General features: G+C 38.4%; 4 protein-coding genes across 4 annotated transcripts; 2 read left to right on the top strand and 2 right to left on the bottom strand.

Moving 5' to 3' along the window:
• Nucleotides 1–69,800: 69,800 nt before the first annotated feature.
• mgat4c (mgat4 family member C) lies at nt 69,801–205,385 on the top strand. The gene is made up of 5 exons (XM_059507169.1): nt 69,801–70,248; nt 126,479–126,568; nt 201,869–202,020; nt 202,809–202,956; nt 203,920–205,385. The coding sequence occupies exons 3-5, from the start codon at nt 201,892–201,894 to the stop codon at nt 205,074–205,076; spliced, it is 1,434 nt and encodes a 477-aa protein (XP_059363152.1). The 5' UTR covers nt 69,801–70,248; nt 126,479–126,568; nt 201,869–201,891; the 3' UTR covers nt 205,077–205,385.
• Nucleotides 154,940–157,790, bottom strand: eps8b (epidermal growth factor receptor pathway substrate 8b). The gene is made up of 3 exons (XM_059507168.1): nt 157,392–157,790; nt 155,758–155,890; nt 154,940–155,667 (listed from the first exon to the last, which is right to left on the bottom strand). Exons 1-3 carry the CDS (start codon nt 157,460–157,462, stop codon nt 155,590–155,592), a joined length of 282 nt encoding a protein of 93 aa, XP_059363151.1. The 5' UTR covers nt 157,463–157,790; the 3' UTR covers nt 154,940–155,589.
• A 33,449-nt stretch (nt 205,386–238,834) lies between the features above and the next one.
• Nucleotides 238,835–243,111, bottom strand: nts (neurotensin). The gene is made up of 5 exons (XM_059507170.1): nt 242,821–243,111; nt 242,569–242,664; nt 241,670–241,731; nt 240,134–240,364; nt 238,835–239,176 (listed from the first exon to the last, which is right to left on the bottom strand). The coding sequence occupies exons 2-5, from the start codon at nt 242,657–242,659 to the stop codon at nt 239,033–239,035; spliced, it is 528 nt and encodes a 175-aa protein (XP_059363153.1). The 5' UTR covers nt 242,660–242,664; nt 242,821–243,111; the 3' UTR covers nt 238,835–239,032.
• Nucleotides 243,112–243,925: 814 nt separating this feature from the next.
• rassf9 (Ras association domain family member 9) lies at nt 243,926–251,026 on the top strand. The gene is made up of 2 exons (XM_059506648.1): nt 243,926–244,207; nt 248,930–251,026. The coding sequence occupies exons 1-2, from the start codon at nt 244,161–244,163 to the stop codon at nt 250,194–250,196; spliced, it is 1,314 nt and encodes a 437-aa protein (XP_059362631.1). The 5' UTR covers nt 243,926–244,160; the 3' UTR covers nt 250,197–251,026.
• Nucleotides 251,027–276,323: the final 25,297 nt, after the last annotated feature.

Raw genomic sequence — 276,323 nt, forward strand, 5'->3', positions numbered from 1 at the left:
TTTCTGATGAAATACAAAGCACTATAGTTGATGTTCTTCTCCATGGACTAATCATGAGGGAAGTTGGCCTACAGGCTCCTCTACAAAGTTTCATTATACTTACACCATACACATACAATGTAATTACTGTACATAGCAGCAGTGCTTCAGATGAGAGAACTGTCATTATTCTATGTACAGTAAATACTGTAGCACATGTTGTACACCCTCAAACTCGTTACTGTTAAATTTATTTGAAGCCAAGTAGTCCTTAAATGTATTGTATTTGTGCAGAGCTGAGAGACAATTGTCTAGGGGAGGCAGAGAAGTCTTTTGTCAGAAGACTAAGAAACTGCTATAACAAATAAGGATACTACCAATATAATGCAATTTGGCAGAGGATGCTGAATGAATGAATGAATGCATTAATTAATGTATTTATTTACATTAACTTACAGTATATTCCAACACGTGTTTACTGTATATTCTGTTGTTTGGTTTTTGAACTTTTCTGTTCTACAGTGCTTTTCATCTACTGTAAGTTCTCTTTACAGTAGTGTATGAAAGAAAACTTGTCTTGCAGTTTAATGCTGAACTTTACTGTATCTACATCCCTCTATTTATGTTGTATAATGCAAAAGACCTTGACTAACAAAAGGATTCCTATTTCCCAAAAGGAGGTTTTTGTAACAGTGTTTTGAATTGATCTCACTAGTGTTTTCTAGGCAGTGAAGTGTGTATTTGACAGGTTTGTGTATCATCTGAGGCCAAAGATTCAGTCTAACGCAAGAGAACGTTTTTAACCAAAGTATTTGATTTTGACCTGGAAGTCTGAAGTTTGAACAAGGTGGTGTATAGTTTTTCAGATTGTTTTTATAGTTGTGAGAAAATGGTGAATTGTTTCATGAACTGTGAGTTAGCATTCGAGAAAATCTGTAACATAATCCATACACGGTTAAATTGGACTTCTGACTTTAGCCACTAAGTGGCAGTAGAGACCTTGCAAATATCACTAAAAAACCCAAAGCCCAAAATACAGTTGCTTCCAAAAGCTGATCTATGAACAGTTAATTTGCACATATAAAGCTTTAATAATTAAACTGTAGGTTGAATTAATAATTGTTTGACTCTTTCTATCTTACTGTTTTCTTGTAAGTTTTTTTTTGTTTTGTTTACAATTAGCTACTATAGTACTTTCTTCCATTCATTTTATTTATGTAATCCACTTAACCTTAAGCATTTAAGCTTAACATTTGTTTGGTATACATTCATATTCTATAAATGAAAGTCCTACTGTAAATCATCCATGCACACAGCACAACCACTATCCATTGAGTATGAACGTTTAATCTTGTAAACTGAAGTCCTACAAGACCTAATCTTACAAATCCTTGCACATTGAGATTATTTCATTTTCTTTTGACCCTAGGTGAAATACAATTCAGTAAAATAATAAATTTATCTGATACAATGCAGACTAGATGTTCTAGACTTCCATTCATATACAACCCGAATTCCGGAAAAGTTGGGACGTTTTTTAAATTTTAATAAAATGAAAACTAAAAGACTTTCAAATCACATGAGCCAATATTTTATTCACAATAGAACATAGATAACATAGCAAATGTTTAAACTGAGAAAGTTTACAATTTTATGCACAAAATGAGTTCATTTCAATTTTGATTTCTGCTAAACAGTTTGAAGACGTCTGGGCATTGAGGCTATGAGTTGCTGGAGTTTTGCTGTTGGAATTTGGTCCCATTCTTGCCTTATATAGATTTCCAGCTGCTGAAGAGTTCGTGGTCGTCTTTGACGTATTTTTCGTTTAATGATGCGCCAAATGTTCTCTATAGGTGAAAGATCTGGACTGCAGGCAGGCCAGGTTAGCACCCGGACTCTTCTACGACGAAGCCATGCTGTTGTTATAGCTGCAGTATGTGGTTTTGCATTGTCCTGCTGAAATAAACAAGGCCTTCCCTGAAATAGACGTTGTTTGGAGGGAAGCATATGTTGCTCTGAAACCTTTATATACCTTTCAGCATTCACAGAGCCTTCCAAAACATGCAAGCTGCCCATACCGTATGCACTTATGCACCCCCATACCATCAGAGATGCTGGCTTTTGAACTGAACGCTGATAACATGCTGGAAGGTCTCCCTCCTCTTTAGCCCGGAGGACACGGCGTCCGTGATTTCCAACAAGAATGTCAAATTTGGACTCGTCTGACCATAAAACACTATTCCACTTTGAAATAGTCCATTTTAAATGAGCCTTGGCCCACAGGACACGACGGCGCTTCTGGACCATGTTCACATATGGCTTCCTTTTTGCATGATAGAGCTTTAGTTGGCATCTGCTGATGGCACGGCGGATTGTGTTTACCGACAGTGGTTTCTGAAAGTATTCCTGGGCCCATTTAGTAATGTCATTGACAAAATCATGCTGATGAGTGATGCAGTGTCGTCTGAGAGCCCGAAGACCACGGGCATCCAATAAAGGTCTCCGGCCTTGTCCCTTACGCACAGAGATTTCTCCAGTTTCTCTGAATCTTTTGATGATGTTATGCACTGTAGATGATGAGATTTGCAAAGCCTTTGCAATTTGACTTTGAGGAACATTGTTTTTAAAGTTTTCCACAATTTTTTTACGCAGTCTTTCACAGATTGGAGAGCCTCTGCCCATCTTTACTTCTGAGAGACTCTGCTTCTCTAAGACAAAGCTTTTATAGCTAATCATGTTACAGACCTGATATCAATTAACTTAATTAATCACTAGATGTTCTCCCAGCTGAATCTTTTCAAAACTGCTTGCTTTTTTAGCCATTTGTTGCCCCCGTGCCAACTTTTTTGAGACCTGTAGCAGGCATTAAATTTTAAATGAGCTAATTAAGTGGATAAAAGTGTAAAATTTCTCAGTTTAAACATTTGCTACGTTATCTATGTTCTATTGTGAATAAAATATTGGCTCATGTGATTTGAAATTCCTTTAGTTTTCATTTTATTAAAATTTAAAAAACGTCCCAACTTTTCCGGAATTCGGGTTGTATATTACATACAGCACACATTTTTCTCCAGCACAAAGAACATATTTCAGTTTAGTATTTGAAATTAACAGCATGTAACCATTATCATGCAAGACATCGTAGTTCAGCCATGAAGTGAGACTACAGAGGATCAGAAAAATATGCCTGCCATGCCTTTTACAGATTAACCAATAATGCAATGTCATCTATTAATTCCTTTTACTGGACTGTAAAAATTTCCATTAGTGCTGTACATATTTTAATGACATATTTCTAGGTGGCAGCTTGGGGGAACTGTTTTATTACAAATTTGAATGGTCCCTCTTTGACCTCACCTAAAGCTGGAGATAGGATATAAAGCCCATCAAGGTAGTAGCATTAAATCTATAATGTTCACAAACGCTTGATTTCAGTTGCCTGAAATCCTGGACACGGTTACTACTGCACATAATGTCTGTAAACAACTGTTTGTGCAAGTGTGAACTTTAATACAGTGTGAAAATGTTAAGCTGCCCCTTAGAGTACACTCATCTCTCACGGTGAACTGCCTTCCCTTGCTGTTCTTTATAATTTGCCCTGTCCTCTGTCCTGAGAATGCAAATTCTTTAATCAGTATTTCAAAGGCTCATAAACCAGTACCAAACATACCACAACAAGCTTCTGAAATTGGGAATGGCCGCTCTCTGAAGGGATCGTTTCCACACAATCAAAGAACGTGCATTCATCGTGGGAACATGGAGATTCTTGCACATTACCTCTAGTTTAAAACAATATGTTCATAAGGTCCCTGATGCAATAATGTTCAAAGTCAAATCTAGTCTCTCGGGTGTCCCTCACAGTATGACTTTGCATTGTGTTTGTACTGCAGGCCCACTGAACTACGAAGGATACACACAGTGACAAAAATAAATTTGCTTTGGTAACAGCCACTTGATTTCTTGTTTACATCCCACTGCTGTTTTGTCCTTCAACTGCGACATGATTTAGAAGTAATGATGTAAACTAAAGACACCTTATTTGTTTTCAGATGTGCTAACTCAAGCACTTGTATGGGAAAATGTATTCAGTGTAACATAAATGTTCTCTGCCCTTTAGGTTTTTTTTTAACTAGGGAGGAATTAATTTGATATAATGTTGTGAAAGCAAAACAACTTCTTTCCAGTAAGGATTTTTCTAAATACAGAATGGCTGTTTTGCAATGTATTGTAGCAATTTGATGTAAAATGGAATAAACCACAAAAGACCAACAAATGCATATAACTTCATATGTGCTTGTTGTAATGCCTGGGAGGATGAAACTAAAAAGTGAGTTTTCTGCTGTTGTATCTTGTAGGGACATAAAAATTTCATAAGGATTAAGCAAGAGAGCTTTTATAGTCAGTTTGCAAGTGCAAGTGCACTTTTTTTTTTGTGAGTGTACAAAAAGTGTGTGAACTCTAAAGACGAAAGTCACTCAGACCCAGACAACAGCAACAAAGATCTATTTCACATGTTTTCTCAAATATTCAAGGCTGTCTTGTTGACAACTGATCTTTGCACAGAATGTTTTCCTTGGGTTATTTCCAGTGTTTGAACAAACCTTCTCCTTCTGTCTGCTTTCACTGTTATAAAGAAGAAATTAAACATTGGTCGATGGGGACCCTCATGTTTTTACCCAACACTCAATCTGATTTGTGAATTCATAGTCACTGAGGTTGAATAAAAGGCTAAATCTTGGTGTATTTTTCCAGATCCTGCCATAATAGTGCCAAAAACCTCAACAAGATGTGATGCATCCAATCATTTCCTTCCGTCCTGAAGACGCGCGAAGTGGTCCTTGTGATAATTAAAAAGCCATCGCTAGCAGGAATCTTCTGCCTCATTAAAAACCCTTCAAGCTCATAGATTTTATCTGCTGGAGGGAATGAGCACCGGTAGGGTGGCAGCCAGAGAGCCGTGTTTCAAAGATGTGATTCAGATGATAGCGTCACCTACAAATTAGGAGATTAATTGTGACTTCAAGGTTTCCTAAAAGTTGAATTTTGGCCTTTTTTAACATGATCTTATGAGCTTAAACAGCTCACCTTTGTCACAACACACACACACACACACACACACACACACACACACACACACACACACACACACACACACACACACACACACACACACACACACACATAATATAATTTGCAACTGGCCATGATTAATTTATTTTTGGTACATAATACATAGTTTATGTATGTATAATGTACTGTATGTATAACATTATAAATAATTTTCATTTCTTGTTGCCTTGAAATGTATCATGCATATTCTATATTATAAAGGCATTGCTCAGATATGTGAAATAACAATATCTTGAAATGATTAGAGAGTGGAGCAATAAAATGAGAAATTCATCGTAATATCAACTGATTTGTATTCAAATATAGGACACACAAGGAAATGGAAATTTCTTTCATCTGCCTTCAGCATTATTATACAATTGGCATATATTTATTGGTACACATAGGAGTGTTAATATTCATGTCTGAGGTTCAAGGGATATCCTTTATTTTACGCTACAGACGCAACATACATGAAAGTCTGGAAAATCGGTTTTATCAGCGGAAAGTGTACTTTTTTTCTGGGAGTTTCTGCATTAGCACAATGACCCCAGGGCCTTTTATTTCCTGTATTGGAAATATCATCCTTTTAGATTTGCACATGAAAGGCCAGTACTTGCTCCTCAACAAAAAGGGACATTTTTGAACTTCAAAGAATTCCAATGATGAACAGAACTTTTGATAGCTTTGTGATAACACATGAATTACACAGTTCAGACACTGTAATTCCAACACGGAGTAATTTCTTTAAGATTATGACATCCTTGATTTGCTCAGATGTTAAGGGCCACGCTTAAGATTTCACAAAGCTAAACGATTGCCGCACGCAAGGTTTGCTTTTGATACTTATGTGTATACATAAATATGAATATCTTTCACAGCACCCTATAATCTAGATCTTTACAGCATTTAATCAACGCAACAGCATTAAACCCTAATTCATGATTCATGAATTCATTAATCAGATACACCTGTGCAATCAAACCATATCCAATTTTCACCACTATCAGATCTATTGCAATAAAATCTCCCGAGGAACCCTTGAGGTATAATTTTAATCAACAAAATTGATGATGTGCAGTTTAGGGTCATTCTGTTCTGAGCTTCATTATTTTCCAAAGAAATCGTTTTATTAGATGTAATTTGAATAGTCACATGCCACACAACCTTAAAAAGGGATTTGTTTAATCTACATTTCTATCAGGACTCAATCGAAAGCTCATTTTCCATAAAGCCACTTTTCAAGCTAAGATGAAGAAAGTCAAACTGCCAATGGACTTGATCTATAAACGTGTGTTTATTACTGTCGTGTTTACACAGTTCCTTGTGACTGTAAAAGTCAGTTTGCAAAAGACAGTGGAAAATAATATAAAACATATGCCAGATCTAGTTTCTTTTCTGCCAAACTTAGTTTCTGCTGTTTATGGCTCAGGTGCACATAAGCAACAGAAAGTGAAATACAAACAGTTACTAAATGTAACTGTAAGATTGGGTTGAAAAGTCATTTCAACTCAACACCCACAACCTTGACAGAAGAAAGGAGGCAGAAATAATAGATTCCAAGGGGAAATGATTGGAGGTTGTCCCATAAATCTGCAGCAAGAGAGCCGTTGAGGGCCGACCATGCTGTGCACCAGCTCGTTCTGATATTTCATGTTAATGTGGGTGTTTTTCACTACTTTCCTTGCAATTGTAATCACCTGGACTTCTACCGTCTCATGTGGTAATGCTTTCCTTCTAAAACATGTTTGTAAACAGCTTGATTTTAGCAAATCTCACAGCTAAATCCATGACATCCAGGCAATCAAATAAAACCACACATCTAACCAGGGACTAAAAAGCAATTTGTTTTTTTTTATTCCTTTTTCCTAAAGATATATACATGTGTTTTTCTCTGTGAGGTCAGTAACTTCAGCAAATTGTTGTAAGAGCTGGAGGGCCATGCCTCAGGGATAACATGAATGATCCCAGCCATAAGATTCAGTGATTAGCTAAACGTTCCTGGTGTTTCAGCTTGCAGAAGCTTCAATTTAAAGCAATTGAGACATGTTTAGTCCAACATCTCACTCCAAATTAAAGCATTTATGTACTGTACCTCATATAATGATAAACATACAGAATCTTTGCAGAAAATAGTATGGTAACTTTTTTTTTTTTTTGCACACCTGCTCTGTTGTACAGTTTTGTATTTACATTATGCATAATTCCACTGAGATATAGCAAATAAATATTATTTCACTAAATAAAGACACCGTCTTATTAAATAAAAAATGTCCTTAATGAACTCAATGTGTCTGTTATTTCTATATCGCATACTGAAAATGTGAGATTAAGCTATTGGCAAAATATATGATATATTAAATTCGACATGAAAGCAAAAGTTACCCTAGATGCTAATTAAATCATTTTCTGGTCTTGTTGTAAAAGTTTAAGTAATATAAGAGGGAACAAGCACTTCAATAATGTATCTTTTTATATTCATAAAAAAGGTCAATCCCTATGACTTGAAAAGATTTGTGTAGGTCTGTCTTTTATTGCTAGGGTGTCCCACAGGATGAGAGACAAACAACTAAATAGTCCTTTTAACATCTGAAGTTCGCACAGAGCCCTATTCATTTTAGACTAAATTTTCTGGGTATCTGTGGCATTAATACAAGAGGTGACTTCATAGTGACAAAAGCTAAAAAAGTTTGTAGTGTAGAGAACAAATTTGCACACTTTTAAAAGGAATAGTCCACTCAAAAATGAAAATTTATTAATCACCAGACCATCCAAGATGTAACCAACGGATTCTCTGCAGTGAATGGGTGGCATCAGAACGAGAGTCCAAACAGCTGATAGAAACATCACAGTAATACACAAATAATCCCCACGACTCCAGTCCATCAGTTAACATTTTGTGAAATGTAGACAGCGTTTCCTCTGGATGTCCTCAATAGCAGGAAGTGGTGTCCCTGTGCTGCGCTGGGCAGTTTTCACCACCCTCTGCAGTGCTTTGCGGTCAGCCACTGAGCAGTTTCCATACCAGACTGTGATGCAACTGGTCAGGATGCTCTCGATCGCACATCGGTAGAAGTTCACCAGGATGGCTGAAGACAGCTTTATGTCTCAGCTTTATTTATGGTTTTGTTGTTGTTGTTGATTCCTTTAATATTGAGGAGTTGATTTATATATGTAATACTTTGAACATTCCCCTGAAGCATTTTTAGTGAATAGTTAATGCCGTTCCATAAAACAAGTTTCAACTCAGTCCAAACAGCAAGATGTACATCACGCCACACCTTTCTCTTCTGTCAGCAGCCCTCCAGCAATCACAATACAGACCTGAAAGTGTGCAGTGATAAGAAAATGATATAAAATCAGAGCATAGCGAATTTATCATATGGTGACCCTGACCTACAACAACTCATAAAAACCGGTGACGTTTGAATTTTAATATTTACACAATTTTGTTTGCCATTATTTCCCATTAAGTGAAACAGGCAAATAGCATGATCTCATATTCTGATAAATCATCCTCTACGGCATCTCAATCATTACGGTGTTATTCTCAGAAGATTGTGCATTGTTATTCATTTATCCTGTTGCATTCAAATAAAGTCATCTGCTTAATAGAGCTTGGAGGGCATTATCAAAAGGAATGATGGGTTTGTAAATGAGTATGTATGTATGCAAAGAGAGAGCCCTGAGGGATCCAGGAAAGCCTCCAGTCTGGTAGTTCATGGAATCTAAAAGAAGGCCATTCGCTCTTCTCTCTGCACAGAGGAGACAGTGAGAAAAGAGAGACATTTACAGGCAATATCCAGATGCGCAGTGAAGATACATCTCTTTATCATTAAAGAAAACGTCAGTGTATCAGGCAATATTCCAAACACACCCTTGACATTTCATATCTTGCGTGAGGATCTCAGAACAAACGTATGCAGGAGGAAATATCATGACATTGCACTCTGCCATATTCTCCACCATGCATGGTTGATCCGTGTTAACAGAAGACAATTTGGCTGCCATAAAATATGCATGTGGGAAAGGTCAGAGGCTTGATAGTTCAAAATTTGCTTCAAGGGTCACTTCTACAAAGTTCTGTCTGTGATTGGCTCCATCCCACACTCTCGTATCCGAATCAATAAGGACAGTTACAATTGATAAAGGAGCTTGACACACTCAGAGGCCACATCACATGACCCCAATCAATAGTCTGGAATGTGCAATTCACTGCTGAACCACCCACCATGTTGAGAGAGATACTAGAGGCTGAGATGTATTGTATTTAACCAAGTGGAAGCAGAGGAAAGGAGAGAGAATGAATCATGTTAATAATTAACAATTATTAAATGGTACAAATGACTGCAATTTGTGAAAAATGAATGCACAAGACAAACAAGCTCATCAGCAGGAGCCCCAGTTTTACAGAGGTACACAATGAATCCCAAAGACGGAGCCCTCTGAATTCAGGCTAAAATTTGCATCTTAACAAGACCCTTGATAAACCTGAAGAATAAAATTGATTTATTTATAAGCTATTTTTTCAGATTGTATTCATAAATTGTTTGTTCACTGCAGTGAAAACACTTTTGCTGTAATGCATTATTATGACAACGCTCTGAAGATTTTAGCTTGATGATGGATATGACAGTGTTAATGTATTTGGTATTGGCGGGTGCCTGCAGCCATTGGTTATTGTTTGCCAACTTTTATTATATGGCTGCTGCAAGCAAGTACAGGAACTTGCTACTGTCAATGCATACAGCGATACGGTGCCATGAGTATTTAAGACATACTGCTGCTGCACAAATATAAATATAAAATAACCCGTAGTAGATGTATAAAAGTGGAGCTGGGGAAAGTGAAGGGTTTCAGAGATACTCTGAAAGGTGCGTTGCAGGAATCTCTAGTGAATGCTACACTGTAAAAAATGACTGATTTTAACGGTACAAAACTGTGAAAATGCTACAGTACAAACCTGTTAAATGGTTAACGATAATTTCCTTTAAAATGTACAGGGAAAAAACGTAAACTGAACAGAATTCTCAGAATTCTCGTTGTATTTCAAATTTTTTTTGAATTTGATGTTTTTTCTTTGAAATAACTATGTTTCTTCTTATTTTTTCTTAGCTGTTATGTTTATTAGGGTTGTATGTTACATATAATGTTGTTAAATTAATGTTTATTGAATATTTCAGTTTAATTAGTCTCACCATGATGGTGTTTAGTGCTTGTGTGAATGACACTGTGCACCTTCTATATATCTTATTATTTAAAAGCTGCTTTTGATGGGCTTTGTTTCATCACATGACTTTCACATCACCACCTGCTTTTGGTGGTTACCAATGTATTACAAAGGTACAAAACAAATTTCAGTACTTCAATAAGTTGGTATATTAATATTATGTCCTTAAATGGTGTTACCATATTTTTTACGGTATAAAACCGTTAAAACTAAAACGGTGTTACCGTATTTTTTACACTATAATTCTGGCAACCACAGCTGCCTTTTTTACCGTATATTTTACTGATTATTTTTTACAGTGTAGCCAGCCATTTAAATGCAAGCTGCATATGCAGCATGAACCAGTCAGCTTGTGCCAAGTCGTTTAACTCTCTGAATATCATCAGTTACATTAACAACCCATCAGCCTGCACGATCTAGAGTTTCATGACTAAACTATATGTATGTGTATACTCTTGCTGGCAAGTGGCAAGCTTGTGTTTGTATGATTTTAAATGTTCCTTGACAATGAACAATGAGGAAAATAACTTTTTCATTACTATTTTCTGCTCTAAACTCTTTTGTAATGTGTTTGCTGCGACAAGTCTAAATAATTTTCTGAATCAACTTTATGCAACATCATATTGACCTGGAACATTCTGGAGTCAAAGGTGTATATATGATACATATTTATGGATTAAAAGTAATTTTACAGTGTTTTAAATTCGATAATGCTAGACCAATCAATTCTAGCATAAGCATGCATGAATCCCCTTGTATAAAGCCTAAAAAAACCCCCAAAAAAACCTTGATGGGTTTTGAATTATTTATGAGATTTATTGCAATCTTGTCTTTTGAACGTAATCAAAGCAGGCTGTAATTATCTCCTGGAGAGGACCTTTCAACATAGATTTCAGGGCTCTTACTGGGAATTTGCATTTATAATACTTTTCGCCTTGCTTTAGTTGTCCTGAAGAGTAGTAATTAGGTCTTACCTGCCAGATATCCTGGAGTGCAGGGATAGAGAAATATCAAATCAAAGTATCAACAAATCATCTAACCAACCATCACTTACAATGCCTGCACACTATTGTTTAAACTAGTTTTTAGTCATTACCTTAATCATATATGAAAACAAAGACAAAACTCGGGCATTTGGGCAATTGTGAAATCCTTATGGGAAAATCCACATAGAAGTTGAGGATGTATGGCCACCCTAATTAAAATGAAGTGCTCTTTTCGGTGAGAAAAGTTTTTAGAAGAGTGTCTGTTGTGCTGAATGATTGAAAGTTACCTTTGTTACAAAGAGTGGAGCTTTTATTTAAATTGAGGGTGTGTTGCATGCTGTTTTACTCAAAATGGAATTATTGTTGAAATGCCAGCACGACCAGTTTTCTTCCTTGTGCTTTTATGTTAATGCTACACATTACATGTTGCAAAAATGATGCAAAATATTCAGTTGGGTTACTTTGACATGTTGTGAGGTATTTTAACCGTACAGTGTATCTGCAGAATTACATTATTCGGAAACGTCCAAGTCTGAATAAGGTTTATTTTTAAGTTTTATTACATTTATTTTAATATTAAATTAAATTAAAATTTAAATTTATGCATTTAGCAGACGCTTTTATCCAAAGCGACTTACAGTGCATTCAGGCTATCAATTTTAACCTATCATGTGTTCCTGGTGAATCGAACCCCCAACCTTGCGCTTGATAGCGCATTGCTCTACCAACTGAGCTACAGGAACACTAATATAATAATATCATAATATAAGGAACATAATATCAAGGCAAGAAATAAATACTGTATATTAAAAACATGTGAGCACTTTGCATTAGAAAAAGAAAACTGCATTGTAAAATTAAAAAAAAAAATGGCCACACTTGACAGTACTTTTTTCATTCTGGAATATGAAACTTTCCTGTGTTTGAGGAATAATTCAGAAACTTCTGAGACAGATAAATATTTTTTCATAACCAGTGGAGACATATCTAATGCCTCTTTCTCCCCACGAGGGCAGTTAGCCTGTCTAAGGGTGTTAAACAGAGTTTGCACCTCGCTGGTGCTAAACAACGAAACATAATGGGAAATCACACTGTCTCTGAGAGATTTCTCAAGCCTCTGAGATAAGCCTCCTCCATAACAACAGATGCCGTCCAATTGTTCTTAAGTTATTACACAGAGCCTTGGAGCTCATCATTATAACAACAACTTGTCTGTGCCAAATGTCATTATGTATTCCATTATTGCTAGTTGAAATAGTCAATCATGGCTTCTTTAATTACATGTATTATTTCTTACTCAGTATGTTGGTACACTTATGAAATCTGTCAAAATATCATGCAAAAACAATGGACATGCTTTGTTTTCTTTGTATATCAACATCAGCAGCTTGTGCTGTAATTTTGAATATATTTGTATTAGTTCCAGTAGATAAAAACATCTAATTGGATTATCATTACCTAAACTTCTCTCTTTAACAAGGTTATCCATCAAATGCAGTTTAATTACCTCAAAAGCAAACACTAAGAGGGCTGACTTCCAGCAACGTGTTCAGAATGGTTAGCGTAGGCTAGCCGGTGTGTAACAGCGGAGACGTGAATGACACAACTGACTTCAATGTTTTATGGATGAGTTCCTCTAGGCTCCTAGGGAATATCTGTCTAAGCGCAGCTCCTCAAGGATTGAATTAGTCTTTTGATCTACTAATTGATTTGGAAAGCTAAGAAAAAGAAACACTGGAGTTTTCAACTAGCAAGCATGTAAGAAATAAATCACTTTTGGCTGCTGGCTGTAAGAAGCTGTGGGGAAAATGCAATTCTTTTCACCTGTTTTTCAAACTGTGGAGTATCCTTATTCATTATGATGAATATTCAGAGTTTGTCATAATGATGTATGAATGTAATTTCCAGCGTTCAATTTGGAAATGTTGTGTATTTGAGTTATGTACCGTTTGCTAACTATGTTTGGAATAACAAAACTCTTAAAGGCCTCATACTCTTAAAGGAATAATGAAAATTTGCTTGAAATGTAGTCACCCTCAGGCCATTCAAGATGTAGATTAGTTTCTTCATCAAAACAGATTTGGAGAAATTTAACATTGCATCTCTTGCTCACCAATGGATCCTTTGCAGTGAATGGGTGCCATCAGAATGAGAATCCAAACAGATGATAAAAACATCAACCCGATTAAGAAACAAACTCATCTACATCTTGGATGGCCTCAGTGGGAGTTCATTTTCAGTATTTTTTTTCCTTATTGGATGAACTTTCCATTTCTACTATGAACTATTCAAGATACTGCTATCTCTATGTAATAACTCTCAATGTACACAGGTCCATATTGAGCAATATGAATCATTTTACCATGAAATTTGCATGCAAGCGATGACATATTGAAATGTGGATGGATGGAGCAGGTGAGTGTGTGATGATGACACAAAGCCCTAAGAGAACCAGAAGTGATTAATGAAGACTGAACACAACCCACACCAATCTTACACACCACACAGGCCAGAAAACTGGGTCAGACTCAAATGTTCATATATTACTGGTTTGGAACAGAAGTTGAGTAGAATACTTAAAGGGACATTTCATCAAAAATTATTATTCTTTCATCATACTCGCCCTCATGTCATTCAATATTGTAATCCATTCATTCTAAAGCATAAGGAGTGCTTAGCTTGTCTGTAAGTTCTGTGTAAAACTGCTCTATTTTTGCATTTTCGCTGTAAAGCTGCTTTGGTTTTCTCTGTAAAGCTGCTTTGATTACTGTGTAAAGCTGCTTTGGAACAATATATCGTGTAAAAAAATGCAGACCAATGAAGTAAAATAACCCTTGTGTTGTGCTAAAAATCCTAATTTGGAGTTCCTGATAAAAAATGACCAGACTTTTTCATGTAAGTCTTTATGCCGTATTATGAATAAATATTGGATTGAGTATTTTGTCAACATGTTGTGTTTCAATTAGTACATGTTTTGTATTTCCTTTTGGAACTGATTGGTCATTGGCCGCATTGATCTGCGCTTATGCACCTCAGTTTTAGAGTGAAAAATAAAACCACTATTTGTGGACATATACATTTGGCCAATGTTCAGAAACTGAGGTGCAAAAGCTCTGATTAGTAAGGCCTATGATAACTCAGTTTCAAAAGCAATTTATGTAGGCCAGTAATGTTTGACTAACACCAAAAGCAAGGTAACAAGGTGGGGAAAAATCACCAAAAGTACAAAAATATCTGTTTTATCTTTTGTTACCTGTGTGAGCAAAGTCACTTTTGCTAATGTGATAAGATTTTTGGGAGATCACAGGAACAAAACATGAGGGCTACAGTTTTCAGCTATAATCTATAATTTGGTTAAAGACTTACGTATAAAAAAATCATACAACCTCTCTGGAAGGACATCCTGTAAGAAAAAAAAAACGTGCTATCAGGAGCAGAATGACCTGGTCGACTCAAAGCTGCGTCACACACTGCATATTTCATGCATTAAGCACAAATTGCTAATTTTGGATGTCTCAGCTCAGTGAGTTCATGGTTTTGAAACTGTATTTAAATTCTGATCACATCAGGGATGCAATTAATCATTGCATGGTTTTAGGGTCAAACTGATGAATATTTAGTTATCTATATAAAATTGCCTTGACCTCTCTTGCCATAACTTTCATTTCTTTATTCTAACTAGAGCAGCGGCTTACCTGATACCCCAGGCCGCAGTCTTAAGAGGTATCTGCCTCTCCATGGATTCATAAATTAGATTCATTGCGCATAACAATTTATCAACGTCAAACTGCTTGATATGAATTCATCTTAATCTTGTTGAGAGTTAAAGGTGTTTATTATTTTCCTGGTTTAAAAATGTAAAAGGTTGATTTTTCTATTTTTGGGAACCTGTGGAATGGAAATTAATTATTTTGAAATTTAAACCTACTTTCATGATAATGCTAATACAGATCGAATGAATGAATAAAATCTTTACCTGGACAAAACTCATTGCTTTACCCAAGAGACAAAACAGTCTTAGTGCTGCTGCTATTTTAATGTCTCAGCAGGACATTTCTACACAGCAGTCTTCTTACAAGTACATGCTAATAATCTGCATTACATTGTGTTTACAACGTTGCAATGTTTTCTTCAGCAGATTACATTGCCCCCCCTCCCTTTTTTGCATCAGCCAAATACATTTTAGAAAGCAAGCCATGCTGAGCTGCTAATATACATTATGTTAATGCAATCCAATGTTTTTTCAGTCTTTAAGGGATAATTCACCCAAGAATGAACATTCTCTTATCATTTACTCACTCTCATGTTGTTTCAAACTTGTGTATTTCTTTGTTTGTTTGTAAAAGAAGATATTTTGAAAATATTTTGGTAACCAAATAGTTGACAGGAACCAATGACTTCCATAGTATGGAAAAAATACTGTGTAATTCAATGGCAAGCTGGTTCTTTCTTTAAAATATCTTCTTTTGTGTTAAGCAGAAGAAATTATAGAAAATCTTAATGACTTATTTCGATGATAAGGGCCAGATGCACATTACTACAGTGTGAAATTGATTCAATTAATATTATAATTAATGCAAGTCTATAAAATATACTGCGAATAATCGGTAACAGAAATGTATCATTGATTTACCAAGTCTAGATGCTTGTTCTCACCAAGAACCCTAACTTTAAACATTTAGAGTTCACACCATGAACGACAAAATTTGGTATATTATGAGTGTGCGCTACCATTATGACGTCTGCCACTATGATTACTTGAGCTCTTTAAAATCAGGTGGACTCTGATTCTGATTAACTGTCAATCTTTTTATCGTTCATCAAGCCGGAAAAAATCTTTCTGAAGGTAATTCCAACGACATCACTTTTTTAGAACGATTATTAAATCTTTTATAGTCATCGTCCTTGGTGTGAACGGTCTTTAAGTGGCAGCTTTGAATGAACATTTTATGTTTCATCATTTCTTGATAGCCTGACATTTTCCGTTTCAAAATTGAGCTCTCCGTGCTTCTCTTCTTCCACTATTTCAAAGCCGAAATGGATTTATTCCCTTGGCACTTTGGAAAACCCATTTTTGCTGCAGCTTCATTGTTCTGAAATGATGTATTTTTAAAGAGGCTGTCTTTAAAAGTTTTTCTTAACCATCAGTTTTTGAATAATAGTAAACCACATGATGTCCCCAACATAGTGTGACTAGACCCTGAAAATGAAAATGTGCAAAGTAAGAGGGTTTCAGCTCATATATGTTAGATGGTTATTGATCGGAGATTGCCAATATAGAGCAATTACTCGCCACTGGACAAGCTGAAGCTTGATCTATAGCTCTGCTTTAACTGTGCCCGATCAATGCCTGTGCACAGCAGACACATGCATCATAATATTCTGACATTCAAAAGTCACAGGGCAAGAATGTAGTGCCAGTCTCAGAGACTGATGATGAAGCAAATATTCACAAGCAAATATGTTGTGACAGCAGTTTGACAAACACTTTTCAAAAATTGATCCTGCATGTCTGTCTATTTCTCCAGGGGAAACATATGCAGAGCAGGCAAAAAAGGAGACCTGAGAATATTATATTTATGCAGTCACAGTTTGGTTTAATAGTGGATGTTATTTTAGTATCATTGAGATGCCATTGTAATTAATATTTTGAATCCATTTTTGTTTGTATATTTTTCATTTAATTTTAGTTAAATATACATATATATATATATATGTCTGTTACTATAATAACCCTGTTATTACACAAACATAATATCATTTTATAAATGTATATGTCTCTTTGTGTGTGTAAACATGTTGTATGGATACAAAATCAAAATGTAAATTTTTGGGTGTGCAAAATGTCTGGCCATTTTAATGTTTTTCCAATTTAAAAAAATGTGACTACTATGAAGCCCTGTGGCTTGGTTAGATGATCCTAATAAGCCCCAACAGCCTTAGATGCTCAAACTCTACCAACCCAGTGATTTGGAACAGGCATCTCAACTAGACATTGATCGCAAGCAACAGCTATCGGAAGCATCCTGTCTTCCCTCCCCCTCTATTCTTCTTATCTTCTCTTAATTGCCAACCATCTTCCCAAATCATTATTCAACCCACTAATAAAAGAACAGAGCAGACATGGATCAGATTTGGTATCCTACGCACTCTGCCAGCCGCCATTCTATGTCATCACTTCCTGTGTACGCCCTGCTCTCATTAGAGCTCCAGTCTGCCATTGTCTCCTGCTGCTGATCCACAACTTGCCCATCAGCTGCACACAGCAAAATCAATACCCTTCCTGGAAAAGCTTGAAGGGTCCGGTCTATATCTAACCCTTATTAGTGCAGCTACTGCCCATGACATTTACCATATAAGACCTGTGTCCATGTCAGCGTTCCTCAACCTCATCCCAACCCCCTGAAAACAAACCTTCTCACAGTATCGCTCCAAAACTGTCACTGTTGCCATGGCAATGCCTGTTTCCAGATAATTGTTGTGTTGTGGAAACCAAACGCACCCAAATAGTCTTCATTGAAAACTAGCAGTAAATTATTTTTGGGGGATTAAGGGGGTTAAAAACATGGTCCGATGGAAAGGATAATTTCCTTGATGTGTTATTTTAATCACCAAAATTAAATATATTATTATGGATCTAACAAAAATGCAACTATTGGCTTTAAAAACAACCTAAATAAATGTCTTTAATGACCTTCCCATGAGTATCTTGATCCTCAGTTGGCATTGTAGAGAGCTGTTTAAGTTATCTGTTTAAGATTGTATAAAAGTACCCCCCCCCCCCCCCATTGCAATTCCCAACAAAATCCATTTTACATTTTTAAATGTACATGAAAAGATATCAATTTTTTTTAAATGTACATGAAAAGATCTCAAAACAGAGATCAGACCAAATGCAGACATATGTGGACTTGAATTGAAAGAAAAAACTCATCACAAGGAAGCACCAAAAATACAAACACGAGAAATGCATATAAAAGCTGCCAGGTCAAATTTTTTTTGTTGTTTTTGGAATATGATTTAGTCAAATCACACTGTAGTTTCATACACTGGAATTTGAGAATATTCTTAGAGCCCTGCTTGGTGTCTGATTGCATGAGAGGTGGAATATAGCACCCTCACGGTTTTGACCTTTCCAGCTTTGGATTGCTGTAATATTTTTGATTTTCGGTCTATATATCTGCTGTATCCTGCAAGCATAATCACATATGGTGGTCATTTGAATTCTGCACATGGGTGTTTCTGTTCACTTGTGAGCTCTGTGAGAAGATACTAATGATTTCCGACAACTAGAGAGGTGAGAACACTGATATTTCAGCTGAGATAAAGCTTGTATTAGGAGCTGGCCTGTCTGTATTTCTGAGAATCTGCTTGTCTGATAGGGATCTTAAAGGACAGACACTATTGATTGGATCACTGGTGCTCATGAGCTTTTAAATAGATGTTCTGCTATTTTTTATGTTATATATTTTTTTAACTCATGGTGATTATGTTTAAACCTAATGTGGCGAGCTATTTGGATGCCCTAGTAGGCTCCTGAAACTAGCTGCAACAAACCCCTTAAGTTAGGAAAATTATCGCTATTTTTTTTTTTTTTTGCAAGCGCTGGTCAAGTCAAGTCACCTTTATTTATATAGTGCTTTAAACAAAATACATTGCGTCAAAGCAACTGAACAACATTCATTAGGAAAACAGTGTGTCAATAATGCAAAATGACAGTTAAAGGCAGTTCATCATTGAATTCAGTGATGTCATCTCTGTTCAGTTTAAATAGTATCTGTGCAATCATATGCAATCAAGTCAACGATATCACTGTAAATGAAGTGACCCCAACTAAGCAAGCCAGAGGCAACAGCGGCAAGGAACCAAAACTCCATCGGTGACAAAATGGAGAAAAAAAACCTTGGGAGAAACCAGACTCAGTTGGGGGGACAGTTCACCTCTGACCAGACGAATCCAGCAGTTCAATTCCAGGCTGCAGCAAAGTCAGATTGTGCAGAAGAATCATGTGTTTTTTGTGGTCTTGTCCCGGTGGTCGTCTGAGACAAGGACATTACAGGGGATCTGTATCTGGGGCTCTAGTTGTCCTGGTCTCCGCTGTCTTTCAGGGCTGTAGAGATCCTTTCTAGGTGCTTATCCACCATCTGGTCTGGATACGTACTGGATCCGGCTGACTGCAGTGAACCTCTGATCTGGATACAGACTGGATCTGGTGGCTACGGTGACTTCGGAATAAGAGAGAAACAGACTAAAATTAGCGTAGATGCCATTCTTCTAATGATGTAGAAAGTACATTGGGTGTTATTGGAAGTGTTCTTGGTTCCAGTTTACCTAATTAATGCAGCCTAAAAATCCTTTAACGGATTTGGATATTAGAAGAGTATTAGTGTGTTATGTGTAAACCAGGTTAAAGAGATGGGTCTTTAATCTAGATTAAACTGCAAGAGTATGTCTGCCTCCCAAACAATGTTAGGTTGGCTATTCCAGAGTTTAGGGGCCAAATAGGAAAAGGATCTGTCGCCCACAGTTGATTTAGATATTCTAGGTATTATCAAATTGCCTGAGTTTTGAGAATGCAGCGGACGTGGAGGATTATAATGTAACAAGAGCTCATTCAAATACTGAGGTGCTAAACCATTAGGGCTTTATAAGTAATAAGCAATATTTTAAAATCCATAGGATGTTTGATAGGGAGCCAGTGCAGTGTTGACAGGACTGGGCAAATATGGTCATACTTCCTTGTTCTAGTAAGAACTCTTGCTGCTGCATTTTGGAATAGCTGTAGTTTGTTAACTAAGTGTGCAGAATAACCACCCAATAAAGCATTACAATAATCTAACCCTGAGGTCGTAAAAGCATGGATTAACATTTCTGCATTTGACATTGAGAGCATAGGCCGTAATTTAGATATATTTTTCAGATCGAAAAATGCAGTTTTACAAGTGCTAGAAACGTGGCTTTCTAAGGAAAGATTGCTATGAAATAGCACACCTAGGTTCCTAACTGATGACGAAGAATTGACAGAGCAGCCATCAAGTCTTAGACAGTGTTATAGGTTATTACATGCAGAGTTTTTAGGTCCTATAATCAGTGTTTGGAATAACGCCGTTTAAAAGAAAGGCGTTAGGTAACGACGTTATTTTTTCAGTAACGGGGTAATCTAACTAATTACTTTTCCCGTCGTTAGAATGCCGTTAACATCACTGGATGTTAAATGCGGTGCGTTACTCTGCATTGATTTAATGAACTATGGCTGCATCCGAAAACTGAAAAATGCTGCTTTCGGAGGACGCATTCCAAGGTAGGAAGGCTTCAAGGCACGTCCGAATTCAAAGTTAGCTTCACTTCCTGTCTCCTGAGATGCCTTCATCTGGCCGATTTCTGAAGGCAGCATAGATGTATCCTTCGCTGCCTTTGATATCCCACAATCCTGTGCGTTCCATTCCGTGAGAGTTAAGACAAGAAATAAAGATGCCGTCTGAAAGTTGCGGTCGGTGGTCAGTTTGTGTGTAAATGTATGTTTCTGATCAACGTTTTTGCTGTAGACCATTAAACCATTACGCTGCCTCAGAAGCCTGTCCGAAATCAGTTTCATGAGGTGCCTTCGTGCAAAAACGCTGCCTGCAAAGTCATTGCCTGATTAGACAGCAAGGCAGCAAGTCACCTGCCTAAGTTTTCGGATGCAGCCTATGTAATCCGAACGCAACGCACCCCTGGCTCACACAGCGAGTGAGGAGACGGGTTAATAACGAGATAAGCGATTATGATTGGCTAAGGCAGAGTCATGTGTTTCATGGTAGCCAATCAGAGCCAGTGTTTTTACACACATGCCGGCACACGCGCCAGCGGCGCCAAACACACACACACACACACACACGCAACAGCTAAACCGAGATTCGCAGCAGCAGCGGAGATGGCGAGTCAGGAGCAATCCGATGAAAAGTTGGCATTTTCAAGGTGGAGATATACTTCCAAATTGCACTACTTCCAATTCATTGTGGTCAAAGGCAAGAACGTGCATGTAATGTGTAGCTTACATGTAATGTGTGACACACGCATATAGCCAAAGGCAAGGCAAGGCAAGGCAAGGCAAGGCAAGGCAAGGCAAGGCAAGGCAAGGCAAGGCAAGGCAAGGCAAGGCAAGGCAAGGCACACACGCATATATACAAAGCTAGTGGCCAAAAACACTTTTCTTACAAAGATAATACTTGAAGTGCAGGATAAAATTCATTTCAACTGACTTGTGAAAACTGCTAAAAAAAAAAACAAATTCTTTGACATATAGCAACTGTTTTTTTTTTTTTTTTTTTACAGTAACGCAAATAGTTACTTTCCCTGGTAACGAGTTACTTTTATTATAGAGTAATTCAGTTACTAACTCAGTTACTTTTTGGAACAATTAGTGAGTAACTATAACTAATTACTTTTTTAAAGTAACGTTCCCATCAGAGCCTATAATTAACACCTCTGTTTTTTTTTCAGAATTTAGCAGTAAGAAATTACTCTTCATTCAGTTCGACTATGTATTCCATTAGTTTTTCAAATTGGTGTGTTTTACTGGGCTGCGAAGAAATATAGAGCTGAGTATCATCAGCATAACAGTGAAAGTTAACACCATGATATCTCCCAAATGTAACATGTAAAGCATGAAGAGTAGCGGCCCTAGTACTGAGCCTTGAGGTACTCCATACTGCACTTGTGATCGATATGATACCTCTTCATTCACTGCTATGAATTGATGGCAGTCAAATAAGTACGATTTAAACCATGCTAATGCACTTCCATTAATGCCAACAAAGTGTTCAAGTCTATGTAAAAGAATGTTGTGGTCAATAGTGTTGAACGCAGCACTAAGATCCAATAGCACTAATAGAGAGATACAACCATGATCAGATGATAAGAGCAGGTCATTTGTAACCCTAAGGAGAGCAGTCTCAGTACTATGATACGGTCTAAATTCTGACTGGAAATCCTCACCGATACCATTTTTCTCTAAGAAGGAATATAATTGTGAGGATACTACCTTTTCTAGTATCTTGGACAGAAAAGGGAGATTCGAGATCGGTCTATAATTAACTAGTTATTTGGGGTCAAGTTGTGTTTTTTTTGATGAGAGGCTTAATAACAGCCAGTTTGAAGGTTTTGGGGAGATATCCTAATGACAATGAAGAATTAATAATAGTCAGAAGAGGATCTATGACTTCTGGAAGCACCTCTTTTAGGAGCTTAGATGGAATTAGGTCTAACATACATGTTGTTGGTTTAGATGATTTATACTAAGTTTATACAATTCCTCGTCTCCTATAGTAGAGAATGAGTGGAACTGTTCCTCAGGGGATCTATAGTGCACTGTCTGATGCGATACTGTAGTTGATGGCTGAATGGTTAAAATTTTATCTCTAATAGTATCAATTTTAGAAGTAAAGTAGTTCATAAAGTCATTACTGCTGTGATGTTGGGAAATGTCAACACTTGTTGATGCTTTATTTTTCGTTAATTTAGCCACTGTATTGAATAAATACCTGGGGTCATGTTTGTTTTCTTCTAAAAGAGAAGAAAAGTAATCGGATCTAGCAGTTTTTAATGCTTTTCTGTGGGATAGGTTACTTTCCCACCAAGCAATACGAAATACCTCTAGTTTTGTTTTCCTCCAGCTGCTCTCTTTAGGGTGCGAGTATGCTCATTATACCAAGGTGTCAGACTGTTTTTCTTAACCTTCCTTAATCGTAAAGGAGCAACTGTATTTAAAATGCTAGAAAAGAGAGTCCATAGTTTTGTTACATCATCAAGTTGTTCTGAAATTTTGGATATGCTAAGGAATTCGGATATATCAGGAAGATTACTTACAAAGCAGTCTTTTGTGGTAGAAGTGATGGTTCTACCATACTTGTAACAAGAAGTAGAATTTACAATTTTGGCTATATGAAGTTTGCACAAAACTAAATAATGATCTGAGATATCATCACTTGGCTGCATTATTTCAACAGCAGATGGGAGTTTTACTTACTCAAAACATGTTCTGAGTGCAGAAAGGAAAATGATTGGTTTACAGATTCAACCAATGAAATTGAAGCAGAGGTGGAGTCAGGAAATTTGAACGTGTGAAAGGAATACTTCAGACAGATACGTTACTGACGCTTCGTGGGAGGCATTTATTGCAAGGTAAGTTCATTTACCATGTATTTTCATGAAAAAAATTAACATATCTAACATTTCATAAGATAATTAGCAACAAAGATGCACAGAACAAGTAATCATGGACTAAATATTATATAGCATGCATTTTCACTTGACTGCTTCATCAGTTGATTACACCAAAGCTGGTTATGAGGTAACTGGAGTAAAACATGCTTTTCCAATGCTTCCACGCTGTCTGTGAAACGGATATGAGCGAAAAAAGAACTATCCTTGACATTAAATCATTCAGTTAGCGTTAACATTAGCATTAGCACTGCTCTCAGGGCAGGAGTACTCAATATTGATATTACTGTTATTTTTAATGAACTGTGTGCTGCTTACAGGGCATGAGTATTCAATATTTAAATTTATTCTATTTTTAATGAACTGTGTGCTGTTCTCATGGCAGAAGTACTCCATATTCATATTACTGTTATTTTACTAAACTATGTGCTGCTCTCAGGGCAGAAGTACTCAATATTCATATTACTATTATTTTACTAAACTATGTGCTGCTCTCAGGGCAGGAGTACTCTATATTCAAATTACTGTTATTTTACTAAACTATGTGCTGCCCTCAGGGCAGAATTACTCAATATTCATATAACTATTATTTTACAAAACTATGTGCTGCTCTCAGGGCAGATGCACTCAATATTCCTATTAATATTATTTTAACTAACTATGAGCTGCTCTCGGGGCAGGAGTACTCAATATTCATATTACTGTTATTTTTACTGTTCTATGAGCTGCTCTCAGGGCAGGAGTATTCAATATTCAAATTACTATTACTTTCATAATCCATGCGCTGCTCTCAGGGTAGGAGTACTCAATATTCACATTACTGTTATTTTACTAAACTATGTGCTGCTCTCAGGGCAGAAGTACTCAATTTTCATATTGCTATTATTTTACTAAACTATGAGCTGCTCTCAGGGCAGGAGGGTTCAATATTCACATTACTGTTATTTGAATAATCTATGCCCTGCTCTCAGGGCAGGAGTACTCAATATTCATATTACTATTATTTTACTAAACTATGTGCAGCTCTCAGGGCAGGAGTACTCAATATTCATATTACTGTTATTTTTAGTGTATTATATGCTGCTCTCAGGGCGGGATTGTTTAATATTCATATTACTATTATTTTACTGAACTATGTTCTTCTCTCAGGGCCCATACATTTGTTTTTATTACAGCTGTGACTGTTTCATGTAGTTTTTCTTCTCTTTGCAGAATAACATTCTTGGAAAAGGCAGAAGCCATCAGTGGTCCCTTCTTGGAGAAAGGACATTTCTGGACTTTCTTTGTAAGCTCCTTTAGTTTTATTTGAGAATCTTGCTGATATTTCTGCCCATATTATTGCTGATATAAGTGCCCATATTATTTTCCCCTCAAATATTATTTTTCATGAATTGCAATATAGCTGTTAGTAAATGTAAAAAGGTCTGCAAAGGTTTACAGATCAAATTGCACAACAAATAAAGTTTTGCCTCGTAAAAGTAAGAAAACTGATTCTGAACTACTGTGCTGAAATGAGTGTCAGAAACTCCAATCTCACTTCATGTTACCAGTTACCTGTTATCGGTTCAGGAAATATATGAAAATGAGGATGTTCATGATTCAATGTCCAAAACTAAAGACTTCAGGTAAAATAATGTTTTTGTTTTTATTTTTACTTATTTTTTCATAATCAGTGTAAATTGAAACCATACTCTTTATGCATTTCAAATGCAGGAAGACGTTGCAAACACTTCTGGAGACTTTGAGAAACTATTTTCAATGAACATTTCATTTTGTTCTTACACAAATAATCTGTACAACAGACATTGAATGAAACAACATTTACAGCACAATATATATATATATATATATGTATATATATATATTCAATTCAATTCAATTCAATATTGCTTTATTGGCATGAATGTAAATTATACAATATTGCCAAAGCTTAGTGTACATATATAGAAAAATAAAATAAATTATAACAAAAAAATGAACATCACAGTAATGGAACTGATTATAATAACATCTTATAATATTAAACTAACAAATTATAACATTTGTGTGAACATTTGATACCACAGTCTTAAACTTACATAGAAATACACAAACATACTAAGGATCACTGTGGTGCACAATAGGGTCAGACACACACACACACACACACACACACACACACACACACACACACACACACACACACACACACACACACACATTCACCTGCTGTCTCTCAGGCTGTGGCACGTCCACACGTATCTCGCAGCCAGTGCTGCTGTGTGTCCCTCTCCTAATATTATCTTTAATTTTTCAGTTTCACTAATTGATGTAAAGTTCTTTATTAAGTTGGTGAATTTGTTAAAGTATAGGTCTCTTATGGAGGTGTATTTCTGACAGTGCAGGAGGAAGTGCGTCTCTGTCTCGATCTCTCCTGTCTGACAGTGAGCACACACTCTTCTCTCTCTGGGTAACCAGCTCTTTCTGTGTCTGCCCGTCTCGATGGCTAAACTGTGCTCACTGAGCCTGTACTTGGTCAGGATCCGTCTCTGCTTTGTGTCTCTGACACTCTGAAGATAATCTTCATATTCATAATCTGATTTTAGAGTTCAATAGAATTGCAATTTACTTTGTGTTTTAGTTTCTTGATCCCAATGTTCCAGATATGTATTTTTAGATTGTTTGCTAATTTGATTGATTTTGATGTTTGGGTGAGAAGCAGTGCTGGTCTGAGACTGGTTAGTGTTAGTAGAGTTAGTCTGGTTAGTAAGTCTCAGAACTAGCTGACTGAGTGGACTCTTTTCAGGGTTCAGTTCTTGGGTTTGTAGCGCTTTAAAATGTAGCGTTTCTGTGGGACTTGATTTAAGATGCATCCAGAATTTAAGGGATCTTTTATGCATATTGATAATCAATGGGAATCGGCCTAATTCTGCCCTACATGCGTTATTGGGTGTTCTTCATTGTAATTTTAGAATCATTTTGCAGAATTCTGTGTGTAGGGCTTCTGTTGGATGTCTGTCCCATCTAGTGTAGCTCTGATCACTGAGTGGACCCCAAACCTCACTTCCATACAGCGCTATGGGCTGAATCACACTATCAAAGATTTTACACCAAATTGGAAGCAGTATTTCAATATTTTGGAATTTTTTTCTGATTGCATATAGAGCTCTTCGAGCTTTATCTTTGAGAGCATTCACTGCCGAACTGATACTCCCCGATGCAATGAGGATCAGGCCGAGGTAAGTGTACTGCATCGTGTGTTCTAGAGCGGTGCTGCCTAGACTGAACTGGTGTCTATGTTCCTGACATCTGGGCTTCTTCTGAAAGACCATAATGTTGGTCTTGTTGAGGTTTACTGCCAGGGCCCAGTTCTGGCAGTAGTTGTCCAGCAGGTCCAGGTGCTGCTGTAGTCCCTGTGGGGTGGATGACAGCAGCACCAGATCATCTGCGTACAGCAATAGCTTGATGTTCTTGTCTTGTAGAGAGAGTCCAGGGGCTGTAGACTGTTCCAGCTGCACCGCTAACTCATTGATGTAAATGTTGAACAGCGTTGGACTCAGACTACAGCCCTGCCGCACTCCTCTTTTCTGGGTGAAGAATTCTGTATGTTTGTTGCCAATTCGGATCACACATTTGTTGTTCAAATACATTGATTTTATAATGTCAAAAACTTTACCCCCTACACCACTTTGTAAAAGTTTATAATATAATCCGTCGTGCCAAATAGAATCAAATGCTTTTTTGAAATCGACAAAGCATGCAAATATTTTTCCCTTTTGGGTCTGTTTTACGTGTTTATTGATTAGGGTGTGTAGGGTGTAAATGTGGTCAGTCGTTCTGTGATTTGGAAGGAAGCCAATCTGACTCGGACTCAGGACATTGTGTTCGTTAAGGAAGTTTACCATTCTATGGTTTAAAATACTGCTAAATAACTTCCCCAGATTACTGCTCACACAGATGCCTCTGAAATTATAAGGGTCCAATTTGTCTCCACTCTTGTGAATAGGGGTAATGAGTCCTCAGCTCCAGATGTCAGGAAAGCAGCCTGAACTAAGTACAATGTTGAATAATTTGAGCACAGCTGTCTGAAGCTCAGGTGTGCTGTGTTTCAGCATTTCACCTAGAATGCTGTCAGGACCACAAGATTTCTTACATTTTTGGCTTTTGAGTTTGTTTGTCAATTCTTTAAATGTAATTGGGAAGTCAAGTGGATTTTGATAATTTTTAATTGTGTCTTCATAAGTTTGTAGATTTTGTTTGATCAGATCATAATTGTCATTGAGCTGTTTTGGTGGGATTTCTTGATATAAATTTTCAAAATGTTGTGTCCAAATGTTTCCATCTTGTATTGGTTGATCTTGTGGTTTTGTTGTGCTCAGATTATTCCACATATCCCAGAACTGATTTTGATTTATTGAATGTTCTATTTCTTCTAAACTTTTGTTCAGATGGTGTTGCTTTTTTGTTCTAATTGTGTCTTTGTATTGTTTTAGTTTTGAACAGTATTCAGTTCTTATGTCGGTGTCGTATGGTTCTTTATGTTTCAGATTTGATAATTTTCTAAGTTGTTTTCTTAATGTTTTACAGTCTGAGTCAAACCATTTTTCATCTTTTGGTGTTTTTCTAATGAATTTGTTGCCTTTCTTTTTCAATTCACTTATATATGCTGCTTTTTGAAATATGTTATTGATTTAATTTGTAGCCAGATTAACACCATCTTTAGTTGTTTCAAATTTTTTATTCAGAAATATAGTGATTCGATTTTTCAGTTCTTCAGAATTCAGGGCATGGATGAATTTCTCTGCGCTGTCTGAAGTCCATCTGTATCTCTGCTGGACCTGAAACATTTTGCAGGTTTCCAGCTTGATTTGTTCTGGTGTGTGATTTGTTTTAATATTAATGTTAGTTTGGTTATGGTCAGAAAGTGGAGTTTGCTGTTTGACAGTGAATGCACTGAAGGAGGAGGGGTCCATGTCAGTGATGGCGTAGTCAACTACACTAGCTCCAAGAGCTGAACAACATGTGAACCTCCCTAAAGAGTCCCCTCGGCCTCTGCCATTAAGGATGTACAGGCCTAAAGCTCGGCAGAGGTGCACTAACTCTGAACCAGTTTTATTTACTGTTTGGTCAAGATTATTTCTTGCTGGAAGATTTCTTGTGAGACCCAGGGAGCTCTGATATATATATTGTGCTGTAAATGTTATAATATAAATATATATAATAACATATAAATATATATAAATGTTATATATATAAATATATATAAATGTTATATATATAAATATATATATATTGTGCTGTAAATGTTGTTTATATATATGTGTATATATATATATATATATATATATATATATAAAATATGTATATATATATGTATATATATATATGTATATGTGTATATATGTATATATATATATATATATATATATAAAACATTTTGGTTATTTTTAGAATTACAGGGCTTAATCTCTCTGCAACAGCCTATGAGAACATTAAGTGGTTGCACATAGATTGACACCCGGAACTTTTGAAATCACATTTATGTATCACCAAGTCAACTCGGGACTTCTCTCACAATTCAGATGGCAATTGTTATTCATATGAAAATATGTAAAGAATTATTTACATGACACCTCAGTGATAACTCATGGATTTGATGATTTATTCACAGTGGAGAAGATAGATGTGTGAACCTAGGAACGCACTGCAGACATGGCCAGTTGCATGGTTGTCTGCTCTAAATAAAATGTCATACTCTTGGAATAATAGATTTAAATGTAATAATATAATATTTATTATTTATTTAAATCTCTGGTTTAAAAGGAAAATAGACCCAATATAGCTGAAATGGTTTTCATAAATTTTATCTCTCAAAATGATGGGTGTTATAAAAAATGTGGAGATTAGCATTAATAAGTAAATGCAACCTCTTATTTAAATAAGGCAAACAAAGCTACTTGGTTTGCATTTTTAAGTATGTAATTGTAGGCCTATAAATATTTAAAAATTGTGTTGCATACCTGTTACTGCCATAATAATGACCCATTTCAAATGTTTACGTGCTTTTCTGGTCTTTCTTGTAAACATTTTAGTATTTCAACATATATATATATATATATATATATATATATATATATATATAAATATATATATATATATATATATATATATATATATATATATATATATATATATGTATATATATATATATATATGTTGAAATACTAAAATGTTTATAAAACGGTTTTAAATGGTTTATTTTTAAATGATTTAATCTCGGAGATGTGGATTTGGACAGCAATTAAATTACCACATGACCTTGGGATTCGATTTTCATAGGGATTGTGGGAGGAAAAACAATGACATTCTGGATTCAGATGGCAATAAAATCACAGACTAACCCCTGTAAATGTTGATAATTGCTAACGTCCCTATGAGAACCAATTACCCTTCGAATGCCCTTGGCTATTATGTGCTTTTATCACTGTTGGGAACGTTACTTTAAAAAAGTAATTAGTTATAGTTACTCACTACTTGTTCCAAAAAGAGTTAGTAACTGAATTACTCTATAATAAAAGTAACTCGTTACCAGGGAAAGTAACTATTTGCGTTACTGTAAAAAAAAAAAATTTTTTTATTTTTATTTTTATTTTTTTTTAGCAGTTTTCACAAGTCAGTTGAAATAAGTAGAACAGACAGGTGTTCATACATAACTTTCGAGATTTATTGCACGTCCACAGACAGCAAGAGTTTTATCCTGCACTCTTTGTAAGAAAAGTGTTTTTGGCCACTAGCTTTTTTGTGTCACACATTACATGCACGTTCTTGCCTTTGACTCCAATGAATTTGAAGTAGTGCTTATATCTCCACCTTGAAAATGCCAACTTTTCATCAGATTGCTCCTGACTCGCCATTTCTCCTGCTTCTGCGAATCTCTGTGTAGGTGTTGCGTGTGTGTGACTGTGTGTGTTTGGCGCCGCTGGCGCGTGTGTGTAAAAACACTGGCTCTGATTGGCTACCATGAAACACATGACTCTGCCTTAGCCAATCATAATCGCTTATCTCGTTATTAACCCACCTGCTCACTCGCTGTGTGAGCCAGGGGTGCGTTCGGATTGCATATTAAATCAATGCATAGTAACGCGCCGCATTTAACGTTCAGTAACGTTAACAGCGTTGCAACGACGGGAAAAGTAATTAGTTAGATTACCCCGTTACTGAAAAAATAACGTTGTTACCTAAAAAAAAACTGATTACTCTTAAAAATATGAATGTCACGTACTCCTGCCCTGAGAGCAGCTCATACAACAGTAAACATAACTGTAATATGAATATTGAGTACTCCTGCCCTGAGATCAGTAAAAATAACTGTAATATGAATATTGAGTTCTCCTGCCCTGAGAGCAGTGCATCATTTATTAATATAACAGTAATATGAATACTGAGTAATCCTGCCCTGAGAGCAGCACATAGATCAGTAAAAATAACAGTAATATGAATATTGAGTACTCCTACCCTGAGAGCAGCATGTTACACTAAACATAACAGTAATATGAATATTGAGTACTCGTGCCCTGAGAGCAGCACATAGATCAGTAAAAATAACAGTAATATGAATAATGACTAAACCTGCTCTGAGAGAAGCACATAGATCAGTAAAAATAACAGAAATATGAATATTGATTACTCGTGCCCTGAGAGCAGCACATATTTTAGTAAAATAATAGTAATATGAATATTGAGCACTTCTGCCCTGAGAGCAGCACATAGTTTAGTAAAATAATAGTAATATGAATATTGAGTACTTCTGCCCCGAGAGCAGCACATAGTTTAGTAAAATAATAGTAATATGAATATTGAGTACTTTTGCCCTGAGAGCAGCACATAGTTTAGTAAAATAATAGTAATATGAATATTGAGTACTCCTGCCCTGAGAGCAGCGCATAATACACTAAAAATAACAATATTATGAATATTGATTACTCCTGCCCTGAGAGCAGCTCCTAGTTCAGTAAAAATAACAGTAATATGAATATTGAGTACTTCTGCCCCAGAGCAGCATATAATACACTAAAAATAAAATTAGTATGACTATAGAGTACTCCTACAAGGAGAGCAGCTCATAGAACAGTAAAAATAACTGTAATATGAATATTGAGTACTCCTGCCCTGAGATCAGTAAAAATAACTGTAATATCAATATTGAGTACTCCTGCCCTGAGAGCAGCGCATCGTTTATTAAAATAACAGGAATATGAATACTGAGTATTCCTGCCCTTAGAGCAGCACATAGATCAGTAAAAATAACAGTAATATGAATATTGAGTACTCTTACCCTGAGAGCAGCACGTTACACTAAACATAACAGTAATATGAATATTGAGTACTCGTGCTCTGAGAGCAGCACATATTTTAGTAAAATAACAGTAATATGAATATTGAGTTCTTCTGCCCTGAGAGCAGCACATAGTTTATTAAAATAACAGTAAAATGAATACTGAGTATTCCTGCCCCGAGAGCAGTACGTTACACTAAACATAACAGTAATATGAATATTGAGTACTCGTGCCCTGAGAGCAGCACATATTTTAGTAAAATAACAGTAATATGAATATTGAGTTCTTCTGCCCTGAGAGCAGCACTTAATACACTAAAAATAACAGTAATATGAATTGTGGCGGGAGGAGCAAAAGACAGACATAGTGGGCGTGGCATCAGGCCTCGGAGAGGCTTTTATTAACAGAAATCAAATAAAACAGGGGATAAAAGTAGCCAGAGGGGAAGAGTGTCCAAAATAAACAGGGAATCTGGTGTCCTCGTCGTGCTGTGGGGTTCGTGTGGGTCGGGCAGTGTTCATGGAGGAAGGGTCCAGACAAGGGGCATAGTCCGGCGGCCTCTTCGGTCCGGGGAGCGAGGGGCGGCGGCTTCCTCTAGCGGCCGCATCACTCTCGTTGGCCGCGGTGCTGGCAGGGGATGGACGGCCCAGCATCCTGGCCCGACGGCCGTGTAAACGGGTGCGGTTCCCATCCGGATCGCGGCTCCGGCAGCTCACGTCTCTGGTGATGCGGGAGTCCCTCAACGCACCCTTCCTGGACCCACGAGGACACCAGTGTGCATGCAAGGGGAAGAGACCGGTCTCCCGAGGAGAGGCGCGTTGGGCTTTTAAACAGCGGCGGTGATGAGGCTCCATTTCCTTCAGGTGTGCCCCATCACAAGCCACCAGCCCTGACTCGTCCAGCCCTGACTCGTCCAGCGCCCCTCCTCTCACACACCCACTCCAGTCGGAAGCCTGGTGAAGGGCGGCGATTTAGGACGGGGTGCCGGTGACAATCAGGGAGGAGGCAGTTGACTCGTCACATTCCCCCTCCCAAGCGACATCCCCGTCATCAGGGCGCCGCCCACACGGGAGTACTACCATCCTCAACCAGGCTCCAAACGGTCGGAGTGGGCGGGGATTCCTCTCCCTCTCGCAGCGCACCGGAACAGGGACAGAGAAACCGGGTTTTAGTGACAGCCTCAACCAACCACAGGGTAAAATGACAATAATAGAGAAGTCACTTACCCCTTTTGTGGCTGGGAGGCTGTCCCCGGTTTTCCTCCGTCCCAGTCTGGGTTCTCACGAACGTTTGGAAGCGAGAGGGAGTGACGTCACCAGATGTTTCCCAACTGCGCTGTCTAGGCTCCGCCTTGCCCACATTCACCACCACTGTGGTGGGAGGAGCACAAGACAGACACAGTGGCCGTGGCGTCAGGCCTCGGAGAGGCTTTTATTAACAGAAATCAAATAAAACAGGATATAAAAGTGGCCAAAGGGGAAGAGTGTCCAAAATAAACAGGGAATCTGGTGTCCTCGTCGTGCTGCGGGGTTCGTGTGGGTCGGGCAGTGTTCATGGAGGAAGGGTCCAGGTAAGGGGCGGAGTCCGGCGGCCGCACACGCTGCCCTCTTCGGTCCGGGGCGCGAGGGGCGGCGCTTCCTCTAGCGGCCGCATCACTGGCAGGGGATGGACGGCCCGGCATCCTGGCCCGACGGCCGTGTAAACGGGTGCGGTTCCCATCCGGATCGCGGGTCCGGCAGCACATAATACACTAAAAATAACAGTAATATGAATATTGATTACTCGTCCCCCGAGAGCAGCACATATTTTAGTAAAATAATAGTAATATGAATATTGAGTACTTTTGCCCTGAGAGCAGCACATAGTTTAGTAAAATAATAGTAATATGAATATTGAGTACTTCTGCCCTGAGAACAGCACATAATAAACTAAAAATAACAGTAATATGAATATTGATTACTCCTGCCCTGAAAGCAGCACATAGTTTAGTAAAATAATAGTAATATGAATATGGAGTTTTCCTGCCTGAGAGCAGCACACAGTTCATTAAAAATAACAGTAATGTCGAGTACTCCTGCCCTTAGAGCAGTGCTAAAGCTAATGCTAATGCTAACTGACTGATGTAATGTAAAGGAGATATGAATGAATACTTTTTCGCTCATTTCGGTTTCACAGACAGTGTGGAAGCATTGGAAAAGCATGTTTTACTTCAGTTACCTCATAACCAGCTTTGCTGCAATCAACTGATGAAGCAGTCAAGTGAAAATGCATGATTATTTGTTCTGTGTATCTTTGTTCGCTAATTATCTTTTAAAATGTTAGAGACTTTCATTTTTTTCATGAGAATACATGGTAAATTAACATACCTTGCAATAAATGCCTCCCACGAAGCGTCAGTAACGTTTCTGTCTGAAGTATTCCTTTCACACGTTCAAATTTCCTGACTCCGCCTCTGCTTCAAATTCATTGGTTGAATTTGTAAACCAATCACTTTCCTTTCTGCCCTCAGAACATGTTTGAGTAAGTAAAACTCCCATCTGCATTTCAACACCATCAACATCAATTCCATGTGACAGTATTAAATCTAGAGTATGATTTCGACAATGAGTAGGTCCTGAGACGTGTTGTCTAACCCCAATAGAGTTCAGAATGTCTATAAATGCTGATCCCAATGCATCTTTTTCATTATCAACATGGATATTAAAATCCCCAACTATTAAAACTTTATCTGCAGCCAGAACCAGCTCGGATGTAAAATCAGAAACTCTTTAATAAAGTCTGTATGGTGCCCTGGTGGCCTGTATACAGTAGCCAGTACAAACATCACAGGGAATTTATCATTAACATTTGTTTCTCTGGATAATGTTATATGAAGCACCATTACTTCAAAAGAGTTATACTTGAAGCCTGCCCTCTGAGAAATACTGAAAACATTGTTATAAATTGCATCTTGGGGGGTGGACTCATTTAAAATAATGTAATCATCAGGTTTTAGCCAGGTTTCTGTCAAACTGAGCACATCTAGATTATGATCAGTGATCATATTATTTACAAAAAGTGCTTTCGTAGAAAGGGATCTGATATTCAATAAGCCAAGCTTTATCATTTGTTTATCCGTATTGCATCTGTTTTTTATTTATTGAACCTCAATTAAATTGTTACTCTTAAATTGGTTTGGACATTTTTTGTATTTTCTAGTTCGGGGAACATACACAGTCTCTAGAGTGTGATATATAGATGAAAGAGTCTCTATGTGCTGAGAATTAACTGACCTCTGTGATGTGAGGCAGCTAGCAGACGGTCGGTTTAGCCAGTCTGTCTGCTTCCTGACCTGGGCTCCAGTTAGTCAAGTATAAACTCTAAGACTATGTGCCATATTTCTAGAGAGAAGAGTGGCGCCACCCCAGAAGGGATGAAGACCATCTCTTTTCAACAGGTCAGGTCTGCCCCAAAAGCTTGTCCAATTGTCTATGAAGCTCGTCCAATTGATATGTTATTCTGCGGGCACCACTTAGGCATCCAGCCATTGAGTGATGACAATCTGCTATTCATCTCGTCACCACGGTAAGCAGGGAGAGGACCAGAGCATATTACAGTGTCTGACATTGTGCTTGCAAGTTCACACACCTCTTTAATGTTATTTTTAGTGATCTCCGACTGGCGAAGTCGAACATCATTAGTGCCGGCATGAATAACAATCTTACTGTATTTACGTTTAGCATTAGCCAGCACTTTTAAATTTGCCAAGATGTCAGGCGCTCTGGCTCCCGGTAAACATTTGACTATGGTGGCTGGTGTCTCTATTTTCAGGTTCTGCACAATAGAATTGCCAATAACTAGAGCACTTTCATCAGGTTTCTCAGTGGGTGCATCACTGAGTGGGGAGAACCTGTTTAATGTTTTGATCAGAACAGAAGAGCGGTGTGTTGACCCACGACTATGCCGCCTCACTGTCACCCAGTTGCCCTGCTGCAGGGGCTCTGTTGCCAGAGCCGAACAATGTACAGGAATCCCTGAGCAAGGCGCATCTAAAGCTGTATCGAGAGCAGTGTTGGGGAGTAACTAGTTACATGTAACGGCGTTACGTAATTTAATTACAAAATTATAGTAACTGTAATTAGTTACAGTTACTAAGAAAAAATGAGTAATTCAATTACAGTTACTTATGAAATTTTTTACGATTACAAAGGGGATTACATTTGAATATTTACACACATCCACATACAGATTTAACTGATTTCTTTCCCAAATTGCATTGACTATTCTGAGACATACCGCCCTAATAATTTCCGGGATGCGGAAATAGTCATTCATAAAAACGGAATGCCTAACGCGGACGGAATATGCCACATTTTGGATGACTAAATCAAAAGTAGGTCAGTACACTTGAATCAAAACATGACATGGACTAGTGTCTGTGAATATAAAGCCCCAAAAATGCAATATATGACTTGCACATTCTGCGTGTCTGTGGAAATCAGGTGCGGACTGGACACCGGGAGATCCGGGACAATTCCCGGAGGCCTGGCAGCCGATTTTGCCCCACTATTTAATATTATTATTGTATAATTGCCTGCCGAATGTACTAAAGCGATCATTTGCGAATCCGCCATTTGATAATTAAATCTCTAATAAGTCATGAAGTGTTAGTCATGACTCGCGCGCTCTCCGCGCCTCCGCCAAACGGTTTGGATCAGACTCAGAGTAATCAATGCGAGAGAGAGAGAGAGAGATGGAGAGAGAGAGAAAGAGAGAGAGAGAGAGAAAGAGAGAGAGAGAGAGAAAGAGAGAGAGAGAGAGAGAGAGAGAGAGATGGAGGGAGAGAGAGAGAGAGAGAGAGAGAGAGGGAGAGAGAGAGAGAGAGAGAGAGAGACTATGGAAGCGCGCTGGAGCAGAGAAGCAGAACTCCTGTTCAGGGTTTTAGGTAAGTTTCATCTGTAAAGATGCTTTTTTGTCTTTGTTTTTTAAATTTATTTAATCAAGCATCACTCAAAATACTATATAAAGGACATCATTATTATCAGTTGTAATGTTACAGTAGGAATTTATCTGAAAAAAAAATCTGATTGTTTTTATAGGTTTAGGGGGAGCTTGACAGACAACAACACAACCCTTACGAAAATTAACATTTTAATATTTAACTATAAATCCAGAGAAAATGGTTACTATTGTTTAACTGTGATAACCAAAAATAAAAATTTAAAAATAAATACAAATCCATTTGCAAAAAAAACAAACAAAACATGGTTATTTTACTTTTATATAGGCTAATAAAAGCATGGTAATTTTTTGTAAGGGAAAAACATGACTCGTGTACAGTATTAGGATTTTTCTATAAAGATATTGTAGTATTGTAGAGTATTGTATTGTAAAGTTTAGTTTTGTTCAATCTTGAGTATTAAAGTCATGAGAGAGATGGATAACAGGGCAAAATAAAGAGACTGAAGAGAAAAATGGAAGTGAAGGTGCAGTTCAGGAGAGAACTTTTAATTATTTTGCATGTCCCCAAATTAAAGATTTAAACCTTTTTTATGTCAGGTCCATACAAAAAATAGTTTTGTCCATGAATTTGTTTGTATGAGTTTGAATTTTCCAGTCTGTATTTTTTTCCCAGTCCGCCCCTCCTGTAAATTAATGGCAAAGACATGATTTCATTTACTACACATAGGCCTACTGAAGCTCGCAGTGTTTTCAACCTCTGCTGCCTCAATATAGGAGTACACGAGCACATAAACATAATTTCTAGAACTGCTCTGTGTCACTTCATGTGCATTTTACTTATTTTGAGAGAACTATCATCATATACATAGACAGCAGTTTCAAAAAAACACCAATGTTTCAGGAGTTTATTACACAGAATACGTCACATGCTTATTAGATAAATGTATTTAAGTTGATGTATATGCTTTTATTTATTATTCTTTAAATTTCACAAATTTAGAAAAGTAATCAAAAAGTACTCAAAAGTAATTAGTTACATTACTTTAATAAAGTAATTGAAAAAGTTACACTACTATTACATTTTAAACAGGGCAACTTGTAATCTGTAACCTATTACATTTCCAAAGTAACCTTCCCAACACTGATCGAGAGCCCTAACATTCTTACTGTCCTCAATTAAAGTTTGGATGCGTGTCTCTAATTCCGAAATCTTCTCTGTCAGTCTATTTCCCTGCATTTATCACATGTGAATCCCTCATCAGCGTCAGAGATAGATAAACTGTACATGTGGCAAGAGGTGCAAATAACAATAGCAGGAGAAGCCATTACTAACCGTGCTTGATAAAATATTCTTACCACAGTTGTTCAATGAACTTGTGAAAAACTGGAGCGAGAGAGAGTAGCGAGAGAGAGGAGAGGAGAAAAGAAAAAACGTGTGACGAATGAAAACACTAGTGTTCATTATAGGTTTATTTTAGATGGATGTCACAAAGCTGAAAGCAGTTTCAGAATATCTGTTGACATTTTCTAACACTTAAAGTAAAAAGTGACCGTTTACCATTAGGATTGCAGTCATATTGGATAAATCCTGGCTCAGCATAATGTTGACTATGAAATTGGACAGTGTGAGAACTATGTCATGAGAGATTTGTGGGTTATGCACTATCCAATCACACACTTATTTTTGACACACTCACTGTTAGATATTGTCGAACAATAATTTATACATTTTACGACATTGTATTAATTGTCATCAAAGATTAATATTATGATTTGCATGAATTAAGCTGTTTTGTTTATTGTGATTGCCAAAATAGACTTTGTATTGACTTGGATAATGTGTTGATGGATACTATATGAGTTTCATTGTGTGGCAGAGCACATGCTGGCACATTTGTCCCAATATATTCATAATCTCATTGTGTGCTCTCTGGACAGAGTTATTTTGTGCTCTGTGATAGTGAAAACTGAAGTGGTAAGAAAATAAAAGTGCTGTAAATGGCTAGTTGTTCATTGCTGTCAGTTTCAGGGCTTTCTCATCTTGTACGCTGTTTGTGAGCAATTCCCATTGAGCAGAATTCATAAAACAACAGTTTTATGTTGACTGCTTTTTCATGGTTCCCCTGCAGTTGATCGATCTGTTCAAGCACATTGCAGTTTTTATGCTTAAATTGCATTTTATTTGAGTCGGCTCTGAACAAGTCCCCCGTTGATGAATAAATAGTGGCTTTCCTTTAATAAAACATTTAACTTAACAGGTAAAGATGTTGAGATTTCTGTGGCTTAGTGAATTTACATCAAACCACATTTTTAGGTTTATTCCCCCTTCTTTCGAGCAACATAAAAACTCTTTGTTCAACAAATGCAGACAGTTTTAGGATCAGCCCTTATGAGACAACTTTTCTGAACCCTTTTCTTTAAATAATTTACTGTAGTATGTCGGATTTATTGCAGTAGAAGCCATTAGAGAGATTTTAGAAGTATGAAATTTGTATGAATTTGCAGCAAGCCCAATGGACAGACATGTTTCTAACCTCTGTCCTACATATTTGCCCTTCTTTGAAAACTTTAAAATGTCCAAGCTGTCCTTTGAAAGCTGTTTAGAGGAAGAACATTGATTGACTGGGAGCTTTCAGAGTCTGTGAAGTAGAGCATGCAATGAGGCTTCAGAGAATGTTGAGTTCATACAGCATTTAGGCATATTTTAAAGCCAGTTTTGCAATCTTCGGACAGCTCTGGTTGAGGGGCTATCAGCTCACTGCAGGCGGATGGATGCATGCATTCTAGCTTAATATATCGAGATCCATAAAAGCGAACATTGATATAAATGTTCCAAATAACCGGGTGAGATAGATGTAAGCATATGTTGCACACAATTTTAGCTTTTGCATTTGTGTCTTTGTGAATTTAAGCATATTGGACTACAGCACTGCCATCTCTGTTGTGCTGAAGCATTTCTTATTCGGCAATTTGAATAAATGTGTGGTAAATTAATAAATATAAACGTTATGTTCATTTTTCAAGGCACTTTTGCATTCTTCTTTTCCCAAGAATTTGTGTTGTTATAATTGTGAGTCATTGATTCAAGTATAGGTATTTCATAGGTATGTCCCCCACTATGAACGACCTTAACTGCTCAGTTTTCTCTATTGATTATTTTTAGTTTAAGTGCTTGTTTTAAGACTTGTGTTGCAAGAAAAACACTGAAACCACTTTTCTCAGAACCTAAGAACTTGTTCTTTGTTTGTTTTTATGTAACATTATATATAAGATGGTCATGATCAAATTAAATAAATAATATTTCTGACTATATGTAAAATGTATTATGAATGATTTTATATAAATTATTATATAATTTTTTTATTGCTTTGTATTGCTCGGGTGCAGCTCCACATCTAAGCATCTGTACATTTTAAAAGTATTATGAACAAGGCTATAATTTAATACACTACTTTTAATATCAGCCAGTTTGAAATCATCATCTTCCTGCATCTTTAGAGTGAATGAAATGCAAACAGTGGTAGTACTTGATGGGGCACCACATCCCATGTCACTTATACGGGACAATACGATTTTCTGTGCTCCTCAGAGCCTTTCTCTGTTCCCATGAACCCAATGTTCACAAAAAACCCAACATATGCCAATCTACTTTTGTAGGCACTCCAGAAACGGCAATCGATTCTAACACTGAGATTTTAATATTCTCCTCTGTACTTAAAATGTATAAGAGGTCTGGACAGTGGACTACACACACCTCTGATTTTAGAGATGTCTTTACCTACAAGAGATCTCAAAGGGCCTAAAATATGAATATCAGTAACTATACAAAATATCCTGTAGGCAATTTCCATTTGCTTTTAAGAGGCATAGCTGTCATTAGTCATATTGTAGAGAAGAATGTGCCCTATATGTCTGCTGATCAAGTGTGACAGGGAGCCTTGGTGCACCGAATCAGATGAATATTAAAGATATATATATATATAATTGATATAATATAATATAATTTTATATTAAAATTATAATAATAATGATGTATCATTTTATTTATTATTTTATCATTTTATTTGTTATGATTTAATTATTATTGTGGTGTTATTTGATACATTAGTTTTCTACTTTATTGCACTTTATGACGAATGCAAGATTAAAAATGTTTCTTTTTACATTTTTAAATAATAAACAAGAATAACGACTTTTCAAGAAAAGCACATTATTCTGTTCATTACAAACATTTGTACCTGTTGTCAAATAGTTACAGTTTATGAGCTGTTGTGAACAATGGTGGAAACACACTCACACACACACCCTCGAGGCTGTTTGCTTGGGAAAAATGAAATATGAGGCACCTCTGTGAGTCATGGTAGTTTGTGAGCTGAAGCTGTGAGGTATTTACAGGGGGGTCCACTGCAGTGATACAGAAAGCTATGACCTTTCCTTTAAGAACAGCCACTAAATCATTGTCTCTGTTGCAGAGTTTCTTAGCTGGCTAAGACAGAGTGGATGGCTATATCAAGGGATCGGCCTCACTGCCTTTTGAAATCTTTTCAATTAATTGCAGGGGTGGTGGATGAAAGGCCATTCACCTCTGTCTAAATAATCCTGGATAATGAAAATTCCCAGACAAAATCAGTAGCAAGGGATAAAGATCCAGTGCCTTAGGCTCCATGTCCAGAGGTAAAAATACATTCAGAGCAGACTACATTTGTATTACTTACATATTCAGATTCATTAGGTAATTTCACTTCTACAAATAAAATCACGTATCCGTTATGCAAATAAATCTGTTTAAAAAATGGGATAGTTGTTCCACAAAAGAAATAGTAATTAATGTGGGTGAGTAGATGGTGATTTTTGGAAGCGTAACTATCCGCTTCAACATTATGTAATATTTTATTATTGAAAGCATTATCCACCTGAATTAAAAAAAAAACATTCAGACTTTTCAGAAATGGATATTTAATGCTGATTTATTTTTTATTTTTTTCACCCCACAATCAAAAAACCTTCTATCCCAACCTAATGGGACAATGACTCAATGAATGGAGCTAGGACATTTGGTTTATCTAAATAATATATCACCAAAAAGGCGATGTGTTTGGAAAACCCATTTGTAAAACGCTATTATTTTTGTGATTGCATTTGATGCTATGATGGCACTGAATTTACACGCCTTTAAATAGATGAACTGACAGCTTTAATGCAGTACTGTAAAAAATATCCTGTTAAATTTACTGTAAAAAGCTGGCAACTGTGGTTGCCAATAATTCACCATAAACATCGGTGATGGTGTTTCACGTATTGCAGGATGGCATGCATATTTTACTACTTAACAGTTTTTTTCATTAAGTGATATAATGATAATACATTAAGATACTACCAAAGTCTGTTGAGTGGTCTATCCATAAAACACTGACAATACCTGTATACAAAACACCATCAGTTTGTAACAAATTGGGTGAAATGGAGAAAACAGATGCCATAAGAATAATCCAATAAACATGAGTAACATAAACTGTATCATAAAACTATAATTACATCACTTCAGCTCATCAAATGAATTTAACCAATTTCAACTGCATTTAAGGTTACACAAGATTTAACTACATTTAAAAAAAACACTTTAATATAATTTCAATTGAAATATTGATATTTCTGTAACAATTGAACTTAATTTTTAAGTTCAAGTATGTGGAAATGTGAATCACTTTTAAGATTTTTTTTTTCAGAACACAAAAGCACACTAGAAAATGCTATAATTGCATTTTTTTGTTTTACTTTGTCATATTGAAGAAGAAAAACAAAGCAAATTTTCTATGTAATCAGTGACCCTTATGAAATATGTGTTGCTTTACCATTAGCTGCATTTGCTTGAAAGCAGGGGAAGTGAACTGATGAGGCACCTTGGCTCACAGGGCTGTAGGGAGGTCTCTGACACACACCTTCTCCAGTCATGCCCTGTTAGTTCTGCCGTGAGTCGAAATAGAGGGAGACACATTGCATCGTCCAAGGGCCCCACATCCTTTCTGGCAGCAGTTGTTTTTTTCTTGGAACTGTCAGGTTGGTTGAGCTGGGAAGCATTGGTACCTGTCTCCCCCTCAGTTTCGTCCCTCCCTGCCCTCATTGAGGATTCTGGTGCTCACCTGACAGGGCCTCAGCAGGGGCCTCCTGCCATCTGGCCTCATCTGCATGCTGGTACACCGGCAGCCAATGAGACTCTCTGGAAGATCTGGGCTTTAATGTCGGTGTCTCCAGCGACTGACTCCAGTTATATCTCAGACAGTGGGGCTATAAGAGCTAAAGCGCTAAATTGCTGTCTGGAGATCCTCAACAGTTTTAAAAGGGAAAACCACTAAGACGTTCTGCAGAGACCTGCCGTCTTGGTAAAAATTAATTCCTGTCTAATCAAGCTAGCCAATAAAGCATATAAGCAGCTTAGCCAAGGCCTTTTCATTTTTTACCTCTTAATGTAGCGTAGATATTATGTAAATAAATATTTCTTGTTTTTGTTCAGGGAATGGGCTAGAATGTGAGTGATTTCTTCTTTTCAGTGCTTTTCAGAAAGTTTTCAGGAGTTTGAAAAGTGCAAGATCTGTAAATGCAGCAAGGTGTGCTTGTATCTAGGCTGTACTTTAAGACATTTAGATGTTTTGTCAGAGTTTCATGACAGCTGTCACTGTTTGGCAGAGGGCCTATAATGAGATGGTAGTGTTGTAAATGAATCCTGCTGTAAATCTTCTCTAAAAAAGTAGATGTAATGCTTTTTTGAGCTGAGTTTAATTACGCAAAGTTTGCAGTTCTGAAAGATACAATATGTTTTCAAAATACAATGAACGTTTTTCATCTCAAAAGATAGAGAAGGTTCATTAATCTATTATGTTTACTGCAGTTTAATTCATATTCTAATTCAGTAACTTGGAAAATCAGTTCTATGTTGTAAGATAACTGCACTTAATGAAAGCAAGCATAAATGTCTCTTGACTGAGGAAATGGCATGATTCCATGGTGGTACCATGCTTTGTACCATTGTATTCTCTGAAGTACCATGTAAATATTGAGGTGCATGAATATGGTTGTAAGTCAATTCTCAGGTATATGAATAGCCTATTATAGTTCCTATTTGGGAAACACTATACACGGTGTGTGTTACCCGATGTTATGGAAGCCTCTTTCCATCCTTGCAGTAATAAATCAAAAGGATAATTGTGAAGTAAAGTCATTTTGTGAGATACAAAGTTGGAATTTTGAGAAATAAATTTGCAATTGTAAAATATATACTACTGTCTGCAGTCAGTAATATCTTTTGAAAGAAATTAATACATTCATTCAACAGGGAATCTCATTTTCCAACAAAAATAGTAAGTGGCACAACAGTTTTGACACTCGCAATAATAAGAAATGTCTATCAATTGTTTCTTAAATGAGCACAAAAATCAGCATATCAGAAGGATTTCTGAAGGATTATATGACACCCCTAGTAAAAAATAAATATACTAAAATGTATTTGTAATACATTTATTTCATGTTAAGTAAATTACAAATACATTTAAGTATCTTATGTACTTAAATTACTAATATTAATATTAAAATACCTTAAAATTGTACTGTTGGTATTCTAAACATGGTATTCTAAAAGTCTGCTAAATTGGAACAACTATTTTTGTGCTAAATTTACTTTACTTGTGGGGAAGTAGTGCTGAAGCCAACTAACGATAAACTGAAGTATGTTTAATTGTGCTATATTGGAACTATTGCAAGTATACTTCAGATAGACTTCAAAGAACATACAACCCTCATCAATAGTTACATCAAAACACATTTGTGACCCATTACCACAAAATCAGTCTTACGTGTCAGTTCAATAAATAAGCTTTCCATTGATGTATGGTTTATTAGGAACAGACAATATTTGGTCGAGATACAACTATTTGAAAATCTGGAATCCGAGGGAGCAAAAAATCTAAATACTGAGAAAATCACCATTAAAGTTGTCCAAATTAAGTTTTTAACGATGTTTATTACTAATCAAAAATTAAGTTTTGATATATGTTATGGTAGGAAACTTACAAAATATCTTCATGGAACATGATCTTTACTTAATATTCAAATGATTTTTGGCATAAAAGAAAAATCAATAATTTTGACCCATACAATGTTTTTTTTTGGCTATTGCTAAAAATATACCCCAGTGACTTAAGACTGGTTTTGTGGTCCAGTGTCACATTTTAGTTAAGAAATGTGAATGTGCATTGTACACAAATGTAAAAAAATTATAAAAAATAATAATAATTAATAATAAATAATAATTTTTATATCAGTAAGTCTCAAGTAATATATCACTGTCAGTATAAATATGTTAATAGATTTAAACTATACTTAGTATGAAATAAATGTATTTTAGATATATTACTTAATTACAAGGGACTGAAGACTGGAGTAATGGCTTTGCCATCAACATTTTACAATATATTAAAATAAAACACAGATATGTTATATTATAATAATATTTCCCAATATTACTATTTTTGTGTGTAATTTGTTATCAAATAAATTCAGCCTTTTAGGTTAATTGACAAAACATTTCAATGTTCTTTTTACAACATAACTCTTACTCTTGTCTGGTCTTACACTCGCCTTCATAGCAAAATGTTTTCTCCTCTTGATCTTCTATCTTTTTTTTCTCTGTTTTTTCTTCTTCTTTTTTTATGCCTTGAGTAGACATCGATTGATGCCATTATCGTTGTTCACTTGTGGAACGTAAAGACCACAGAAGTCTCTGCTCCGCTGCTTGACTGAGCGTTAACCTGTGAGTCTGACCCAGTTTTCTGGCCTGTGTGTGTAAGTTTGGTGTGAGTTGCGTTCAGTCCTCATTAATCACTTCTGTTCCTCGCAGGGCTTCGTGTCATCATTACACACTCACCTGCTCCATCTACGAGTGCTCTGGCACATTTGAATATTCCATTACCTATATGCAAATGCTCTGACTCTGCCCTAGGTTATGATTTATATGGGTTTGCAACAGACCTCTACACACATATTTCAACTTGTGAACAAATCCTCCAGGCTGAACGAGATCACCTGCCACATTAAGGTCTCCTGAAGTTATAGATTATTAATCTTGCAGCTTGTGTTATGAGCATATTGTGTGGCAGTGCAGATCAAAAGCATATAGATGTGGTGTAAGTGTGCACCTTATAAACTCAGAGGCAAATGAATGTTCTCACTGACATCCAGTTGCCTGCAACCAACCTGATTTATTTTCTTCGAGTATGAAAGTAGAATTCTGTTACTTATCTTAACTTTAAAAATTGATTAAGAGATCAGAAAGACTAATCCAGTCCTTCAAGGAGCTGTTCTTCCCACATTTGCCTGAAGCAGCATATTCATACAGCTCACAAGTCTGCTGTTGTATTTATGACCTGTTATGCAATGTCAATGCTGACTGTTCAGATCAGAGTTTTGTCGCTGGCACCTTGTAACTTTGGTATTTAGTCAAGCAGAAATGCCATCAAAATTAATACAAATAGGCTCAAAATTCCAGATATTGGGCAAAAAGTTATTTTATTTTATTTTTTTTTATAACAGATCTAGTTAGTTAAGGATCTGAGCAATAGTGCAGTTTTCCCAAATATCAGCACAATTGCAAATGTCACCACTGTTTTTTTTAATCTGAATTGCAAAAGACAACTCTTGAGTATAAAGAGATTATTTTGATTATGATGGGAGTTCTCACTCGTGAGTTTGTGCTTTGGCTGACATGAAGGGATATTAACTTTACTGATTATAGAGGGAGTACTCTTTGCTTGTTTTTTTTTGCCTATAACTTTCCTTGCTTTCTGTACATAACCCATTAATAAGTAGACACTGCAAAATTTCGGAAGTGACAATCATATTAAAATTCGGATGTGAATCTGAAATGTCTGACCTTGTGTTAACAATAGCAATGGGCGGGACAAAAAAGCTGATATGTCAATAGATCTTTGTAGGTCTTGCAGTGTATGTGTAATAACCCTGCCACTATTAAAAAAATGTAATAATAAAATTCTACATTTTCAACAGTTTTGCTATTTTATCGAAATTGTATGGTGAAATTTTACTGGTCCTTGTACTGACTACTGCAATTGTCGTACTTTGGCAACACTACCTGCTGGGCAATATAGAGCTTTAGAAAATTGTGCATAACTTGAATGGGATGACACATTGAGGATAGTATGACACTGTTTAGGCCATAGTATTTAATCCAATTAAGTGATTTGAACTAAAGGAAGTTACTGGGGGGTGAACAGAGCTCGTCTTTGAACACAGTGAAACACTGTTCTCATTATACATTCTGGCCTTTTATCTCTTTAACAGAGAAAGCCGAGAAATCAATATGGAATTGAAGAGAGCAGAGTCCTGAATTATTGAGGATTTTAAGCTCTGGATGCTTTGAATAATATTCTTCATTATTGCAAATTTACATTCACTTGTCTCATCCTTTGATTCCTGTTTTACTGACTAATTCATTTTGGTGAACATTTTCTTAAAGAATTGCATTATTCTATCTTCACAGAGGTACACGGTGAACAACAAAGCACCTGTGAGTTAAAGCAAGAACTTGTTAATACTTCATGTAGAAACCAAGATGATTCATTGTATCACTGTACAGTAAATGGTTTATGTGAGAAATTAGACAGTTAGAGAATCCCATTTGTTATTTCAAGGTCCATATGCTGTAAAGGTTCAATTGTAACTGTAAGTATTTATAGATTTAAAGTGCAGGTGATGCCCTTGTTTGTCTTGTTATAGTAAATTGAAAACAGATACTACAAATGAAGTCAGAACAATTATAACAATTACATTTTCCTTTGAGAAGAAACTCAAAAACATATATTAAAAAATTAAAAGACAAAGATACCAACAATGACAAATGCAAATTACTGGTCTGATACATTTGGTCAAATCTTGCAAACTGTTCTCTTAGAGATAATGACAGGCTGCTTTGAAACCATTAAATCGTGAACATTAAATTCATAAATCATGTAAACAAAAGCTGGAAACTGGAAGAGAGATCTTGCTTGCACTTGATGTTTTTAGAGATAATTCGTACAAAAAGATAACTTTCAGTTAATCTGCAGTTTTTATTTGACCTTTTAAATCTTTAATTAGATTTAATCTACATTTAATCTAATGCATAAATATCTGCATTTTTAAAACAGATGTTTCAGTGAAAAACTTTATAATATATATGAAACTTGAACCATGTAAATAATTGATAATTCCATTCTCACATAAACTGCATTAAACCGAATGGGACAATTTACATGAGAGAATTTTCAAGCCATTTACACAAAAAATAACTGTGCTTGTGTTCGGTGAATAACACCCTTTGACTCTGATATTTACAACACTAGGACTGAATACATTATTGGTGTTTTCAAACTAAGATATATTTTTTCTGTCCGATCAGACTCAACCAACAATTATGATGGTATCTCTTCCATGTTTTGTGTTTTTCAGATGTGATGTGTTTTTAGTCCTCTCCCTCACAATTTATGCCTTCAGTTGGCTGTTAATGCCTTCATACTGAGTTTTCAACTACACAAAAGAGCAAGACAACCAAGCATTCATTTCTGAGATAGGCTAGCCTCCCTGATTGTAAGGAGAACACAAGGTATGGTATTAAGTGTAGCATTTGATTTGTTTTGAGTCGCTTTCGCCAGTAAAAGTGCTTTAGAATAAACAAAAGTAAAAAGGCAAATTTTCAATTGTTAAAGGAAAGGTAGCAGGTTGAGTCTGCTCTCATGTCTCATGTCAATATATCATCCATCATCATTTTGATTTCCATTAGATTTAATTAATCCTGGATCATTTAACATGCTGTGTAATGGTTAACGGTTTTTGTTCACATTTTTGACAAAGATTTTAATGAAAATTAATGTTTTTTTTTGTGCAAAAATGTTAGTGGATGGAATTTCAGCTAATTGTTACCTCATATGCTTATGTATATTTCATTCTCTGATAATATAAAATATCAAAAAAAAAATTGCCCTCAAGGGAATCCATTATGACTGCAAATAAAGAGATGCTTTCAGCCATCAGTGAAACAGTTTCAAAGAGACAGAAAGAGAGAGAGATATGCTTTTAATGCATACACTTTTGTAGGCCGGTACAAAAGAACCTCAGTGGTTGACAACAAAGTAGAGAGATTAATGTTGACGATTTAGTTACCCACCAGAGCGGTGTGTCAGTCTGGTGGAATCCATCTGACCTTTTACATTATCATGGGGATTCAGATAATGATTCTCAGTGGGCAGTCTGAAGTGTGCATTATGTGTGCCTCTCACTTTGTTAAAGAATATAATCAGTCCTTAGCACTAGGACACAAGATGAAAAACAGATGGATGAGGGAGTGAACTGTGAAGGGCAGAGGTAAATGTCTTTGACACACATTAACTGACAGAAGGTGCACTCAGACATAACAGCACACTAGGGCTAGACAGCATGACTGTCTGTATATAACGTGCTGTCAATGTGTCAAAAAATGTGTAAAGATTCTGTGGTATATAACATCAAAGAGGCTTATCCAGTTGGATTTATAATGTGTTACTCTTTTGAAGCTTGTTTACAACCTTCAGAGTCACATAATGTGAAGCTGATTTTGCAGAACTGCCAACCCTATCCTTTTATTTTAATATGGAGTTTAATTTCTTGCAAAAATAAATATCATACTTTAACCATCAAAATACTGGAATAAGTAAAACATTTTTTTGAAAGTCTCTTATGCTCACCAAGGCTGCATTTATTTGATCAAAAATACAGTAAAAACAGTAATATTGTAAAATATTATCAAAATGTAAAATAACTGTTTTCTATTTGAATATATATATATATATATATATATATATATTATGTAATTAATTCCGGTGAGGGTAAGGCTGAAGTTTCAGCAGCCATTACTCAGTTTTCAGTGTCACACGATCGTTCAGAAATCGTATGCTGATTTGGTGCTACTTATTTTTGGTGGTTCAATTATCAATACTGATTCTTATTGTAAATGTTAAAAACTGTTTTTGTAGGTTTATATTTTTGTTGAAACCGTAATTTAAAAACAGCATTTATTTGAAATATTTTGTAAAATTCTAAGTGAATTTACTGTGCTTTTGATCAGTTTAATGCATCCTTGAATTTAGGTATTAATTTATTTTCTTATTTTGAATTGTAGTGTATCACAGTTTCCACAAAAAATATTTAGCAAAAAACAGTTTTAACATTGATAATAAGGAATGTTTCTTAATTACTGGCTGCTGAAAATGTCATCACAGGAATAAATTACTTACAAAAAAACATTGAAAACAGTTATTTAAAATTTGAATTATTTTAAACTTAGTAGAGTATAAGATTTGGTCATACTGCCCATATTAAATGCACTCACACACATCAGCTGCATCATGATGTGCAGTTTTAAGTCTCTTACTGCAGATTTAGGAAGGGGCACTCCCACTAATTGTGAAGTATTAGTTTCATGGCTGGGTGCCTTTGCCCTTTGGTGGGGCTGATCACACCCACTCATGATGATGAGTTGTAGAACACCCGGCAGTTGACCCGGAGCCATGCGTAATGTGGCGTGCTGTTGTTGTTCTCTTTGCTCTGAGCTTGAGGCAGTGGCACTGCGTCAGAATACCAGCTTTCTCAGAATTTCAACATCAACTTTCCTTGACATTGCTTTTGGCTACATAAAACAGCCAGAACAAAAGCATTTTCTCCATTCAATACCTTGCCATTCTTATTAGAATCTCATTTGCATTTTCTCTTCCTTTTCGTGGAGTTGCACACATGCAAAGTCTCTGGCATCACTGAAGTATTCCTGACTATTACCTTCTGTAGCAACAATTTCTGATGTACTATCGATTCTAAAGAGTATCAGTGAGCCGGATCTGGTCTTTTAGCTGTTATTTTATTTTATTATTGTAGTCTTGTCTTTTTTGTATTTGGTGTTTAAGTTGGCATGAAGTCCGCAATTGTAGAACTTTTCATTACCTGATAAGACACACTTAGTGTTGTAAAAATGCAAGCAAAATTTTTACAGAGCTGTATTTACACATTTTAATTTTCTAAACTATGCACTTCAAAATGAACCTTTAAATATCAGTTTCAGTAGTCGTAACAGATTATTTATTTGCGGTGCATTTATTTACATGATTAAAATCAGCTTGGTTACTCTTCATTTTAAGGTCATATACAGTTTAAGTATACAGTTAAATACTGATTAATATTAAGTAACAACGTACTTTAAGGTTAAGGTTTAGTTTAGGGTTAGTTGCTTGTAATTATCTGGTTGTATAAAAGAGATAAGCCTGTGAAATCAACCAAATTTGTTTCACTGATAATTTTCCCTTGTCTTAATAACTGAAACCAGACCATTGAGTCAGTGAGTTGAAATTGTACGTAGAACCGGAGCAGTCTGATTCATGAATGAATCATTTGAACCTTTTTAGTGGACTGAATCATTAATTGAAAGGATCCAACCTAAAAGGAGGAGTAAGATGAACCAGACATTACATGAACTGTCATAAACACACCAAGGAGCGCTAGAGTGGAAGAATTTCATCATGTTTCTCACACAGCTGTCATATGGCTTCAGAAGACATACAAAGCACGTAAGTTGTATGAACTACTTTGATGATACTTTCATAGTGCTTTTATGTCTGTTTTCAGGCTTGAAAGGCCTCAGGCCCTATTCATCATGATTGTATGGAAAAGAGTCTTTTTAAAGTCAGTTCTTTTTCTTTTGTGTTCTGTACTGGAAAGATATACACACTTGAAACCTGAAATTGTGATTCATGTAGTAACATCAAAAATACCTGAATTTATTAAATCATATATTATTAAATATTTAACCGCACTAAGTTAAACCAACAAAACTCATTTTTATGGGCCATATAAGGGTAGAAATAACCCCCTCTGGGTAACAACATGTACATACAGTGCATAAAATACTATTTGAGGTTAATTGATTCCTTGCTATGATAAATTTTTTTTCAACTTCTTCATTTCATGACTGGTAAAGTAGGTACATCAGGGTTGCCAAGTCTGCGAGATAAAGCCAGCTATTCAAAACGAGCCCAAAAATAGCCCAACCTTTTTTTTCGGACTCAGATTTGGCAACAGTGAGGTACATTATCTTGATGGGGATTTTATCATTTACCTATAGCTGCCACGTGAGTTCCAGTATGTTCTGAGTGACTTTACATAGTGCAGCTAATGTTAGCTCATTGACCCCTTTTAAAGACACTGATAGGCATAAATTGGTAATGCAAGTTGCATTAGTCCCCTTTGCCTGCAAACAATATTTTATTGAGACATGTCAAATTACATTTACACTAATTACAGTAACCGTTCATTAATATGTGCAGGAAAACAGAAAGGCTACAACCTGACAGACTGCCAAGGTTTCTTTCAGCGAACATTCATCCAATCTATCTATCATCTCAGAATGTAATGCCAGCCAATAGTGAACAATATTGAGTAGAGAATCATGTAGTGATTTGCATTCAACCATTTAACTACACACCAACATTCATCCTCCTTTAAATTGCTTTTACTCATTATCATAGGAAGGAGAGAGATAATGTAAACACCTTGGCTCCTTTAATTAAATGCCAGTTTAATTAAGATGCTGATTAGCAGATAATACTTTTTGAGTCCAAATCAGAGTACAGGGCAAAGCAAATGAACCGTCAGGAGGTCTAGACCTCCACACACTTCATGTTGGGAAACATGGGCAGCATAACAATAATGAAACCTGGGCATTCCTATAGTAAATTAGTCAAAATAAGAATTAGCTATGGTAGGCCTATACCAATATACAAAAAGTGTAAAGGTATTATTACAAGGCCCCCAGGAATACATTTTATTTACATTTTTGAAAGTAGGTTTGTAGTGGACTTTGTCTCTTGACACAAAGAGCCCCACGACACCACTTGCTTCGGTGGACCACACCTGCAAAGACAGGACAGGGATTAACACCATACAAACACACTCTCAATTCTTTGGTCTGTCTCTCTCAAGTCCAAAGCTGTTCTATCCATATTTAACAATAAACTCTTTCTACATAGTGTCTTGTTTCACTTGTTTTCCTTCAACACAGCCTATATCAGACATCACATACAACACAAACATGGGGTGCTTTCACACCCGTTGTTTCAGAACCTGGCACGTTTCCCCTCTTTCCCCTCCAAAACAATTGGTCCAAGGTCACCTAACTGTTCAGCTGGAATCGTCCCGAACTCGTGCATCTTCGGATGCGGAGCTTTGCAGAAAGTAAAAAAAAGGCATGCACACCGCCACCCGAAATTAGTTTGTGTGTGCTCAAAGCATGCTTCCAGCAAATGACGTCATATATCCCGCATGCACCCATGTGAACTTGCGGACTTGTCGAGTATAAATCAGCCTTTTAATCTAAAGACCGCAAGTGCACATGAATTTTCCATTTGGGACAGGACCTGGAATGTTCGTTCCCTGAAAAATCACACAATGCACCGCCAAAACTAGGGAGCATCGGCGCTCACATAATCCTGATTTGGTGCTCAAGAAACATTTCTTATTATCATCACTGTTCAAAATGGTTGTGCCACTTAAGGCTGATTTATACTTCTGTGTCGGACCTATGCCGTAGCTTTTACGCCATTTAATTTATACGTCGACGTGCAGTACACATGCAAACTACTAGTCTGCAGTGTCCACGGGCATGCTTCTGGTGTAACCTGCAGTACCACGACAAAAGCAGCTCGTTGAAACATTATAGCCTTGACAGCGGCAAATAAATATCAAATAATTAAATCATTATTTAAAACTACAAAAGAAGACAACAACGGAACAGGAAAAGGTGGCATTCTTTTCATCTCCACAAGGACTTGTACCACGACAGATCAACATTGTTTGTGGCGGACAACTACTGATGTATAATGCTATGTAGTATAATAGATGATAATACACTTGTTCTTTGCTTTGTTGTATTTTATATAAGGTGTAACATTAAAATATATTAAAGTGCACATAAACACACACAAAACTCAAGTACATATGGATGGAGGGGTTCCAGCAGACCAATCACAGCGATTTTCAGGATTCTTTAATAAACAGAAAGTACTTTTTGATGTAATTCCCCATTTAAGCATAAGCTTTTTATTTTCACTTTTAGGTAGGATATACTTCTATAATTTTATAAATGACTTAAACCACTTAGTGTAAGCATAATTATTTTTTTCACTCTTTTTGCATTGGTGTGACTAAACACTAGTGTTTTTAAAGCTGTTAACAAGAGTTTCATCATTTTACAATATGTAAGATGTAAGGTTCAACACTTTCTACACAGTAGCCTAGTTAAATGGAGCACATTTTCCTTCTTTCATCATATGATTGCTGGTCACAGCACTAATTGTAATTTCAATATTAAGTCAGATTATTAGTTAAAACTTAGTGAAATGCTTTTCATTCTTAAGTAATAGTTTGAAAGTCCAAGAAGTCATTAAAAGCCTACCATTACAATTAGGCAAGGTTTGGTCTGATTACATTACATTACATTACATTACATTACATGACAACTTATCTCCTTTTCTATTTGATATGGCCTCCAACTCTTTGATGAGGTCTGGTGAACTCATCCAGGCTTGGTGCTGCTGCTGATTCAGAGAAAAGTTCAGTAAATGATAGATGATGGGTGCGATAGTGCCAGTGCCGGAAGTCAGCATGTATGGAGACGTGATTGGCCGTGTCAGAGTTGGAACAGCGCCCTGCTGAGAGATGTGTTAACTGATGTGTCAGGTATTTGCGTCCTGTCTACGAGCTCACATTAGTTCAGCCCCGTCACCCCCAAGAGCCATCCTAAGTCCAAAAAGACAACCCCCTCCACAGTGCTTTTATGACATTAGCGATTGTGCCAGCATGCTGTCGGGTCTTTGTGGAGCTGCTGCCAGTGTTTTGTGAGGAGACGTTAGTAAAAATAAAAATTAAAACTGTGACAGAATGCCGCCAGGAGCAAACAAATAATGAGATATTTTATTTTATTTTTTAAATTCTGGGGTGCTAGTGTAGTGTTTACTGGAAGATTAGAATGTCCGCTGTGATCTTGAATATCTCAGCATCTCACTTCAGTGCTTTGAATGAACTCTGAATTTAAGCATTTGAGTAAAATACTGAGCTTTAAATAATATATTATTTCTAGAATCAAAGTTACATTTTTATTTATTTTAATTTTTGGGGGATAAAATTTTATTGAGAAAATATATTTCTCTGCATTATACCCACTGAATTTCTTTGAAATGCCTTTGTTATTTCACTCAATTTACCTCTGAAGTGTGGTTTTCCATTGATGGAGACATACTGTTAAATGAATCTGGAGGAAATGGCCTTAAGCCTTATTGCAAAGAGAGAAGTGATTACTGCATGAAGCCACTGTAAAATAGGTGTCTCACACCAAGCTTTTTTCACAAAAATATAGTGCCTTGTCAATGTTCCTACAGCAAGATGCTGTGAAAACTCAAACCCTAAATGCTGCCTTATGGGCAATTCTGCAACTGGATACCACTGGCTGGAATGTCCAGCCTTAGATCTGGATATTGATTTTCCAATTAATTGAGATCTTCATCCCATACTGATTCCTTAATATAAATTGATCTTTTACTCCATGCCTATTGAAAACATATTTGTACAGTAAATTTCCATACTGTAGATCTTAGAGAATTTACTCACTAACTGCATAGTTTAGGGCCTGTTGTTATTATTTGTTTGTTTGCTTATTTGTTTGCTTGTACTGTGGTAAAAAGTTCTGTCTCTTCAGGATCAGCATTCCACTAAATCTTCAGCACCACGGTAAAAGAAATCATTTTTTCCAGCTATAAGCAATAACAATCCAACCGCTGTAGTACAATTCACAGACAAATGTCTCTTATGAGGTGGTTATTTTTAGTAAAAGTTAATTTAGCCTTTTTCCTTAAACAAATTAGTTGAATGAGCCAGACTTTAGTTTAATTTGAATCAGTCTGAAACATTTTTAAAATAATTTATTGTATTATCAAGTCACCTTTATTTTTATAGTGTGAAACACATCATTTAATAATAATTTATATTTTAAATGTTAAATTTTAAATTTTACATTTTACATTTTACATTTTACATTTTACAATTTACAATTTACAATTTAATTTAATTTAATTTAATTTAATTTAATTTAATTTAATTTAATTTAATTTAATTTAATTTAATTTAATTTAATTTAATTTAATTACAATACAAATTGTTTCAAAGCAGCTTTACAGTAATAAACAAGAACAGAGTACAATATAAATTACACATTATAACTAAAATGTACCCCAGTGCATCTGAAACAAATCATAAAGTGTGTTTACTTAAAGATAGTTAAATGCAGAATGGTTTTGTCTATAATAGCAAATGTGATTGGTGGGGGATGAAACGTAAAATAAATAAATATATAAATAAATTCCCCAAAAGTGTTTTTATATTGGCATAAAATGATGCCAGTATACATGTCACTGAAAGTCTTCTTAAAACTTCAATTCAAAAGATCACTGGGTTTTATTAAAACTCTGCATCTATGTTTGTTGACATTTAGACAAGCCTCCTTTAGAAAAGCTTCTAATCTGATGAAAGTTGATGTGCAGTCTGAAGGTCTAACTAACCCAACTATGTTAATGTTCATGCAGTACTTTTCTAGTGTCTGAAGTTGAGCTGACGACAGATATCTTTTATGACCACATCTTGACCACAGTTTTCAATATCAAATAAGGTATATGTTTTGTTAATGGTCTTTTTTTTCATGATATCACATAAGTGCGGTTGAGCTGAGAGACTTTAACAACGACATTAGAACGCCCAATGGCAAAGTAATATGCAAATCAGTCCTCAAAGATCAGGGGAAATTGTTGTAGCCAATGACACAATAGAACATAAGCCTACCATTGCCATTGTTTTGAACCCCAGTCTATGCAAGTAGTGAACTAAGTAAATGTTTTCTTCATTCTTCATGCTAAACACCACAGGCAAGATTTATATGGCTCATAAGTAAGGCAGCAAAGATGGTGAGACAACTGCAAGGACATCTTCCAACACTGAATATTACCAAAACTGTTGCTGTTAATGCTGCTATTCTTACTACAGATGTCTTACTTTTCTCCAACAAACGTGAATTTGTTCACAGCACCTCTCTTTTTATAAAATGTAAGAGTAAACATACTAACTTGAGGACTGTAGAAGATAGGCCTACCACCCTCAAGTAAAACAAACCCCTTTACTTTGTAAGCTCATCACAGCAGTGACAGAGAGAGAGAGAGAGAGAAACACTCTGAGTGGGTAAATGAACATTTAGATTGCTACTATAGAGTGTTTCATATGGCTGCCTTCCATAGCTAATGCTTACTTGACCGCCACAGCCATAGCACAGTGCTACACCACATTCATCATGTTGACATTTCATGTCAAGTTACGCTATAAAATGCTGGCCATACTTAATCTGTTCGTATATAATAATTCAACAATGGCGGTTAATGTTGAAGCAGTGGTTCATTGGGTAGTGCATTTGCTCATGGGAATGCAAGTTTGAATCAGGACTAATGTCCTGAGGTCATGAAGATAACAATCCACTGAAGAAAATAAAAATAAATGATCTTAGAATGTCTTACCCTGTGAGGGTAAGATAATGTAAAATGACCCCCATCCCAGTTATTAATCAGAACAATAAAATATGTGAGATTTCTTCCATATGAACCAACATTTTCTGGTTATTTATTTATTTATTTATTTATTTATTGTCATTGTATAATGGTGATCTCTACATTTTCTTTTATGTTTGATATTATTTTTTTTTATGTCTGTTAATTTGTAGACAGTAATAATTTTGATATGTACTTTATTTATTATATTGTTACTGGTATTTTATTATTTAGTTGAATAATTATCATAATGCATGGAGTTATTGTTTAATATGTCTATGAGATGCACATTTTAATCATCTTTATTATTTATCATAAACCTTTGGAATCTTTCACTCTGAATTCTTAGTCTGTTGCCATTGCGACCACACCGTCCAATAAAAAAAAAAAATATTTATATGCAATTAATTGAATTATATGTAATTTAAATGTGTCTCTTTGACTGGGATTCGTCTGACATTATTCAAAAAATAATTCAAACCAAATTCTTTACCAAGTCATCAAAATGCATGAATGTATTTAAAATATTTGATTTAGTATTTGACATTAATAACCTTTTTTTTTTTTTACAAAAATAAATAAATAAATCACATTAAAGATTATTATAAATGTATTTAACATATTCTGCAAAGATTGCATGACAGCTGGGATTTGTTTATCCAAAGTGACCTGTAGGTTATCCTGAATAATGAAGATATCTGCAAATATCTAATATTAACTATTAACTAAATAATAATTATTAAACTAAATAAAAAAAGTAAATTACTTTACATTTTAAAATGGGACCTATTTAGCAGTCCATTGCAGCAAATCCACCCTCTAATTTCTGTGAAACACAGAATATTTTGTCTTCATGAAAAATACTAAAATGTGACACAAAAATTCAATCAGGCTTTGAACACTATACAGAGTCTTTGTGCAGGTCATGTCTCACAAAGCTCTCAAAGCTGTTCATAGCTGATAGAGGGATTTTAATTGCTTTGCGTGTGTTTAATTAGGTCTGTTTGTTTGGAATCAGCTTTGAGAAGACGAAACAAAAGATAGTGCTGGAATTCATCAGAAAGAAATGCAATTTTTCATGTTTGGGGGGGAAATGGGTATAGTGGCTTTGGAATAACATGCAGGAAAATTCTATCAGACTTTCTGCCTATCGCCGTCAACCTTTCAAGGGCAAAACTCCCATCGTCATCTTGCTACCTAACTCTGCATGGAAGAAAACAATAGAGTTCAAAGTCAGCTATCATCCTGGGTGAGTCCCATCCATCATGCAAGAACACATGTGACGTCCACTTTACTCCATTTCCTCTTGACTGAGCTCTGTCTGTGCACTGGTTTTTATTAGATCAAGATCATGTTACAGCAGTGGTTCTGAACTGACTTTAGGACCCAGATTTTGCATCAAATTGCGACCCAACATAGGACCAACATTTATTTAGCATTCACAAGAACAAATTTTTTTAGTTTAAATCAAATGCTGAAATGTACTTTCATGAACAGAATAGGCCCAATAATATGATAAATTATTATAATTTTGGCCATAATTAATGCATAAATAACAGCAGAAGTGTGATTTTTTTACCAGCCTAGCACACTTGACAAACACTGCATTAGTATTAGCCATATTACAAAAGTGACAGATGAATTTGAAGTTAACACGAAAGATATCAGAAGTTGGTGAGCTTATATTAATTTTGGTATCTTCACAGTTGCTTTGTTTACATTTAGTATTGTTTTCACTTCAGAACAGATTCTAGTTGAGTAGCACAGTGATACAGCAGTGAAAGTCTTTTACAGGATTTATTTCATTTGGTGTCAGTTCATATCATCAACATAGACAGAAATAGATGAACGATAGGGCTATGTAAACTAGTAAGGAATTAGAAATGTTTAAACAAAAGAGATGGTGTAAATCCTATGACAAAGCACAAAAATCTTGAATGAGACCTAAAAAAAATCAGCTTAATGATATCCCATTCTGTTGATTATAGGAGAGAAGGACTTATATGTGAATCACAGACAAACATACCCAGTTTCCCATGTTTGTTTGTCTCCTCACTGTCCCTTTAGCAGGCCACATACACAGCAGGCAGAGGCAATACTGTCTCTTCCTTTTAACTTCAAAACACCTTACTTCAAAAAGAGAAAGAGTGAAAGGAAAAAAAAATCATTTCAGGTTATTTTTGTAAAGATGCTGATACACATCTCTTTTCTAAGTCTCAGTAAGTATGTCATGTGAAAAATAGAGAGAAGCAGGGGAAGTTTTGCTTGGCTATCTGTAATATTCTCTGGAATTTGAGGAAGATAGCAAAAGAATTTAAGACGGTGCATAATGTTATGTAAATAATGGCCAATCCCCAGAACAGCGACACTGTTGTTGTATACATTTAACTTCACCACAAGTGGGGAAAAACCAACAACGTGAAGTTTTGTCACATTATTGCAGTTATGTTGTCTGTTTTCACTCCAAAAATCTGTAATATATATTGATTAGTTTCTGAATTTCTTTCCTGAAACAAATAAGTGTTTTTAAATGAATCAGTTAACTGAGCGATTTAGTTACTTTTTCTTGCACGTTTTTGATCTAATCAGTTAAATTTGAAAATGAATGACTCATTCACTCGTTTCTTGTGTGTTTAGACCTTGGTTAAATTAATTATTTAGTGACTCACTCATGATAAGGGCACTTCAAGAAACAGTTGTCTGGTGCCCTACACCCTTCAACCCTTCGAAGCTCTCACTCTGGAGGGTAAACCCTTTGAAGGGACTAGGGATTAGCATAGGGATGAGCCCTTCCGAATGGAATGCAGGGTATGTACGAACCCGATTCCAAAAAAGTTGGGACACTGTACAAATTGTGAATGGAAGTTTCAAATTTCAATATTCTATTCAGAATACAACATAGATGACATATCAAATGTTTAAACTAAGAAAATGTATAATTTTAAGGGAAAAATAAGTTGATTTTAAATTTCATGGCATCAACACATCTCAAAAAAGTTGGGACAAGGCCATGTTTACCACTGTATTGCATCCCCTCTTCTTTTTATAACAGTCTACAAACGTCTGGGGACTGAGGAGACAAGTTGCTCAAGTTTAGGAATAGGAATGTTGTCCTATTCTTGTCTAATACAGGCTTCTAGTTGCTCAGCTGTCTTAGTTCTTCTTTGTCGCATCTTCCTCTTTATGATGCGCCAAATGTTTTCTATGGGTGAAAGATCTGGACTGCAGGCTGGCCATTTCAGTACCCAGATCCTTCTTCTAAGCAGCCATGATGTTGTAATTGATGCAGTATGTGGTCTGGCATTGTCATGTTGGAAAATTCAAGGTCTTCCCTGAAAGAGATGATGTCTGGATGGTAGCATATGTTGTTCTAGAACTTGGATATACCTTTCAGCATTGATGGTGCCTTTCCAGATGTGTAAGCTGCCCATGCCACACGCACTCATGCAACCCCATACCATCAGAGATGCAAGCTTCTGAACTGAGCGCTGATAACACCTTGGGTTGTCCTTGTCCTCTTTAGTCCGGATGACATGACATCCCTGTTTTCCAAAAATAACTTCAAATTTTGATTCGTCTGTGGACACAGTTTTCCTCTTTTTCACAGTCCATTTTAAATGAGCCTTGGGCCAGAGAAAACGCCTGCGCTTCTGGATCATGTTTAGATATGGCTTCTTTTTTGACCTATAGAGTTTTGGCTGACAACGACGAATGGCACAGTGAATTGTGTTCACCGACAATGTTTTCTGGAAGTATTCCTGAGCCCATGTTGTGATTTCCATTACAGTAGCATTCCTGTATGTGATGCAGTGCCATCTAAGGGCCCGGAAGATCACGGGCATCCAGTATGGTTTTCCGGCCTTGACCTTACGCACAGAGATTGTTCCACATTCTCAGTTACAGATGATATTATGCACTGTAGATGATGATAACTTCAAACTCTTTGCAATTTTTCTCTGATTAACTCCTTTTTTGATATTGCTCCACTATTTTTCGCAGCAGCATTGGCGGAATTGGTGATCCTCTGCCCATCTTGACTTCTGAGAGACACTGCCACTCTGAGAGGCATCCTGGCGCTCTCCGGTGTTACGGTTTAACTGGTTACCGTATGATCTGGCGACCAACCTCCTGGTTCAGGTCTCTGCTGCAGATGTGATGGAACAAACTGATGTGTTATTATTAAGCTCATTATGCCAGAGAATTGCTCATTGCATTATTCTGATATTCTTGTAAAGATTACAAGTTATTGGTATGATCACCCGTAGCGGCTGAAGTAGGGATCAAATAAAAAATAAAGTCTGTGTTGGCACGGGTTTCGAACACGCGTTAGGGGCCGTTCACATATCGCGCCTAAAAACGCGTGGAAAACGCTAGTCACACCACTTTCTCCTTCTTTCCAAAGCGCTCGGGCAGTTGCACCCCTGGGGTGTCTGCCGTTGCTAAGCAACCATGATCTGCTCTCTCCATGAAGACACAGAAATTTCAGCAAAGGATAAATGGATTTGCAGCTCTAAAACTTGCTTGCAGTAGCTCTGCTACTAAATTTATTTCAAAATGGCAATCCATATACAGTTATGATCAGAAGTTCCTTCATCTTAGCTGAGCTTTCAACGTTGTTACGGGAAAGGATGAAGCTGATTGGTTAGTTCTTGTTACATGACCCGCGGTGCGCTTGCGGCTCTCTGAAAAGTTGAGATGTTTTTAACTCTAAATCGATGCGGTGCGGACGCGCCTGTTTTCGCGTGCGCGTCGCGACCACGTCGCTTCCATTATGAACGCGCATACCGCGCGCCTACATTGGAAATAACGAACTTGAGCGCAAAAGACGCGATATGTGAACAGCCCCTTAAAAGACAGCGCGCCGCGAGACAACAGTCACAAACCACCGACCTACACCGAATCAGCTCCAGATCTCTAGAAACCATGTTAAACCATAGCAGAACCCTGACTACATTTTATGGTTTGTGATGCTAAAGAAAATTTCATGACGTCTCAGACAACTGTAAATTTGTGGCTACTGTGGTTTAATTATAAGCGCTATTGTAAACTCATATTTACCATAGTAAAATAATTTCCTTTGCCTCTTTATTTTTGTATACTGTAAAAACTTCAACCACATTGGTTGAAAATGAATAAAGGTTGAAATATTATATTAGAAGTTGTACTTATATTTTTTTGTAAAGTTATCCAAAGGATTCATTAGCTAATCAAAAAAGAACATTAGATTAATTATTTATTGTAATAAAAATAATCGTTTGAGTAGTCGATTTGTAGTCTATTGTGAATAAAATATAAGTTTATGAGATTTGTAAATTATTCCATTCCTTTTTTACTCAAAATTTTTACAGTGTCCCAACCTTTTTGGAATCAGGTTTGTAACTTGAAAGTCAAATTTCCACCAAATGCAATGAAAACACAGCTAAAACTTGTTTTGTTCTTGATTGAACAAAAACAATGTCATTTTTATTCCTGAATGAACAATTCCTTTTGGATGAATTCGTTTTTAAATTAATCTGTTGAATGAAAGATAAAATAATTCACTCATAAAGGCAGTCACTCTTCTTATGTAACTTGCAAGTCAAATTTCCACCACACATACCAGAATGATCAAAATTGTTCTAGAACACAGTCTCTGTTAAATTTACAATGACAACATTTTTTTTTCTTACAACGAAAAATAGTGATATGCGAGTAAAATTCAGAATACTGATTTCAGCACGCCAAACAGTTAGAATAATTGCAAAGAGTTTCTCCAAGAGAGTAGAAACTTAATGACAACAGGGATTTCTGGCAGTTAAGACAATTAGTTCATTTGATTTACATTGCTGCAGAGTGTGGATTACTGCAGTGCACAGATGGGCATGCTGAATTGGCTTGGGCAACGTGGAGTTGAGTCAAGGAACTCAGACAAACAAATATTTGGCATGAAATCCTGTCCCTGCTGGCAGGAGAGATAAAGTGAGACAAAATAATTTTGATAGTTAGCTTGTTGTATAAGTGAGAATGTTATGTGAGTTCACTTCAAAATGTACAAAGCAGCAGTCTAACCCATTAAAGACAAACCCTATTTACAGATGTTTCACCTTCATCATCTTCACCATATAGAATCACCCACCATGTAACATCCCTGTTTAATTAATGCCAGAATATAAAGCTCGAAGTGCGCCTACTTGGCACTTAACATGCGTTTGAACTCAGGGGTTGGGAGTGATCCATATAATGACAAGCAAATGACAGTTCCAAGTCTCTCCACCACGAATTCAATGCAAATGCATTCAGAGAGCATGTCAACCTCAAAGGACAAGCGTAAACACTTTAAGAGCGTATCGATCTCCCCGTGTCACTGGATTTAATAGGCTTTGTGTTTCTGACCAAATCCTGAAAATTTCTACCTTCATCTTCAAGCCCGCAGAGAGTAGGGTTAGATAAACCCAAATCGATGTGACCTAGCACACTCAAATTTTTTTAGACCTACAGTAGATATCGATGATGATTCTGTGAACTCGTTGAAGTGATTCGCAGTAAAAACTATAACCTCTTTAAAGCAGTTAAGTGCCTATAAATGTACTGCGGTTGTTCACAAGCTAAAACATCCAATAAGGCTGTGTTACAACTCCCCCAATTAAATCCAGCATGAGATCTTTTTCACACTCTGTGACATTTTTAGAGGACACACACTGACAGACAATAACATCAGTGAAGTGTCTTGATTGCTGTATAACTGTGATTAGAAAACAAGGTTTACCTTTTAAAGTTGGTAAAAACACTCTCTCTCACTCCCTAAAAGGTGTGTTTTCACTGCATTACAAATTAAAAGCCTCACAGCTGCCCTGACTAAGTGAAAATTAAGATCGGCTTCACCTATACGCTTGTCAAATGAACGACCCCATTTGTCAGGAAATAAGGTATTACTGCATGCACACACGCTCATTGGAAAAACATGCATCTGCCAAAATGTTTGCAAACTCCAAAACCATGCTGTTAAATACAGTACAATTCGCTGCAGTTTTCTGATAACGTTTTATGCAAATTATGGTTACAGGTAGATTATCAAGTAATGAAGACTAAATTCTGTGTGGTTCCTTGCACAGTACTGTTATTTCCCTTAAACACTTTTACCATATTTCATGATTTGTAAAGTAATACATTTTAAAATTTGCATCACATTTCTGTCTTTATATGTATGGCTTTTCAAGTGTAAACTTGCTTGGTAGCTAACCTGGTACAGCACTGCACTAATGATGCGGATTCCTCTAAAACACATAAGTGCTGAAAAAAAAGTGCTCAAAGTGCTGTGTAAACACAAGGTAAAATGGCGTGGTTACTAGAGAAAATTCATTTTGATCTCATTATTGGTTATTTTTAGGGTAAGGTTTAGTGTAGGTTTTATGTTATTTTAAAATGCGAAAAGCATTAAATTTTTCATGCCACTCATCTGGCATTTACTGAACTGCCATAAAATGTGCAAAAAGCAAGAACAAATAATGTTTGCAAAAGGATTTTTGCAAATTGTCACCATATTTTTCATGAGCCTTGGTTGCACATACCTGTGTTAAAAAAACAGATTATTGGAGTTTACAATAAAATACCATTTCTGTTTTTTTCTCTTTTTTTGAGTTTTATATTTAATTTGTTACTTGCCCTTTCTTTTGTAATTATTTGTGAATTTTACTAGCAATTTGTGAATGAAAAATGTTTTAAAATACACCAATTTATTTATGGTGTAATTATGTTGCACATGGTAACATGATATTTCCTCTATCCAGCTGTGCTTCTGTGCACAGCGATGGCTGTGAGAAATCAATACGAGCTGCATATCTCAAATAAAATAGCCCTCTAGTGGGATACGCTCACCACTGTAGATTTTATTCTCTTAGAGATTTATAATGTATTCATTAGCTTTCTAAATATGCTGGGAAGTCCTGCCCAGACAGGCGTATACACACACAAATACGCTTGGGACCATGAGCTCATTGGGTTTGCTGTCAGGGAATGTGTGGACTACAAAGCATCAATGACAAACTCCTAGATGAAGTACAGTTGAGTGGTAAAACCTCTTGGATGGTCCTGTTATAGCACATATTCACACTCTTTTCAATAGTTTCCCTCTGGGATCAATTCTTTCTGGTTCTTTGACTCTGTCAAGGTTGTCAGTGATTTGTTGAAAGGGCTTTTCAACCTCTGCTTCTTGTTAATTTTAGTACCAGTTTGTATTTTTCTTTTGAGTTGCAGACATATCTGTACCTGAACTTTATAGCTACAATGTCTTGTAGTACATTCTGGAGTATAAAGTGAATCTTTTTTATTTAAAACACATAAACTATGAGCTCATCAGAAAATAAAGCAGTGTCATCCTTCAGGAAGCGCACATATTTTCAGCTGTATTACAGGACAAATGGAGTAAATTGAATACATTTATTACACTTGATTACACTAACACTGTACTTGATTTACTATAGACAGATAGCTACAAATTATGTAAGACAAATAGAATGTAAACATCACTCATGTTAACATGAGTTTTCATAGATGATTATAATGTAACATAGACAGCTGCACAGGTCTGCACAGTGTGCAACTTTTGCACAGGTCTGGTTGTGTTTGTTTTGACAGCAACATGGTTATTGGATGCCGAAGAATTTGTCCTTTGCCTTCCACTCACTCTGCAATTTGTAAGCATTGCACAAATAGGCCAATTATCCCCATACCCATGATTCCATCACAAACTTTGACCCCAACCTTGCTGACATCCATTCCCTGCTGTGGGTGAGGCTCACAAAAATACAGGGTGGAAAGGGAGCAGGACATCCTTTTTTGTCTTCATCCACATTGAAACTAATTTGGAGGTCATTGAGTAAATGAAGGAAATGATCTGCACAAGCAGACGATGGATGTGCTTTCCAAATTAAACTTTATTTCAACCATTTTAGTATTTATAATTGGAAAGAAAATTGCAAATTCAGTGTGACAATGGAAAAGACAATTTCCAGACAGTACAGTGGTTACAGATCATTAAGTATTTAGACTGAACTTGCAAAACTGAACAAAACATACCTGTGCCAAAAAAATCACAATAGTGATAAAAACCACCCTACTGATAGCACATTGTTCTCCAGCATAAAAATAAATGAACAAACTTGCTTATACTTAAAACCCCACTGGGTTTAATCAGAATTGGGTTTATATACTCATGGGACAAAGATACTTTGAATATAGTCTTGTGGGAGAATACATGCCATTTTTACTTCCCTGACTGTTCTTAAGCAAGTAGTTGGTTCAAACTGTTTTTTTTCTGTAGCTTTCTGGACAAATATAAAAAAACCAAATCAAACAAACAAACAGCAAAGTTTTGCTAAAAAACCCTTGGAAAGGGAACGTGGAGTTGGAATGTGGCTTTGAAGCTGATAAAAGATTGTCATAAAAGACTGTTTATTTTCATGAACTGATAAAAGGTTCCTTAAAACGAGATAAATTATTTTGGGCAAAGCATATTTCCCTTTTAAAATGACTAAGGTTGTTTCTGAATTCCCCTACTTTCAGATTATGTACTTGAATTTGAGCTTCACTGTTCACTGTTGTAATACGTTCTTTAGGTGTGGAGTATGAAAGCAATTTACTCTGGTGTTGTTATAAGTACAATTAAGCAACTGTGTATTGACTCAGTGTATCTCAGTGATGTATAGGAACAGCTCCAGTCAAGACTGCAAAGCCCTGCATACTCTCCGGGTCTGCTTTCCCCTCGCTGCAGGACATCTACCTCAAACGCTGCAAAAGAAGAGCTGTTAAAATCATCAAGGACTCCACCCACCCCAGTAACCATCTTTTCACTTTGCTGCCATCTGGTAAGCACTTCCGTAGTCTGATGGCAAAAACCGAGAGACTCAGGAGGAGTTTCTTCCCCCAGGCCATCAGGCTCCTAAACTCAAAACCGGCCTCTTAACATCTTCATGTCTCCACTTAATGTTCACTTTATCAGTAAGATATTTATCATTCACTACCTCACATTGACACACTGACAGTGTCAACCTGTTTGCACATTTGCCTCTTGTACATCCCTGTGTATGTTAATATTTAAGACTACAGTTTACTTTCATGCACATTATTTTGCGTTCTATATTTAATTCTACAATATACATCTTTTTTTACATTTTATTTTTATATAATTTTATTTTATATAAATGGCCTTATGGGAGAGCTGTGGTTGCACACTTCAGAATCTCAACAGATGCTGTGTTTCAACCAGGTATTCTTTGTCTGTTTCATAAATACTGCATAACCTACTCATCTGGTGTTATCTTTTTGTATATATAAACATATATAGGAAGGAATTATATATGGCGGTTGAATCATGCACACATGCAGTACATTCTTTGTAGTTGACTGTGTCCTTGATGTGCCCAGACTGTAGAGACATTCAATTCAGCTGAAGATTTAGGTTTGAGGGAGCATGATTAAGGTTCCTCATTCAGAGAGATATTTGATTCACACTGATGACAATGTGATAGCCTGTGGAAATGAATAGTTCGGGCCAAGAATAAAACTGATCTGTTGATTAGATATTTTGGTGGACGCATTCCAAATGAGGCTGTAAGGGGGAAAAATACAGGACTTTGCAAGGGTGGCCAGTACATTTTTTTGTGATTCACCTGTTGATATGCAATAGTCCCGAGGCAGAGGGTGAGACAGGGAGTACATTGAAACTCAATCTGTGTAATCAAATTAGTTTTCAGTTTCTTTATATTATTCCTATTATGATTTCAGAGTGCAATGTTTATTATATTACAGAGAAGGTTATCGCTGAGATCTTATAATGCATTATCACAATGAGGTCATTATGCAAATGAATTGTCACAATGTACTGTAATATTTTAAAATGTTATGAGTTGACAAAACCCAGTTGTACTAAATAAAACCATTTTATTTGCTAATTGTTTATGGCAGTGCATTTATGAGATTAATTACTAGATGCACAGTAGTCTCTTGTAGCCAGATATCTGACTAGACTGCAAAGGTCTGGTCCATATTTTGGCCATGAACCACCCATATAGACAGGAAAAGTTGTTTGCATTGTTCATGGATGTCATTTAAGGGTGAGATTATCTGAGATATGTTATACTATAGTAGTGTGGAAAAACTCATTTAAATAAAAAGCTTCAACAGCTTCAAACTTTAAAAAAAAAAAAGATTTAATGTCACTAACCTTGAAACTTTGGCAAATGCAATGATCATTTTATTCTGTGCTTGCTGTGTTAAATGAATGGTTCACAAGAAATTAAAATTTCTTGAAACTTTTCTCACCCTCAGACCTTCCAAGATGTAAATGAGATTGCCTCTCCATCCCAACAGATTTGTCAGTACTTGCTCAACAATGGATCATCTGCAGTGAATGGGTGCCATCAGAATGAGAGACCCAACAGCTGATAAAAAGCTCAGTCCATCAATGAAAGTCTCATGTAGTGAAAGATGCACATTTGTAATAAACAAATATATCATTATGATGTTTTTGACTTTAAACCGTCGTAAAAATATCATGAGTCCTCTATCCATAATACAGTTTTCTCTAGTAAAAAAAAGTTGTCTTGTCTGAATCAAGAGAGACATATGAACACTTTAAACACTGTTTATAAGTGAAAATAACCTAAAACAGTTGGATGTTAATGTAAGGGGCAACAGGGGATGGACTTTTTCACTGGAGAAAGCATTACAATGACTCATATTTTGGCCAGAAGCAACAGCTTGAAGTTAAAACAATTTAATGATGGATTTGCTTCTAACAAACACACAGCTGCTTCACAATACATTAACTGATTGACTGGAGTTTTGTCGATTATTTCTGAATTGTTGTGATGCTTCTATTAGCTATTTAGACTCTCATTCTGATGGCACCCATACACTGCAAGTGATGTAAAGTTAAATTTGGTTATTTGCATCTTGGATGAGTAGCCTACTGTATTTTATTTATTTTTTATTTTTTTATATTATTCATTTAGCTAAGACAGCAATGTGCCATAGCTTCCTTCAGTTAAACAAAGAAGGAGGCTATATTTGCATTTGGCAGAAAACATGAAATACTTAGTTGAATTCCTTCAAGTCTTGAATCTTGGTGTCATTTTGGAGTGAGACCTGAAACTCAACTGAAAAAAAAATAGCACAATTAGAAATAAGAATGAGTGGACAAATACATATGTGTAAAATATACCATTAATTAATGTAAATATATGTTTCTAAAATACTTTGAATTACCGTTGTATATGTGAACCCTTGCCTCACCTTTGTAATTAATAGCAAGCATGCTATCATGTCACTGGCTGTGTCGATCTAACAGCCTGTTGTTTTCATCGTTTCGCCGTCTTTCTACCAGGCTTATCACATTGGGTGACTGCTCTAGGCTGCCTCGGGTCGCACCACGATCGAGCATCTCGGCGGCTGCGCTCACATCCTCAGTCGGCATTAGAGGAGGGACACGGCGGCTGCGAAGAACCGACTGCGCCGCGATAATTACGACCAGATTTATACGAATGTAGTCAATAGCAGCGGGATCTGGGTTGTTTGTTTAAAATTAACACGGGGCAGACAACGTGGCTGGAAAGTGAGTCTGCAAAGACGTCAGACTATCTAGTGAACTGCCTACATAGACAGCTTTATGGACATCACACCGCGTTCGTGCGCGCTCCGGGCAGCATTCATTCACTGTCGCTGTCCACACACACATGTACAGTATGTGTGAACGTCCGGAGAAGTTGAAGATGCCACTGTGAGTCGTCTGGGCGCTTGTATCGACGGTAAGAGCACGTATTTATTATTGGGGAATTCAAATACTGTTACCAACTTGATTTCGTGAAGGAGCATATGGGACTCGCACCTGTGCATTCAGCCTCTTCCTACCAAAACAATCTTCCACATTCTCCTTCGTTTTGCACGGGTCTGTGTTGTTTCATGCCCAAAGCTTCAAAGTTGTCTGTTGTCTTTTCCTCTGCCCGCTGTAGAAATAATTGGTGACTCAACTGACATAGTGTAAGGACAGATATAACCTACATGTGTCATATCGCCCTTTAAGGCACTGAAAGCTTGGTATGGCTGTAATGGGTGAGATTTATTTAGAGAATGTGAACTTTATAGAACGTTGTGGCTTTGTATCCTACCTACTGTTTATTTGTATTCTTGTGTAGTCTTAAATTTTGGAAACGTCAAAGAAGCACTTATTTCATTCATGGATGTTTTAGGGGATTTCAGACAAACATCTGGTAGGGAATGATGTGCATGTGGCTTAAAATGGGCTTAACTTTCACATGGGTTATTTTAAGATCTGGATGAATCAAAGTTAAAATGAATGTAATTTGGAAAGCTGAATCTTTATGCAGTTTTAGAAGTGTCCTGTAGTGTGAACAGGGTCAGAAATGATCAATGGCTTGGGCAAAAAATAAACCAAAAGTCGCAAATGCCCTAAACATTTATAATATGGGGCAAGAGTATTTTTATATATTTAACGATATCCTATTCTCTTATAGTTTCGGTCTCAGAGTGACCATTAGTTGGCACAAAGGTGGAAATTTAAATTTGATGATGATCTATATATATATATATATATATATATATATATATATATATATATTTTTTTTTTTTTTTGTATTGTTTATTTTTCACATAGCAAGACCATTTAAAATGAACTAACAGCAATTTTAAGTGGTGGCTGGTAACAGGATATAAGAGGACTTTCTTTTATACACATGTACATTTTAACTTAAAATCTTGATGTTGAATAAAAGTAAATATATTGTGATTTTATATGTGAGCCATCCAGTTACAGTCTCAAAAGATTATGAGCATTTTAAATGATAAACCCAGCTTTCACAGTTTGTAGTTAATGCCCTGTCATAAACCGAGCAGCATCTGTAATACTTTGAGCCATTTGGACCAGTAGCTCCTCCCCTAGTGGGGTAAATCATTCATTGCAACAGATACTATCATACTGTGAAGGCTTTCTATATTTGATCAAAATTCAAGAGATCTCATATCAGGTGTCAGGTATTCATTTGATTAAAAGTTCAATGTTTTTATAGTCTGCATTCTATACTTTTATATAAAATTATGCTACATGATGTAAGGTTAGTAGCTATTGTAAAATTTTTAGATGAATTTTGACCTTTTTATCTTATCATAAAAAGCTGAAATATTTATTAAGATGTTATGATTAGTTAGAAAACCACAGCACTGTGATAAATGAATATCATTAAAGGAACAGATGGGGCATGTGAGACATGTCTTCGTCTCCCTATTCTGTCCTCAGTATTTTTTACCTTTTGGCAGTATTACCGAGTCAGACATAAAGCAGCACTCCATGCAGTTTAGATTGGGAACCAGCACCCATGTTTAATGCATCTCTATGCTCCTAGACTGTTGAATGTGGAGAAGTGTCTCAGAGAGAGAGAACATTTCTAATGAGAATAGTATTTTAGATGCAGTAAAGCCCTTTTGTGAGAGGAAGAGTCTCAGAGAGACTGAGATTAAATAAAAGAAGGGTTTACTGAGGGAGCAAATCCCTTATACCTGTATATTTTACATAACTCAATACAGTTCACTTTTGACTATCAAATCTACAAAGCCTTCATTAAATGTATATAATGATTTTCTGTACCCAATTGTATCTTTTCATTTTTTTTTCAGATGGATAACAGTTAGAAGTAAAATTATTGAGGACAACATTATTAGCAAATGATAAAAGATGTGTAACTGACAGTCTATTTTGTCCAGTATTTGGAAAACTAGAAGTATTAGAGGTTGCAGGAACTTGTAGGTTATTCATGGGAATGTAACATTTAAAGCCCTTTGAGGAAAAATAAACCATTTATATTTCATACACATCTCTGTGTTAAACTCAGGACCTCGACTGTAAGTTTTGAATTTAAACCTTTAATCATAGCTAATCAGCAAACTAAGTTATCAGGATGCTTTTATATTGCTACTGCTGCTATTTTGTTATTTTTCCTAAGAGGAAAAGCTGCAGATTCCAGAAATTGTGTATGATTACCTTATAGCAAAGTTCAAAACTAACTGTACCGTTGGGAATCCTGGGGGAGTTTTAATAAACTGCTTTTCACACAGTAAGGGGGACCCACAGCAGCACTTGGCATTAGTGTTTCTCCAAAGGCTTAAGCTCCAACATCCCACTTATCAACTCATGAGTGTCTTTTCGTGAGCGAGTGAGCCAAGTCAGATATAAGGTGCGTGGGTCGGCATTATTCAACAGACAATTACACGCATTCCGAAAGCTAGAATCCCAACATCCACCCGTGATCCTGCTGAGGTAAATGGTAATTAGTTGTCCTATTTTAATCCACTATAGATGTGCTCTGACATGAGGATGCTAGGCTTTGACTGTGGCAGAGGATTAAGGTGCCCGTGAATAAGTGTAGCAGGTGGGAAAGGTGTGTCAATGTTGTCTCACCCCGCTCTCGTGTGTATCCACAGTTTCCATCGCTGTTCTAGCACTGACCTTTGATTGGGCACTTCAGTGCTAAGAACGCTCAGCCCGAACAGCTGTTATCCTGCGAATAAAAGTGCAGTCACACTAGCTTTAAGCATGCTGAGTCTCCCTGCAACAATTAATGGCAAATCATATGTGAAATATAGCAACAGGGTTAAAATGCCATAAGATGTGTTCTTCAGTTTTTTTCACAAATAATTCACAAATAATTATAACTATGTCATTTTTATTAACATTATTGTTATTAATATTATATTAGTTATAGGCCTATGTATGATTTAATAATAGGCATAATATTTGTAATTATATTTCTGATTAGTATAATAATAAGAATAATCTATTTATATGACAAAATGCATCCGATTGCATTTTTTCCTTCAGCAATTATAAGCAACAGGATTTGATGTTATGCTTCTGTTTAAAACAAATAATACATAACAAAAAACTGTAAGTATTCAATTATTGTTATCATTGTTGTTATTATTATTAACTATATATTTTATTAATTGTATAATATATAATATGCGATTAGCAACAAAAACAATAATAATTATAATAAATACATTTATATGACTATTACTAACAATAATTCATTATTTAAATGATGACTTAATGGTGATTCAAAATGGGAAAATATAGCATCTGCTCCAATTTCTTACCATAATTATCAGCAACAGGATATGATGTTATGTGATGTTATCAAATATTATAACAATATTATATAAATGTTACAATGCAATTATTATCATTATTGTTATTAATATTAGTTATATAATATTTGTGATGGTTATTATTTTATTATCTACATTTCTATTACTACTACTACTACTCACTGTAATTCATAATTTATTTTATTGATAATTTAAAATGGGAAAATAGAGCACCTGTTCCACTTTTCCACCATGCTGCATGCCATGCATCTTTATTTGTAGTCTTTGGATTGAGCCAAGAGGCCACTGTTTTACATTTACAATGTTTTACATGTTTACATCCTATTTTATGGTCAAGCTTTTTCTCTATACAAATTCCCAGATCAGAGTTCACTAAACTCAGCAAAATACAATACTCCACATGAGCTTGCTTTTATGCTCTCCAGCATTTGCACGCATATAAAATAAAGAGAACAGAAGTCCAGTGTGACTGCAACTTTACCCTTACAGACCACAAATGCTGGTTATTATTCAATAAGGCCTGTCTAAAAACCTGGATTTGACCTGTTTTCTGTTTAAGAGTGTGATTTAACAAGGTTAAGGTGTTGCTTGGGTGCATTGAGTTCAGTTGAAAGACTACTGATGTGATGTATGTGCAGGCGCTAATTGTGTCTGTCTTCCACTCTGTGAAAGGTGAAATTACTCTCAGGACAGGTGAATTTAATTTTCCTCACATGGGGAGGAAGAAGCAGGGTTTTGGCTCGGTGGTTTTGATGAATGCAGGCTGTAGAGAGGGCGAGGAACAGGCAGAGTCACTGAATAGTCATAAGAGGAGGAAAGTGGGAGGAATCTAGGCCATCTGTTAGAGTTAGCAAGAGATATTTTGTGGGCAACAAAATGACGTCGTTCAACCGCACAAACAGGCTTTGTTGGGAAACTTGACGCCAAAGCCTGATTTGTTAGTGTCAGAGAGGTGCTTTGGCTTTCTCTCTGCTTTAGATATTTAAAACAAAGCTCATATTTAAGCCAAGTAAAGTGCCAAGTAACATTTTCTGTCTAAAAATTCAAGTATAAAATCAGAAGCTTTATATGCTAAAATTATAATGTATGACAGATAGATAACTATTGCTTTTGAATAAATAAGTCCTCATTTTAATAGATATGGGACCTCTGGGAATCTGGGGACAGTTGCACCAGCAATGCATAAGTTAGCCTAGTTGTAGCTGCACCATTAAACTCAAGCAATATCAGTAATACTGGTTGATAGACGATTGGATTAAATGCGATTGATTTAAATTATTTAGACATACAGTATTTGATCATGTTAACGTTTACATTTCATTAGACAGCACTGTGAATGAATAGGTGACTTCTGTGATACCAATCTAAACAGTGGACTTTCTTCTCTAAATTAAAACAAATAGACTTCAGTTTCTCCAGTATTTGTTTATTGCCCGGTTTAATTTTAGATACAGCTTCTGAATATTTATTATTTACATATTTAACAGCATCAATAATTAAACTGACTTTTCAACGCTACTTTTGTTTGCAGATTTTAAGGCTGCTCATTGGACGAATAAAGGTAAACATCAAACTATGCATCTACATGTTACTGTTTAAATAGAGGTTATGACCTAATAAATAGGTCTTGCTGTAGGAACAAATGGTGTAGGCAAATTATGTATATGGTTAGCTGCAAATTAACTAGCTGTTAAGAAAGTAGTATTGTTGCAGTGATGATGCTTTTACAAGTGTTCATTTCTTTAGTTGTTTTGTTGTAGTATAAAAAAATCTGTTCTTTGTTATTATGTTATACGTTGTTATTGCTTCTTGAGCACGGGTAATAATAAAACCTTGATTATTTTGTTAATCATAATTATCTTGTTTTCAGAGTTGAATGCCAACACAATTGGCAATTATTAAGTGATGGTAATGTTTATTTTATTAGTGTAAGATAATTAATCGTTTTGCACATTAAGAGTTCTTGATTTGATAAAATGAGATTATATGAGTTAAATTAGAAGTCACATATACTCAGCTGTAAAGTAAGACAATGGAGAAGTGAGGTGGGTGGTAGAATTTCACATGTTCACTGATAATAGATTAGAATATTTTATGCAAGGCTCGTAGTTACAGAAATGTGGCAGGAAAATGTTTTATTAAAATGTATGTTTTAGTTTTCATTAGCATATAGATGGTGATCGTATGTGGTTTGTAGTATGTGCTGCAGAGGAAAAAGACTGCCAGTTGTTTTGGTCAAGCGCTGTAGTGTCATGTTTTTGGTGACTCATTGTATCTGACTCATCAGTGTGACTTATTGTTACGATCGGAGACCCAGTGAAACGCAGGAGACGAGACATCCAATAGCAGTATGGGTTTTAATGGGTAATCCAAAGAGAAATCAACAAGCAGGGGTCAAAACCAAAAATCCATCCAAACAAACAAACAGGAAAAGGAATAGAAACAGGAACGGGAACAGGAATAGAACCTAGAAACTCGGAATGCGAGGAAACTGGGTGACGGAAGGAAAGGACTCCATGAAGACAACAGAAAAAGACCGGTTAATATAGGCAGGGTAATGACTATCAAGTGAAGACACCTGAGTGCAATTAACAGGAGTGCAATTACTGTGATGAAGGGACAAGGCTTTATGGGAATTGTAGTGCCTACGGTGAGGTGCCTACGGGGAAGTGAGACCACTAGTGGAGACTCAGGGAAACAGAGACCAGACAGCGTGACACTTATTTTGTGCTGCTCATTTGAGTGACAAGACATGACATCCCTCTGTTATTGGCTCATTTGCTACAGCATAATAATATCAAATCAACAATCAACTTGGTTGGCTGCAATCAACTGTTTGGTGGCATTGATATACTGTTTGTTGAAATTTTTAACTCTTAGTTTTGTTGAGGTTTTTTATTTTATTGATTTTTTTACATATGGATCAGGGGGAAAATATGTAATTTTGTTAACACTGTTACAAAATAAATTTTTCTTTTCTTAAAGCTGAAGTAGGTAACTTTTGTAAAAATGTATTATGTCATTATGTCCTGACAGTAGAATATGAGACAGATAATCTGTGAAAAAAATCAAGCTCCTCTGGCTCCTCCCAGTGGTCCTATTGCCATTTGCAGAAATTCATCCGCTCCCGGTAAGAAACAACCAATCAGAGCTGCGGTCCGTAACTTTTTTTGTGTTCAAGATTTACAAATTGTATATAATAAGCGAGTACACCATGAATCCATTTTCCAAACCGTGTTTTTAGCCTGTCCTGAATCACTAGGGTACATCTATAATAAGTGTTTATATTCAGACTATTTTAGATTGCTTAGGGGGTACCGCGGCAGAGTAACTCGGTACCTTTGTGATTCTTCATAGACATAAACAGAGAGAAGTAGCTCAGACTACAATGTTCTTCCGCAAGACGCAAGCAGTTCTGTTTATTAACCGCTAGAGCGTCAAAAGTTACGGACTGCAGCTTTAAAGGAATAGTTAAATTAAAAATAAAAATTTTCTGAAAATGTACTTGCCTTCAGGCCATCAAAGGTGTAGATAAATTAGTTTCTTTATTGGAACAGATTGGGAGAGATGACATCACTTGCTCATCAATGGATTACTATAATGTTAGTATAGTTAGATAATAATAATTATTAGATAATAATGTTTTCTCTAGTGAAAAAGATCTTCCTCTGTTGTCCTCTCAAATTAAAATCCACTGATATACTTGTTTAGAAGTGTTCTCACTTGTAAATGGTACTTGAGATGAGATGACTTTTTCACTGAAGAGAACATTACAGATAGAATTTTTTTCGCTGGGAGCAATGGTTTAAAGTTAAAAGCATGATGGATGTGTTTATTACAAACACACAGCTTTTCACTTAACAAGATGTTAATTGATAGACTATAATGTGAATTTCTTGTGAATTATTGTATTTTTATCAGCTGTTTGAACTCTAATTCTGACGGCACCCATTCACAGCAGAGGCAAAATCAAGGCTAAGTTTCTCCAAGTCTATTATGATGAAAAAACAAATTCATCTACATCTCAGATGTCTTGAGGGAGAATAAAATGGCTCACAAAACTGCCCTTATATATCTTGTTTTCATCTCAAACATGTCCAAAACTTAGAAAAAGCATTTCACTTTGTGTCACTCATGCATACTGCTTGCTACTGTCTGTTTATGTTGTTCCTGTTTCAAGATGACTTTACTTTCAATACAGTCTGCGTCATGTGAAAGGCTTTTATTTGCATGATCAGGAAAAAATTTATTCAGACTACAAAAGGTAGCCCATTACAGAGCACATTAATTCCATGCATTACTCTTTCCAGCCTTCAGGGGTTTTGGGTATTGGCTCTCACATTAAAGGAAGAGACGAGCATGCTCAGAAGAGCTCTCTCATTTCCAACTCTCCCGTATCCTAACATGTGTGCCTTTAGGTAACAGTCAGCAGAAGAGACAACATATCTCCAAGATGTCCTTTCTTTTCCAGTAATAATTCTTATCTTGTCAGTGCTAAATCAGTAGCCATATTATGTAAGCTAATGTAATGAAAAATGCTAGTATCTGATTTGTCGCACAGAGACATTTCATTACTATTTCACTGCTATTTCATTATCTTCACAAAAACAAGTTGATGCACACGGATCTGGAGCAGATAGATGGGGGACAGTGAAGATTGTAATGTCTGGTAACAGGCAGCCTGTCAGTTCGGAGCCGTCTTCTCAACTCAAAGGAAACACGCAAAAGTTCTCCATGAAATATGCATCAATCGATGTGAAAGAAAGAACAAAGGCAAAACTGTGGGTTTGTTGTGGTGGGTGGGATATTGGAAATGGTTATTTATTGAAGAGCAAACTCTCTGGCAACAGCTGTTCAGATTGCAATGTTTCGGAAATAAACGCATAATCATCCGCATTGGTGGAACAACAGATAAGAGGCAGGATGCATGTAACCTGAAATGGCAGTGATCCATGTGTCTCCTTTAAGGCAGAATTTTTTATTTTTTTATTTTTTAATGCACATTTACAAAATGTATAGTTTACACCACCGTTCAAAAGTTTGGAGTCAGTTTTTTTTTTTTTAAGAAATAAATACTTTTATTCAGAAATTATGCATTAAATTGATAAAAAATTTACAGTAAATGCATAATTTTGTTTTAAAATATTTATATTTAAAATAAAAGTATTTTATGTTCTTTATCAATTTATTTTCTTTTCATTAAAGAATTCCAAAACATTTTTTTAGTTTTCACAAAAATATTAAACAGCACAACTTTTTTTTAACATGATGATAACAAGAAATGTTTCTTGAATATATTAGAATACTTTCTTAAAATTCAGCTTGACTGTCAGAGGAATACATTTGAATTAGGAATTACATTTAAAAATGTATTAAAATAGAAATAAAGTTCTCTGAAACTGTAATTACAGTCTTTACTCTGTTTTGACCAAATAAATGCAGTTTTGGTGAGCATAAAAGAGATACTATTTTTCAATTTGACATATAGTAAATAACATATAGTATTGTGAAAATACAATTTTTTTCTTGGAAAAAAACACAATTATAGATCGGGGTCAGCAACATTCTAGGCATGTGTACCACCAAGAGTGTATATATTTTTTGTTTAATTGATTTAATTGATTGATTGTTTTGACTGATTTTTGTTTCCATGGTTAACTATCCTTATCTTTTTATTTATTTAAGAGTTTTATGGGCACAAAACATTCAGTGCAGATATACTTAAACTCAGTGCAAGTAAACTTCACACACACATTCTGGTTATCTTCTAAATGTAGTTTAGTCTCGTTTTTGCAAATCTTTAATATTTCTTGTTCAAACTGGCCCTTCATCTCAAAAAGGTTGCTGACCCCTGTTCTAGACACACATTTGCTGGTGCTTAAATGAATCCTGTGAATTATTGATATCAATTAAGCGCTGGTGTTCAGAGCCCCATCAGGGTTAATTATAAAATCCACAGGGGCCAGATGAGCTCTGTATCTTTAAGACCACATGATGTGCTATAAGAGGAAAGCCAGTGAAGAACAGGGTTTACACACATGTCAGAAAGACAGAAAGAGTGCATATTAGAGAGAAATACAGGGGGAGAGAGACCGAGAGAAGAGTGTCTGCTCGCTTCAGCAAGCCATTGCCATTATGATGAATGTTTGCTGCACTTTTTTGTGAGCCAATTATCTGCTCCTGTGTGAGTCATGGAGATCATTTAGGCAGGTGGGAAGCTCCACACACACACACACACACTTACACACACACATACAGGAGAGGAAATAGACTGTATGCATTCATGTTCCTGCATTCTGACCATTTTTCACATATTCCCCTCACTCTTTTACTCCATCAGTCTTTTTGATACACTAACCACAGCTCTTGGAAACACTTGTCTGTCTCTTGTTCTCAGTGATGGGAGGAATGTTATGGGTTTTCTGTGTGTTCACAGTTCCCTCTTCTCACTTTGTACAGCCTCTCTTTTGTTCTCTTTCTCTGTACTGTTTGCTTAAATGAACAGTACACCCAAAATTTAAATTTTTATAATTTATAATTGTCATTTCAGACCCATATTCTGTTTTTCTGTTTGATACAAAAACAAAATACTGAAGAGTCAGCATGCAGTTATTTTCCATGTACTGTAACACAATTTTGACCACATCTGCCAAGTGGGATATTTTTGGGAAATTTGGCCCCTTCTACTTACTTATGGTTTGTGTTAAAAACCAAACCAAACTGAGATTTTTGACTGAAACCATTGAAAAAAGAACACACAAAAAAAAAAAGCATGTACAAACAATGCACAGATAGACCATTGACATTCCTAATTGAGATTGTAGATAGAGTGTCAATGGTCAATTTGAGAGAAAGGTGGCGGTAATGCACTTATAAGTCTGCGATCCACCATAAAGCAAGAAGAAGAAGAAGTCGGCTCATGCGCCTGCTGCTGAGAACATGCTCAGGAGAGTTCTAACACTGTTCGGACACTACGTTAATCAGAGGTAAAAGGTGATGTAAATACTGTTCAGTTTCTTGCACAAGCCGATCGTTTTGTGTCTTTACACGTCAATGTATCGTCACAAGCTGTTGGGTTTTATTTGGTTTTGCTTGTGTATGTTTTTTGTTTTATTGTACGTTTTAGCCATGATTCCTATTTACCTCCATTATAAGACTTGACAGACTGCAACAGTTTCAGTTAAAAATCTCAGGTTGTGTTCTACTGAAGAAACAAACTCACCTACATCTTGGATGCCCTGGGGGTAAGCAGATTAACATCAAATTTTAATTTTTGGGCGAACTATCCCTTTAAGTAGTTTGTGTGTGTGTCTACTGTATATAGTTTTCATTTTTTTTTTTAGATTTAGTTTTTGTTTCTTTAGTAATTTTCAATTTTACGTAACTATTAGCCCTGTGCCAATTCCTATACATTTCAGCTTCATTTAGGTGTGTATACATCGTGTAACACACTTGGAATCGTCATCATTTTGATAATTATCTTTGGAAAGTTTGAGCTTTACTTACTGTTTAGGTACTTTTTTCGCTTTATGTTGAACGTTTTTAGGTGTGTGGTGGTCTGATGCTGGATCAGGGTGTAGCTGATGGCTGTTATCGGAAATCTGGAGAGATTGATGACACCCAGGGCAAAGCGCTGTCTGCGGGGCAGGCCACCACCATAAATCAGTGAGAAGTGGGTTACGCCAGGTCAGCTTTTCTCCACCTGCCACAATTTTCACACATCTCTATTTTACACAGTCTGTTAACATACAGTAAGTGTATGGCTGGACGATAAAGCAAAAACATATACTGTACGTACAGTGTCTACCTTATTTTTCTGTCAATGTGTGAGACTTTTGATTCATTACACAATTAATTCTGTTAATAACAAGAGGAATAACAAAGTGCAGTAAACAGTAACACCATTTGTGCTACAGAGCAGACCAGTGTGTTTATGAGGATGATAATGAAATAAATTAATATGAAGAAATAGTAGTTTGCAATATATCAGGCAGCATAATGAACTGCTTTATACAGCTAAAAATAACTGGAAGCAAATGACAACAGAAGACTTTAAGTTACAAATGGCACAATTTTACATAAAAGTAAAGTGGGTGATGTGAATTTTGTTTAAAGTATTTATGTCTATATTAGTTTTTTTTTCTTCTGAAGTTGCATAGAAGGATTATTTCTTCCCTTTTCAATGTCATTTCAAAATGAATGCACTGAAATTCAGTAAAAACTGCTTTAAAAATAATCAAGGCACATTTTCCTAGTAAGACTTAAATAATTAACACAAAGAAGAATGTTTAAACATTTATGTGCACCAATATACAGTAACAATAGACAGCAACTTAGATTTTTGTTAATATGAAAAGGCCATTCATCTATTTACTGAAATGGATAGTTTAAACTGATTGATGAACATTTGTTGGATTTAGACAAAATAATTAAATAAATAAATAAATAAATATAAATAATTTTTTTTTTTATATTGCCACCACTACATAGCAGCTACTTTTGAAATGGGTTTTCTACATCATTCTTTTGGCCATATATATTTTGAGACTCATATATTCTTAAACATCTCTATACATTAAGTATAGGTTGCTGTTTTTCCTCTGTGCAAAGACGTTTTGCAGAAGGGAGTGCAGGGAGTCTTGTTTTCTCTTAATTGGACAGCAGACAGCATGTCTTTGCTACATATGTGAGGAATAGTGCTGATCCCTGGGGTTTGTGAGGTCCAGTGTAGCCGATAGTTTGCTTTATCTAGTGCTGTTAGGCGATGCAGGACTTCACATTCATTATATATTAAAGGCACAGGAACCCTCTTCTGGTCTATTTTGCTAACATGCTCTTAAGTAGTTATCCTGATGGTTGTGCCGGGAATCCTAAATTTGTACAAAACCACATCTCTTAAAATATGCAGTGTCAAAATGTACTGTGCCACTCCGTACTAATGTGCATTATAATTATACTAACTCATCTGTTATTGGACTTTATAGATTTGGAAATCTTCATACTAACTGTATCTGGAGCTTTCAGGGAAATGACTTAACTACAATTTCATGCACCATTGGCCATCCATCACGTCTAATTTTAATGGACACACTTTTCTATACACTCCTGTGCAAATGGCTTTCAAGCATTGAGCGCTAACTAATGTGTATTTTCCAGGCTGTGTACATCTGTGGTGTAACTGTTGTGTGGGTGGGTGCGCCGTATGGGGGTCTAAGGCATCTCATAGACAGGTTGATATTTGTCTTTCTGTATAACAGAAAACAGCACAGAGAGTGAAGAGAGCAATGACCTTTCAGAGTCAAATGCTAATTTATCTGCGGTATAAAAAGCTTGTACGGTTGCTGAATGCTGAACATGTAAATGTTAGTGGTTCCCACTGACTGGGGCTGTTTACATGTGGATTAGGTACAGTTCAGTGGCCACTAAGCGCATATTTGCCTCAGCCTCTGGTGTTATTTTTCATTTATTGGTGGCTACAGAATATAAATTGAACATAAACTCCTTGGGTCAGGATATATGCTTTCTGAAAATGCCTTTTTATCCACCCATATCAATATAGCATTTATAAACTGTATCTATACACATGCGGTGGTCTGTTTTTACTTACATCTTGTTTTATATCCTATTCATGCAGTTATTTACAACTGTGCATCTATCTATCTATCTATCTATCTATCTATCTATCTATCTATCTATCTATCTATCTATCTATCTATCTATCTATCTATCTATCTATCTATCTATCTATCTATCTATCTATCTATCTGTCTGTATGTCTGTCTGTCTCTTTAACATGTTTATGACATCTATATTGCATACAAAATGACTATCCATCCATCCAAATATAAAGGTTTTTATAAATTGTATAAGTTTTGTTTTTGTTTTTGTAAGACTACTTTCTTACATTCACATTTGATTTCTAAATCATGTTTGCTGCCTTACAGTTTTTCTCGATTGGTTTGGCTCATTATATATATAGTATAGCTCACTAGCAAAATCAAATATCTTTCTCCAAACTCTTCTTCCATGCTTCAAAAGCAGATTCCTTTCCCATATAAAAGGTCAGTACAGTCAAAATAGCACAGATCCTTCTCAATTGCCTTGGCACATGTGCATTCATTTAGTGCTTTTGTCAAAATAACCTGGATGGTTTAGCACAACACCATGGATCCCCTGCAAAAGCTCATATCTCTCCCAAAACAGTTTATCCATGTGTCAAAACTAAATATCCTTCTCATATAAATAGTCAATGCCCCCAAAATGCATTATACCTTTGGCATTGTTTAAGCACTGCAAGTCAAAATGCTTAGACGTTTTGTCACTGAGGCACAGGTCTAGCAACAGAATACCACTATGAATAAAACTAAAAGATTTTACAGTAAAATCAGCCTCCAATAAACCACTCATACTCAAGGAAACTGTAAACATTTTTATTTGTACAAAGAAATGTTAACATTAGAGAACATACTGTGAAAAGAAAACATATACAGGATTCTGTAAATGTGAACAGTTATAAACACAAACAAAAAACAAAAAAATCTCTAGCCTACCATACTGTAAATAAAGTTTCAGAACTATAGTACAGTAATATTTTCAGTGGTCGCCATTGTCACCCTCTCTTTCCTGGCCACCATCCTCATCCTCCTGGCCATCGACGCACTGCTCTCTGTTAGGCCAGTAATTCTCATCCACATCGCAACGGATATTTTCTCTTGCGATGCAGCGAGGGAAGAAACGGCGTGAATGTCTCAACCATCCCCTACATTGATCCCCTGTGATGTCCTCACATGCAGCATCCATTGCATGCAGCAGGGCCCTCTGGTCTTGAGCCTGATGCTCATACACCCTCCACCTCCAAGCTGATTGATTGTCAAGTACTGTCATAAATTTATCAAATGTTCCAAGAAATTCTTTCATGGTATTATATCTTTGACTAATTTTGACAGTTGAACAGACAATTGTGCATATGATGACTTACACAATGAAACCATGCTGATATGTTTTGGAGAGAGTAACCATTTCACTGAAAAATCAACTAATCAGTTTAGATCAGCAAGATCTATTTATTTGGAAAATGTGCTAAATGTTGGCTCATTGTGCTAACTGTAGCTACTTGTACATAATCATTTGAAAAAAAGCACAGAGTCACTTGAGACATGTACTAAAGCATTTGCAATTTGATAAAACCAATGAAAAATGACATTCTGTTGTGAACAATTGCAAGGTGGTTTGGAGATATGTCCACGTTATTTTGAGAATGTCATCTCGGTTTCAAGAAATGAGCCAAACCAATCGAGAAAAACTGTAATTCAAATTTAGCAATACATTTACAATATAAATATTTTTTGGTGAACTGTTCCTTAACATTTCTATTTTGGCATTTTAGTGAATTGGTTAGCAATTCTGGACATTTTTTTTTCTTTACAGTCATGTTTTTGCTTCTGTTTATGAAATGAAACTAGTGCAATAATAGTTTTTTTCTTTTTTTCTTTCTTTTTTTCTGTATGGATAAAGGCTTGATTGCCATGGTGCACTGATTGAAATCAAAGCGCAACATTACAGTAATATATTGAAACTCATCTTTGCATGAATTTAATTATTGTGCGAACAGCCATTCTACAGCTCTATTTTATGCATGAATAAGGCTCAGTTTCTTTGAAACAAGTCTTGTTGTATTTGTTAGGTGATTCTTTTGGGGCAAGTACATAGCAGCATAACTCCCAGCTGGATAACCCCAGTTCACCCTGTCTACACAAGTTATCACAGAGGTTTGTGTATGTGAAGAAATGCTTTGTAAGTGTCTGCTGAATTGCACTTGTGGGTTAAATGTGGTAGGAAATGAAAAATTGTGTGTTTTTAAGCTTTTACGTTCACCAAGCTTGCAGATCAATAGACCTGGATTTTTATCAGGTTCTACAATGCATTTGCTGATGTGTAATATATCAGCTGAAACAACCAGCCAATTTCATTCTCAGCAAACACAGTCTTCATGAGAGGAATATTACTGATATTGATCCCACTTTTTTGGCCATTTGCAAAGGAAAATTTTTATCTATAGATCTGTTTGGTGCTTGGTAGAAGTTCAAGATTTGCACCTAGTGAGAATATAGTGTTGTGAAAAATCTTTCTTTCTTCGCATATTTGTATTTTTAATTTTACCCTACAGAGTGTTTTCGTGAGGCTGCAGGATCACAATCCGCACACCACTACATTTGGCTACAAACTTCTCTACAGAAGGTGTAGCGGTTTCTTCCGCTCTACTATCTGGTGTACGAGGCTACAGAATGAATGGGCGGGGAATGGGAGGGCCTAGGTGGACCAGAGAGATTAGCTGTAAAATTGACACTGACAAATCTCATACATTATAGCTTCATGGGAGGCAGCCATCGCCACAGGAAGTGTTGGAGGAATTGAGGGGAAAAAGCGAATCACTCTGTAAAAGGCCTAAAGTGTCCTTTATTAACAGCCGGTTTTGTGGTGGCACACACTGAACCTCGCCACTCCAAATATTCTGTACCGCAATCACAGAAGTTCACGTTTTCTCTTTTCTCAGTTCCTTTCAGCTCACTGAGTCACATTCATGGCAAATAATGTTGTGGTTTCACAGGTACACAGCTTTATGAAAACAAGGCAGCATTATTCATATGAGTCACGGCTGCTAAATAAAGCAAATTGGCGAAAGTGTTTTGTTTCTCCATGGATTTGGCTTCTGTTTTTCTCCTGTTTGTGCTTATTATTTTAAACCAGCCTGTTTGGGATTTCAAATCTTCTTATTGCGTTCTCTAAATTGGTCTTTGGTGTTTGATGTTTGCAGAGGGTGTTTTAAAGCTCAAATTATTCAATTATTGAAATTATTGGAGAAAATAGGGTATGAGCAATAGCCTATGTGACTGAACTCATTTCAGCATTCAGGGTTTTGTTTAAACTTGATTGCTTTCGAGCCCATAAAATTCATAGAAGCTGCAAGCTATTAAGTAGTTGCTTAGTAGAAAGCAAATACAAACACCATAAATTTGCAGTGGAATCCTGGACTAAGTATAAAAGTGGTATGATTTGTAAGGTCACGTCTGGAGTCAGAAGTTTATTTACTTGTGGCATGTTATACAAGTCACCTGGACAGTTATATTGTTTGTGTGTGTGTGTGTGTGTGTGTGTGTGTGTGTGTGCCCTGGGAATGTAATGGAGTTTGGTGATATAGCTAAGAAAATAACAAATATTCAATAATATACAGTACATACATACCTGTACAATATATGGAAATCTTAATCATTAAAATGTTATTTTTCCAGTCATTTCCAGAGTAATACACTGTATATAAATTGCATCATTCAATAATTCAGTATGTATTAGAATAAAAAGCAGTAATGAATGATTTTGAGCGAATAATTTCATTTTACTGACAGTTTGAAATGAATCACAAAAATGAATAATGTGAATTAGATGTGAGACCCTATGAAACACATTCATACTTATGATGGAAAGATGGGCCATGAAACCTTGTTTTATGATAAGTAATGAGTGCATTAAAATCATAATGGTATTCACCATGTTGCAGAAAATCTTTGCAAATAAATCATGAATATTCAATATATTACCCAGTCAACCCTATTGACCTGCATGTTGCTGCTTTACGCTGGTACTCCAATAAGAATCTGTCTCTAATGAATGGAGATATATTCTGCATTTCTGAGGTCATAGCCATAGGGTATTACCTCGCAGGTTTAAAAAAAAATGCTTATAATTATCCGCTTATTTATTTGAGCCCTGTTGCCGAAGCTTTGATAGATCCAGCACGTAGACTATATGAAACTTAATTGATGCGGCACATAATTATTGCCATTTCATGAGCAGGAGATGGATTAGATGCAGCAGGGTCTTGAATTTACCCAATGAAATAAACTCTGTTAATGGTTGCCGCTCTCATCTCCTTGTGTGTGTTTTTCATGCCTTGGGCTCCTTATGCTCAGCTGATGAGAAAAAGACGTATGATTGTCCCATCTGATGAGAATTTTACATAATTGCGGTTCAGATGTGTTCCTGCCCAACCCCCATATTCATCTACATTGCTAATTTGATTGAAAGCTTGTGTTTTCTTATGATGCACCCAATTACAGAGTGTGGGTTCACCATTACTCGTTATCTTCCTGTTTTGTGTGGTCTAGTAAATGATGGTACATTCCTGTTCTGAAGTCTTTGTGATAATGATGAATAACACCCTTTTCCATGGACCATTAATAGGATAACGCTCTTAATGGTTCATCAACAACATGTGCTGTTAAGTATTCTTGACAAATGTAATGTTCTTAAAATATAACTCATTATCACTCCTGGCATCTCCAAAGTTTCTCAGCTCAGTTTCGCACCCTTCTGAGGTTCGTGAAGTAGGATTTTTGCCAAGTTAACTATTCAGTGTCGCATTGCACTATATTCATGCATGAGATACATACCGTCTTGATTTTAACTTTGTGAGATTTATCTACAAACATCAATTAAATATGTCCGTGTATGACATCCGTAATACACTCGTGTAAAAGTCAGAAAGATTCTTTTCAGCAAGGATGCATTAAATTGAGCAACATTGATAATAATGAATGTTTTGGGGGGTTTCTGTATATTATCAGTATATTGGAATGATTTCTGAAGAATTATATGACACTTGAAGACTAAAGTAATGGCTGCTAAAAATTCTGCTCTGTAATGACAGGTATAAATTAAATTTTTAAATATATTAAACTTAAAAACAGCTCTTTTGGTGAGCATGATACTTTTTCATAAAAGAAAAAAACTTTTTAATGGTGTAAGCTTGATTTAAAGATGAGATGTCAGGCATAAAAGTGATGTGCTTCCATTATTTCAAAACTACTGTATATGCTTAAACAATTAGTGACTGCATGTGCTAATTCAATGTGAGTAATTCCAATAAAACTCCTCTATCTGAAGAAGAGGACAAAGTAAAGATGTAATTGATGAGACAGATGATGAAAAATTAAGGATATATTAAAGTCGATGTTAATGGGATTAGGGTCAACAAATCACTGGGATTCCCACACGGTCCAGACACTCATGTAGAGATATTCCAAATATTCCATGGGCAATTTAACCTATAACATGCTGAACACTTACTGTATCTTTTGCACCTGGCCACATATTTATCTTTACAATAAAACAGAGAAACTATATGTGTATGTGTGTGTGTGTGTGTGTGTGTGTGTGTGTGTGTGTGCGCGCGTGTGTGTGTGTGTGTGTGTGTGTGTGTGTGTGTGTGTGTGTGTGTGTGTGTGTGTGTGTGTGTGTGTGTGTCATTGTGAGCAGGCAGAAGCTCTGTGAAAGGCCGGCGTGAACATGAAGTCTGGCAGGCTAAATGAGCTCTGAAATGAGGAGCCCACAGTTTGGAATCTTGCTAAAGGTCTGGCACTGGATGAAATAACTGTGGGTCAGAGAGGGAGAGTTGATTTTGAAGCTTCATAGCTTTGCTGTAACATCCAACATAAAAACAGCCCTGAATTTGAACTCTACTGTTTAATACTTCCTCTTGTTCAGTACAGTTGGGTCCGAAGTTTGAGGCCTCTAGTGATATGCTTTAGATTAGCAGTTTTCTATTTGATTATTTTTCTGTCATTATTACAAATTACATGATAGGTATAGTAATTTGAGTGAAATTTGAACTGAAAAGGCCAACGATTGCAGCACTTGAGCTGACAAGAACTCCACAAGTTAAACCTAATGATCCATGTTATTCAGCATTATTTAAGAAAGTTACTAAGGACATGTGCTTCAGTGGAACAAGAAAATTGCTTCTGCACTCCTTTTGTACAAAGACATTCACATGGTCAATGTCACACATTTACCTATTTGACCCAGAATTCTTTTAAAAATTAACGTTTTACCTTGAAAGGTCTTTTGTTTCACATTTTCTCAAAACTTTTTAAATTATTTGCAGGTTTAAATGGGATTTTAATCCCAGGATTTCAATAGGGTCTCCACTGCGTGTGTGTGTGCTTGTATAGTTAGAAAGAAATTAATACTTTAATTCACCAATGACACATTAAATTAATTACAAGTGACATTAAAGTCCTTTACGACACTGAAGACTAGAGCAATGGCTGCTGAAAATTTTGCTTTTACATCAAAGGAAAATATATTAAAATAGGCACCAGTTATTAAATATTCCGCATTTTACTGTTTTAAATGAATAAATGCAGCCTTGGTGAGTATAACAGACTATAAATTATAGTCTATACTATAAAACTATAAAAATGATAGTTATAAATTGAATTTGCACTTCTCAAATTGACAGTATTAGTATAAGAAGCTCTTAAGTAAATGAGTGTTGGAGAAAAATTAGGTGTCATATATGTAGGGAAAAGAAGAGAGTCCCTAGAGGAACTTAAAGGAATGGCTGTTAAATGATGGCCTCTTTTTAGACAAACTGCTGCTCAGTCATCCAGGACAGCGGACCCTCAGGGGAATAAAGAAATGTGATGCATATTATAGCCGCATGGGAATGCAGTGTCCACACTGGCGCTGCCTGGTTTAACACTTCGCCCAGCTCTAGAGAGCTCTGTTGATGGATATAGAGAATCTACACAAGCTCTGAAGCACCAGGAGGGCTTATGCATGGCTCTCAGTCTCGGCGCGCACTAGACAGTCTGCTCAATTGCAGTGGCACCAGCAGTTCCTGGCTGGTGACATGAAAACATTGTCCCCAGGCAATGCCTGAGACGGAATACATTAACGGGGTCTGTTATTTCCACAGTAATATGGCAGATATCACAAACCTTCTGTAGTTCGCGCTGCATAAATTATTGTCGCGATACTTTTTGTTGTCAGTCAGTTTTCTTGACACAACAACCTCTTTTTCTTTGTCTTCCTGACAGTGTGGTGCTTCTCTGTGCTGTTGGTATAATTTGTCAACCCACCAGGGCCTCCTGTAAATCATTTGTGGTGTTTATCAGCTCACTTTCTGAAAGGGCTTATACGAGCACCTCAACAGTGTGATTGTTAATTACACACAGGAATGCATTAAAATACTTTTCACAGCAAAGTCAGGAACTGTTGGGACAAGTAAATTCCTTCAACAGATTGATATTGATGTAAAATATTTATTTTAATTTTAAAATATAGAACCGTTCTGTGTTTGCACATTAAATACGCTATCATTAGCATCCCATTTAAAGGGATAATTTGCAGAAAAATGAAAATTTTGTCATCATGTGATCACCCTCAAGTCGTTCCAAACCTGTATGAGTTTCTTTCTAATGTTGAACATAAAAGAAGCTATTTTGAAGAATGCTGGTTATCAAACAGTTGATGGTCTCCATTGACTTCCATAGTATTTCTTTCCCTACTATTGATGTCAGTGGGGACCAACAAGTAACAAAAAATATTTAGCTAAGATTCCCATTAGGACATTCTGAAATAAATATTAACATTAAAAAACATTAGAGAAATGTCCATCTAAAACGTTTCTGAAATAAAATCTTCCATAAGCAATGTATATAAATATAAATAAACTTTTTTTCATAACATTTGGAGAAACTTTTTTTTAGACAAATTTCTGAGATTGTACACTGTTAATTATTCAATTATTTAATTATTTTATTTTGGTTTTGTTCACAATGCTAAATAACAAGGTTATGTACAATTTAAAATGCCTCGTAAATTCCAATTCAACTAGAAAATCGAGATTCGTCAAATAAATAAATAAAGTGAATGTTGGCTTGAGAAAGTCTTGTCTTGAAAGTTTTGTTTGGAAAGTCTTGAAAGTTTTGAGAAGTCCAGAGAAGTTCCAACATTAGAAAGTTTCAGAACTTATGGACAGACAAAATAATAGATATAGATGACTTGACTGTGCTAAACATCAAACCTTGACCCCTTGGTTTTTCTTTCATATACAAAGTGGGTGTTTACAGAGGACTTAAACACGAGAAGAAAAAAAAAGATAAAGAATCAGAGAGGATGTTGAAAATGTAAATTCACAGGAAATAAAATGATAGTATGAATTACTTTTTTGAATTACTTTTTTTTTACATTACAAGTGGACCACAGTATAAAAAGTTTAAATAACAAATCAAAGTATGATATGAAATGAGAATATACTTCATGAGAATTTTCTGTACTTGCTAGCTATGAATTTTATAAACTTATGGTACAGGTTATAATCAGATCTTGACCCCACAGCAGAGCTAAAACACTGTCTCCCTTCCTTCTGTCAAACAGTGGGCAGTCAGTCGATCAGCTACTTAACACACACTCTATCTGTAACCTCATCCACAAACTGTTATTGGCTCATAACTGAGTTTCCATTCAGCTCTCCCACACAAAACTAGAGTCATTTTTCAGTTTAGTCATCACGTTGACTAAACTCTGCACTTCTCACATAAGTTACTTAAGATGTTTATATTAACACTCTACTTTAGAAATAGCTAATTTTAAATTGTGTTCTTTTGATACCATCAGCCAATCAATGATGTCGTAATGTCATTTTCCTGCTGCTCCAGAGGTACAGTATAGCATAGCATTTGTGGCTCAGGTGATTATTAAATAATGTATTAATTATTTATTTATTGAAATTATGATTTTTTATTAGATAGAGTTTCACACTACTACTAATAATAAATAAATACATTTTCTTGTTTTATTTTCTTGTAAATAATAATAACAGCAAGAAGATGAACTGCTCCGTTTATGTTTTTACTTACCACCAATACTAATCTTAATAATGCTATAATAGTAGTAATAATACATTTATTATTATTATTATTATTATTATTATTATTATCATTTAATAATAGTATTATATTGTATTATTCAAAATAATATTAACACTTGTTTATTATTATTATTATTATTATTTAATAATGGTGTAATATTTTATTATTCATGATAATATTAACAATTGTTTATTATTATAATTATTGTTTAATAATGGTATAATACTGTATTATACATAATAATAAAACATTTTTTATGTAATATTTCATGTATTAATAAGTAAATTATTATGTAAATAATAATTATTAATATTTTAATTTATTTTATTGTAAATTATAATGATGATAATAAGATGTTGAATATTACTAGTGGTTATTTGTTATAATAATAATAATTATAATAGTAATTATTATTATTATTACTTTTACATTTATTATTATTATTATTATTATTATTATTATTATGTACAAGGGTTGCAAAGGGGTGGGACATTTCTGGAATGTTTACTAAATTTACTGGAAATTTTCCACCTTTTTGCAACCTTGTTATATATTAATTGGAAAATTTACTGAGCTAGTCTTATCTGCTTGTGTGCAAGGATCAGTATCTCTCTGTCCCACTCCCACTGGACCTGTTGGTCTCACTGCATGGCTCATTGGCCGCTCAGTGCACAGACGCACATGTAACACAACCTCCCCTGCACCTCTTTATATCTGACTGTGGGGTGATTGAAACAGAAGTCAGGGCCCCAGTCACCATGTAATTGAATTCTTCTGTGTTTCTGGGAGCTGACCAAAGTGGTAGAAAGAAGGTAAATAGATAAACCTTTGGTCCTCCGTACACACAGCAAATCTAGACTTGCGGCTGTTTGTGGAAAACTAAGCAAAGATTGTGAGAAGGCACTTGTCTTGACAGACATTTTTCTGATGGTGAAAGTTCTGTAGAGATTACAGCATTTCCTTTTTCAAACATAATTCAGAGCGTAAAGGGTTTGCGTTCATATAAGCAGGAGCACAGACAAACAGAAGTCATGGTTAAGCAGAAGTCTGACAGTCTGCTTCAGACAGCATGCTGTAGGAATGCGTTCCGACTTCCTCCCACCCACCATGTCTCTACATGTTCAATTTGGCGACCGTTGCTTAGTGACAGTGTGCCGCTGGCCCCCTGCTATGTGGTTTTTGTGTCTTCACCGAGGTGAGTCTACAGATCTCCAGACTCAAGCTGAAAAAGTAGCCGTCTGTAATTTATCTAAGGTTATTTTGTGATTCAGATATACTGCTCTGGAAGCAGTCGAGCGTTAAATTGCTTTCCCCTGGGAGCAGGTTGCATTGAGGGGTCGACAAAGCAGAGAGATTTCTCTCTCTATCACTTCTCCTTTCTCTATTGCCCTTTCTCTAGTCCTCGTCCTCTCTGTCTCTCTCTCTCTACACACATTTAGGAGCAAGAGAATGTTTCTTTGAGAACTCATCGCAATGGCAGATATGCTGTAATTAGGATGGGTAATTGCAGGAGCAGTACAGCGGGTCGCGGGGGACACGGTGAGCTCTCAAAGGTCATAATAAAGGGGGGAGTGGGTCATCACAGGGAGATGGGAACCACTCTCGCTTCTCAAAATGAGACTCGTGGAGGAGTAATGGAGTGTGAGCCCGATGAGAGAAAATGACATAAATACAGATAGCTACCTGCATTCAGAAAATACACACTCACACGCTGCCTGTCTAGTAAGAGGTAATAGGAATGTAAAAGGGATCGAGCAGAAGTGAGAGTGAATGAGAATGCACGAGAACAGCCTTTCTGTAAAATATATAGTGTCACTGCTTGATTGGATGGAATAAGCTGAACGAATAAAGAAATCACATTCTATCGTTTTAACAGCTACTTTGAAATTGTAGCTTGTCAAGCAAAAAGCTAAAGCTTTAAAGAATAATTGAATGATACGTCACTAAAGTAAAACTATCCAGTGATACAATGTATAATTAAATCAAACATATTTTCTGGCTGGCTTTTGAAGTGAAAGATCAACTTTAATCTATGATTTTGTTTTTGTTTTTTGTTTTATACTAATTTTGTTACTTTGTATAAATGTTTGTTCAAGTGTAATGCTGTCAAACTTTTGAAAACATTTTTATTTATACATATATATTTTTTTTTTGTATGTACATATTTTATATACAAAAATACAACACTATTCAAAAGTTTGGCTTCAGTAAGTTTTTTTTTTTTAATTTCTTTTATTTACATTTTTAAAATCAGTCTCTGGTCACCAAGACTGAACAAAAATACTGTAAAAGCAGTAATATTGTGAAATATTATTACAATTTAAAATAACTGTTTTATATTTTACACAAAAAATTTTATGTATTCCTATAAATTTTCAGCAGCCATTTCTCCAGTCTTCAAGGAACATTTCATATTATTATCAATATAAAAATTATTTTATGGAAATTATGTTTTTGTGGAAATTGTGATACATTATTTATTTCAAGATTCTTTGATAAACGATGAAAAAAGAGCAGCATTTATTTAAAAAAACAAAAACAAACAAAAAAAAACGTACTGGCCCCAAACTTTTGTAGGATTCGTTGATTTCTTTCTTTCTTTTTTAATTATTATTATTTATTTATTATTATTTGTATATAAATACTATGAATGATAGTGCATATGTTTCTCTTAAAAATAACACTATGAAAGCAACTATTTCAAAAACTGATGTTTAGTAGCATCACTATGTTTTAGTTACTGTATTTACTTCCCAACAGTGCTTTTTTATTTTTTCATTCCTCTATTTATTTTTATGTTGAGTGGTATAATTGCTTTGGGAGCCCCATATTAATATGTAGGGATCAATAGACAAGTAGGAACCTAATTGAATGGTATAATTGAATACAAAATCAGAGAATATACTGATATTACAGTGATGATCAACAACAGAAATTGGAAGTTCTTTAAGTTGCCAAATTAAATCTCAATCACCCATGCAGAGACGATTGAAACCACCAACACTGAAAAATGAGAGAAAGTAAAGAAAGGGCTTCAAAAGAAGAAATAGTCAGCTATACTTGTCTTAGACCTGCAGAAGCTGACTGAAGTTGGTGCCTCTGGGGTTTTTAGGCTAAGCTGCTCCCCCTTTCCCCTACATAGCCTGTAGTGTTTTCATAGTGCTGTATGTGTTCTTCCCCTAAGAGCTCTCCAAACTCTCCAAGAAAAGCAGAGCTGAGTCCGGAGAACTGTAAACATCGAGCTTACTAGGTGATCCTTCTGATTCAACGTCAGAATGCGTGTGGCTGGAACAACAGCAAAATAGTAGCAGAAGGGAAAACAAGGTCTCCGGCGGCACACTGGTACCCAAGCGCAGTCTGAAACGATCCACCGAAATGAAAGGCGAATGAAAAAGACTTGCTTGGTGTAATTTAAGACTTAATTTAGGTCATGAGAGTGATTGACTATATTTTCAGACCACGAGTGTAATGGAAAGTTTAATTGTCTTGGCATTAGGGTTGAAGCCAAGCCATTAGAGTGTATCATATGTCAGCTTGTAAAGGAGCCAGTGTTCATTCTGGAGTGACCTTCAGCAGGGCTGAACGATGGCAGGCAGATAAAAGATTGATTCACACTGGTGATGGAAACAACATCATGTACATCTGTGTAAACACCAGTATTCAGTGCTAAAAAGGAAAAAGGAAAATACAGGCTCTAGTCAGCAAATTCATCCAGTATGGAAGTGGTTATCTGCTGTTTATGTGCTTTAGAACATATTCAGATGAGATAAATGCATCTGAATACATTCATTTAGAACTAGATGTGAATCAATAGATGAGACAAACTACAAAGCTTGATTTCATTTTGATGGCTTAATCTTTATTTCCCAAAGGGCTTGTTCGTTATATCCAGAACATTTCTTCTTGTATTGGGTAACATTAGGACTAGAAGTGAAACATCCATGTATTGAGTTTGTGGTAAATTAAGAAGAATCCATAAGACAGAAAGTACCTTTTCTCTGGGTAAGAGGAACATCCCATTCCTTAATGCTTTTCCCATCCTATTGATATGCAAACAACATGGCTTTGTCAACTGCCCTGGTAAAGAGCGCATATTTTTCTTCCTCGAGGCTCAAATACCTAACCGTACATGTCCAATGGCACAGAGATGAGAAGGCATTTTCTATTTACTCTTTATGGAGAGCGAAGCAATAGAGGATTGTGGGAGTGGAACAGAAAGTGAGAGTATCAAAAAGTGCAAACTTTGCGTTTCAAAATCTGCCATTAATGAAAATTCAGCTTTGCCATGACATGTTAAAGTGTATGAAACAGAAAAGTGTTATTTTGAATTGTAATAATATTTTATACACAGTGTTTATTACAAGCAAAGACAATCTGAGCAGATTTCCATAGACACAGAGTAATTCTCTTCTCAATTTTCCTAAACTGTACAGTAATTATTAATTTAGAGGTTAGCTGAAAATTATTCAGAGTGCTGATCAAAAACTGTTCTGCTGTGCTTTTTATTGGGGTAACTGTAGTGAGAATAGGTTGTTTTGCCCACTGCTCATCACAATAGATCAGCCTTCATGCTGTGAATGGACACCTTATGGATTGGGGACTGGAATAAGGCCAGTCTGGGATACCTGGGCTTTTCCCTTTCCCAGCATGAATTGGGTTCATTTGAGAAAACACAAGAAATATTTTATGTATCTCCTCCATTTTAATGAGGGGTCCCTTAAGAAACAGATGGTGCATTAGTGAAGACAAACTCTCACTGACATTGGTGGATTTCAAACAAACAACACCACGTGGCTCGAGCGGTATGGTGCTCTTTCTGCAGATTATATATAGTCCACATTGTTTCATGAGCAACACTGGAATTTCCCCCTTTTTTATTAAATGGATACAGCATTTTGTGTCCCTTGAGGAAGAGTGGAATGTGAATGTGAAGAGGAGAATTTACAGCCGGCTCTGGCTCTTTGGTTTGTAGTGCCAGCAGTAAAGATGCTGACTGGTTTGCTTTGAGCCCCTCAAAGGTGCATCCAAAATGTGCACTTGCATGGTTTCTTTCAGACAAACTTACTGTGTTTGCAAAAGTCAATTTTTTTATGTCAACAGTTTAAATGCATACTCAACATTTTTACTTTATCAGAGTTAAATGTGTCATATCATACTTTTTTTGTTTGAGCACCACACTTAATTTGGCATTTTGCAACGCGGAAGTAAGTTATTGTCTTTAAATGCATGAGACTTCTGAGAAAACTTAATTAGTGGCTAAGTGTAAATAATTAGCAGTATAACAGAGTGCAGAACATAGAAACTATTTGCAATTAACAAATACCTGTGTGCAATATCAAGCAGCATAATGGACTGTTTTGTTGTTGTTGTTTTTTATAGCTAAAGTAAATGGAAGTAAATGACACCGGAACCTCACACTATTCAAGTTGGCCATACCTGCTTACATAAAAATAAACCAGATAATGACTTTTCATTCATGAATTTTCATTACAATCAAGTCATTATTAATTTTTTTTTAATTCAACATGCCATTTTAGATGCTGTGCCTTTAAGACTTCAATGTAAGAAAAATAACCGTTTTGATTTTGCTGTTGGCTCCAGCAAAGTTTACACTGGTTGGCCTTAATGGATCGTGTCAACAAAAACTGTTAACATCAATCTGAAATAATTGGGGACTTAATAATAATAATAATAAAAAAAACGAATTATATTTGTTTGTTTTTTATGTTGAGATTGTTCAAAAGGATATGCAAAACTTCATAGCTTGGAACAGTGCAAGGTTGTTTGGGAATAATAAAACATTTTTTTACGTTCAGTAATAATAGTATCTGTCTTCTGTTACTTCACTGTGACTGGGTGGGCCAATTTTCGAAACACCTCACAGACATTGTTGACATGTACAGTGGTATGAAAGTTGCGAAAGTTTGTAATGAGCAATTTTCACAGCTTAGTTTCTCTGAAAGAGACATCTATTTTTATAGGACAGAGAGCTCTTTTATTTCAATAGAAGAAAGAAAATTTTCATGCTATGACTCCTTTAAAGTTTTTTAACTTCTTGCACACAATAATAGAAATATATTCTGATTGTTAAAGAATCTTTGTTATACAATGCCTGATACTATTCCAGCTTAAACCTGCATTGTTTCCTTTCCCTTCCTACCTAAATGGAGGTTGACAGCTGTGTGCGGTTAGTCAGGCAAGTGCGCAGCCCGAGTTGGTGCGTAATGACGGTAATTAGCAAGATGAGCAGTGACATGTTTAGCGGATGCTCTGCGGTAGGTGTGCGAACACTTGAATATGGAGTACAGTGAGTTGCCCCCAGCTGAGGCAAGGGAGCTCAATCAGCGAAATCGCTCTTGGCCCTATTGTACTATTTCTTCCATTTCCAATGAGTCAGCCACATTTACTAATGCCCTCCCATATATAAATCCCCCACCTGCTTACAAAATTCACCCCCATTACGACCTTGAAATGTTAATCAGGGACCTCCAAGAGCAAAACTGAATTAGTATTTTTTATGTTTAAGAAAAATACTAACTGTCGCAATGGTGTAGCTGTCAAGGACGAGGATTGGAAATATTGATGTAGCTGACTCTGGTTGTACATATGTGCTGGCTTGATAAATGGGCCAAAAGAATTGTGCTGAACTGTAACAAACTGAAGCGTAATTGTTATTCCGCGCAGCATCTGTTATGCGCTCTGCTGATCGTAGAAATATGTGATGGAGTAACCGGGCGCTTTGTTGTAAAGCACCCTGCACAGGTGCATGTCCCGCATCAGGAGCCCTATGAAATAGATCAACCGCAGACCAATACAGCTGCGGCAACCTCTAGTTTCCTTCGAGCGTCCACAGCTGGTTTAGTCAAGAACAATTTTATCTAAAAGTTGTTCTGAAGAGCATGGACCCCTTTGTTTTATAGGAAGAGTTGCATGGGGCCTGAATACCAAATTTAAGTTCATTAGTTCACTGGAATAGCCATGTAAAGCAATGAACAAATAAATGTAAGGTTATAGTGTTTCTGCTTTTTCATGCTCTGCTGAGACCTTATTGATTTTCAAAGCACATTTTTCATAGGTCTCTCGTAGTCTTGCAGGCAGGCGGCAATGCTACAACCTGTGCATCAGAAAACACAGAAGCATTATGCCAAAGATTGAATGTTGGTCATTTCAATGTAGCATTTCTTGCTGCTGGTTCTCAACTGGTTTCTTCCTTGGGGGTTGCAGTTGACAGGGATAAAATGCAACTGGTCATATAATCTTGGATCGTTTAAATAGCAAAAAATAGACATGTGTGTCATTATTTTCAATGTATTATTATGTAATTGTATGTATATAATTAAAATATAAGATTTGAAGAAAATTTATTGCAATTAAAAAATATATATTTTTTAATATACTGTATAATAAAATTTACTCATGTGATGGGAAAGCTGAACTTTCACAGCAGCCATTACTTCAGTCTTTAGTGTGATCATTCACAAATTATGCTTATTTGGTGCTTAAGAAATGTTTCTTACTAATATAATGTTGAAAACACTTGTGCTCCTTATTATTTTTGTGGAAACCATGATACATTTTTTTTCGGGATCCCTTTTGACAAATGGAAAAAGAACAGCATTTATATGAAATTTGAGCCTTTACTGTCAGTTTTGATCATTTTAATATGTCCTTGCTGAATAAAAGTATTAATTAAAAAACAAACAAACAAAAAAAAACACTTAAAAAAAATTACTAACTATATAATTATACCTTATACTGTATATACCATAAATAACCATATATATATACCATAAATATGTATATTTTACAATTTCTGTGGTATTATTAAACAAATATTAAGTCTTTTGTGTGTTTCCACATCAAGGATCGACTGGCATTAAGTAGCTACATTTTAATCATGTCTATTCCAAACTGTATACGCAGCCACACACTTTGCGGTTCAGATTCAACTCTCACGACTAGATAAAGTTGTGTTGTGATATGAGAGGGACTCGGACGAGGGATGATTATTAAGGTACAGAGATAGGCGCTCTGCTCATTCGGCCCCTGCTGGAGCACATGAGCGATACGTGGACGAGTTGGCTAGCACTGGATTAAAGATCGTATCACCATCAGAGGCAAAGCATAAAAAATGATTGGCCAGATAGATGATGCCTTTCCAGTCAGAGATAGGGAGTCTAGAACAGTTTATAATGGAGCAAAGGAACATGTGTTAGCACATATGGAGGAATTATTGGGTCAGATTATAAACTAAAAGTCTAAAACTAAAAGTCTTAAACCAAAACTAAAAATCTAAATTTGAAACTTAAAAGTCCAAATCGAAAATTAATTTGGTATTTAGGATAGGGCATTTTGTATTTAGGATTGGGCATTTTCTATTTAGGGTTGGGCATTTGGTCATTTAGCCATTTAGGATTTAGGTTTGGGCATTTGGGGATTTAGGATTGGGAATTTGGTATTTAGGATTAGGCATTTAATCATTTAGCCATTTAGGATTGAAGATTGGGGATTTAGGATTGGGCATTTGAAGATTGAGGATTGGGCATTTGAGGATTGAGGATTGAGGAGTGTATGCAAATTAGGAGGCGTGGCCCAAATACTGGAGGCTAGGTTTGAAATGGCTGCTGTGCAGAGGCACCTTATGGACAGCAGAGGGAGCTCCCAGTGCTAAGGAGCACACTAACTTCAACTTAATGACAGCTTTGTAACATTTGTGGCCTCAAACACAAAGTCACCAATGAAAGGAGTGCTATCGGTCTGACGACGAGAAAGCAGCAGACAGTGCAGCAGGTAAGATGCTAACATTAGCTACTAGTTATATAAGCTGATATTGCTAACATGCTTTAGGAGGGTATCATTATATTGGGACATGCTGTTTTGTTTTTTAAACTGCGGTTAACCCCTCTGACATTAGTAGATACACTCCTTTCACATTGCCACTAGATGGTCTTGTTTCTGTTAGTTTTTTTGCTATATAGCCTATATATTTTATAAAGATTGTGAGAGAAAAGAAATTAGGCTTGTTCGACTTGAACCGGCGCTGCACACTGCAAGACCGATCGGTTTATGACATTAAAGTACTGCGAGAGCGATTCAAAAGCATAAGGAGTGTCTACTCTCTTTGATGTCATATGTCGTGTGTGTATGTATATACACACTCACCTAAAGGATTATTAGGAACACCTGTTCATTTTCTTAATAATGCAATTATCTAATCAACCAATCACATGGCAGTTGCTTCAATGCATTTAGGGGTGTGGTCCTGGTCAAGACAATCTCCTGAAATCCAAACTGACTGTCAGAATGGGAAAGAAAGGTATTTTAAGCAATTTTGAGCGTGGCATGGTTGTTGGTGCCAGACGGGCCAGTCTGAGTATATACATACACACACACAGTGGTGGACGAAGTACACAAATCAAGTACTTGAGTAAAAGTACAGATATGTATAATAAAATAAGTATAAGTAAGTAAAAAAGTACTGAAAGATAGATGTTTGCAATTTTATATAGGCTACTTAATTTAATTTTATATTAGCACATATTTTTTTTTATAATCCTACTGCTCAAAATACCTGGGATTTTTTCCGAAATAACCACTATATGGAGTCTATGGGTGCTTCTCAATTCATATTTGTGCATCCTCGTTTCCTTTCCTCGCTTCCTTTCCTCGTGTCTTAGCTCCACCCTTTCAGGATGCGAGGGAAGGACGCAAGGAAAAGACGTGAGGATGGAGGACTTGAATCAAGTGAAATGATTTATCCTCGCTCCCTTCAGCGTTACTTCAAAGTGTCATCAGCTGTAATTAAAGGGATCTGCCCTTATGTTGTTAAAGTTTGTTAATTAAGACATTCATAATAAATATTAATAAAGCAAGATGCCCTGTTTGAAATATATGACATGCATGGTTTATTTGAAGTGAAAAGGTAAAATATAAATAAAAATTGTTACAACAGATGTGAAGGGGGAGGAGAATTTATACGTGCGTCACGTTAAGTCGATAAAATACTTCCGCATAGGATACACCTGTGTATCCTCGCTCATCTCTCCTCATGAAGCCTCCTCCCTCCTCGATCCTCGTCTCCTCGTGGTCCAATTAGAGAATTGAGATGTCCTTCAAGATGGCTGTGTTCGATAGGTTTCCGGGTCATAGGATGGAGGACGGAGGAGCGAGGAGACGAGTAGGGATATTGAGAAGCACCCAAGATATATTTTTGTTGTTTATATGGACTACGTTGACGAGAGTAATGTTCACTGTGAAGCTTACACTGTGATGTACCTGAGAGAAAGCAGAGCTGACCATCTGATTTTCACCAGTAAGAAAATATAATTATATTTTCATAATGATTTTTTCCTTCTCAAACTTTGTCTGTGGTGTAAAAACACCCCTGGCCAAACAGGGTGCATCTCTTCCCACTTTGATAATTACTGTAGTTACCATGTTCTGAACATCACATCCTTTCTTTTCTCCCCAGATGTGTATATATATATATATATATATATATATATATATATATATAGGTGGTTGAATAAAAATATTTGGACATTATTTATAAAAATTACCTCAAGTTAGCACCAGCAAGCTTGTTAGCTAGACAGTTAGCATCAGCTAACAATATTTACTTATTTTCGGTACGGTTATGAATAAACATTCATGTCTGTCTACTCGTCTAGTTAATCCAAACAATATACATTACTGTTCATAAACAATATAAAAACAGACGTCACATAGGACATGGTAGCATTTTAATAAAACTGTTAATATTACGGCAGCGGGGAATGTGAACATGCATGAGTTATTTGCGATCCGATTTAAAAGTTTATTTTGAAAAGACAGTTCGTTCATGATGAATCAGACACCACTTCTGCGTGTCGGAGCACGTGATATATTATAGGGAGTAACGATATGTTTTATGAAATGTAGTGAAGTTAAAAGTACGATCTTATGCTTTGGAATGTAGTGAAGTAAATGTAAAAGTTACTCAAAATAAAACTACTCCAGTAAAGTACAGATACTTAAAAAATGGTCTTAAGTACAGTAACAGCTACTCCGTTACTGTCCACCACTGCACACACGACATATGACATCAAAGAGAGTATGCTTATGCTTTTGAATCGCTCTCGCAGTACTTTAATGTCATAAACCGATCAGTCTTGCAGTGTGCAGCGCCGGTTCAAGTCGAACAAGCCTAACTTCTTTTCTCTGACAATCTTTATCACACAGTCCTCGCTCACACTCACTCGCTCCATTTGGATTCATTACAGTGTGCTCCTTAGCACTGGGAGCTCCCTCTGCTGTCCATAAGGTGCCTCTGTGCCCAAGCCATTTCAAACCCAGCCTCCAGTATTTGGGCCACGCCTCCTAATTTGCATACACTCATCAATCCTCAAATGCCCAATCCTCAATCTTCAAATGCCCAATCCTAAATCTTCAAATGCCCAATCTTAAATCCACAAATCTCCAATCCTCAATCCTAAATGGCTAAATGATTAAATGCCCAATCCTAAATACCAAATTCCCAATCCGAAATCCCCAAATGCCCAACCCTAAATCCTAAATGGCTAAATGACCAAATGCCCAACCCTAAATAGAAAATGCCCAATCCTAAATACAAAATGCCCTATCCTAAATACCAAATGCCCAATCCTAAATACCAAATTAATTTTCAATTTGGACTTTAAGTTTCAAATTTAGATTTTTAGTTTTGGTTTAAGACTTTTAGTTTTAGACTTTTAGTTTATAATCTGACCCAATAATTCCTCCATAAGCACAGGAGCAAGGTGGGTAACTGACAGGTTCCTGTAATCAAAAACATCAGGTCTGTTCATGCGCACTCAGATTTTATATTTTTGGAGCACCAGTCATGTGACATGTTTTTAAAGCAACAACAATTTGATTCAGTGGCTATCACGTCAACTGAAAATTTACTTTGTTCATTCATTAGGAAATTCTATCACTTTTGAAATTTTAATCATTTAATTTAATTATATTTAATTTTATTTATTTTTTATTTTAATTTATACTCTTAGCATTTTCTTATGCACAAGACTGTAACATCAGAAGTTACCCTTATTTAAGGATATACTTTTTATTTTTATTTTATTATTATTTGTATTTATTATTTACATAGGATTCACTGGCTGTCATGTCAGAAATTTTGCTTGGTTCATTAAATAATAAATGTAAGGATATATGCTTATTTAAAGGTGCCATGTGCAAAAATTGAGGTAAAAATATACAAAAAATGACCTACACGCATCAAAAGTATGAGAAGAAATAAGGGCGATGATGTCATTAAAAAATGTCAAGTTATAGTGCTGCAGAGATATCAACCTTAATTAGCAGTAGCATTACTAGCCCCGGCCCGACAGGTGTCGTAATACCAGTTTCAGCCATGGGAGGCGGTATGCGGGCAACATAACCACCAGCCAACCTGCAATACGCGAATAACTCGCACGGCTTGTGGGCGTACCTGAACCTGATGTCAATCATGTGGAAAGTACAGCCCACTACTTCATTTCAGTTCAGGGAAGAGAGCGGAAGGATCACTGAAGCCCTTGGCAAGAGACCACCACCCGCTACAGGGAAACAACCGCGCTCGGAATCACAAATCAAATCCGATAAGAAAAGGAGCCGAACCAGAGTAAACATCGGCACTGCTTTCAATCGCTGGAGACAACTGATGGACCTGAAAGAAATGAGGTTCGACACCGAACTTGCAACATTTCTTTTGGATTGGTAAGTTAGATGCTGTTAGTATTTCGCTAGAAGTTTGTTTTATATGTTTGTGTATTTTTTTTCGGGAAGTTATAACATAGAAATGTATCGAATGCTGTTCTTTAAACGTGCTAATGTTAGCGATGGCTAACCGTAGCTGTGTTTGATAATTAGCTAGCTATAACTTACCCATTTTTTTATATCATAAGTAACCTGCTCTGTCTAGTCTGTTGGTCTCCATGTCCTCTTTGCTTCGTGGTTTTTCTGTACATGAGAAAATTGATGTGTTGCATGAAAGCGTGTGAAATTGCGTGTGTCTCACGGTGAATGCTTGAGAGTTGAGTTATGTTGGTTGGCACTAGCTTGGTCAACATCAGCTGTCTGATGTTGACCAATGATGTTGACAGAATGCTTTCTGTCAAATTAATTTAATTCAAATAATGTGTATATACAACTCAATGTAATATGAACAAAACGAATATGAACATATTCACTGGTAAAGGTGAAGGGGAGTAGCTTGAAGATGTCATGTTTCAAAATCACTTGACATCACCCAACGTTCCTCTGGAGGCAAAACGTCCTCTTATAGCAGCGGTTCTCATTTCCAGTCCTCGCGCCCCACTGCTCTGCATATTTTGCACGTTTCTCTTTGTTAACACACCTGATTCAGATAATCAGCTCATTAGAAATGAACTCCGTGCATGAACTGTTTTTCAAATGTTCATTGCTCCCTACTCTCTGAGCAGGGGAAATCTGTTGAAGTTTACCTCACATCGAAATATTCATTCACTGATTTGTGCTGGGCAGCGTCTTTAAACATGGACAACTGTGACATTATATACCTCTGTAAATCAATACAATTTAAATTCACGTCTTCCACACTTCAATGCACTTTGATTGGAACATATAGCTTCGTTCACTTCGAACTGGAATCATGGCTGAATATCCTGTGATGTCCACTTCGCAGGGCATTTATGTTCGAATAGAACAAAGGTCTGAAGCGCTAAGAGAAACGTTCAAAATGTGCAGAGCAGTGGGGCGCGAGGACTGCAATTGAGAACCGCTGTCTTATAGGCTTCAGCTATGCTCTAGGGTTGTTTTGAAGGTAGGGGCGGAGCATAGAGACTGCCGTTTCTCGTTTGTTACTCTAGAGTAGACCAATTCACTTTATTGAGGCATACTGCCCCCATCTGGTATGGAATGTGGAGTATGACTTGATTTTTTTGCCAGATATGACAGATGGCACCTTTAAGGATGGTGTTTATTTTATTTTGTATTTTATGTTTATATTTTATGATGTTTTCTTATCTTGGACAACTGTCATTGGCACCTCCTCCTCCTCCTCAAAAAAAAAAAATATTAGGGCCTACGGTGCTGTTTTTAATGTCAGTTTACAGGGAAGATGCGTTTTAATCTTTAATAGTTAATCTTCATCTTTTAAAATATTTTTAACCTTAAATTATTCATGATCAAATATCAAATGAAGCAGCTTTTTGCCATTTTACAGCCATTCGAAAGTGCTAATTGATTGTGCCTTTCACTGTTTGACACAGTGAGATGTCAAGGACTGGACATTATCATATGCACTCCCTCTCAGGAAGCTGGAGATGAAATGTGAGAGGGAAATAACGGTTGAAACAGCACGTCTGCACGGAGGAGGCCTGCCAGAACCTTTTAGCATGGCACTCGTCCCTCTCACACTATGCTGATGTAGTTGTCACCAGAGGGAACAGTGCCGTAAGGAAAGCGAGCGTGCTTGTTTGTGTGTGTGTGTGTGTGTGTGTGTTCTCTCAGAGCAGTTGTGGACGAGCGGCTGTACAAGCTGATCAGCTTCGGTGGAGTGCCGTTCACAGTAGTTCCCATGCTGATCCATTGTTGTTGTAAATTAGGCATCGATCTGTCTTTTCAATCCTCAAAAATCAAAAGCCATTTCAGGAAGAGGTTCATCTGCTCTAATAGTTAGCTTTATGATTAGTAAATTTATCACTCAGCAATTTTCTGTCTCGTTCTGTCGGCTTGCCGAGTGGAAACTGGCTATTAAAAAGAGCCCCAGTCATTGTAGCTCTGCGATGTTAGGAATAACAGTGCAAATTAATCCACAAGTCAGTGCAGTCGTGTAATCCACTCACTATGTAAATTACTTGCTATTTTCCTTGGATAGGGGATTTATGGAAAGGGTCATTAAATGGATTACAGTGATTGACCAGTTTTAGTTGGTGTGTTTGTGGGTCGTAACTGTTCAGTTTCACCTCAGTTCAGTAAAAGCAATCTTCATATGTGAGTGTTTATGCAGCCAGTTGAGTTTCCCATTATTGGTAAGAGTTGTAGTACGTATTTAACATTGGCTTTTTTCCACTAAATTTCATTAGATTTAGACGACATAGACACACACAAAATATTTACAAATAATGTGTAAATATAGTTTACATTGCAAAAAAAAAAAAATATGTGGAATTCGTTTACAGCTTTCTCAAGCAGTTTGTGATGCATTTTGGAAACAGGAGATGAGCCCCTGGTCTAATGCACCACCTGTCTTGAGAAACCCGTTCTCAAAGACTTAACGTTACCTTTAGCACACATATTCTGAATGCCTTCAGGCATCTTGTCGTTTCCTCCTGACGCCGCACTTCCTCCACCACCATCTTCCTCCGTGCTGGAGCAGTGGCGTTTCTCCAGGCTGGGCGACTAGTTGTTAGTCCAAGGCCTTCTCTTCCTTTCTGAACGTTCCCCACAATATCAGCATGTCTAAGAGCTGCTGTTGCCTCCTCTACTGCTATTGCTGGTCTCCACTTGCGCCCAGTAACCAGGATCGGTGCATTTTCACTGATCATTCGTTCAAGGTCATCTGCAGACGTGTTTTAGCACACTTGAACTCCTCTGTAAGGCTGGTGAGGGGCGGCTTGAGGACACTGTTTCCGTAGAGGCTTATGGTGGTGAGGCAGCGTGGAACTCCAAGCCATTTCTTGATGTAGGCTGTGACTCTTCTCTCCAGCTTCTCTACTGTTGTGATGGGCACCTCATAGACTGCCAGGGGCCACAGCACTCGGGGTAGTAGACCAAACTGGAATCACCCGGTCTTCAATTTCCCAGTTAGATGGGTGTTGTCAATCGTCTGTAGGCCTGCATTGATGTCATTACGCAGTTGCTTCACCTGGTCTTTGTCTTTCAGGCTTGCGTTATAAAGCCTTCTGAGGCTTTTGACTGGCTGCTCAGATACAGTAGGGATTGGGTCATCGCCGATGAAGAACTGCAAGTCAGTAAGCACTCCCTTCACCACTAAGATGCTGCGTGACTTAGCTGGTTTAATCCTCATATGGGCCCAACTGATGTTCTCCTCAAGTTTTCTGAGTAATCTCCTGGTGCATGGAACGGTGGTAGTCAGGGTGCTGATGTCGTCCTTGTAGGCTCTGAGGGGAGGGAGGCACCGACAAGAGCCGAGTCTTTGCCCACCTACAACCCATTTTGAGGCTCGGGTGATGATCTCCATCGCCAATGGTGAAAGCCAAGGAAGAGACGGTGCATCCAGCCATAATGCCTATTTCTAGGCACTGCCATGAGGTAGTAAATTCAGGCATAGTGAAGCAGAATTGCAGGTTCTGAAAGTAGCCTTTGACCAGGGTTGTGATGGTGTCCGGGATGTTAAAGAACTCAAAGGTAGTCCAGAGGAGCTCATGGGGCATAGAGCCGAAGGCATTTGTAAAGTCCAGGAAGATCGCGTGGAGGTCCCTTTTCTCAATTTTTGCCATTTGGGTCTGGTGCCAGATCATGCTGGCATGTTCTAGGCAACCAGAGAAGCCAGATATTCCTGCCTTTTGTACCGATGTATCCACATAGTTGTTTCTGTGCAGGTATTCGGCCATCCTTTGAGCAATGACCCCGAAGAAGATCTTACCCTCCACGTTAAGCAAGGCAATGGGGCGAAAGTGGTTGATGTTTGCTGCGTCCTTCTCCTTTGGGATAAGGATCCCACCTGCCCTACGCCACGCTTTGGGTATGGTCCTCTTCTTCCATATTGTTCTCATGAGGCTCCAGAGAAACCTGCAGACATCTGGCGCGTTCTTGTACACTTTGTATGGGACTCCGTTTGGCCTCACGACTGGGGAATTTCGTGACCATATTAGATGTTTGTTACGCGCAGAGGGAACCAGAAAAGGCAGACAACTAACATTTGTTCATGCAGGCATGAGGCCCGACAGTAAATGGAGCTCATAATGGCCAGAACATGTTTGGAAGGGCATCTAATGAGGAAACCCATTAGGTATTAATAGTATTTTAAAGGCCTGGCGAGAGGGATCAGGAGCGATAGGCAAGTCTTGCCTATTGGAAACCAGACAGGAGCTAATGCACATTTTTGAAGGGTTATTTAAAATTATGAAAGGGTATGAAGTGTAATTAAAGTAAAAGTAAATATTAGATATATTTTTTGTCCATTCCGGATTAAATGTTTTCGATTTGACCAGATTTATCTTAATACCACAGAACACACGCAATCAAATTGCTTCTCCATTATCATTCCGAGATGAAATCCACCTTTTAAGGTTGATTCATCTAAATCCAGAGTAATCAGACAGCATGAAACGGTGTTTCTCTCAGAAAGGTGTCACAGTCAGTGGTCTCTTTTAGTCTTCCATACTGCCTATATCCTTTGAAGTTGCATTAGCTTTTACCCAAGATACTGGAGGTTTTTTTTATAGCAGCTGGAGCGGTGGGTCGAGGTCATAGGTTTGGCTCTTTCTTTGCTGTAGAAGGGGAAAGAGGGGTTTCTGGATACATCCCCCTCTTTTACTTCCCACAAGGCTCAAAGGATGCTGGGAAATGATTAAAGACGGGATTCAGATGAAAGTGCCCGCTGAAGGTAATAGACTGTACACTGGCCTCACTGTGGGAAGTGCTTTAGAACAGTTTTCGGTTTTGTTTGATGTTAATGGAATGTATCACAATGGTTGAATGTATATAGCAGGCTTGTGTGCTAGTCAGAATTGAATTGAGAATGCTTTTTAAATAGCTGAATTTGAATTGATGTAGCAAGCAGGATGCAGAAATGCATTATGAATTTGAATGCAAGCAAGTAAAATTAACTGTAACTTTTCCGTCCCTTTACAATTATTTTTACTTACTTATACTCACTAAGGCTGCATTTATTATATCTAAAAAGTGAGAAACAGTACAAATACAAATTTTGTGTAATGAAACCCTTGCTATATAAAAATGCTAATTGCTTCTTCTTCGAGTTTTTCAAACCCTCAGTCACTTTTATGCCCCCAAAGACTATCAAAAGTACGTCATTCTTCCATATTTACATACTTTCATCCCTCTATCTCTTCGTCTGGGCATTCCTCATTTTTTAGATGCGCGGCGGGGAGTCAAATCTGTCATGGCGACCAGCTTTGAAATGAACAAAATCACAAACAAATGAAAGGTGGGATAGATCGCAAGTGTCTCCCAGAATGATGAACTAGCACTTCTGTGAAAAATCAATGGCTTCTCTCTCCACAGGTCTGACATATGCCTGTGACTTAGTGGGAGCTCTAGTTTGCCTTAACTCACCCTATATCTTTTCTCAAATTATGAATTTTAAACACAGTTTTGGTCACCGCTTATAATTCTCCTTCAAACTTAAATGCATGCCAATTTGATTTGTGCAGAAAGCCCCCAACAGTAATAGCACACAGGATAAGATATAAGCGATTGCAGCTGGATGTATTTACAGTCATATTGACTTTGCCTGCCTTTATCTGTCTTGCTTTGTGTGGCACTCGCTTATTGGCTGCATGGCTTAGAATTCTATTGATCTGCTATATGCAGTATGTTGTATCTCTGTGGGCAAGCCTTTATTAACAGAATCCATAAAACAGACACATGGCATTCCCACAGTGTGCTCAGATCTCCAGAATCTCTTTTCATATCATTATTAATTCATGCATAACCCTCTAACCTCAACCTCAGTCTAACAGGAATATGTTATTGACTTCATTATAGATTAACATGTTTGCTAATTCTGTGTACTAATGTGATTGCACCTGAAATGAAGACACATTATGGTAATTTATTTTAGCTTGCCTGTTTTAAAAACATCTTGACAGCATGCACATTAAGTTTATGGATGGGATATTTTTATTAGAGTCAAAAGCAAGGGTTGAAGCTGACAAATAATGGTTCTGAGAAGATAGAAGATAAAATTATTCACCTTTTTTTTTTTGTACGGTACTTTATTAAAGTTCAGTGTTCTGTAAAAGCATTTTTCTTTTCTTCCCTCCAAAGGAAATCAGCCTTAGTCCCAATTTGACAGCAGACCTATCTCTGATTTTTTTATTTGTGTGTGCGCACACAAGAGAATTGAAAGAGAGAGTGAGAGTCGGTAATGACGGTTTGCCTGTCAGTTATGTGAGATAGAGGGAAATCTTTGACAGCTTGAGAAAGTTCCTTCAGTTTCATCAGTGGTGGGAGAGCATGCTGTCATAAGGAATTCTACAGGCTAAAACAGGTATCCATCACAGACAGAGAGACAAAGTAGAGTGTGACGTGTGAAAATGCTATTTCCTATCTAAAACGTACTCGGTTACTAAACGTAACCTCGGTTCTCTCTAGAAGAGCGAACGAGTACTGCGTCTTAGCTAAGACGCTACGGGAAAAGTCTCTTTTCACGAAATACTGAAGCAAAAAATTATCCTTAATTTTGTATTTTTGTAAAGCGCATTTGCAGCAGTACACAGCCATAGGCGAGACGGCTCGTTCGCTCATTGGCTTGTTCTGCGGCAACTGCACAGCCTATCGAGCGCGGGCTGATGCAACATCAGACCAATAAGGGCGCTTCGCGCCCTTCTTGCCACTTCCCGCCGAAACGGGTGTGGCCCAACCTATAAAAGGAGCTCGAAAAGGCTGACTCACCTGATTTATTTCATCGCCGAAGCGAACCAGAGTGAATCGTGCGCACGGCAGAGAACGCAGTACTCGTTCGCTCTTCTAGAGAGAACCGAGGTTACGTTTAGTAACCGAGTACGTTCTCTTACGAGAGCTCTCTCGTACTGCGTCTTAGCTAAGACGCTACGGGAACCCAATGTAAAACGCCGTGCGCGCAGGGATCACACACCAATAAACCTGAAGCAACGCCCAGGATTTACAGTGCACAGTCACCTGAGGGACTCACAGAGAGTCCAGGACAGAAAAGGGCAAAAGCCCTCCGTCCCATATCTAGCAGCATCCGTAGATGCGGCAATATGACGTCACACAGCCGAGGCAAGGCCTGACCAATGTGGCAATGCGGGTCTTACGCAATACTGCCCATATAACAGTCGGCAGCGCATAGCGCTCGTGAACTCAGAATTCCCCTCAGGGCCCTGATTCGCCTATACCGACAGCAGCCTTGCTTGCAAGGCGGGAACCTCCAGGTTATAGAACCTGATAAATGTAGACGGCGAGGCCCAACCTGCCGCCATACATATATCCTGCAAGGAGATCCCAGTAGACCACGCCCACGACGAGGCGATGCCTCTTGTGGAGTGTGCTCTGACGCCCAACGGGCACTGAAGGCCCCTGGAAGCGTAAGCTAACGCTATGGCGTCAACTATCCATCTGGATAGAGTCTATCTCGAAACAGCCATTCCCTTGGAACGCCCACCGAACGAGACAAATAGCTGCTCCGTCTGCCGAAAGGCAGCAGAGCGAGACACATAAGCTCTTAAAACCCTGACAGGGCAAAGAAGACTCGAGTCTCCATCCTCCCCTGACACCGGCAGGGCAGACAGGGCAATAACCTGAGCCCGAAACGGTGTGTTGAGGGATTTCGGCACATAACCGTGCCTAGGTTTGAGTATGACTCTTGAGTCATTGGGCCCAAACTCCAAGCACGACTGGCTCACCGAGCCAAAAGGGGGACCCTTCAAGGCCTCCAAAACCGCCGCGAGGTCCCACATAGGGACTGACGGAGGTCTGGGAGGATTCAGCCTCCTAGCTCCTCTGAGGAACCGGATGACTAAATCATTCCTTCCTATTGACTGACCGGACGCCGTTTCAGAAAACGCCGCGATGGCAGCCACATAAACTTTGAGCGTGGATGGGGCTCTGCCCTTATCCAACAGCTCCTGAAGGAAGGAGAGGACCTCCGTCACCTCACAACTAAGGGGTGAATAACCTCGAGCTGTGCACCAGCTGGAGAACACCGACCACTTCGAGGCATACAGACGTCGTGTCGACGGAGCTCTAGCCTGAGTGATGGTATTTAGCACTCTCACTGCGAGATCAGCGGGTAACCATTGAGTGCCCATACATAGAGGGACCACAACTCCGGTTGAGGGTGCCAAATCGAGCCCCTGGCCTGTGAGAGGAGGTCTCTCCTCAATGGTACCGGCCACGGGGCGACATCTGCTAACTGCATCAAATCTGGGAACCATGGTTGGTTCTTCCAAAGAGGTGCTACAAGCAGTATTGAACATCTCGTTTCTCTCACCCGTTCTATCACCTGCGGAAGGAGGGAGACGGGAGGGAACGCATAAAGCGGGCAGCACGGCCATCTCCGTGACAGCGTGCTTTCGTTCTTGGAAAAGAACGCGGGGCAGTGAGCGTCTTCGTGGGATGCAAAGAGGTCCACCTCCGCCATGCCAAATCTCTGCCACAACAGCCGGACTGTTTGCGGGTGTAGAGACCATTCGCCCGTAGGAACATTGCCTCTGGACAGCCTGTCTGGACCCAGATTCTGCAGTCCAGGCACATGCACTGCTCTCAGCGAGCACACGTTGCGCTGAGCCCAAATCAGGAGGCGTTCCGTCAGCCTGCACAGGTTTCGGGACCCGAGACCGACCTGGCGATTTATGTAGGACACCACGGACAAGTTGTCCGAACGGACTATGACGTGGTGATCCTTGATATGGGGACAAAAGCGCGTCAGCGCGTTCTCCACTGCCAGCATTTCCAGGCAGTTGATATGATGGAGCTTTTCCCATTCTGACCATAGGCCAAAGGACGGTCTGCCTTCGAGCAGCGCTCCCCATCCCGAAGTGGAGGCGTCCGTCGACACCATTTTCACACTCGGGGAAGTCCCCAGGCTTACACCTGATCGGTACCAGCCGTTCGCTGTCCAAGGTGCTAGAGCCGCAACACAGCTCTGATCGACCTTGAAATGCAGCCGGCCAGACGCCCACGCTCTGCGCGGCACCCGAGCCTTCAGCCAGAACTGCAGGGGGCGCATGCGGAGCAGGCCCAGCCGCAGAACCGGAGATGCTGAGGCCATGAAACCCAGCATCTTTTGACAGTGTTTGAGCGACACAGTCACGCCACAGCGGAAAGAACTCGCTGCACGCTGAATGCCCATCGCGCGCTGTGGTGACAGCCGCGCCGTCATGGAACACGAGTTCAGAACTATACCCAGAAACAGGATCGTCTGACTGGGGTTCAGCGAACTCTTCATCCAATTGACACTGAGGCCGAGCTTCTCGAGGTGATCGAGTAAAACGGCTCTGTGGTCCATGAGCTCCGCTCATGATCGGGCCAGAACCAGCCAGTCGTCCAAATAATTCAGCACTCGTGTGCCTCTGAGTCTAAGAGGAGCGAGCGCTGCATCCATGCACCTCGTAAACGTACGAGGAGCTACGGACAAGCCGAATGGCAGGACTGCAAACTGGTATGCCTGGCCCTCGAAGGCGAATCTCAAATATCGCCTGTGGTTTGACGCTATCTGTATTTGAAAATACGCGTCCTTCAGATCTATTGACATGAACCAGTCCCCTCTGCGAATCTGCGCGAGGAGCTTCCTGGTCGTGAGCATTTTGAAACTGCGTTTCATCAATGCCTGTTCAGCTGTCTTAGATCCAGTATGGGCCGGAGACCCCCGTCTCTCTTGGGCACCAGAAAGTATCTGCTGTACAGCCCCCCCTCGCTTTGAGACACAGGCTCTACAGCCCCTTTGCTCAACAGTTTTGATATTTCGGCCCGAAGTATGTGTGCTACTTCTGTTTTGACCGTAGTTTCGACGCGCGCTGAAAAGCACGGTGGGCGTCGAGAAAACTGTAGCGTGTAGCCTCTCTTTATAATGCCTAGCAGCCAATCCGAAACCCCTGGAAGCACTGACCATGCATTTGCATGAATGGCTAAGGGCTGGATGCGAAACGCGCTCTGTTGACTGGGCAACGGCGGCGCTCGAGTGTGCTGCGCATCTGAGGCGGGGAGCGCGTTGATCACAGCGGGCAGATCGCTCTTCCTCGACCCCGTTCCGGCGCTTAACCGACTGGAGGGAGGCTGAGCGGGTCCCGTGGGACTCGATATATCTGCGAGTAACCGTGGGCTGCATGTGTGCACTTTTACCACTTTAAACTCGCTGTCTGCCTGTGCAGAATGTACGTGCACGGGCCTCGTTTTTACAGAAGCCCCGCGCCGTATGTGACATAGTGTATGTGGGCACTGGGAAGTGGGCACGTTTACTATGCGGCGCGCTCGACCGATCTGTGTCGATCTTATGTGCGCTAGCCCTGTGTGCAGGGCTGTGCTTATATGTGGAGATGGGCACTGGGTAGTGGGCATCGTCACTGCATTTATAGCACCATCGGCCGTGGCCGGACGAGCATGCACGGGTTTCGTTTTTACAGAAACCACATGACGCGTGTGACATAGTAATAGTGGGCACTGAGGGGTGGGCACGTTTACTATGCAGTGTGCGCGACCGACTTGAGTCGACATTATGGGCGCAGGCCCTGTGTGCAGGGCTGTGCTTACATGTGGAGATGGGCACTGAGGAGTGGGCATCGTCACTACATTTATAGCACCATCGGCCGTGGCCGGACGAACGTGCACGGGTTTCGTTTTTACAGAAACCACATGACGCGTGTGACATAGTGATTGTGGGCACTGAGGAGTGGGCACGTCTACTATGTAGTGCGCGTGATCGACTTGAGTCGCTTTTATAGGCGCGAGCCCTGTGTGAAGGGCTGTGCTTATATGCGGAGATGGGCACTGAGCAGTGGGCATCGTCACTACATTTATAGCACCATCGGCCGTGGCCGGGACACCAGAAATTACACCTTTTTCGGGAAATATCTGGGTAGCCGTGATAACGGTTTTCGTGTGCAGGCAAGCGGGCAACCGTACAGGCTTGCGCATTGCAAACAACGCTGAAACAGTCACAATCTCTGGAAACTGAAACAGCGGCGCGCTTAGGTGAGAGCCCGGCCGCAGCGGAACTCGTACACCGGCGCTTCGATGAAGCAGCCATCGTGTGTAGTGCCGACGCAGCGTCATGCAGCATGCGTAGATGGCTTTCCCAGGATGGCTTCGGGGCTCCCGGCCTCACCGTAATCTTCTGCCGCGGTCCCCGCGGCGCGGGCGACGGCCAGTAGAGCGAGAACGGGGGTCTCGAGCTGCGTTGCTGAAGCTGTTGTGATAACGGCTTTTGTGTGCAGGCAAGCGGGCAACTGTGCAGGCTTGCGCATTGCAGAAAACGCTGAGACAGTCACAATTCCTGGAACTGAAACAGCGGCGCGCTTGGGTGAGAGCTCGGCCACAGCGGAACTCGTACACCTGCGCTTCGATGAAGCAGCCATCGTTAGTAGCGCCGACGCAGCGTCACACAGGAGGCTTTAGATGGCAACACCGCTTTTGCCGCCGTCCAGCAGAGGGCGGACAAAGGTGCGTCGCTATCGCCTGTTCCACCGGCGGAAGTGAGTGGTAGTTCCTGTTTTTAGCATCATCAGTGTGGAGAATGCTAGTGAGACAGACGAACGAGTTCGTGCTGAATATGGAGCGTTCCAAGCCTAGCCACCTCTTCGTGAAGCTCAGGAAGAAATGAGGCGGGCTTTGAGAAGTACGCTCATCCGAAAGGGAAATACCATCCAGCCGGGAACGAGAGGGGGGGCGCTGGTGCAAACCACTCGCGGCCGAGACTCATCGCGGCCAACACGATCATTCGCCCCGGCTCCTTCTCGATGTCAGCTCGTCTGCTGGGCTTCTGAGCAGAAGGCGCGAGATCCTCGGAGCTCGCCCAGCCCTCACTGCCCGAAGCTAGCAGAGAGCGCGTGTCCTCTTCCCCCGACGCGGCCCTGAGATCGACTTCCTCGGACGACGCGCCGGCAAACAGCGGGCGCTGCCCACCGGGAAGCGATGCAGGGGGGGGCCGGTGAAGCAGGGCGAACCGGCGAGCTCGGTTGAGCTGAAGACGGTTCCGGAATCCGCTGGAAGCGATGCTTTTACGGCGCCTCAGCGCAGCGGAGAATGCAGGCTCAGAGAAAAAGGCCAGGCGAGTCCTCAGAGTCACCATGGCAACAGCTCGCAGTGGGGGCATCCGCCGTCAGCGAGCGAGCGCTGCATGATCTTCACCCAGGCAGGAGACACAGATGACGTACCGGTCTCCCTCGCTGAGTGGGGCTCTGACGAGCCGCAGGAAGGCATCTTAAAAAAGACGCGAGCTCTTTTACGAGTGTGTGTCGCAGGGCGAACACACACACACACATAAAGAACAGCTTGTATATAACAGGATTGAAAGGATATAGGCGCCGGATAGCGCAGCAGGAACGGCAATGGAAGGCGGCGATGCCAGCAGCTTCAGAATGGCTCGTCCTGCTGATGTGCTTTCTCAGACGGCGCTTGCTTCCTCCGTGATCCAGCGATGCGTGAGCTTCGCTGAAGAGATGAAAAATCAGGTGAGTCAGCCTTTTCGAGCTCCTTTTATAGGTTGGGCCACACCCGTTTCGGCGGGAAGTGGCAAGAAGGGCGCGAAGCGCCCTTATTGGTCTGATGTTGCATCAGCCCGCGCTCGATAGGCTGTGCAGTTGCCGCAGAACAAGCCAATGAGCGAACGAGCCGTCTCGCCTATGGCTGTGTACTGCTGCAAATGCGCTTTACAAAAATACAAAATTAAGGATAATTTTTTGCTTCAGTATTTCGTGAAAAGAGACTTTTCCCGTAGCGTCTTAGCTAAGACGCAGTACGAGAGAGCTCTCGTAAGAGAACAACAGCAGAGGACACAAGAAAGGATTCTCTGTTCATCTGTAATATTTCAAACATCCTTCCATTATAGAGTTTGCAGAAAAGAAAATTGAAAATGAAACAAAGTTTTGATTATATACTGTGTGGCAGATATGCAGTCCTAGTTTTGTCACAAAAACAGTGCAGTTCCTGCAATGCTAACCTGCAAATTGGAACTCAGAAAAGACCTAAAACAAACATAAGTACAGTATTTGGCTTAGTCTGAAGCAGTATTGAGGAGTACCAGTGCATTAGCTCTGCTAACTTAACTACATTTTTCAGTAGAGTGACAGTATCTCAGATATTTTCAAAATAGTGAAACCTTTTCGTTAACAAGCTACCTTTTCATAAAAGTAGAGCAACCAAATGCTAAATTGTTGTTGTTGTTTTTATAGTCACATTGTTCTGTAGGCTATACAGCTGTTCAGTGTGTAGTCCTTAAATGTGGAAGAGAATTTGTTCAGCTCTGATGACATTTACAAACAATAATGCTCACTTAAAGAGATTTATTCAACCTCATGTCATTCCAAACCTGTATGACGTTGTTTCTTATGTTTCTTAACACAAAAGAAGACAGCTTGAAGAATCGCAGTGTTTATTTATTTAGTTAGTTAGTTGTGTATTTGTGCGTGTTGTGTTGGATGTAGATGAGTTTGTTCACTTGTTCACCAATGGACTCTGCAGTGAATGGGTGCCGTTAGAATGAGAGTCCAAACAGCCGATAAAACCATCACAATAATCCACAAGTCATCTACATGACTCTTTATTTAATAAACAATTTTGTTTAAAAAAAAAAGAGTTTTTTCCTGATTAGATTAAACAATTGAAAAGGAAGCAACATTTTCAAAGTTAGAAATGTTTTAAAGATTGATTTGTTTATGAAGAACATGCGACTTTTCACTTCACAAGACATTTGACTGAAGTCATGACATGACTGAAGTCATGTGGATTACTTACAGATTATTGATGCTTTTATCAACTCTTTGGACTCTCATTCTGATGGCACCCATTCACTGCAGAGGATCCATTGGTGGGAAAGTGATTTAATGCTACATTTCACCAAATCTGTTATGACGAAGAAACAAACTCATTTATATATTGGATGTTTTGAGGGTTTGTAAATAGTTAACATATTTTCAGTTTTGGGTGGTTAACTACTTTTGTTAGTCGCCTGTTGTTTTGCCATCATAATTTTCAAAAGAGATGTTCTGCTGTAGTGGAACTTGTATCTTGGTTATAGTTTGCCACTGGTCTGTAGATGCAAACATCCTACATGGAATAGTGCTATCATGTGTGAATATGGAATTGCAAAATTACACAGATATCAGGAGAACTAAATGCTGTAAAAATTGTAAACAATGGATGCTTTGAGCAAGTATACTGTACAAATTATTATAGAAAGGTTTTTTTAAAGGTTGCAGTTTTTCTTAGTCGGCTGAAAATAATAAAACCATTTCCCTCCAGGGCAATATAAACAGAGGGCTCATAACAAATTGCAAAGTGATTTCAGCTATCTGGCTTCTTGAAAAGGAATGGATGGGATGATATTGTCCTTACTACACACTGGGCAAAAATCCATATGTATTTACAAATTCCTTGAAGCAAGGTCCAAAGCCAATTAAAGCCATACAGTGTGAAATCAAATCAGGGGAAGATGAGTGTGTAAACAGAGGTCAGTGTTGCTTTATCAAACAAAGACAGTTAATTGGGTCAGAACTGTTCTGCTAACAAGTCACACAAGTTTTTCTCTTCTTGAACTCATTTTGAGACAGTGCAATGAGAACTAAAAGCATTTCTTATGTACTGCAGCATTTTTTTAAAATAGACTACACTGTACTTAAACCTGCTGTGGAAATATCCTAAAGCCAATTACTATCAAGAACATTTTCTCTTTCAAAACCAGAAGCATTTTTCGGCATTGTGCAAAAGGTGCACTTCTGATGCATAGGCTGTTCCAAAGGTAAGCGACTTAATGTTACCTCCTAAGATTTGTTTTAGCCAAACTCTATAACATGCATCTTTCATGGAGAAGATAATCTCAGAATTCCCACTGAAAAAAATACACCCTAGATAATACATGAGTTAATAGATAATAAAGGCAGATAATAAATAAACCTAGTCTGTAAAATTGTTTTAATATACAGTATTTGATAGAAGTCTCGTATACCCATCAAGGCTGCATTTATTTAATTAAAAATACAATTAAAAAGTAGTGATAAATGTTATTACAGTTAAAAAATTATATTTGTAATATTTATTCTTACTATTATCAATGTTAAAAACCTGTAGAATATTTGTGTTTAAAGTGTGAGACATTTTTTCAGAATTCTTCAAAGAATAGAACGTTTGAAAGAGCAGCATTTTTATGCAGAACCATAAAAAATTGCTAAGTTATGATGTAGTGTTAGATGACAGCTCACTATGTTTTGGAACAGAGCTCTTCTAATCACAAATTTCAGTGGCTAAGAGTAAAATGAATGGCTCTTCATATCCACTTACATACAGTCAATTATTCGTCATTTCATTCATGTCTAAAGCCTTTCTGTGTCTTTTATTAATCACTTAGCAATAGACTAATTCACAACATACAGAGACATACTGTAAATTGCTGCTTAATGATTAGCACCATGGACAGCTCCCTACTCTTTAATATTCATTGTTTTACATTATGATAGGTTTTACTGATATAATAAATCTTTATAAGCTCTCACACACATTAAATTATGAATATTCATAGCATCCACCAATTCCTCTTAGGAAAAAACAGTAAGAATATTTTTTTCCTTTGTCTTAAACAAATGTGTTACTCTCTTCACAACGTTATCACATTCTCAAGTTCAGCTTTATGTCCTAACTGGTAGGAGGGTGCTGTACATTTACCTGGATGAGCCATCATTGTTTAAAATAACTGCTCACTCCTCGTGCTCTTGTTCACAGTTTGGCTCGTCTGTGGAGCCAGCAGTAGCACTTTAAATGAGGAACTCTGACCGTGCAGCTCAGGGTTATCTGTGCCTCTCAGCAATCAGCTCCGCGACCTTATTTCCCAGTGTTGGCACACATTTACTCTCACCATCACAATTGTATAGACTTCCTCAATCTCTATTATAGCCCAACATATGTTGTTGTGTTTTTCTGCTTACATGTGCAGGAATTCTTTTTGAGATCAAACCCTGAAGGTCGTGTTAGGTATGCTTCTTTTCTGATTGGCATGTAGGGATACAGCATGTGAGGTTTATGTTGTTCTTGTAGAGATCCGTTACATAGAGATTTAAACATGGATCAAAAGGCCATGAATGGATTTTTTTTTTCACAGACTAGAAAAACACATGGGCTTTGTTACAAAACATGGTGAGCTGCCTTGCTGCCTGCTGCATACAGTAGAAGTTATTTTCTAATACAGCATCCTAAATGTCATGGAACCTAACAAGTGACAGTAGTTCCATAGTAAATTCCAATAGAGTTTGATTTAAGCATGTTTCTAAACTAACAGTGATATACCCTAATAGAGTACAACAGCCAGGGTAACAAATGTAAAAATCCCATTTTCTCCATTGGAGAACAGATTTTTAATAATAAATAATAAACCATTAAAAATAGATGCACCTACTTTGAGTTACAAGGGTGTGAATTGATTGTATATATGATTTTGTTGAAGCCATCAGCCCACAAGATATAAACATATATAAATATATATGTGTGTGTGTGTGTGTGTGTGTACAGTACAGACCAAAAGTTTGGACACACCTTCTCATTCAAAGAGTTTTCTTTATTTTCATGACTATGAAAATTGTAGATTCACACTGAAGGCATCAAAACTATGAATTAACACATGTGGAATTATATATGGAATTATATACATAACTAAAAAGTATGAAACAACTGAAAATATGTCATATTCTAGGTTCTTCAAAGTAGCCACCTTTTGCTTTGATTACTGCTTTGCACACTTTTGGCATTCTCTTGATGAGCTTCAAGAGGTAGTCACCTGAAATGGTCTTCCAACAGTCTTGAAGGAGTTCCCCGAGAGATGCTTAGCACTTGTTGGCCCTTTTGCCTTCTATCATGTGAGGGTCATGTGATGCGATTTTAATTTTTCCTTTCTCTTTGGAGTTTTACAAGCTGTTGGTGCATAAAGAAAATCTGTAAAGTTGCAAAGACTAAAGTCTCAAACCCAAAGAGATATTTTCTTTATAAAAGTTATACAGCCGTTCCTCACTGTAGCCGCCGACTGTTCCTCACTCTAGACTCTAGCCCCCTGTCCGTTCCACACTCTAACCCCCTCACTCTAGCCCCAGCCGTTCCTCACTCTAGCCCCTGGCTGTTCCTCACTCTAGCCCCTGGCCGTTCCTGTCTCTAGCCCTGGCTGTTCCTGTCTCGAGCCCCTGGCCGTTCCTTACTCTAGCCCCTGGCCGTTCCTGTCTCTAGCCCCGGCCGTTCCTGTCTCGAGCCCCGGCCGTTCCTCACTCTAGCCCCCGGCCGTTCCGTACTCTAGCCCCGGCCGTTCCTCACTCTAGCCCCCGGCCGTTCCTCTCTCTAGCCCCCGGCCGTTCCTCACTCTATCCCCGGCCGTTCCTCTCTCTAGCCCCCAGCCGTTCCTCACTCTAGCCCCCTGCCGTTCCTCACTGGATGCAACAAATGCCCTGTTTAAATGCCCCATAACAGTATGGTGAGGGGTGTAACATTTAGGTCACATACTTGCTTGAGGCATTTGGCCAGTCACAATGCACTGGATAGCAGGCCAATCGGAGCAAACCTCGCTTTTCAGGCCAATGAGCTTTGTAAAAAACTATGCATTCCTGACTTGCTGCCTCGCTGCCTCATGAGGCAATGACTTTGCAGGCAGCGTTTTGCATGAAAGCACCTCATGAAACAAATTTTGGACAGGGTTCTGAGGCAGTGTAAGAGTTCAACAATCTACGACAAAATAGAATGAGTTTTGAAGATAAATTAACAAATATTTAATTATTACAATACTTTTCTCACTAGAAATTACATCAAAAGTGCAAAGATTTAGTCAGAAACATACATTTACAAACAAACTGTCCACCAAATGCAACTTTCAGACACCATCTTTGATTTTTTTTAGCTCAACTGTCATGGAATGGAACGGACAGGATTGTGGGATATCAAAGTCAGCAAACGATACGTCTATGCTGCCTTCAAAATTCGATCAGAATAAGTTACCTCCGGAGACAGGAAGTGAAGCAGAATTTGCATTTGGACGTGCCTTGATGCCTTCATGGCTTGAAATGCTGCCTCTGAAGGTTTTTGTAAGCTGTTTTCATTTGACACATTGCTTTTTCATTTCTATATAGTAGGGAAGTACTGTAGGTATATTAGAATTCAGAGTAGGTTCTCAAACAGCAGTGTTGTCAAATGCTTAATTCAGGATTTAGAGAATGTCGGATGCCAGATGCTCTGAGAATGAATAACAATATGTCCCTGTAGCACTGGAGTGACTATCCCAACTTCATTCAAGAAATGTAGAGGACTTGATTTGCTGTCATCCTGATTATTGTGATTTTGATGAATTTAATATAATATATGTGACGAGTGGGGCGGGGCCGAGAGATGTGGGAACAGGAGCGAGGCCGGTGGAGTGATTGGGAATGAGCGACACCTGCTCGACCCACCGGTCTCGAGTCCCACGGAGGAGATGGAGGGATATATAACCGGAGCGACGACAGTGATAGACGAGAGAGGACCAGGCCTGGGTTTTAGTTGTGTTTGATTTTTATTTGTGCGCGTCAGTCGTCCGTGAGGGGCTGACACGCTGTTTTATCATTAAAGTTTATATTTGATTGTCCGCCGGTTCCCGTCTCCTTCTTCCCATGATCATGGAGTTTAATTTGTTACAATAAAATATTTATGATAAAATTTCCCTGTAAGACAATGTTGAATATAAGCTGTTTACATGGTTGGTAGGATCCATTATCCATCATTAAAAAGTAATCTCACAATGTATTTGTCAATACAGATGCATAATCTATGAGTTGGCACTGGAATTTTTGCATCTCATTCTTGTCCATGCATGCAAATGGACAAGCTCCCGTCACTAGTGTGGTAATATATGTGCATAATGATAGCCGGTCCACTTTCATCTCAGCACACGAAGCCCAACAGTGGAGTCACAGCTGCTCAGCTTATTAGCTCATTGAATTAGACCAATCATGAGCCAAATGGAGGAAAGACCGGACACAGTAGCATGCAATGCTTATAAATCAGTCTTACTCTCTAATATTAAATGGCTATTTCAGCTCATCTTATTACCCAGATGATGCTGCCACGGTGAAGGTTTTCACAGAAATTTAGGGTAAGATTTACTGAGGAAAAGTGGGAAAATTGGCAATGGTCTTCAAGGCAGAAAGCTCTTTTATTTCCAGTGGAGGAATACAGCCTCTTTAAAAGGATGCCAGCTTTCTTTAAGGTGTTTTTTCTCAAGTCCTTTGCGGGCGGTCGTCTACCGACAGAGCAAGCGGTCATCGGATAGGGTTGTAGTGCTTATCCTGACTTTCTGCATGCCTGGTGCCGGCTAAAGCCACCCTTTTGTCTCACCACTGACTGAGAATACACCATTAACAGAGCCACAGCTTGACAAGAAAAATGAAGAGAGCTATTTTCTGTGGCCTCGAGTGCCAGGCTGAATAATGAGCAGACATTCTTTCTCTCTTCCCCCTCCACGGATTCACTCCTCCTTGTGAAGACCCAGTCAGAGAAGAGTGTTTCTGTCTCTTCCCCCTTTTTTTTCATCTCGCTCTCTCTTCCTGTGCCCTGATCTGTGACTTTTTTCCTAGGAAACCAGGGCAGAAACAGACTGTGTCTGCACATAACATTCAAGATCTTTGAGAGGTGAATTAGACAAATGCCTACTGTTGTCTGATTTATAGATTTGAGGATCAGATATTTTGCATCCAGAATGTCACAAACATTCATACTAGAATCAAAAGGTGGTGTCTTACAAAATATTAGTGCATTGTGTTGTTTTCCAATGGGAAACAAATGTCAAAATTAGAAATCTTCAATATATCAAGTATGTCTTATAGACAGCAATGACATTAAATTGAGAACAGTAGGAGTTTTGAAGAAATCTCACACCAATGTGTCTCAGATTCAGAAGGCATCTCAACAACAATTTGCAATGCCTTTAAAGTCTGCCAAATTCTGTTTAATTTTTTTTTAAATCAAATTCTTTGAAGAGCAAATTACATGCATAATGCAATGCATGTTAATTTATAGTTATATATATATATATATATATATATATATATGTGTGTGATTATGTATGTATATGTTTATATATATAAATAAATTCTGTATAAAATATAGTAAATATAAAAACTGGTATTGGATATTTAATTGCACATTTTTTTTAATTTCCACCAATCTTTGTTATCACATAACTCTAATTAAAAGTCATCTTTAAAAACAATTATTATTGTTCAGTAATTTAATTACTATTCATTTAATTTCACAAACCACAAAACTAGTGTCTTTTTTGTATTAAACATTTTATATTTTTTTTTATTAAAATAGTATTTTTTTATTATCAGACATTAATTGGTTATCAGCTATAACATGACAAATAATTTCTTACTTAATGGCATCTGCCAGAATTTCAGCTTAAGTGAATCCTTATTGTGACTTCATAATGAATATCAACAATTGAATCATTCTCCTTAGGCATATAACGAGAAACATCTTGAATGAAGATGATACTTCAAATGAAATGAAAGATTTCCATTTAGTGAATGAGCATTGTTATTGTCTGAGTGTAATGATGGACTCTAGCAAGTATATAAGCACTACAAAGGTTAAAATACACAAGTTTAAGCACACAAACACACACTAACAGAAAGAAAAGGGCATTAGTCAGATCCTATATTCTCAAAGTGGCTGTGTTCCCTGCAGACACCTCTTCCCCTACCCTTGAGTGCTAATAAAATGACGTGAGGACCCGTCTGCTGTGCAGGCAGCGTGAATTCACAGCCGGAGAGCAACCAATAAACCGCCTTGGGTGTTTTTTCCTCACTGTGTTCGTATTGGACTGTGTGTACAGATGTCTGGGTGTGTTTTAAATGCGAATTTGCTTTTGCGTCTGTGACTCGTGAATGCAGCTGTTCATCTCTTTCTCCTGTGTAAACATGTTGTTTGTGTTAATATTTGTCTCCGAAATGAGCTGGGATACAAGTGTGCGCACATGAGAGAAAGGCAACTGCGGCAGCAATAGTTCAGCTGGCTGTTAGCCTGGGCATGGGGTTTGTGATATATGGTTGTGGCCATTCATTGAGAGCCAATTAGGCCTCCTCTGTGTTTATGGAATCCCATTATGCACTACTCTCCAGAGCACCTATGGCTGCCTTCTAGAAGGAATAAAGAACAGGAAATAGAATTCTCAACAGGAGGATTTGGTAGCTCATGTTTATTCACTCGTCACAGCAACAGTAAATGAGCAATGTTTTTCTCTTCTGTTTGTTTCACATAGATAACAAGCCATTTTCTATGGATCCACTGATCGTCATCTTCTCAAACCACAAGGCTCGTTCCTACAAGCACATCTGAGTCCTGCAAGCAGGTAATTTGTGTTTAATTTTCATTTTTGTCCTTGCCTTTTCATTTTGAATTTGAGTCCAAACTTGTTCAGGCAGCATTTGCTGTTAATCACACCACAACCTTCCTGCTTTAATCTGCCATTGTGATTTACAAAAGGAGGGGTGAGAAGAGACCAGAGGATATGCTGTTATGCAGAATCAAGCACAGGCTTTTATCCTTTCAAACGCCAACAACAATTGTAAGACAGTCTGACCTCTTTTCTGATGCTGATTAGCGTGGTATTTGAGTTGACATTAAACATGGTGCAGTAATTATGCTAAAAGGTAACAGAGAGGTAAATGCAGGGAAAAGAGGCTCTTCATTCTGATACACTTTATAAACTCCGAGGTCGGCTTAAGTGATGGACTCTACAGATATGCAGCGGTTTCCAGATAAGGTATTAGCATTAAAGTAAGAAATCTCTATGTATAGCAGCCATTAGGTTTTCCATAAAAGCAGTTTTGTGAGATCTTGTCTCACAGCATTATTTCAAAACTTTGCATCAAGTTCAATGGTGCAGTAAACGGCTCAATACCCGGAGCTATTCATTAGCAGTAAATGTGCAGTTATAGCCTGCGTTTTAAAGGAAGTTGCTTAAATAATCTAGTTTATGCTGGACACTAAAAGATGAAATATTAAGTTGAACGCAATGACTATTACTATTCCTTTTTTTATTTTGAGGGGCCCTGTGGCAGTCCTGGTTCAGAAAAGGCATCAAAATCAAAGAATGAAAGAAGTTTTTTACAGCTTAGTAGTTCCTTGGTGGTAGATAAAAAGTGGTAAAAATAACAATTAATTATATATTGTTATATAATATTTATAACTTTATATAAAAAAAAAAAAAAAATATATATATATATATATATATATATATATATATATATATATATATATATATATATATATATATATATATATATATATATATTATTTTATTATCTGTTTAATAAACCATAATTGTACATTTTGATTTCTCAAACCATTATTAAAACTTTTTGAATACAACTTTACTGCATTTATTATTTTAACATATACAATGCATGATACTAGCAATTCTAAGATTGATTAAAAGGGAACACAGTAGCAAAATGTATAAGCTGCTGAATATAATATTGCCTAGATAAAAGTAGTATGTGCCAGATGAGTAACACATGTACACTATATTTAAAATTATCCAAAAAAAAAAAAACCTTCAGTTTGAATAGATTTTACACCTCTAGACACTAACAGTCCATTTCCATGTGATGCATAATTCCACTATACTTTTAGTGAACAAAGAAGACAGATTTCAAAACGTGCATACATGCATACAGCAGGCTGTAATGAGATCGAGCTGTGGTGGGCTAATGAATGATAGGCACTTGAAACTGTGAAGAACGATGGTACAGATGTACAGCTGGCAGAGGAAAACGCCGATGTGAGTGAACATTAAAGATTCATTCAAACAGCTGTTCCTTATCCAGGACAGCACGATCCAGCACCATGTGCTCTGATTCTGAAACAGAAGAGTGCATGAAGCAGGGGTGAAATTTTTACTAAAGCTCAGGGTATCACACAAGCAGCAGAGTCAGCCGAGAGATCTTCAGTGATTGAAGGCTTTACCTTATACTGAAGAACATGAAATCCATGGATTGAGAGTTGAAAACTATGACAGCTGCATTTCAAGATTTTGTGCTTGAATCTGACACACAGTAAAGTTCAGGCTAAAAGTTAGAGTGAACTGAGGATGAACATATTTGTGTCTGTTTGTATTTAGCCAGTTATTTGCTTTGGAAAAAGACCATTAAAATTCAGCTCCTTAATTATCATTGTGTAATGCCAACAAATTATAAGTGATTCTCAGGACTAATTCTCTGATGCCTTTTCTTCTAAATGCTCATGTGTGTTATATGTGTGTTCTTTTAAAGTGCTGTTCTTCAGTAATTTACCAGTCAGTATCAATTGCCTTAGGTACGTGATCTTGGCTTCATTTAGGTGAGTAAAGGCTGTTTTGCATGGTAAACTGTTACCACAAGTTCTCAGTTCATTGTCAGTGTGAGAAAGACAATAGAACAGAGGCGGCAATAAAAGCTTGCCAGCGGACCATAGAGATGCAAGTTATAAAAAGAGATGTTTTGAATATTTTTTTATATTATTATTATTCATTTAATGTTGTTTTGGACCCCTTTGACTTTCAGTGAACAGGAAAAAATCAGTTGAACAATTCCTCAAAATAACGGTAACACTTTCAGTATAGGGACCAATTGTCACTATTAACTGATTGCTTATTATTAATATATTGGCTGTTTATTAAAGCAAATATTCTGCAACACCATATTCTACACTGAAAAAAGTGTTTCATTCATCCAACCAAAAAAATTCAGGGTAATGATTCACATCTACATTTTTCAACTGTAGCCAATGAAAAACAAATAACTTTGCCTAAGGGCAAGTACTTTATTTTTTATTGGCTCAAGACAAAAAATACAGATGCAAATCACCACCCCAATTTAATTTAATTGGATGAATGAAACATTTTTTTCAGTGTACATATTCTGACCTATAACTAAATTTAACAACTACCTTACTAACTACTAAAAAACAGCAAATTAGGATTTTATAGAAAAAGAAGTCATAATTAATAGTTTGTTAATAGCAAGAGCTGGAGCTTAAAATAAAGTGCGGCCAAAATGTATTTTTCTCCCACAGAAGCAATTCATACAGGTTTGGAAGGATATGAGGATCAGTAAATATGACAATTTTCTATTAATACCATGATTGGAAATATTTAATCTGTAGTGAATGCTATTTTTTATATTCTTGCTGAAACTGTTTTTTTATAAGCCTTTTTCAACTATGTAGGCCTATATATGTTGTTTTCTTTTGAGTGGTTTCTTGATTTTCTTCAGTGTGATTGAAAGTATGAGCTAACTTGAAAATAGCTAACAGTCAATGTGTTTTTTATATAACAAATCAAACATCTTTTAAGTGGTTACTTACTTTCAGAGTAATCTAAGATTGCTCTCTGTAGTGCTCTATGAGGCATTCACTACAATGAATGAGCAAGCAATTTGCAAATAAATGTTTCATTGATTTTATTAGCTATAATTTACTGTACATAGAACAGATATTTACATTGATCTTCTTATCCAGAACAGCATGTTTCCATTTCCTAGCAGTTAGCTAATGCAGTAGATGTAGGTAACACTTTAGTCTAGTGACCAATTCTCACTTTTAACTAGTTGCTTATTAGCATGTCTATTATTAACACATTACCTGTTTATTAGTAGTTGTAAAGCACATATTCTGCATGACCATATTCTACTTCCCAAATCCTACACAATACCTACACTTATCAACTACCTTACTATTAATAAGCAACAAATTAGGAGGCAAAAGTCATAGTTAATGGTTTGTTAATAGCAATAATTAGACCTTAAAATAAAATGTGACCAAAGTAGTGTATGGAAAAAGTTTGGACACATAAAAGGTGGCAAGATTGCAAACAGAGATCACTTGTCACAAACTGTGTAAAATTAATCATCTTATCTTGTCATCTTATCATCTAATTCATGTCATTTGAAAGTGTTTTTTTTGTTTCATTTATACACAAAATGAGACATTTAGCACAGTGCTTAAACTTCTGGTATGAATGAAATGAAAGCTACCAAATTAAATGTTATTCACAGAGTGTTATTATTCACAGAAAATCTTGCCTTCTGCCCTTTTGAGCAACACAAGAGTGAGTAGACATTTTCGTTTTTGGGTGATCTATTCCTTTAATGGTCTTGCAGAGTAACATTTACCCTCACAAAATTACAAAATGACAAATTTAGCATTGAGCGTCATCTGAAACAATATGCTCCTTTTTGTCAGCATAAAACTGGTTTGCTGATGGGTTTTCTCAGACTTTACTGGATATAATAATTTCCAGGATGAAATGTTTAGTCCTTTATCCCTAGACCTTGGTGAAAGGAAAAGGCTGTTATCTGTCATCAACACAATACACATACCACCCTTGCAGTATCTCAGCCATGCAAAATAATCAGCCAAAAAGGAGAACTACTCCCGCTGGAAATCACGGTAATAAGCCCACCGTCCCCTATCGAAGTAACAGCTGGTTATGTTTTTCTAATGGAGAAGCGCCATCACAAGCCGTCGCTTCTCGTTCATCAGCAGCTGTTAGCTGTGACTGGAGGTGCTGAGAGAAATCGGCCTAATATTTGTGTGCTGCGTGCAGAACCAGATCTTCTACCTTCCCGAGAGCTGTATAGAGCTAAGGCCGTGACCCTGCAGAAATGATGCTTCTGTCTCGTCACCCTCACACCCTGGATTTTGAGACGAGGGCAAGGGGTCGGAGTCGGCTTAATAGTGACAACTCTCATGCTGATGATTCTAAGGTGATACATGTGATACACACCATCTGCCAAGGGGTCAGTCTGCCCTGACAGGCCTGTTTGAAACATCAACGTGAGTCTGCATGTGTCAGACCGAGCGCTTGCATCCCTCAGGCTAATTTGGGACTGATGGAAGACAGACATATTCTCTTCTGTCATTTCTCCTCTATGCAGCTCAGACGATAATATATGCTGTTGTGTTGTTATTTTTGTCTTCAGCAGCGATGCATTTCTAAATGTCACTGAATGTGTTCAAGGTGTAATTCACCAAAGAATGAAGATTCTGTCATCATTTGCTCACCCTTATAGTGCCAAACATGACTTTCTTTTAAATATTTTGAAGAATCTTGTTTCTGCCATGATATAAAAAGCTAATTTTTTACTTTTCATCTCACAATTTGGTATTTTTGTTTCTCACAGTTGTTTGAAAAAAGTTTTAATTATGACATATAGCCTAAAGTTAGAATTCTGTCTTTTTGTGTCTGCCACGGAATAAAAGAAAAAGATAATTGTGAATTTTTTATCTCACAATTCAGAATACTGAGTAATACATTTTATTTTTTAGAGATATAAACTCAGAATTGTGAAATTTACCAGAGTTACCTTGATATTTTAATAATGTGGAGGAAGCCATCTTCCATACCATTGACTAGAGGTGGGCGATGTGACCAAAATCTGAAATAACGATATATACGACAATATAATTATTTTTGCTCTAAATTAGGTCTTTATTATATAAAAAATATTGATGCAATATAAATTTCATTATTCTTGTCGTATGAATATTAGACTGCTGTCACTTTAAGAGCTGCCTGGCTCCAATATACGCGGCAGCATTATTGATATGCACTGGAGTGATTTTCTCCTGTTTAATTTCATGCAAATGAGTTTGCATTTCAATGTCTTAAAATTACTTGTTTTTAAACTGCAGTGCTTAAAAACGCAGGCAAATGATAAGAATTCATTACCATGTATCACAGTAACATCATGTGAGCGTATAAACGTGATAGAGATGATAGTCCAAAATCTCAATCGGTTGACAAATTTCTACCAGTTAATCATATCTAATGGTATATTGCCCTCCCCTACCTTTTGGCAAATCAGAAAATTCTAACTGGAAATGTTTTCAAAAATATTGACAGAAATGCTTTTCTTTTTCTTTTTTTTTTTCTTCTTTTTTTTACAGCATTACAGTAGCTGCAAACCAGTTTCATTTCCTGTAGAATGTACAAGCTAGCTTGAAAGTACTAGCTAACAGTCTGCAAGGAAGTTTGCTTTCCTCTATGGTTAATTTGAGAAGCTGCAGGGTGTCGCCTGCACAATTAAAACTTGGAAAAAAGTTAATAAGCAAATTTGTTTTAGTGTTTTATCGATGGGGTGCTTGTGAAGTCAAGCCAGAGCGAGCTCTCATAAATGATTGCACTGTGAGGTTTGATGTTATGCAATGCAAGGATCCAAACGGTGCTCCTTCAGCTTGCAAGCAACAGCGTAGGCCCGTTCTTAAACAACCTCCATCCCACTATAGGCCAGTTTTAGCACAAACATCCTAACAAGAGCTTTGTCTGACCTCGTTCCCTTCCCCTGTTGTTTTGACTCAGCTCTGCTGATGTCATCATGTTTTTCTCATACAGTGTGGCACGAAGAAGACAGGAGGAGACAGCAGAGAAAATAAGAAACAAAGAAATCCCACGTGGCATCATTTCACTTTTCAAACTGATGAGCCTTGCTCACTGCCCTCTGCTCGAAAAGAGTCAGAGAAAGAGCGAGATTAATGCAGATCGTCTGTCATCACCTGGCAGCTGATCAAAATATCTCATTGGCAGACAGCATTCGAAAATCCACTGGAGCTTCTTTTTTCTCACTTGGAGCTGTAGAGGCAGTTTCTCAGACACACATGCACTGGGTATTGGCTTTAGGCATGTAGGGAAAAGGGAAAGAGGCGTGAAATGGCACTAGCATTCCTTGGTAAATTAAAAGCAAAAAGAGATTGATGTTCAGACACACTTATGTTTTGAGACATCAGGGAGTATGGTTTGTGGCGTGCAGAATGTAGATCCCAGAGCAGGGGATTTGGGCAGAATTTGAGCAGGGTACAAGGGTGGGGAGAAGAAGGGGAGAAAATTGTATTCTTCAGAAAAGCGAGAGAGAGATTCTTGTTCTTTGTTGTGAGAGCTGCACCCCAAGGTTTGTTGCTGTGCTGATGGAGAGGAAGCAGGTCCCTGTGTTGTTGTGTTGTGCTGCTGCATTTTCACTCCTTTTTGTCTTGTTATGCATTTATTTTCATTATTGAAGCATTTTTTTTCAGGTCACAATTAAAATATTTTCACAGTTCAGTGAATCTTTTGACAGGCAGGTATTTAACATAATTGTCAATTCAGAAATCAGCTCTGGCATGCTTAAATGTTTGGTTTTAAGAGCTAATGCTATCCAGCATACTCAGATATAGCAGCATTATGTATACAACTGTTACAGTAAACCTAGTCAGTTTGCATATGCCAAGAAATTCCCAGTAGGAATAGTTCCCCCAGAAATAATAATTCTGTCATCATGTTGTTCCAAACCAGAATGGAACCGTAAAAGCAGCTCCAAAAGGGACTAAGAAAAGCACCATAAAAAATAGTCCATACAACTCTTTTTTTTTAACACTTCTGAAGCCATTGCAACTTTGTGTGAGGAACTAAATGAAATTTAAGTCAGCATTCATTTGAAAAGGCCTTGGCTGTGACTCAGAATTCAAATTTGGCACAGCTTTGAGAATGTGAGGTCTGGTTTTGAAAACCAAATGAAGTCAGTGATGTCCAACCTGCATCACAGACGACATTTATTTTGAGAGGTGATTCAACAAGTTCAGTGTGGCAAAAGTCATTGTTAATAGTTATTTAATATTGAAATTGGTCCCCAAACTAAAGTGTGCCCAGAAATATTGTAAAAAAAATAATTAAATAGAGCAAAGTTTTCTAAAAAAAAGTATGGAATGACAGGAGGGTTTGTAAATAAAGTAAGAATTCATGAAATCTTTGGATGAAATGCTTCTTTATCTAATTTTGGCACAGTTAGAATATTTGCCCTTTTGTTTCTTTGCAGAGTATTTGCTTAATGCGTTTATTCTACAAATCGAGCCACCTCAGAGGAAACACTGTTTTAAGTCATTTGGCCCAACCTTACACTGACATTCAAATCTGTATGCTGGAAAGTGCAGACACCTGACCAGCGAGAGTGCCTCTTATGATGCGACTGCACCCCTTCTCACCTCTCTCTGCGAAAGTAATTATGGCAAACCACCGAGCGACAGCACACTGGATTGGCGAGAAGGATGCCAATAAAGGTCATGAAAATAAACACATCTCTCTTGTTATGGAGGAGAGGGTACAGTTTCCAGTGGAGTGCTGATGCTCAAGGCCAGAAATTCTCCTTTACCTCGCCTGTCCCCCAGCAGATGCTGTTCCTCTGCGCAAAACCCTAAAATTCCCCTGAGATGAGACATGACATGAAGCGAGAGACAGAGCTTCAGCGAGGATCATGGGGTGAGAGGAAGGTTGCTGAGACATTGTGGAAAGAGCATTGAACCAAGTGAGAGGTGAGAAAGGGAGAAGGTGAAAGTGTAAAAGAGACTGTGTATTTTTGTGTGTGTTAGAGCCAAGAAAAGAGACAAACTGTCAGGTTTTGGTGGAGCAAAAGCTGTATGGGTATATTCTGCAATGAAACTTTATGAATGAAATTAATGAAATTGCAATGAAATTATAATAATGATTGTTTAATCAGAACAGTGATTTAATTTAGATGAGTTAATGTGGAGTTTCCTATTTTCATTTTATTGCTTGATTAAAGCTGTGTTTCTCAACCCTGGGGGTCCACAGACACCTAGTGTTCTGTGGTGCAATTGCAAGGGGTCTGTCAAATATATATATATATATATATATATATAAAAAATTTTTTTTTTTTTTTTTACTGATACTATAAATGTCATAAAGTATTAGTATAGTAGTTCTCAACCTGGGGACCTCAGCAAACTTCCAAGGGAGCTGTAAGATGACTTAAATATATTTTAATATAATACATTTTAATATAATATATATATATATATTATTAATATATAATTAAAAGTAATCCCCAAAAACCTGCATACCATGAACATTGACATCATATTTATTATTTTAATTTTCTCCCATCAATAACTGTTGTTTTTAATGAAGAAAATAGTTCCTGAAACATCTGGAATCATTAAATGAATCACAGTTAAATGGTGGTCCTAAATCATCCTAGTGGTTTGTGTTATAATTGCAAGGGGTCATTTAACACTTTGATGGTGTAAACTAGATATCAGATAACAAAAAAAAAACATTTAACCCCATGTATTTAAAATATAAAATTTACATTTATGCATTAAGCAAATGGGTTTTATCCAACATATTTTACAATGGAGGTCAGAAATTAATCATAAAATCAGCAATATTCATAGTATTAAAAAAGATAGAGCAGAAGGGAAATACAAAAAAAAAAAGGTGCCTTAGTTAAGATTGTGTAGTGGTTAAGTGATTGCAGAGAGACTGGTCTTCAGAAGCTTTTAGGAAGTTGTGATGGTCCCAGCAGATTGAGTAGAGTTTGGCAGTTCATTCTGTCAGAGAGGATCACTAAGGGTGAAGGTTTTGGAAAATGACTTGGTGCCTCATTGTGAAGGCCCAGCAAGGTGCCACTCATTTAGTGACTGCAACTGGAGGGAGCATACACTTATAGAATTGTATTGAGGTTAGGGGGTGCAAAAGTGTCAAAGCCTTAAATCTGATTCTGGCAGCGACCGTGGAGTAAATCAGGAGAGGTGTGACGTGGGTCCCCCTTTGACTGATTGAAGACCAGACATGCTGCTGTGTTCTGGATCATCTGCAAAGCCTTAGTCATGGTGACAGGAAGGCCAACTAATTGAAATATCAGATTTCTTTAATATATATATTTTAAGTTGACCACCTGAGGTGTCCAAAAATGTTGTAATGTACTAATACTTTTGGGCCATATGTACTATGACGTATGACAAAATGCACCATAATTGACCATGTAGCCAAATAGTGGGATGTTTGGCACAGGTTTTGCAGTACAGTTGGATTTGGTTATCTTCAAATTGGCTTCATGACATTACTAAACATTTTTATTAATTAAATTAATTATATTAATTAATTAATTAATGACTGAATTAATTAAAAAAGATGGGAGTACAGCATTTCTTTGAAAAATGTTCATATCAATAATATCATGAACACTGAATGGCCTTTAATTAGGCGAAAACTTTTCTTTGTTGTGTTGATCATTTTAGAAGAGGATTCTGGTCTTGCTAGGCCATAGCACACAGTCACAGTGAGTCTGTCTCTACTCTGACCTCTGGCATCTACTGGATGTTGACCTCCAGAGTGTGGGGATTGACCAGGCGGGATGTCCAAAACCATCTGGCTGCCGGCTGGCCCTTGCCCAAGGAGACTCGATCCAATGGATTATCCACCAAAGCTCCAGCGCCAGCCAGCCCTTCAGACGCACTGACTGAAAATACAGCCTTTCTTGCTATGGGCCAGTATTAGGGGATTGATTATTAAAATGAAGTGCTCCTGGGGCTGACCCTTTAAATGAAATAACCCTAAAATGAAAATTCTATCATGACTTTCTCACCTTCATTTGGTTTTAAACCTGTATGACTTTCTTTATGCTGCGGAAAACAAAATGAGATATTTTTATATAGCAGTGTTGTTTTCCATAGTGATCAAAAACAGTTTAAATATTCCTTAAGATGTTTTTTATGTTCTGCAGAAGAAAGAAAGTCAAGCAGGTTTGGAACAAAATGAGGGTGAATAAGTGATGACAGTTTATTCATTTTTGGGAAAATATTCCTTCAATGAAGCTATTTTGTGGGAATAAATAAATCACGGTAATTTTATGTCTAGGTTTGCTGGTCAGGAGTGATGAGTTTATTCAGATTTGGAGCAAAATTTTATTTTAATTAGTTTAGAACAAAATATTAACATTTAATTTAGATTAAATGTACTTAGTTTTGCAGAAAGGTAAAAAAGGGCCCTCCAGAAAGTATTAGCTTGAGACTCCTTAGTGATTTTTAATGAGCTACCCAGACCACATTTAAACACGAAAGCCTATCAATCTATAAATTATATCAATTACAGACTCTAAATTTGCATTTCAAAATCTGTTTTCGATAGTACATTTAAAATGTTCCTCAGATGTGCAAAGCAGCTGATGCTAATAGATTCTGAAGTACTGTATATCTAATTAAGATAATGAGAGCTTTGATGTCCCATGTCAGAAAGTACAACTCCACATCTGAGCAACTGTATACACAAATAAGCAGCCGATCTCCCCATGAAAACAAGTCCTTGTGCAGCTCTTTTCCCTCACCGTCAACTAAGTTTCTTTAGGGAATATAAGAAAGGTTTGTTTCAGAGAAAGAGGTCATGACTACAGCTCCTCTCCATATTCATTTGACCCCTATTTCTTTAGATCCGACTGGAAGAGTGCTGCTACTGTACAATGAATATGCGATAGTCCTATTTCACACGCTGCACTGTCCTTCATGGATAATAAACAGATTGCAGAAATTCATTTACATTTGTATTGACAAGAGATTTCTCCAATTTAATCACCTTATTTTCACATTTGTAGTTTCCTCAAAGTCAGCCTACTTTCAACTGTTTTTTTTTCCTTCCAAGCTGTCCCATTTCCATTTAAATTGAACAGGACACACGTCTTAATGTGACAGATATTTTTTTAAATACCCGTGATGGCTTGAACAAATCTCAGCATCTTTGGGAGTTCAGAAGAAAAAATGGCGCCACGCTTTTTCTATTTGCTTTGTAATCCGGGAGGGTTAATGTGTTTTCAATGAGCTGAATTGGAATTTCTGGTCTATGTAATGACATATTTTCATTAGTGTCTTTGAAATCAAGTGTGACAGTTTTGACAGTCATGTGCATCATTACTGTTAAAGTGTGTAATTTCAGAATCATTAGCATAGCCAAATGACTGTTTTCAAGCAGGTTACCCCTAAGCACAGCCCCTTCTTCCATTGGTCAAATCAAATAGATAGCCCCACTCCAAACTCATGCCATTGGTTTAGCCACTGTTGCTATATGTTGCCTGCAGTGTTTACAGTATGCTTTTTATGGTAAATTAATCTTCAAATGGCTTATTTACAGTTATCAGCAACTCAAATGGCAGATAGTATTGTAATGCTGGAAGAGAATTAAACACTTAGCTTTAACCGTGAAATTACTACATTTATAAACCATTTAGAGAAAGATTACAAACATTCTTTTACAGTACTAACAGTAAAAAACCTGGAATGCCTTACCTTGATGATGTTCTCATGTTTTCCCATTAATATGTGACCCTGGACCACAAAACCAGTCATAAGGTGTATACTTAATCCGAAAGCTGAATAAAGAAGCTTTACTTTGATGTATGGTTTGTTAAGATAGGACAATATTTGTCTGAGATACCGCTATTTGAAAATCTGGAATCTAAGGGTGCAAAAAAAACTAACTATTGAGAAAATTGCCTTTAAAGTTGTCCAAATTAACTCCTTAGCAATGCATATTACTAATCAAAAATTAAGTTTTGATATGTTTGCAGTAGGAAATTTACAAAATATCTTCATGTATCATGATCTTTACTTAATATCCTAATGGTTTTTGGCATAAAAGAAAAATTGATAATTTTGACTGATACAATTAAAGGCAGGGTAGGTAATACATGTATAAACAACTTTCTTACAAATTTGTTTAAACTTTCTATATATATCAATGCATAATTAAAATGTAAGTACTCTGATAAAAAGAGTATTAAAATCGAGTGACTCTAGACCGTTTAATCTGTATTAAACACAGCTCATTATTTCCATTTCGGGACGAAACATAGGATTGGCTTAGGTGACTGTCACTCTTTTGCAACCATGGCAACCACCCTTTTGCCACACATGACCTGCCCACTTGCACGTGCACGTTTGATTTGAGGAATTCAACAGGCACGGATCCTAGGAATACCAAAACAATGGCAGAGAAACAGCAAGCAAATTTCACAGTACCAGCCTATGCAGTTAGTGAAGGCAAACCAGGCAAAAAAAGGAAGACAGTAACAGTACAAGAAAAGGCAATGAACAAAAAGTATTTGGATAAACAAAGAAATAAAACGCGAGTTTATATCGGCGTGGCTTTCCAGCGATGGCGAGAACTGAGGGAACTCAAGGGGCTGAAAAGTGACTCCTTGATGGCTTTATTTCTGCTGGACAGGTAAATCTTTCTTTTTGTATTTTGATCATACATATTTTTTTCATGAAGCATGTATCATTAGCACACGTAGCTGCGTAATATAGCTAACATAACATTACTTAGCGAGCCGTAGTAGAGGCTTTGGAAGGAGCCCAGAAGGGAGGGGGTGGAGTGAATGGAAATAATGAGCTGTCTTTAAAACAGTCGTGAGAGGTCTACAGTCACTCGATTTTTATACTTTCTTTTTCAGAGTACTTACATTTTAATTATGTATTGATATATAAATAAAGTTTAAACAAATTTGGAAAAAAAGTTTTTTATACATTTTTTTTTTACCTACCCTGCCTTTAAGTAGTGTTGGCTTTTGGATCAAATATACCCTTCTTCAGTGTCAAATGATCCTTTGGAAATCACTCAAAAAAAAAAAATCTGTATACAAATATTAGAATATTAAATCTATTTTATCTCTTTTAAAATACACTGATGTGATGAAAAGGCAGCCATGACATCCTGTTCAAGATGTTCCAAGTGTACATACACAAATAGTCAGCGTTCACTAGGCTGGACCTCCAAGTACAACCAAGACCATCCGCATGTGTTTTTGAGGGTGACGGAGCTTTTATCGTTCCTAAATGTGCCAAAATTAGTCGGAGGGAGAAAAAGGAAGCAGCCTAGCTTTTGAAGAATTAATAAGGCTGTCTCATTTAAATGTGCACAGCGTCTGAGACAGCCTCTGAAAGTCCCAGTTTTACATTTTCTTGACAGTGCCTTTGATGAGCGCTGATAATGTACAGCAGCTCCCAGGGAGCCCACATCTTATAATAAAGAGTTTGGCGGCGGAGACGAACTCCGCTGATCCAAGCTATGCATTATTATGTGTGTTCCGAGCAAAAAAGCAGCTCCCATTTATGTCTCCCACTATTTTTACACTGTTATTATGGCTTAACATTATCCGATTGTTCATATGCCAGCCTATAAGCACATACTGCTTTTGTTCTGCAGGAATGGTTTATGTGTGTGACGGTAATTTAATGCCTGTTTGGTATCTGGCTTATACATTTAAGATTCACCATATTAGCACCATCTTCTGTGCAACCATATTAGAAGAACATCCTAAGCGCCTTTCCTAAAATCGAGTGTTGAGAGATGTGCAAATCACCTCTTTTAAGAGTAGCAGGCAAAAAGGATGAGTTTAAAGGGGTTTTCTGCCTTTCGTCACTGGCTTATCCTGCGTCCTCTCCACTCAAATTGCAAACCAGCTCATGTATCAGATGGCTGCACATGGACTAGGTAGGCCTATGACCCATTTTTGAAACACTGCCTTAGGCAATGCTATGCATAGATAACATGTATGTTCTCACCTAGGTTACTAAAAGCGTGACATTGATGAGGAGAGAGTGTGAGAATAGAGTAAAATCCCAAAGGCTGGTCATTCACAGACAGGGGTCAGGCTGATTAGTGCCTCTGCTGGTAGATTCTGTAACTATGCCGTCATGACTTGCCTGTTGATGGCCATTCAAAAATAATCTATCTATGAAATGAGTATACCAAAATTTGTATATATATTTAATAAAGCTGTGCATTTCCTATTTGCTTATAAGAGTATTTTAAGACAAAATTATATGTTTATATATTGCATTTGGATACCCAAAAGAATAAATATGCTAAAATATATTTGAAATACATTTGTTTCATGCTAGGTATACTAAAAAATACCTTCCAATCTTACTTTAGTATACTAAACTGGTATACTTAAAGTCTGCTAAATTGGAATTACTAATTTTGTACCTAATGCAGCTTGATTGGTTGGAAGTAGTGCTGAAGTCCAACTACAGATATACTGAAGAATATTTGATTGTTTTAAAGTGGAACTATTGCAAGTATTCTTTAGGTACACTTTAAATATCCTGCACTTAAAGAACATTATTCAAAGATCATACTCATCAATAGTGATATTAAAACACATTTTAGGCTTAATATTAAGAAATGTGCATTGTGCACATATAGTACTCCAAATAAAGATTAAATATAATTTTTATATCAGTAAGTATCCAGTGATATGTAAATATATTAATAGATTTTTTTATATATTTGTTATGAAATAAATGTATTTTAAATATATTACTTTTTTACTAGGGTATATGTTTAAACATTATTAAAGACTGCTTCATTGTGGCTGCATTGTACCCCAACAGTTGCTCAATGTCCTATGGGACTCATATCTGACCACAAAGATGTGAAAGATGTGACAATTCTTTTAAGACCATTAAGCCTTTTCCAAATATGTCCACAGTTATTTTTTGTGTTCATAAAGCAGGTGCAAGTAGACCACCACAGGGTAAAGTGAGTCATGATGTTCTTGGTTGTGTATTTCTGATGATCATGCGTCAGTGAGCAGCTGCCTTTAAGATGAATGAAAAATGTTAACTAAAAGTTTTCTCTATGTATTTTTGACCTCCATGGTCACAGTGTCTTTTAAGGAGGCTGCAGCGGAGGCGATAGGGTAAGGAACCGCTCGCAGCTCAGTCAGCAGAATGCAATCAAGTGTATAACAGCAAGCACCATGTTAAATGCGCAAGCTGCCCATAGTGATCTATGTTAAATTACCCTGGACATGAAGACAAGCATTCCTTTTTACAGAATATAAAAAGGATCAGGCTGAAGTATTAGACTGTTTGGATTATTGGGATAGGATATTTTTCCTCAACACTGGCTGGGGTAAGTGGAGGTAAATGATAAACGTAACTATATCAGTGTTGTACAGGGGTAAACATATTCAGAGAAATAGATTTTCACCACTATTGGGGGTTGAAATGAATTTTCATTCAACGTTCTTATGCTTCCCAGGCAAAGAGCTAAAAATAAATGTGAGACTTTGTGGAGAGAGGGAGTTGGAAATGAATTTCAAATGCAGCAGTAGTGGGAAAGAGTGTATGTGTGTGTGGATCTCACATTTCTCTTTCAGACTGTGCCGTGATGTGTTCGGCTACAGACAGCTAGCATTTCATACAGTCTGCAATTTTGGTCTTGCTAAGGTTGCTTCTTTCATTTGCCAACCTGTCTATTCCCCTCTATTTCTTATCTATACCATTGCCGGGTTATATTTCACTGATGTTGTTTTCCTGAAGTCCTTGACAAACATTGGTTTAGTTCCCAACAGATGCTGAAGTTCATACCCCTTGCCAAAGAATCATCATTTCTTGAACCTCCCTCCCAGTACTTCTGAATAATAAAAACTGGCACTTAAAGCAAAAAATCTCTTGGACTTCAGATATTGTACTGTACAGATGGCCATAACTCCAATTAGCATGCTAAATGCTCACACAAACCGACAACTTGTCTCCACACTAAGAGTGCCCAATGTGGCATTCAGTCTCCCCATGCAATCATCACAACTGTTCTTTGATGTAGCTAAAGGGATCAACAGTGTGACGCAAGGCCTCTTTTTGAACTAGCACTTCCCTGGAGTGCTAATGAAACAGCAGGTCTGCTCCACCCCGCCGAACACTCCATGGGAGCTCTTTTTGTACGGTTCTGGAGCTGTGGTGGAATCTAAACCAAAGTGACACTTATAGGCAAGGCCAAATGGAGAGATGGAGGAACGGTCTCTCACAGGAAGAGGAAACTTTTGAATAGGTAAATTGACAGACAGTGAGCTCTGCGGAGATGGAAAGTGCGTGTACTTCTTTTTTGGCGGCGAGGGTCAAGAGTAGAACATTGCAACATTGGCAGAATGGCAGTGGTTAGAAGTGACACACTGTCAAGCATTTCGCTACACCTCTGTGGCGAGAGCAAACACAGCTGGCACATCGCACAGGATGCTAATTCCTGCAAACGCAGGGCCTTTGTTCTCAGTGTTTGTTTTTATTTGGATGGCATGTTTGACTTGAACACCAAATGGCAGGGTGGAATTGCAACCACTTTTATTACTGCATTCACAAACAGGCATTGCAGAAAACACTTATGGCTTTCTACATTAATTTCGTATAGTTTGTCTTTCCTGTTACACAGTACCTTTTGAGCTCTGTAACTTCAAAAAAGGCATTGAAAATTCTTGTGTTGTAGCTAAAGGGAGTAGAAAAGCATATATAAGACTTGTCCAGATCGAATTTAGGCACTTTTTAAAATACCTCTTGACCTATTTTTAAATAATATTTAATTAATCTTTAAAATTACTAGTAATCTTTTTGTTATATGTAGGCTTTAACAAGACAAATTAACAGAATTCTGTCAAATACAGCCTGAATGTTAATATGAAGACATTTTCTGTATTGGTTTTTCATGTTTTAGTGAATTACTATTGCATTTTGTTGTGTTGTGCATTTTGAAATGTCTGTAAAAGGAAAATGCACGGGTACATTTCTGAAATATTATCCGCTTTTCTAAAGTGAGCATAGTATTTCGATATGAAACAATTTTAGTACTGAACATCAGGATTTATGGACACAACTTGAAAACAGGATTATTAGTTTACCTTTTTTTTTTTGATGAAAGAAGTATAATATGATTTTTATCACAAACATTTTGTATATTACATCAAGATATAAGCTATATGATGAATATATAAAGTATTGCATGTCAGGAATCATTTCTATAGATTTTAGTTTTACCTGAGGGAATGACCACAATTTTTAACTTGCATGTAATAAAAACATCATGCAGTTATTCATTTATCTAGGAAGCTTTATTTGTCCGGGACTCCAGCCAAAGCCATTAGGAATCATGAAAGCATTGTTTCTTTCTTCTTCTTTTTTTTTTTGCATATCCACTCATTTAACATTTGGTTATTGATGCCCACAGAGAGGTTGTAATACAAACCCATCGCTTTATGCCACATAATCAGTTCTCCTCTGAGATTAATTACTTTGGATGTCCTGATTAATTAAGCATGTAAGGGAAGAATGGTTGTTGGGGAGCAACAATTTAAGGTCAATTATTTGAAATAATTGTGCTGAGAATGACCCAGTGATCGTTAAAGAAACTGGGGGGTAAAAAATTAGAGATATTGTTGGTACAACAATGATCCATGAGGATTTCTGTTTCTATAGCTCAACGGGTAACACATTCAGGTGTCAAAGCCAGAGTTAGTAGTTAAATTCCCAGAGAAGGTACATACTGAGACAAAATAGGTTTGGAATTGTATATACTAGGGGTGTAATGGTACGCAAAAATCACGGTTCGGTATGTACCTCGGTTTAAAGTCACGGTTCGGTTCATTTTCGGTACAGTAAGGGAAAGAAATGCAAACATTAAACTGCAGGTTGTTTATTACTATAAACTTTTTTTTAACATTTTGTTTACACTTTTTTTTAAAATACTTTAAAATACTAAAATATAAAATAAAAAAAAGAATAGGAAATAAAATACTGCTGCAAAGTTCTCCACTAAACAAAATACTCTCAGTCTCAAACCAATATCATATAATAAAATATAATGAAAAATAAAAATAAATAACTAAGATTACAGTGCAGCATTACCAATCCCAGCTTGTAGGCCTGCTCATGTTTTAAAAATATATATAACTAAGTGTAAAGTGCAGCATCAACTGTTTAAGTTTTTAGACCTGCTCAGATTTCGTTATTGCGTTGGATCGATCAGAATTAAGAGCAAAGGTCTGTTTAAATGCCGACGGGAGCTGCGTTTGAATTACAATCGTTTTTTCCTAGTTGTAGTGATGTTCACACTCGCGTGATGCCTTTTGAAAACCTTAGGCCGGTGACACACTGGCATATTGCAGTTGTCAAACATAGTCTATTTTGCCGTCAATACTGTTGACGGTGTCCTTTATTAGTAGGCTTTATATTTATGCTAAACATGAAGTATAGATATTGCTGTCGTGAAGACAAGATCCTGGTCTGTCGGCGGCCTCCCTCTATGTCACCTACAAAAGGAGCAGCGCGCTAGCGCCGTGTCAGGCACGATTCTGGTGTGTAAAGAGGTAAACACACAGAAAACGTGAAGCAGCCGTCACGCAACTGACACTCAGCGGAAACGCACGCTCACGCCACGCAGCCAGTGTGTCACCGGCCTTAGAATCAGCTGCAGGGCGGGATTTGCGCTGAACGCGGAGACTTCCACCACTTAATATGTTCGTTTGGAAACACGAAAATGTATATGTTCCGCATACAAAATATTGCATTCGGTCATTCGGTACACACATGCACCGTACCGAAAGCCCTGTACCGAATACCGGTATGAATACACGTACCGTTACACCCCTAGTATATACTGTTAGGCTAAACACACAAAAAATGCATATATGTTGCACAAGACTTTCTGAATATCTCTTAAGGTGGGCATACACGGTGCGAATTCGGATGGTCGGAAGATCGTATGTCCACGCACACGTCACGAGTGAGTTTTATCTGAAAATCGTACAGACGAGGTGATATACGACACAACATTTTATGACCTGCCAATTTCTGAAGCAATCGCACGAAGTTGATAGGCCTATTCGACTTGAAGCAGCGCTGCACAGAAGGATCACTGTATGACATCAAAGTACCGCGAGAGCGATAAGAGAGCACACGGATCCAATGCATTCAAATCGCTCTTGCGGTACTTTAATGTCATACAAGTGATCATTCTGTGCAGCGCTGCCTCAAGTCGAATGCGCCTAATATTACTGCTCTCACTCTCTCATAACTGCATATAAAATATTGATATGAGCAGTTACCTACACATACAGGTTCTTTTTCAGCAACAGGAAACCGGGACGTCTGGTCACCCTAGTGTGTGTGTGTGTTCTTGTATATGGTTTATGGGGACACAAATATCTATAATGACATGGGTATTACAATGTAAACATGGTTTATGAGGACACTTCCTGTGCCCTCGTAAACCAAATGGCTTAAAAAAATACTAAACAGTGTTTAATTGAAATTTTAAACATGCATTTATCTGTGATGGATTGAGGTAGTGTATGGGGATAGAATATACAAATTGTACAGTATAAAAAACCGTTACGTCTATGGGCAGTCCATGTAAACTACATATGCGTGTGTGTGTGTGTGTGTGTGTGTGAGAGAGAGAGAGAGAGAGAGAGAATTAAAAAGCATGGTACACGACAGCGAGTTTATCCTCCTGGTCAATAGTCCTCATTCGCCGTGGCACTGCCTTCTTCGTCTTTCTTCTTCTGTGGTTTTCCTAGTTCCTGATTGGTCAACTTCAGATAGATCAACAAATCGGCTCGTTCAACCGCACACACGTCACAAATTCAAACTGATAGCTCACAAACTTTTTAGACATGTTTAAAAATGATCGGGAGGTCGGGAAGTGCTCGTAAGGCACTCTGCTTGGCTCGTAATTCCTCGCACATGATACGAGCCGCGACCATGCAAGCATACATGATTTCCACACGATTGAAAAAAATCGCATGCGAACTCGTACGTCAGCAAAAATCGTACCGTGTACGCCCGCCTTTAAAGTGAATACAGGGTAATACTTCTAAATGGTGAAACTCACATTATCTTTCTTGTTTCTTATTTTTTATTCCCCCACCCAAGGATGCAGAATTTCAATTCTAATGTAAAATTTTTATCTGAATATTGGTCGAGACAGAATTTCAACGTTGACAAGGTTACCTAGAAAAACACTTTTTCCCCCAAATGCCTTACTTGTATTGAATTTCTTTGAATTGCAGTTCAGTAAATCCCTTTCCTGTCATTCCAATTCAACTTCCTGTCAGCATGGCCACTGTAATTCAAATTCACACTCATGAATCGAAAATAGCTCAATTCTGAATTTTGCCCAAGCATGGCTTATGCAATTTCCTCATCCCATTTTTGATGTGTTACACCCTAATGGCAGACGCAAATGCATTCATAAAATCCAGCACAGAAGGACAAGTCTGCCACAGTGAAGAATGAGTCATTTAGATTTACAAAGCATAGCTAAATATGATCACTGTTTGCAGCGAGCGTGTGTACTCATGCGCTTCTGTGTATTGTCCCTGTGTGACAGACACTGTGTGAGAGGGCATGGACCTGTCAATGCTCAACACTGTTATCAGTCCAGCTGCCACCAAATAATTTTTTCATTCAAATGACAAAATCCATTACCCAAACCCGGGGCTCTAGGATGAACATTTAATGGCACAATTAAACTCCAACTGCCTATATCTATTGAGCAATTAACCTTTGATAAACCAATTAATGTTTAGTGTTTGATGACAGAAGTTGGGCCTGGAGGAGTCATACTGGAGTTTAATGGAATGACTCTCAGTCCGAGATTAGTTTAGCGCAGCTATAAAATTGTCAGTATTCCTTGTTTTCTGCTATATTGATTCTTTTGTGCTGAGCCATCGCTCAGCTTTGCAGATGAAAAAGGGGGATATTACCAGAAAGCATGCCGGAGAACAGAGGAGCTGTCAGTTATTATAAAGCCGAGTTCGATGAATTATTGATAGCTGTGTGAACATGTCTCCAGACACTGCTTGATTATTTCCTACATGATGTGCAAATGCTAGTTTCCTTTGATGTTTGTTGCTTCATTGTCTCTGGCAACTTCCTCTTATAGATGCTACCTCTCAGGTCACTATGGAGACCGTCATCACACAAATATAGGCAGACCTGCTGAAATACTGGCTCTCCAGCTGCCATCCTTTAATGTGGTTGTTGTGGCTATAAAATAAGTATAAACACGTCAAGAGGATTTACCACCTTTCTGTAGGGCTGGTTAATGTGCGTTTTCTGAGATCCCAGGGGGATCCTGACAGAGGAAACGGTTTGATATCTGTTCTTGCTATCATGCCGCGGTTGAACATTGTCACGTTGTCATCTCGGGCGCACCGCGGGTCATCGTCGGCCTGTCATTTATCATCAGTAACGTGACTCAGACAAACCGGACAGAGCCTGATCCCATTCTCTATTAGCAAAGCTCCATATGTGAATTTATCTTCTCTTAGTTTCCAGCAATATCATTTTCCCCAGCTTGACAGCCCTCAAGCCTCCCGAATGCAATAATAAAGAATTGATTATATTCTTTATGGAGTGCAGAGAGCCCAAATGTGTTTTGTGTTCCTTCTCCTATCAGCTGTAATGAAAAAGGAAAAAAGAAAGAGGTGAGTTGATGAATGTTTGGATTGCGAATAGTTTGCAAAAGCTTTACATTACCACCGAATACCATCAGACTTCTTGCTGAAATATCCTCAGTGACGGACACCAAGACACTAGGCTTGCGGATGGTGGATTTTGTCACTTATCGATAAAAACAGAATATGAAAAACATACGGCAGTCTATGTTTTGCACTGTAGCATATAATGAATTGAGAGTCTGGCTGAAAATGTGTTGCTGTGGAAGGCCTCTCACATATTGATGTAGGTTTTAATTTCCTGCTCTCCCCACGTTTGCCATTAGCATCTGAGACGATACAAGCATTTAATGAAAAACACCCCCCTCCCTCCTCCAGACTAAGCTGTCACGGCAAAATAATGAAGCACACAAAGCACCAGGAAACTAATAAAGCTCATATTTCTTTTGACATCAACATGAAATCATATGAAAATAATACTTGCGAAAAAAGACTCTCGCCATTACACCAACTCCGTGTTGTATTTCAGAGCGAGATGTGGAAAATGAAAACACTGATATGGTGAGGCAATCATGGACCTGTATTATCCTTGAAATGAGCTTAATTTTCACCCGGTGTGGGACATTTTATCAGACCTAATGAACAAGGGCTGTCATGTGCGTCAGCCACCTCAGTGCTTTAAGATGACATATCATCACTTAAATGATTAGAGGTGAGATTTGAGGAGGTGGTGTGAATTATGATATTTTGCCAGTTCGTCATAATCATCACACACTAGAACATTTGTCATCAAAGCCTATCCCATGAAAATCCATGAACGAATGTTTTTATAATTTATGCCTGTTCATTTTTAATAATCCATCAGGCGCCGAGAACAAATTGAGAAACCTGATTTGGATTTAGTAAGGTGCAATAAATTCAAACGGACTGGAGGATGATATATGTTTTGAGATCTTGTTCATTTGAAGATAGTCCTTCATGCAGAACAGACGTGTAGAATCAATAATCGGTGTATGTCAAGTTGTTGAGTAATGTGCATTTCAATTAATTCGATTATGGAATGATTTAGAGAGACAACAATGCAGTTTCACGTTGTCATAGCAAACAAAATGAATGAGCTTTCAATGGACGTAATCACGGCATGTTCTGGCAAATTATTACCTCACATTTACGGAAATATCACTAACGGTATTCAGTATGAGAAACCAATAAGAGGAGGAATTAAATCATCTACCATAAATAAATAAAATAAATAAATAAATAAATATATATATATATATAAATATAACATGAGTATAAGATGGATGTTGCTGTCAGCCGTATCTGATATTTACACAATTAGATTATGTTTTTGTGACAAAATGCAAATTCCTGTTGTGCCACAATGCAACGGCTAAGAGCTCCCACTCAACATCTTTGCAATCTGGCAGGCTGTCCTGCTTAGGGAACGCTTTTCTGAGCTGTTTAAATCTACCATGTCCTGTTTGGCCAGAAACTCATTATGGGACACCATCTGCAAGTGCTGAACAAAATCCAGATTCTCATCTCCTGGCACCTTCCGTTAGTCCTCTGGGATAGGGAAGGAGTTTGGGCAGACCAAGCTTTGTCTTTTTTAATGTGGCTTAGATCTTTTGTACCAAAGATATGGCATGTATGTATTCTGAAACCGGTAGCGGCTGACACCATAAATTACAAATTCTGCCCATGTAAGGTTTTTAAGAAGCTCTCGTGGAACAAGCTGGAAGCTATGAAGTCGACACTGTTATGTATGCATCGTCATCTTCTTCATACAGTAACTTACTGAAGACTGAAATCCAAAGATAATTTCTAAAACGTCTTTTCACTGGTCAGATTTGGCAACTGTGTGATATAACTGTATGCTTTTTGTCCCCTTGGATGGTTGCGCTTAGCTGGTGGAACTCGTGGGATTGGACCGCAGAGAGGGACTGGAGGGGAGGATTCCCCTCGGCAGATAAGTAGGATTTGTGTCTGGGAAACTGGAGATTGCAGGCCTGTCTTTCTGAGAATTACAACAGCCACTCAATGCAGCCCTTACTCAAACCTTTGTACGGATCTGAGGGACTTGCGGCGGTGACACATCCTAGAGCTGTTATCACAAGCATTGGCTTGGGTCAGCCGTGTTTTCTTTGTAGAAAAGACACAAGAGTCTATTTAGAATTTATACTTTAAATCTATAATTTAAAAGGTTTAATTTTTTGAATTTATAATTAAAAAATCTAATTTATTCAGAAATACAGATAATAAAAGATTTATCAACATAAAGAAGAACATCAAAAAACAGTCCCTGTTGTGGAAAGCTAAGCTTCCTTCAAAAAAAACCACATACAGTAGAAAAAGTGTATTGATGCATGCATAGTCTTCATGCTTTAATTTTTTAATTATTATTTTGTTCCATGGCTTAGAGACCCCTTAGGATATTGCATTAAGTTGGGCACTTAATTATAGCAATGGCATATTCACACATTTCACACATTTTGAATAGCTTTCTCTCTCTCTCTATAGATGCATATGTAAATATTTGTATGTGTGTGTGTGTGTGTGTGTGTGTGTGTGTGTGTGTGTGTGTGTGTGTGTATTTGTTTATACTACATATTGAGGACAAAATTTCCCCACAAGGGTAGTAAAACCTTTTTTTTTGATCCACATGAGGGAAAAAATAATACAAATAGGAATGATGTTTATCTGAAAGTGTAACAATTCAAACAGGTTTTCTGTAAGGGGTAGGTTTAGGGTTAGGGGATAAAAAAATATTGTTTGGTCAGTATAAAAGTAATAGAATTCTATGGAAAGTCCCCACAATTCACAAAAACAAACGTGTGTGTGTGTGTGTGTGTATGTTTGTACTAATATGTTAAACAAGCATGAACTGGCCACCGGTGGAATAGAGGGCTGGCATTCTTTTGATATCCTCTGAATGGAGTTTGCTGAGGGCCTTTTTTTTTACATTGAGCAGAGTTGTCTTGAGGCAGAGAGGATGTGACAGGGTGCATTAACTTGATCTGTCTCTGTTCTAAAGGATTAAATGGCTATCCTTATACATTAGCCTTGAGCTAAATGGCCATCAACCCTCTCACATATTGTTCAGTCCTCACTGTCAGCATCACACGCGCACATGAACTCTACGCCCGGTGAACGTTCATGGTTTGTTTCTCGACTGATTAAAAAAGAAACGGCTTTCCACACTGTAAATCGATCACGCCGTGCAAGCGGTAAGACCCTCTCAGATGCTGAGGGGGGTGACCGGATCGATCCCTCTCCCTCTGCTCAATGAAAACAGGGAGACACAAATCTAAATTGAAGTCTCGGGTGATTTACAAAAGGGGGAAAGAAAATGAATCACTACAGATGTCAGTGGGAACACAGAGATATAATTCAATTACCTAAGTGTGGAATGACATTTGATTTAATCTGAACTATTAATGCCAGTGAGGTCAAGCCAAAAGAAAGGGCACTTGTCTAGTTAGTCGCAATTAGAGTGTAAATCTCAAATGTCTGTAAGGCAGGGGAAAATGTCATTTGCGGAATAACTGGCTAATAACGTGGTTCCCCTCACCTTTGAGTAACCAGGCGGCACGGAGTGAATCTAAATCATGCAAGACTAACAGTAGAGTCATTCGAGAAATTTGTCCGCCTTTTGTCATGGTTGGATAAGAATTAGTGGGAGCACTCGATGAGTCGGTACAGAGCGCCGAGCGCCCACTAATCCTGGTGAACAAACACAGGGAATTAGGAATCTTGGCAAGAGCTTAGAGAGATGCTATATGCGCATTGTCATGTTGTTCCCTTTACGCCTAATCATCCGTGTCACTTCAGGCATCTTAAAGTGGCAGATCACTTATAACATCTCAGTTTAAATTAAGATTTATGTTCTGGATGATGCACTGCAGCTAAATTACACGACCTTAGCATCCTGCAGAATTCCAGAGGATGTTCAGATAACTATACATTAGATATGCACTTCAATTGCTTATTGATTGCGCAGACGTATGTTCTGCAAAGCAGAACCCATTTTAGACGGCTTTTATCTGCAGGCATAAGGCTCCATCAGCCACCCTTTGATTGCAACCTCAAAGGGGCCTCCATGCATGTTACTGTCTTTTATTTTAAGTGACTGCCCACTGGGTGGTGCAGAGAGTGAAATGTGAAGTTTGGAGTCGTCAGGCTCCTGCAGCGCTGACAGTGCAGGGTGTGACTGATATTGTGTATTATCTGTCTGTCCAGGAAAACTTTTCTCCCCCCGCTCGCACACAAACACTACCAACTAACATAGCCGCTCTGTCAGAAGTTATGGCAGTTCTCTCCACCAGAGTGAAATACCAAAGTAATTGTGACAACTTCTTTCATGATAGTTAGTTATAATTGGCTGTAAATGAACAGATCAGGGTTGTGTTAGACTTATTTTTCTTAGCATTTATAAATTTCATGAATTATGCATGATTCGATTCTGGTTTTCTCATCTTCAGGCTTGTTATCATCTTCTCTACTGGTTTGTAAATGACTTCAAGTCGTCAGATATGCACTTCAGCAAGTGATGTGTGAAGTCTTTGTCAGTGGCTATTTTGTGTCTAATTTCTAATTTCACAGCTAATTCTGGGTTGTATGTAGGAATTGTAACATATGATTCCAGTTCCCTGACGGTTCCATTAATGATTTATTTATTTTTAATCTTGATATTGTTATATGTTGATATTAATCATAGGTAAGGTAAATATACCCCAAGTTTTGAATGTATTTAAAAAAAAAATTACAAATGTTTTTTTTTTTTTTTTAATGCAGAAAAATTCATATTACGGTTAAGTCTGGAATACAATACATGAGTTTAAAAAATCTGAGCAGATTTGAAAACATTAGGCATCATACACATGCCAACTTTGTAAATAAATACAGAAAAACTGGGCATACACTGAATGACTGAGGATCACAGACTTTTAAAGTCATTCCGAACTCAACAAATGACTGCAGAAACATGTATTTCATTGCTAGGTGCCATGTGACAAATGAAAACAATATGTTCTAAAATCGTCTCAAAATAACAAACATGTTTGATATCATCTGACTGGATGAAATCCCAGTTTAAGGCTAAAAAATAAAAAAACGGTGCAAATCAGACATTATGTGATTTTCTGTGACATCTGTCAATTTGGAGAGTTACTGCAAACTGGCTCTGACAATAATCTGGCAAAAGTGGCCAGTGTGTTCCAGCCTTTAGGGTATAAACTAGGATTAAGTAGTCTTTATAACAAGCTATATAGGAAAAACAAGAAATGTGTCCATTAAGAGCTAAGTAAGTGTCTGTGTGTGTGTGTGTGTGTGTGTGTGTGTGTGTGTGTGTGTGTGTGTCTCAATTTTTATACCAGTAATATCATTAAAAAGTAAATGAACGAAGACATTAAATATTTTTCAAAAACCTGCTAAAAGACAAAAAGCCCATTAAACCTTTGGGAACAAGCTAAAAATTTAACAAGTACTAATAAATTGTTTAATAAAGAAAGGTTTCTGTTCTTCTTTTTAGACTACAATGTTCCAATTAGGAAGGCAAAGGAGGGCATTTTCTTTATTTAAAAAAATGTATTAGTACTTGTTTATAGTTCATGTTTTGTTATTTATTTATTATTGATATTACTGGTATATTTGTCACGTTGGAATCCATTCTCTAACCTTCAACCTCCAGTGCTCTGTACTGCACATCGTATGTCAATTTGAGACTATGGTGATTATACTTTTTATATCTCCTCAGCCTGACATAATTTTTATATTTGAATGTACATGACCACGATCCATGATATACGTAAGACAGAGAGGCCTATAGAAAATCCTCACAAAAATGGATGCGAATAACAATAGTTCCACTGCACTGCAAATCTCCAGTATCTTTTCTTTGATGTTCCTCTCTGTAAATCCCATCATTAGGCATTGATTCATGCCATGAATCATAGTGACAATACGCAGCCACATCCACCCTCTCTTAAGGCTGGGAGGCGTTATGACAGTGCATACAAAGAGAAAGATGGAGGTCATTCTCACTCATCCTGAACACAGCACAGTACTCGCTGATGCGTTCACAATCTTTTCCAGAAATAAAGCAACATGACAAACTGAAAGCCAATGTTATGTGCCCCCTGTGAGGGCAAGTAGCAAAGCTGTCAGTCAGTGAGGGGGTTAGAGATTCAGCCTTATGGTTTCCACAGGGCTGAAAGGAGGCTTTATAGACAACACTGGGTAAGAAGAGCACCAGAAATTGTGAAAAGTGAAAAGCAATAGTACAATATCATCTGGCACTTAGGGAATCAATACAAAATTCATGTCAACATTTTTTTTAATCAATTACAGAAGTACAGACCTATAACTTGCACACATACTAATAATACACCAATGTGCGTGCATAGTTTATTTTTGTTATTTAATGACAAACTCTTTTCAGAACCACAATTCAAAAAATACAGACAAGTAATGTTTCACAATACATCTATGTGCTCTCATTTATCTTATTATGAAGTATGAGAGAGAAAGAAAAAAAATGATAGACTGCACTAATCATCCATAAACATGAATAAACATGATCTGATTTGCTTTAATGAAGTGTAAAGCATGAGTGTACTGAATAAAATCGTAAAAATAAATAACAACACATTGTTTAAAATTATTATTCAAGTAGTCATTTAGCCAAATTAAATATATGATAATAGATTACAATACTTCACTGCATTACTTAATATAATTTTTTTCTTATTATTCACCATTTATTATTTATGCAGAAACAGATGGGACTTGTTTTGAATGTCACATTAAAGGAATAGGTTACTCCAAAATGAAAATTAATCAATGTCATTATTTACTGAACAGCTCCATGGTTGATTTGAAAGCTAGTAAATAATGACTTACACTTGACATGCATTGCCACGTTTGTCCTTTTATGAAAAAAAGTAGGTTCTATGTCAAAATAACTGCAAATGGGTTTGGAAATGATATGATATTGAATAAATAGTGCCAGAATGTTCTCTTTTTTTAGATGAACTGTTCCTTTAAGAACACCAATCACAAGTCAATGCCTTCTATCAAAATCATTTTCCTCTCTATAAATGGAGGTTAAAGACTTCACTCCCAATGCATTCATGTTCATCAGTTTAAGCACGAGCGTTAAGCACTACATTGTATGGGTCATAAAGGAAATAGGCTGGACTGGGCTTCACTAATGACTGGAGTTGTTTAGTCCATCTGTTCTGAATTCCTCTGGGTGGCTATTGATTGTAGGGTGAACAAGAACATTGAAGAAAATGTGATGAAATAATGCAATGAGTGACGGCCTGATTAACTGTAATCATTCCCAGGTTGAGCCCTCCACCTCCTGTTGTCGTCGCCTCATGATCTCCTGCAGTTCTGTATCCCCATGACCCCTCTGAAAAAAAGAAATACATTAAAACCCACTTTTGGACTGTATTTGAATGGTTAATCTGCACAAATTCAGTAATATAGCTCTGTGACAGACCTCTATTTGAGCTTTCTGCACAGTGATCTGACTGAACACACGGGAACCCTCATCTCCGCACACAGCTTTCAGCTCATCCTTACTGAGGGAAAATAGTTGAGCCCCGTTCAGAATACCAAGACATTCCACCACCCTGGAACGTGGAGAGAATATTACATCATATTCTTCTTTTTTTTTTTTAAAGGAGTCATTTCATGAAGAATATTTTTTTTTAATAGACTGAGATATACAGTACTGTTTCATATGCTATGAAAATTTACTGTGGAAATTCACTAAACAGGTGTGCAGCTTTTTTGATACAGATTCCAGGCACTAAATGAGCTGAAATAATGGTGTGAATAATTAAACAAAGTCAATGAAGTTGTAAAAAAAGCAACTTTTTCTGTTTTTAAAACCTTTCGAGTTTCAAAAAAATACAATAAAAACACAACAATAGCAGCAACCCATGTCAGACCTATAGAGTTACCGCAAATTTAGTCCCTTCTAATCAAACTATTCAGAAGTTCATACTGCTGAAATGTTGAGGATTTGAGTTCCCAGCATGCTTTGTAGATGTGGCGGATTGTAGGTTCGGAAGTAAACGCCCACTGCTTTGATTGGCTCAGAGTTGTGTAAGTCTACATTCCTCACAGATAGACGCTGCTCTGATTTAGGTTAAAAACATAAATAACTCAATACATATCAAAATATCTGTAATAACAGACAAAGCAGTAATCACCTAATTAAAACAGTTACTCACACTTGTGTGCAGCGACATTACTGTCAGAATATCTGTGCTTTGTTTATAAACCAGTCTGTGGTGAAATTAAGTGAACAAAGCTCCAAGTTCTTACTGACGCAGCCTGTAACTTGTTCATCAAATAAGGTTTAGCGGTTTGGTTTCTGTGTAGACCTGTCTGGTGGGCAGGGCCAAACAGGCAGTGATGTAGAATAGGCAGTGATGTAGAATAGGCTTCAACATATGCTGTTTTTTAGACTAACAATAAAGTTTTGAGTTCTGAAACGTACAGAATAATTTTATAGCACAGTAAGCTCTTATGTCAAAAGATCTATAGGGATTTTTTTTATTTTGATTTCTCAGTTCAAGACCCCTGTAAATCTATAGATATCTTCACTTTGTAGGATCGTTGTTCCTTTACAAACAATATTGAGTGAAATTAATTTATTAAAAAGATTTTTTTTATTGGCAGAGTTTGCCAATATTCAAATTGACAAATCATAGTAGTATTATTGAGTACAATGATTATTGGTCGAGATGCATTAAGTTACCTTGGATTAAACTTTTGTCAACAATTTATTGTTGATAGTATGCGTAAATTGGGCTCATTAGAGATAAGCACCGTATTAATTTAGTTATTTGCCAGCTGTAGTTTAGGATATAGCAAGTGGTAAGATAATGTGACTCTTACAACATTTTTATAATGTACATATTATTATGTATGTTTACAGTACATCTTTATCATAGGCCCCTGGAGCAACCTGGGGGTAAGTGTATTCCTCAAGGGTACATGGTTCATTGCCTGTGGGGTTTGAACTTGTAACCTCAGCTAATAGCCAATATGTTTAACCACTAGGTTACACCACCAATATATATCAGTGAAAGTGTCAGATGACACAGCTCACGTGTCACTCACGGTCTAGAGAAGCCCTTTGCATTGAGCCAAGCATGGACCTCAAAGGGCTGGGAATCAAATGTGATGGGCATGAATGTAGTTGAGCGGTCCACCCGAAAGTTTCGAGCTGGGGGCTGGGCCTTATTGTCAGTTATCCTCTTCAGCAGTTCATCATTTACCTCCTTCTGTTGGTTGCGGTCTAGAGAAATAGACAGAAGAAGCGAGAGATAGAGAAACAAGCACTGGGACAGAGACACAGTGAATAAGATTGCCCAAGACAGGAGCAATGAGTTCTGGTGGGAATCTGCAATCTATGTACATAAGAGCACTCTCACACCAAATTCATTTCTCACTTCTCTGCATTTTTTCAGCAGACTTTCCACACTCTCCATATCACAGCAAATACAGCGAGCAGATAAGAGGTACGTACTATCTTTATCCCTGGAGGATTTATTCATCTCCACAACCTCAGCGTGATTTACAGGGCCAGCGGAGGTAACTTTGTAAGGATTCACAGCCTGTAGAAATAGAACAAAAGCCAAGGAAAAACAGAGAGGCAGAGAAAGAAAGAGTCAACACCTGCCATTTAGATTGGGAGAACATATGTGTGCACTTTCCATGAATAGGGTACAAAAAAAAGAGTCTGAAAATATGTATATATATATTTTTTTAAATGAAGTATTTTCTCATTTTCCACAAGTGGTTAATTAAAGAAAGTGCTTAACCTTCAGAAAATGGTCTGATATATGTGACCATGGACCACAAAATCAGTTTTAAGTCGCTAAGGTATATTTGTAGCAATAACCAAAAGTACATTGTATGGGTCAAAATTATAGATTTTTCTTTTATTCAGAAAATCATTAGTATTTTAAGTAAAGATCATGGTCCATGAATATATTTTGTACATTTCATACCGTAAATATATGAAAACATAATTTTTTATTAGTAATATGCATTGCTAAGGACTTCATTTGGACAACTTTAAAGGTGATTTTCTCAATATTTAGATTTTTCTGCACCCTCAGATTCCAGATTTTCAACCAAATATTGTCATATCCTAACAAACCATACATCAGTGGAAAGCTTATTTATTTAACTTTCTAATTATGTATAAACCTCAACTTTAAAAAATGTACACTTTAGACTGGTCAGGGTCACATATAACATTAACCTATTTCTATTCACTTCCCATGAGGTGTGCAATTTTTCTACCCTGTAAGCCAGTGGTTCTCAACTGGTTTGGGCTTGGGATCCACATTTCCCATGGCCATCAAGGCATGACCCACTTATATATAAATAAATAAATAAATATAATTTGTTAAAAAAATCCTTCCCAGCTAACACCAGTTATGTGATTTATCGGTACTGTACTTTTATCATGAATTGCAAGCTTGTAGCTTCTGCGTTTTAGTGAAGTGAAATACAGCGCACCACTGCATTTGTGCTTGCTACAGAAGAGTGCACGCTACTAGCACGGTATAACATCTGGCAGAACAGGACGGTTTGCTTTTCTGAGTTGAGAGACTTTTTATTTCATAACAAGTTAAGAAAATAACAATAGAATACAAAGTGTCAACAGCTTCATGCATGTTCATGCAGAGACAGTTGGACAGATAGATAGATAGATAGATAGATAGATAGATAGATAGATAGATAGATAGATAGATAGATAGATAGATAGATAGATAGATAGATAGATAGATAGATAGATAGATAGATAGATAGATAGATAGATAGATAGATAGATAGATAGATAGATAGATAGATAGATAGATAGATAGATGGTGCCATATTTAATTTTTGACAGAAATGTAAATGCTGTAAGGGATAGAAACAACCTGATGAAAAAATTTTCATCTAAAAAAAAAACTAAAAAAACAATAACAAATGTCAATAAAATTCCATGTAATTTTCTAGGAATAATACTTACACAAAATGTAATAAGACACGAAAGTGTACCATATTCATGAAATGTGCCTTGTAGAATGCAAATAATAAACCAGACTGTGTGATAAACAATGTTAATTTGAGGTTTTTTGGACTGCATGCTAACCTGACTGTTGAAGAGAGCAGCACGGTTGTACTGCTGCTCTCCTGGTTTGACCTCTTCTAGCACATTACACGGCACGTAGCCCGACTGACCGCTGCGGTTTCTCAGCAGCCGCCACTGTTTATTGTTTTCCAACACCTAGAAGCACATGAGATTTATGTCTACTATTAGCACTGTAAACTGCATGAGTCTGCATGGATCAGTATTTTTCTGGGTCGAATCTATTCTTGGTACTTCTCCTTGTTCATTCAACTGGTTGTCTAATTTTAACTAAAAGGTTTTGGTGCAGTGGTTGTGTCATACTATCTCCCAGTGATGCATCCTGCTATTGGGATCCTAGAATGAAATCCCAGTGATACCAGACTCAGGCCAGGCATGTCTAGAAACATGATTATCCATGTTTCCAGATGGATTAGCCAATCGGGTTAATCCCTCTTGATCACTTCAGTAGTTCTCATGTAAATAGAGTGCCTCAGGGTGGAGGCTGTTTTGAGAGAAATGGCAGACATCTGAAAGTGACAGGTTGAAAGGATGCCTTCCTACATGCTTGACTTCAGCTTTCTAAATTGTTATGGGTATTGTGCATTTGCAAGGGCTTACACTCTTAAACATAAAAGGCTTTTTAATGGCATTTATGGTTCCATGAAGAACAACATCCATGGAACCTTTCCATTCTACAATAAGGTTCTTTATAGTGGATAAAAATGTTCTTCACACAAAGGGAATTTTTTATTATTTGTTTTTAATGTTCACTAAAAAAATATAAAAATAAAATAGTTCACCAAAAAATGTAAATTTGCTTAAAATGTACTCACCCTCAGGCCATCCAAGATACAAATGAGCCTATCAAAATGACTCCATTAAGTCATTAATTAATGTCTTTTGAAGTGAAAAGCTGCACATTTGTAAGAAAAAAATGCATCATTGGGGCATTTTAACTCTCAATTCTGGCCAAAATATTTATTGTACTTATAATCTTATAATAGTCCATAATCCATAATAACATTACCTCCAGTGAAAAAGTCCACACCTGTTAGACTGTATAAACAGTGCTTGGCAGTACATATTTCTCTCCTGAATCAGACGAGACAACATTAGCAATATTATGTATAGGACGCGTTATAGCTGGAAAACAAAGAATTGAAATGAAAAACATCTTGATGAATCTGTCTCTTACAAACATGCATTTTTTCTCTTAACGAGACTTTAATCGATGGACTGGAGCAGTGTCAATATTTTAATAAACCAAAAATCTGTTCCAGTGCAGAAAAAACTCATCTATATTTTAGAGTGGCTGAAGATGAGTAAAATTATCATTTTTGGGTGAACTACTTCTTTAAGTGCATACTATGATAACGTGCATCTGCAAACAGTGTGTCAATAAGGCACCATAAAGTGGACAGAACTAGATTTATGTATTTTTATCATCTAGATAAGTTGTGTTTAATATAGTTTCCCTCAGATTTCCCACAAACTTTTTTTATGTTCAAACATCGGCCTACAGAGTCTTCTAGATCTTGAGCACTGCATGAGAGCTGTAGTCATGTTTTCTCTTCTTCTGCCTCCCACACAGTGTACCTCAGACCTGTTCTGCCCTGTTCCCCATCCTCCTCCACCTCCTCAATGAGGGTCATCCGTACCTCCAGCACCTCACCCGGCTGTACAGAGAGCTCATTGGCATTACGCGCCACGAAGTGATAGCGTATCCTAACATGTTGGAGGTCGCTTTTAGACCTGTGTGATAGAAATAGCAACACAATACTTTGAAGTTCATTGATAGGTGAGACTACATCTGACTACAGTTACGTAGTCAACACTTGACATTATTTTTAGAAGTTAGAATACAATATTTTTAGCCTTGTAATCTCTGCACCTCATGCATATGGTCATATGCTTATAATATTAAGTTCTTTAAGAGTACTAATAAAAGGCCAATATATTAATAATAGGCATGCTAATAAGAAACTAGGTAATAGTGAGAATTAGTCCCTACACTAAAGTGTTACCTCTGCATCTGGATAAAATGTAGTGAATTTTATGCCAGAATGGAGTCAGGGTTGTTTTAGCTTGATAAAACAGTGCCTAAATAGCTACTTGGCTGTTGATTAACATTATTCAAAAGTCATTACAGAGGAAGATTTATTTCATTTTGAATTCATTTGGAAAATCGTGCCCCAGTGAATTGTTCAAAATAAGGCAAGACCAATGCAAAAAAAATAATAAAATTAAACAGGGTCACATTTGGGTTCATGTTGACTTTCTTGGAAATCCAGCAGACCAAACAACTTTGTCTAGAGGCCAGTCTATGAACAAACAACTCATTATAACTAACAAGCCGAGATAACAAACTACGCTGAAAATCCTTGTTTTTCCTTTAAATCGGTTAGAAATAAACCAAACTTTCTGTTTTAATGATGTGTTGACAAATCTGAATTCTTGCAGCTTTTTTAAAAAGTTGCAAACTTTAAAGAAACATCTATATTGAAAGAACATATATCATAATAAACAGGGTGTTTTGCTCTGTATTGTTCCTTGCCTTGTAAATGTACTTTATGAGACAAACAAGCTATAAAACACTAAATAACTATACATGATAAACACAGGCATGCAAAACCGGTTTATTATAATGGACAACTTACAACTCAAGCATCCTTTTTCAGAAGAGACTTCGGTTGCTTTGCTGCAAGCGCGCCGTGAGCCGCTGCACCATCCGCCAAGGTGGAAAGTAACTTGACGTGCTGCAGCCTGCGCATGCGGTGTAGCTCATGCATATTTCAGCAGGTCTGCACAGGGCATGGAGAACTTTAAACTGAACGTACTGGTCCCCATGCATCATTAATGTGCTGGCCTACCTCCCTCCTCCTCGCCCAGTCGTAGAGCGTTAAGAATAACCGCAGTAGCCCAGTGTCCAGCCTGTGCCAAGACCTTCTTTCTTGAAGCCCATAAATAAATAAACATGCTGAACCCTGGAAACTGGCACTCCACTACACAACAGGCAGATTTGTTTTTGCCTGCAATTGCAGTTTGTTTTACACTCTCCAGATAACTGACCATATATTTTAACAGTCTCATAATTGTAGCCATTCAGCATGTCACTCTTAATAAATTGCCACAGTAAAAATGTAATTATCAACTTTATATATTTATATAGTTGTAAAACAACAGTATAATAAACTATTATATCTATATAAATTATTAAAGGGTGAAAAATAATCATTAATGGCAGCTTAGATGTAACATCACAGCCAGGATACTTAAAAATTACTTTTAAAGTTTTGTCCATTCATAGTGAAAACCATCAGATGGTTAATGTGGCAGTGAGCTTGTGTATTGTTTGAGCCGTGAAGCTGTTTAAATTATGATTTTTACATTGTCATTTAAAAAAACTAACCAGAAAATTGTATTTAGCATTTTGTCTTCATGCTAAAAACAAGTTAACACTCATACTGTTATACTAAAATATAGACTATTTTAACCTTTACAAGATGGCTCCATTTACTTCCATTGTAAATGCCTTACTGTAACCCAAATGTTCGATTTTTTTAAATGGAAAGGAGGGACAAGTTGAAATTACCAACATTTCGCCACAGATGCTGTCAACTGTCTGAAAGAATAATTCACCCCAAAATTTATATGTGTTGAGAATGTTGAATGGCCTTAAGGTGATTCTTTAACAGATTTGGAGGAATATAGCATTACATCACCAATGGATCAAGATCTTTTATCTTCAAACCTTTGCTCCCGACTAAAATACGAGACCTCCTTTCTTAGTATTAATATTATTACTTATCTACATCTTGAATGGCTTGTAGGTGAGTACATTTTCAGCCAATTTTCCTTTTGTGGGAAAACTATTGTTCCTCTTCAGGAACTCGAGCTGCGTAGAGAACGAATGGGGAACGTGTCCAGCGTGGCGTCTCTGAATAACGTGTATAATCAGTCCAATGGAAGGGCGAGACGTCATAGGCGGGTGACGTCAGAGACCAGGAAGCATAAAAGCATGAGCGGCGAAGCCGGTAATCAGCCTTGTGTCTTCAGCAAGTACTCTGTGTGTGTGTCAGTCGCTATCTGTTTGTGAGTCTTATTTAGTGTCGTTTGTCCACTGATAAACTCCATTGTCAAAGCTTCAATCAAGAGAAGTTTTGGGCGAGAGCAGGCAGCATTCAGGCTGTGTGTTTTCCCTGCCAAAAAAAAAAAAAAAGGTAGGGACACACGCAGCTCGTGTGTTGTCTGCTTGAGAGTGAAGCGCGCAGTGTCAGCTCTCGAGGGAGTTGACGGCTGCGATGCCAGCCTTTGCTTCACTCTCAGAAGGCTCTCTTTGAGGAAAGAGCTTTCACTGGTGTTTCTCGCGGTGCCAGCCCCGCTTTCGCCAAGGCGGAGCGGTGGTTGTGCTCGCGGGATTCGCTTTCGGATCTGCTGGAAGGAATGTTAGACTGGCAAGTCCCTATCTTCTTTCTTAGCCACCAGATCCGGAGCCCGCTCTCGGAAGTCGGAAGCTCGCGTTTTCGGTACTTTCTCCCCGATGAGAGGACGCGACGCGCTGCCTGTCTTTCTCTGAGGAGATTGATGTGGAAAGCGCTGCGGTTTCCATTGTTTCCATATATACATATATATATATATATATATATATATATAAAAGACATGAGCACTACCAAGGCAACGCGTGTATTACATTGTTTCATTTTTATGTGAGTTTTTTCTACACCAGACCATGTTGACTAGTCTGGTTGCTGACTACATTTAATTCTAAGGAATAAAATGACATATTTATCTGACTATGTGACGTTAGATGTACAGGGGCTCTAGGGATGTGATTTCTTGTGTGAGAACACGTGTGTACTGCTCTTCCTCTGAGGAGGTTGAGGCGGTCAGGGGCTGCTGGGCGGAGCAGTCCCAACCGTGTTCCAGCCCCACGGGCCGGGGGTGTCACTTTTGTACTCCGCAGATGCTAGAGTCAAAGTGCCGCTCCCAGGCCGAAGGCTTCTAGTGGAAAGCAGTTCTACGGACCGTTGTTTTCGCTGGATAGCCTTCATCATAACGTCCTGACGCCTAGGCCTAGGACGTTTTGAGGACCAGCTCCCTCTGGGGAAGAGTGGTACACGGTGCCCGTCTCTCCTCAGTGCCCTCAGGAGATCGTTCTGCCAACCCTGCCGGTGTTCCAGGGCACAGCGATCTCCGGCGAGCGCTTCTCTCAGTTCCCGCCGGAAACGTAGCGGTGCTGAGAGGCTCGCTACCTCTACGGAGGTCTCTAGAGCAGCTAGTACGGTCGTCCCCTGCTGGTCCACCGCTTCAGGGCACTGAGCTAGTGGCTCTAGGCGCACCAGAGGCCAGTCTCGCGAGACTGGTTCCCTTAGGAGGTCACATAGCGGTGTGGGAGCCCCTGCCAAGTGTACTTCACTGGGTCCTTCCCCGAGCAGGCTCTGGTCTAGTCTTCCTAGCAGAGTAGTTCGGCCGTCTCCTGCCCATGCGCCGCTTCAGGGCACCGAGCTAATTGCTCTGATGCAACCAGAGATCAGTCTTGAGAGGCTGATTCCCTTAGTAGACTATATTGCAGTGTGAAAACTACTGCCAAATGTGTCTCAGTGGGTCCTGCACACTGTAGTAAGAGGCCACAGAATCCAGTTCTGGTGGGCCCCAAGCAGGCTCTGGTAATGGAACAGAAGTAGACTCTCTCTGAGGACGGAGACCATCGAGGTGGTCCCTCCTTGGGTTGCAGAGTCCGGGTCCTACAGCCGGTACTTCACTGTTCCGAGGAAGGATGAGGTGTTGTGTCCTTTTCTAGATCTGTGCTTTTTGAACCTCTCAGTCAGGGGACTGAAGTTTAGCACGCCTGCACATAGGGATGTCCAGATCCGATCACGTGATCGGAAATCGGAAATCGGGCCCGATCGCGTGGTTTCAGACTCGATCGGAATCGGACGTTACCTCCCGATCAGGACTCAGAGATATATATATATATATATATATATATTCTCATTAATTTTTAACACATCTTTTGTTATGCGGTGGCACAGAGTTAGACCCTTTTGACTCCACACAGAAACAGCGACGCGTGCTGCATGAAATCACTTTGTTTTCAAGAGTTGGTGTGAATAAATATAGATTCAAACTCAAAGAGACATTATAGTTTGCGCATGACCTGATATTTCATTCGGACTCAGGATACAGCGAGATGAACATCACAGAGCGCTAAACTCTCATGCAGTGTGTGTCTCATTCATACTCGAAGCCGGAGCGCGCTCTCGCGCCGATATCAGGAAATTCCTAATATGGACAAAAGCGTCCAGCTATGCTGTGGTGCGCACAGGAAAACAGAAACTTATGCAAACACGAAGATGTTAATATACGATCACGACAATAAATTGTTCTTCAAGTCATCTCCAGCAGGTGATAAATAAAGTATGAACAATGCAGTGCTGATTGACATAGTATTTATTACAGTATAGAAACTATTCTGCATTATTATGTGATAAACAGTGTTTGTAGTATATAAACAAATCATTATTATTTGTTATTGTCCAGCATTTATAGATTTCTAAGCCAATTAAAAGCTAGAAATTAGAAAAAAATAAAGTTGCCTATACTACCAGTCAGAAGTTTTTGAACAGTAAGCTTGTTAAGGTTTTTTTTTTTGTTTTTTTTTTAAGAAGTCCCTTCTATTCTCCAAGCCTGCATTTATTTGATCCAAAGAACAGCAAAACAGTAAGATTTTGAAATATTTTTACTAGCCTATTTAAAATAGCTGTTTTATATTTGGATATATTTCAAAATGTAATTTATTGAACATCCTGGATCTGTTTTTTTGCTCTTCTTTTTTCTTTTTTTTATGTATTATAGAAGTATCGGATCGGGACTCGGTATCGGCAGATACTCAAAATCAAATGACTCGGACTCGAGGACAAAAAAACCTGATCGGGACATCCCTACCTGCACAGGCCAAGTCCGAGGACTGGTGTGTCACGATCTATCAAAAGATGCACTTATCTCCATCCTTCTTCATCGGAAGTTCCTGAGGTTTGCTTTAGGGAGCAAAAGCCTACCAATACGGATCTTCTACTGGCCTTGCACTCTCACCCCACACTTTCCCGACTCAATCACATTGACGATTGGTTGATATCAGCTCAATCTGAGCAGATGATGGTTCGGCACCGAGGTGTCGTTCTCGCTCACATGAAAGAGCTGGGGTTAAGACTTAACGCCAAGAAAAGTGTGCTTTCTCCAGTTCAAAGAACCATTTCTGGACATGGTGTGGGATTCGACCACGATGCAGGCACGTATGTCACCTGCTCGGATCGAGTCGATCCTCACTGCAGTCGCGAGAGTGAGAGAAGGCCGGTCACTCACTGCCAAGCAGTCACGGAGATTGCTGGGTCTGATGGCAGCTGCGTCCAACGTGAATACTATTGGCCTGCTGTACATGAGACCCCTACAGTGGTGGCTTAAGACCAAGGGGTTCTCCCTGAGGGGAAACCCACTTCGCATGCTAAAGGTCACGCAGCGCTGCCTACGTGCCTTGGATATGTGGAGGAAGCTTTGGTTCTTTTCCCAGGGCCCGGTGCTGGGAGCTCCTTGTCGCCGCGTGATGCTAGCGACGGACGTGTCCCTCACCGGCTGGGGTGCGGTCATGAGTGGCCACCCTGCACGTGGTCTGTGGAGTGGTCGCCATCTGACATGGCACATCAACTGCCTGGAGATGCTGGCTGTGCTTCGTGCACTTCGTTATTTTCTCCCAGACCTAAGAGGTCACCATGTGTTGGTGCGCACCGACAACACAGCGGTGATCTCTTACATCAACCACCAAGGAGGTCTGCACTCACGCCGTTTATACAACTAGCGTACCAGATCCTTGTGTGGGCCCAGGACGAATTCCTCTCGCTCAGAGCAGTTCACATTCTTGGGCATCTTAATATGGGAGCAGATATCCTGTTGAGGCAGGGGCCGAGGCCCGGGGAATGGCGGCTTCACACTGAGGTGATGAAGCAGAGTTGGAGATGTTGGCCAGACTCGGGTGGATCTGTTTGCAACTCAAGAGACATCGCACTGTCCCCTCTGGCTTCCTCTGACTCATCCAGCTCCACTGGGGCTGGACGCCATAGTACAGACATGGCCGAGGCTTCATCTGTACATTTTTCCCCCGATTGCTCTGCTCTTTGGGTGTTCTGGAGAGTGCACCTGGACGGAGTCCGGCTGCTGTTAGTAGCCCCGTTCTGGACGGGCCGGGTATGGTTTCTGGGTCTGATTTCTCTTTTTGACAGAGGTTCCCGTCAGGAGAGGCGGAGGGTGCGCCCCCGCATGGAGCTTAGAGGCTGTAAGTGTTGTCTCTGAAGAGGCACAACTCTTAGCTTCCGAGGTTGTAAGACCGTTCTCCAATCCAGAGCTCCCTCAATGAGGAAACTGTATGCCTTGAAGGAAGCTTTTCACTTCTTGGTGCGGAGACCGCCAGCTCGACCCAGTTAACTGCCCGGATGGTACAGTGCTGGAGTACCTGCAGGCTCTCCGCAGGGTTGACCCACTCCACCCTGAAGGTCTACGTGGTGGCCATGGTGGCCTACCGCGCCCCTCTCGGTGGCCAGTCAGTGGGCAGAAACCATCTGGTTACATGTTTCCTCCATGGTGCGCTGAGGCTGAGGCCTCTGCCCAGAAGAATCTTATGCTAAGCGGTGATCAGGATGTTATCCTAATCCTCGAGTCCTCTGATCTCCCCTCTCTTGGGGGTCAAGACTCACTCCTTCTGAAGTTTGGCCATTGGAAGGGTTGTCCCCAAATTCTGTCAGACTCCTTCTCTTGCTTTAGCTGTGCTCTTCCACACTAGGCAGAGATTTGAAAGTCTGGCGGCGTGGGCATTATCATTCCCCATTCGTTCTCGACCCAGCTCGAGTTCCAGAAGAGGAACGTCTAAGGTTACGTATGTAACCCTGGTTCCTCGAAGGAACGAGACGCTGCGTCACAGTGCCACACTTCCGGCATCTCTGGCCGGCGCTTGCTTCACCCTTTGAGGCTGATTACCGGCTTCGCCACTCATGCTTTTATGCTTCCTGGTCTCTGACGTCACCCGCCTATGACGTCTCGCCCCTTCCATTGGACTGATTATACACGTTATTCAGAGACGCCATGCTGGATGCGTTCCCCATTCTTTCTTGACGCAGCGTCTCGTTCCTTCGAGGAACCAGGGTTACATACGTAACCTTAGACGTTTTAACTGTACTGAATCCGGAATATTCTTTTACAACCTACTTCATACAGTACCTTTTGGCAATGCATGTTGACTGACAGCCTATCACCAAGACCTTATCCGTACATCGAGCATTCTGTAGCACAGAGCAATTCACATCACAGTCCAAAGAAACAGTAACCTTTCCACAATCCTCATTTGTCGACCCAGTCTGTGACCTGTAATAGTATAATAATGTTGGAAGATGTTATCATCCCAAAGACGGTCGTGGGGGGACCCCTTTTTCACCTAGAATTGGATAACACAAACATGATGACACCATGCTTCTAGGACACGGACTGGTGTTTCTGTTGGTTATGTGTTTGGTTTATTCTGCAGGCTCAGTGTAATCCTTTGCCAAAAGCGTCTACTCCCAAAGTGCTACGCTCACATTGGTGGAAAGCATAGCCTGAATGCCGAACATTTGAATCCAATTTCACGTTTAAAATGCATTTATATATATTTATATTTTTATATAATATATTTATTAACATATGTTTTTGTATTTCTGAATGCATATCTCATGTTTGATAGTAATGCACAGTCAAAATGTGTTGTTACAAGCAATACGCCACATTTAGTGTGGGTTTCTAGCATATTGCAGTACTTTTCTGGAGGGTTTATTTCATATAAAAGAGTGATTGGTTTTATTCCAGTGAACAAAATTGATTTCCTTTTGCTCTTATGTCATCAAACAAATGAACAATGGTGTTTACCACCTTTGCTAAACTGTCTTTCTTGTACAACATACGCAGTTATTAAAATGGCATCTAATTAGAGGCATTGAGCAGGCGTTTTACATAAGATTAATTGCATTTTTGAGAGCACTTTTTCTTCATTATTATTCTGCCGTGCAAATGGATTCATTGCAACTGTAATGCATATTCATTTTCAGGAAGCTTGGAAATTGTGGGAAATTAGCCAAAGGTGGATCTGGGCTGCTGTGAGGGAACAAGCAGAATGTGTAATACAGGAGTGCTGCTTTTGCTCCCTGAAGTCTGGGCCTCCTTAACTTCCATCCTGAACTATGGTGGGCTTTGCCTCAAGACAGAGCCTGTGCAGGTTGTTATTATGGGATATTTAAAGGGGACCCATCGTGAAAAATAATATTTCCTTGCTCTTGCTAAATAAAAGTTACAGTTGACCAGCTTTTTGGACTCTCATTCTGATGGCACCCATTCACTTTAATGTATCCATTGGTGAGCAAGAGGTGTAATGGTAAATTTATTCAAAACTGTTCTGATGAAGAATCAAATTCATCTTTATTTTGTATGGCTTGAGGATTGAGTACTTTTTCAGCAAATTTGTGAATGAACTATTCCTTTAATTATAATAATCATGACCGGAAATTGTCACATAAAAATAAACCTTTGGCTACAAAGAAAACTTGACTAACGTGAGAACATAGCAGCTTGAAAGATATGAACATGTATGTATTTTTATACAAGAATGGTGAAATGAGACTAGAGAGCAATAATCAAAAAAGAAAAAAATGTGTATTGTGTGCATGAGTCTCTAAATACAACATGGGGCTTATTTCCAATTTCTAAATCCTTTCTGTTATCATCAATTATTAAAGAACCTTGGCTTTAACAGCTATCTGATTCAATATTCTGTCGTGCTTGCACTAGAACAGGCCATTGTTCTTCTTTCCCGCCATTAGTGTGGAAGAGCAGTTCTGAAAGGCTGGAAGACTACGCACAAAATTGATTCTTAGAGCAACCAGGGAACATGTGCTGCGTGTGCTAAACATCAGAAAGATGGCAAGCGTAAGCTCTTCCTGCGGTTTGAAACTCTGCTGAAAGTTTACCTTTGTTAAGTAAAAAAAAAGTTTGGCGTGTTATTTTACCTCGGGCTTGCTGGGAAACTTCAAAGCCGACAGAGAGACTGGAAGCCAAAAGAACAGGCAGCTGCAGCAGCAGTTTTATTCTGAAATGTTTATTTATTCCTCTCTTTTTTTTTTTCAAAAACTTGCAATGTGTTACGATTCACAAGAGAATCACTGACAACACATTCACTTCAATCTCTCTGCAATATATGCATATCAAAGATTGATTTCAGTCATTAGGAGGAGCAAATTCATTCAAGTAGACAAAATTATTTATACGATTTTTGGACTCTCATTCTGTTCACCCATTCACTGCAGAGAACCCATTGCTGAGCAAAGGGTTCAGTTTCTCCAAATCTTTTAAGCTATTGAAACAAACTGATCTTAATCTTGGATGACTTGAGTGTTGTTAGATTTTCAGTTCTGGAAGAACTGTTTCTTTATGACCCGACTAGCGATTAATGATTGTATTGGGTTGTAATGGCTGTGACTTTTCGTGTAAGGTTGTGATATGACAGTGTTCACTTTAAAAGTGTGAATGGGGAATTTAATTGTAAGTGGATGAACTGTTGTGTGGAAGTCAGGAAGTTATTCCACACAGCTACAAGCATAAATGTCAGTGAGCAGAGTTGTGCTCGTTAATTAAGGACTGATTGCATTACAAATTGCTTAGAGCCTCATTTGACTCCATATGAACATTTCCCTAAGCAGGCATTACTGAAGGAGATAAGGAGACTTATATTTCTACAGCAATAGAAAAAAATCATATTGCAGTTTGTTTCCCCCTAATTTTCCCAGTTAGTTTTGCTAAATGGCACAAATCATTTGTATTTCATACTGTATAATTTCTAATTTCCTCATATTTCCATCACTCACACAATTAAAATTAAATTAAATTAAAAACATCAGGGTAGTTCGTTTAAATAAGTAATAGAGAAAAATGTCATAATGAAATGTAAATGTAAATAATGAAAAGTAATGGATTGAATGAATAATTTTGGTAGGTCATAATTCAGATTTATGGAGGACGAATACTTAATGAATTCCCGCTGTGATGTGAAGATGTTTTCCGTGCCAGTTCAGTTGGTTCAACAGCTAAAAAAAAGCTATTAAGAACTTTATATAATATATTAAATAATAAAATAAATCTGAAATTATCCTTTTCTGTTTTATTTGGCAACCTTGCTCTGCATCAGGGTTTATTTTGCAATAACTGTATATTAGCTGTACATTATTCACAATACATTTCCATTTGATGTTTACACAGTTTTATATTTGTTACTCTGTTGTTTATTGTATCTGTAAATGTCAGTTTTGTTTTCTTCACATTCATGTTTTTGTATGTTTTGAATGTTGGCTGCTTATTTTGCTGTTGATTTTTTATTGAAGGCTGTAAATAAAAATGTTCGAGTGGGTCTGCTTAGACCCGGTCTTTTGCAAATGAAACAGCATTGTTTAGCCCCTTTAGAGCATTTCACTTGACTTTGATGCGCAGTATCTTTTGTAAGTAGATAAACAATGAACTGTCCATCATTTCAGAGAGAGAGAGACAGAGAGCAAGAAACAGTCTGTTACGAATGCTATAGCATTGGATTTTCTTTCGCACAAAAATGTGCTGAGAGGAGATAGTGCTTTCTCTTGTTATCTGCTACTGGACGCACACCCCACAGCCATTTTCCCATTTCTCACTTGTGACCCAGCGGCCACCTTGGCTTTTTACAGAGCTTTTAGGAAAGAGTGCTGTCCCACCATTCCGCTCTCATAAATGGAGAGGTAGGGAAGTTTTGAACAATGGTATGGCTATCACTGTCATTCTTAATGAACTATAAATTATGTTGGAATTTATTTTTATTAACCACGACCAACATCAGGATTGTTTTCTGAGGAGGCAATGAAGCAGTGGCTCTTCAGAAAAAAAATAAAATAAAAAATCACTCTAAAAATAAAATGTGTTTGTTATAGTTATATTTTTATTTATTTTTTATAAATATTTCAAAATATGAGATCATTAAATGTGTGAAATATTTTTCTAAAGGTAAAGGTGCGTTCACATTTACTGTTGTTTGGCAATTTTTTTTCGGGGTGGGGTGGTTGGAATCCAGTCCATCTTCTTTGTGATCTATAATTTATAAGTCTCCACACTGGTGACAATAGTGAACCATTTTTGTCTGAGAAAATTTGCTAATGTGGGCTCATCTTAATATTGTCCAGAAGTGACATAAGCAGATGATGTTTCAAAGAGAAACACCGTCTGTTGTGTGTCCCCTGTGTCCATTAGTGTGTGGCATGGACATAATGTGGGTACATTCATGCGACAAATAAGCCTGCATGGATCAAAATGGTGACAATATCGCCACTTTTTGACATCTCAATTGAAATGAATTTGAAATTACCTGAAATGATGATCTATGATTAAGCTGGTTTTTAGCAAGCACTCTGCGAAATTAAAGGTTTGTCTCCATATCTGTGGCCTTAATGGAACCTGTGATGTTTTCTGAGGATTTGTTGTCTAATGGACCAAAAGGAGGGTGGCCTTTAATAATAATAGCCGTACAGACATTGCACTGAAACTGGAATATGAATTTATATTGGACTAAAAAAAAAATAAAAAAAAAACACTTCTCATATCAGAAACACCACACACATACTCTTTTATATTTGAGGGAAAGGAAAACCCATACATGTGCAGTTTTGTTTGAGTGTACTTAAGAAAATTTTAAGCGAAGTGTGGAAAAGAAGACAGGGAAGAAATTGGAAGCGAGTAAAAGAAAATGATAATATTGAACAAAAGAATGAGAAAGACTGTACGGTGTATTTGTGCTTTTTATAGTGGAAACGGGGGAAGTCATATCGCTGAGGTCCATTTCCAGATCTCCCCTTTGAGGTTTGGGTTGGTGCTATAATCTGGGTCAAAGTGCTAACTGCTAAGAGGCGCTTGTGAGAGGCTCACTCGCACATGAATCATTTCTCATGCCTCTCTTCCTCATTACACTCTCTGCTGATAGAATTTCAAAGGGCTCCGTGTCTCTGACTGACCTTAAAGGTAAAACTCTGCCTCATGGCAATGACAGAGACTTGCTCAATTGGCTAACCTTGTATCACAGATATGCTCAACGCAAAGGCTGTTTAAGTATAATTACGCTGCCATATTCACCTTATTTTTCAATCTGGTTCAAGCTGTTTCCTTTGAATGTGCGAAAGTAGTGAATAATTACCCACTATAGGTGAATAACTTATGATTACTATAATACATTAAAATATAACAAATACCAGTTTGAAAATATCAAGCAGCATACACTACAGCTACAGTAGACAATATTGTATGTACATTAATCAGATTTATAATCAAATAAATATGCTGTTTGTAGAAATTGTTCACCCAAAAATTCAGTTCTCACCCTGGGGCCATCCAAGATGAGTTTTTTTTTTTTTCATCATAACAGATTTGGAGAAATTTAGCATTCACCAATAGATCCCCTGCACTGAATGGGTGCCGTCAGAATGGGAGTTCAAACAGCTGATAAAAGCATCACAATAATCTACAAGTAATCCACATGACTCTAGTCCATTAGTTCATTTCTTGTTAAGCGAAATGCTGTGTATTTGTAAGTGATGTAATGCTATGTTTTGCCAAATGATGAAGAAACAAAGTCATCGACATTTTCAATGTCCTAAGAGTGAGAACATTTTCAGAAGATTTGAACATCAGAACATTTTTGGGTGAACTATTCCTTTAATATTAAAACGAATCAATATAAATGTATTATATTTGAAAAATTCTAAACAAAAAAAATATAAACAGTATAATAATGATTTGTGCATCAATTATATTTTATGTTTGAGTTCTTGTAACGAAGAGGCTGAGGCAGAATGTGAATCCATTTGCAGGAGTTTATTAAAGTAAGATCGTACAATCAGAGTCATGTTACCAGGCAGTGTGTCAATACCGTAAGGGCAGTCCGATCTTTCAACATACACAGGGGTTATCCAGTAAGCAGAGACGAGTAGGCAGGCGAACAGGTCAAACCCAAACATCAGTCCAATCAAGCAATATATCCAAAGGGGCAATCCAGGAGACATGAATGAGATAACAGGCAGAATAGTGATCAAACAGGCAGTCAAAATACTCACAAGGAAAACGCTTGGTAAGGCAGGTTAACTGGCAATACTTCGCAGTGAAGTGATATGCTAGCACATGTTAAATAGTCCCAAACAGGAAATGACTGTAGAAGCAGAGGGAGTGGTGAACAGTCAATACTCCGGTGAGGGCTCCCTCTGCTGGCGTGGCATTACAGAATCCCCCTCCCTAGGAGTGCCTCCTGGCACTCGGCGCGGACGTCCCCGTGGTCGTGGCGCTGGTCAATTGGGTCTGGCTCGATGGAAGTCCTCCGTGAGAGACGGATCCAGAATGTCGCTGGCGGCTACCCATGACCTCTCCTCAGGTCCATAGCCCTCCCAGTCCACAAAGTATTGGAGCTGACCCCCTCTCCTTCTCGAGTCCAGTAATTCCTTGACCGTGTAGGCCGGTACTCCATCAATGTCCAGTGGCGGTGGTGGCTCTTGAGCCTCATGATTGGGTCAGCATCCGTGTGGACCGGTTTCAGCAGTGAGACATGGAAGGAGGGAGAGATACGGTTGGTAGCAGGAAGCTCTAATTGGTACGTGACTTCATTAATTCTTCGTAGAATTTTGAAAGGACCAACGTACCTTGGGCTAAGCTTCCTGCTTGGTAGCCGCAACTTGAGATCCCATGTTGAGAGCCAGACCCTTTGTCCTGGTTGGTAGGATGGATGTGGGCGACGTCGCTTATTAGCCTGGAGTTCCTGTACTCTGACAGCTCGTTGTAGGCTGACGTGAGCACTGTCCCACACCCTCTTGCTCCGACGAGCAGGGACTGATGATGGTTCGCCAGACCACGGGAACATAGGGGGTTTGTATCAGAGGACACACTGGAAAGGGGTCAGACCTGTTGATGAGGGAGTTAGCGAGTTCTGTGCATACTCTGCCCATGGGAGGAATTCTGACCATCAATGTTGTTCTCTGCTGCAATATGACCGTAAGTATCTGCCTAATTCCTGATTAAGTCTCTCCACCTGACCATTAGCTTGGGGATGATAACCAGAAGTGAGACTGACATTAATATCCAGTCGTTTGCAGAATGTTCTCCATACTTGTGATGTAAACTGGGTACCTCTGTCACTGACTATATCCTCCGGGATTCCATAGTTCCTGAAAACGTGGTGGAACATAGCCTGTGCCGTCTCCATGGCGGTGGGGAGTCCTTTCAAGGGGACTAACCGGCAGGACTTGGAGAATCTGTCAATAATAACAACAACAAGGATTGTCGTGAAACCTTGGGACAGCGGTAAGTCAGTAACAAAGTCTATTGAGAGATGAGACCAGGGACGATGTGGAATAGGCAGAGGTTGCAGGAGTCCAGAGGGTAATTCCTTGGGGGTCTTAGATTGAGCACAAACCTGACAAGCTTTGACATGATTTGTGACGTCCTTGGACATTGAAGGCCACCAGAATGAGTTACGTACCAGGTGTAGAGTGCGAGAGATACCTGGGTGGCCAGACCTGACTGAGGAGTGGACCCACTGAATGACTCTGGGGCGTAGACTTTGTGGAACGTAATGGAGGTTAGGAGGGCAACTGGTAGGAGCCGGTTCTTGGATCAGTTCCCGTTGGATCTCCTCCATAATATCCCAAGTAATTGGGGCAATGTATTCGGGGGTTTTGTTTTCCATGAGGAGATCATATTGCCTGGATAGAGCCTGGATAGAGCATCTGCCTTACTGTTTTTTTATTCCTGGGCGATAAGTTACTGAGAATTGGAAGCGTGTGAAGAAGAGGGACCATCGAGCTTGGCGAGGGTTGAGTCGTTTTGCACTTTTAATGTACTCTAGGTTTTTATGATCTGGAATCACTCGCGGCCGAGACTCATCGCGGCCAACACGAGCATTCGCCCCGGCTCCTTCTCGATGTCAGCTCGTCTGCTGGGCTTCTGAGCAGAAGGCGCGAGATCCTCGGAGCTCGCCCAGCCCTCACTGCCCGAAGCTAGCAGAGAGCGCATGTCCTCTTCCCCCGACGCGGCCCTGAGATCGACTTCCCCGGACGACGCGCCGACAAACAGCGGGCGCTGCCCACCGGGAAGCGATGCAGGGGGGGGCCGGTGAAGCAGGGCGAACCGGCGAGCTCGGTTGAGCTGAAGACGGTTCTGGAATCCGCTGGAAGTGATGCTTTTACGGCGCCTCAGCGCAGCGGAGAATGCAGGCTTAGAGAAAAAGGCCAGGCGAGTCCTCAGAGTCACCATGGCAACAGCTCGCAGTGGGGGCATCCGCCGTCAGCGAGCGCGAGCGTTGCATGATTTTCACCCAGGCAGGAGACACAGATGACGTACCGGTCTCCCTCGCTGAGTGGGGCTCTGACGAGCCGCAGGAAGGCATCTTAAAAAAGACGCGAGCTCTTTTACGAGTGTGTGTCGCAGGGCGAACAAACACACACACATAAAGAACAGCTGGATATAACAGAATTGAAAGGATATAGGCGCCGGATAGCGCAGCAGGAACGGCAGTGGAAGGCGGCGATGCCAGCAGCTTCAGAATGGCTCGTCCTGCTGATGTGCTTTCTCAGACGGCGCTTGCTTCCTCCGTGATCCAGCGATGCGTGCGCTTCGCTAAAGAGATGAAAAATCAGGTGAGTCAGCCTTTTCGAGCTCCTTTTATAGGTTGGGCCACACCCGTTTCGGCGGGAAGTGGCAAGAAGGGCACGAAGCGCCCTTATTGGTCTGATGTTGCATTAGCCCGCGCTCGATAGGCTGTGCAGTTGCCGCAGAACAAGCCAATGAGGGAACGAGCCGTCTCGCCTATTGCTGTGTACTGCTGCAAATGCCCTTTACAAAAATACAAAATTAAGGATAATTTTTTGCTTCAGTATTTCGTGAAAAGAGACTTTTCCCGTAGCGTCTTAGCTAAGACGCAGTACGAGAGAGCTCTCGTAAGAGAACGTGGCTTTCTAAGGAAAGATTGCTATCAAATAGCACACCTAGGTTCCTAACTGATGACGAAGAATTGACAGAGCAGCTATCAAGTCTTAGACAGTGTTCTATGTTAATACATGCAGAGTTTTTAGGTCCTATAATTAACACCTCTGTTTTTTCCAAATTTAGCAGTAAGAAATTACTCGTTATCCAGTTTTTTATATCGACTATGCATTCCATTAGTTTTTCAAATTGGTGTGTTTCACCGGACCGCATAGAAATATAGAGCTGGGTATCATCAGCATAGCAGTGAAAGCTAACTAAATGTTTCCTAAATAATATCTCCCAAGTGTAACATATAAAGCGTGAAGAGTAGCGGCCCTAGTACTGTACCTTGGACAGAAAAGGGAGATTCAAGATTGGTCTATAATTAACTAGTTCTTTGGGGTCAAGTTGTGTTTTTTTGATGAGAGGCTTAATAACTGCCAGTTTGAAGGTTTTGGGGACATATCCTAGTGACAATGAGGAATTGATAATAGTCAGAAGAGGATCAATGACTTCTGGAAGGGTCTAACATACATGTTGTTGGTTTAGATGATTTAACAAGTTTATAAAATACTTCCTCTCCTATAGTAGAGAATGATGGAACTGTTCCTCAGGAGGTCTATAGTGCACTGTCTGATGCGATACTGTAGCTGACGGCTGAATGGTTACAATTTTATCTCTAATAGTATCGATTTTAGAAGTATAGTAGTTCATAAAGTCATTACTGCTGTGATGTTGGGAAATGTCGACACTTGTTGAGGCTTTATTTTTTGTTAATTTAGCCACTGTATTGAATAAATACCTGGGGTTATGTTTGTTTTCTTCTAAAAGAGAAGAAAAGTAATCTGATCTAGCAGTTTTTAATGCCTTTCTGTAGGATAGGTTACTTTCCCGCCAAGTAATACGAAATACCTCGTATAAATACGATTCTTTCAAGAACCGAACATCACTAAAGTCAAGTCTATTTTAAGTCAACTCAAGTTTGTTTCTTTTATTGATTTGTCACTTTTGTAATTTAATAAAAGCTGCACTTGGGTTCTCACTACGCTCGCCTACAGTGAACGTATTAACCTCTGAGTTGTTTCATGTCTGAAGTCAAGTCTAGTCAAGTCTTTGTGTTTTGTCTGGATTTTTGGATTTCACTCTGAATAATAAACCTGCACTTGGATTCATCTACAACTTGCCGTTCAGTGGACCATCATTACAGTGTGACCGTTAAATCTTTAGAAATTGATTGATTTATGAATTCATTCATACATTTATTTCTTGAGGAAGTTATTTTTATTCTTTGAGGACCAAAAAGCTTGGAATGCAATGGAAATAGAAACATGAATCATGCAATCTTTCCCATTTGCTCATTATTGCAGTTCTATTCAGTTCTTGCATGTTTGGCTCCTTTATTGTTACAATTAAGGAAACTGGCATGTGTAAACCATTATAGAATATGTTTTGTATTCAGCATCAATCCAGCTCTTCACACAGCTTCCAACCTGAAGCTAAGCCACCTGTGCAGCTGGTGCCTGCTGCAGACTGGACTGCGCCCAAATCCAAGCGGGGTGCTGGATTTATTCATTCATCAAAACAGAGATACTTTCAGCAGATCCTCACAGTAAAGCAACACCTTCTGTGCAGAAGAGTTGCTAAAAATAGGCAACCACCCAATACTTGGGATGGGGATATAAACAAAATATATTCTTTCATCTCACATAAAGGTTTAAGTATGAAACTTCATGCAACACTGAGAGATGTCAGATGTTTTAGAGGAAAGTTCAAGACCTGGGTGTGAGTAAAGACACACTCAAGTTCTAGACAACAAGTGTCCCCACTGTGTTGAAATATTGTCACTTGCGCAGAAACAGAAATCCTACTTCAGCTTTCCCAGCCTGCTGCAAAAGGAACAAACTAGAACTATTTTGACTAAGCAGGGTTTAGTGAAAACTACGACTTGATATTTCTTGTCTCCTTGAAGGAAAAGGGGGAAATGTGCATGTGGGGGGGGCTCTGTGTGTGTGTTTTGTGTCTGACAGTGTCAGCAGAGGTGGGTAGAGTACCCAAAAACTGTACTCAAGTAAAAGTAAAAGTACTAGTCTTGAATAGTTACTTGAGTAAGAGTAAAAGAGTATCGGATAAAAAATCTACTCAAGTAGTTAGTTACTAGTTACTTTGGGTCATATATACTGAGCCTATTTTTATTTAGATATATAGATAAAATGTATGTAATGTATGTGTGCGTGTATAAATGTATATATTTCATCAGCCTTTACTCCAATTTATGTAATTTATTATAAAACCCTGTCTGTTTACTTAAGTAACAGATTTAGGTGTCATGCCATAACATATTTTTAATACGACTGACTTTATATTAAATGTGAATTTAACATTGAAAGTTAATGTGATATAAATATTACTACTAATTTCATTTCATTGTTCAGAAAGAGAGCAAATAACATTTACATTATTAAAGATCATTTTCACTGACAGTCTAGATTTCAATCACTCTCAGAAACTCCCATTAAAATCACTGAAACTGTTAACACTGTGAAATCAATATCTTAATTAAAGAATCGTACACACATCTGCACTTTGTTGTTCCTGCGAGAGAATTCGCCAGAAAGAGGTATTCAGTCAGTGAGCGAGTGAAGGAAGCACCGGCATTTTAGCGATGACTCATCTGAACGCCTCTGATTGGCCAATGCTTTAATAAGCTCAAAAGAATCATGTGTGATTTGTTATAATGCGCAGCGCTGTATAAACGCATCTATCTCTGGCTCAGCGCCAGCAAGCAATCACAGATCTGAATTTAGCAGCTGATAATATGACTCGCTGAACGTACTTGCACCAGTGTGGTTGTATTAAAATTAATAAAATCTTAATCGGCTATTTTTTGTCTTTTGGAAGCTGCATTCAATTTGACTCCCCTCTGTTATAAGCCACACACGTACAACAAACTAATGTCACAGTGGTATCGTGTACTGTAATCGAATGTAGCCCAAGTTATTACATGTTAAACAGTAGACAGCACACGCGGTGTTCATCTAATAAGGATCTCCATCGCTAGCAAATAATAACCTTTGCAGATTTCAATTCAGTGCAGTTCCAGCCACGTTTTCAACGCTCTTTCTGTTCTTAAACGTTACAACTCCGAGTGAACCACTTCAGACGCTCAGAGCGTGCGGCAGGGAACTGAACGACTCATTCAAACTGATTCATGAACCAATTCACTCGTTTGCCAATTGGTTTGATCAAGCCTTTGAACAGAATTGACTCAAAAGAATGAATCATTCGCGAATGGGCATCGCTCATTGCCCAGAGAAAAGTAGACGGCGCGTTTGGAACAAACTGAAGCATTTATAACATTTATTGCATTAAGATAAAGTAACGAGAGGAGCGTCGCCCACAGTAACGAAGTAAAAGTACAGATTTCCCCCCAAAAATTTACTCAAGTAAGAGTATAAAGTACCCATCTTTAAATATACTCCGAAAAGTATTCGTTACTCCAAAAAATTACTCAAGTAAATGTAACGAAGTAAATGTAACTCGTTACTACCCACCTCTGAGTGTCAGCAATAGTTGAACAATGTTTTTCATGTGTTTTAGTGAAGATTCTGCAGTTTCAAGCTTGCAAACTCTCCAGAGAACATCTTAATGCCTTAAGAATGTGTTGATGAGCAAAACCGATGTCAGGAGGTGCTATTTCAGCAGACATGTACAAACGCTGGCATACGCACAGACATTTACCAGCAGTCGGATTATTGAGAAACTAAGATATGCTGGGTTAGTGCTACATAACAAAAGTATGCTGGCATACTGCTAAATTTGTAGATCAGCATTTAGGTTTTGTTAATTAACAATATATATATATATATATATATATATATATATATATATATATATATATTATTGTTGTTTTTAATAAATGTTTTTCATTTCAAGCAAGCAAACTGTACTAAAGTTTACTGGGTTGTATTCAGAGTTTGGTTTAAAAAAAAAATATATATATATATATATAAAGTTGTATTTTGGGCTACTATACTATGCTCAGTCTGGAATCATTTTTATTTGTATTTAGTTATCTTTATTCTAATTTAGTAGTTTATTTAGAAGTAAAAAGGGTTAAATATAAGCTGTATAGAATCATAATTGTAGCTTTTAATTGCACTTCTTTCTGATCATTTACATCTGCTAATAATTAATGGCATTATTTAGTCAGTACCCTGGGCAGTTGCAAATGATTAATCAATGCTTTTCATATGAGCACAGTTAAATACATTAGTCATAAATCATAACCTTTTATTTTCTACAACCAAAAACATGATGAACCAGACATTTTTTTCTCAAGGGTTTTGATTGCACATTTTCCATAGAGATCTATGATCCTTCACATAATTGTATTTATTTATTTTTTATTTTGTAAACAAGCTTAATGGCAAATTTCAGTAAACAAGGCTGCAATGCACACAAATTGATCTCACATAAAGGTTTAAGTATGAAACTTCATGCAACACTGAGAGATGTCAGATGTTTTAGAGGAAAGTTCAAGACCTGGGTGTGAGTAAAGACACACTCAAGTTCTAGACAACAAGTGTCCCCACTGTGTTGAAATATTGTCACTTGCGCAGAAACAGAAATCCTACTTCAGCTTTCCCAGCCTGCTGCAAAAGGAACAAACTAGAACTATTTTGACTAAGCAGGGTTTAGTGAAAACTACGACTTGATATTTCTTGTCTCCTTGAAGGAAAAGGGGGAAATGTGCATGTGGGGGGGGCTCTGTGTGTGTGTTTTGTGTCTGACAGTGTCAGCAATAGTTGAACAATGTTTTTCATGTGTTTTAGTGAAGATTCTGCAGTTTCAAGCTTGCAAACTCTCCAGAGAACATCTTAATGCCTTAAGAATGTGTTGATGAGCAAAACCGATGTCAGGAGGTGCTATTTCAGCAGACATGTACAAACGCTGGCATACGCACAGACATTTACCAGCAGTCGGATTATTGAGAAACTAAGATATGCTGGGTTAGTGCTACATAACAAAAGTATGCTGGCATACTGCTAAATTTGTAGATCAGCATTTAAGTTTTGTTAATTAACAATATATATATATATATATATATATATATATATATATATATATATATATATATATATATATATATATATATATATATATTATTGTTGTTTTTAATAAATGTTTTACATTTCAAGCAAGCAAACTGTACTAAAGTTTACTAGGTTGTATTCAGAGTTTGGTTTAAAAAAAAAAATATATATATATATATATATATAAAGTTGTATTTTGGGCTACTATACTATGCTCTGGAATCATTTTTATTTGTATTTAGTTATCTTTATTCTAATTTAGTAGTTTATTTAGAAGTAAAAAGGGTTAAATATAAGCTGTATAGAATCATAATTGTAGCTTTTAATTGCACTTCTTTCTGATCATTTACAACTGCTAATAATTAATGGCATTGTTTAGTCAGTACCCTGGGCAGTTGCAAATGATTAATCAATGCTTTTCATATGAGCACAGTTAAATACATTAGTCATAAATCATAACCTTTTATTTTCTACAACCAAAAACATGATGAACCAGACATTTTTTTCTCAAGGGTTTTGATTGCACATTTTCCATAGAGATCTATGATCCTTCACATAATTGTATTTATTTATTTTTTTATTTTGTAAACAAGCTTAATGGCAAATTTCAGTAAACAAGGCTGCAATGCACACAAATTGATTAACACAAAGAAACTCATTTAATTAACAAAAGTTCATTCACAGAACTGAGGCCCACAGTGTTCATCTAGAGCAGGGGTTTTCAAACTGTGGGTCGCGACCCACTCGTGGGTCACGGAATGGAACAAGGTGGGTCGCACAAAGTCACTTGGCTGCAGCTAATTTTGCGTTTCAATGACACACAGACACTAACACAGTTCAGTCTAGGGCTGCACGAATGTGACGAGTGGGGCGGGGCCTAGTGCCATGGGAACAGAGCTAGGCCGGTGGAGTGATTGGGAAATGAGCAACACTCACCGGTCTCAAGAACCACGGAGGAGATCGGAAAGATACAAAAGAGGAGCGATGACAGTGAAGGACGAGAGAGGACCAGGCCTGGGTTTTATTTTGTGTTTGTTTTTTATTTGTGCACGGCAGTCATCCGAGAGGGGCTGTCGCGCTGTTTTGTGTTTATTTGGTTATTAAAACTTTGTTTGATTGTCCGCCGGTTCCCACCTCTTTCCACGAAGGAGTCATCGAGGCGGTGGGCTGGAGTGAGTTCGCCCCCCCCCCCCCCCCCCGGCAACTCACTCCAGCCCACCACATCGAGCACCCTCGGCGGCAGACTCCTTCGCCCTGCTCGATGGCACTGCGGATTCACCCCAGCGGCGAAGGATCTTCGGCAGCGCGCCCCTCCTTCCTCCCTGGCTTCGGCACCAGTGTAAAACATTAAAATCTTCACAATCACAGGAAGAAGGAGGCGGGAACTGGGAACCCACTCATCACAACGATATAGCCCACCAACATTAATAATGAACTGCAATATCCTTAGTGTGATTTTCAAATTGCAATTAAGTCCGTGTGCGTTGCGTGTTTTGAAGGTCTCAGAGCAATGTCATTAAAAGGTTCAATCGGTCTTTTTTTACCTATTTCACAATTATTTTAATCTCCAAACTGTTTTAGATAGTTCTGCTTTGCTTCTTATGCTTTTCTAAAAAAGTGTTGGATTGTGCTCCGTTCTCGCCGACACACACGGAAGGATCATGAATGCAACAAAACACAGCAGCGCAGATCACACTTCACTGGAGTGAGCCTGCTTCACGTTTTTATGGACACTACATATTTTAACGCCAGTAAACAAAAATTAAAACTTGTAAATTTGTAGTGAAATTTTCAGTTGTACTCTAAAATAAAATGGTTATTTTTCTTAAATACTTAATTTCTGTCATAAAAATTTTAAGTAAGATTAGGTTTAAAGTAATTTCACTCGTTGTTTTTTTTTTTTTTTTAATATTTTGGTGGGTCGTGAAATATATTACACTTGTCTAGGTGGGTCGTGGAATGGAAAAGTTTGGGAACCACTGATCTAGAGGCAGTGTTTCTTATCGTCGGAAGCCGTTTCTCTTTTTCTGCTTTTCAGCCCTTTTGTTGAAGAGAAAAATCTATTTAAGTGGCTGAAACTCTGACACAAAGCAAGAGCAAAAAGCTGTAGAATCTGCTGGCTTAATTGATTATTTGTGCAGAGCTGTATATCAGCGAGGTGCAGCATACCCTTGGGAAATAATGTAAAACAGATAACAAGATCAAATGTGGAAGAATTGCTTTCTACTGCCAGCTTTATTAATCTGTTTCTCTCTTAGTCAAAATGGCTTTTTTTCCCCTCTCCTCTATGCAGGTTTTCGCATTAAGGCAACGTACGCCTCTGCGTCCCAAGTAGCATAAAAGCTACAGCTGAGGGAGGTTTTATGAAGCTGTTTTGATTTGAAAGAATATGGGTGGCTCATGATTTCAACATTAGCTTAGCATTCAAGCTGTGTGTGGCAGGGAAACTGAAAGGGTTTAGCTGCGTTTTGCCTTGCTTTTTAAGAATTAGAACTGGAATTATTCAATTCAATTCAATTCAAGTTTATTTGTATAGCGCTTTTTACAATACAAATCGTTACAAAGCAACTTTACAGAAAATAATGTTTCTACAATATTTAGTAGTAGCTAGTAGTTTGTGCACGTTTGACAGGATTTTAGAAAAATAAAAATAATAATAATAATACAAGACGTAGTCAGCTAGATGATGAACTATCAATATTATTAATTAATAGTAATTATATGATGCAGTCACACATGTAGCAATAATTGTTAGTTCTGTTTGTTGATTCAAGGTTAGGATCATCTGGGGTCCTCTGAGGGTCAGCATCATCTCTTCTCAGGTGTTCTGGATCCAGACTGGAGCTTGTGTAAATCCTAGTTACCACGGGATGTAAATCCCGGGGCAAAACATAGAAACAAAATAGAGACATCATTAGCATAGCTGCTGATCCAACAAAGTAAAATTAGTTTAACCCAAGCTAAAGAATAAAAATGCAGATGCAACTACACTCACAATTTAAGAGATACATTATTCGAATTCTTGGCGAAAGAGATGCGTTTTTAATCTAGATTTAAACAGAGAGAGTGTGTCTGAACCCCGAACATTATCAGGAAGGCTATTCCAGAGTTTGGGAGCCAAATGTGAAAAAGCTCTACCTCCTTTAGTGGACTTTGCTATCCTAGGAACTACCAAAAGTCCAGCGTTTTGTGACCTTAGGGTGCGTGATGGATTGTAGCGTGGTAGAAGGCTAGTTAGGTACACAGGAGCTAAACCATTTAGGGCGTTATAGGTAAGTAATGATAATTTGTAACTGATACGGAACTTAATAGGTAGCCAGTGCAGAGACTGTAAAATTGGGGTAATATGATCATAATTATTCAGTGACAAGATGCTCTAGAGCCTTAATTTACTTTAAAACTGAGCTGTTAGGACATTTGCGGGCTCAAACATGCTTGTATTTTGGCCTTAAAGGATCAGGCTTGTGAAAAATATACAACCCTCACTTGCTTGCTTGCAGATTTACACCACTGAAATAGCCACGATACCCTCATGTACATACATGGCCTTGTAGGTTTACTCTTTATAGTCGAGAAGTGTTTGAATTAAATCCAAATCAAACCAAGTGCTCTCTAATTCCACATTCTCTCATAGTGCATTTACATAATAAAAATTGCATAGCATTCTCACAATCTACTAGTAATCCTTCCTCAAACATCTATCTAATCCATTTCCAACTTTGTAAACTGATTTGTTTTTCTTATTCATGGGGTCTTGCGGCACATCAGACATGACTGTAATTGCCTTCCTCTCACCAGGGAGCTTCTTGTTTCTCATTCTGAAGTTTATTCTCTATTTCATGTCACCAAGGCAAAGAGAGAGACAGCACCCTGGGAGAAATGACACTCCCTCCATCACAAAGAGGTGAGTGAAAAGATAAGAACGGTGGATAAATATCAGTAAATGCGCATCTTGAAATGATGCCAGCACAATGCTCTCACTTGTTTATAAGTACACTTCCTGTGAGTTTGGGAAAACTGTGGCGATTTGCATTAGCGAACGCAGCGTAATGCACAAACAAGCTGATATTAGTCAGAGGGACCATCTGGATTGCCTGTGTTTTTATGAAATCAACTCTTTGGATTACTCCACTCATTCTCTAATTGAGCTGCTTCATTTAGCACGACGGTATCGCTCTGAATGGACAGTTTATATTGACTGCTAAAAGAGCTGCTCGCCCCGGGAGGTGATGATCTATAGAGCAGCAGGAAGTGGGAAGGAACCTCAGGTTATTTACGTCAGCACTCCCTCAAATGAGACCTCTGCAAAAGCATGGTCCTTGGCAGCTGCCTGTAATTTCAACTCTTCCAGAATCAGACCCTGTCAGGTGTAATTATGCAACAGATGAAGGTACCAGGCTGGTGGTTTTCCCTTTTACAAACAATATCTGCAGCTTATGTCTGGGAAGAAATGTAGTCATTATAAAATCTTTTGTTTTTCTACCATTTTTGAGGAGTTTTATGTTACAAAGCTCAGAATTGATTTTTTTGTGTTTGTCAACAAGCTCCGCTCTCTGCATCCATGAAAGGAGGAGGGATAATGTCAGCTCAGCTTAATACATTTATAATGGGTGTTTTATTTTCAGCCTCAGGGTGCGTCTGAAAGGTTTGGACACTTGGAGATTTGAGGGGGTAGAAGAATACCTGGTAAATACAGCCAGTTTTGCAACAAGATATTTGGAAACATTTATAATGGCATTTTAACCATCTGCTTGGTTCAAGAAAACATTTTCTATCTTTCTTTTTATATTACCTCACTTTTCTCATCCTCTAAGACTTCAAATGGTTGTGCAAGGTATGCTAAAGAAATTAGGGAAAATTCACCAAAAATGAAATTATTCTGTCATCATTAACCCTAATGTATGGTTGTCTTTATTTTGTGAAACACAGAAGATTTAGATTTTTTTTATAATTTTTTTAATGAAAGTCAATGGGCTCTTCAGTTGTTTAGACCCAATATTCTTCAAAATATCTTCATTTGTGTTCTGCAGGAGAAGAAAAAGACATGACGATGAGTAAATGATGATGTAATTGTCTTTCTTTTTTGGGGTGGGAGGGGTCATCAACTATCATCTCGTGCCTCTCGAGAGGCTGATTCCCTTAGGAGACTATTTGGCAGCATGAAAACTAATGCCAAACGTGTCTCAATGGGTCACAGAGAGGCCACAGTATCCAGTTCGGTTCTCCTCCACCTCAATTCAACGGTGCCTTTCCCACCCTGGTGGGCCCCGAGCAGGCTCTGGTAATGGAACAGAAAGTTCCTGAGAGAGTTCCTGAGAAAGTTCCAGAGAACCACTTATCTGGGTGTGGTGTGGGATTCGACCACGCTGCAGGCACATATGTGTCCTGCTGGGATCGAGTAGGTCCTTACCGCAGTCACGAGAGTCAGAGAAGGCCAGTCACTCACTGTCAAGCAGTTCCAGAGTGCTGGACCTGATTGCAACTGCATCCAATGTGAAAACACTTGGCCTGCTGTACATGAGACACCTACAGTGTTGGCTCAAGACTAAGGGGTTCTCCCAGAGGGAAAAACTGCTTTGCATACTAAAGGCCACGCGGAGGTCGTACGTGCCTTAGACATGTGGAAGAGACCTTGGTTCTTGTCTCAGGGCCCGGTGCTGGGAGCTCCTTGTCACCGTGTAATGCTAACGACGAACGCGTCACTCACTGGTTGAAGGGTACGTCATGAGTGTCCACCCTGCCCACGATCTGTGGAGTGGTCGCCATCTGAAATTGCATATAAACTGCCTGGAGATGCTGGCCATGCTTCGAACACTAAAACACTTTCTTCCAGACCTAAGAGGTCACCATGTGTTGGTGCTCACCGGCAACACAGCGGTGGTCTCTTATATCAACCACCAAGGGTGTCTGCGCTCACGCCATTTGTGCAAACTAGCGTACCAGATCCTTGTGTGGTCCCAGGGCATACTCCTCTCGCTGACAGCAGTTCACATTCCTGGGCATCTGTATATTGGAGCAGACATCCTGTTGAGGCAGGGGCTGAGGCCTGGGGAATGAGGTGATGAAGCAGATTGGAGAGTGTTTGGCCAGGCTCAGGTGGACCTGTTTGTGACTCAAGAGACATCGCACTGTCCCCTCTGGTTCTCTCTCTGGTTGGTACAGTTATGGAGTTCCTGCAGGCCTTCGCTCCGCAGGGTTGACCCACTTCACCCTATTCGGCTACATGGTGGCCATTCTGGCCTACCGCACCCCTCTCGGTGGCCATTCAGTGGGCAGACACCCTCTGGTTACTCTTCCTCTGCGGTGCACTGAGGCCTCCGGCCATAAGAAGCTTATGCTAAGCAGTGGATCAGGATGCGATCCTAAAGCCTCGAGTCCTCTGATCTCCCCTCTCTTGGGGGTCAAGACTCACTTCTTCTGAAGTTTGGCCATTGGGCACGATGTCCCCGATTACTTGTCAGGCTCCTGGCTCCCTCTCTCGCTTTAGCTGTGCTCTTCCACACAAGGCAGAGATTTGAAAGTCTGGCGGCATGGGCATAGTCGTTCCCAAAGCATCCTCCAATGCAGCTCGAGTTCCCGAAGAGAAACGTCTCAGGTTATGCATGTAACCATGGTTCCCTGAGGGAACGAGATGCTGTGTCTTGGGCCATACTTCCCGCATCCCTGCCGGCACTTGCTTCATTCCTAGAGGCTAAATGGCGGCTTTGCCGTAAATGTTTTTAAGCTTCCTGGTCTCTGATGTCACCTGCCTATGACTATGGATTGCACATGTTGTTCAGATGCGGTCACGCTAAAGGGCGTTCCCAAAGCGTCCTCCGAAGCAGCGTCTCGTTCCCTTGAGGAACCATGGTTACATGCATAACCTGAGACGTTATTAACTCAACCTCGCTGTGTTTTAGCATTCATATCACCATCTATAACAAAACAAACAGATTTCTATGATCTTCAAGTTGGTTTGCAAGGTAAAGTTTTAAATTAGGTACCATTTGATGTAATGCAAATCCATCAGTGGTCTGTTAGGGGTCTGCTCTGGTTCTCCTCACTTCACTGCCAGTGGAGGATGAAGCAGGTTTTCAGGCTGAATCAATCCAACATTGCTATTACTCTGCATTAACATTACATGAATCCACCTGCATGTATCAAAATGCAAAATGGTTTGAACTGGAAAATTTAAAAGCCAGCCACTTGTGTAATTAAATGCCCAAGAAAATGAAATGTGCAGTACAACTATCAGTTTGGCAACATGTTTTTCGGTCTACATTCTGCTGTTTTATAATCCTTTGGTTTAAGAAGGGTTAAATGTTCTATTATAATAAGTGCATTTGTATTTGCATTGGTGGTATTTGTACAACAGATTCCAAGAATGCAATGTGTCATTGTGTATGAATGCATAACATTTTATTGTGTCTTGATTAAAAGTTTCTTTGACAAGAATGTCATTATCCTGTGAAATATTTTTAAAAGATGCTTTAAAAAGATATGTTTAAAGATATGTTCAAAAAGATAATTTTACATTTTTAAATGAAATGTTTATGAAATAAGCTCACCAAAGCTGCATTTATTTATCTCACAAAATACAGTGAGTTGTATATTGTTAAATCTTTTACAAATTGAAATAACTGTTTCGATTTTGAATATATTTTAAAATGTGATGTATCCCTGTGATACAAAGCTGTATTTTCAGCAGCAATTACTCCACTCTTCAGTGTCACTTGATTCTTCAAATATAATTATAATATGCTGATTTTGCTGTTCAAGAAGAGAGTTTTTGTAGCATTTACTGTTTACTGTCTATTTAATGTTACATTTGATCAATTTAATGCATTCTTGCTATATTTATTATAAGTGTTAATTTCATTAAAAAAAAAGACCCCAAACCCTTAAATGGCATAGTATATAAAACCACACACGCATGGTCTCAATGTGTTCACTGCTTTTTAAGTACAAGCAAGAGCTCACAGAATATTGGTTTGAAAATCCCCAGTTGAAACAAGTTGGCGGTAGGCAGAATCGATACGCATCTGGTCATGGAATCGGCTGTAAAGTTATTTTGTATTCCATTAGTGGTCTAAGGTGCTTACCAAGAGCCATCAAAAAGGCTGATACACACAAAGCTTCCAAAACACTTGCATCCTTCTTTCTATTCTTGGATTACTCTATGTAATTTGAGGTCAGGAATAAAAGAATGCCTGGGGCCTATTTTATGCACATAGCTGAAATGTTTTTTCTTCTGTTTCAAAGACAGTCACTCCAACTATGTATCTTCAAATGGAGATAGCTAAAATTGAAATGCCATTTGCAGTATAGCCTCTTAAGAAACCATACTTTGTACTTGACATACAAACCTCAGAAAGTGCAAAACAAAAGGACTTAAAGGCACAGAGTGCATACATTGCTAATGTCTTGTGAGCAAGTGTCACACCCAGGGGCTGGCTATGCTTTAACTAAGCCACACCCCTTCTCAACTTCCACCTCGAGGAGGTCCCCAAACCCGACCCAATGGCCAAACAACACGAGAACAAGTAAGTGATAAAACAATCTTTATTTAAATATTTAAAAATAGCTTGGGGAATAGGGAAAGGGCAATTAAAACTAAACTCTGACTCGGCCCTCCAGATGGGCTATGGCCGGGAAGAGGTCAGGGAGCAAGGGGGCCACGGGGATCCGGGGCGTAGGACTCGGGCCCCGGCCTGAGTCTTAGGTATCCGTAGCGCCCTCCTTCTTCCTCCTCTTCGCTGAATACAGCTCACGGTAAGTACTGGTTCACACAGTTCGTTCTCGAGGTGCTCACTCTCTTTCTCTTCCTCCACAGGCAACGGGCTCTTTCTCTTTCTCCACAGGCAACGGCTGGGACACACAGGCACAGTTAATTCAGCTTGGTTTTGCTCTCACCTCTTCGCTGATTACAGCTCACAGTAAGTACTGGTTCACACAGTTCGTTCCTTGGGTGCTCACTCGCTTTCTCTTTCTCCACAGGCAACGGCTGGGACACACAGGCACAGTTAGTTCAGCTTGGTTCTGCTCTCACCTCTTCGCTGATTACAGCTCACAGTAAGTACTGGTTCACACAGTTCGTTCCTTGGGTGCTCACTCGCTTTCTCTTTCTCCACAGGCAGCGGCGTAAGTACAGGTTTCCTCAGTCTCTCCTCGTGTTACCCACTCTCTCTCCTTTTCTCTCCACAGGTATCAACTTGGGCACAATAGCACAGTTAGTTTGCTTTGAATGGCTCTCACCTCTGGGCTGGACACAGCGTACTGTAAGTACAGGGTTCGCTCTATTCCTCCTCGTGTTATTCACTCTCTCTCTCCTTTTCTCTCCACAGGTATCAACTTGGGCACAATAGCACAGTTAGTTTGCTTTGAATGGCTCTCACCTCTGGGCTGGACACAGCGTACTGTAAGTACAGGGTTCGCTCTATTCCTCCTCGTGTTATTCACTCTCTCTCTCCTTTTCTCTCCACAGGTATCAACTTGGGCACAATAGCACAGTTAGTTTGCTTTGAATGGCTCTCACCTCTGGGCTGGACACAGCGTACTGTAAGTACAGGGTTCGCTCTATTCCTCCTCGTGTTATTCACCTCTCTCTCCTTTTCTCTCCACAGGTATCAACTTGGGCACAATAGCACAGTTAGTTTGCTTTAAATGGCTCTCACCTCTGGGCTGGACACAGCGTACTGTAAGTACAGGGTTCGCTCTATTCCTCCTCGTGTTATTCCCTCTCTCTCCTTTTCTCTCCACAGATATCAACTTGGGCACAATAGCACCGTTAGTTTGCTTTGAATGGCTCTCACCTCTGGGCTGAACACAGCGCACTGTAAGTACAGGTTTCCTCTGTTTCTCCTTGTGTTACTCACTCTCTTTCCTTTCCTCTCCACAGGTATCAACTTGGACACAAAACACAGTTACTCTGCTTTGGATGGCTTTCACCTCTGGGCTGGACACAGCGTACCGTGCTATCTCCGGAGATCTGAAGCACGCTCACAACATATACTGTACTGAACTAGGCTAGGACCAGCAATCTCCTTGTCCTCCCACGCCGAAGTGCGTGAAGGCGGGGGTTTATCTGACAGGACACACGGCAATACACAGCAGCCCACAGCAATATACAACACCACGTCAAAATTATAGGTTTTCACAGCACGAAGACTCACCCACCACACTCAGTGTACGGAAAGGACACCCGTCTTCCTTCACTTCGCTTGGTTCGGATCTGGCGATGGAATATGCGGCCTAGCTAGTGATGTCGTCGTTGTGACTACTTCAATAAGTATTCCTTCGGCTCTCCCACCACACTATATTAGGGGTAGGGCCGCCCTCCTCCTCCTGGAGAGATCTACACAACGCCAGGTCAATATACAGGGCACTTTCGACTGGCTCTTAGTACTCACATCAATGCCACTTCCAATCCCCTTTTTCACGTCGTCTCAGTTCGCCGTATAATCTGTTCACTTCTCAACCTTTAAGGTTCGCGATGTCTTCACAATCATACAATTCCAGCCTGAGGGAGAGAGAGAGTTAGACAGCTACCAGCAGCGTACCAAGACGGGCACAACCCAGTGCTTCACACACACCAAAAAGAGCTTCCCAGACTGGGAAATAACTTGGCCTTAAGTACTGCCTTGTCCAGCGTATCCTCCAATCACCAACCGCTGTCCCTAACTAGGCACAGGTGCATCGAATTCCCTGATTTTCCTTCTTACGGCGCTACCGGAAGTTCCGGTGTTCTGTTTTTCCGGTCCGGGCGGAAACGCTTCCGGGCGGAACCAAACTTCCCGAATTTTGGTTCCGCCCCTAAAGATCGTCACCTTGTGACATCCTCCCCCGGCAATCCGTTCTAGTCCCTAGAACGTCCTCGGACTGTCCACTCCCCATAGCGGGCAGGGGGTCGGCCTCGGTTCTCTCGCTGGGATCGTCTCACTGGTGAATCGGGCTCAGCTTGTTCAGGGGCTGCTTCTGGTTCTCTCGGGGCGATCGGGGGTGGTGCCACCACGGGTCTCCCTGGTACCACAGCCCAACCTTCAATCCAGGGGGCCGCTGGTACAGGTTCCGTGGGGACTTCTTCCACGGCTTCAGGGTAGTTAGGGCATGGGCGAATCATGTTCCGGTGCACCACACGGTCGGGGCCTGACTTCCCTTCTGGCCGGATGGTATAGACCGGCTGCCCCGGCCTCTGCTGCCGGCAGACTACATAAGGGGTGGCCTCCCAACGGTCACTCAGTTTCCCCTTCCCCTGCCGCCGATTATCTCTCACCAACACCCTCTCTCCTGGCAGTAGAGGGGCTTCTCTAGCAGTCCGATCATACAACCGCTTACTTTTCTCTCCTGCCGTCTGTATCCTTTTTGACACCTGCTCGTAGGCGAAATGCAAGCGCTGGTGATGGCGCCCCACCCACTCCGTTACACTTGCTTCCTCTTGGTCGGCTATCACTCCTAGGACCAGGTCAGTAGGCATTCGTATGTGTCTGCCAAACATCAGGTAAGTGGGAGCGTAACCCGTAGTACTATGTATACTGTTGTTATAGGCCTGTAGGAGGTTTGGCAAGGCACTCACCCAATCGTCCTGCCGTTGTTGGTCCAAGGTCCCCAGCAGCCCCAATAGGGTCTGATTGAATCTCTCACAGCCGCCGTTCCCCTGAGGATGATACGAAGTGGTGTGAGTTTTCGTGCAACCGTACAACTGGCATAGTTCTCTAATTACCCTGGACTCAAAGTTGGCTCCTTGATCGGAGTGCAGAAACTCCGGGCATCCGAACGTCTGGAAGACGGCCCGCCATAAAACTGTAGCGGTGGTGGTTGCAGTCTGGTCGAGGGTGGGGATAGCCCAAGCGTACTTTGTGAACAAATCCGTTATTACCAAGATGTTCTGGTAGCGATCTCGTGGTCGGCCCAGTGTCAAGAAGTCCATAGCCATGATATGAAGGGGGGCCTTCGCATGGATGGGTACCATTGGCGCTCGGACCTCCCGTCTGGACTTAAACAATATGCATCTCGGGCAAGCTTGAATTAGGGCGTGCACCGATGCCTCTAGCCCGGGCCAAAAGAAGAATCTCCTAAGCAGGGACACGGTCCTCTCCTGTCCCTGATGCCCCAACTGGTTGTGGTACGCCGAAACTAAAGCCGTTACCTCATCTGCGGGTACCACGATCTGGCGTACTTCCTCGCCCAACTTCGGGTCACTGACCCTTCTGCACAAAACGCCATCTCTCAGCTCCAGCCTGTCCCATTGCCCCAGCAGCCTCCTCCCAGTATCCGTCTGGGCTAACCTCTCCGCTGGCGTCAGCCGTCGGCCCTGTTCCAGCCATTCTCTTACCAGCCGCACATCTTGATCCCTGGCCTGTCTCTCCCTCCACCGACGGGGATCCCATCCCCAGTTCTCAGGCACGGCCTCTTGTCTGCTGCCTGGTGCCTCTACTGCTCCTACCATATAGCCCTCCTCCGGGCTGGCCCCTCCGGGGCTTTCCGCTTCGGGCAGCCTTGAGAGGACGTCCGCGTTCGTGTGTTCACGCCCTGGTCGGTACTGTAGTTGATAGTCAAAGTTGGCCAGTTGGGCCACCCACCGCTGCTCCACGGCTCCCAGCTTCGCCGTCTGTAAGTGTACTAATGGGTTATTGTCTGTAATGATCGTCACCTTGGCACCCCAGAGGTAGTCTTTAAATTTCTCACTTAGGGCCCACTTCAACGCCAGCAGCTCCAATTTGAAAGAACTATAGTTCGCATCGTTCCTCTCGGCTGGGTGGAGGCTCCGGCTGGCGTACGCGATGACCCTCTCAACTCCGTCCTGCCGTTGAGCCAACACCGCTCCCAGCCCGAGATTGCTGGCATCTGTATACAAAAGGAATGGTTTTGTGAAATCTGCGTATGCCAAGATAGGGGCCTGTAGCAGCTCCTGCTTCAATGTCTGGAACGCCGACTCACAATTTGCATCCCAGTCTACGTTGGGCGACCCCCGGCCCCGGTTACGACCTGTGCCAACCAGCAACTGATTAAGGGGTTTAGCAATTTTTGAAAAGTCCTTTATGAAAAGCCTATAGTATCCCACAAATCCTAAAAAGGATCGCACTTGCCTCACTGTCCTCGGGGCCTTCCAGTCCTTCACGGCCGATACCTTTCCAGGATCGACGGACACTCCAGCCGCACTGACCACGTGGCCCAGAAAGTTGACTTCTCTCCGTAGTAAGTGACACTTATTGGGCTGTAGTTTCAATCCGTACTTCTCCATGGCCCGAAAGACTTCCTCGAGGTGCCTCAGGTGTGAATCAAAATCTGGGGAGTAGACAATCACATCATCCAGGTAAACTAATACTGACTCCATTAACTGACCTCCCAAGCACCGCTGCATCAGCCGCTGGAAGGTGGCCGGAGCGTTACAGAGCCCGAAAGGCATCCGGTCCCATTCAAATAGTCCAAACGGGGTTGTAAAGGCAGTCTTCTCCCGATCTGCTTCGGCCACCTGCACCTGCCAGTAGCCACTGGCCAAATCTAGGGTAGAGTACCATGCCGACTGCGTGAGGCTGGCAAGCGAATCTTCGATCCGTGGCAAAGGGAAAGCGTCTTTCTTAGTCACGAGGTTCAGCTTACGGTAGTCCACGCAGAATCTCCAAGCCCCCGTCTTCTTTTGCACCAGCACTATGGGGGCCGCCCACGGGCTGCTGCTTTCCCTAACAACTCCTTGCTTCAGCATGCCTTGCAGGAGTGTACGTACCTCGGTATACAAAGTGGGCGGAATTGGGCGATACCTCTCCCGGCTGGGCCCTGCATCCCCGGTAGGTATATGATGTTGTACCACCTGGGTGCATCCGTAGTCTTCGTCGTGGGTGGCGAACACATGCTGCCATCTCCGAAGGAGGGCCTGTAACTTCTGTGTCTGTGCTTGCTCTAAATCCTCCCCTTGTAACGACTCACCCGCCAGGTGGCTCGGCACACTCCTCTCCATACCACCCCATGGGGTGTCTACTTGTGTCAGGGCCACCTCGATGACAGTGGGGCACACCTGACGAAAACTAATATCCCTCTCTTCCCTTACTTGGTGGGATGTAACCGTTGTCAGACGGGCTAATCGTTGGTGCCGATGTAGTTGCACCGCGTATGGATGTACATTCCGTATCCTCACGGGGACTCTCCCCCGCCGGACCGTCGATAATCCTCGTGCCACTTCCACTTGTGGACAATCCACATGGGGCTCCACCAGCACCCACTCTTCTGGGCCCGCTCTTCGGGGCGGTACTCGCGCCCACACAACAGCCTCACTTTTTGCGGGGACAGACAAAGCAAAACGACACATCACTCTTCCTACCTCTTCCTGTTCCCTGCGGACTTGGCTCATTTGCACCCTTCGACAGTCAGCTACCACACACTCCCACTTGGGCCTCTCTGCAGGTGGTATCTTCGATACGGGCCTAGCCCGAAATAGCTCTTCCCAGCAATCAGCGAGGACATTCATGCCCAACAGGGCTCGATGTGCACCCAGACAATGGTCTTGCACGATAATCACACCTTTCTGGGGGACCATCACTCCGTGAACCTCTAGGTCCGTCAATCGGTAGCCAATATATGGGATGTCGAGGCCGTTTGCGCCCTTCAGAGTAAGCCAGGGGGCCTCCGCCCCTGGTGCCCCTTGTTTCCCAAACACTTCTTCGGATAAACTCTCAGCAAACAACGTCACTTGGGAGCCTGTGTCTACCAGGCATTGAATCTCCTTGCCGCACACTCTCACCTTCGCCACGGGGCTACGCCCAATCATCTGGCTCCTAGAGCCATATCCTCTTCCAGGGTCTTCTCGAGGGGTCCCGGCCACACGACCCACAGTGGCCGGCCGACCTAAAAACCCCCTTCTGACGCCCTGCGGGGCCCACACTGACGACTATAGTGACCTGGTTTGCCACAGCGGTTACAGATGGGTCGCCCTTGCTCGTCCCATTCGAAACGGGGCCGGTTAAAGTGGTTCGGGCGCCTGAACGGCTCTCGGCCTCCCTCTGAGTACACTCGGTCTCGGGGCGCCGGCCGTGGTTCCTCCCGCGCCCGTCCTTGGCGCAATTCTCCTACGAGGGCTTTAGACAGTTCAGACATCTGATCGCGGACATCTTTCAAAAGTTCAGCCTTCAGTGCTTGCTTCCAGTCAGGGCCTCCGGGTTGTGCTGGTGCTACTTCACTGACAACCGCACACACTGGGGAACCACTCACCTCAGTCTCATCACCTTCCAGGGCCAGTGCCTCTTTCTTCAGATCTTCGAACGTAAGACCCGGGTCCCTTCGAAACTGGATACGTAGGCTCTGTCTCACCGGACCCTCCTTCAACCCCAGAAGAAACTGGTCCCGCAATAGAGTCTCCCCATCTCCCAACCCGTGGTCCCGACGGGTCTGTAGTCGGGCGAATTGCTCTCGCAACCTCAGGGCGAAAGCTCTAATCGGTTGGCGGGGGCCCTGCTTACAATTGAAGAACTGGGAGCGAAGGACAGCTACGGGGGTGTGGTCACCATACTGTTCAGTGAGGAACTGGAACACGGTTTGGGCGTTGGCTCTAACGGCTTCGGGGGCGGCATGCACCTCTCGCCGCGCTTCTCCATCCAGGGAGTTTAACACAAATTGAAGCCGCTGGGCTGCACTAAGGCCCTGTAGGTCGGCCAAGTACTCTAGTTGAGCCTTCCATTCAGACAATCGTACCTCGGATTCTGTCCCCCCATATTTTTGAATCCAGGGGCTCCCCATAAAAACGGGCATGGCACGGGGTTGGGCTGAAAGCCCCGCGTTGTCGGTCATTGGACGACCTTGGTTACTCAACTCGAGGTGGAAACCCTGCCGACTACGCCAAATCTGTCACACCCAGGGGCTGGCTATGCTTTAACTAAGCCACACCCCTTCTCAACTTCCACCTCGAGGAGGTCCCCAAACCCGACCCAATGGCCAAACAACACGAGAACAAGTAAGTGATAAAACAATCTTTATTTAAATATTTAAAAATAGCTTGGGGAATAGGGAAAGGGCAATTAAAACTAAACTCTGACTCGGCCCTCCAGATGGGCTATGGCCGGGAAGAGGTCAGGGAGCAAGGGGGCCACGGGGATCCGGGGCGTAGGACTCGGGCCCCGGCCTGAGTCTTAGGTATCCGTAGCGCCCTCCTTCTTCCTCCTCTTCGCTGAATACAGCTCACGGTAAGTACTGGTTCACACAGTTCGTTCTCGAGGTGCTCACTCTCTTTCTCTTCCTCCACAGGCAACGGGCTCTTTCTCTTTCTCCACAGGCAACGGCTGGGACACACAGGCACAGTTAATTCAGCTTGGTTTTGCTCTCACCTCTTCGCTGATTACAGCTCACAGTAAGTACTGGTTCACACAGTTCGTTCCTTGGGTGCTCACTCGCTTTCTCTTTCTCCACAGGCAACGGCTGGGACACACAGGCACAGTTAGTTCAGCTTGGTTCTGCTCTCACCTCTTCGCTGATTACAGCTCACAGTAAGTACTGGTTCACACAGTTCGTTCCTTGGGTGCTCACTCGCTTTCTCTTTCTCCACAGGCAGCGGCGTAAGTACAGGTTTCCTCAGTCTCTCCTCGTGTTACCCACTCTCTCTCCTTTTCTCTCCACAGGTATCAACTTGGGCACAATAGCACAGTTAGTTTGCTTTGAATGGCTCTCACCTCTGGGCTGGACACAGCGTACTGTAAGTACAGGGTTCGCTCTATTCCTCCTCGTGTTATTCACTCTCTCTCTCCTTTTCTCTCCACAGGTATCAACTTGGGCACAATAGCACAGTTAGTTTGCTTTGAATGGCTCTCACCTCTGGGCTGGACACAGCGTACTGTAAGTACAGGGTTCGCTCTATTCCTCCTCGTGTTATTCACTCTCTCTCTCCTTTTCTCTCCACAGGTATCAACTTGGGCACAATAGCACAGTTAGTTTGCTTTGAATGGCTCTCACCTCTGGGCTGGACACAGCGTACTGTAAGTACAGGGTTCGCTCTATTCCTCCTCGTGTTATTCACCTCTCTCTCCTTTTCTCTCCACAGGTATCAACTTGGGCACAATAGCACAGTTAGTTTGCTTTAAATGGCTCTCACCTCTGGGCTGGACACAGCGTACTGTAAGTACAGGGTTCGCTCTATTCCTCCTCGTGTTATTCCCTCTCTCTCCTTTTCTCTCCACAGATATCAACTTGGGCACAATAGCACCGTTAGTTTGCTTTGAATGGCTCTCACCTCTGGGCTGAACACAGCGCACTGTAAGTACAGGTTTCCTCTGTTTCTCCTTGTGTTACTCACTCTCTTTCCTTTCCTCTCCACAGGTATCAACTTGGACACAAAACACAGTTACTCTGCTTTGGATGGCTTTCACCTCTGGGCTGGACACAGCGTACCGTGCTATCTCCGGAGATCTGAAGCACGCTCACAACATATACTGTACTGAACTAGGCTAGGACCAGCAATCTCCTTGTCCTCCCACGCCGAAGTGCGTGAAGGCGGGGGTTTATCTGACAGGACACACGGCAATACACAGCAGCCCACAGCAATATACAACACCACGTCAAAATTATAGGTTTTCACAGCACGAAGACTCACCCACCACACTCAGTGTACGGAAAGGACACCCGTCTTCCTTCACTTCGCTTGGTTCGGATCTGGCGATGGAATATGCGGCCTAGCTAGTGATGTCGTCGTTGTGACTACTTCAATAAGTATTCCTTCGGCTCTCCCACCACACTATATTAGGGGTAGGGCCGCCCTCCTCCTCCTGGAGAGATCTACACAACGCCAGGTCAATATACAGGGCACTTTCGACTGGCTCTTAGTACTCACATCAATGCCACTTCCAATCCCCTTTTTCACGTCGTCTCAGTTCGCCGTATAATCTGTTCACTTCTCAACCTTTAAGGTTCGCGATGTCTTCACAATCATACAATTCCAGCCTGAGGGAGAGAGAGAGTTAGACAGCTACCAGCAGCGTACCAAGACGGGCACAACCCAGTGCTTCACACACACCAAAAAGAGCTTCCCAGACTGGGAAATAACTTGGCCTTAAGTACTGCCTTGTCCAGCGTATCCTCCAATCACCAACCGCTGTCCCTAACTAGGCACAGGTGCATCGAATTCCCTGATTTTCCTTCTTACGGCGCTACCGGAAGTTCCGGTGTTCTGTTTTTCCGGTCCGGGCGGAAACGCTTCCGGGCGGAACCAAACTTCCCGAATTTTGGTTCCGCCCCTAAAGATCGTCACCTTGTGACACAAGGTTGGGATATTAACCTCACAGCGTGTTCTTCAGCTGAAGTCTGTATTATACCTACATCATTGTCAGGTTAATAACTGGGCTTAGAGGCACACAAGTCTGCTGCTTATTTTTAGTGTAACCTTATAGAGAATGCCCTGTCTTATATACAAAAAGAAGTGCTTCTCGATTGCTGCACAGCCAGAAATTGGTGGCAGTTTTTCCTGAATAATAAAGACATGATCATTTTAGTGAGCTGCACTTAATTTTTACTGTAGAGTTTTTACAACATTTTTTGTACTTAAAAAGACTTATCTGATGTGGATTTAGCCAGGAATCGATACTTAAAAACTATAGGTGCATCTCAATAAATTAGAAAATCGTGGAAAAGTTAATTTATTGCAGTACTTCAACTCAAATTGAGAAACTTGTGTATTAAATAAATTCAGTGCACACAGTCTGAAGTAGTTTAAGTCTTTGGTTATTTTAATTGTGATGCTTTTGGCTTTTTTGAATTTGTTGTTATTAGTGGGTTTTTGTTAAATGTGAGCCAAAATCATCACAATTAAAAGAACCAAAGACTTAAACTACTTCAGTCTGTGTGCACTGAATTTATTTAATACAGAGTTTCACAATTTGAGATGAATTACTGAAATAAATGAACTTTTCCACAACATTCTAATTTATTGAGATGGACCTGTATACTTCTATCAGGTTTATGCAAATTCAGCATTCAATCAACACAGCATTCTGAGAAATGCCTGGTCCACAAAACACTTATTAAATATGATAAGCTGTCAGTCATCCAATCTGTCTGTCCATCTGACTTCAAGGCTTTTTAAAATCTTTTAATACTTTTAAAGTTTATCAAGCCTGTAATTTGCATTTGACTTTGTTTTTCTATTAAAACAAACAAATAAATACACTTGTGAATTTCACTGAATGTGTTTCTTCCTTAAATTCAAATTTCATACTTGAATTTCTTCCTTCCTTATATTCAAATTCAAATTTCATCCCTTTGAATTTCAATTTTTTTTTTCAAATTTAGCATATTATTGATACAATCTAATGTAGTATTTTCTCTTTGTTTTCTATCAGATCACACCGGCAGTGTTTCCAACATGAGACTGGTGTTGAAGTACCTGGACAAGATGAGGTGTTTCCGGAAACGTTCCACCATTCCTTTTCTGGTGGCTCTCATTACCTTCCTGCTCTTCATAAACCTCTACATCGAGGATGGCTATGTGCTGGTGAGTTTGTTTACCTGTTAAAATCCAGCAGGTAAATTACAGAGGTCAATTTATTTACAACATCAGTAGAGCAGATAACAAGACAATAGTGGGCTTCACAACAACTTGACTACTGTTGTTGCATGTGATTTAGCATTAATTATCTCTGTGCTGAAAAGTTATTTTGTTTATATGCTTTAATTACCAAATGTTGCGTGTAAGGCTGCCGGTGCTGTGCTGTGCATGTATAATTATCAGAGCTCACGCTGCAGCCTATTTAAAATTTGATGGTGTAGAGGCAGGCCAAATTCAAGAGACACATTTATTATTCATGAGGCCAACTTTATGATCAAAACTTTGTGATCATAACATGTCGCGTATGTTTGTCTGTTGAATTATTCAAAAGTTGTACCCAAGTCACTTTTCTAAATAACCCATATAATTGAAATACAAACATCGTCACAGCCAGGTTTTTTTTTTTTGTTTTTTTTGAGTGCGAATATTTCATGTGTGGTAAAAGACATTAAAGTTTAGCAACGATGCCACCATTTAATACAAGATAATTTATTTAAAAAGTTGAGTGAGTAATATTGTGTGTACAATTAATTATTCAAAGGCCATCATTTACATTTAATGAGATTATACAAGAGTGTGCAAGAATATTGCCACATCCAAAAATAATGACCTGCAGCATTTAGACCTAAATTTTGGAGTCTCTGTCTAACTTTAGGAATGCTGTGAAAAACGTTGACTTCTTTAGACTTGTGACAAACTTTAGAATTGTCTGTCTTGGATGTCATGTGTTTCAGGAGGAAGACAAACGTCAGTTACGAGAAACCTCAATGCATCCACTGAACTCAGAGCGATATGTTCATACCTTTAAAGATATCACCAATTTTTCTGGAATGATCAATGTGACTTATCGTTACCTCGCTGGAACACCTTTACCTCGAAAAAGTAAGATCGCTTTCCTAAATACACATTTGTATTATCAGTACACACATGGTTAAACAAATTCTAAACAAATAAGTAAAATAATATATATATTTATTTGCGCTTTTATTAGCCTTCTTCTGTACGTGTATGTGTAAGGCACACACACACACACACACACACACACACACATATATACCACTATACATACAGAACACAAATAATAAATGCACAATTAAAAATGCTAAATCATGGGCCTCATTTATAAAATGTTGCACGGAAACCATCCTAAATTTGATCTTACAGTCATCTCTCAAATATGCATATTGATTCATAGAATGAACACATGCACAGAAAACACACATACGCCTCTCTTTCAGATATGAAATCTATGAATCGCTAATGATCTTGAACTTGCATGCAACTGAATTGTTTCAGCTTTCTGCTTTGAAAATGACTCCTAATTAATGTCATTAAGATAAAAGATCACCAGTCATCGTCCAAACAGCGGGCTGCAAGAATAGCTTACATTTTCAAAAACCTGCAGTACTCTGACAAGAAAAGTGTTTGTATGTCTGCTCAGACCCTGATGTGACGCTAAGCACTTTTCCATGTCAAAGGCAGTTTTTACAAATGAGCGTTGGCGTGTATTTAAGCTTAGACACACTCTAAGGTCAAATCTGAGCATATGCATGCTTTATATATGAGGCCTCACACATCTAGATCTCTTTAAAAATGCTTTTCTTAAATGTCAAAACAATGTAAAAAGTAAAAAAGTTGAACATCCATAAAATTAGATCACTTTACTTCCTAAGCAAAATTAATAAGCAAATAGCTTGTTCTTGCTTTTAGCTTACATTTAATATGGTCTAGTGAGATTTATGCATAAGTAAGAAAAAATAAATAGTATTCACAGTGTAGACAAGGTGTCAGATCAGTTCAAGGCATACTTTCTCCTACTCCATGATTTTTCATGTTCTTTTGCAGAGTATCTTACAATTGGATTGTCATCTGTGAAAAGAAAACGTGGAAACTACCTGCTGGAAACCATCAAGTCCATTTTTGACCAATCAAGCTATGAGGAGCTCAAAGAGATCGTTGTGGTTGTCCACTTGGCAGACTTTGACCTGGCATGGTGTGAGAGCCTAGTTCAGGAAATCTCAAGGAAGTTCGGCCACCATATCATTGCAGGACGGCTGCTAGTTATCCATGCACCTGAGGAGTACTACCCATCACTGGATGGGCTGAAGAGAAATTACAATGATCCAGAGGATAGAGTACGCTTCCGTTCCAAACAGAATGTAGATTATGCATTCCTGCTCAACTTCTGCACCAACCTGTCAGACTTCTACATGATGTTGGAGGATGATGTGCGCTGTTCTCGAAACTTCCTCACCGCCCTGAAGAAAGTGGTGGCATCTAGGGAGGGATCATATTGGGTGATGCTTGAATTCTCTAAGCTGGGCTACATAGGGAAGATGTACCACTCACGAGACCTTCCTAGACTTGCCCATTTCCTGCTCATGTTCTATCAGGAGATGCCTTGCGATTGGCTTCTTATCCATTTCCGAGGCCTACTGGCCCAGAAGGATGCGATTCGCTTCAAGCCTTCCCTTTTCCAACACATGGGCTACTATTCCTCCTATAAGGGGGCAGAAAATAAACTTAAGGATGATGACTTTGAGGAAGACTCCCTTGATATCCCAGACAACCCACCTGCCAGTTTGTATACAAACATAAATGTATTTGAGAGCTATGATGCTGCCAAAGCTTACAGTAGCGTGGATGAGTACTTTTGGGGCAAGGCTCCATCCACCGGGGACTTTTATGTAATAGTGTTCAACAAGGCAACAAAAATCAGCAAAATCAAGATTATCACGGGAACGGATGATCGGCAGAATGATATTTTGCATCACGGAGCTCTGGAAGTGGGGGAGAAATTAGTAGGAACCAAAAAGGGAAGGCAGTGCTCCACCTATATAACTTTAGGGGAGTTTAAAAATGGAAACATTGAGGTTCATGATGTGGACCACAAGATAGCGTTTGATATTGAGTGTGTTCGCATTGTAGTAACGGCAAGTCAGAAAGAGTGGCTTATCATTAGAAGCATAAGCCTCTGGACTACACAAGGTGCCAATCAATGAGAACTTTTTTTCAACCCTAGCTAAAGGCACAAGTATCTGTTTATTTATTTATCTATTTATTTATTTATTTCTGCAATTTCTAAATTATTTATTCACCTGAGAAATCTTTATTTATTCAAATTTATTCATTTATTCAGACTCATTTAAATGCAGTACAAGATTTTACGCATCTGAGGCATTTCAGCTAATTCTGACATCAACTATTCAGACAATAAATACTTTTTTTAGATATCAAGACATTTAAGGTACATATTTGTATATGTACCCGCTTTTTCCATTATTACTACATAATGTGTACTCCTCAGCAAAACAAAAAAACTAAACAAAAAAAACCTCGTCCTTTTGTTTTGACTGTCCTTTGGCCAAGTTATACACTGCAAAAAAAAAAAAAATCTAAGAATAATAATAATAATTTAAACTTAAATTATTTATAGATTACTTAAATTACATAACTTTTTTTTTTGCCCTTTATATTCAACCCAGGCACATTTATAAGTGAAACACAAAACACACACACACACACACACACTTTTATTAAAAGTTTTTCTTGCTTGATGTAGAGGTCTGGTTAGGCTTGTGCTTAAAAAAAAAAAATATTTGCCAGTGAAGTAAGAAAAATAAACTTACATCAAAAAATTCCTGAAAAACAACTCTTAATATCTTGCATAATTTTGCTTTTAAGTAAATATGTCCTGTTTTTTATGTTTATATATGTTTTAAGAAATTATTTTTTTTTAGCTGTTTTCCATATTTTAACAGACAGACATATACTATTATAGTCATTGAAAAAGTAGCTTGAAGCTAAATTTTAAGCACTTCATTTTGGTTGAGTTATTTAATTATTTAGTTAATTATTTTTTGGTTTGTTTACTCTTTTCTTCTATACCTCTCAATATTTGCTTATCATGCTCTTCTTTCTGCCAACACAGGGTCAATATTGCATATTGCAGTATACAATGTATTGTGGCATGAATCTACTCAGCAACATTTCATACTATCTCGCCACTGAATGATGATAAAAAATGTTATTCAATCAACCTTGGGCCAAAAGGGTCTCCTTAGTGTAGTTCTGTTTTGTTAGTGCATTTCTTCAGAGGCATGGACTGGAACAGTGTGGCTATTCGCCCATCTTCTGAAGTGTTGTGATTGGACAGTGCAGTGACAAATGAGGTAAACCTCCTTCCCCTTTTCAATATTTTCCTCCTATTTTTTGCTCAGCGCAATTTTACCAGGGTAAATTGGATTTTGTTTGGCTCATTCCCCCATAAAATTACACCAGCAACAACCACCCTATTGCAGACCATTCTCACAGCAAACCCCTGGCTGGAATTTTTGTCTGCTCCATCTAAATGCAGTTTTGTGTCTTTGTGTGAGTGCAGACCATATCTGTCACTATGAGTATTTGTTTACCCAAATGACTTTGTCAAAAGATGTTATAAAAAACATTAAAACTTAGTTTCACAACCATCTAATTACTCTGTTAGACTGGACATGTCACATGAAAAATGCAATAATAAGACAACTGTTTACATGACTCTGTAATGTTGCAGAATGTGTTTATCTCCTGTTTTTCTTTCTTAATTACAAGACAAGGCATTTTTTTCCCATTGAAAACAACTTGTTTTCTTTGGTCTTCTTTGTGTTATCATACTGCAGTTCATATATGTGTATAGTAGTTTATAGTATCATAACAATAATCCGTACTTTGCATGATTTTTGAAGTTGTCTTTGCCAACACCCAAAATTCAAAATCGACATTGCATTAAAAGATGCTTTGAACCGACATATGTCAAAAGTTAACTTTGCCATAGTTATCAAGAAGCCATTACTAGCACTATTTCTCAGGCTAGAAATGTGTTACATTGCTGTATACATTGATTTTAATCCCAGGTAAGAACTGCATAGTTTCCTTGTCAGGTTTTTTTTTTTTGTTTGTTTGTTTTTTTCAGTTTATTGAAAGTGAATACCTCTTGCCCCATTGTATTTGTGAGTGGTCTTTTGGATGCATTTCAGACTTCTATGGCTATTTAATGTCACAGTATGTTTTCGATAGTTTTGTAATGCTTTCTTGTGAGCAAAGCACAGGTCCTTTTTTCAAACAGCCAGCTACATTTTAGGGCTGGGTGTGTAATAAAATGTTACAAATTAAAATATTGGAAGGTTTTGTCTTCCTAATAAAACAACTGACTAAATAATTGTTCATGCATGAGCTAAGAAAGAATGCAGCAGTGTTAGTACGCCTGTCGGTTTTAGGCTTTATGATTTGTTTTCAAGTGTCTACTCTGAACTTGACTGGCATTGTACTGTAATTGATTTGTAATTTTACTGTACTAATACTACATTTTCAGCAATGGACATCTCACATATTGTGCTGCATAGTTGAAGAGAATGTGTTATGATGTAGAGTTCTGTTGTATTTCTCCCACACTGTTTGTCACATGGTACTGTAACTATATTGTAAAATGACATATATTTTTTTACATTTATCATTAGAACTGTTTGCCTTGTATATTGTACCTAAATATACATTGACTCAAGTGTTGAGTTGACAAAAATGAATGCAATTTCATCATTGGAAATCCAGAGATTGTAAAGTAAAACACTTTTGGGAAAACAAAATACTTTTTAGTAGAGGTCTAAATACATTTGCATGCAGATGCACACATCTCTCCTGTAGTAAACTGTCTGGACACACAGTATTAGACAGCATGGATCCACTTGAATATTTCCTTCTTAGGCCTGCTTTTGTGTATATACGGGTGAAAACAAGTTCAAATAAGCCACCCTATTCAGAAATTCCTCACTGCTGTGGAAATAAACATAAGCTTGTGTGATAAAGTATGTAAAGTAATTTTACAGTCTTGAAATGATCACAGATGTCAGTGGATTCTATCAAACCATGGCCCAAAGCAGAAAGTGCCTCATGCATTATTTATTTGTTTATTCATATGCTTTGTGTCATGTTAATGCATTCATAATGAATTTACAGTGCTTAGGCTATTTGGCTGGATTTTCTGTTTCTGCTCCACAATAAATTACTTCAGCTTAGAGTATTTTGTAGAAACAATGTATGATTTTCTCTTAAAATGATTCTAGTTGTTGCACGAGTTAAAAAAAGAATTGCAAACATAATCATATATAAAATATACACTGCCACAGTATAACAAATATTTTCCCAAGGCTGTGCAATTGCTATCTTTTCCCTCTGAGTAAATCTTGAAGTGCTGCTCTTATGATGAGTGTCAAGGATTTTGCAACACATTTGCTGATACATTTCAGATTGTGGATGGCTGTGTTTTTAATGAAATCCTTAACTAGTTGATTGCAGAAATTGGATTGCAGGTCTGTTTGGGGGACAGTGGGAAAAAAAGCTATGATAAATTCAAATAATATAATGAAACTGACAATATAACTGTGCATAGATATGGCCCAAAGCATGGATAACCTGCATGGATAACCTGACACATCTTTTAAAAAAAAAAGGGACAATATCTTCATATTTGCTTTTGACATTAAAAGTTAAACAAATTCATCAGATGCCAACATTTATGGGTTGCTTGAGATTTTCAAGAACCATGAACAAACTACATAAGTTAGAAGAAAATACAGTACAGTCTGTGATATTAAAACTATGTTTTTTTCTTGTATTCAAAGCTCACTTTAACATTTTTCTTTTTTAAACTTATTTTCCTGGTCGTACAATCAATAAAGTCAATAGAGTCATTACCCTGATAGAAATATGTATTATTTTTTGTGATAAACATCTGAGATCACAAATAAAAAAATCTCCTAACTTTTTAACTATTTATTGGCTTAAATTCTGTTTCACCAGTCAGAACATCTCTGGCTGGTCTTTGTTTGTCTGTATAAAAAAAAGGCAACTTTAATGTTATCTCTGAATTAGGACCAATGTCAAAAAATGTAGCGTATATATCTTCTTCGTTGGACATGACAGCTCAAGAGCATCCTCTGGCTTTGCGGAAGAATAGCTCAAACCATTTGAAAGTGTTTGACCAGATAAGCAAAACTTAAGTATATGTAAATGTTGAGTAATCCATTAACCCTTTAAGGTAAACAATTTGGACTAAAATCCCTAATGGAGCTGGACAGATTCAACAGAGCTCATTTGACAGGTATGTGCTGGTTTATTAGCCTTCGTTATAAAATGTCTCATTCTCATTTTGATTGTTCATGTTTTGATTTTTCTCAACTTAAATGTATTACAGTCAGTGGAAAATTTAGCAAAAAGAACATTTAACCTACTTTCTTACTTTATAATGATATATATTTGTAAAAATTTATCAATTTTGACAGTTCACCATGCAGTAAAGCAAAATTACTGTATGTGACTATAAATATTTAAATTTCTCACAGTTGAGACCATGAAAGTGTTGACAAAGCAAAGTTGTGGTAAATTACACTTCTAGCATTGTTTCTGTTTCTGCAAAGTGAGTTACTTGACTAATAGCGTTGGAAATTATTAGGCATGTGCAGTTCATAGTAATATTGATCAGTTTAATTTTGTGTGTGTTTTTAAACTGATTGATTGCTAAATTGATCGCATGACAGACCATTCTGATTTTGTGTTGAGTCTTGATGTTCAATGTAAAGTTTGGTTCTTGGAAGCAGATGACAATCAGTTAGGGCACTTCACAGATAATGGTAGAAACTCGTTCTTCTGCAGTAATTCATTCTTTTATACCCCCCCCCCCCCCCCCCCCCTCCACAAAACATATTAAATACATTTAAGGATTTCTGAAAAAGCATAAAATGCCAATCACTAAAAAGCTACTGTGCATCACCCTTCCAGTGGAGCTGGCTCTCAATAAGTAATGCACATTTCATAGAGAGTTCACCAACGTTATTACTTTTCGTTCTCTCACTTTAATCAAGTACTACAATGTTTTACACAATTTTACACAATGTTTTACACAAAGGTTTTTGACAGACAAAAATGAAAGTGAAACTGAAAATAAATTTACAGCACTTAGCAAATTCCATCTTTGTTTAATAAAATTTATTTAACCATGAAAAATGATGGGTACAGTAGAAGAGACTCCAGGCAACTGTAACACACTGAACTTCTTCAATCACAAATAAATCAGAGTGATGGAACTTATTAAGCAGATGATTTGTAAAATTCAGTTTCTGCCTGAAAAAGGAGTATTTTGTTTTGTTTTATGGTAATATTTAAGCAAAACATTGATGTATGAAAATATATGTGCTTAATCATTTTTTTTCAGTGTCTGATATTTTGTATGCTTATGAATTGAAATTTTGATTTCTTGTAATACATTTCAAGTTATGAGCAAATCATGTTGTCTTCCTTGTCATGTATCTTTTCATACAGCAGAGCAAGAGTAATACTAAACCTTGCAATATTTCATACAGTATAGGCATTACAGTCGACACATAGTCATAGGTAACATTAACATGTACAAAAAGCACTCATCATAATTATGTATATCTTAACAACTGTATCTCAAAAGATCATTACATTCTTTAGGCAAACACACATATGCAGAGTGTACTAGAAAGACCTTTTTATTCCAGACCCAGCATTTTCCGCATTTTCAGCACAGGTAGAGAATGCTGAGGCCACAGCAACACTGCCCTTCAAAGTGGAGTGGAACTAATGCTGAGGTGAGTCCATATGGCAGGCGAGATATGTGGGAAACCGTAGCTAATGTGCATTTTAAAAGGTGTCAGAATGGTCCAGAAAAACCAATATGCCATAATAACTCCTGGCCCCGCACGGAGCATCACCCAATCGATTCGAGGTTTCCATAGCAGCCGGTCTTCGTAAATAAGGTAGCAAACCATACAATCAGATGATGTGAATCTGAGGCGGAGAGGCTTCTCTTATCCTATTCCCAAATGATCCGCCGTGCTCAGGATCTGATTCCCAAGAAAAATCATTATGGATGTTAATACCTTCAGAGAGGCAGGCAGAAGATAATAGGCAGGGAGTGGGAACCAATCGATTGTTTTTTACTCAAAAAGTTCAGCTGAGTTTCATATGAAGTAATTCCACTTCGATCTGTCTCAAACTGCAAGCTGATTAAGCCCCAGAGCACTACAGTGAAACTATAGATTTATCAGAACTTCAATATTACACTGTTAATGTGACAATATGGGGGTTGAATTTGCAACAAATGCGTCTCTCCAGCAGAACTTTAGCTTGAAAGATAAATATATCGCTTTTAAGAAATAATACCACATTTGCCTCAGGGATGTCTAAGTAGAAGAGCTAATAAAAGCTTTAAATAGTTGACCCCTTTAGGGATTATAAAAGCATGTACGTCACATCACCTAAGCATTTGTGATTGAGCTACACGTATAAGGAGGACAGTAACTTTGCAAGGCATAGATAACCAAACATTTCTGTGAAATAAATGCATGGAAACATTACACAAGCCCTAAGTGTGTTGCTGAAATTGCCTTTAAACAAGTTTTAGATGGTTTTATGTAATATGCTACGAAATAAAACCACGATTGACAATAAAGAGTTTTAAACAGTTTTGCCACATTGAAAGCATTTCCAAGTAAAATGCCTACAGTGCCAACCATTCTTGGTTGCCAGCCAGGAATTTTTCAAATATTACCCTTAGATAAAACTTTAAAAGTGTGGAGGAAATCAAATATGTTGAAACATGAGTGTATCTATTGAATTTTATTGAACCCACCTTATTTCACATCTCTCCAGTGGCTTGGATTAACACCAATCTGTGAATATTTTAAGATATTTATTAGAATGGCGGCAGCAGTAAATCAGAGCTTACATTACTAGCAATTAAACAAACACTATCATAACCTAAAAATTAAATGTGCTAGACATAAACTTTTATATATCTTGTCTGTAAAATAGTTCTCCACTTAACAGCTCTTCTGCCCCTATAACAGGAATCAAGGCATGATTGTAATTGTATTTGGTTTGTTTTGTGGTGCAACATCCAAAGCAACAAAGGAAGTTGCTGGCGTGTATATAGGTTTTTGAATGGTTTAGGGCCTAGTGATATGGATGTCAGAGAAAGACGTGATGAAGAGGATGGAAAAGAAAAGCATGAACAGATTGATGGGTAAACAAAGGGCCATAAAAAGCTGTTCCCCAAGGAGCAGAGGAGCTCAAAACAGAGATGTGGGTGATGAATGGCTTGTAATAAGCCGGCGACTGTCTGACGGCCACTGATCTAAGGTCCCTTTGCGATTAGACGCTCTCACGCTCACGGGGAAGCTGCGATGACAAGGATGTGATCTGTGTGTTGATGTGTTTGGGGGTGGGTGTGTCATTGTGAAACAAACAGTCGCTGAGACAGAAGGGCCATGTTCCATCAAACCACCTCTGCACTCCTGCTTTAAAGAACAAACATGTGCTACGTAAACTTGAAGGAATGATAATTATATCTGGGTCTTTCAGCACAGTTAAAGTCGGCATGAAGTGAAAATACACAAATGCATGTTATAGATGTTATTGTGAACCAATTTATCCATGCAGGTTTAATTTTTTTATATATATTGTTTTGACCTTGTAATGCTTAATCAAATTTGGATCCCTTTCTGGTGACACATGCAGGACATCTCCAAACATTTATTCTACTTGAACTTCACCCCTGCAAGTTTGTGTTCATACTCTACTACTGAGAGCAATGTTGAAATCTCAACACCTTAGTTCTGCATAGAACCAGTTTCAAGTATTTTTCTTTTTGGTTTCTTTTTTAATAATGCGTTACACTTGGATTCACATCACAATAAGAAAATATCTCAGACTTCAGCTTCACTGTGACTTCTGAGTTGTGGTGTAGAACAACCTCTCAAAGGTGTGGTATACTAAAATATATATCAAAGGAATAGTAGTCTCATCCAGCCAAAACTTAAGACTAACAGCAGAAAGTCTGGACTCTATCTCATCTTTCATTGGCCAAGGACCACCCAAGAGACCATCTGAATGACCTTTAAAGCAGCCAGTTACAGTTGGTTTTGTTCAACATGTTTAGGGGCATAACATGTACAGTTGCTAACAGCTTTGTTTACACCTGGAAATCTGGTAGAATTTAACTAATCAGATGAAAACATCAAAACTCCTGAAGTGTTTGCCATTTTGTTTGCCTCAAAATAACATCTGAGGCTTAGTATAAATGTGTAGTTAACCCCCCAAATAACAATTCTGTAATAATTTAACTCATTAAGAACAACCTGTTCTTTCTTATGTGGAGCACAAAAACACTTCCCCCCAGAAATACTGTATCTTCTTTTGTGTTCCACGAAGACAGTTTGGATTGACATGAGGGTAAAAAAACAGAATGTTCTTTTTTTAGGGTGAACTATCACTCAAGATGTAGCTGCAGCATTACATTTTTATGTATCACTGACCAAGCCCTGCAACAGAGCTGTGCCATTTTTACAGACAATCCTGAGTCAATTATAGCATGGATGCAAGTGGGGGGGATAAACCTGGAGTAAACCAAGACCTGTAGTCCCTGTCTGATAAGAACAAAGGATCCGTCTCATGGCAGTCATTAGCTGGTTAGCACACTCCTTACACCAATAAGCAGGTGTTTATCTGTGGGCCCAGAGACACAATGCCACAGGTGTTGGAATGAACCATTTCTGGCTATGCTTACTGTCCCCTGGGCCACGGTGGTTTAATATCCCATCACTGCAATGCACCAAGGTAGAGACCCACATCTGGTTCTTCTCAGCTGCTGTCACATATCATGCTAGAGGCGCTGGAACCGGATCTACCCTCATCCAATAATTAGTCTCATTTATCCTGCTGGTCCCCTCGGAGTGTTGCTTTGGGCTCCTGCCTGCTCCTCTATGCAGCTTTCATCAGTAAACCATTAAAGTTTCATAAGTATTAACTACTGTCTGATGACACTCTCTCTCAATAGAGCAGCTTTATGAAACTGATGGTGCCCATCACTCTGGAGCAGTTGATAGATCACTCTGCTGCTTGTGCCAGAGAGAGATACGAGACGGAGTGAGAAAATACATGATCGTTGAACTGACTGCATATGGACACTTAAGAAAGGAAACCTTGCATTCTTTGTTATCCATGTATTGTACTAGTTTTTTATCTTAATTGTAACATCAAAAACCTTGGTTGAACCTAAAAGGACACCAACAAAACCTTTCTTTAAGTGTATGGAGACATATAAATACATCTGTTTTAAAGATCAACTGACCTTTCAATGTCAAGTTTGGGGGTTACTGTAGAAGTGACTGTGAAGTATATGCTCATTTTGCTGATGCTTAGTGCTGTGGATGCCATTTAAAATTTCCACATTCACAGCTAACCTTGGATGGAAGATTTGCGGTTTGATATTTTCATATTTAATAGTGAATGCATTCATGTAATGTAAATATTGAAAAATGTATATTTACCATATATGTCATGAATAAAATTGCTATATTAACCAGTAAACACCTAGATGGTACATTTAGTGAATTTCATAGGGAAACGTCAATTTAAAGGTCTTTGAAGTAGAAACTTTGAGATTGCTTTTTTTGTGGATATAAAGACAAATGACTTTGAAATGTATACTGTTGCATCTGTTACTGAGTGGGTCCATTGGAGGAGCATAATTGAATAATGTTTTAATGTGTTTTTGTCAAAGTATGAGGATGTACACAATTGTTATTTAGAATTATAAGGTATTTTAGCTCTACTTAATGTTTCTGATGTTATTTTGCTTTTAAAATGTATGGTTAATGTCACTTATGATAGTGTTTCTTTTGGTCATGTTTCTTTGCCCTTTGTTGTTCAAACTCAGTGCAATGAGTTGCCTCATAATTTTACTTTGAGGTATTTTTTTTATTTTTTACAGTTTGGCTTAAAATGTGAATTTAATGTGTTACATACAACTTGAAGCCATGATAGAAAATGTTAATGATCAGTTTGCAAGCAATGAGCCATTAGTTTAGAAAATAATCCATGTTCTTCCTTAAACCTCAGAATACATCAATATTTGGAAAAGTTCAATACGCTGTATGAAAAAAGTAGAATTATCTTGGTATATGCTGAAGTGGCACGGGTCCTCTTCAAAGTCTGTTAGATGATGAGAGGACGTGTTTTTGATGATGGTTGAATGAGCTCATACTAATGTACTCATGCGCGGTCTTTCTCCTGTTGTTATAGCAGACCCCTTTGCTCTCTCTCCTATTACTGCAGTTTCCCTCTCCATTGTAACAGCCTTAATTAAAGATTAATGGCAGGGTTTTCCCTGTGTGTAGAGTGGAGATAACTCATTTCCCTAGGCTCTTCTTTAAAAGCACCGCACTGCTGGGAGCATTAAAAACGGGAGAGACTGCAGTGCTGTGGAGAACAAAAGCACTCTGGCCTATCCCCTCTCCCACTTTCCCATTGCAGGCCATGTAATAACCGAGCGGAGCCTGTGAAAATAGAGGTGCGACGTTGAGGGTAGTCATTTCAATTTTGGCAGATGCAATCAGCTCATTTAAAAGCCTGCGTAGTGGCTACCTTTCTTTCCTCCCATGTGACAATTACTGCTGCCGTCTCCATCAGCCTCTTTAATGGCTCTGCTTGGAGCCTGTCGAAGACCATCAGGCTTCTTTCTTCCTTTTCTAGAGGGAGCTTTAAAAAGTGCCAGCAAAGGAGAGGAACAAATTGGATAAGGTTGCTATTTGCTGTGGAAATGTTGCTTTTTCCTCGGACATTCCTTTCTCAATGGGCGTATTTAATGACATTTGTTTCTTTGCTTTTTTAGGTGATTTGGATAGGTGGGTTTTTATATTTCTTTGTAGAATATGTCATTACTGTAAAATAAAATCCACGTGAAAGTTCCAGCCATCCCACACATAATCCAAACTCTTCACAATATGTTTTCTTATAATGGCCAAGAACCACCTACTTAGTCAGAAAAAGACTGTATGACCAAACAAACATGTAGACTTTGTAATCAGCCTTTATTTCTGCTCAAGGGGAAAACAAATGAATATTATTAGTAGACATATCACAAAAAAGACAACAGAATAGAATATGCAACTTTACTTGCTATCCCTAGTAAAAATAAAAATAAAAATACTAAAACTATATTTAACTTTATTTAAAATACATTTATTTCATGAAAAGTATACTAAAAATTGATTTAGATATTTATGTACTTAATAAAATACCACTAGTTGTACTTTTAGTGTACTGAAATGGAAGCGTCTTGCAAGTTCTACTAGTATTCAATTTTACTCAATTGAAAGTACAAAAGTACTTGATTTTTTATGTACTTAGGAAAAAAATTACTGATAGCGGCTGTACTGCGTTTGAGCTCCGTCACTATATTCTTTTCATTGACTATTTTTAACTCAAAAATCAATTTTATACATCATCGTTTCCGTTTATATAACGTGTGAATATATCCTCTATTGTATTCTACAACAAAAACAATCAGAGCGCCTCGCTATCACTAGTTTTATATTGATCTCCCGGGTCCGCTATTAGCTTTTAGCCCGTTAGCATCAGCGGTGTGGTTGCAGCTAACTGCGCTTACATTGCTAATACTCTATTCACACACATTACCACTGCTGTACTCACTGTTACTTGCTTTAATGGCGGATGAATGTCTCCACTCTGTGCAGCTCGAGCTCGAGGCCGTGGGAAAGCAGATTCGCGACCTGGAGGTGAGGCAGGCCCAGCTGAGAGAGCGGAGAGCCGCGCTGGAATCATCCCGGGCTGACGCTCACAAGTCCGGGATAAGTATACAGCGATCTGCTAACAGTCCCACCACGTCTACTCCGTGTGTTTCTCTGCACAGGCCCGGTGCACCCAGGACGCGATCTTCCCAGATGTCCTTCACTGCGACGCCGGGACACCACGGACCCTGGGTGCATCCACAGCGGAGGACGCGAGCCGGGTCCCGGGCGACGACTTCTCCCCCTCCTGCCTTCGACATCTCCATCCGGAACCGCTTCGCTCCCCTCCGCGAGACAGGACGCGACGCTGTGATCATCGGAGACTCCATCGTCCGACACGTAAGTGCTACGCAGTGTTGGGGAGTAACTAGTTACATGTAACGGCGTTACGTAATTTAATTACAAAATAAATGTAACAGTAATCAGTTACAGTTACTAAGAAAAAATTAGTAATTAAATTACAGTTACTTATGAAAATTGTAACGATTACAAAGAGGATTACATTTGAATATTTACACACATCCACATACAGCTTATTTCTTTCCCAAATTGCACTAAGACATTTGGCCCATAATCTCCGAGACGCGGAAAACACATTCGTAGAATCCAGTCATAAAAATGGAATTCAGCCTATAACGCGGACGCAATATGCCACATTTTGGACGAATAAATCAAAAGTAGGTCAGTACACTTGAATCAAAACCCGATATGGACTGATGTCTGTGAATATTAAGCCGCAAAAAGACTGAATATGAATCCTGTACGTTCTGCGTGTCTGTGGAAATCAGGCGCTGACTGGACATCGGGAGAACCGGGACTATTCCCGGTGGCCTGGCAGACGATTTGGCCTTCTACTTTAATATTGTTATTGTATAATTGCAAGCCGAATATACTAAAGCGATTATTTCCGAATCCGCCATTCGATAATTAAATCTCTAATAAATCATGAATCGGTTAGTCGTGACTGGCAATGGTTGGGCTCGCGCGCTCTCCGCGCCTCCGCCGAACGGTTTGGATCAGACTCCGAGTATTCAATACGAGAGAGAGAGACCGGAGTGACCTGTGTAAGCGCACAGCTGGAGCAGAGAAGCGACACTTCTGTTCAGGGTTTCAGTTGCAGGTCAGTTTCATCTGTAAATATGCTAATGTAGTTTTGTCTTTGTTTACTTAGTCAAGCAGCAGCAGCAGCACATTGCTCACACTCACTCAAAATACTGTATAAACGACGTCATTATTATCTTTTGTAATGTTACAGTAGTAAGTTAGCAGACAAATCATCATATTTTATCATAGGTTTAGGGGGAGCTAGTGGATACAAAAACACAACCCTGAGGAAAATTAATGTAGCCTATGGTATATATGGCACTAACCATGGTTTAACGATGGAATTTGTAGTAAAAACAAATACAAGTGGTAATTCATTTAACAAAAAAAACAAAATTGCACTTACAAAACATGGTAAAAGTCAAATAAAAATCTTCAGTATTAAAGTCATGAGAGAGATGGATGGATAATGGAAGTGAAGGTGCAGTTCAGGAGAGAACTCTTAATTACGTTGCATGTCCCCAACCTAAGGAGTTAAATCTTTTTCATGTCAGGTCCAAAAAAAAAAATAGGGTTGTCCATGTTTCAGAATGGGTTGTGGGTGTATGAGTGTGAGATTTCCCAGCCTATTTTTTTTCCCAGTCCACCCCTCATGGAAATTAATCCCTAGAACAGTCACTTCATGAGCATTTTTTACTTATTTTGAGAAACTATCATCATATCATATACAAAGAGACAGCAGTGTTTCAAAAAGACACCAATGTTTCAGGAGTTTAGTACACAAAATAGGACACATGCTTATTAGATAACCGTATTTGAGTTGATGTATATGCTTTTATTTTTTTATTAACTATTTTTCCCCAAACCATTGTTAAATGCAGTTAGATGCCTGTAGTTATGCAAAGATTTGGTTTCAAAAACAGTATCTATAAACTGTTTCTTTTGATTTTAAATCTGCTTTGAACTTCAGATCAATCTCTAAGTAAAAGGCAGTACTAAAGTCTGATTGTGTGGTGGATGTGTTCAAATGTGATCATCTTAATTCAGGTGATGAAGAATGGTGAAAGTCTGACAGTATTGAGCACTACTGTAAGGTTAAACCTGCATGGTGTAAAATGGTTGAAGATGATTAACAGTTGCAAATTAACATTCATTAGAAATTTATAAAAGTAATCAAAATGTACTCAAAAGTAATTAGTTACATTACTTTATTAAAGTAATTAAAAAAGTTACACTACTATTACATTTTAAATAGGGTAACTTGTAATCTGTAACCTATTACATTTCCAAAGTAACCTTCCCAACACTGGTGCTACGTTAGCCGAAGGTAAAGTGCACACTCATTGTTTGCCTGGTGCTCGTGTTCTCGATGTTTCTGCACAGATACCCGCGATCCTGAAGGTCGACGAGAGCCCCAGAGCGGTCGTGCTTCACGCCGGGGTTAACGACACCACGCTGCGGCAGACGGAGACGCTGAAGAGGGACTTAAGCAGCCTGATCGAGACGGTTCGCAGCATGACGCCCGCGGCGACGATCGTCGTGTCTGGACCACTAACCACGTATCGACGAGGACACGAAAGGTTCAGTAGACTTTTTGCTTTAAATGAATGGTTGTTGTCATGGTGTAAAGAACAGAAACTGCTATTTGTTAATAACTGGAATCTTTTCTGGGAGCGTCCTAGGCTGTTTCGCGCTGATGGATTACACCCCAGCAGAATCGGAGCGGAGCTGCTCTCTGACAACATCTCCAGGACACTTCGCTCCATGTGACTAGTAAGACAATTCTCTCATAACTATTATGATGACTTTTGTTCCACCCGCTTAAATGATAAAAGTACTTGTGCTGTAAAAACTATTAAGACTGTGTCTGTTCCCCGAATAGTGAGGTCAAAATATAATGTAGGATCTAAAAAAAATCTTATCGTAATTAAACCAGAAAAATGTAAAGTAAATGAACAAAAACAATTTTTAAAGTTTGGGCTCATAAATATTAGATCACTCACACCCAAAGCAGTTATTGTAAATGAAATGATCACAGAAAATAGTTTTGATGTACTCTGCTTGACTGAAACCTGGCTAAAACCAAATGATTATTTTGGTCTAAATGAGTCTACTCCACCAAACTACTGTTATAAGCATGAGCCCCGTCAGACTGGTCGTGGCGGAGGTGTTGCAACAATATATAGTGATATTCTCAATGTTACCCAGAAAACAGGATACAGGTTTAACTCTTTTGAAATACTTCTGCTAAATGTTACACTGTCAGACATGCAAAAGAAATCTAATGTATCTCTTGCTCTGGCTACTGTGTATAGACCACCAGGGCCGTATACAGAATTCCTAAAAGAATTTGCAGATTTCCTCTCAGACCTTCTAGTTACAGTTGATAAGGCGCTAATCATGGGAGATTTTAATATTCACGTTGATAATGCAAATGATACATTAGGACTTGCGTTTACTGACCTAATAAACTCCTTTGGAGTCAAGCAAAATGTCACCGGGCCCACTCATCATTTTAATCATACACTAGATCTAATTATATCGCATGGAATCGATCTTACTGCTAAAGATATTGTACCCCAAAGTGATGATATTACAGACCATTTCCTTGTATCGTGCATGCTGCGTATAACTGATATTAACTATATGTCTCAGCGTTACCGTCTGGGCAGAACTATTGTTCCAGCCACCAAAGACAGATTCGCAAATAACCTGCCTGATCTATCTCAACTGCTATTTGTACCCAAAAATACACATGAATTAGACGAAATTACTGACAACATGGGCACTATTTTCTCTAATACATTAGAAGCTGTTGCCCCCATCAAATTGAAAAAGGTTAGAGAAAAACGTACTGTGCCATGGTATAACAGTAATACTCACTCTCTCAAGAAAGTAACTCGTAGTCTTGAACGCCAATGGAGAAAAACTAACTTGGAAGTTTTTAAAATTGCATGGAAAAACAGTATGTCCAGGTATAGACAGGCTCTAAAAACTGCTAGGGCAGAGCATATCCACAAACTCATTGAAAATAACCAAAACAATCCAAGGTTTTTATTTAGCACAGTGGCTAAATTAACAAATTACCAGACGCCACCTGATTCAAATATTCCACCAACGTTAAATAGTAATGACTTTATGAATTTCTTCACTGATAAAATAGATAACATTAGAAATACAATAGCGAATGTAGATTCTACAGCGTCTAACACTTCAGTTTCATCCATCGCACCCAAAGATAAACTGCAGTGCTTTACAAATATAGGACAGGAAGAGCTAAATAAACTTATCACTGTATCTAAACCAACAACATGTTTATTAGATCCTGTACCCACTAAATTACTAAAAGAGCTGTTACCTGTAGCCGAAGAACCGCTTCTCAATATCATTAACTCGTCGTTATCTTTAGGTCACGTCCCAAAAGCATTCAAGCTGGCGGTTATCAAGCCTCTTATTAAGAAACCAAAACTAGATCCTAGTGTACTGGCAAATTATAGGCCTATTTCAAATCTTCCATTTATGTCTAAAATTTTAGAAAAAGTTGTGTCTGCTCAATTGAGCACCTTCCTGCATAAAAATGATCTGTATGAAGAATTTCAGTCAGGTTTTAGGCTCCACCATAGCACAGAAACTGCACTTGTTAAAATTCAAATGACCTGCTTCTTGCGTCAGATCAAGGCTGCATCTCATTTCTAGTCTTACTTGATCTTAGTGCTGCGTTCGACACCATAGATCATGACATACTCATAGATCGATTACAAAACTATACAGGTATTCAAGGGCAGGCTCTAAGATGGTTTAGATCCTACCTGTCCGATCGCTACCATTTTGTTTACTTAAATGGGGTGTCATCTCATTTGTCATCAGTAAAGTATGGAGTGCCACAAGGATCCGTCCTAGGTCCCCTTCTATTTTCAATATACATGTTGCCCCTTGGTAATATTATTAGAAAATACGGAATTAGCTTCCACTGTTATGTTGATGATACTCAGCTATATATCTCAACGAGACCAGATGAAACTTCCCAATTATCTAAGCTAACAGAGTGTGTTAAAAATGTAAAAGATTGGATGACAAATAATTTTCTCCAATTAAATTCGGATAAGACAGAGATATTAATTATTGGACCAAAAAACACCACACAGAATCTTGTAGATTACAATCTGCAACTAGACGGATGTACTGTTACTTCCTCTACAGTCAGAAATCTGGGTGTTATATTGGACAGCAATTTGTCTTTTGAAAATCACATTTCCAATGTTACAAAAACCGCATTCTTCCATCTTAGAAACATTGCCAAGCTACGAAACATGTTATCTGTTTCTGATGCAGAAAAGCTAGTTCATGCTTTCATGACCTCTAGACTGGACTATTGTAATGCACTTCTAGGTGGTTGTCCTGCTTCGTCAATAAACAAGCTACAGGTAGTCCAAAATGCAGCAGCTAGAGTCCTTACCAGGTCAAGAAAATATGATCATATTACCCCAATTTTACAGTCTCTGCACTGGCTACCTATTAAGTTCCGTATCAGTTACAAATTATCATTACTTACCTATAAGGCCCTAAATGGTTTAGCTCCTGCGTACCTAACTAGCCTTCTACCACGCTACAACCCATCACGCACCCTAAGGTCACAAAACACTGGACTTTTGGTAGTTCCTAGGATAGCAAAGTCCACTAAAGGAGGTAGAGCTTTTTCACATTTGGCTCCCAAACTCTGGAATAGCCTTCCTGATAATGTTCGGGGTTCAGACACACTCTCTCTGTTTAAATCTAGATTAAAAACGCATCTCTTTCGCCAAGCATTCGAATAATGTATCTCTTAAATTGTGAGTGTAGTTGCATCTGCATTTTTATTCTTTAGCTTGGGTTAAACTAATTTTACTTTGTTGGATCAGCAGCTATGCTAATGATGTCTCTATTTTGTTTCTATGTTTTGCCACGGGATTTACATCCCGTGGTAACTAGGATTTACACAAGCTCCAGTCTGGATCCAGAACACCTGAGAAGAGATGATGCTGACCCTCAGAGGACCCCAGATGATCCTAACCTTGAATCAACAAACAGAACTAACAATTATTGCTACATGTGTGACTGCATCATATAATTACTAATAATTAATAATATTGATAGTTCATCATCTAGCTGACTACGTCTTGTATTATTATTATTATTTTTATTTTTCTAAAATCCTGTCAAACGTGCACAAACTACTAGCTACTACTAAATATTGTAGAAACATTATTTTCTGTAAAGTTGCTTTGTAACGATTTGTATTGTAAAAAGCGCTATACAAATAAACTTGAATTGAATTGAATTGAACTGATAGATGGATTTATTTTGCAATTTTATATAGGCTACTTAATTTAATTTTATATTAGCACATATTTTTTATAGCCCTACTGCCAGGGGCGTCATGCACTCATTAGTTTTGAAGGGGCACGAGTGCACTGTGACACACAGCAGCCACAACAGCACTTATGTTTTATTTACTTTTTCCTTTTTATTCAAAAAATCCCCAAACGCATTAACTATAAAATTAAATATCTTGATTCTCACCTTATAGATTATGTTGATCTATAGTGGGCGATGGTCAAAGTAACCTAATAATGTAATCTATTAACATGCATAAATACCTGTCTGTTTACTTAATTGGTTTGCTTACTTAAATATGGCTTTACAGGGTTACAGCAGCAGAAAGTGAGCAAAGAACATTATCAAAGAATATTTTCACTTAAAGTCTAGTTCAAGGACTCTAAAAAACTCCCATTAAAATAACTTAAGGTATTTACACTATGAAATTAATGTCTTACAGATTCGTACATACTTTTGTAATTTATTGTTTCTGAATAGAGAATTCGCCAGAAAGAGGTATACAGTCAGCGAGCGAGAGAAGAAAACACCGACATTTCAGCGATGACTCATCTGAACACATTGATCGCAGCGTTAGTTCTGTCAGGCCATAGAGGCATAGGCTGTGCCCAGCTGATGCGGTCAGCTGTCAAATCGCTCCAATCACTACCACTCTCCTATTAGACACGGGACATATATAGGTGGCACCACTGCTCGGTAAGTATGCTCAATGGCTCGCATCGAGGAACTATCAGACGGCGAATCTATCTCCATAGGAAGCGTTAAAATCAGGATTTGGCAGGATTCCCACAGAGTATCTCACCAGATTTCAAGTCGTGAACTTAAGCAACACTTTGCCCGCGATTCATCGCCAAAGTTGTACTAATACGAAGAACCTAGAAGAAGCTGGAAGAAGCTAGATATTCAACAAGAATCAAAGCATCCACGAACAACTGGCAATTTCACCTTTGATTCATCTCTGGAAGTCTTTACGAAGCTAAGCAAAGTTCTTTCATTTTATTGCCTAGTGCTATTTTGGCGAACATAACAATCATTGCTTATTGTACAAAGTTAATTGTTCGGTTATGGTTGCAAGGCATGCTATCATATTACCACACCGGTAACACTACCAGTTAAATATACTCACGAGCCTCTTTAATCTGTGGTCAAGGATGTCGATATTAACGGGCTGCTGCTTTAGTAACCTAGAGATGTTCCTCTTCAGGAACTCGAGCTGCGTCGAAAACGTTTTGGGGAACGAGTACCAACGCTGCCAGACTACCAAACCCCTGCCTAGTGTGTATCCGAAGAGCACAGATTAGGACGAGAGGACTGAAGTGCCTGGAGTGACTGGCATGTCTAAGCCATAGAATCTTGCAAAAGTAGAAGGCATGGACCACCCTGCAGCATTACAGATGTCCAGCATGGACACACCTGCTAGAAAGGCCTTGGAGGCCGCCATACCCCGTGTAGAGTGAGCCTTGGCTCCCGACAGCGGGGGACGACAAGAGGACTCAAAGTGGCGTTGATAGTCTCAACTATCCAATGACTAATAGTCTGCTTAGAAGCAGGAAAACCCCTCTCGGGGGGACCGCAGCATACAAGCAATTGGTCCATTTTTCTCCACAGGGCAGCTCTGTGGACGTATGCATCCAGCGCTCGAGTTGGACACACACAATTTAGCTTCTCTTGGTCGGGCTCCCGAAAGGGAGGAGGACAGAAGGCCTGCAGCACTACAGGTTGTGGTGTGATAGAGGGCACCTTAGGAACATATCCCGCTTGAGGGTATATGAACACTTTGGTCATGCCAAGTGCAAAATCAAGATAGGTAGGGGCCACTGAGAGGGCCTGTAAATCTCCTACTCTCCTCAGAGAGGTAATGGCCAACAGAAAGGCGGTTTTAAGAGTCAGATGTCTGTCTGAGATATCTTGAATCGGTTTGAATGGAGATTTGCAAAGAGCCATCCTTGTGGAAGGATGGATATGTGGAAGTATGCATCTTTGAGATCTATTTTGACAAACCAGTCCTCGGACCTGATCTGAGCTACAACATGCTTGATCGTGAGCATTTTGAACTTCAATCTCATAACTGAACGATTTAAGACCCTCAAGTCTATAATCGGACGCAACCCCCCATCCTTCTTTGGAACTATGAAATACCGGCTGTATAACCCGGACTCCCTGTCTTCATGAGGGACCACCTCGATGGCCTCCTTCTCTAATAGGGTTTTCACTTCCTGTTCCATAACCAGACCCTGCCTCGGGCCGACCAGCGTCGGAATGACCCCGTTGAATCTCGGCAGTGCAGAGCCGAACTGAATACGGTAGCCTTTATCTACTGTATGCAGGACCCATTGAGATACATTTGGCAGTAGTTTCCACGCTGCTAAATAATCTACTAAGGGAATTAGTCTCTCGAGACTGACCACTGGTGTAAGAGGCCCCGAAGGGTCGTCCAGCATCTCAGCTCCGCTACGCACGCGGGCGGAAAATACTGAGAACATTGCTCGTTGGAGGCTGCTGTGCCCTGGAACTCTGGCAGGGTTGGCAGACCGGCCCCCAGAGGGCGCTGAGGCGAGACGGGCACCGTGTAATGCGGTGTACGCCACTCTACCCCAGTAGGGGCCGCCCTCTGCAGTCGTGACCGAAACGTGTCAGGACTTCTTAACCGAGGGCCTCCCAGCCTGAAGTACGGCCCTCAGATCCACCTTAGGCTGGGAAAACCCTGGTTCAGAATGTTGCTTCAGCCTCCGGTCCTGACGCAGGGGGAGCGCAGGCGGCAATGCTCTGACTATAGACTGAGAGGGCTGCTCCTGCCCAGCAGCCCCACCAGTATATATAATTTCTCAGAGTGAGATAAATGTCATTATATTCCTCAGAATTTAATGCAAACAAACAATCAGACAAGTAAACATGGTCTGCCTTGTTGGTATAATTCATATCTAACTTCTCATAGTCAGATAGATACTGAAAGAGGAACGCTGGCGAAGACTCCCCCTAGAGAGAGTCCTCCGGGATCGAAGCGTCTACACTGGCTTGTACCAGTGCAGGCAGTCGGCTCCCTCAAGAGCCGAAACAGCGTGCCTCGATGCCAGGCAGACCGCGCACAGACCGTGTATTCCCACTCATGATGAACACACAATCTGAAACGCGATCTGGATTCGCCTTTCAGATGTCTCATCTTATCTTTGCTCTTTGACTATTGCTTACTCTTTGAGGAGCTAATAGTGACAAACAACAATAAATAAGACTGACAAGACAGAATGACATGCACACACTGAGCGCTTGCTGAAATACGCGAAGCTGAAGCCAGCTGCGCGGCTCGTGCCTTTATAGCTTCCTGGTCACTTACGTCACCCTGCCCGTGACGTCACGCTCTTCTATAAGACAGATTCGATATGATATTCAGAGTTGCTCACGCTAAACGCGTTCCCCAAAGCGTTTTCGACGCAGCTCGAGTTCCTGAAGAGGAACTATTGGGGATGCTTTCATCAAACTTATCTGACTACTCCAACACACTGGAATTAAATCAGTGATCTGCTGTTGCTCAAACTAGTGTATCGATAAAGTGCTTGATACTAAATGTACAGATCGTAAATTTTCTCGTATCAATGCTAAAACGTTATTCGAACAAGGGCTAATGCTGTTGCCTAAATTAGAGTTCTGACCATATGGCGTACTACTTTACAGGTGCATGCTGATCTTTTAGCTGTTTAAAAGAGCAGCCTTTGCTACTCCTATCTCCGTAAGGGGATCCCGCCCGCTCCACGCATTTAAGAAGGTCTTGCTTAAAGCTATCAGGATATGGGACTGCTTGCTTGTTGAGGCTGAACTATTGTCCAGTATCATGTGCTAGTCCTGCCATTGCATAGGAGGGATTTATGCTTTCGCCTGGCTCCACTTGCGAGCCTCCACTGACTGAGCGCACATCTGATCAAATGGTCAAGGCTTATACTCGTCACATTCGCCATCGTACAGGGTCATACGGGTGCTTGAAATCCTCAAAAATGCTGGAAATTTAATGCAGTGTTTTCAAGGTTAATTAAAAAATGCTTGGATTTAGATAAGTTAAGTCCTTGGAAATGCATGCATTGGGTTAATAAGCAGTTCCGCTCGAGTCTGCACCTGTGGGTGTAGAGTGCTCTTATTAACGCGAGCCCTCCGATAGAAGAAAAAACTTTTTTTTTTTTAAATAGGTCTTCTTGGTTTGTTTTCCACGGGAGAGCGTGGGCTTTGAGCATATAAAGTAAACAAAATTTCCCTGCTCAGTTAAACTACATCCTAAGACCGCAATGCATACAATCTTATGCAGGGTTCCCCAGCATCAGGGTACATATTATTGGCATTATATTTAATCAGACACGGCGTTGAACGCTATAGTTGTGTTCAGATCATGCGTTCACTGGACTGGACTCTCTCAAACATTGTCATCATAAACAGCGTAAATGGCATAAACAAGAATTAATTTGTGGCGTAGTCCGCGAGATGCAGTGGAATCATCAGTCATTAATCAGGAATGTTGTTGCTCGGTTCTGTACATTAAATCCCGAATGGATTAACCATCTTGTTTATGCTACTAAAATCACCTATTGAAGGATGTATGAATATGACGTGTCATTCCCCTATAAAAAAAAGATAATCAACATTAATCGTCATTGTGACGAAAATCTAAGGACATTCAAATAAATGTAAGGACGTTCATACAAACCGTTGTACCGGTTCAAATGTGCCGCCTGCTGGCAATTTGATGATTTTTGTTTAGAACAATGCAAATTGCTAATGTGCCTTCAAAATCCAAACGATTTACACGTAAGGTTGTCTGTGGGGTATCTGTGCATGTGCTTAACTAAGGTAATAGTATGTATGAAAAAAGGTAATTTACCTAGTCGTAAAGTGCTGGAAATTGAAATGTCCTTGGAAGTGCTTGGATATTACTTGAAGGCGTAAGAACCCTGGTGTACCATTCTCTGAACAACAGGGGGCGACAAGGACTAATCATCCTCTAAAACCATCAGGAATCACTAGTGGGAAGTACTGGCTGCATCTGATTCTTTAGGCAGCTGACTCGCTGAGTATCAGGCATTAGGTGCGTTCGACTTCTCACAGCACTGTGCAAACTGATCGCAATCTGACTGAAGCAGTGCATACCGGTTAGACATTTTGTCCAACTTGAGACTGCGCCGACGCCACATGACCGTCACGTGTGGCATCAAAGTAATGCAAGATTTTAGAGAGCAGCCAGCTGACTCAGCCGCTGCAGTTTCTCCATAGTGACTGCAGTAGCGCTGATGACGACACAGATGTTCACGATTGGCCGGATCCACCACACAACAACGATCACATGTGTTCGGGGTTTATTCAACATTTGCAGCTCACACAATGGCCACAAATCTGCGTTTTTAGAATGGTAAAAGCCTTTTTAATGTAGTCGCACTGTTGTATTGAGTCACGTTTATCATACTACACAGACCAAAGCGTATATACCCCACTGTATTAGCATTTTAACAGCATATGATCATGTTGAACTTTTATTCTTGAAAAATATGGTGCCATATTAAGCAGTATAAAAGTGTCTGTTGCTCATGGAAACGTTCTGAAACGTCTGCGTATTTGACAATTCTGCAATTTATTTACTTCATCTGTGATAAGTATTCCAACACTCCGTGAGTGCCACTAACGGGAGCAAAGTGTCCTGCTGACATGTCTGTTTTCAACCTCATGAACTGATTTTGGACAGGCTTCTGAACCATAGTAATGGTCTACAGCATGATCTACAGCTAAATATAGAAGTGTTGGTGATAACCAGTGGATATTTCGTACAAACGTACATTTAAAAAAAATAAATGAACAAAATAATACGACACCGACCGCAAGGAGAAGGAGGAGTATGAGGAGTAGGATGAGAAGAATGAGGAGGAGGATGAGAAGAAGGAAATGGAGAAGGAGAAGAATGAGGAAGAGGATGAGAAGAAGGAAATGGAGAAGGAGATGGAGAATGAGAAAAATGAGGAGGAGGATGAGAAGGAGATGAAAAAAGATTGCTGCTATAACTACAGGGGACTGCTGTTCTATCCCTAAAGCGAGGGACGAACACCCCTCAAAAAGAAAAAGGGACTGCTGTTTTCTCCCACTAGGGAGATCATCCTTTGCTGCTATAACTGTAGGGGACTGCTGTTCTATCCCTCAAGCGAGGGACGAACACCCCAAAAAAGAAAAAGGGACCGCTGTTTTCTCCAGATAGAGAGAACACCCTTTGCTGCTATAGCTGCAGGGGACTGCTGTTCATCCCTCAGCAGGGGATGAACACCCTTGCTACTTAAATTAAAGAGGGGACTGCTATTCTCTCCCTCACATTTAGAGGGGAGAATACCCCACTTCTAGCATAGGCTGCATTAAGGACATCTCAATAACATTATCTTTCTCTTTTGCAGGAATGGAACAAGATTGGTTTTGGGGGTTCTTCTTCAGGCAGTAATACCTCTCATTATGTTTGGGGGGTTAATGTTTAAGCTCTTGTATGTTCAATTATTCTGGGAGCAAGAACCCCCATAAGGAACCATACTGCCAAAGATAAATTGTGTTCAATAAACTCAAGTAAACTTCCCAAAGTGGTTCCTGTCTGAAATCGAGCGCAGCGTTAGTTCAGTCAGGCCACGGAGGCATAGGCTGTGACCAGCTGATACGGTCTAACTAAGGTAAGTGCATCACTTCCCACTTGGATAATTACTGTAGTTACCATGTTCTGAACATCACTTGCTTAAATTTCCCCTAGATGTAATCTATCTAGGTGGCTGAATAAAAATATTTGGACTTTATGTCTAAAAATAACCTCAACTTAGCACTAGCAAGCTTGTTAGCTAAACAGTTAGCATCAGCTAACAATATTTACTTATTTTCAGTATGGTTATGTAGAAACATTCATATCTGTCTAATCGGCTAGTTAATCCAAAAGATATAAAAATATTTGTATAAATAATTTTATAAAGATATAAAAATCTCCCAGTTCTTCTTACTTGTGAATTCAGTTCACTGGAGACTCGCACTAAACGGTTCATTTGAATCAGTGAGTTGCTGACTCGAGAACAGCTGCAATCGAATCTCTCTAATTCGTCAATGAATCTTTTGGTGCGATTTGCAAACCGATTTAAAGGTTCATTGAAAGAATCAGTTGGTTCTTGAATCAGACACCGCTTCTGCGTGTCGGAGCACGTGATATAATATAAGGAGTAACCATATGTTTTATGAAATGTAGTGAAGTAAAAAGTACGATCTTATGCTTTGGAATGTAGTAAAGTAAATGTAAAAGTTACTCAAAATAAAACTACTCCAGTAAAGTACAGATACTTGATTAATGTACTTAAGTACAGTAATGAAGTAAAGCTACTCCGTTACTGACCACCACTGCTTAAATTCTGCTAAATTGGAACAACTAATTTTGTTCTTAATGCAAACGTAATTGTGCAGAAGTAGTGCTGAACTCCAACTAAAGATATACTGAAGTATATTTTATTGGGATTAAGGGGAACTATTGCAAGTATTCTTCAGGTATATTTTAAATATTTTGCATTTAAAGAAAACAGCAATCAACAACTAATGACATTAAAACACATTTTAAACTTAAAATTGTGCACAGGTAGTACTCCAAATGATTATAATTTAATAATCAAAATTATAATAATATTGATTATAATTATGATTTGATTATAATTTAAGTAAGTCTCGAGCAATATGCCAACCTATACCTAGTATAAAATAAAATAATTTTAAATATATTCCTTTTTTACTAGGGACTGTATACTCTCCAAACCTGCTTTTTGGATCCTTTATTTTTGGGAGAGAACTATGCATCCAAACAAAATGTCTCAAGGTTAGGTATGTAACCCTAGTTCCCCGAGGGGACGAGACTGTGTCGAATTCTTTTGGAATGCCTTTCAGCGTGGTTATGCTCTGAATCATGTGTGTTATCAGACCAATGGATGGATGTGACGTTATGGACAGAGTGATGTGTGACCAGAAAGCTATAAAAGCACATGAGATGGAGACAGCGGCAGCTTCTGGAGAGTTAGGCAAGGCGCTCAAAGGGATGCCAGAAGTATGGCAGGAGAGGCAGCATTGTGTTTTTAGGGAACTGATGGCTAATAAGAAGACCATCTAAGTGTCAGAACTCAATCTAAAACCTCTACTGGTTCAAACTGAGGTTTACAGAGGGCCTCCATGACCATGGCCAGGTCCCATGGTGGAACACGAGGTTGTACAGAAAGTCTCAGCCTCAGCATACCACAGAGGAAACGTGTAATCAGAGGGTGTCTTCCCACAGACTGACAACCGAGAGGTCCTGTCTTGATAGGTTATCTGCTCCCTGATTGAGATGCCCAGGGATGTGAACTGTTCTTAGTAAAATGAGTTTCCCTTGGGCCCACAAAAGCATCTGGTCCATCAGCTTGTACAAGGGGCAAGAATGTAGACCTCCCTGGTGGTTGATGTATGAGACCACCGATGTGTTGTCGGTGCGCACCAACATATGGCGATGTGTTAGGTCTGATCGTACAGATCGTAGGCAGGGTGGCCACTCATGACCGCACCCCAACCAGTGAGGAAGGCATCTGTTGTTAATGTCATGTGACTACAAGGAACTCCCAACACACAGCCCCGGTGACAAGAACCAAGGTTTCCTCCACATGTCTAAGGCACAAAAGCATTGCTGCATAACCTTGATCATGCAAAGCAGATTTCCTTTTGAGGAAAACCCCTCGGTCTTGAGCCACCACTGTAGGGCTCTCATGTTTAGCAGGCCAAAAGGTAACACGTTAGACGCAGATGCCATCAGATCCAGCAATTTTTTACATTTTTGAAACTGCTTGAAACTGCCAGTCCTTTTTGACTGTAGTGACTGCAGTGAGGATCGACTCATTGACTCTACATCATGGTCATATCCCACACCACACCCAGATAAGTGGTCCTCTGTAATGGAGAAAGCACACTTTTTCCCATACTTTTTCCTTTCATATGGGCATATAACCACTGTCTGCTCCGATTGAGCTAGAATCAACCAATCATCAATATAATTTAGTATGCAGATGCCCTGGAGTCGCAGTGGAGCCAGAGCAGCATCCACACACTTCGTGAAAGTTCAGGGTGAGAGTGCAAGGCTGAAGAGAAGAAGCCAATATTGGTAAGCTTCGCCACTGAAAGCAAACCTCAGGAACTTCCTGTGCTGAGGAAGGTTGAAGACATTGAAATATGCATCTTTAGGATCTATCGTGACAAACCAGTCCTCGGTCATGATCTGAGACACAACCTGTTTCATAGTGAGCATCTTGAACTTCAGTCACATGCCTGAGCGATTCAACTGACGCAGATTTAAAATCAGACGCAACCCCCCCCATCCTTCTTCGGAACTTTGAAGTACAAGCTGTAGAATCGAGATGAGGGACCACCTCTAGCCCTAAGAAGCCCTGGGACAGAAATGTCAGGGCTTCTTTGCCGAAGACTTCTTAGATAGAAGCTCGGTCCTCAGATTGGGCTTTGAAGCCTTCAACTGCAGTGTCGCTCCCTTCACGATCCCCATTGTCGTTGGGGAGTACGACTGATGACGCTCACTTTCTGCACCTCCCTGTACGAGGAGCGGGCACACGGCTAAGAGCTAGAAAGCGGCGAGTGCGGTGAGGCAAGAACCGCTGAAATGCCGCTGCTTGTTTAAGAGCCTCCTGAAACCTGCCGATGACAGAATTGAAGGCATCGCTGAACAGGCCAGAAGCCACAAAAGGGGCATTGAGGAGGAAGACCCTGTCCTTCTCTTTGATTTCAGACAGTGTCAACCAAAGATGCCTCTCTGTGGCCACTAAGGCTGCCATAGACTGCCCAATTCCTTTGACAGTCTCCTTTGTGGTGCGGAGAGACAAATCAACAGTTCTGCAAAGTTCTTGAATATCTTCTGATTTTACTTCCACGCCCCCATCCAGCTTTTTCAACAGGTCAGCCTGGTAATCTTGCAAAACTGCCATTGTATGAAGGCAAGCAACAGCCTGACCTGCTGCCGTGTACCCTTTGCCAACCAGTGCTAATGTAGTGCGAAGCGGCTTGGTGGGTAGTGCTAGGGCTTTAAAAGACGATGCCACACCAGGAGACAGATAACCTGCAAGTGTCTGTTCAACCCAGGGCATCGTCCTATAACCATGCTCATTTAGTCCAGTGAAATTGATGTAATCAATAAGAGAGGGACTTAAGAGTCAGGTCAAATATGGTCTTGACAATGATCTCGGTCACCACACAAGTTATCACCTCCACAAGCTCCCCGTACTGTGCAGACTGGGGTGCACTCTTCATCAGCACTCTCACCATCGGCCTCCTCCTTTTTCCTCCCTCCCTGGGAGGAAAAAACATTCCCTCAGATCGTGCTTCTGAATACTGGGAGGTGCTGCTGGATCCAGTGGCCAAGGCAGGGGAAAGGGACTCGCCTGTCTCCATCCCCTCCACCAGATCCACTTGCGTATCCCACAACCGTAGTCACAGCGCTGCCTTGGCAGATGTTGGACCAGAGCCGCGGTGAACGCTTCGCTTCGCTTCCAGACAAACAACACAAAGGTTGTGTATAGCCCCCAGCCGTGATATAGCGAGGGCAGGATTGAACAGCCTAAATTGCTGCTTATCTTTACCACCCTCTTTACTTTGTTTATCTGTCTTGTACTTGGACTCTAGTATGTTTGCTTTTTCGTCCGTGACAGAGATAGACATCTGTAAATAAGACAAACACAAAATCTTTAACAAATCCATTGATTAATTCTTCATACTGGTTCCTCCCCAAACTCCTGTAAGTTGTCTACCACCAGCCAATCAGATTGAAACTGGTAATAATGCCATTTTTGTGCGTCATACGCATCAGGTGATCAGTCAACCGCCACTACTCAACACCAAACTCAGCACCTTATGATATTTCTAGATGTGTCAACATATAATGATTACATGCCCTCTGGTGTCAAATGTCCAGCTGTCCTGTGTTTTGTTAGGCCACCGGTATATTAATCTGTAAGTCATAAGTATGGCTTGTTTAAAAAAAATAAAAAATATGAGGACTCTGATGAGGATCTGTCTTTGCTTTGGACGAGGTCACTTCAATTTGGTTCACTGCGAAAAGACAGTAAGTTCAATTAGTTTAGTTTCTCTTGTTAGAGTCTGTCACTTCTGAGCTGGGTAATACTGTCCATATGCAGGCCCTAATTATTTACTCTGCAGGCAGAGAACAAGGTCATACTTGTTATACCATCATCCAATTCACACAATCAGATTCAATCCACACAATCAGATTTCTCAAAAAGAGAACTAATCTCGTTCTTTCACAAGCAATTATCTTGATGTAACCGGCCCAGCCCAGATGAAGGCAATGACTTTCATTTTGCATCAGGCCCGGGATGCGGCAGAGATCCGTGACTAAGTTAAACTGTCAATCTGTGTTTCTATTGGAAAATTTGAGCTAGATTAAAGAGAGCTCCAGCACTGGATTGTGGCCAGAACAATTAAGCAGCACTAGTATGGACACAACAGATGATACTTAGGAGGACTGCAGTTCCCCAGTATCTATTTATAATCCATGACCTTTTTTAAAGTATTGTGACATTTTTGAAGTGAAGTCTTTGAGACAGTTTTATATATATAATATTTCTAAATTCTGTTTTTCATTTTATATATATATATATATATATATATATATATATATATATAATTAGAAAATGTATAGATCTTTTTTATTCATCAAAATGTAATATTGATAAACAACAACTTTTTTATAAAATATGTTGAGAACATGAAGAAATGCACAGCTGCTGCTTTGCTCAAATGTCAAACACATTGCAGCATACCAACACAACCATCAAATAATCAGTGTTCTGTAAATACAGAGATATGTTACTGTCTTACTATCTGTATTGTGTGGGACCTTGTCGAAGGAAAACGGCTGTTTTCCCCTTGAATTCAGCAGCAGACAATAAAGTGAGTGACAAACAAGACAAGCAGCCATATGCGATCAATGCCTGCAGAAATGTTAAAAAAGAGAGAGAGAGAGTGAGAGAAAAAGCACTCTCTAAACAGGACTGCACACATGTGCATCAATAAAAGCATATCATGTGATGTGCTGTAACTGAAAATACTCACATGTTGTCTATTGATGTCTATCTGATGTCTATTTATAATCATCTCAGGCATGCAGGAGCAGTAAGTAGTGCAAAGGTAGCACAACTTTTTCCTTTATCATATTTTAGACCATTTAAGTTGAAAGAGACAACTATATTTACTTTTCATAGAATGACAAATTGGTATCCCTCTGTATGAAAATGGCACATTCATCTAAGCGCATATAGTCTTTTAGCACGCTTTAACAACTGAAAGATTTATTTTGGCACTAATGAATCATATAACTGATAGTTATGACTCCCAATGAATTACACAAGTACACCGATATATAAAATATAACTTGTGCTTTTTGATATTAGAAATGTAATAGATTATAAAATATGGAAAAATTATGTTTATCACATGAAAGATAGCACTTGCTGCCTTTTGAGGGTCTGTGCTGCATTAGACTGTATTGCCATCTGCTGGTGAACAGGCTCTGATTACTACCTCAATTATCTGTAAAATGTTGCTGTTGTGTACATTTGCCATTTCTGTTGATATATAACTAGTATACCATGAATTTGGGGTTTGAATTGATTGATAATGTATCAGGATTATTACATTTGCAGCAGCCTACAGTCAGTGTCAGAAGGCCACAGGGAAATAATGTATTTGGTCTATTTGAGTTGTTCAGTTGTTCAATTACTTAGATGCATTAGTATTTTTAATTAGCAGTGGCCAATTAGAGAAATGGAAACCAACAAGCTTTCTCTTTTCCATTTCATTAATGAAAGTGATGTGCATACAGCTTTGACAAATCATTGTGCATTCATCAGAGAGATACGGTTTTGTTCCTTAAGAAATTAGTCAAATGTCCTTTAGAGGAATTTTTTTTCTTAATGGAGAGTAATGAAATATATTTCCCTGTAATTTTTTAATTGCTTTGACATCTCAGCTAGAGTGCAAGCAGTGCTTAAATGGCATTGTACAGGCTACTTTTTAGACAGTTTTTCTATTCTTGGAAGACAGACTTACTAATATATATATATTTTATATTTATATATAAGTTTATATTTATATATATAAGTTTCTATATATATATATATATATATATATATATATATATATATATATATACATTACTATTTTTAATGTTTTTGAAAGAAGTTTCTTCTGCTCATCAAGCCTGCATTTATTTGATCAAAAATACAGAAAAAACAGTAATATTGTGAAATATTATTACAACTTAAAATAATAGTTTTCTATTTGAATATACTTTAAAAGAAATAATTTATTCCTGTGATACAAAGCTGAATTTTCAGCATCATTACTCCAGCCTTCAGTGTCACATGTAACATCCAGTCTATCACATGATCATTTAGAAATCATTCTAATATTCTGGTTTATTATGAGTGTTGGAAACAGTTCTGCTGTCTAATATATTAGATGAATAAAAGGTTAAAAAGAACTGCATTTATTCAAAATAAAAATTCTAATATATATTCTAATAATATATTTTCTTTACTATCACTTTTTATCAATTTAACACATCCTTGCTGAATAAAATTATTGATTTTATTTTAAAAAAATGAAAGAAAAAAAAATTACTGACCCCAAATTACTGACCAGTAGTGTATATTGTTATTACAAAATATTTATATTTTAAAAACATAGCATTTTTTTTTTTACTTTTTATTCATCAAAGTATCCTAAAAAAGTATCACGTGTTCTGAAAAAATATTAAGCAGCAAAACTGTTTCCAACTTTGATAATGAATCATCATATTAGAATGATTTCTAAAGGATCATGTGATAATGATCCTAAAAATTCATACCTCAATTCATACCTAAATACCTAAAAAGTAAGTAGTGCAAAGGTAGCACAACTTTTTCCTTTATCATATTTTAGACCATTTAAGTTGAAAGAGACAACTATATTTACTTTTCATAGAATGACAAATTGGTATCCCTCTGTATGAAAATGTCACATTCATCTAAGCGCATATAGTCTTTTAGCACGCTTTAACAACTGAAAGATTTATTTTGGCACTAATGAATCATATAAGCTTTGCATCACAGAAATAAATGATAATTTAAAGTATAAAAAATTTTAAAACAATTATTTTAAATTGTAATAATATATCACAATATTAAAAAAATTTTCTGTATTTTTGATCAAATAAATGCAGGCTTGATGAGCAGAAGAAACTTCTTTCAAAAACATTAAAAATAGTAATATTTCCAAACTTTTGGTCTGTACTGTATATATATATATATATATATATATATATATGATCAGACCTGATCAGTTTTTGCTTTAATCGTTCTCCTCTGAAGTCCATACTGCCAAATCGTCATACTTCTACACCAAGATCAACAGTGTTCCAGACAAATTTAATCTCTTAAAAACATTAAATTCTCTCCTCTGTCCTCCTTCACCACCTCTCACCACTTCTATAACAGCTGATGATTTCGCCACATTCTTCACAGACAAAACCAGAACAGTCAGTAGTCAATCCACCCCCCACAGGACTTTAAACCAACCACACCCACTGCTACAACTCTCATCCTCTCCTTTTGTCCCCTCACTGAGGCAGAAGTATCAAAACTTCTCCTCTCCAGCCATCCTACAACATGCCCTCTAGACCCAATCCCCTCACACCTTCTCCAAGCAATCTCTCCTAAACTTTTACCAGCATTCACACACATTATCAACACATCTCTGGACGCTAACCATTTAGGTTTCAGAAGTAGCCATTCAATGAGACTGCGCTACTGTCAGTCACAAAAGCCCTGCAGATTGCAAAAGCTAATTACAAACATCAGTTCTTATTCTGCTGGATCTATCTGCTGCTTTTGACACTGTCAATCATCAGATCCTCCTGCCTGCCCTCTCATCACGGGGCATCACAGGGATTCCACTTCACTTGTTTGAATTGTATCTCAATGGCAGTTCTTTCAGGGTGGCTTGGGAAGGGAAGGTATCCAAAGCACATCAACTGGTCACTGGGGTTCCTCAGGGATCAGTTCTTGGAGCCCTCCTCTTCTCCATTTACACGACATCACTGGGTCCAGAAGTCTGTGATCCGCTAGTGAGTGCCGCCTCATGGTACCATCACAGAGAGACTCAAAATCACTTTCTAGAACATTCTTATTCACCATTTCTGGCCTGGCGGAATGATCTTCCCAATTGACTAAATTTAAATGTTATGTGATTGTTTAAAATTTATGTAGAAATTATTAGTACTGTCTTCTGTGACAAGAATTTTAATATTTTTCCAAATGCTTATACAAGAAACCTGTTTCAGTTTTTCAACTTCAAAATGTCATGTTTTCTTTCAATGCATTACTTGCCATTTCTTTATAATTATTTCTGAAATTTACTAGCATTTTTAAATGAACATTTTTGTATTTTTTTTGTGTATATTTGTGTAAACGCTAACTTATTTCTGTATTTGAGTTAAATACTCAAAATACTTCACAAATGTTCTTCTCATCATGGAAATGTGTGAAATAATAATAGATGTTTCATAAAGAGTTTTAATAAGTATGATTTAATTACATCTGAAGAAAAATAAATATACATTAAATAAATAATATAATAAACTCTTGAATTGACAGCTGTTTTATTTACATTGTCCATCCCATAATGAAGAAGGGATTGATTTCTGAAGCACATACAGTAAATACGGGTTTAGCTAAAACAGAGCATACAATTACTATATTGCTACTTTAATACTGCAACATTGAAAACAGACACATATTCACAAAATGTAAAAACGTCTTTCCGTCGGTTTGTCTTGGGCATCAGTAATACACACTTCTCTTCAGAATGTAAGGCCGTCTTGATTTATTGGTGCGCAGTTGCCTTTTAAGTATATACGGAGATTTCCTCTTCAGTGGACTGTCACTGTTTTGGTCCAGCTCCAGATATTCTTGGTCGTCTTGAAGCTGAAATGAAAGACAAAATGTTTGAGCTGTTCCCACCAATGCCACTCAGATTATTACAGGGCTGACTGTAATGGACACAGCAACTGGGTGGACAATGCTGTCAGTCAACTGCCATTTCGTGACTGATGCTTACTACATCGCCCGGCTCTTTCTAATCATTGCTCCTCAGAGCTGCACTGAAGTGTGCTTGAATAAGATGTATAACTGATGGAGTCTACTTCTCAAAATGATAGGGCCACACTTTAAAGGCAAGGGCAATTTTTGTGAATTTTAATGATCTGTGAGGTAACCCATGAACTGGAGATTTACCAAAATCCCCAGTTAATTTTGAAGAAAGGAAATTCACCCATTTGTTTCATATTTATTTATTTAAAAAAAAAATTATATACATATACATAGAGAGAGAGATATATATAGTGAGATATTGCTTTAGTTAACTATATATATAGATATTTATCTCTCTCTCTCTCTCTCTCTCTCTCTCTCTCTATATATATATATATATATATATATATATATATATATATATATATATATATATATATATATATGTATTTATGCATGTATATATAATATTGTCCCATATACTAAAATAACACTGCCTGAAATTTGTGCTATAGTGCTATTGAATAAAAATCAGCAGTTAAATGACAAGAATTAGAATGTCCATAAACCATTTGGCCTCTCTATGTAAGCAATCTTTTTTGGCTTGTGTTGTGATGAATTTGGCAGCATTACTTTTGAATATGCTATTTCTTCCAAATGTTAAATTTTTTGCTGCTTTTTTTACATAAATCTGCATTAATTATGTATGAACCACCCTATATATTTAAATATAAAAAATCAGTCCTAATAAACTGTTAGGTGACTGAAACTGACTGTTAAGCAATTATTGACTTGGGTGTTAGAGCATGTCAATTGTTTATTGTCTCAATACCTATGTTTGTCAACTCTCACCTCTCTAGGCTGCAGGACCCTGCAGAGGTTCTGAAGGTCATGCATTTCCTCAAGCATTTGGGCGAGGGAACCTGAAACCCTCTGGTCATAGTCAGCCTGAACTTCTGCGTCCTCCTGCTGCTCCTCGCTGCCCCAGGCCTCCTGCCAAGACTCCCCAAGACGGTTCATTATCCTGCACCCATCCTGGAGCGGCATCTGCCACAGGGGGGCGATGTGCTTGCTCTGCTTTACCTGCAGGTAGGGTGAGAGTGCAAAAATGTTTACTTTCAATGACTCACTCTCACTCTCAGCTTTATTTCATCTGATAAAAAAGTCACGCTGTCTCCAGTCATTACTCTATCTTCAGTCCACTTACAGGGTGCCAATACTGGATAAGCACATTCTGAGTTTTCTCTAGTGTTTTATTGGCCTTCACAGGATGAGTCTAACAAGATCAAGGCCTGGTGTGATATCTGGAAATCTGTTTTCAACCTGCTGGCTGTAGGTTTGTCTATGACTTATATTACACTATTCTTAAATAACACAATCACCTTTGAGTCCATATGTTTGATATTAAAAATAAGTGTAAATGAGTAATTCAAACATATCAAAATGAAAGGTTTTTTTTCTCTTATTAAATAACAGAGGAAAATGTCACCTGCATAAGACCTGCAGCTGTCTGACATTAAAGTAACTATTTCGCTACATTTAATTGGCCAGCTCTCATTTTAAAAGCATTAACCTTAAAGAAATCATATTTAATGTCGGTATTTAAAGTCATAATTTTTAATTAACTCCGTAGTAGAGAGGATGTCTGTACAGAAAGTCACAAAAGCCAGAAATTGTGGTCCGGGTTAAAAAAAAAATCAAAAGAAAATTACAAACACTGTGATGCTACACAATTCTCTATTGATAATGGATAACAGCCAGATGTACTGACGATAGATGGATAATGGATGTTAATGCAGTGCAGAATATTGCTCAATGAATGAAGGCAGCTGAGCGTCATTTCAGGCAATGACACATCATTTGGTCCACCAATAGAGCGTAAAAGCTTTAACCATTTTGCTTTTTGAGTACACTGCTTCTGATTTGCTGCCTGATTGGAAGCATATCTTTTTTAATCAGCAGTTTACAAAAATATGTAATTTTGTATTACATTTAACATCAGTTAGCATCTACATTTCTGGACAGCCGTACAACAGGTGGACTACTGAAGGCAACAGAATTGTTGAATGATTGGAGCACAAACCTAATTTTACTATAAATCCCTGTGCTATTCTGGTTTCACTGTCAAAGTGCCTCTCCGAAAGCCTTAGCATACAGAATTAATGTTTTTGATTGTAAAGTTAGCTGGCAAAGAATATTCCTTATTTTAATAAATCGTTCTTCCCCTCTAACATGCTGTATTCTCAAAAACAGAAACCATGAAATAACCATGAGTTTGATTTAAAATTCAGCTGCCCCACAGTCAAAGGGCATATCTATATTAAGGCTCCTTACAGTATTGCCTCTGTTGGTTTGCACTCAACAGTTGTTTTAAAAGCAAGAATGTACCTTTGAAGTGAGAAGACTTCTCAGTACCTCTTCCTCTATTGCCCTTTTCCCCTGGTCTATATCTGTACAGAGGGAGAAAACACACAATGGTGACATGTTTTAAGGGTAGGACTGAGCATATACACATCAAAGTACAGAGAAACCAGATGAGTTTCTTGTCTGCAGCAGTGAGTCTGTTTCAATTCAATAAGATCTGAAGAAAATGTGAAGTGGGTCTGTATTTCATATTATTCATATATTCCAAGATACTGTAGGTAGAACCATAAGATACATTACTTGCCCAGCATCATGTTTAAATGTATATGGTTAAAATGTCTATAAGACATTTAGAGCATTAAGTGAGTGTAAATTGTAATCCTGCCCATATACTGTATAAAAACAGAAAATTGTTCGCCAACAAATGTGACCAAAATCAAAGGACATCCATCAAATTATACATTTTATATATGATTCCATTAATTTAAGGTATTTTGAAGTTTTATCTTAATTCAGTTGCTAGTAAAATTATCTTGATATTTTACTGATTGTTTTACTATCAGTTAGATCAAGATATAGCAGATCATTATCAAAGTCAAAGTAAAAAAAAAGTCAAGTCAAAGTCTGATTTAGTGTCAATTCTTCCACATGTACAGCACATACATACAGAGAACTGAAATTGTGTTACTCTCTTGGTGCATACAGATAACAGTAGAGCATAAAAATACAGATAGATACAGATTAAATATAAAATACAACTATACAAAAAATGGCATGTTAAAAAATAATATGTCAATATTAGCTATCAAAAATCATCAACATAAAATGTTTACATTTCTTGGTCATTTTGAATGTTAATTAAAATAAGCTTTTTTTAGAGAGAGAAGTCAAATCAGTCTGTATAAATTGATAAGTGTGCCTACCTGAACACAGACCATTACACAATAAAAATAGGAGGATAACAGAGGTCAGCTGCATCTGCATTTTCTTAGTAGTCCCACAGTTTCTGCACATTCAAGCTGGGCCCAAGTCCATAGGGTTAAAGGTCATAAAATGGTGTGAAAACAGATGGAAGAATATAGGAATGAGTTGTAAGAGCGTTAACAGAGACAGAGAAAGAATATCAGTGCGTCCTGCAGAAGTCACAATGCTGGCTTCTTGGTTTCTTATCCAACCTGTTCGCTGTGTCTTCTCTTGGCTTTCTCAGGAGTGAAGTGAGGAATGGCAGGCTCCATTCCACCCGGTATATAAGAGCCTCTATGATGTCAGAGGAGCGCACTATCGTTCCTACCCCTCCCGTATTCATCTCCATATCTCTCTCTCTCCTTTTGTCCCTCCATGCCCCCTTGTCCTGTGTCGCGATGACATCAGCAAACACCTCAGAAACCACTTTGATTGTTGACGTCAAAACTTTCATAATGCTCATTTGATGCTCCTCTCTTCATTCAGGTGGAGGAAGGGGGAGTGAAGAAGTGAATTTGTGATTAGTTCGTAGAGATGATGTACAATGCCTTCATCTGAAATTATTGATATTGACGGTCTTCAAGAATTACACATCAACCCAATAATAACTTATTGTAATTATTTCCATTGTTATAGGTTGCTCATCCTGTGCTGAGATAAAATGTAAACTGTTTTGAGAATACAGTGTGTGAAGTTTGTAATGAAATGGTATTTTCTTTTTGCTTTCAAAAACATACATTCTGTCCACATGATAGCCAATGTCAAGGTTAAAGGAATATGATGCATTATAATTCATCATTATACAGAATTAAAGACACTGTCAGTTTAACCAATCACTAACACACGACCACCAACCACCAACCAGTTGTGTTAGATTCTGTGTAAAATTATGTTAGATTCTGTGTAAAATTATGAAAGAATTTGGCTACAGGAAAAATAGTAGGCCTATCCTGTTTGTAGAGTGTAAAAAAATATAGCATGAATTTGATGACACCAAATTTCATGCAATGTAATTGATTATATTTGAAAAAAAACGTTTAAAATGAAAAGAGAGTGTGGCATTGTCTAAATAAATAAAAATAAAGAAAATCCAAATTTGTGTAGAATATGTTACAGCCCATTAGATAAGCGGGTTAGGTTGTAACAACGCTCTTTAACAGTTTGTAGTTCATTTAAACCGTGTGCTTATTTTTGACTTCTAACTGGTTCGAATTGTTGCAGGTAAATATGTGAATATTAAATTAGAGACATAGCGTTAGCTGGAGAGAAAAAAACAGTGAAACAAAATGTGTAACAACACTCTCCATTCTCGAAAACAGGGCAGAGACGCTATCACAATCATCAGCTTCACAGTTATCCAACAGGCGAGTTTTGTCGCCTCCCTCCGTGTGAAGTGGGCCGGCCCTGCTTGAAACTACTCTTACTTTGAAGTTCGCAAGTTATTCAACTTTTTCCACGATCAGCACTTCAGTGGCTCTTTCTTGATTAGGTTTATGCGCCCCGTTCTGTCACAAGATGTCTTGGATCTGACCTGTGATCACACTGACGCGCGATGGCTCCTTTCGGGAAAAACTTTCTGAAGGCGCGTTTGAAGAACAGGTATGATTCACACCATCCATTTCATTTTTAAGATTGCGCAGTCTTACCGCAGACATTTGATGGGATAAATAAATATATATTTATTTGAAAGGTCGAAATACGCGTAAATACTTTTTCTTCTCAGAATCGGTCGAAATAAAACGCTTAGTTATTGTTATGCGCTGTAAACCCTCGTCACTGTAACAACAGCAAAGTGTTTCGCTGCATGGTCGCAGAGAGTCGAGTTACACTTAATGCTGTCGTTCTGCTTGCACTGGTGCCTCTCTTGGATGCTGGTAGCTAGCAGTAAGTAACGCAAAGTGAGTGTCTCCAAAGTGAGTCATTTTTCCTAAATAATAATTCCTGCATGACGACGGATGCGCGTGACGGTGCGTGCTGAGGCTGAATGGTGTTCTGTTGTATATTTGACCTGTTTAGTTTGTTTAGTTTTTAGATTACTATTATTATTATAAAAGTTAGTACTTATATCAGTTATTATTTTTGTCCTAACGTAGCCTACTCGTTTAGCGCATGATGGAGAATGTAATTTTTAAGACTTTAAGATTGTGTGTGTGAACTATAGCCTAATGAATAGATGTCCTTATTAAGCCTTGAACCCTCCATCGAACGAGGTCTAAAAAAAGTTTTAAAAGTCCGTTCTTTTTAATTGCAAGCATGTACTTCAAGCAGTAAAATAACAGGCAGTAAATGTGTAAACTAAACTAAACAAATTTGCGTAAGCAGGTAACCATGGCTACCGTAATTGCACGTTCTGTGTCAGTATCGACGGGAAGGTACAGAACGAAACATAAGTCGGACTATATTGTCATTATTTCTCGCAGTGTTAGAGGTGTACACATAATAAATATTACGACAAAAACCTTTTTTTTAGAAGATATTCGCTATAAAATATTGTAGAAAAAAATGGGTTGCGTGAGATGAACTTCATTTAAGCCTATAAATTACTGCCAAAATTATTTTTAAAAAGTGCTCAACTCTTTAAGGTTCATGTCATCAACAGCATAATTGACTTTGCAGTTTAAGTGCTTTGGTTTACTTTTGATGTTTCCACGTTGGCTTGTCTAAATGGTTAATTATGCAATAGTGTTTGTTGTGGGCTTATTAAAGAGGATTCTTTCATGGATGGCTGTGCCACAGTAGTTTGCATCAGGGTTAAGGTTTTTTTTTTTGTTTTGTTTTTTATGCATGTTCTATGCAGACCATTTATTGCACAGAAAGACGTTTTAGCTGTCTTTATCAGTCTTTTTAAGCTTGAGACTGAGAGGACATATATATAATTTTACGATTCTGTAAAATCACCTAAGCATAAGCCAACTGTAATTATCTCAAATGTTCAGAGTGAAATCTAATCAAAGGTAATCTAACTCTATGTCTGCTTTATTTAATGTGCTCTATGCAGAATATCATTTTAACTGTTGATTTATACATGCTTTAATTAATAGGCATTCTTTTTGTGAACATACATAGGTGTGTGTTCTAACAAGACAGTTTAAACTGGTGGTTATTACACTCAGCTAAACTACCCGTAATTGTATGGGTATTTAAGTGCACCAACACATAATGTCACTCTGTTTAGGCTTAAATAAGAACCTTCTAGAGCAGCATTACAATCTTTAAACTATGCTTTGCTCAAGCTATAGAGACAAATTGATCCACCTAAACATACATTGGAGATGTTTTGTTTTCTCAGCATATCAAGTAGAGTTCTCTCTGAAAATCTGTTTTTTTTTTCATCAAAAATCTTTCATGCTTTTTACATAGGCCTCAGGAAGCACACTGTTTTTATCACTGCCGCTATAATACTGTTACACCAAAAAAGAAAAAAAGAAGCCACTCAGAAACTGCTAGTAAATTCCACAATTAATTACAAAGAAAAGTAACACATTGCATTAAGTACATTTTTAAGTAGAAAGACTGAATTTGTATTTTCTTGCAATACATGCTCCATTAATCTTTTTTTTTTTATTATTATTTAATTTTTTTTACAGTATAGACAGTATGTTTCCTTTGCATTATAATGTGAACAGTTCCCTTATGAATTCATCCCTTCATTTTTGCCTCTCTCCAGTTCACATGGTGCTCACTAAAACCTCTCAGATTCCTGTTAATGAATCAGCTGACACAGGGAATAGCCATGTAATATGATTTCACATCTGCTCTTAATTTAAATGGTCACAAATTTTACATCTGCCACATAAAGATTTATTATCTAATCAATATCTACAACTTTGAGTACATGTATTAATAAAAAGATAATAAAAATTGGTAATGAGATATAGCACTGAATGATCCACACATATTTGTTAAATCAATGTTTAATTTCCCAAGCATAATTTTGTACAGCCTAATAAACCTTGATAGACTGAGTTCAGGAGATTATGTTCCTTGTCCAGTCACTGTGTTGAGTCTGTAGAAGGATACAGCGTGTTCTCTGAAATACAAGGCTCGAGTATCACACATGTGTTTGTGTTTGCTCTGTGAGTTGAGTTGAGAAGCAGGGTGTTCTGTTCTTTTCACCTTCAGTGGTTCTCTGACACCATGTCTTTGGTGTTGTGATTATTAGGGCACAACAGACACATCTAATCTACATTTCAAACCAGGCTAGTACATGTTTGTTTCTCCATTTGTTTGCAATATATCCACGAAATGGAATTTAAAATGTTCCATTGCTTCACAATACATGAACTTGGTGGCAGGATGTATGTAACAGGATGCTACTGGTCACCAATCATTCCCACAAGACAAACACAGGTGCTTCCATCCCTCCTCATTTGTTTCCTGTACTCATGACAAGTTTGGAAAAGACTAAATAAAATAGACCATGAAAACAATATTGAATTCCCAGTGTTGACAACAAACTCTAAAAATGAATCAAAATTGTATAGCAAGCCAAGGAAGCACATTGTAAAGCTGAGTGTGAAGGCTTGTATTGAGCCTATCCTCCAACAAAAAACGACCATATAGGTCATTTGTGCAAGCATTTATTACGACCTATATTTACGTTTTAAAGTTAAGCACCCTCTAGCGGGCGTAAAAATAATGACAGTATCGCGTTGCGTCTGTCGTCATGAATTGACGTATAACGTCATTACCAATCAAAACGCACGTTTATTTAAATGCAATGTGTGGCGTTTTACACCAATCTCACAGTATTTCCTACATATTTTACTAGGTGGTTTATTCGTTCGAATGACCACAACTAACCCCACCCCTAAACCTAACCCTCACAGAAATCATGCTAAATTATGATTTATTGAGCATATACATTTTCGTGCACGTCCATTCCCTGGGATCGAACCCATGATAGCATGATTACATATCAAGGTATAACACAATAATCTACTAACTGAGCTACAAGAAACACAAACCAGAGGGCAAATAAAAGAGTACTAAACATTAATATGAAAACGACCTTTTGCCGATAGGGGCGCAATTGTAGTATACGCTCTGATGGGTCGTATTTCAGGGATTTGGACAAACGACCTATACAAGCGTATTGGTTGGAGGACAGGTTGCTTGTATTGTATTGTAGCATATTGTCTGTTTCAGTGTAATGTGTCTGACATATGTGGACAAGCTACTCTATACTTTTACTTGCTTATTATGTAAATGCTAAGGTTGTACAGTTCTGTTATGATGTCATGATGATGTCATGCGGAATTACTAGCACAGGTGTGAATGTGGGATTAACTGTTAAAAATAGCATTGTATACACTACATTACGTTTTGTCATGCAACATTTAGCAAATATCAAATGTGCATTTAGTTTGTATACTTTTCAGTCTAAGCTAAAGGCCTGTATCCCTACAGAATACAGTATATTTGAGGATGTTTTTTCTTCCCATGCACCAACAGTGTATTTGGTGGTCTGCAATGTAAATAGCTCAACTATTTACTTTTGTGTAGGGTAGCAGCAGGGTCTTCTAAATATTAACTAACCACCTGCATTCTTGCATATTTATTGCATTCTTCTGAGGTCATTCATTGACAAAATACACCACTTATATTTTTTGTCACCTTTTAAAAAACATCAGCAATCAAACTATGTTTATTTATTGTTGAGAAATAAACATTACATTTTACATTCAAATTTGCTTTTTGCTTTTAATAGTTTTTAATTACCCTCTACAGTTCTGAACTAAGAGAGATAATTAGTCATAACCTGGTGTTATGACCTGAACAGAGTGAAAAATTATGAAACAATCATTTCAGATAATTGAGGCTATGATACACTTGTCATGAAGCCTTCTGCTCATCTGAATAATCTCAGCCATTTAGTGTGGCATTTAAAATCTGAGCTATGGATGTGAATCCATCATCAGGTGCCAAGTACAGTTATAACTGTAAAATGACTCTTGAATCATTTACAGCTGGTGAGCTTTATGTATTTCACCTCATTCCAGATTGTATGTAGTAATGAAGAAACAACCCACTCCAGTCTGTCATTATAGGGTGTTTTTAGGCATGAGTGGAATCACTATACTCTTACACTCCAATGTTACAGTATTGCTTTTATACTAGCAACTCCCATATGATAAAACACTAGTGTGTAACAAATTCTTTATGAACAATATGCCTAGTTTATTTAGTTTGTTACTGTTTTGTAATACTTGATTATTTGACTTTATTGTATAAAATGACCATATTCGTAGTCCTTTTAAGGGATAATAAACTTGTGATTGTTGTGATTTATAATACACACTTGTTATATTTCTTTACCAGGTCTAAGCCTGTAGAGGAAACACCAGGCAAGGAAATCCAGGTGCTTGTGTGTCGAGAAGAAAGAGTAGTCTGTGGCGTGACCAAGCACACAACTTGCGCAGATGTAGTCAAGGCTTTATTGGAGGACCACCAGACTTTACCAGAGAGTAAGAGGCTATTACATGGGGAACCTAAAGACTTCTGCATCCTGGAACAGTGGAAGGGCTTTGAGAGAGCACTGCCACCTCTCACTCGAATTCTTCGGCTATGGAATGCTTGGGGTGATGAGAGACCTTTCATACAGTTTGTCCTCATGAAGGTCAGTGATTTTGTGCCATCATCCAAAGGAGCCAAAAGAGCCTCAAAGTCTAGGGGAGCAAAGTCCAAAAGATGGGAGCAAGGACCTGCACAGTACACCAAGACTGTATCTGCGGAGAAGCAGAAGCGCATGGTGAAGAAGGCCTTCCGCAAATTGGAGAAGATCCAGAAAGCAGAGACATCAGAGGGATCAGAAGAGATCAGTAAGCTGGTGCAGTTGATCATCTCACAGGATCAGACCATCCGGCAGCAGATTCACCAAATGCATGAGATAGACTTGGAGATTGAACATGCAGAGAAAGAACTGAGGAACAGCCCCACACCTCGCTCCAGCATCACAGAAAGTGATGGCGGCCAGTCGTTGTCCCAATATGACAGTCAGCTTCAGGAGTACCTGCACACCAGTGATGGACTCGACCAACTAGAACTACATGTTTGCAGGCACCAAGAACTCATTGATCAGCTCTCTCGAGATATTGACTTGGAGCTGAGGAACTGGACTTCAGATTTAAAGGACTTGAAAGGAGCAGCAGCAGCAAGTCCAGAACTAGAGCTAGAAGCGAACCTCTCATTGTCCACCTCAGATCTCTTAGAGCTGGAAAGCTTATGCAGTGATCTTGAGTCAAGCATGAGAGCTGGCCTTTCCCTTTATGCCCAAACTCAGGAAATCGAGAAGGAACTACAGCGGAACAAAACAGACCTGCAGTCCCAGAACCAAGAATACCAGTATCTGGTTGCTCAACTCAATGCACTTGAGCTGGGGGCCTGTCCGGACCAGCCTAACACTGTATCTCTGAAGACCCAGATCAGGGCCACTGTCTCTCAGCAGACAGTAGGCAAGGTCAGGCTGAAAGGCTCTCCTACAGATGCGACAGACACGGACTCAGACACTGGTATAAGCTCTACTCACAGTCAGGACTCGCTGTCTCCCTGTGTGGACAGATCACCTCCACTGGACACTGACGTTTAAGTTCAGGATTAACTAATTGTGTTTTTAAGACTTATTTAATGACCCCCAACTAAGAAACACACTTTCTACCCAAAAAATCTGTCATCATTTACTTAGCATTATGTCATTCCAAACAGAAGTTAACCATTGATTTCCACTGAAAGTGACATGGCATGCAGCCAAGTATGGTGACCCATACTCAGAATTCATGCTCTGCATTTAACCTATCCAAAGTGCACACACACAGCAGTGAACACACACCCGGAGCAGTGTGCAGCCATTATGCTGCGGCACCCAGGGAGCAATTGAGGGTTCAGTGCCTTGCTCAAAGGCACCTCAGTCATGGTATTGGTGGCCCGAGACTTGAACCCACAACCTTAAGGTTAGGAGTCAAATGCTCTAACCATTAGGCCACGACTTCCCCACCGTATGGACAAAACACATTGAGACATTTCTCAAAATATCTTCATAGAAGAAAGAAAGACGTATGGTTTTGGAACAATATGAGGAGGCAGTAAATTATGGCAATTTTATTTATTTTTATGGTTGAACTACCCCTTTAAATTAATTTGTGTGGTTGCAGTTATACTATATAGATATTGATGCATAAATGAACTGTGTGAGTTTATGATTATCATCTTTAGTTTTTTTCTCTTTATTAGAATTCATATGCATGTAAATTATGTAAAATAACTTTTAAAAACTTTGTCAATAAGCTGAAAAAATATTTCATTAATTTTTAAAATTACCCCTCTGATATTGTTTATTTTAAATCCTGCTGATATTTATTAAGCCCATATTTTACACAATTTGAAATATTTTTGTTCACCTAAATACAAAGTTTAGTTTATATATATTATAAGTATAGTTTTTTTTTAAATGAATTCAAATATTTTAATGTAATCTGTAAATATCAATAGCACTATACAATGTTTATAACTATATGAACAAGGTATGAAAGAACATCAATTGTTTTACATTAAAACAAACTATGGACTTTTTATATAAGCTTTACTTTTTTTTACCTGTTTCTGTTTTAAAATGTACAGTATGAACAGGTGACTGCACAAATTACTAAATACAGAGATACATTTTAACACATGTGCATAAATTATATTTTTCTTTAAAATGTTTTGAACTAAATTCAAATTCATTTGCAGCTTGGAGCCTTTTTAGCATACAGTAGCAATTTCCCATCCCATGCTTTTGCAGTGTAAGATGTGTTATCAACTATAGTTTGTAGACTGTGACTCATGTTCCCTTCACAGCTAAAGTGGGTTGAGACAGCACTCTGCATAAGAATCCATTCTGACACTAATACAAACACAAGCAAAGAATATTTGAATTCTAATGGGAAAACCTTTGTACATTTCTTCAGTCATTGCCAGTAAAGAGACATTCGAGCCCTTTTGCTTCAAGTAATTGCCTCATCCTTTCTTTAAAACCAGCGAACAGCAGAGACTAGCAGTCCTATTAGACTGCGGTCTCATTGTTTCATTGAATTAATGTAGGGTCTTTAATGCCAAGTTCCTGAAGGGTAACAACGTGTTAACGCCGTTGTCATTCAGCGTGACTCATAACAAATGGGATTTTAAAGAAGGCTCCATTTTGTAATGCAAAACAAATGGGTTTTAAAAACTTGCATTATGCAGCAGGCCTTGATATTCAGAGGGTGTTAATGAAGCCTTGCTTCATTTGCTCCTTCAGAGTGCCGGCTTCGCACTGAGATAATAACCAAATTCCCCTTCATTGGCTCTGATCCCACACAGCACCCCCTGCAGGGTGTTGCCAATACAAAGTCCAAAGGCTCTTTAATGTCTCCACTGTGAGCGTCGTGACTTGTTTACCTCCACTGTCAGTTCAGGAGGATCCAGAGAGCTGCCAGGACTCCGTCGTGGCCGTAATTTCCAGTGTGAAAACGGCAATTACTTGACTTTTATCTCTGCTGAAGTAGTATTTCCAGCACTAACAATTACACCGGCCAGTTCTTGTAAACAGTCCTTTAAGATTGTGTCAGGACAGCTCCCTCATGTTGAACTTTCAGTTACGAAGACTTGTGCATCCTCACAGGCAGGAAAAACAGAAGATACTAAAAGTGAAGTGGTATAAAAAGGGATGAGGAATGGACTTTTGCATGGCAAGTAATTTTATCCCCAAGGGCATCGTGTAACAAGACACTAGATCAAGGAACCCGTCTTGCCTAACTTTTTACATTTCATAAACACGATATAGGTTTTGATCTAACAAGTGATTGAATTGTCTCAAGACAAAATAATCCTGTCGCCTGCATGCTGCAATCTTCAAAAACAACAGTCACATTATCTTATCTTGTCAGTTTACCTGAAAGGGCTTTTTTTCACTTTAACCAGTGATTTGTATGATAATGTTTCTCTCATACATACCAATAAGTTTTGAACTTGTACCAAAAAGCAAATAAACTAATTTTAGGATCTCTTTTAGACTGACTCGCTGTATTTTTTTTGCCATTGTTAAGAAGAAACTACGTGGGTTAGGGTGTATGTTAACAGGATTACTGAAACCACAGAATTGCTCGCTTGACAGCAACTCATCGTTCTTTTGTGTTTAATCTCATAATTACATGTTGAAAGCTGTGATATCATGTATTAAAGGGTACCATTTCAAATCATGCTGTACACAAACCCGACCTTATGTGAATGACTAGCTAATTTATGTTGTTGTCTCAGTTAAAACAGAATGAAAATACTTTAAATGTGTCAAACAGAAACAATTACTTGGCATGTTCAAGTTAACTTTGCAATCTTAACATTATGCAAACACGTTTTATGCAGTTTTTCAGCCTCGTGGCAAGAATGCTGTATCCTTGTATGTACGTTCAAAGCATTCAGGCGAAACCGTGTGCACTTGCAGAATCGTGTCATGGAACAGGTTCATCTATTTTTTTATGAATCTCATAAAAATAATTGCATCTGAAAACAGCTCACTGTGTCTCTACCTCAAATAAACTCACTCGACATGTCTGAACTTCTTCCCAAGTTGAAGGTAATTGGTTGGATAAAAGCAGTTCAAAAAGGTGACGCCATTTGACCAAACGCTTTGAATTCAACTAAAATTAGTTTAAAAAGCACTCATAGTTGGCTTCAGTTTTGTAAGGTACAAATTTTGATAAATTTATCTGATGAATTTGGATGCAATACATCTTGGCATTAATTTTGTGTCAACTCATTAATATTTTAGTTATTAATTTAAAAGACACTTCGAAATCACTTAACGTGTAGTTTTATGTTTTCTGTTGATCTATTTATTAAAACTAAATTATGGTGGGATATATCAATAATTGTTTATCCCCTTTTAATAGCCAATTCATCAATTATTTTATACAGTCTTAAAAATAAAGGTCCTTTATTGGTATCAATGGTTCTATGAAGAACCTTGGACATCCATGGAACCGTTCAAATGCAGATTTTTTTATAGTGGAAAAAGATTCTATAGATTTTTTAAAATGTTCTTCAGAATGGTTCTTTTAGGAACTGTTCACAGAAAGGTTCCTTTGGGGACCAAAATTTTTTTATTTTTGGGCATCACTACAGAAACACCATTTTGGAACCTTCATTTTAATCCTTAAGCATAATATATGTAAAATAAGTGGCTTTGCAAGTGGAATTAGGTAGAGTGACATTCTTATTCTCAAGATAAAGTCTGTAACTTTTATACAATATACTTTATATCTGATAAAAAGTTATTTTGTCAACTTTGAAAAAGACCAAATAGACATGGACTAAAGGCCACAATTCAAACTGTTGAAATCTAAGTTGAATGTATAAAGTGTAGTGATTTTACTTGATCACAAAGCCAAGCCTTCAGGGTTGTCATAAACTGGCAATCAATCTTGCTCCCCCAGACATACTGTAGAAGCACAGCAGTAGTTCTATTGCAGTGCTGTAAATGAATTTATATGAAGGCTCTGAAAATGCTTGCAGAAGCCTCTGGTTTGAAACAATCGTCAAACACACACACACACACACCTCTCTGGGGTGGTCTATTGTCTCCAGAGATCATTCCCAGAAGGTGATGGTGGGTCTGAAATATCTTTATGTCTATATTTTTCTCTGTCTTGCCTGGCTCAGACATTAATGTGCTCTTATTACGGCTGTTGTTTCTCAGAGCATTTGCTCTGCCACAGGTGTTCGCCAAGGCTCATCAGCAAACCTCTTATTATAGCTCCAAATCTGAGAGAGAGGCAAGTGGGTTGAATGTTGAGATACAAAAGAGGAAGGAAATAGATTAGGACATTTACTAGATATAAACAAGTGGCTCTGAGAGAACTTTACCTGACTTGGCTTAAGTATTCAGAAATGCTGGTTAACCAGAAGGATTAATGTAGTTGTTTGGATTGTTGCCATGCAGGAATCTTGACTCTATACTTTTTCCGTGTTGGTTTGTAAGAAGGACTTGATGTTTTTACATGGGTTTGCATAAAGGCTGTTCCCCCTCCTCCATTTCACCAGCCCTCATAACCCTGGTGTGTCTCGCTAATTAGCTGCTTATATAAACATTGCTTTTGCCACCTCACCCTCTGTACTTGAATCCTCCTCGAAGCCCGGTCCTCTTCTCCCAATCTCTTCCTCTGAGGCCCGCTCTGCGCTTGTATACGCTCTGATTGCCTACAGCATGGAGAGTTTATCCATTACAGCTAATCAGCTTAAAGCCATGACCCCATCTTGTTTCTGCTGATTCGTATGGGGTGGAGGAGACATTGGTGGTGCTCATCTACAATTGAAAATTGTAATGAACTGAAAACAATTTTAAATAAAATCAACACTTCTCATGAATATTATTTGTGCGAGTGAATATATTAACTTTCCTTCAGATTCCAGTTGAATTCAAGGCTACATATTCTCACATTTGCCCGTTTTTCAGTCCCATTGGTTTTAAAAGCCTTGAAACCTCATCGGTTTAATCAAATCCAATAGCAAATTCATATTATCCTCATCTTCCAGATGAGCATTTCTTCATTTGTTTTTAATCTTTTGATTCACCCGAGATCAAAACATGAGAGGAGACGTCGCTGAGTGAACGCACAAACACAGATGCCGCTGTCTTTGTGACACCAGGTATATTCAGAAGTGTTTATGATGAAGACTTTGAACTGAGGCCTTCACTCTCTCCACTTGTAAGGTTTGAAGTACCAATTATGGAGAACCCATCCTTGCCTGGTTGAGATCTTGTACGGCAGGCCTTTGATCACATGGATGCCCTGTCTCGCTCTCTCCCGCTCCTCCTGGCTTCCTCTAGAATGTGCTGGGCACAACACTAATCTTGATGAACTTCAGTCTTCTGTTCTCTCCTCCCCAGTTAGCTTTAGAGAAGTTGATGTTCATTTCCTGAGAGCCTGTCTGTTGCTCTCATCCTACAAACCAAACCCACATTTTATAAATCACTATGGCAACTAAGTGCTTTGCCTTGATTGTACACAACATTATACAATGCAAATGTACATTGCTAGCTTGGTGGTTGTATTGAAAGAATACTAAAGTGGGGTGTCATATATTAATGCAATTTTTTTTAATGCCTTTGAAAATTAATTTGTGCTCACAAAGGCTGCATTTATGTAAAAAAAATAAAAATGGAATATTTTGAAATACTAGTATACTATTTAAATGTTAATATATTCTTAAAACGTAATTTATTCCTGTGGTGATGAAGCTGAATTGTTAGCAGCCATTACTCCAGTCTTCAGTGTCACATGATCCTTCAGAAATCATAATAATATGCTGATTTGGTGCTCAAGAAACATTTTATTGTCAATGTTGAATACAGTTAATATTTAGCTTAATATTTCTGTGGAAACTTTGATATTAAAGTTTTTCGGGATTTTGTTAAAGTATTAATAATATTAAAAAAAAGACTTTGCACTGGGTTTGACGGGGCAACAAATAAATGTCCCACCAGGTCTGTGAAGGCCTTCATATCTCTGAGCTATATTGATAATATAGTGACGTTTGTGAGTCTCTTTCCTCTTGCTTTTGTACACTGTATGGGAATGGTTTCCTCTGAAGTCAATAGTCACATTTCCTGTTAAAATCCAGAGTCAGAGCTTAGGGAAACATTGCAGACAAAACTGAGCAGTTAAAAGTATAAGTCCAGCAGTTATTCAAATGTATTGCTCATTTGCCAGTTTGATGTAAAATGAAAATCTATTAGCTAATATTGCAAAACAACATATTGCAAGATACATCTTTCTTCAGTGGGTCCAATAAGATAGATATACATTATACCTTATGTGAATGACGCTCACATTGTCTAAACAAACAATTGTATTTAAATCCAGTGAAAAGCCATGTTGTTGATCTTGTCATGCTGTTTCTTTAGTAAGGCTGTTACAATTTTGTTAAATATTTTTTCTAAAAAAGAGAAATGTCCACAAATAAGAAACATTATGAGTGTGCTTGGCGGGTTCTTGAGGAGTAATGCAGTTCTTCAGTTGATTTGCAATACCATCTCTTCAACAGATGGCTATGTATAAATTAATCGTCGTTTTGAAAGGGGACAGTAAAGAGTGACATTCTAAAGCTTCTGCAGTATAAAGCAAATACATTTTTGTCAAATCAAATTTGTCATTTTAATCTAATTTTAGTGTACCATGTTAGCCTTAAACAAGCTAATGGCATTTCATTAGCATGGCTGTTTTGTGCTGCAGATTGTTCTTTGTGAGTACAGTGCCAGTGCTGCTTTTTTATTAAACACTACAGTATATAGCCAAGCAGGAGACACTAGAAGCTTTGCATACCCTTAAAATTAACCGCGGTTTTACTACAAATAGTAGCCTCCCTTAGTTACTAATGGGAACCACGGTTTTGCTACTCTAACAATAGTTTAAAATGGTATTGGTAGTAAAAACGTGGTTATTCAAATGGTGATGAATACGCCAAAAAAAACCTTACTATATTTTTCATATACTAAAATCATTGTTATTTTTTGTAAGGGCATTCAAGATACAACCGCTCTTTAAAAGTAAGATAGATACAACAGTTAAGTAAACAAAAATGATCCATGAATAATGTTTCATTTGTCTATTTAGTCTATTTTTCGTCGTCATACAGTACCAAATGAAGTTGAATCCGAGTCTAAATGTCTGAGGAGCACACAGTCACGCTTAACTCCTGTGTAATTCAAAGTTTTTGAACAAATCGATTCGGTTGAATGATTCAGTAATTCACTCAAAAGACATTAATTCGTCACCACTTAGGCACACATAAAGACCAGCAGAGAGCCACTGCAATCCTCACCAGTGTTGCTGTCTTGTATCAGTACTCTGAAAAGTAGCTTTATTTTACAGTAAAGTATGTAGTATCCCAGTGAATGTGTAATGAAATTGGTGACCTAGTGAATGGTTTCTGTAATTATATTGTGCTCAGTATGTAGGAGGCAAGACATCTAGGCAGGAAAAAAAAACACAAATCATAATTTGTCTCCCTGTGTTTTTATCTCTAGCTATTACAATAATTTTCACTTTTTACAAAACACCAAAGTAGGTAAGTGGAAAACGCCCTAAAGATACTAAAATTGTAATCCAATTTGGTAACCATAGATTAATTTAATGCTTCCCACCCCTGACTGGCACAGTAAAAATGTTCCTGGAGGCGAGTAGATCATGTACTTTATATGACTGAACAAGATTATGAACCATAATTTATTTTAAATAATTGGACCACTATCAAGGAAATGAAACAATGCTTAATGACAATGAGCTGGTCACAGGAGTAGACTGTCCCTAGAGTAAGACCAGACCGGCCTCTGGAGCAGTGGCCCAGATTCCCCATGCAAAGAAAAAGTGAATTGATGTAACCCCGAGGGACTGTGAAGATAGGATATCACTGGGAACAGAAGGGAATGTGTGTTGTAAGCACGCTTGCAGAAGGGAAACATAACAAACTTGTAGGCTTAAGACTGAGAGCATTATGTTGTGTTAACTAGAAATTTGAATTAAAATGTTTTTTTTAAACCAAACTTAAAAACTCTTCTAAAAATAAATGTATACTTTAATTATATGTAGAGATATATTATAATTCAATGTAATTATATTTGTATGATTACATTTGTATATTATATTACATTGTATTTGTATGGGCTGTTTATTATATTATATTATATTATATTATATTATATTATATTATATTATATTATATTATATTATATTATATTATATTATATTATATTATATTATATTATATTATATTATATTATATTATTTAAAAAAAGGATACTTGCATATAAACTCCTAAAAAACAAACCTAATAACTAAATGTTAATGTAATTAAATATGACCAAATATACTTAATTGCATTTATAAATATATATTTACATTTTATTATATTTATATAAGTACATTTATATATTATATTTTATTATATAAATGTAATTAAATATAAACAATTAAATATGAAAAAATATATTTAATTCAATTTATACATATATATTTAAATATAATAAATAATTTAATGTAAATAAATATAAACTTCAAAAAATAAAAATAAATCTATTTAATTATACTAACAATGAAATATGTTTAGGTAGAAAAAATAAATAATTTATATATATATGTGTGTGTGTGTGTGTGTGTAAGTTATATTTAAATACTCATAATTTTTTATATTATATTTATATGTGTTATATTCTATTATTATTTCATGTTTTTTTTCTATATTATATATAATTTTATTTGAATACGATTGAGTATAAAATAATACCAAACCTAACTCCATTTAATAATATTTAAATAGAAAAAAACTAAACGATGTTTTGAAAACAATCCTAATTCCATGAACTTTAAAGAATGGTAAGAGTAGACATTGTGCGTTTAGTAATATTGGTTGCCCGAGGAGGATTGTGGTAGTTGAAGTATGTCCTGTAAAAAGTATTTTTTGTATTCTGACCTTTCTTTCTCCGCTGCCTCTAGTTTTGCTTTCTTTGGCAGTGGATAGATTTGATGTGCCTTTGTGTTGTAGGGTGATGTCAGCTGGGTTATTGGGAACACCTGCTGAATTACGCACAATGCTTCCACAAGAGGGAAAAAAGGTTGAGACCTATCCCTTCTGAAAGTGCATCCAAGTTACAGTGTGTGTGCATGTGTACACATGTGAAACCCTGGAAATCCAGCTTATTGTCAAAGAGGCAGCGTGCTTCCTCTGCTTTCTAAACTCCCTCACCATCCTTGTTCCTCATTTCTCTTCCATCACATTTAATGTCTCTAATCAGAGGGTTTGAACTAGAGTTAAAGCCTTCATTTTATGAGGACAACACCCTTCATTGTGCCCTCCATGGCCTGAACGTTATTAGTCAGAATACTCACACAAGGTGATCAGACTTTGACTTGAAAGAAATTGTTCAGTCAAAAAAGTTAAAATGTTGTTTCTGCATGACTTTCTTTCTTGGAACACAAAAGGATAAAAAGGATAAATGTCGATAAGTGCAAGGCTACTTATTTCTAATGAAAGTAAATGGGGATCTGCAGACCATAACAAGAATAAAAAAAGTAGTCATAAAATTTTTTCTCATATATTCAGTTTCTTTTGAAGCCATAGAATATCGTTGAATGCGAAACTTGAAGCCTTTATTTATCGATAATCTTCTCCTCTGCTGTGACAATTGATTTTCTTTCATTTTGCAGTTCAGCAGCCTGAATCCACATTACTTTTTAATATTAAACTTTGAACTAGAGTTTAATGCCTTACTTTTATGAAACTTATGGTGCTTTTTTGCTCATTTGACAGCTTGACAGCCTCACTTTCATGATAATTAAAAAAATGGATATTCAACATTTCTCTTTTAATGTTCTAATGAAGAATGGTCTGGAAGAAATCTAATCAACAACCAAATTAAAATGCTTTGACAATCAAGCAAACTTTTTAATACAGCAAGTTAATTACTCTAGAAGACTGTTCCCATCACAGAATAAAATAAAAATAATAAAATACAATAAAAATAAATACAGGTAATTGATTTTGATGCTTATTTATTTATTTAGTGCAATTTTGAGAAAAGTCAGAATTGTGAGATATAAAGTAAGAACTGAATTTTTTTTTTCTTGCAAATACTAGATTATATCTTTTTGTTTTGTTCTGTTGTTGTTTTTTCACCATGGAATAAGATCATTTTAAAAATGTACATTTAAAAAAAAGTAATTGCAAACTTCACAAGCTCATATTTCACGATTCTGAGATAGAGATCTACAATTAGCTTTTTTATTTTTAATCCAGTGGCAGAAACGGGCTTCCATAATTTAGTTTTATTCAAAGACTGAATATTCAAACTTTTGCCCTTCAAGCTTGCTTGCTTGAGTTTATTTATTTATTTTTCACAAGCAAATTGCACTGCACGATTAAATCCCTATTGTAAATATTTCACAAGTGTAAATATTACTGTTTGCTTGGGTTTTAAAGAGTAATTTACTACTTGAATATACTCCTTCACTTACACTACCACTAAAATAAAAAACAAAATGATCCAACAAATAGTTATGTCTAGAGTGTGTTCTAATTCCTCAGCTGCCTTCAGACTGTATAGTCTCCCGTGTAGCGTTCAAGGCGGGCAAGCCTGAGGGGGAAGTCTTTGTTTTGACACTGTGGGAAAGCAAGCTTTGTTGTTACTTATCTTATTCCTCAGGGTTGAACTGTGCTCTCTCTCACAACCCTGAGCGCAGAGCTGCAGACATGCACTCAGAAGTGGAAGCTTTGATGTGGCTGTATCAGCACACATCCACAGTCCCCCCATCTCCAGCGAAGACTTGGAGCAATGGAGGCATTTTCAAAATAGTGTGTGTCTTTGTCTTAGTATAAGTTAGGAAAGTGTTGAATATTAGGTCTTTTCATGTGGCATATATTATGACTGACCAACTACTGTCAGTGTTGGGAAGTAACTAGTTACATGTAACTAAATTATGTAATTTAATTATAAAATAAATGTAATTATAAGCAGTTACAATAACTGAGAAAAAGATAAATTAATTAAATTACAGTTACTAATTAAAATGTTACTCATTACAAAGGGGGTTACATCTATTTTTTTTTTCTTTCACACACACCCACATACAGATTTAACTGATTTCTGTCATAAATTGCGTTGACTGCTCTAAAATATGAGACACCAGTGTTTCAGGAGTTAAGATGTGCTTATTCAATAACGGTTTTATTTCCTATTTGGGTTTATATATATATATGCTTTATTTTTGAGAGTAACTGTTTTTTCCAAGGCCATGTGTTTTCTGTCAAAGCTCTGCAAAGAATTGATTTCAAAAACGTCTCGGTTACGTATGGTAACCCTCGTTCCCTGAAGGAGGGAACGGAGATGCCATGTCGGTGACCGACGAATATGGGATATCGCTTCGATAGACCAATCTACTTCGAGTGTAAACTAAACGAGCCAATGCACATTGGCATGCAATTATTGCATCCAGCTGCCGCTGATCACTGCGTGAGTATAAGAAGGCAGCAAGTGCAATGCATTCCAGTTTTTCGCTGAGGAGCCGAGCCGGGGACCCGGCAGCTCAGCAGCGATATAGCAACCATGGCGACGGGACGTGGCGTCTCCATTCTCTCCTTCTGGGAACGAGGGTTACCATACGTAACCGAGACGTTCCCTTTCAGTCGGTCACTCTCGACACCACGCAGGTGACAGACGAATATGGGATCCCTATCAAAGTGCCATGGGTGCTGCCCCTTTCAGTGCCCTGTGCGAGCCGCCTGCGCCCCTGTTAGGTGTAGGCCGGGGGTCAGAACATGTAGCTCCACTCACCGTTGTCAAAGCACTACCTCACTGGGTGAGATTGGATAACACTGGGTAAACGTACCCAGTCCACTTGGAACCAGGACGCTGCGGAAGCTCCATCCTTCCAGAAGGAGGTCTCGGAGGCAAATACACATATAGCATCCATTTAGGAGTATACAGAGAAATTTGAGGTGATTAAAAACCCTCTTGGGAAGGCAAAAGTCTGCCGGGGAAACACAGGTTTTAAGGCTATACCGTGGACTATACACATACGAGTACCGCTTAGGTCTCAATATGGAACCCACCCTTCCATGGTTCTCACGGATACATCATGAAGGCCTGGCGCCGGACGTTCCGCCACGTCCAGCTGCTTAGGGTGATGGAGGATCTCAACAGGGTCTACAGTACGGACACACTGGAGCAGTTTAAGCAAGCCGACACTAACCGGGGCCTCTCAGTGCCACTACCCGTTTGAGGTGAGAACACAGGAGGATACCGGCTCTACACGAAGGCTATAGAACCAGCGAACGTGTTAGGGGTCGCCCAGCCCACAGCTCTACAAATATCTGTCAGCGAGGCGCCACGAGCCAGCGCCCAGGAGGATGCAACACTTCTAGTTGAGTGAGCTCGCAACCTGGCCGGGCAGGGCACATCCTGAGCCTGATAAGCCAGGGTTATGGCATCCACAATCCAGTTGGCCATTCTCTGCTTAGAGACGGCACTCCCCTTCTGCCGGCCTCCGTAACAGACAAAGAGCTGGTCTGAGGTCCTGAAGCTTTGTGTCCGGTCTACGTAGCACCTTAATGCTCGGACGGGACAAAGCAAAGCCAGGGCTGGGTCTGCCTCCTCCAGGGGCAGCGCATATGAAGGGTGTAGTGGGAACCTTGGGCACGTAGCCAGGCCGGGGCCTCAAGATTACCTGGGACTCAGCCGGCCCGAACTCTAGGCACGAATCGTCGACCGAAAATGCTTGCAGGTCCCCTACCCTCTTGATGGAGGCCAGTGCAAGCAGGAGCAGAGTTTTCAATGAAAGAAACTTTAGCTCAACTGAATGCAAAGGCTCGAATGCGTCCCGTCCAGGGACCAGACATGGAGTTTCCAAAGGTCTGGAAGCGGGTACTAAATGGTGCCCCATCTCTGAGCCAGTACGTAGATCCTTCGTCAGAGGAATTGGCCAAGGAGGGGCTGTCGCAAGGAGCACCAGTGCGGGGAACCAGGTCTACGTGGGCCAATACGGCGCTACTAGCAAGACTTGCTCCTCGTCCTCCCGGACTTTGCACAGTGTCTGTGCGAGAAGGCTCACTGGGGTAAACGCATATTTGCTTAGGTCCCGCAGCCAGCTGTGTGCCAGTACGTCTGTGCCAAGAGTTCCCTCGGTCAGGGAGTAGAACAACTGGCAGTGAGAGGTCTCTGGAGAAGCAAACAGGTCTACCTGAGCGGCTCTGAACTACCTCCATATCAGCTGGACCGTCAGGGGATGGAGTCGCCATTCTCCCCCGGGAGAATTGCTTGAGACAGCTCGTCGGGTGTACGACTGAGCAGGCCTGGAATGTGAATGGCACGAAGTGACCTCAGAACCTTCTGACTCCAAAGGAGGAGGTGGCGGGCGAGTTGCGACATGCGACGAGAGCGCAGACCACCTTGTCTGTTGATGTACGCAACAGTCGCAGTGTTGTCCATTCGGACCATTGCGAGCCCGTCCAAACCCCTGAGACTGCATGCCCGTTGTACGTGGGAACTGTATTATAGCTACTAAACTATTTCTCGTTATGCTTTTAAATCTGTATTTAACCTCAGAATGAACTCAAAGTAAGGCTGATTTTGTGGTGGCTGTGCTTTCAAAATTAAACTATTATAATCTTAATTCAACTGATGAAGGATTTCGAAAGTGACAGTAATCAGTGTTGAGTACTATTGTAAGGTTAACCCTGCCTTGTTTACTTGTTAGACATTTAGAAAAGTAATCAAATAATCAGTTACATTTCTTTAAGTAATTGAAATAGTTACACTACTTATTACATTTTAAACAGAGTAACTTGTAATCTGTAACCTATTAAATTTCCAAAGTTACCTTCCCAAAACTGCATACTGTAGAAAAAAAATACCTGTGAGAATGGTAAACAGTAGACATCAAGAAGTACAAATGTCCTTTTTCATACTAAAACTAAAACAGTGTTTGTTTGTCGTTTGTTTTTAATTTTTTTTATTATTATTATCATATATTTTATTTTAGTTATTATTTTTTATATAGGGGACACTAGTTGTCATGCATTTTACTACTGTAAACAACATTTACAGAGTGAACTACTTTAATAAAGTTTCGCAAACAGATCTTTTTTGTTCTTGGGGCATGTTGTCACAATGGAACCTGCTGATAAAACAGCCTACCATATGCTTTTCAGCTAAATTTTAAATTACAAACTACTAAGTAATTACTACTGTAAATTGAGCTGAAAGGAATTTTAGCTGAATTAATTTTTTATTGTGAAGACAAAATTTATAAAACAGAATAAGGTAAATTATATATCAAGCTACTGTTTTGACCAATAAATAATACAGAATTTTATAAAAATATCATTTATATTAAAGTGCCCTTATTATGCTATTTTTAAGGTTGCTAATATTGTTTTATGAGTCTCTTAAAACAGGTTTACATGCATGCAAGGTAAAAAAAAAAAAAAACTTTAGTTTTCTCACAAAATTCATAAACGAATCGTGCGAAGCAGTTCAAAGAATCAGTCTCTCTAAACCCCTCTTTTCCGTGAGTCCTCACTGCTGTGATTGGTCAGATGGCAAAGTCCTTTGTGATTGGTCCAGAGCCTAAGAGAGATTGGCTCGGAATTGGTCTACCGCGTACAGCGCGTGTCAGAAATGAAAAGCCAATTACCATGATAAAATGGCAGCCCTTGAGATAATATGCAAATGTGTTACTTTGTGACGAAGAGCTGTAACAGAATAAGATTCAAATTCCTGACAACTCGTTTTGGCAATTGAGAGCTACATGAGCTACATGACACACTGCATGAAAGGTAATAGTCGAAAAGGCATAATAGGGGCACTTTAATGTGACAAATTGAAATATATTTGGTGGGGGTAAAATATATATATATATATATATATATATATATATATATATATATATATATATATATATATATATATATGCAGTGCATATGCAGTCCGTGTGCATTTCGTATGTGGTGCAGAAGAAGCACGGACTCATACTCATTGTGCTTAATTCACACAGGACGCGTTTGCAGTCCACTACTCTGTACGTGAACGATCGCTGCACTGCTGCAGACGCAACGCTCCTGGAACGCACTGACGGACCGCAACCGCATGAACGCTGGAATCCGTTAACATGGGTGCGTAAAAAAATACGAAAGGTATACGCACTGCAGACGGATTAAGTGTGAATTAGGCGTAAGGTTGTTTGCACCTTGTGCAATGTGGAATTCGTTTACAGCTTTCTCAAGCAGTTTGTGATGCATTTTGGAAACAGGAGATGAGCCCCTGGTCTAATGCACCACCTAGCTTGAGAAACCCGTTCTCAAAGACTTAACGTTACTTTTAGTCATTATTTTATTTGGGTAACACACACATTATGAATGCCTTCGGCAGAATTCAAATGAGCCAATTTAATCTAGATTAATCTAGATTAATTCCAAGTATACAGTGAGATTAATCTAGATTAAAAAATTAATCTATGTCCACCACTAATATATATATATATATATATATATATATATATATATATATACTGAACAAAATTATAAATGCAACACTTTTGTTTTAGTCTCCATTTTTGATGAGCTGAACTCAAAGATCTAAGACTTTTCTATGTACACAAAAGGCCTATTTCTCTCAAATATTTTTCACAAATCTGTGTTAGTGAGCACTTCTCCTTTGCTGAGATAATCCATCCACCTCAAAGGCATGTGGCATATCAAGATGCTGAAGACAGCATGATTATTGCACAGGTGTGCCTTAGGCTGGCCACAATAAAAGGCCACTCTAAAATGTGCATGTGTGTTTTACTGGGGGGTCCTAGGGGGTCCAAAACCCAGTAAGTCTCTGGTGTGACCACCATTTGCCTCACGCGGTGCAACACTTCTCCTTCGCATAGAGTTGATCAGGTTATTGATTGTGGCCTGTGGAATATTGGTCCACTCCTCTTCAATGGCTGTGTGAAGTTGCTGGATATTGGCAGGAACTGGAACACGGTGTCGTATACGCCGTTCCAGAGCATCCCAAACATGCTCAATGGGTGACATGTCCAGTGAGTATGCTGGCCATGCAAGAATTGGGATGTTTTCAGCTTCCAGGAATTGAGTACAGATCCTTGCAACATAGGGCCATGCATTATCATGCTGCAACATGAGGTGTTGGTCGTGGATGAATGGCTCAACAATGGGCCTCAGGATCTCGTCACGGTATTTCTGTGCTTTCAAAATGCCATCAATAAAATGCACATGTGTTCATTGTCCATAACATACGCCTGCCCATACCATTACCCCACCGCCACCATGGGCCACTCAATCCACACCGTTGACATCAGCAAACCACGATGTCTGCCATCTGTCATGTACTAAAGTGAAAACCAGGATTCATCCATAAAGAGAACGCCTCTCCAAAGTGCCAGACACCATCGAATGTGAGCATTTGCCCACTCAAGTCGGTCACGATGACGTACTTCAGTCAGGTCGAGACCCTGATGAGGATGATGAGCATGCAGGTGAGCTTCCCTGAGATGGTTTCTGACAGTTTGTGCAGAAATTCTTTGGTCATGCAAACCGATTTTTGCAGAAGCTGTCCAGGCTGCTGCTCTCAGACCTTGGAGGTGAAGATGCTGGATGTGGAGGTACTGGGCTGGTGTGGTTAACGTGGTCTGCGGTTGTGAGGCCGGTTGTATGTACTGCCAAATGGTACAGAAATTAATATTCAATTCACGGGAAACAGCTCTGGTGGACATTCCTGCAGTCAGCATTCCAATTGCACACTCTAAAAACTTGCAACATTTGTGGTATTGTGCCGTGTGATAAAACTGCACATTTTAGAGTGGCCTTTTATTGTGGCCATCCTAAGGCACACCTGTGCAATAATCATGCTGTCTAATCAATAAATAATATAAAACTAATAAATCTTGATATGCTACACTTGTGAGGGGGATGGATTATCTCGGCAAAGGAGAAGTGCTCACTAACACAGATTTAGACAGATTTGTGATTTTTTTTATAAACTTATTATTTATTTGTCAGATTTATTATTATTATTATTATTATTTTTATTATATAGTGTTCTGTCCTGAGGCAAAATATAAGTCATATCCATAGCAAGAGAGAATACACTCCATAGGGAGCATTGCGACAAGTAACCCAGACCGGTTTTCTTTTAATCCTATCAGATTTCTGAGAGAGGTGTGAAACATGAAGGGAGGGTAAAAAGAGGACAGTATAAGCTCAAGGCTATACAGAGAAGGGGTTAAAAACTGCCAGTCACATTCACAGGACAATGCGTTTTGCAAACCTCATGGATTTGGTGCATAAACGAACAACCCCATTAAATGTTTCCTCTCCGCCCCAAATTGAATGAACATCAGCGATGTTTGCCACAAAGACACACCCACAACCTGCCACTGGCATTAGATGTTTTTCATATTTTCAGCATCACATGATCAGATTTTTCCTGAACATTTACTAATGTGCACCAATGTCTCTTCACATTAAATGGTAAGGTATGGCACGACCTCCCTTGGGGTGCATTTCCCACTTTCTTTGCTCCCCAAGTAGAAGCAAGATCATTTGTTAACAAATATAACATGCCCGACTGTAAAGTGCATAAACCTTATACTGAATTGTGTTTAAATGCATGACTGGAGTACTGAAATGGTTCCAGGGGCTTATTACTTACACCTTATTAGGAAAAAAAGCGTTGATGTTTTCAATAAGTAAAGTCATCTTGAGCGGAAAGATCAAGCTGCCTGTATTACAAGCAGCCAGCAAAATGTTTTCTTTGCTTTCTAAAGCAAAAAGATCATACATGATCTATCCTACAAGCTGCGGATTTTATCCTCCCAAAAAGAGATTAAGATCTTTTGATGGATTACATTAAACGGAAGGGTTATGAGATGTCTGTTTTTACTTCTGTGATGAATCATACTGTAGGATGACTATGACCAATTATTGAATCTTAGACGTGCTTGAATTACAGTCTTGTATAGTCTTTTGTATTTGTTCATTGATTTTCTGTGAAAAATGCATGCATCTGGTTATGGTCTAAATGCTTGAGATGTTGGTGGTTGAAAAGTTACTGTGTCTGTATGATTTCAGAGGATAGACATAATGCAAATGCACATAGATTCCCAGTGCTCCTTGCTTAATATTCTAATATATTCTTTTTTGGGGCTTTTTCTTCCTTATCATGTAGACCGTAAAGTTGAGAGATTACAGGAAAGTACTGGGTTAAGAGAAGGGAGCGGGACTGGCACAGGACCTTGAGATGGGAATCAAACTCAGGTCGAATGAACATCAACCTGTATATGATGTACTATCTGCACCGTCCATTTACATTTTATATTTTAATTTTTAAGGAAATTGTGGAGAAAAAAGTTAAAAAGACAAGTGCTGGTCAGCCATTAAATTATTTGTATGGAATATGGACACTACAAATTTTCCTAAATTATTTTCTGCTCTAATGAGATTGCTCAGCCAAGCAACAGAGATGTTCATTCAGTGTGAGTGTGAATGTTATGCTAATAAAAGACATGCAGACTTTAGAAAGCACAGTGAGTAAAAATATATTTAAAGACTACATCCCATTTTCCACAAGATGGTATCTTTAGGGTCTTCTTGAAATCTTTGTAACATACTAACCCAATCTCACAGTAATTCAAACAGAAATCATACAAATTAATACGATGTCACTCAGCCACCTCGTAAAATAATGTCCGTAAGATAGCGTTGAACATACTTTGGTTAAAATTCTTCAATAGTCATGTAAAACAACCCCGTTTTAGCTTTTCAAAAACATCTCTGTTCACGGCACCCCATTTCAGTGCATGTCTCTTTAAATGATAATGAGCTACTGCTCACCCCACCCCTCTCTTCCATGGGGCGTGTCAACACTAGACAGGCAAATATATCCAACCTGACCTCATGGCAATTCATACATATTGGTACAAGGTGACTAATTTGTATGAATTAAAACCCATACAAATTTCTTTATATATATATATATATATATATATATATATATATATATATTTATATATATATTTTTTTTTTTTTTTTGTAAAATTGCATGGATTTTTTTTTTACAAGGTGCTAATTTTGTACAAATTTGTGCAAAGGACCACCTCTAACCCCACCCCTAAAACTACCCCTCAGACAAATTGTACAAAATCATATGAGTGAGGTCGTAAGAATTTGAATGAATTAGCCAACTCATAAAATATATACGACTTGGTTGTGAGATTGCGTTGATATATCTCATGATAAATAAGATTGTACGAATTCAAACAAATGAGCCACCAACTCACCAAACCATAAAATAGTTACATTTGATTTTTTGTTTACATTGAGATTGATAAAGCAGTGGGTTGAAGACAGATTATAGCAAGTAATCAAGCCAAATCTCAGATATGTGCATTACATTAATTTAGCTGTGAGTCCTTCATTTGTACCCATGAGGGGAGATTTTGATTCTGTAAAATCTGTCTGTTGTTTCCAGTATGGCTCAATATGTAAAGGCTGACCTTTCACATTTGAAGACAGGCCTGGGTTTTTGTGCCCCAGACATACTAATGGTCCAGACAAGATGATGTGACATTACAGAATATTTCCATTAATTATTGTAATGTTGCTCTGTTCAGACCTGTTATTTACAGAGGCTGATGAGCTGAAGCAATGCATGTTTCTCTAATATGATATAACTGGTGAGTACGTTTTAGATTCTGTAAAGGGCACAGACAGTTTAAAAGCATGTCATATTAGCAAACTGCCAAATATCAATCAAATATAAAACCATCAGGTTTTTCCAAAAGGACATCATGTGACTTCTAATAAGCATTTAGCCTAGTCATGGGCTTACGTAAACCTCCTTGCATAGGTGGAGAATGTTTCTTCTTGGTTTCCTACCGACGAGTAAATAAACTTTGGTCTTTATGAAATTGTTGGCATCCCTACAGTGTTAAAACTGGATTCACCATAAAGTTCTGGCATATCCCTCAAAGCTGAAGTGATTTCAACAGCGTTTTTTTTTCCCTTTAGATCCTCCTCTAAGTATTTCCAACCTAAAACCTGGCAATAAAAATGTTTACTTGCAAGACATTGTCCATTTTTAGCAGAGAGCGGTGTTAGGATTTTAAATAGCAATTAGTGAGTGTGGGGCTGAGGAAATTATTTTAATTAAACAGCACAGCTGTGCACTACGAGGGACATTTTAACTAACTAATGCTAATATTGTCAGAATACAAAAGCGTGCGGAGTGAGGCAAACAGCACGTTCACTGTCATTTTCTGGTATAGTGAAGAAGAAAATGATTTTGAAGAGCAATTTCGCAAATGCACAAAAGAGTCTTTTTATTGCTAAAGCAAACTGAAGAATGCAACCACTTATTATTGACATCCCTTGAGTTTCCTTTCCAGTACATTCAGAGAAACCAGTGAATATCTGCTAGGGGGAATTGTGTACAGTACTGCAGATTACCTTACAGTTTTTCAATTATGATTCTAGAAGCAATACTCCCCTCCATTGTTCAGCATGTAAAGATATGTATTTATGGACTATTTGTTTTGTTTAGCCAGCTGGTTTGCATGTGTTTCTTCCAGTTTTTTGGATCAAAATAAATGTGTTGGTCCCACACTTTTTTCCCCAAGTTTTAAGGTAAGGATATGACATTGTGTTACAATAACTTTATATTAAGTGTATGTACAGTAAGCTCCAAAAATCTAAAACCTAGGAATTTGTCAGCATAAGAATTAAGCATAAGTTTTAATTTAACCTAAGTCTATTAGTCCTATTAAATTAGATCTAAGTACTCATCAATGCTGCATATATTTCATTATAAATACAGTAAAAATAGTACTATTGTGAAATATTTGATAAATATTTATTTTATTCTAATATGTTTTAAAATGTAATTTTGAATTTCCAGCAGCCATTACTTCAGTCTTTGGTGTCACATGATCCTTCAGAATTCAAAACAAACCAAATGTTGATTTAGTCCTCAGGAAACATTATATTTGATGATGACGTTGATACCGAGCAAAGGAAGTAGACAGAATAGAAAAAAATGAAGATAACACATGGGAAATTGCACAAATGACAGCCAGCAACTCAATTCAATAGCCTTGATACTTCATTCCCTCCCCTCACACCACAAGTTTAAGTGGCTTTTATAACCTTGTCTTCTTCTAATTCAGCTGCCAGTAATTGGCAGAAATAATTAAGTTATAGGCAGTCACGCTAGTATATGAGGTAGGGTGTGCCCAGGGCAACAATAGGATGATCAACTCATTCATTACCCATGGGAAACACTTAACATCTCTCTCCAGCTTAGGAAAGCTTGAGCTAAGCAAAACTGCAAGCATGTAACAGATAGCAGATGCTCCATTCATGCTTCTCACTCCTTTTGGGAACCATTTCCTAATATTCCATGAACAATCTTTTAGGTTGTAGTTTTATAACCATACATTCCACAAACGTTCTGCATGGGAACCAAAAATTGTTAGCTGGATCTGTCCTGTAACTCTTTAAAGGCAGAGAAAGAGAGCACTCTTCTGAAGTAACTGCAACTTTAATCAAGTATGAAACCGCATAGTCTGGCTTGCTTTCTTCTATGAGGCTTAAGGGGAAAAATGATAGTGTTAGAATGCACTATACAACACAACGACAGAGGTGACTGATGCAGTAGTCAGGAGTTTATTATATGCCTCAAATATAAGTTTAATGCAGTGACGGCATATAGGGACAGACTAGAGCTATGAATCTCCTCAAAAGGTCAATCATACTCAGCATTGCTTTCCATATTTTATTTATATAGCTCATTCTTTGATGGCTGGGTGGTCATGTGAGGCTTGCTGAATCTTTTAACTTATTTTTTTAACGCTTTTTAAGACTGCCTAAGATCCAAAGCTGTTAAACTCAATCCAAGGATCAGGAAGACAAAGCATTGAAATACAGACAGCAGAAAATTCAGTGACTCAGTGTGCAATACCCATTAAATCAACCAAGCTCAACATATATATCTCTGCAGGGAGATTCATAAGCTATTTTGAGCAGGAGCAATTATGTGAATAGCATGCACTCTGACTTCCCTGTCACACTGTTCTTAAATTGATTTGGTTCATTATGGATCCTACGTAAACGTGCAGCATATTCCGATGAAACGGCCTGCTAAGTGTTTAGTCACTCTTACACAGGTTAATAGGCTACATGGGGGATTTTTGGAGGGGGGATGGATGTTGAGTCATCCACAGGTAAATTGCAGTGGTATTAGACAACAACAAAAAAAATAAATCAGTTCTTGTTAATTAAACATGAACAAACATCAGGCAAGAATTTCCATCTTCCTTCCTATATGGACTTAATGCTCCATTTCCCTTTAAAACAGTAAACACCTTGCACCAATAAATGGTTAATCATTAGCGAAAAGAGCTATCATTTAGGAAGTTGAGTTAATACTATAGGCTTGAAAGGCTTCCTGGAATTTGAGGAATGTTCAAGTTCCTGTACACAAAGAATTAAAGTGTGAAATTACAGCCTCTGGAGCAGGCTATTATTGCATTTGAAATAAAGCATTACACAAAAGTTAGATCCAGGCATCGATTTTTTATTGGCTGAGCGGCGTTTCAAAAGTATTGTTAAGAAGATGGGTTATATAATAAAAAGATGGGTTATATCCCAAATATCTTAATACATGACCAATCAAATGTTTTGAGTCAACAAGAAATGTGGCTACATTTCAAATAAATATGACTGTTGTTTGAGCTTCATGTTTATCTCACAGAATCCTGAAAAATAAATAATAATAAATTATCATGGTTCCACAAAATAATTAAGAAGCACAAATGATGTAATAATACATATTCATGAGCTACAAATCATTGTTATTCAAAGGTTTCTAAAGGATCATGTTAGAACGAAGAATGTAATGATGACTGCTTGAAAATTCAGCTTTTCCATCACAGGAATACACGGCATATTAAAATTTAAAACATATATTGCAAATTGTAATAATATTTCATAGTATTACTGTGTTTTAAACTTTTGAAAAGTATTATTTCTTCATAATAAGAATTAATATACTTAAATGTATTGAAAGGAGATTTTAGGTTGAAGCATTGCCAGGGTTAAAATAAAGGCTACTAAACTAATGAATGAATTTATTATTCAGTTCACTCATAGGCTATAAATGCTCGATAGGCTTTGCCCTGACAGATTAAGATTGTTAGTGAAACCACACATGCTGAGCTGATTGACCAGTATGGCGGATTGGCAACTGAATACTGATGAACTTATATTTGAAAAACACAATCGCCCCTGGGACCCCCTTCTCCACGCACAGCAGAAGAGGTTGGCAGAGACCACAGAGCGTGGCCTCTCATTTCCAATCACTAGGGAGGCTTTAATGAGAGACGAACACCAGGCGTTCCCTCAGGACTATGAGGGATACATTCATGCTGAGTGATTAAAATGGCAGACAGCACAGGTGCTGAGTTTGCTCAATGTCAGGGACATCACAACTTTGCCGTGCTGAGTTGAAGGGTTTCATATTGAGTTTAGTTTTAGGCTCTTTATGTCTTCAGGCTAAACATGTGCTAGACTGCCATCTGCTGGAAGGAGCATAATCAAAACTGCTTAGCCTGAATTAGTTTGACTCACAAATCAGAGACAGTCTGTGCAAGAACTATAAATGCTTTATCATATTTTAGGTGTCTGTGTGCAGTGGTAGATATATAACGACAACAAATGTTTGGAGATTTAATAAACTTCTTCAAAATCTTTTTTTCTGTTTTTTTTTTTTTTTTTACCAGGCGTGAATCAGAAGATTGCTCATTGAGGGAGAACGAACAGAAATGATGAATCACCGCATGATGTATGTAACATCAAATTACACAGACAAACACACACCAATGAAATATGTTCACAGAATATGAGCATCTTCACAACCATTCAATTTCAATTTGTCTTAGGCAGGCATAAAAAAAGACAAATGACAGAGAATGTAGTTATTACAGTGATGCCGAAAAACAAAAGCTTTGTTCATTATGGCAGAATTGATAATATTTCACTCCATTGACTTTCAGAGATCATCCAAGGATAGCGTTTATCTTCCTCAAAGGGCTGCCTTTAGTCTTTGGGTAGATATTTTTAACTTTGAAGGATAAAACTCAGCATGCAACATGGGTTGTATATGCTTATGTGGAGACAAATCCACTATCATACCAAGCAGATAATAAGATATACATAAGTGTGAAACTGCAGTGTTGGTTTTTGCCAGGATTCAGGTTATCAGCACACACACACAAAATCACTTGCATGTTTTTTACATCCCACTGGTGATTCAATTCTCACACTGTTCTGCTTCAGTTGTGCTGTCACTGTATCCTTAAGAGAAACAGTAAAAGTACCTTGAACCTGGTTACCGTACAAGTGGGTGGTATTTCAAAGATTTCAAGTAGCTTTTCTAATCTAATTTCACCTTCCCTTCAGAGATGAAATTCTTTTTCATTTACCACCTCAGTTCCCGTGCCTCTAAGTACCCTCACACTTGAGGCTGGATTTCCCATAAGGGTTTATTAAAATATATCATAAAGTCGTGACAAGTGGATAAAAAAATATAAATCCTTCTGCCACCTTCCATTCCCCTTCTTTTAGGGCTGCATATTTTGACCTATATTCAACAAGGCTGGTGTTTGATATTTAAAATAAAGAATATTTCCTAAACTCTATTTTGTAAAATTGTCTATTTTAGATGTTTTGTTTTGTTCATCATTATATGCTCATTTTAATACATGTATTTAGAGTAAAGATTCTATTAAAATTCCAATTAAGATTTAGAATTAAGCTAAAACAAAAATTAAATGAAATTAAAATAAGAAAAAGAAAATATAAAAACAAAAACTAATTCAAAACATTAATAAATATTAGTACCCCAATTATACTATAATAACAATGGTTAAAATAATATATTATTATTATTATTATTATTTTAATGTCATATGTGTTGTACTTATCAGGGAATAATATAATGAATCTTTTTTTTCTTTTCTTATTTTTTTTTTTTTTTGCAGAACTTTTAGTAAATTCCATTAAAAAATTCAACTTTATCATCTTGCAGATTGTGCCCAACTGAACCTAAATTTTTAAATGCTATTTATCTAAAGCTGATAAATCAAATACGGCTGTTCAGTCACAATATCAATTTGTAGGTTAACCAGCAAATCTAGCTATGCTATAGAAAAAAAAACTCAAGTGATGTTAACTACAGACATTAAAAATGGCAAAATCTCTTCCGTTTTTACCAGATTCAATGCTATGCCTTACCAATTCTGTACCAGCAGGTGGCAGGATTCAACACTTTTTTTTTTTTTCTTTTTTTTTTTTATCAGACCCAGATTTTTTTTTTTTTAGTAGCTTTACCTATTCTGATCAATGAAATCCATCTGACAGTGAGCTTAGCTACTGCTTTATATTTGTAGAAAAGTATCAAATGAGGCTTTTAGATAAAGTGCAACGTGACCTTTAGTTTCACAGAGAATAATTACAGTAAAAACAGAACTACCACTAAGCCCATCAGACTCTTGATTCTGTGCACCCCGTGGGGTGAAATCCCAAAGGGACTTCAGTGGGATGGACTTTAGCTACTTAGCCCATCACCCAGGCCCAATAATGAGAGCCACAGTGGGGTGTTCCTCAGACCTGATTAAAAGAACTCATTGGTTATCAAAGCAGAGAAGCAGAGCTGTATTTACAGTACAGTTCTCCGGCAGGCTCTGTTACATAACCCCCTTCAGAGTAAATCTGTAAAATCAGCAACGTCACTTGAGAGGGGTCTAGCTTGAGGCAAGAGCCCACTGTCAGTCGACAGGTGATTATGTTCCTCATTAGTAAGGAATTCTTATCACCTGCCACAGCAAACTTCACAAATAAACAACAGCACCATTTCCAAAACATCCACTAAGTTTTTAGACAGTCAAAATCTTAGAATAAACCACTGACATCTACCTATATTGTCACCTAGCTCTTTATGTAAAGTTGGATATAAGTATGTCAGATTTGATACGTATACAGTCATGGCCAAAAGTTTTGAGAATTACATAAATATTGGAAATTGGAAAAGTTGCTGCTTAAGTTTTTATAATAGCAATTTGCATATACTCCAGAATGTTATGAAGAGTGA

This window comes from Carassius carassius, chromosome 23, assembly GCF_963082965.1.
Source record: "Carassius carassius chromosome 23, fCarCar2.1, whole genome shotgun sequence".
Classification (NCBI taxonomy): domain Eukaryota; kingdom Metazoa; phylum Chordata; class Actinopteri; order Cypriniformes; family Cyprinidae; genus Carassius; species Carassius carassius.

Excerpts from the sequence above, each read along its gene's own strand:
- eps8b (XM_059507168.1), bottom strand. The coding sequence starts at position 157,462 with ATGCCCATCACATTTGATTCCCAGCCCTTTGAGGTCCATGCTTGGCTC. Across the intron at positions 155,891-157,391 it reads GCAAAGGGCTTCTCTAGACC|GGTGGTGGAATGTCTTGGTA; the intron begins GTGAGTGACACG and ends TCCACGTTCCAG. Across the intron at positions 155,668-155,757 it reads TGCAGAAAGCTCAAATAGAG|AGGGGTCATGGGGATACAGA; the intron begins GTCTGTCACAGA and ends TCTTTTTTTCAG.
- mgat4c (XM_059507169.1), top strand. The coding sequence starts at position 201,892 with ATGAGACTGGTGTTGAAGTACCTGGACAAGATGAGGTGTTTCCGGAAA. Across the intron at positions 202,021-202,808 it reads TCGAGGATGGCTATGTGCTG|GAGGAAGACAAACGTCAGTT; the intron begins GTGAGTTTGTTT and ends CATGTGTTTCAG. Across the intron at positions 202,957-203,919 it reads AACACCTTTACCTCGAAAAA|AGTATCTTACAATTGGATTG; the intron begins GTAAGATCGCTT and ends GTTCTTTTGCAG.
- nts (XM_059507170.1), bottom strand. The coding sequence starts at position 242,659 with ATGTGCAGAAACTGTGGGACTACTAAGAAAATGCAGATGCAGCTGACC. Across the intron at positions 240,365-241,669 it reads GAAGTCTTCTCACTTCAAAG|GTAAAGCAGAGCAAGCACAT; the intron begins GTACATTCTTGC and ends CCCTACCTGCAG. Across the intron at positions 239,177-240,133 it reads GGGTCCTGCAGCCTAGAGAG|CTTCAAGACGACCAAGAATA; the intron begins GTGAGAGTTGAC and ends CTTTCATTTCAG.
- rassf9 (XM_059506648.1), top strand. The coding sequence starts at position 244,161 with ATGGCTCCTTTCGGGAAAAACTTTCTGAAGGCGCGTTTGAAGAACAG. Across the intron at positions 244,208-248,929 it reads AAGGCGCGTTTGAAGAACAG|GTCTAAGCCTGTAGAGGAAA; the intron begins GTATGATTCACA and ends TTTCTTTACCAG.